The sequence below is a fragment of the Pelophylax lessonae genome, assembly GCF_965119305.1.
Source record: "Pelophylax lessonae genome assembly, chromosome: 12".
NCBI classification, from domain to species: Eukaryota; Metazoa; Chordata; class Amphibia; order Anura; family Ranidae; genus Pelophylax; species Pelophylax lessonae.
In genome coordinates, this window is record NC_138779.1 from 35,927,570 (window position 1) to 36,215,927 (window position 288,358).

A 288,358-nucleotide genomic window follows, 5' to 3' on the forward strand; every position below is an offset into this window, starting at 1 on the left:
AATTGTTTTCATACAAATAGAGATTTCCTTTGGTGGTATTTAATCACCACATGTTTTTTTTTTTTTGCTAAACAAAGAAAAAGACCAAAAACTTGGAAAAAAAATCATAGTTTGTTATAAAATTTTGCAAACAGATAATGTTTCTCCTGCACTGATAGGCGCTGATGAGGCTGCACTGATAGGCACAGATAGGCTGCATTAATGGGCACTGATGAGGTGGCACTAATGGGCACGGATGAGGCAGCACTGGTGGGCACTGATGAGGAGGCACTGATTTAGCTGCACTGAGAGGTGGCACTGATGGGCACTGATAGGTGCCCATCAGTGCCACCTCTCAGTGCAGCTGAAACATGTCTGCATAATCACCACATGTCTGCATAATCACCACATGTTTTTTTTTTTTTTGCTAAACAAAGAAAAAGACCAAAAACTTGGAAAAAAAATCATAGTTTGTTATAAAATTTTGCAAACAGATAATGTTTCTCCTGCACTGATAGGCGCTGATGAGGCTGCACTGATAGGCACAGATAGGCTGCATTAATGGGCACTGATGAGGTGGCACTAATGGGCACGGATGAGGCAGCACTGGTGGGCACTGATGAGGAGGCACTGATTTAGCTGCACTGAGAGGTGGCACTGATGGGCACTGATAGGTGGCATTGATAGGCAGCACTGATAGGGGTCACTGATGGGCACTGGTAGGAGGCACTGATGGGCATTGGTAAGTAGCACTGATAGGTGGCAGTAATGAGGAGGCACTGATGGGCACTGATTTGCAGCACTGGTGGGCAGAGTTGCTGTTAGAAATCACGGGGCCCCATACAGCCCCATACAGCCTACCTGACAGCCAGCCCCCCCTTCCTTGCCAATAGTGACCGAGGACATACATTTATCAGTCTCTTTCTCTGCAGCCTCAGCAGCACAGATTATTGAAGAGGAAATGCTCTGAGGCTTCCTGCTCATTCGCAAACTGAAGCATAATAAACACAGTTTACTATGCTTTGGTGATGAAAGGACACAGGAGTGATTGGTTACCGATCGCTTACTGTGTTCATTCAAGAAAGGAAGGGGCCACTAAATTACATATCTACTGGCCCCTTCCCTCACTCTCTATCCTGAAACATTGCAGTAGCTTCCGGCGGGAGGGGAGAGGAGGGAAGCCAGAAGTGCTGCGGGGGAAAGGGACAAACAGGGGGCCTGGACAGCAGATGGAAGGGGCATGTGTGTAGGACCAATCCCCATGCAGTGCAGCTGGAGGGAGAAAGAGGAAGAGAAGCTGGCACCGTTGCAAGGAGAGGCAGAAGAGGAACAGTGGCTGCAATAAGTACAGCCGGCCATGCTGCTTAGCAAGTGCCCTGGCCCCCTTTTGAACTTATGGGGCATGGGTCCAGTATGGGAGGGCTGGCTGTACTGCCTTATCAGCAGGCCTGCTATAGGGCACTGATTGGCAGCACTGGTGGGCACTGTTCAGACTGCACTTATAATCACAACACTGATAATCAGTGCCCTGATTATTAGTGCTGATGTCCCTTTACCACAAGCCGGTTATTGGCTCTCTTTTTCTCTCCTCATGCGTTAAAGGGTTCACCCATTTGCATCAGAGTCCAGAAAAAAGAGGAGGAAACACTCAGAACCTGTGTGGGAAGTGGAGTAGAGAAGAACACAGCAAAATGAGCCATGTGGGCTAGCGTGTGGCTGAGAAAAGGTTGCTGAACCAAAGGGGGGTTATGTTGGGACTTTAAATGAGACCATATTGAGTCTCCAATCCTATATGCAACAAGGCAAAAAAACTAAATTAAAATTTGGGACTTTGTGTGAGGAGTGACCAGTTTGAAAATTGGACATAAACATATTTGATAAACAAAGAAAACAAAAAGATATAATAAAAATTGTATGTTTATTAATACATCTGAAGACTAATGATAGTAAAGCCAATATCTCTAGATAAAAATATGTAACCAATACATTTAGGGTAAACATGAATAATAACCATGTAGGTATAAATGGTATAGTAGAACCATAACAATATTATAAGGTATTGGAACAATGTCCTGATAGTAGATATTGGCATAAATACATAGATTGAAGAATTGAAGAAGGTTGCTGAACACTAATGACCTTCCTATGGGGACCCGTTAGGCACCCAGGAGTTTTCCAACATTCTATTTAAGGAGAAGTGTGTCTGGCAGTGAGCTGAGCATTTATGTTTTGTACCAACAATTTTTGCTTCCAGAGGACAAGCTATTTTTTTTCTATTGGCCTGTTTTTGACAGTGAAAGGGACTATTTGCTTTTAATAACCTGCTTGGCTGATGATCTCTGACTCCAATATTATAAACTACTTTTTGTAAACCAATCGCATAACAAATAAATTACTTTAAATATTAGTTAGATATACACATTTACAGGTAAGTAGTCTGGATGACTACCTATAGCGCTTGCTTTAAAATAATTACAATATATATTAAAGTGAATAAATACATTTCATAAAATTAATAGTGATCAATATATGTGAAAATAGTCAAATCTTATTTCATATAGAATGTCCAAGGTAAAAAGTCCAATAAATATACAATATAAAATAAGTCCTTTGTGCAAACTTCCAAGCAAAAAAGTGCAATTATTATGCAGAATAAAGTGAGTCCTTTGTGCAAAACTTCCAGACGAAAAGGTGCAAGTCCTCAGTTCGATGATTACTCAATCCACTCAGTGGTAATCCTTACATTTAAAATATCGTCATGACAGAGGTAAGATTCAATCACTTACCAGATGTTGGGGGTCATGTGTGCCTTATAGCACCACGACCAATCAAGCTTGTATAGCCGTCCAGGCTAAAGATGGCTTGCTCCAGGTGGATGAGATGGTGGGATCCCCCTCTGTCTCCTCTCCCCTCGTGCCAAAAAAGGAGTATGGAAAAAAAAGGGAGCTAATTGAGTAATCATCGCGCTGAGCACTTGTACCTTTTCGTTTGGAAGTTTTGCACAAAGGACTCACTTTATTCTGCATAATAATTGCACTTTTTTGCTTGGAAGTTCGCACAAAGGACTTATTTTATAATGTATATTTATTGGACTTTTTACCTTGGACATTCTATATGAAATAAGATTTGACTATTTTCACATATATTGGTCACTATTAATTTTATGAAATGTATTTATTCACTTTCATATATATTGTAATTATTTTAAAGCAAGCGCTATAGGTAGTCATCCAGACTACTTACCTGTAAATAACTTTTATCTTCTATAGCAGCTGCTACGAATACACACTATTTTTAAAATATTTTATGCACAAAATTAATTGTCATTCACAGGAATTTTATTATTTATTCACATATTTATAATATTAAATAAACACGTGGCGTGGGGCATATACACTAGTATATTCCTTAAAGATATACACATTATCTTGTCCTGGGTGGAGGAACTGCCAACTTTATTATCAAACTCACTCTTTCACTTACCGACGTTTCTGGCTCTCTTATTTTCCAAGTGGTTTAGTGCAATATCCTGTTTAGGATTGCTTTTTCCCATATCCCCCCCCCCCCAAAAAAAAAAAAAAAGTGGGCTATACTCTTTAAGTCAGATAAATATAAAATATTGCATACACATACATAATATTTACTAATAATATTTCTAGCCACATATAGAGCTCTCAGCTCTTTTATACAGCTCAGTAGCTCAAGCAAAAATGTGTTGCAGAACGGTATGAGTCAGAAGACAAGCATTTCCAACTTTCCTTTAATTTTTCTGTATATAAAGCCTGGTACACACTAACAGGTTTTTTTTTTCCTAAAACCCAGCGTGCTGAACAAAAAAAATTGAAGAGCTTGGGCGGAGCCGCTGTACTTACTATTCCACGTTGGTATAGTGATCTCCCCCCGCTAAGATATTGTGTTCTGACAGGGGATCATCCCCCCCACCCCCCGACCCCCCCGGCCAGAAAAAAAAAAAAAAGGTGTTCCTTTAATTGCAGCGGGGCACCGGCCAATGCTGCTGCTATGGAGGGGGTGGGGTTTTTATCCTCATGTGCTTTTTTTTCTGATGCTTATTGGTGGCCCTTTAGAATGTGCCCCGAACACTCCCACCTCTTGCTTGCCGTCCTGTGATTGGTGTGGTGGCGGTGGGCGGTGCTTGGGCGTCACCGTCTCCTTCCCGCCTGAGCCGGCCCAGACGATGGTCTTTTATCTCAGCTAGCTTGCTGAAGGAGGACGCCGTCGCTGTGTGAGAGGAGGAGAGAGGAGCCAGAGCCTAAGCGTTCCTATCCCGACTCCCGACCCCTGCTGCCTGCTGTGAGCCTCAGCCTGACTGTTATGTCTTCAGTACTGTAAGTGACTACTTCGTTCGTGTTTCAGCCAGAAAATAGCCTCTTGTCTGATCCCATTATTTTTAGAATACATGACGCCCCCCACTCCCTCTGGATGGTTTATGCTCGCAGCTAGGTAAGAGTAGTAAAGGAGCTCTTGTATTGTATTTGGGGGGAGAATCAGCATTTTTTTAGGGCCCCTCATACGATGCTGCCCTCCCCTCACACACACACAGTACCAGTAGTGTCCTCCTCCCCCCCCCCACCTCTCAGGTAGGTCTTTCTCCTCCCCAGGCTCCCCATATTATGTAGTGACCTAACCTGGTTGTGGCTGTATTGATTAGAGAGCACACAGCATGTGCTGATATCTTCCACACACACAGTGCTATTTCACTGCTTGATAGGCTTATTTTAGGCCTGGTTGACATGTATGCAGGTTTGCACAGAAGCCCATTCGTTTGAATGGGCTGCCATGCCTGCGTTTTCTGCAGAAAAAATGCAAGTGGCCTTGAAATCACTGCATTTGGACCATGCGATTTCCCTACAGTTATTGCATCAGCAAACATGCTGCATTTTTAGATGCGTGGGCCACACTTTAAAAAAAAGTGCATTTGCGTATGCAGGAACCACAGGAAAGTCGCATGGAGCAAAAGCAGCGATTTCATGGCCACTACATTTTATAAATGAATGATGCATGCACTTTTTTTTCTGCAGGAAACGCAGGTATGACAGCCCATTTAAATGAATAGGCTGCTGTGCCTGTGCAAATGTGGGCTGCCAATCTGCATACATGTGAACCAGGCCTAAAGCAGTAGTAAAGTCATTTTATAAAATAAAAACTCTGATTCCCCTGCCAGTTTGTCTAAATGTGCTAGTATGCACAGCATACTAGCACATTATGACAAACGTACCTGCAAACTGAGTCTTTCATTCCACCCCTTGGTCCTTGGCACATCTCTCTTCTCCCTGTCTTCTTTCTGGGTTCTCAACCTTTGACCGCTTGAATGGACAGGCTGCAGTAACATCACTCCTGCACATGTGCACGGGGGTAACATAGCCGTAACACACAGAGCATTCTCTAAATGTTATGTGAGCTGCGCATGCGTGACTCAAATCCTCAAATCACATTATCACTGACAGGCAGGGGGACATTTATAACAGAAGAGACCACTAGGATCTATTCTGTTATAACCACATCAGTACCAGGCACTTGTGCCCCCCTCCTGCCCAGGCCAATTTTCAGCGCTGTCACACTTTGAATAACAATTTCCATCAGTTTGGTGCACTTTGATAAGGGGCACTGTAATGTATAAAGGGGCTTTGTGATAAGGGGTACTGTAATCTGTAAGGCTTTTTTCACAGCTAGGCGTCCCGAATCACAGGCGTAATCGCCGCCATTCTGCCTGCAATCCCAAATCGCTGGATGCCGTTGTGATCCCCATCACTTTTAAGTGTACCCCGATTGTGGCGCAACTTTGTCAGGATTGTCACCTGACATATCACAGTAAAATCATGGAAACAGAATTGTGGTACTCCTGTCGCCCAAAAGAAGTTCTTTTTACAGTGAGTCAAAGTCATGCAATTTTTTTACCGCATTTCTTGCCGCGAAGCAATGCCTATTACATTTTTCTGTTTGCGCCCCCCCCCCCCCCAAAAAAAAATTTGAGCACCAGCCGCCACTGGATACCTGAATTTTATTGTAAGTTATCTATTGTCCTTTAATAAAATTATCTTATATACCACACAATGGAGTCTTTATCTATTTCTCATGAGTGAACTGCCAAGGGGATATATACCTCCAATTTGTGTAGCTATCTATCCAAAACTCCCTATAAACTGAGCCAGTACCACCATTGGAGTTCCACAGAGGATTATTATACCTATGAAAACGCCTTATTTATCCATCATTGAGGTGAGCGGCCACTGCACTCAATGTTGGATTCTGTGTTGGGATCTACTCACATCGGTGACACTGTTTGAATTGATTGTTCCCATCATGTTTTGGATCCCCCATTTTTTTTTGCTTTATAAACATTTACTTTCTGCACATTCACATGGACTTTTTTTTATTGATTTTTTATATTAATTGTCACTTTATGAATATTTCGATTAAGTGCAGTTTACCCTTTTCACAGGGCTTTATGCTTTGGAATCCATTGATATAAATTATTGTTTTAAGAGTGTTATACTGTTTGATATTGTTTGTGATTGGATTTTTCACATTTATTATTGGAATTAGCACCAATTTTTACACAAATTTTGAATTTTTTATCGGTATGTGGTGACACTACAGAAATTGGCAGCTTTTTTTTATTGTTGTTTCATAGATTTTATCACTTACATATTTCACCTTATTATTATTCTCATTTACTTCACTGGTAGCGCATTGGTCACTTGCCTATTTTTCAGTTGGGTATATTTACCCCTTTCTCCATTGCCTTTTGCCTTCCTTTTTTGTTCAGCTATTTGTGTGGCCCCATCAGATAGCCACTTTGCTTTCCTGCATTTCTTCTTCTTTGGAGTGGTTTTCATTGCTGCGTCTTGTACGATTTTACACACTTCCTTCCATAGTTCCTCAGGCACTCTGTCTATCAGATGTAATTCCTTAAATCTGTTTGTCACCTCCACTAAGTATTCACAAGGGATCTGATTTAGATCATATTTGAAATGTCTAGTGCTGTTTCCCACTTTCTTCAATTTAAGCCTGAATTTTGCCATAAAAAGTTCATGGCCTGAGCCACAGCCCGCTCCAGGTCTTGTTTTGACTGACTGTATAGAGCTTCTCCATCTTTGGCTATAGAGAATATAATCAATCTGGTTTCTTTATTGGGTATTATTTGCAAAGTGAAATATCACCTCATTCACTAAGCACTGAGAAAATGCCCTTGTAAAGTAGAAGAAGCAGGTACCGGGTCACATGTGAAGTTATACTGTTCGGAAGCCCATCTCCCGGGTTAACAGATTGGGATCTCCAGTGGTCACTGGGAAAAGATGCCTCCTTCTGATGTCTGGTGCTTGTGATCTGGTGAAGAAAACCTGAAGGGAGTCTGCAAAAGACCTGAGACTGGGAAGGAGATTTGTCTTCCAACAAGACAATGATCCAAAACATAAAGCAAAATCTACACTGGAATGGTTCACAAATAAACATATCCAGGTGTTAGAATGGCCAAGTCAAAGTCCAGACTTGAATCCAATCGAGAATCTGTGGAAAGAACTGAAAACTGCTGTTCACAAACGCTCTCCATCCAACCTCACTGAGCTCGAGCTGTTTTGCAAGGAGGAATGGGCAAACATTTCAGCCTCTCGATGTACAAAACTGATAGAGACATACCCCAAGCGACTTACAGCTGTAATCGCAGCAAAAGGTGGCGCTACAAAGTATTAACTTAAGGGGGCTGAATAATTTTGCACGCCCAATTTTTCAGTTTTTTATTTGTTAACAAAATTTGAAATATCCAATAAATTTCGTTCCACTTCATGATTGTGTCCCACTTGTTGTTGATTCTTCACAAAAAATTACAGTTTTATATCTTTATGTTTGAAGCCTGAAATGTGGCAAAAGGTCACAAAGTTCAAGGGGGCTGAATACTTTCGCAAGGCACTGTATGTGTTTATATACTGTACATAATAATAACCAATAATTTGTTACTACTATATTTAGCTAAAGCTTTAGCTTGGTTTTTCTTTTAAACCAGCACCAGGGACAGTAGTAACAAATTACTTTTTCAAGGTACCTGCAGTAGGTACGGACAGAAACTGCATGGGGGGCAATTACAAGATTTGCTGACCAGGGTATTTGTGGCCGTTGAAATGTTCAACATTTTGTCATGTTACAAACAAAAAACGTAAATGTTTTTTATTGGGATTTTTTGTGATAGACCAACACAAAGTGGCACATAATTGTGAAGTGGAAGGAAAATGATAAATGGTTTTCAAATTTTTTTACAAATAAATATCTGAAAAGTGTGGCATGCATTTGTATTCAGTCAATACTTTGCACAACCAACTTTCACTGCAATTGCAGCTGCAAGTCTTTTTGGGGATGTCTCAAGCTCTGTCAGATTGAATGGAGAGTGTCTGTGTACAGCAATTTTCAATTCTTGCTACAGATTCTCAATTGCATTTAGGTCTGGGCTTTGACTGGGCCATTCTAACACATGAATATGCTTTGATCTAAACCATTCCATTGTATCTCTGGCTGTATGTTTAGGGTCGTTGTCCTGATGGAAGGTGAACCTCCGCCCCAGTCTCAAGTCTTTTGCAAACTCTAACAGGTTTTCTTCTAAGTTTTCCCTGTTTTTGGCTCCATCCATCTTCCCATCAACTCTGACCAGCTTCCCTGTCAATGCTGAAGAAAAGCATCTCCACAACATGATGCTGTCACCATGTTTCACGGTGGGGATGTTGTGTTCAGGGTGGTGTGCAGTGTTAGTTTTCCGCCACAAATAGCGTTTTGCTTTTAGGCCAAAATGTAAAATTTTGGTCTCAATTGACCAGAGCACCTTCTTCCACATGTTTGCTTAGTCCCCCACATGGCTTCTCGCAAACTGCATACAGGACTTCTTATGACTTTCTTTCGGCTTTCTTCTTCTCTTCCATAAAGGTCAGATTTGTGGAGTGCACGACTAATAGTTGTACTGTGGACAGATTCTCCCAACTGAGCTGTTGATCTCTGCGGCTCCTTCATAGTTACCATGGGCCTCTTGGCTGCTTCTCTTATTAATGCTCGCCTTGCCCGGCCTGACAGTTTAGGTGGACGTCCATGTCTTGGTAGGTTTGCAATTGTGCCATACTCTTTCCATTTTTGAATAATGGTTTTAACAGTGCTCCGTAGGTTTGGAAATTCCCCTGTTATGGAACTTTGTAGGCATTTAAATCATAAAACGAGTATATTAATAAATACAGGCTTTATTAATAATTCATCAATTAAAAACAAGAATTGCAAAATATACATGGAATAAGTAACTGAAATTACACCAACTAGATTGTGCAACGATACTATAGACTGATGTATTGTACCCCGATGCATTTCAGAGGCTGTGCAACTCCTTCATCAGGAATATAGGAGGTATAATTTTTCCACAATGTAAATACATAGGCCAGAAACATACTGTACATACATTAACAGTAAATACATATGAATTACTAAATCTCAAAATTACAAATATTCACATGATGCAACAGTAAAGATTGCATGTATCATTAAAAACAGAGTCTCAAAAACTCCTGCCTATTCTGCCCAACCTTGGAGGTAACGCATGTTATCCTGAATACAGATCGATATTGAAGAGAAGTATCAATGGAAATACTGCACTCAGCTTGGAAGACCAGGAAACTTTGAGGCCTAGCAGACAAGGTCCTATAATCCAAAGAGATATCACGTGATAATTATAATGTAGAGATTCTGAAGCATGTGTATAAAAGACATGTTAAAAGATAGTCCAGCCTACCTGCATCAGTGGAATCGTTACGATAGGGGACAACCTCACAGCATATATTAGTAGTGTTAATATAAGCTAAAAGGCAAAATAAGTATGTATATATATGTCAATATATATATCTATATATGCAAAAGAATATATATGTGCATATGTGCATGCATGCCACAAATGGCATACACATAGATATAATATGCATTTGGCCTGAAAACAATATAATATTTCTGTGGGTGTCAAAAATACATTCAACGTGGCCAGCTCTGAATGCATCCTACAGAGGGCTATAAGAGTAATTATGCTTTCCCCAGCACGATGCCCATCACCACATATAAACTGTGAATGGGATCTAAAAACATCAGTACTAATGGATGATCATCAACAGGATCAAAAACATTTTCTTGTGGTCACAATTTTAAACCTTAAACTAAGAGGTTTGGCAGATCTAGTGACACATAAAGACTGCGTTAAGAATAAATCATCTCAGTGCATGATATGGGTAATCCACAGGAAATTCTATTTGATCAATAGCGACTAAAAACTGTTATGTCCGAAAAAATGCCTACCTGGCTACCAACAGCATGGTGTAAACAACAAATTGTCTTCCATAGGAGCATACAGCAGACTGATAAGCTGACTAATGTCTCTGTGTTTTATGTGTCTCTCTCCCCATTACACCACCTACCTCAATAGGTTACAGCTGTGTGTGATAGGGGAGACTGATAGAGCCCAGTCCATGGATTGCCTTCCGGGCCATGCACATGCAGTGCCTCCACATCGCACATGCGTGATCGACATTATAACGCTGGCATGGTGGAGTGACGTCCCGCGCCCCGCCAACACAGAAGCTCCCCAAGGATGCCAGAAGGTAGTCCAAAGGGGGAGCAATATGGAGGGAAGAAAATCTGGTTTCCAGGTCCTAAAGACAGTACTCTGACTTCTCTGATTAATGCTCTCCTTTCCTGGTCTGTCAGTTTAGGTAGACAACCATGTCTTGGTAGGTTTGCAGTTGTGTCATACTCTTTCCATTTTTGGATGATGTATTAAACAGTGCTCCGTGAGATGTTCAAAGCTTGGGATATTTTTTATACCCTAACTCTGCTTTAAACTTCTCCACAACGTTATCACTGACCTTTCTGGTGTGTTCTTTGGCCTTAATGATGCTGTTTGTTCACTAAGGTTCCCTAACAAACCTCTGAGGGCTTCACAGAACAGCTGTATATATACTGAGAATAAATTACACACAGGTGGACTATTTACTAATTAGGGGACTTCTGAAGTCAATTGGTTCCACTAGATTTTTAGTTAGGGGTATCAGAGTAAAGGGGGCTGAATACTAATGCACGCCACACTTTTCAAATATTTATTTGTAAAAAAAATTGAAAACCATTTATTATTTTCCTTCCACTTCACAATTATGTGCCACTTTGTGTTGGTCTATTACATAAAATCCCAATAAAATAAATTTACGTTTTTGGTTGTAAGCATGACAAAATATGGAAAATATCAAGGGGTATAAATATTTTTTCAAGGCATTGTAGATGGAGCCATGCAAGTTAAGAACTATACTTCAAAAAACATTTAGATGTCTTCTTCACAAAGCAGAATATACAAGGCTTTCGGGATTGTTAGAGAATAAAAATCCACATAAGTTCAACTGAATGGACTGTGTATTATTTTCAATATTCTAAACTGCATAACTACAGTATGTAAAGGAGCAGAAATAAAGGTGAATATAAAATACAATAGTCCCGGCCTAGTCTTATCAGTAGTAACAAAGTATTCTCTACCTCATTGAGTTTGTCATGTTTGAGGTTTTGCATTCAGCATCATCTTAAAAAAATTGCACTGAAACTGACAGCTCCAGTCTTCATTTTCTATGACCTATGGTGAAGTACAGGAGGATAAAAAGGTCAGCTAGGAAATGCACTACTATGCGAACAGCGTGGTCAAAGGAGATGATCATAGATACATATAAACTGAACTCTGGGATTAGTTAAAAGCTTTTTATAAACAAATTAAAAGGTGAACTAGCTCACAGCAACCTCCCCACCCCTTTTCCCTTCTGCACCTATGTATTATGGGCACCTTCTCCCACAGCCTACACCAGCTGATATAACAGCCCCCACAACTAAACATTTCTGCACACAGCCTAGGAGGCTGTGCACCATTACAATGCATACAATGGAGAGTTGTCATTGGTCAACATGGCCAAGTGACCATGATGACCAATGAGATTCTCATTTTTTCTGGGACATCCTGGCAGAAAGAAGGCTCAGAAAAGATTGCCATTAGTCAGCTTGGTCATGTGGCCATGCTGATCATTGACAGCTCCTCATCACATGCATTGTGAAAGTACATAGCCCAGAGAGCAGTGAAAACTCCAATTGAGGGGTCTGTTACACTGGCTGGTGTGGGAGGTCATATTATACTGTATAAGTGCAGCAGGGACTAAGGAAAGGGTGTTAGGGTGCTGTGAGCTAGTTCCTTTTTTTTATAAAAAAAATTTAAAACCATGCTTAAATTCTTTGGCTTTCACTTTTCAGAGCCTCTCTGAATTAAAAATGATTACATATAACTTTTCAATGAATTATACTGAACAACCTCCAGATAAACCTTTTAATACAGAAAGACTCAGCATTTACTGAGAGTTTTAAATGTTGTTTAACCGCTTCCATACAGAGCAGTTAGACCCCCTTCCTGCCCAGACCAATTTTCAGCTTTCAGCACTCTCACACTTTGAATGACAATTGCTCAGTCATGCTACACTGTAACCAAACAAAATTTTTATAATTTTTTTCACACAAATAGAGCTTTCTTTTGGTGGTGTTTGATCACAACTGGGGTTTTTTTTTTGTGATATAAAGCAAAAAAAGAGCAAAAATTTTGAAAAAAAAACTTTTTTTTAGTTTCTATTAAAAAATTTTGCAAAAAATTATTTTTTCTTCATACATTTGGGCCAAAATTTATACTGCTACATATCTCTGGTAAAATTAACCCAAATTAGTGTATATTATTTAGTCTGTGTGAAAGTTATTGAGTCTAGAAGCTATGGTACCAATTACTGAAAATTGATCACACCAGATGTACTGATGGCCTATCTCCTTTCTTGAGGCCCTGAAATGTCAGGACAGTACAAATACCGACCAAATTACCCCTTTTTGTAAAGTAGATAGTCCAAGGTATTTAGTAAGAGGCATGGTTTTTTGAAGTTATAATTTTTTCCCACAATTCTTGGGAAAATGAAGAAAAAAAATGTTTTTTCTTTTTTTTCCCAAAACGTTGTCAATTTATAAGCTATTTCTAACACATAGCATGTACACAGCAAAAATGACACCCCAAAATTCATTCTGCTTCTCCTTCTGAGTATGGTGATACCACATGTGTGAGACTTTTACACAGCCTGGCCACAAAAAGAGACTCCACGTCCAAGTAGCACCATAAGGCGTTTTAGGAGCATAAATACACATAAAACTTTCTTACTACCTATCACACTTTTCAAGGCCCTAGAGCACCAATACAACGGAAAAGTCCACAAAATGACCCCATTTTGGAAAGCAAACACTCCAACGTATATTCTATGAGGCATTATGAGTCCTTTGAACATGTCATTTTTTTCCACAAGTTTTTGGAAAATGTGGGAAAAAAATAAAAACTTTTTTTTTTTACACAAAGTTGTCAATTTATAGGATATTCCTAACACATAGCATGTACATAGCAAAAATGACACCCCAAATTACATTCTGCCACTCCTCCTGAGTATGGCAATACCACATGTGTGAGACTTTTTCACAGCCTAGCCATATAGAGGGGCCCAACATCCAAGGAGCATCATCATGCATCCTAGCCACTTGCCTAGGCCTATTTTTGACATTTGGTGTTTACAAGCTAAAATCAGTTGTTTTTGCTAGAAAACTACTTAGAACCCAAAAACATTATATATTTTTTTTAGCAGAGATCCTAGAGAATAAAATGGAGATTATTGCAATATTTTTTATCACACCGTATTTGCGCAGCGGTCTTCCAAACGCAATTTTTTGGGAAAAAAATCACTTTTTTGAATAAAAAAATAAGAAACCAGTAAAGTTAGCACAATTTTTTTCCATAATGTGAAAGATAATGTTACGCCGAGTAAATAGATGCCCAACATGTCATGCTTCAAAATTGCGCACGCTCACAGAATGGTGACAAACTTTGGTACTTAAAAATCCCCATAGGTGACACTTTAAAAATGTCTATAGGTTGCTATCTTAGAGTTACAGAGGAGGTCTAGGGCTCAAATTATAGCTCTTGCTCTAACGATCGCGACGATACCTCACATGTGTAGTTTGAACACTGTTTACATATGTGGGCGGGGTTTCCGTATGCGTTCGCTTCTGCGCGCGAGCTCACGGGGACAGGGCGCTTTAATTTTTTTTTTTTTTTACTATTTATTTTATTTATTATTTTTTATTTTTACACTGTTTTTTTTAAAAAAAAATTGATCATTTTTATTTCTATTACAATAAATGTAAACATTACTTGTAATAGAAAAAGGCACGACAGGACCTCTTTTTTGTGAGATCTGGGGTCAAAAAGTCCTCAGATCTCACAAGTACACTAAAAGATAGAAAAAATAAAAAAAAAAATAAAAAAAAAATTAAACAAACTGAAAAAAAAAAGGGACCTTTAAAATGGTTGCTAGGCAACGACGTTTGCCGTAGCTCCGGTCCTCCAAGACCATAGAGTCGAGTGAGGGCAAGCTTGCCCTCACTCGACATCCTGTCTGTTAGGATTCGCGACCAGATAGTTTTCCCCGCTGCTGGCGGGTCCGGTAAGCGGGGAAAAGGACCAGAATGCGGCGGGAGGGGGGGCACCTCTTCCGCCACCCTGGAAGGGTCATCCCGCGGCGAATCCGCCGCTAGGACCACTCTTATCGGAAAGCCAACCGTCCACCGTTTAAAAAAATACCAGGGTTATGGCAGCTATCTGCTGCCATAACACCGGTATTTAGGTTTAAACGGAGGACGTATATAAACCTTTTTGGACTTAGACATGGTGGCTGTATGAAGGGTGACAGGTACTCGGGTACTTTGCTGGGCAGGTGACAGGTACTCTGGTACTGATGAGCAAGTGGCAGGTACTCGAGTACTCCGATAGGCAGGTGACAGGTACTCGGGGACTCTTATGGGCAGGTGACAGGCAGGTGATAGGTACTGATGAGTAGTACTGATACTGATAGGTGATACTGATACTGTACTGATGGGTACGGATGATCAGTACTGATACTGATAGGTGATAGGTACTGATGGGTACTGATGAGTACTGATGAGTAGTGATGGGTACTGATGAGCAGGTGGCAAGTACTCGAATACTTCAGGTGTCAGGTACTCTGATGAGCAGGTGACAGGTACTCAGGTACTCTGATGGGTAGGTGACAGGTACTCGGGTACTCTGATGGGTAGGTGACAGGTACTCGGGTACTCTGATGGGTAGGTGACAGGTACTTGGGTACTCCGATGACGGGTACTCGGGTACTCCGGTGATGGGTACTCAAAGTACCAGAGTACCTGTCATCAGAGTACCTGAGTACCTGTCATCAGAGTACCCGAGTACCCGTCATCAGAGTACCCGAGTACCTGTCATCAGAGTACCCAAGTACCTGTCATCAGAGTACCCGAGTACCTGTCATCAGAGTACCCGAGTACCCGTCATCAGAGTACCTGTCATCAGAGTACCCAAGTACCTGTCATCAGAGTACCTGAGTACCTGTCACCAGCCCATCAGAGTACCTGAGTACCTGTCATCAGAGTACCCGAGTACCTGTCATCAGAGTACCCGAGTACCTGTCATAAGAGTACCCGAGTACCTGTCACCAGCTCATCAGAGTACCCGAGTACCAGTGGCATAGAATCTTTATATGCTAGGATGGGTGAATATTTGGATACATTTTTTCAGCCTATAGCTGCTATTGGAAAATCCTTTTTAAAGTATACCAAGGAAACATTAACCTCACTAGTGGACATAAATATCACCGAAAACACAATATTGGCATCAATCGATGTGGAATCATTATATACGAACATCAGACAGAAGGATGCATCAAGGGCTATCAAACGGGCCTTAGAAAAATACACCAATTTAAAGGAACCACAAAGAGATTTCCTATTGGAAGGCCTGAATATGGCTATGTCAAATCATCATTTTTGGTATAAGAATGAGTACTATAACCAAATAAAGGGTGTAGCTATGGGAGCACGTTATGCTCCCAGCGTAGCAAATATATTTTTAGCCAAATGGGAAGAGGAGGATATCTACTCAAAACTTCCACAACAACTGAAGTATTACCGCCGATATCTTGATGATATCTTGGTTGTGTGGGAAGGATCGCAAGAATCCCTGGAACATTTCTTCAAGAAAATGAATAAAAACAAATATCAGATCAAATTTACAGGTAATATGGACAAAAATACAGTGCAATTTCTCGACTTGGAGATCTTTAAGCACCACGGCACTTTAAACACCAGAACCTTCTTTAAAAAGGTGGATACTAATGGCTACATCTCTAAGAGGAGTTGCCATCACCCGGCTTGGATACAAGCGATACCAAAAGGGCAATTCACCCGAATTAGAAGGAATTGTACAGATTTAAAAGACTACAATACACAGACAGATAAATTAATAGAAAGATTCAGAGAAAAGGGATACAAAGAGAAAGACCTGAGCTGAGAATCACACAAAAGAAAATATCCGAATTGAAGAGAGAAGACCTCCTAAAGAATAAGAAGAAAAAGAAGAAAGAAAACCCAAACTTTGAACTAGCTTTTATTACGGGATTCAACACCCAATACAAAGAGGTTGAAAAATGCATAAAGAAAAATTGGCACATCCTATTAAGGGATGACACTTTAAAAACACTCCTCCCAAAGAATCCAAAATTTATTTATAAAAGAGCCCCGGGACTACGGAATATCCTATCAAAAAATGTTCCAGACCCACCAAAAAAAAACACAAATGTTTTTCGCAAAAAATGGCTTCTATAGGTGCAGAAGATGTAAAGCATGCAGGACAAGCAGATTTAAGAAAAGGATTGAACACAAGTTCTTCTCCGCGGATAATCGGGAATTTGAGATTAAAAAATTCATCACCTGCGATACTAGATTTGTTACATACATGTGTACTTGCCCTTGCGGATTAAAATACATCGGACGCACGACCCGCACTTTAGCAATTAGGATAGGAGAACATGTCGATAACATAAAGAAAGGCTTCAAAAAGCACAGCCTGTCCAATCACTTCAGAATTTTCCACAACCAAGATCCCTCCCTCCTTTGGTTCTGTGGAATTGACAAAATATTCAGTCATTGGAGAGGCTCAGATATGCGAAAAATGATATCGCAGAACGAAACCGCATGGATCCATAGACTAAAAACATTAAAACCCATGGGGTTAAATGCAGACATAGACCTTAATTGCTTTTTAAATAATTTTTAGGAATTTAATTGATTATATCCCTTGCCTTTAGATAATATATCTCATATTTATATTTTATATATCCATTTTATATATATATTTTTTAATACAAATTATGGATTTTTATATAGATAATATTATTTTAAAAAAATTTATAATGTACACTGTACCTTTTAATAAGCATATGTCCCTATAAATTAATATCTATGTCCATAAGAATGATAAAATAAAAAATAATTGTTCCTATATATGGCCACTAGATGGAGTTATAGTCCCGAATTACACTAAAAAGAATGTAGGAAAAATTAGATGACCACTAGATGGCGTCAATTAAAGATATATATTTTTTTTATTTTATAATGTCTAATTTCAATTTTAATTTATAATGTTTTATTAATAAAGATTTAATACTAGATATAAATAGTTTTATAATTGTGGGAAATACATTATGTGTTTTTAAGAATTATTGGATGTGAATTGCTGTTTGTATAATGCGGGGAATAGGAATATACCCGGGCAATTTGCAGCAAATGTCAAATACACATAAAATAAAAGGGTCACGTAATAAATCGATACCATCTTGTTAAATATACAGATCGGCACTTAATGTCAATAAAAATAAATGAATGGCGCTACAAAAGCAAAATTAAACACCGGCCAATCATAATAGAGATAGCGATACTTAAGATGTGACTGACAGGGCCAGCATAGACTGCCTGAGGACGCTCGTTAAGCGAAATGCATTGTGGTCAATGCTAACCCGGAAGTAACACACAGAGGCATTCGGAACAGAGGCTGGGATACACATCCACCGCCGCAATACAAAGAAAGGGGGAAAGGAGATACAGGGTGCTGCAGATCCCCGGAGAATATCTTCCTAAGACCCAAAAAAACGATTTTGTACTGCCTAATTGCCCAGTGCCAGGAGGGCACAACAAATAGTAAGAGGCTAATTGTCACCTTATAGTGTATGTTTTTTGGAGAATAAAACAGTATTTCACTATTGGAGGCTATTTGTTCTTCTATATCTTTATGTGTATGGGGGGACTACATGGTCCAACTCGAGTAATATAGGAGCCAGAGATCCAAGCAATCGAGGAGAGGTCTGATCCACCCAATAAAGGGATCACAGGCGTTGGGGGTCCTTGTGACCTGCTGCTAGCTGGTAAGAGGCCACGGTTGTCACATCCCAGCACCTGGAGCACTGTGAATGGATTAATAAGAATTCACCAAGCACAATTTTGATTGCATGCTATTGCTTGGACTTTTAAACACTACTTGGAGCACATTTATATATTTATACTTTTTTATATATTCTTATGTGATTTTTTTTATATATCCTTATGTGATTTTTGTATGGAATTCTTTATATATTTATTTATTGGTTCACTGATCCACACCTTTGTGGATTAATTTACTTTGAGAAGCACAAGCACTTCTTAATTGACGGTTGTCACATCCCAGCACCTGGAGCACTGTGAAGGGATTAATAAGAATCCACCAAGCACAATTTTGATTGCATGCTATTGCCTGGACATTTAAACACTACTTGGAGCACATTTATATTTTTATATATTCTTATGTGATTTTTGTATGGAATTCTTTATATATCTATTTATTGGTTCACTGATCCACACCTTTGTGGATTAATTTACTTTGAGAAGCACAAACACTTCTGAATTGAAATTGCACTGGTATGCACTTTTCTTTGCTAATTGCACCAATAGTAGATCATATATATATTTGTAGCAATTTTTAATCACATATATTACACTTTAAATCACCTATTAATTTTTATAACACGTGATATATTAAGATTACCAGCGCCTTTTTACCTATGATATATACCTGTCATCAGAGTACCTGATGTGCTGGTGACAGGTACTCGGGTACTTTGATGGGCTAGTGACAGGTGCTCTTTATTGGGGGGGCAATCAGTGTGTTTGGGGTGCACTGTACTTGGTAACTAGCTGTTACCACAATCTCCTCCTCACACAGGATCAGTGTGTGAGGAGGAGAACACGGTGACATCTAGTTACCCGTTCTCTGTTCACATTTGTGACCGGCTGTGATTGGACACAGCCGGTCACGTGGTAAAGAGCCAATTTCATTGGCTCTTTACCTAGATTGAGGATGGGCTCTGTCCGAAGGACGAGCCTCGTCCCCGATCGCCGCGCTGCGCCCCCGGGGGGGCGCGCATTGAGGAAGGAACGAGCGGCTCGCGCTGGAGTCGCTCATGTGATCGGCTGTGGAAGTCAGATGGCTCCAATTTCCGCCTGACACCCGCGAATGCTCCCCGCTGAGGGAGAAGGACAGTCGGCTGTTGTAAACACAGCTGACCGCTCTTTTCCATGAAATGATCACAGAGCTCATGTGATCCCTCAATATAGAATCACATGTCTCTATGGTCATTTCAAAAGCCACGCCCCCCCCCCACTGTTAGAATCACTCCCCTAGGCTCACATTTAACCCATAGGGTTAACCTCTTCCCTGCCAGTGTCATTTATTACAGTAAGAGTGCATATTTTTAGCAGTGATTACTGTAGTAATGTCACTGGCACCCCCAAAAGTGTCAAAAATGTCAGTCAGGGGTCTGATCTGTCTGCCGCAATGTCGCAGTCCCGCATAAAATCACAGATCGCCGCCATTACTAGTAAAAAAAAACAATAAAAATGACATAAATTTTTCCCGTAGTTAATAGACGCTATAACTTTTGCGCAAACCAATCAAAATACGCTTATTGAAATTTTTTTTACCAAAAATATGTAGCAGAAAACAAATTGGCCTAAAATGTTAAAAAATTTAGATTTTTATTTTTTTTTTTTTTTTTGAGAATGTCATATAGCAGAAGGTGAAAAATATTGTTTTTTTTTTTTCAGAAATATTTCATACACATACTTAATATTTACTAATAACATTTCTAGCCACATTTAGAGCTCTTAGCTCCTTTATATAGCTCAGTAGCTCAAGCAGAAATTTACTGCAGAACTAAATAATTCAGCAGACAAGCATTTCCAACTTTCCTCTAATTTTTCTGTCTCTAAAGCGTGGTACACAATAAAAAATGTTTTGCCTTTCTTGCGTCGGCGCCCGTGGAGCACAGGGCGGGCCTCCCCTTCCTGTGGGGGCGCGTCGTGCGCTCCTCGGGCGTGTGATCGCATTGGTCCTAGCATGCACAGGCGCCGTGACACATACATCGTTGCGCATGCGCCGGCGTCTTTCAGACGCCTTATCTTCCGGCAATCCCCTGCAGTTAGTGCAGAGGACTCCGTGGCTATCAGACACACAGGTAACTGACTCTGGGCTTAGCAAACTTATACTTTGGACTATTACTCCTAATAAGTCTATCATTATATTTTCATTGCTCAGGTACTTACTATTACACCGCCTGATACATTTTCTTCTCCCTTTCCTCTGAATATATCTATGCACCGGGTTGGTTATGTTTGAGCATATACCCCTCTCATCTTACAGCCTTGACTGCAGGCCACTTAAATTCCGTCTCTCTCTTTGCTATATTTTGTATTTAGGCACTTCCTTCTTATACAGTTCTCTTTCAAGAGATCCCTTTTTATTTTTTTATTGATGCCTTGAAAATCTCCCCCTATTTTGGGAATTCTGACTTCATTAATACATGATATTATCGTGGTCTTTTTACTTCATCATGGCCATATAGACACTGATGAGATTTGGGGGTCTTTGTACATTTTTTCATCTTATCTATACTCCCTATATACCCTGGCACTACAAACTATGGTTTGGGGATTCAGTATACTCTTACTCTAATTCTGTTATCACAATCTCTTGTTTCAGTATTTACCACTCTCTCCCTTTCTGGGATATTATTTAATTTTTCAACAATTATACACATACTGAATACTACAGTATTTCATATATAATTTTTATCACATCACCATTTTCCCCTTCCCCTACCCCTCCGCTTCTCTATTCCCATATATTAGATGATCATACTATAAAGCATATATATACTTACTACATGGGGTTGACATTGACTACGTAAATCCTGACCTATATGACCTCTCGCCATGTGGCAACCCATATATCACAGGTAAAGATATTTATGAATTACATCATTATTCTGCCCTACTTTTCTTCTCCTCCCTTTTCTTCTTAATTCTTCTTTTTATTGCTATATTGATGTATACTTTTTATATATCCCAGGTCCTTACTTTATTACATATTAATTACTTGGGCGATCCCCCTCTTGGGGTTCTATCTGGACCAGCTTTGATCACTGTGGTGCCCACTGATCTGCAATACTACGGCCTGCTTTCTACATTTCTCAAGTACTCCTGTCTACAACACATGTAGCCCTGAAACCAGGCATCCTCTCTTCCTCTGGTGTGTTCCACTGGATTTTAGCTACACACAGCTCCTCTCGGTATATTGAAGACCCAAGTGGTATGTATTAACCATTGAGATGCTCCAATGGAAAGTGTATACATATCTATAAATTTACAGCATTACTGGCGGACTGAACATAAAAAAAAATTGTAGAGCTTGGGAAGAGCCGCTGAATTAACTATCCAATGTTAGTGCTGCGATCTCCACTGCTGAGCTATTGTGTTCTGACAACTGGATGGCCCCTCCATGAGAACACGCCAGTCAGCGCTTTCAGGCATTGGCTGAGAGCACTGATCAGGTACTGATCGGCAGACCTTTTTCAGTCATGACCCTTCAACAGAAGCCAGACCCGCTGTACACACTAGCCGAATGTCGGCCGGTTTCTTTTGAACCAGTTGATGCTGTCCTGACATTTGGCCCATGTGTACGGGCCTTAAGTCTGAAAATAACTAGCAGATGTTGCTGATAAATTCAGTGCTGAACCAAAAAGTATGCTCTTCACTTGCAGAATACTGAAAACACTACCTAAAATGCCCATTTAATATTTTATTTAGAGAGGAAATTCAGGAGAAAGAAATGTACCTAAATTAATTTATCAAGCAGGGTTTTAAATGTTATTCGGAACAGGAAAACATAACCTCGTCAGAGGTGTTGCCACTTGCTGACTGCATTGGTAATGCATAGATATACTTGATTTTATCAAGAAAAATTTAAATTAATACATCAATAATCAAGGGAAGATCTTAAAGCTGTTTTTTTGGGGGGTTATTAGACACAGCTTTCATGGTTGTTAGAGAGGAACAGATCCATCATTTGAAATACAATGAGGACTTTGTGAAAAATGCCCTTGATAAGCTGGGGTTGGCCATAGATTACTTTGCAGTACAGACAAGACCAAATGTTAGAGCTCTCACCGATTATATAGCCATTATGTTCATCACAGCTTATAATGTTATAAGGGAGAGTAGATGATTGAAATTAACAGCATTCATCTCAGAGTGCAAATGTTACAAAGTATCTGCAGGCAATAAGTGGTAGTCAGAAAGCACTGCAGCTGTGAAGTCAGAAATGTTAGTTTGCATGACTAGGGTAGTTCAGATCCCACCTGTTTAACCATATTACCTGGATCAGAACCCAACACCACCCCCTTTACCTTTAAATGGCAACCCTAACTCAGCATTGGGATTAAATGGCCGGTTCAGCCTTTTAGTAAACAAAACCACAAATAACAAAACAACTTAAAACAGTCAAACCAATCCAGATCAAAGAATGGTTGCAGATCCTTGACGATGCCATCTCTCACAATTTTGGAGTCTGTCGTACCATTAAGTTAGGCTCTGTCCCCAGCCACCAAAACACCGCCTCGAGGACTATCCTAACTGACCACAGACCCCTACCACCTTACACTACCCGGTCAGTCTAGACTGAATCGGAACAACCATAGGACTTAATACCTGAGATGGGTCCCACCATTTTATCGTTTGACACCATGGTTTGGACCTTTGTCAAGGACCCCAACTGCCAACGTCCGACCTCCTTAGCAGAACGACAGAAAACGGCATCACCAGGGCAGGCAGGAGAGACGTTTATCCTATCATCTCCAGTCTGCAAGTGAAGCCCCTTCACTCCTCGGCCAGGGCCGATCCTAGGGTCACAGGCGCCTGGGTGCAGAAATTTTCCTGGCGCCCCCACATGGGCGTGGTCATCTTACTAACTCCTCCCCCTTACAAATGTTTTTATGGCAATGGCTCAAACACAGAGATGCTCCCCTAAGAAGTCTTCCTTACCCCGGGACCCTCCCACGATCTCTTAACAATAAACAAATCACAGTAAGAGAAGCAGAGTACTCTAATGGGAACTGGAAGGGGGTCTCTCTAATGGACACAGAGAGGGCATCTGTTAGAGAGTCTGTTAGACAGAGCCCCCAGACAGGAGATGGTAAGAGAATGCAGACTTGATACAAGAGATGGTCAGAGACTGCGGATATGATACAAGAGATCAATGCATTAATGCAGCCTCATCAGTGCCCACCAAATGCAGCCTCATCAGTGCCCACCAAATGCAGCCTACCAGTGCCCACCAAATGCAGCCTTCCAGTGCCCACCAAATGCAGCTTACCAGAGCCCACCAAATGCAGCTTACCAGAGCCCACCAAATGCAGCCTACCAGTGCCCACCAAATGCAGCTTACCAGAGCCCACCAAATGCAGCTTACCAGTGCCCACCAAATTCAGCCTACAAGTGCCCACCAAATGCTGATTACCAGTGCCCACCAAATGCAGCTTACTAGTGCCCACCAAATGCAGCCTACCAGTGCCCACCAAATGGACATGGTACAGGGGGAGATGGTTAGAGGCTGTGGACATGGTACAGGGGGAGATGGTTAGAGGCTGTGGACATGGTACAGGGAATGTCAGAGGCTCCAGACATGGTACAGGGGGAGATGGTTAGAGGCTGTGGACATGGTACAGGGGGGAGATGTCTGAGGCGGTGGACATGGTACAGGGGGGAGATGTCTGAGGCTGTGGACATGGTACAGGGGAGAGATGGTTAGAGGTTGCGGACATGGTACAGGGGGAGATGATTAGAGGCTGTGGACATGGTACAGGGGGAGATGGTTAGAGGCTGTGGACATGGTACAGGGGGGAGATGGTTAGAGGCTCCGGACATGGTACAGGGGGAGATGTTCAGAGGCTGTGGACATGGTACAGGGAGAGATGGTTGGAGGCTGCGGACATGGTACAGGGGGAGATGGTTAGAGGCTGCAGACATGGTACAGGGGGAGGTGGTTAGAGGCTGCAGACATGGTACAGGGAGAGATGGTTAGAGGCTGCGGACATGGTACAGGGGGAGATGGTTAGAGGCTGCGGACATGGTACAGGGGGGAGATGTCTGAGGCTGCGGACATGGTACAGGGGGGAGTTGTCTGAGGCTACAGACATGGTACAGGGGGGAGATGTCTGAGGCTGCAGACATGGTACAGGGGGGAGATGGTTAGAGGCTGCAGACATGGTACAGGGGGGAGATGGTTAGAGGCTGCAGATATGGTACAGGGGGGAGGTGTCTGAGGCTGGGGACATGGTACAGGGGGGAGATGTCTAAGGCTGCGGACATGGTACAGGGGGGAGATGTCTGAGGCTGCGGACTGGGTACAGGGGGGAGATGTCTGAGGCTGCGGACATGGTACAGGGGGGAGATGTCTGACGCTGCAGACATGGTACCGGGGGGAGATGTCTGAGGCTGCGGACATGGTACAGGGGGAGGTGGTCAGAGGCTGTGGAGGGGTCTTATCTGGCCGTGATGAGAGGCGCGCGCCACTGCTGGGCCACTTCAGTTTTTTACTTTAGATTTAAAAATGGCGCCCCGCCGGCGCCAATACGTCACTGCTGACAGAGAGGAGGAAGGACCAATTACTTAGCTGAGAGGAGACAGGATGGAGTGGAGGCGGGGCGGAGGTGGGACGAAGTGCTTAGCTGGGAGGAGGCGGGATGGAGAGAAGACATCCTCGGGTCTGAGAGGAGGCAGGGCGGAGGCGGGGAGGAGGCGGGCCGAACTGCTTAGCTGGGAGGAGGCGGGACAGAGGTCGAGCATAATTGTAATAATGCAGAGCTTGCTGATTAAATTTTTTCTCTACCTCAGTCCCATCTCCTCCCAGCTAAGCAATCCTTCCGCCTCCTCTCAGACCCGAGGATGTCTTCTCTCTGTCCCGCCTCCTCTCAGCTAAGCAACCAGTCCTACTGCCTCCTCTCTGTCAGCTGTGTATTAAATTTTAGAACACCGGCCCTGTCACTGGAGCTTCAGAGCCCCTCCTCCGCCTCACCTCGCGGCGCCTGGGTGCGGTGCACCCCGTGCACCTGCCCAGGATCGGCCGTGAGTCTCCTCCCCTCCAACTACTCTCTCCCCTGCTCCTCTCCATCACCTCGTCTGCTCTGCCAATAAGGTAAGAGTCCTGACCTCTCATATCCCAACAATCAATTTAACCCCTACTGCCTGGTTTTCCTGCCACCCTGTCATGTATGCCCTTTGCTTATAATTTCCTTCAAGCTCCAGGCATGTCTTTAATCCTAATAGAGATCAATATTGAAATAATATTGTTAAATATGTATCTATTAAACACCACTGTGTGTCTTATTTATCTATCTATAGAAAGTCAATATGTTTCAGGACAATTACAGTGTCCCCCTTTGGATAATGAGTATACCAAAATGCATCATCAGATTTAACATACTGTACATGTAAAATATTACAAAATCATAAAACGTCACACTCACAATATCAGCCAAAATTGGGAGGTTTATTAAAATAAGTAAAGTAGTTCTAAAGGCTAGCTATTGGGGGCACTTAGCAGTGTGGAGGAGCCAGGACTGCCGACAGGGACCCAAAAAGAAGAGGATCGGGGCTGCAAAACCTTTACACAGAGCAGGTTAGTATAACATGTTTGTTATATTTTTATTTTTTTTAGAATTACTTTAACTATTGCTTTAACTCTATTAAATTTTAAATCAACTCCCAATATTGGCACACCATATCTCCAGCAGGTTCATAGGGAAGTGCATGCATAGAATTTAATGAGAACTGTGGGGTTTTTTATTCCATCTTGTCAGGATTTTGTAGCCTGATACCTGGAACCTGCTGGTGATAAAATAACGATGGGATAAGTAAGTATGCCATCTCTTTGTTCAGGTGACAGGGAGTTGTGGACTTTTTCCTGTTTTTACTTAAAAAAGAAAAAGTTAAATTACCTAAAAGTAAGCCAAAAGAGATTAGAAAATAATGAATAATATATAGAATTCTGAAGGTTTATTTTACAAAAATAAAGGCAGTATTCAGATCTTTGTTAGATACATTCCCCATGACTGTCATGAGAATTTAACAAACAAAAACTGGCAACAAGGAACTGGATTTACCAGATAAATAAAAACAGAACCCTGGGATAAGTCAACAAAATGGGAAAGGTAAAACTAAAGAAGTGAAACTTGAAGTGGTTGTTAAAGGGTAACTCCACTTTTGTGGGGAAAAAAAACAGCAAATAAAGAAAAAACAATATAGCATATACAAAATCATATTGTAATTAAATGTTATTAAAAATGACCTTTCCTTTTCAATCTGCAACTGCTGTAATTTTCAGAATTTGCAATGCAATATACCTGGAGTTGTTCTGTACCCAGAATGTGTACTGACCACACCCAGAAACATCATTTCCTGCTTGTGTGATTGGCTAGGCAATTTTCACAGAAGCCTGCTTAACCAATTGCCGACTGCTCACAGTAATCCTACTGCGGCAGTGCAGCTCCCCTGGGTCCAGTGATGTAGACCTACGTCGTTGGACTCCTAGTGATTCCGGTGGCGCTCACGCGTCACCAGAGTCTAGCTCCTGCTGTGTTTAGACACAGCGGGAGTCGGGCCGGAGGAGGAGAGGCGGCGATTGCTGCCTCCCTTCCCCAATCGTCAGGGAAACTGTGAGAAGACCCGCCTGCTTATGAAAACTAAGCTGGCGGATCTTCTCATTGACAGAAAGGGAGAGATCACAGGATTCAGCATAGCTGAACCTGCGATCTCTATTTCTGTGACAGAACCCCCTCCCCCCACACACGTCAGTAAGCATGAGGCATACATTTAATCCATTGATCACCCACAGGGTTAACCCCTTCTCTGCCGGTGTCATTATTACAGTAACAGTGCATATTTTTAGCACTGATTACTGTAGTAATGTCACTGGTCCCCCCCCAAAGTGTCAAAAATGTCAGTTAGGGGTCCTATCTGTCCGCCGCAATGTCGCAGTCGTTTGGGTACAGCGTCGCATTACAGCGCAATTGTCCATTAAAAAAACGCAGTGCCGATTTGCAAAGTAGGGCCTGGTCAGAAAGGGGGCAAATCCTTCCGGGACGGATTTCTGCAACAAAAATGTCAATTTTGGTGAGAAACTCCCAATAGTAACACATCTAAAGAGATGCAGGCCCAGCAGATTGCCTCATTAGAGCCCTGCAGCTGTCACAGCTGATTGATAATTATGAAACCACTCCCATTTTACCCACTAAGCACAGAGGAACAAACAATGATTTCTTCAGAATAACAAAAGGTAGGAATCTGCAACAAAGGTTGTTATAATCCTTCTAATATACAGAGATCCCCCAAAGGGGAATGTTTTTTTCTCAACAAAAGTGGAGTTACGCTTTAAGCCAATATGTGATCTTTACATCATCCCCTCTGTTAGATTACAAACTGTATCCTAGTGCCTGTGCTTTATAAAAAAAAAGCAGATTTCTACATGTTTTCACAGCTCCTATCGGCGATCACTGGACTCCCGCCTCTCTTCTCTTCCTGTCTGACATCTCCAGGGGGGCGGGGCCAAGAACTTCCTCTGACGTCAGCTGGGCAGGTGGGGAGGAAAGGAGGAGAGAGCCGGGAGTCACGTGATGGCCGAGTGGCCCTGTGAAAACAGGTAGAAATGGCCTTTTTTTTTTATAAAACACAGGCACCAGGATACAGTTTGTAATCTAACAGAGGGGATGATGTAAAGATCACATAGTTTTATAGCAGCTGGGAGGGGAGCAGAGCGGCGCTAGTGAGCTGACAGGCAGGGAGGGGAGGAGGAGGACAGAGGGAGACAGAGGAGAGCTGCAGAGAGCTGTGGATGACGGAGGCATGTACACTGACCACTGTGTCAGGGCTCAGCAGCCTTGATACACCGTGGTCAGTGTAAAGGGGGAGTGTAGAAACTGGCAGGATCAGCCAGGTTTTTTAGGTGATACGGGGGGCCAAATTACACAGCGCAAGCGCTGTGCTGTATACCATGCTTTAAGGAAGCAGGATCCTTTTTTTTTTTTTTTTTTTTTATTTTTGGGTAACAAACGCTTTAAACCTTCAACACTGCAAGGCAGATTCTATTCCAAAGAAATTCTACCACATTTTTTGACTTTACACTAGAAGTTTCTCTGAATTCTATTTCTCTGACAATCAAACAATGGCCTTTTGAGGTGATTCTTTAAAATTTCTGATGTGGAATCATTAATAGTGGGGAAACTCCCTATACTGGTCTATCACTCATTTATCAAAATTATAATAAGACATTTTAGGCTCACAAGCTGAATATGAATATATGCTGCTTGACCAAAAAAAGTTGCCACCTGGAATTAACTAAGCAACTAACTAAAATAAGCATGCAGTAACTATCCTTTAGGATAGTTACTGCATGTGCCCAAAGAATGAGGTCAGCTGACTACCTGAATATATTGAATTACCAGGTTATTCCAGCAATGGATTTTTTCTTCCCTGATGGCATGGGCATATTCCAAAATGACAATGCCAGGATTCATTGGGCTCAAACTGTGAAAGAGTGGTTCAGGGAGCATGAGACATCATTTTCACACATGGATTGGCCACTACAGTGTCCAGAACTTAATCCCATTGAGAATCTTTGGGATGTGCTGGAGAAGGCTTTGTGCAGTGGTCCGACTCTCCCATCATCAATACAAGATCTTGTTGAAAAATGATTGCAACACTGGATGGAAAAAAATCTTTGCAGAAGCTTATCGAAACAAAGCCACAGCTGCAAATGCATGCCGTAATCAAAGCTAAAGGCGGTCCAATGAAATATTGGAGTGTGTGACCTTTTTTTTTTTTTCTTTGGGGACGACTTTTTTTTGTATGTCATAACTTAAATCGGTGGTCCAGCTGTGGAAAAAAAAATTAAAAGTCAGCAGCTACAAATACTGTAGCTGCTGACTTTTAATATATAGACACTTACCTGTCCAAAGAGCCTGCGATATCAGCACCCCAGCCGATTTTTGGATCGGCTGCCGGCTGCCGGGTGCTTCCAGGTGCTGTCGACGGCATTCATTCTAAGGGAAACTGGCAATGGCAATGAAGTCTTTCGGCTTCACAGCTGGTTCCCTACTGCGCATACATGAAGTGCGCTGCACATTCTCATTGCCTCGGGGGTGGAGGAAGGAGAAAAGGGACGGAACTTCTGAGGGACGGTGCCGCAGTGCTGTCTCCCAGAAGTGGGGAAGGATACCTGTCAAAAACAGGTACCCGTTTCCCCTTCCCCCCTAAAAGGTGCTAAATGTGGCACCGGAGGGGGGAGGAAGCAGAGGAGCGGAAGTTCAACTTTTGGGTGGAACTCCGCTTTCAAGATCCAGGCTGCCCTGTGCAAAACCAACTACGCAGGGCAGGTAAGTATAACATGTTTGATGTTTAAAAAAAAAAAAAAAAAGAGAGAGACTAAACAATTGCTTTAAGTTTCAGCTTCTCTTGAAGTTCCTCTCACTCTTTTGTGCTGTCTTAGGGACAATGGCCACCAGGACAGGTAGAAATCTTTATAAATCTTCCCAGCAGGGGCACAGAAATCAAAAACAACCTGACAAAGGGATTAACCCATCCCTACCCTATCCAAAATAAAAAGTAAACCTTTTCATATATTCGAATACTACAGTATATAATTGTTATTACTACAAAGTATTTCTATCTGAGAGAGGAAATTGTGAAAAACCCCCACTAGTCCTAGATAAAAGTAAGGGTGTGAGAAATGGGACTATGTTGGATCTGATATCAACAGTAGGAAGGTAAGCAACAAAGGTTGATTACAAAAATATAAAAAAGTTTATTATACATCTCTTAAAAATAATATTAACAATAGATCAGCAGCACAATGTTATGGCATGTTGACAATAGTGTGACATATCAAGGATGAACATTGATAGTTGAAGTTGCCATTTCAATGCATTTCGAAAGTTAATTCAAGCTTCGTCAGGAATAAAGACAACTTTGTTCACCTAAATACAGGCTATGATTTATACAAGCCCTGATGCATCACATAAGGGAAACGAAAGGGAGAAAAAAAAGAAATACATACAGTGATATGTCAGTCAAACATTGAAATTTTGGTAGATAACTAGCCTTTATGGCATAAAACACATACATATCTATGCTTACCACACTTCATTATTTTGAATGGTTTAATCATTCGCTTGACCACAGGTACTGCACAAACCAACATCCTATACCCCACAACCAAAAAACCCCCCGGCTCCTCCCAATTCTCTACATGTGGGACCTGTGATCTGGGTAAGTTATGGGGACGATCTTCAATACCTTATGAAATATTTATATCACTTAATATTTTTGATATATTTTTGGTGAGCCTTACCGAACATCATTTAGATTTGCCCCAATACTCTCTCCCCTGTTGGATGACTATGACCTAATTCACTGCCAAATGTTCTGCCATATGGGATTCTACTGTGTGTACATCCCTTTCCCTGTCATTATATATCTTCTAATCTTGCTTATCCCCTAATATCGTCCTTAGATATTATAGTTAACAGTGAAACATTGATAACCCGGGCTCCCTTGCCCCACATATTAACCTATCCACTGTGGAGTAGAACACTTGATATTTAGGGTAAATATGACGTTTATAGGGAGATTTTGGCTGATATGTGAAGATGGGGGGCAGTAGCCCAATTAGAGAGATTTTGGAGTTACGGTAACTTTTACCTCAAGACTCGCATCACCCTGATATTTATGTTGATATTGTATAATTTCTTTTAGAGAACGATTCATCCACCTATTGCCTGCTGTGGTGGGGTCCCCTTAAGATTGGTCCAACCTGCATAACACGACCATCCCTATGGGAGGACCAAATATGGCCCCCCGGGGGGGTTTTGGTTGTGGGGTATCGGATGTTGGTTTGTGCGGTGCCTGTGGTCAAGCGAATGATTAAACCATTCAAAATAATGAAGTGTGGTAAGCATAGATATGTATGTGTTTTATGCCATAAAGGCTAGTTATCTACCAAAATTTCAATGTTTGGCTGACATATCACTATATGTATTTCTTTTTTTCTCCCTTTCTTTCCCCTTATGTGATGCATCAGGGCTTGTATAAATCATTGCCTGTATTTGTCTTTATTCCTGATGAATCTTGAATTAACTTGCGAAATGCATTGAAATGGCAACTTCAACTATCAATGTTCATCCTTGATATGTCACACTATTGTCAACATGCCGCAACATTGTGCTGCTGATCTATTGTTAATATTATTTTTAAGAGATGTATAATAAACTCTTTTCTATTTTTGTAATCAACCTTTGTTGCTTACCTTCCTACTGTTGATATCAGATCCGCCATAGTCCCATTTCTCACACCCCCACTTTGATCTAGGACTAGTGGGGGTTTTTCACAATTTCTTCTCTCAAATTACTAGGGATGAGGACCTGATATCAAGTAAAATTGGGTTGATCCATTTTTATTTTAAAGTATTTCTATCTGTAGAATGATGATATAGAAGGACACTGGTAGGTTTTTCCTGGATTTACTAAGAAATCAAAGAGAGAAAGGATGAGGGTGGCCAAAGTATTTCCAAAATAGGATCTGCAGTTGCTCCAGCGAGATACTGTAAAGCAGTTAGTAATGGCACTCTCTGGCCAGGATGATTGAGGCCACATACATGGAGTCTTACAAGTAAAGCACAATAGTGGAATATAAATGATGACAGAAACCCTGGATACTATTTGACTGGGTTTGCATTTAATTTTATGTATTTGGCAATACTGTGCCTTGGGCCAATGGAATTACAGAGACAAAGGATTAGAGTATTCTCTTCCTTATGGAGATGGTCCTGCTTAAGGTGCTACATCTAGCTCCATATTAAAATATAGGTATGGCACTGAAAGTGATAGCTACAGTCCTTATTGTCTATTAACTATGGGGATTGCACAGGGGGGTAAAAACCCAGCTAGGACTCTCACCACCAAACCAACAGTGTGGGCAAAAGTCAAGATGCTAACAGGGCAGCTCTAAAGCTGGCTATTAACACTAGAGGCTGATTAGATGTCTCTGAATGATCCGATTATTTTCAGGCACCTGTGCTAGCTAAGTGTAGTGCTGCCCAAAGCCACATGACTCAAAAAACAGACTAGGGGTTTTGTTTCTTGTTTTATGTGTTTTTGAGAACTGTTAACTTTGATGGGAAATAGGAGCATGGGATACCCTGAACTGAAGACACTTTCAGAACTTTATACACAAAAACTGAGGACTGCTAAGTCCTTGGCTACTCTGAAACAGGTTGCAAGCTGTATTGCACAGCAGTATGTTGCAATGTTCTGTAAAGCACTTATAGAAAGTAGTACTGGTGAAAAATAGTAGTAGTAGAAGTTAGTAATACAATGTGTGGCTTTCTTGCACTGCACCTGACTGCTCTAGTTCAGTCACTGGGAGTTGGTGTACCATTGGTTGTTTTGCACTCGCTTCTGACTGCACCTGGACCTGACTGGTGGGGTATTCCACTCCACAGTCACCTCTCTTGAAAGTATGGCTGGATTAAGTACTCACTCATACTGTAGGAGAAGCTTCTTGACCCCAGATCTCTTGCCTCTACTCAGACTCTAGCTCAGGCATCCTCTCTCTTTAGCAGGCCCCCAGCTGAGCCCAGCTGGGACCCTGATGTCTTCCACAAACACTTATCTGACCCAGCTCTGTGCCAGGAGGTCAGGGACTTGCTCCACAGCCTGCTATGAAATGGTGTAATCCTGGAGAGTTTCAGCTCCTGGGCTGCTCTGGTGGTTCTGGTGGGGAAGAAAGGAGGAAAGGAGGAAGCCTGTGATTCTGGGTGGACTATGGCAAGTTAAGTGTCTGTACCCACCAGGATGCCTACCCATTACCCTGGGTGGAAGGATCACTAATGTCATTGAGGCATACCAAGTGCTTTTCTACCCTTGATTTGGCAATTGGCTAGTGGAAAGTCCCAGTAAGATATCAGGATTGTGGGACTGTCTTAGTTCAACCACATGTCCTTTAGGCCAAGCAATGCCTCCAGCACTTTTCAACGCTTAATGAAATTATGCTTGGTAGACTTTAATTTTGAGACTGTACTAGTTTACCAGGAAGATGTTATAATTTTCTCCAAGACTCTAAAAAGGACTTACCCCAACCCCAGAGGAGCAAGAACCCACTTCGCAGGGACCATGAAGAGGGTTGAACATGCTGGTGTAACCGCTATTGACATATATCTAAGTACTGTAGGGGGTCTGGATTCAGGAACCCCTCCAGGCCGTCCTTAAACTACTGTCGCCCGGGGCAGAGGGACAACCTTGGGTCAAATAACCCAAAATCCCAGCAAATCAGGAAACATGATTGCACCAAGCCCAGTGGTAGCCGCCTTAGTTAATAAGCAAGAAGTCCTTTCCTTTATCCAGATTATATCTCACTTCCATTACATTAAAAGGATAGTCTGGCAACAACAATCTTTCATAAACCCATGCTGGTTACCACTTATGATACTAGTTTCATTAGCAAATTCTTGGAAATGGTCCTATATCAATGCCTCCAAAAATGTACAAACTATTGATGTAAGGCTGACTGGACTGTAGTTTCCTGGTATGTATCTTGGCTCATTCTTGAATATTAGCACCACATTAGCTTTCTGCCAGTCTGCTGGTAGCATTGTGATCAATAAGCTGTCCTTAAAGATTAAGAATAATGGTCTGGCAATGACCTGGCTAAGTTTTTTAAGGACTCTCAGGTGTGAAAAACGTTTGGGATTCTTTTCACTCCCTTTAGCTACTATGTGTCTCTCGTGGTCTATTTTTGCTGCCCTGATCTTACATTTCTTGTTACATACTTTGAAGTGTTGGAACACTGGCAATGTCCTTCCTGCTATATATTTAATGAGACTTTTTACGTGAGAATTAACCACACAGGTTTTTTTTTTCTTTAATGTGCCTTTTCACACTACAATTTAGCCACCCAGGTTTAACCTTAGTTCTTTTAGATTTGTTACCCAATGGATTACACTGGCTAATGGAATTAATTCAAATGTTCTTAAAGTATTCCCATTTTTCCTCCATGTTTTTTTGTTTTTAGAAAATTCTCCCATTTAACGTCATGGAGTGTGGAGCACAGCTTGGTAAAGCTGGCTCTCTTTAAATTTGATGTACATGTCCTACTCTCATGTCTGCTTTTCCTATGATTTACAGTGAACGTAATTGCCTTGTGATCTCTGTTTCCTAAGGTATCCCTTACTTCCACATCCGCTATCAGTAGGTCAAGCGGGGCCTTGTTTTTAGTTGGGCCATCCACCAACTGAAACATAAAATTTTCCCAAAAGACATTTAGAAGCAGTTCCATCTGCCTTGTCAATATCTGGATAATTATATTCCCCTGTGATAGTAACATTGCTCTACCATGCCACCATTTCTAACTGTGAAAGGAGATAGGTCTTCCTCCTTCAGGATAAGGGGCTCCCTGGTTACACTGCGTCTTCTCCTCCTGTTCAGTATCATGTAGTCCCCGTTTTCCCCTCCTCCTGCTCTCGCTTGTGGTGCCTTTATACAACCAGTACCTCAGTACCAACAATGCCCCAGTACTCAATGATACCTTCAAAGCCTCAGTTTTCATAGTGCCCCCAGATTACACACACTGCCTGAGTATTCCTAGTGCTTTGAGTACACACAATGCCCCAGTCACAATGCCTCTGTACTTGCAGGGCTCCGGGTACTTACAATTCCTCAGGTACTCACAATACTCCAGTTACTCTCAGTGCCCCCAGTTACTCACAATGGCCCAGTTTCACACAGTGCTGCAAATTACTCACAATGGCCCAGTTACACACAGTGCTCCAAGTTACTCACAATTTCCCATTTACACACAGTGCTCCAAGTTACTTGCACCAACTCGTGTGCCCAAATTGCTTTCTCAGGTTACAGTGACCCAAGTTAGTCTCTATACTCCAAGTTACTGGCAATGTCCCCACTATATACAGAATACTCTCTATACTTATAATATTGCAGATTACCACATTTGCTCACAGTACTCCAAGCACTCACAATGCTCCAAGTTACTCCCCAGTATTATTACCCACAGTACTCAAAGTTACTTGCAATGTTATAATTGACTCACTATATTCCAAAGTACTCACAGTTCTGCAAGTTACCTGCAAAGCTTCAAGTTACTCACAATACTCCAAGTTACAGCCATCAGTACTCCAGTTCTCCCAGTTACTCCCAATGCCCCACATACTCACAGACCTCAGTCATTTCAATGCAACCAGGTTCAAACAACCCTTAGTACTCTGAATGCTTCCAGCAATTCACAATGCTTCCAGTTACTCACAGCACTTGTTATGCACAGTGCTCCCAGCTACTCACAGTGCTCCCAGAAACTCACAGTCCACATTATTCACAATGCCAGTAGAGCCCCCAACACACTCATAGTCCCAGCTCCAGTGATCCTCTCCCATAGCCACACACAGCCTCCGCTCTAACTCCTCTTGCTCCCATTTACCACCGCTCATCTCCCACTGCCTGCCCTCACACACAGCGCTCCGGCTACCTGGCCTCACACCAAAAGCAAAGCAAACCCACCCATCTATCCATGCCTTCATGCTTTATTTTGTTGAGAAATCCTTTTGAAAAACACTCCCCTAGCAATTCTAGTCATGGCCATCTTGAGTAAGGGCAGATGATTCATGTAGCATTTACTTCTTGGATTTCATCTGCTCTTAGCTCAGGCATGCAGGCAGGAGGATGTGCTAAACTGAGAAAGCCCCTCCTTCCCTCCTCCAAATGAAAGACTCCTCCTGTGTCAGACGGGAAACCACATTAGCTCCCCTTCCCACTATATGAAGGGACAGGGCTGGGCAAACACAGAGGACACATCTTCTGAGGAGAGTGGTCACACAGTAAAATGGAACTCCTGCTTACATGGTGCTGCTGATCTCCTGTAGCCCATTTAAAGCCACTTCCTGTCTACACACACTTTGACAATGGCTGCAAGTAAATATTACCATGAGAGGTGACTTGGATCTCTTGTGTTATTATATACTTATATTTTTTTCAATTTTAAAATTCTTTTATAGGTAAAGAGTATGAAAAGCCAAGACTTTTTTTGGATAGAGATGGGTAAAACCCTTATCAAAGTATTTTTACTGTCTGGGTCTAGCTGGAGAGGTTTTTCTTCACTTCCTGATGTAACAAGAAAAGGAAATCTTCCCGAATCTTAAAGAGTTGTTATAGGACCAGGTTTCCCCTTTTGAAGGATTTTCCTTCATCCATTGGCTGTCTCAGGGACAACGGTCACCGGGACCAATAACCCCCTATTTATAAATATTACCAGCAGGGGCACAGACAGCAATAAAAACTTCACAAAGGGTCTTACCCTTCCATAATCTATCCAAACTTAAAAACGTTTTTTTCATATTTTCATATATTTTATTACTGTATAATTAGTTATTACTAACTCTATCTGTAGCATGATGATAAAGAAGGACACCGGTCTCCAGTAAGTTTTTTTTATTGCTTTACTGAGGTACTGTCTTTTGTTCTGAAATTTTGAACATGTTGAACAATTTACATAACATAGACTAAATAATAATACAAGTTACCTTCACATAGTCTAGAATAAAATAGATAATAATGAATAGTGAGTTGAATTGCAAAGATTTTTTTATTAAAAAAAAAAAAAGGACTTGGTAATCACAGCTCACAGCTCTGTCAGCTGAATTCCCTGTGACCGGCCTGTGAATTTGATAACAACATTAAAATGAGTTTACCTAGCTGATCAAAAATAAATATATACTGAAAGATAAGTACTTAGTAAAGTTTAAACAAAAGAAGCGAAACTCACCCTGTCAACATCACAAGATTGATTCTGTGCCAAAAATTCTACCACATCCATGGATTTAATGTTAAAAGTTACTTTGAATTCTTCTCTGACAAAAAAATAATGGTCATTGGAGACGATTTTTGGAATTTCAGCTACTTGCCACTGACTGGAAGAGAAGAGGACTGGGGGTGAGGATGTCTCATTCAACAACCTTTAAGCAGAGGAAGTGTCTAAGTATTAGTGTGCATGGTAGTGTGTGCATGGTAGTGTGTGTGTATGGTAGTGTGTGTATGGTAATGTGTGTATGGTAGTGTGTGTGTGCATGGTGTTGTGTGTTTGTGCACGGTAGTGTGTGTGTGTGTGTGTGTGTGTTTGGTAGTCTGTGTGTGCATGGTAGTGTGTGTGTGTGTGTGTGTGCATGGTAGTGTGCGTGTGTGTGTATGTTAGTGTGTGTCTGTGAATTGTAGTGTATGCATGGTAGGGTGTATGTGTGCATTGTAGTGTGTGTGTGTGTGTGTGTGCATGGTAGTGTGTGTGTATGGTAGTGTGTGTATGGTAATGTGTGTATGGTAGTGTGTGTGTGCATGGTGTTGTGTGTTTGTGCACGGTAGTGTGTGTGTGTGTGTGTGTGTTTGGTAGTCTGTGTGTGCATGGTAGTGTGTGTGTGTGTGTGTGTGTGTGTGTGCATGGTAGTGTGCGTGTGTGTGTATGTTAGTGTGTGTCTGTGCATTGTAGTGTATGCATGGTAGTGTGTGTGTGTACATGCATGGTAGGGTGTATGTGTGCATTGTAGTGTGTGTGTGTGTGTGTGCATGTGTGTGTGTGTGCATGTGTGTGTGTGGTAGTGTGTGTGTGTGGTGTGTGCATGGTAGTGTGTGTTACATAGTTAGTGAGGTTGAAAAAAGACATCAGTCTATCCAGTTCAACCTATGATGTGTGTGTGTTTGCCGTTAACCGTACATTGTATACCCCTAAATGTTGCAGTCTTTAAGGTGCCCATCTAAAAGTTTTTTGAAACTATCGATGCTTCCTCCTGATACCACTTCTTGTGGAGGAGAATTCCACATCCTTACTGCTCTGACAGTAAAGAAGCCCTTACACAGTTTAAGGTTAAACCATTTTTATTCTAGTTTTAGTGAGTGCCCCCGTGTCTTATTGAATTTCCAATGTGTGTGTGTGTGTGCATGGTAGTGTGTGTGTGTGTGTGTATTGTAGTGTGTGCATTGTAGTGTGTGTGTGTGTGTGTGTGTGTGTGTGTGCACGCATGCATGGTAGTGTGTGTGCATGTGTGTATGGGAGAGCGTGTGTGCGTGCGTGCATGGGAGCGTGTGTGCATGTGTGTATGGGAGAGCGTGTGTGCGCGCGTGCATGGGAGTGTGTGTGTATGTGTGTATGGGAGAGCGTGTGTGCGCGCGTGCATGGGAGTGTATGTGCATGTGTGTATGGGAGAGCGTGTGTGCGTGCGTGCATGGGAGTGTGTGTGCATGTGTGTATGGGAGAGCGTGTGTGCGCGCGTGCATGGGAGTGTGTGTAAGAGAATGCCTGTGTGTCTTTCTGTATGTGTTGCGCTGCCAAATTAATAATGTGAACCAACTATAAATTCAATAAAACATATAATATAACTACTACCACAACCAAAAAATAAATATAAAGTACAATATTTATATAAAGTTAAGTGTAATATAATAATAAATAAGTGATTTGGAAAGTTCATAAAATATAAATAAATGTAAATACTGTGGGTGGTTAAAGAAGTTCATGAAAATTCATAGATGATGAAAGAACAACCAAGTGCAGTGCTGCATGAAACAAACATGCTCTAATTGTGCACCTAGCATTCTAGCAACAATCACAGCAATCATGTGCCTCCAACCCTCAATGTTGTGCACGCCACCAAAGGAGGATATCAAAGGTTCTTGCCGGAAGCATAGACCTCTGTAACAGAAGGTCTGACATCTCTTTAGGGAGAAATCCCTTCTGGGATGGATGAATGGATCACCGTTCAAATCCAGTTGTAGTCAGCCAACTAGGGATGGTCAATAATGTCACCACTCCTTGAAATCTACACCCACCCCCACCTTCTAGCACAAATCCTCTTCCCTCTCAAAGAGCCATCCTCACATATCTGCCCACCCCCCACCTTCTAGCACAAGTCTATTTCCCTCAAAAAGCGCCCCCCCCCCCCTGCCAGCACATATCTGTCCCCTTCACCTCACATTCTAGCACAAGTCCTCCATTACATTTCCATTCTACCTCCTAGCACAAGTCCACTGCCCTCCCAAAGTGCCCACTCCTCACATATTCCCTCTCCCCCACCTTCTATCTAGCACAAGTCCACATCCCAGCTAAATGGCAACATTTACTCCCTGAAGAAGGGGGAGTCTCTGTTCCCCCGAAACGCGTTGGCTTTAACATGTTCTGCTACCAATAAAACAATGATCTTTTGATCTAAGTGGGATTCTTATTGCTGATTTTGGGCGCTCCTTTAACCGACTACCACTAGAAACTTTGGAAACGACCACTAGGCTGTACCTTAAGGTAGCAGCCCAGACCCCTTAACAAAGGTCCACTGCCTTTTTTCATCCAGTAGGGCAAGATTAATTGGGAGTTAATTTCCCCAAGTTGCCCTCTCTCACTTACCAGCCACTCACAGACCCTCTATCGAGCAGGCCAGTCCAGCGCAGCCATCCACTTTTCAAAAACACACCCCAGCTAAGGCACCCCCAGAATATATCCGCACAGGTTCTCCCCTCCCAAAATACCCCCACTCTGGGGTTGGTTTAACTGTGCCCTTTAAGCCCCTCCCACTGTGAAGTTCAGCCATTCCAACTATTTGCCGCCCTCAAATGTCCCTCATTCTTAGGTTTGAAAGTTAGGAGGTATGTATACAGCTAACTCCTGATCTCTGCACTCTGTACATAGCACACTTCTGAACCCTGCACTTTATACATAGCACACTCCTGCACTCTATAAATAACGCAATCTGGAGACCTTCAATCTGTAAATAGTGCACTTCTGAACTCTGCACACTCCGTGTAGCACACTCTTGATCTCTGTACTCTGTATATAGCACACTCCTGAACCTTGAACTCTGTATGCAGCACATTCCTGAACTCTGAGAACACACCTCTTCAGTACAGGTGCCTCACTTGCTGATACAGCTACTCCACCAGCCGCACTCCTACAGAGCCATGCCACACTGTATCACCTTGGACCTGCCCCCTTTAACTGGTCCCCCTTTCCTTTTTGCAACATGTAAGCAGGTTGAAAAATAGCCAGTCAGGTGCTGTCCCAGAAGAGAGGGTAGGAGTTAATGCCTTTCCTGGTTCTTTGGTCTTTTGTTGGGTTCTTTCTGGGCCCAGCCTACTAATCCCATGATATAAATAAGGCAAAGTGGTCCGGAACTGTGGAAGGGTCGGTGCGGTTCGGGATTTGGTTCTCTCTAACAGTATGTTCCTGAAAAAACCCTAGTAGAGAGCTAAGACCGATGCCTGTAAGGGAGTGAGACAAAGAATGACACCTTCGAGGAGCAGAAGAATGTCGCCTACTACTACCTGGATGTAATGTCATTGGAACTCAGGGTTTGTCCTGAAGACCCCAGCCACTGGATGAATGCCTCTGATGGACTCTGTGTTACAGCCTGAATCTAGAGTTGGGGAATTAGGGAAGAATTATGCTTTTGAATTTTGGACTTTGTAATTGCCCTTTTTCACTTTCCTAAGTAAAACATTTAAAAAATGTTGTCCTTGCTTGGTCTGAGGGTACTAAAAGAGATGTAATGCAAGTAACTGGCAAACAAAGTCTACTGAGTGGGTCTTAAACACATTGGTGTGGACTGGAGTAGAACAGTGTGAAGACACAAGTGGTTACCTAGGGTAATAGAAGTTTTACAGCAGCCTGTCGGTAGCATTTATCTGTTAAATGTGGAATGACCTCTAGAAGTGAGGGAGAAGGTTGTCGGCAAATGCCATACTCGTTATCTTCAGATTGAAACCAAAGACAGAGAGGCAATTATTTTTTTTTTCTTTCAGTGACACCACTGACACAGGGACATTTTTTACTTCCAATGACACCACTGACACAGGGACATTTTTCACTTCCAGTGACACCACTGACACAGGGACATTTTTTTACTTCCAGTGACATCGCTGTCACAGGGACATTTTTCACTTCCAGTGACATCATTAAAACCGAAACTTTTTTTCCTTCGATTGACATTACTGACACGGGGACATTTTTTCCCTTATGGTCACACCGCCAACGCAGGGATGATTTTTCCTTATTGTGACACCAGCAACAAGGAATTGTTTCCTTCCAGTGACACTACTGACATTTTCCTCATACCAATTCCAGGGAATTGCTTCCTTTTGCCACTGTTAGTTCCATATGTTTCTGCATGACAGAATTTGCACCACTAATAAACTGTTCAGTTTGCTGCAGTGTGACACTATTTTAGCACCTGACACAACCATTAGAAATGGTCCTGTGCATGGCATTTAGTCTCCCCACTTCTTTACTCTGGGGATGTGCAGTTTGGCATTTTCACCCTGGACACTGGTTGATTCATTTAGCAAAAAACGGGAGGCTTGAAACTACTCAGTCCACAAACATTCATGAGCTGTTAGCCCACAACAGGACTTAGGAACTGAGTTCATTTTTTGAAGATCAGCAGACATTTTTCGCTACTTGCAGGATGTTTAAAGTTGGGTTACCAGATGTCTCTTGTTTAGTGATTTAGGAGGCTGTCCCCAGATAAAGTGTCCTCAATTTCATCCCTGTTTTAAAGAAAGCATCTGCAATCACTATCTAGTTTCAATAATAGTGTTCCCAGCCATGGGGTGGCTTGTAAGCAGGTGTAATACCCCTTTTTAGAGAGAACACTCCCCTGATTATGTAGTGGGTGGAGTGTTGTACCCCTTTATTTTCTGATGTGGGAGAGGCATTGGGCATAAGATGGATGGGACACGGCTATCACTGAATTAATCTAAGTGTAGGTTTGTAGCCAGGAAAGGTGGTAGGCCAAGCAAAGACACACTGTGTGAGGACCCATTGCTGTGTATTCATGAAAGAGCATTTGGGAAGATGAATGGACCTTATGGCACTTTTCCACTGCAAGTACCGGCTCGGCTCTACTCGGCCCTGCTTGGCCCGGTTTGCTTTTCCACTGCTGGTACCACATGGTACAGTGTTGGAACGGTTCGGTACGGTTTGGTATGGTTTGCTTTTCCACTAAAGTAGTACTAAAGTTAAGTGGGTGGGATAACAACGATTCTCTGACCAATCAGTGGCTAGTAGTGACTACATACAAAGGATTGTGGGATATGGTACCGGTATGGTACCTCTTGGAACCACAATCGAGGTGGTGCTGTTTTAGAGAGCCGTACCATTCGGTTCCATGTAGTGGAAAAGTGCCGCCGTACCGTACCGAACCGTTCCTACACCATACCATACGGTACCAGCAGTGGAAAAGCACAAAAGCGAGCCGAACCGTTCGGTTCAATGCAGTGGAAAAGCGCCATTAGAGTTTGGGTTGGTGGCTCTGAACTGTTCAACGTCGTAACTGTGTGAAGGTTGTGAAGTTATGTGCCAAGGCATTAACCTAAAGTTCTACAGTAAATAGTTAAAGCAGCGCTCTGTGTGGACATTCTTTATTTAATAAGGTGGGCTTTGTTCCTGAAAACAGTTGTGAGTGTGGTGATGGGATCAGGTTTCAGACCGGAAGTAAGTGAGAAACAAAATAGTGGACTAACCCCTCCAGGACAGGTATTTCCATACTTCATCTGAAGAAGAAGCTGAGTGGAGCCCCTGGCAAGCTTGGTGGAAATCAGCAGCTAATCCAGCTTGCCAACTGGGTGACTTTTTTGTTACACCCTGTTCTGGTATTGGCTGCCTGTGCCTGAAGTCCTCTTTCTTTGATGGTGGGAAGGGGTGTATCTGCAAGTATTAGCTCCTGGGTCACGTGTGGATATCATGTGATCCACCTGGTCTCTCCCGGTTTGTGCAAACTTCCAAGTGGGAGCAAGGACCAGGAAGTGGAGAAGATGCCACATTTCTTCTGGCCTGCATAGCTCAAGATTACTCATGTGTCTAGCATTCCCTAGGATTCCCCCAACTGAGACTAGACCAGTTAGACCCATGCTCATGATTACCCCCCTTCTCTAGAATGATCTTGACAAATTTAAGCCCACCCCCCCCCCCCCGTGCCTATGTGTGTGAGTGCTGTGTGGCAAAACCAGAAGCAGGTTTACCAAAGCTCATGGTACCCAGCAAAATTATTTTGTTATCTTATATTCATGCCCTGTGTAGATAAACAGATACAGGAAAAGGAAAACAGTATGCTCACATTTTTACAGCCTGACTCATTTAACCTACATCCAACTACTGAGACTACTGGATACCCTGTCAGGTATAATGTACAGGGCCCCATGATTTCTATTGGTGGCTTTGTATAGTGGGGAGTATAGACAGTTGTTGCCGTTTACTTTATTTTGCAAGGGGTCAGTATGGCATGTTACAAACTAAACATCAAATATGCACAAAAACAGATGCTTACAGATGCTTATGAGTCTTCTGGTTGTCTCTATTGATGTCGCGAACATAAAATTTGCCGTTCGCGAACGGCGAACGCTGCAAACCCGCCATAGACTTTAATAGGCAGGCAAATTTTAAAACCCACAGGGACTCTTTCTGGCCACAATAGTAATGGAAAAGTTGTTTCAAGGGGACAAACACCTGGACTGTGGCATGCCGGAGGGGGATCCATGGCAAAACTCCCATGGAAAATTACGTAGTTGACGCAGAGTCGGGTTTTATTCCACAAAGGGCATAAATCACCTAACATTCCTAAATTGTTTGGAATAACGTGCTTTAAAACATCCAGTGTGTGTATACGATCAGGTATGATGTTGTATCGATCAGGTAGTATAAGGGTTACGCCCGCTTCACAGTGACAGACCAAACTCCCCGTTTAACGCACCGCAAACAACCGCAAACAGACCAGAACCGACCAAAATGGGACAGGAACTGGTCTTTAAGGGTTAGGGTTAGGTTTAGTGTTAGGGGCTAGGGTTAGGGTTATGGTGAGATACTTAGGGTTAGAGTTAGAAACCCTACCCCTACGCCTCTAACCCTAACCGTCTAACCCTAAGCACTAAAAATAACCCTAACCCTAACCCTAGCCCTAACCCTAATTCTATTTTTTTTCTGGTTCTGGACATGCTACAGAGCTGAAACTTCACAGGTACACTTTTTAGACCCCCAGACACTGAATCACACAAAAAAAGTTCTTAAAAATTTTAATTTTTCGTTAGAGAGCCAATTATTGGAAAAATTAAAAAAAAATAAAAATAAATAATTTCTTTGGATTTAGCATCTGGGGGATCTAAAAAGTGTACCTGTGAAGTTTCAGCTCTGTAGCATGTCCAGAACAAGAAAAAAATACGAATTAGGGTTAGGGTTAGGGCTAGGGTTAGGCTTAGGGCTAGGGTTAGGGCTAGGGTTAGGGTTAGGGTTAGGGCTAGGGCTAGGGTTAGGTTTAGGGTTAGGGTTATTTTTATGGCTAGGCTTAGAGGGTTAGGGTTACGGTTAGAGGGTTAGGGTTATGGTTAGAGGGTTAGGGTTAGGTTTAGTGTTAGGGGCTATGGTTAGGGTTACGGTGAGATACTTAGGGTTAGAGTTAGTAGCCCTACCCCTACCCCTCTAACTCTAACCCTCTAACCCTAAGCACTAAAAATAACCCTAACCTTAGCCCTGACCCTAACCCTAGCCCTAACCCTAACCCTAACCCTAATTCTATTTTTTTTCTGGTTCTGGACATGCTACAGAGCTGAAACTTCACAGGTACACTTTTTAGACCCCCCCAGACACTAAATCACACAAAAAAAAGTTATTAAAAATTGTCCTTTTTGATAGAGAGCCAATGATTGGAAAAATTTAAAAAAATAAATAAAAATAAAAAAATTTCTTTGGATTTAGCATCTGGGGGGGGGTCTAAAAAGTGTACCTGTGAAGTTTCAGCTCTGTAGCATGTCCGGAACCAGAAAAAATTACGAATTAGGGTTAGGGCTAGGGTTAGGCTTAGGGCTAGGGTTAGGGTTAGGGCTAGGGTTATGGTTAGGGTTAGGGCTAGAGTTATGGTTAGGGTTAGGGTTTTTTATGGCTAGGCTTAGAGGGTTAGGGTTAAGGTTAGAGGGTTAGGGTTCGGTTTAGTGTTAGGGGCTAGGGTTAGGGTTACGGTGAGATACTTAGGGTTAGAGTTAGTAGCCCTACCCCTACCCCTCTAACTCTAACCCTCTAACCCTAAGCACTAAAAATAACCCTAACCTTAGCCCTGACCCTAACCCTAACCCTAGCCCTAACCCTAACCCTAACCCTAGCCCTAACCCTAATTCTATTTTTTTTTCTGGTTGTGGACATGCTACAGAGCTTGAACTCCAAAGGTACACTTTTTAGACCCCCCAGACAATAAATCCAAAGAAATTTTTTTTTTTTAAGTTTTTTTTTTTTTTTTTTTTAAGTTTTCCAATAATTGGCTGTCTATCAAAAATGACAATTTTTTAAGAACTTTTTTGTGTGATTTAGTGTCTAGGGGGTCTAAAAAGTGTACCTGTGAAGTTTCAGCTCTGTAGCATGTCCAGAACCAGAAAAAAAGATCATTTTTCAGTAGAGCAGGGATGGTGGGAACCCCTTTTACACCTATATGATCTTTTTTTCTGGTTCTGGACATGCTACAGAGCTGAAACTTCACAGGTACGCTTTTTAGACCCCCCCAGACACTAATCCAAAAAAAGTCATGCCTGCCACTGTATATATATCAGTGGTGGGTGGGCACGCAGTGGCACTACAGTGGGCACAGTACACTCTGTGGACCTGACAGTCACTGGCAGCCCAGGCAACTGCAATAATAAAAAATATATATTTTTTTCAATTTGCAACAAGATGCTGTGCCACCGTATATATATATCAGTGGTGGGCAGTGCACTGCAGTGGGTACAGTGTACTCTGTGGACCTGACACAGCACTCACTGCAATTATGACAGAGGAAAAAAAAAAGATTTTTTAAAATGCAAGGTACTGTGCCTGTGCCACCCGAAATGAGTGTGGTGTGCACACAGTACAGTCTGTGGTGGGTCTGTGGCCTCTCACACACAGCGGGCAGGCAACTGCAGTGTACAATAGATATATATATATATATATATATATATATAAAAAATACTCAATTGCCAGCCCTAAAAAGGGCTTTTGGGGACACTAGATATATATATATATATATATATATATATATATATATATATATATAAATTACCCAAATACCAGCCCTTAGAAGGGCTTTTTGGGATGCTGTCAGGATGCTGTCCTTACAGCAGTAGTGGACCAAGAACACTGACTAGCAAGACCAGGAACACTGACTAACAACTGTCCCTGGCTATTAACAGCAGCAGCAGCAGCAGCAACACTCTCCTGGCTCTCACTAACACACTGCTTCAGAATGATCTAAGATGGATGCTGCCCTTGCTTATTTATATGAGGTGGGAGGGTGTGGGAGGGAGGTATGCTGATTGGCTGGAAATGTGCCTGCTGACTGTGAAGTTCAGGGTCAAAGTTTGCCTCAATGATGTATTATAGGGGGCGGACCGAACATCGCATATGTTCGCCCGCAGCAGCGAACGCGAACATGCTAAGTTCGCCGGGAACTGTCCGCCGGCGAGCAGTTCGGTACATCTCTAGTTGTCTCTACATTTGTGTCTTTTTGAACCATAGTCAAATCCCTGCAAGCCGTGCACCAGTAAGCAAAAATTACAATATTAGCAATGTCTCCAGATGTTTGAAAATCAGTGTACTGCCTTTTTATTCTTTATACCTTCAAGGCGTTCCTCCTGACCATGTATTCACATCTTGGTGCCTCTTGTTTGAAATGTATTTATTTTTTTCTTTATACCTTGAATGTCTGCCTCCTATTCCAAAAGTTTGTGACCATTTTTTTCAGGGTTTTAGGTTAACATGGGTGTGTGTGTCTGGTTTTGTGGATATGACTACTAAGGAGGATGTGGTATTGTGGGTGTGGTTAGGTGTCTCCAGATTTCATTTTAAAAATATGGTCACCTTACTTTAACGTGGACCTTTAACCCTTAACTCTAAAAATCCTAGGTGTATGCAGCTCTGCATGTTAAACAATAAACATCCTTAACCACTTTACAACCGGAGGATTTTGCTGTCTTCCGTCCAGGCCACTTTTTGCGATTCGGCGCTGTGCGACTTCAACTGACAATTGCGCGGTCGTGCGACGCCGTACCCAAACGAAATTTACGTCCTTTTTCTCCCACAAACAGAGCTTTCTTTTGGTGGTATTTGATCACCTGTGCGATTTTTACTTTTTGCGCTATAAACAAAAAAAGAGCGTTTATTTTGAAAAAATAACAATATTTTTCACATTTTTTTATATGAAATTCCCCCCAAAAAAGATGTAAAAACCAATTTTTTTAAAAGTTTTTTGCCAATTTGTTTTATGCTACCTATGTTTGGTAAAAAAAATCGCAATAAGCGTATTTTGATTGGTTTGCGCAAAAGTTATTGCGTTTACTAACAAAGGGAAAGATTTCTGTCATTTTTGGTGTTTTTTTTTAACGCGTAATGGCGGCGATCTGCGATTTTTTTTGCGGGACTGCGACATTGCGGCGGACAGACCGGACCCCTGACTGACATTTTTGACACTTTTGGGGGTACCAGTGACATTACTGCAGTAATCAGTGCTATATATATGCACTGTTACTGTAAAAATGACACTGGCAGGGAAGGGGTTAATTTTATTGGAGAGGGAGGGGTTAATGTATGCCTGGTGCTTACTGACGTGTAGGGGGGGAGGTGACTGAGTGATTCATGGACAGATCGGATGTCCAGCTATGCTGAACAGTCCGATCTGTCACTCCCTGTCACTATGGAGATCCGCCCGCTGTGTTTACACACAGCGGGCGGATCTCCAGACTCGATCCCCGACGATCGGGTAAGAGCAGCGGCGATCGCCGCTGCTCCTCCCCTGGCCCGACTCCCGCTGTGAATGAAAACAGCGGGAGCGAGCCTCCGGCGGCGCGCAAGCGCCGCCCAGAAGGGGAGGAGTCCAGTCACGTTAATACTACGTGACTGGACGGGAACGAGCCACTCTGCCGCAGTAGTATTCCCGTAAGCGGTAGTAAAGTGGTTAAGTGGTCTTCAAAATGAATGCTTTATTTGTGTACTTATATTTTCTTTTCCAATGGTTTTTATTAAAAAGAGTTTTAGGCAAACGATGGGGTTCGAAATTGTACAAGTATATATTAAACAATGGTGTTACAACGGAAATGATCAAAATCAACATATTCTAGTTGTAATAGAACTATACCATATCATAGTTGCTGTCCATAGCCATCTTCGTCCGAGGGGGCTAGGTGAAGACATATAAAATGCACCGGTCAAGATAATCTGTACACTATAGACATAGTAACTTAAGTATCAACATTAATGGCAATTCAGAAACACTATTTATATTTGGTTCCTAAGCAGGAGAGAAGAAAAAAGAGAGGGGGGTCCCGCAGAGTAAACTCTACATAGTTGGACCAAATTCATGCCAATCTAAAGAACACCACATTTCCAAGTGTGGACCAGGTTAAGAGCAAGCCCCTAAGTTAAAAATGTCAGAATTTGGCCTAATTAGCCATTTTACCTCCCCGGTCCAAATTGGGCCCAAAGCAGTGGCGTCGGGGGGGCTGACCTGGGCTATAGCCCCGAGTGGTCCCCCAAAAAGCCCCCGGTCTCCTGCTATGTGTAAATCATTAATAGCCCAGAGTCCATGATCCTCCTTTCTGTGCTGACCTGGCGCTTGGCGCCTAGCAACCAGTGATGTTACTTGACGTCAGCGTGGATGTCAGCAGGAGAGCGCGGGCAACGTTCAGAGCGGAGGAGGATTTCAAATTCCTCCTACGCGCCTAGAATTTACTCCACCCACCAGCCACCTCCCTCTTCTCCGTGCGGCAGCGCGGGCTCAGCTTAGAGCTGAGGGAGGCCCTGAAGCCACAGGTCGCGGCGCCAGGTCAGTCAGACTCAGTGTAAATAATATCTTGCTTTCTGGGCTTCCCCTGTCTCAAGTAATTGCAAATACTCTTTCAGAAAGAGTATTTGCAATTACTAAGTTGAGACAGGAAAGCACAGAAAGCAAAAAATTATAGGCTATAGGTCTTTATTGTTTTTAAAGCATTTTCTTTTTTTAAATTCCTTATTAACACATGTGAGGAGCTATAAAAATACAATGTCCTGCCTTTAAATATGTGTTATGAACATAATGTTAACGCAACCTGCTGTTGAGCTGTTTCTATTATGTGTACATATTTATCTAAGTTTTTACTGAATAAAAATTTTATTTTTTAAAATAAAATCTGATTTTTTTGAAAGGCCCCTTAGTGAGCCATGATGATCTTTGCCTGCATTTTTTAATTAACTTATTTATTTATTAATTTAGCCATTGTTGGGAATTCTGTGCTTGCTATGTTTTTTCCCACCCCTCATGTTGACACTACTTTGGGACATCCCACTGGTCTGAAGACTTGAAACTGTGTCTGTCAGTGAACCTCAGATAAGGATTTTACGGTAGGACAAAAATCCAGTTTTTTTACAGTATCCTCTTCTTCCAATCTACTGAATCTCTGTGGTACTCAGAGGCGGAGAACTCAGCTTGGAAGGAGAGAATGCCGTAAAGGTGGGATTTTCTGAAAATTATTATACAATCTAAAAGTAGAACATTTATGTGTGTAAGCTGCATCTTATAGATAGTTTTGGACTTTAATATTTTGAACTGATGTGTATTTTAGAGAGTCACTATTACATAGTGTGCCTTTTACCTTGCACTTTGTTGTAGTTTTTCTCTAAACTCCAATTTGTTTTTTTTTAACAGAAACGTTTTTATTGATTTTCAAAACAAGGGACATACAAACTGGATACATCCAGAACAGAAAACAACATAACAAACTGTGGGGTCAGAGGCGTAACTAGAACCTTCAGGGCCCCGGGTGCAAGAAACCATTAAGGGCACCCCCGGACCCCTAGCCCGGGCCCTTCCCTTCAAGTCTGGGGCTCTTCCCACTGATCCTGGGGCCCTTTACTCTCGTTGCAGGACCCTTTCACAAGTTCTGCAGTGGGCCCCCTTCCTGCCATCTTGGGGCCTCCCCACGGTGGTGGAATGCCAGGGCCCAGTCGCAACTGTGACTTTTGCGATCCTAGAAGTTCACCCACTGGTGTCAGTAGTTTTTTTGGTATTTTAATTGTACTATTTTTATCATTTTATTTTATTTTTTTTACAATGTGACTGACTATGACTCTGTCCATTCAGAAAAGGAAGGAGCTGGTAAATAACATATTTACTGACCCCTTCCTGGTTCTCTATTGTGACACATCCCCTGCAGCAGCCGGCAGGAGAGGGAAGGGGGGGCAGCACAGTAGGGGGGGGCAGGGGCAGCATACAGAGGAACCAATCTCCTCCATTTTCCTCCTGCAGCTACAGGAGGTAAAAGGAGGACAGTGATTTCTCTACATGCTGCGTCTTGGCCCCCTCCTATCCAGGTGTACAGGGGAGCTGCATGGGCCCCCTGGAGCATGGGGCCCGGTTGCAATTGCAACTCCTGCAACCCCTGTAGTTACACCCCGTGTGGGGTTATAAGAACAACATAATCACGTAGGAACAGTCAGCAAGCGATCTCATGGGAACATCATAACCTAAGTATAGACAATCATCGTGACAGTGAAGGTCATGGCACAAAAGAAAGAAACAGGAAAACCAGAGGGGGGGGGGAGAGAGGGATGGAGGGGGGGCAGGTAAGACAAAAGTATAGAGACGGGAGGGTGAAAACAAGTGAGCCCGGAAAAGGATCAGCCAGTCACCCAGGGCTCCCAGATTTTGTCAACATTTTTGGGACATTTTCTAGACATATAGGTAAGCTTATAGAGTGGTAGAACTGAGTCAACCAACTTTTTCCAGTGGGATACAGTAGGTGGATCGTCTGTCTTCCAATGGGTAAGCATAACTTTCCGAGCATAAAATGTAGCATAAAATGTAAGAAGTTTAGCATATTTATCGGTGGGGAGAGCTTCATCGATACCTAGGAGAAGGACTTTAGTGTCTAGAGGGACAACTAGATTCATAATGGAGGACAACTCTCCTGCAACCGCCCTCCAGAAGTCCTGGATCAGAGGGCACGCCCAGACCACATGAATAAAGGAACCTAGAGCAGACTGGCATTTGGGGAACCTGTCAGACCTAGTTGGATAAATTCGGGCCAATTTTTGCGAGGTGTAGTAGACCCTGTGGAGGAATCGGAGTTGGGTATATTGATCTCTAGCCAATATGACCAGCGGAATGTAGAACTTCAGGCTTTCCTCCCAGTCCTCCAACGTTAGAGAAGGAACATCCTCCTGCCAAGCGCTGAGGAGTCGGGTCAAGGTTGTCGGATCAGAGGTCGAGATCCTAAGGTAGAGGGGAGAGAGCAATCTATCTGCATTCTTAGAGATGAGAAAGCGTTCTACCGTATGCGTAGTAACCTGCGGGGGAGTCGGGAATTGCTTGGAATAAGCGTGGCAGAGCTGCAGAAAGTGAAAGAACATTGAGGGGGGTAGATCAAAAGCTATTTTGAGTTCCTCAAAAGAACTTAGTCTACCGTCAGGCATGATATGGTCAAGCTTCTTGATTCCATACCTGGCCCAAAGAGCCGGATCAGGCATGGAATGGAAGTGGGGCAGACGGGGGTTACCCCAGAGTGGAGTGTTGGGAGAGATGTCACCGCAATCAGAGAACGCCTCCGACACCTGTCTCCAAACCATAACCGTGGTGCGCATCGGCGTCGTCATGTCAGGGTGGGCCTTCGGACCTCTAAATACCAGGTTACTCAGTGCTGAGTAGGAGCCCAGTATGGCTGCCTCAAGGGTTAGAGCGGGTTTGGGCAAACCACCATCTCACCGTCACCAAGACCGCCACCCAGTAGTAGTGTCGGAACGATGGCAATGCCAGACCCCCTTGGGATAATGGTAGTTGAAGAGCAATTTTTGCAATACGGGGGACGGAACCCTACAAAAAGGACATCACCACTGTGTCCAACTTGCAGAAGAAGGACAAGGGAATGGGGACTGGGGTATTGCGAAAGACGTATAAAAACTACAGGAGGAAGGTCATTTTAAAAAGAACGATTCTACCCACAGGGGAGATCGGGAGGGTCTTCCAAGCCTGACATCAGAGTGTAAGTTGGTGAAGTATGGGATATAAATTGTCCGTCAGGTAGGAAGAGAGGTCCTGTGACACTTCAATCCCCAGATACCTAAATTTCGGGACCCAGGACAATGGAAGGGAAGGTAAAGAGGGTGGCAGCCTTGGCGACAGCGAGAACAGCAGCGACTTATTCCAGTTAATCCTAACCCCAGAGAATCTACTAAACTGATCTATAGTCTCCAGTGCAGTTTTGAGGGAGTTCTCCGCATCCGGAAGGTAGAGTAGAGTATCGTCTGCATAAAGGGAAATTTTTTCAAGGAGGGGACCTACCGGGATTCCCGCAATCGAGGGGAGAGCTCTAATTAGAATGGCAAGGGGCTCTAGGGCCAAGGCGAAGAGGGCAGGGGAAAGTGGACACCCCTGCCTGGTCCCTCTCCCCAGTGCAAAGGGAGGGGAGAGGACACCATTTGTCCGCACCCTGGCAGTAGGGTTGCTGTAGAGGAGCTGGATCCACAAAATTAATTTGGAGCCCACACCAAAACAGCGTAGTGCCTGCCAGAGAAAGCCCCACTCCACAGAGTCAAAGGTCTTCTCCGTGTCCAGCGAGGCCACCAACCCCCCAGAATCAGAGGCACTAGCATGTGCTAGGTTGGTAAAGAGACGGCGGAGATTAATGTCCGTGCCCTTGCCCGGCATAAATCCAGTTTGGTCGCCATGAACCAGAGAGAGAATCACCGAGTTCAGGCAAATATCTTGGCATTCACGTTGATTAAAGAAATCGGTCTGTAGGAGCCACACAATGCAGGGTCCTTACCGGGCTTAGGCACAAGTACAATCACCGCCTCGGACATGGACTGGGGAAGAGAGCCCAGATCGGCCACCTCATTCACCAGGCCATGAAAGTGGGAGAGGAGAACGCCCTCGTTGGCTTAAAGAACTCAGATAGGAGTCCGCCTGGGCCAGTAGTTTTGGATGTTTGTAGGGAGCCTATCACCTGTTGAATTTCTTTGCATGTAAAAGGGGTCTCTAAACATTTCACAGCTCTGGAGGAAAAGTTCAGGGAAATCAATGAGGGATAGATAGGAGGTTAGATCATCCGAGGTATAGTCCACCCGGGAGGAGTAGAGGCTGGCATAGAATTCGGTAAGCAGGTATTAATCTGAGCAGGGTCAGAAAATAAAGAGCCCCCTAGATCTCTAAAATGGGGTATATGTGCGTTCCCTAGACAACCACGCCAAGAGTCTACCCGCCCGCTCGACTTGTTAGAAGATACGGTGGGACTGCGACAAGACTAATTTTTTACAGGAGATTGTGCGGAGAAGGGTGATTTCTTTATAGGTAGCAGTCAGGGCACTATAAATCCCATTATCGCCGGTGGCCACATAATCTGCCTCCTGATGTTTCGCTGTAGACTCCAATTCCTCCAGCGCCAGAGAAGACTCCTTCCGGGTCCTCCCTATAGCCAGTTGGTACTGACCCCTAGCATAGGCCTTGAAGGCATCCCAGGTCGTAGCCGAGTCTGCCATGCCCTTATTATGGATCCAAAAGTCTAGGAGATCAGATGTCACCCTCGGGGCCACCCTCTCATCCGTCACCCAGAACCAGGACAGCCGCCATAGGCAAGGCCCAGAGGGCACGTCCGTTCCAAACTTCAGGAGCACAGGTGCATGATCCGATATGCCCCTAGGTAAGATGGAGGCCTCAAGGGTGAGTGCTAGAAGGGGATTGCTGACCCATATAAGATCTATGCGGGAGAGGGTGGCATGGGTGGCGGAGTGGCAGGTGAACTGCCTCTCTTGAGGGTGCTTCCACCTCCATACGTCCCAAAGGCCGTACACATCAGCCCAACGAGAGAGGGGGGAGTCCACCGCCGGGTCCACCCCCATCCTGTCTTCACTTGGTATCGGGGGCATATTAAAATCGCCAGCCAGTAGCAGCTGAGCGGCAGGGTATTTGGCCAGGAGTGGGGTCAGCACATGAAGAAGAGTCATACTGGCCGGGGGGATTGTATACACCCACAATAACAAATTCAAGCCTATCACACATAGCATGAAGAACAACATATCTACCCCTGGGGTCCAGGTGGAGATCCAGGAGAGTAAACTGCAGGGACTTGTGAATGAGGATACTAACACATCTCGAGTAGGAGGAGTGAGTGGAGTGGTAATGGGAGCCCACCTAGGGTTTCTTAAGTGCAAGCAATTTACTATCCACGAGGTGGGTTTCCTGTAGGATGCAAATATGCGGGTGGTATTTTTTAAGAAAGTCAAACATGAGAGACCTTTTAAATTTGGAGTTAAGACCCCGGACATTCCAGGAGACAATGGTTAGAGGAGCCATGACAACAAGAATGAAAATAACGAAAGGGCCCGGATCTCCACCCAGGTCCCCAGAGCAACACACAATCGTAGCCAACAGCACCAGAGATCAGTAGCGGCAAGAGAGGGCAGCTTGCAGCACACGAGAGCGTCCCAGAAGCCATCTGTTGCCCCAGTGATGCATAATATAGCCAAAAGAACATAATAAACATCAGCAGAAAAAAACATAGAAAACAAACCCCCCCCCAACCCCCCACCCCACGCAATCCCAGAAACCTGGGTGCGCCTTACATCCCCAAAACAGATTGGCAACTGCCATACGGAGGAGTGAACAGTGGCACCCCGAAGGGTGATGGAAGGCCAAGTTCTAGAGTCAAGGCCCACATGTGGATCGCCATGTAGGATGGGAAACACTGGGTAAGTGGTCCCTGTAGGAAAGTGTTTCTCCCGAAGTATTCCGGGCGCACAAATCTTGGGTGCAGTTACAAACAGGTAGGAACAATGCTAGGTAAATCCAGATGTAAGAGAGCCGAAGCAGAACCGAAGGGATGCAAAGGAACCATACTGGAAAGTACCGTCAGCAAGGCCTGTGGAGCAGGCCTCCACTCACCAAAAGGAAGAAACCGGCCTGGGGTCCAAGAGCAACAGGCCGGGCAACAGATCACAGGAGAAGGCAGCAGTAGAGATGTCAGGTCCTAGGTAGGTTTCAATCCAGTGCGAGGCGTCTTCCGGCAAGGTGAAAAACTGTACAGATTCCCCATCTTGCACCCGCAAGCAGGCAGGGAAGAGCATACTATATTTTATCTTCCTGTTCCTCAGATCCAGTTTAACATGGTCAAAGGAGCGCCGGAGCCGCTGCGTGACCACCGAGTAGTCAGGGAAGATCATGATCTTGGCAGCCTCAAAGTGGAGAGCATCCAATTTCCTAGCCTCCCTCAAGACCAGATCCCTGTCCCTGAAGTTGAGAAGCCGGAAAATGAACGTGCGCAGTGGGGAGCCCGGAGGTCCACGGGCTGCAGGCATTCTGTGGACTCTCTCCACCATGAAAAAGGGTGAAAACTGGGCCTGCGGGAGGAGGGCACGCAGGAAACATTCTGTAAAGGACGTCGGGTCTGGGGCCTCGGCGCCCTCGGGAAGGCCCATGACCCGGAGGTTGTTCCTCCTGTTTCGATTTTCAGCATCTTCCACCCTCGATTCCAGGGCCTTCACCTTGGTCGTAAGGGTGTGGAGGGTGGCAGCGTGGTCATGCAGGATGTCCTCCGACTCCCCAACCCTGCGCTCCACCTCCGACATGCGGGTGCGGAACTTGTCCATGTCCCTCCGCAGGAGGCCAATGTCGGATTGCAGGGAATCGATCTTACCCGTCAGGGTAGCTTGGCAGGTGGTAATCGCCAGCAGGAGTGCGGCAAAGTTGTCCGTCTCCTGCTGGGCTGGGTCCGCGCCATCCATCTGGGACGCCATGCTGGAGAGTGTGGGGGGAAGGGCCTTGTGCGCGCCAGAAGAGGAGGACTTTTTACCGAGCTTGGAGGAGTGAGAAGACCGGGAACTGCGGCGCATCACCATCATGACCTCCCCCCGGGGCAGCAGAGCAGGTTAGCAGGGTTAATAAGTGCAGGGACCGGGTAAATAGCGGCGATCCTCACGGAGCTCCCTCACTTAGCAGCCGCTCCGGTGGCCATCTTGGACACGCCACCCAGGTTCCAGTAATCCATGTCCTTAGTCTGCTTGTCTTTAGCAAACTGTTTGCCGGCTTTCTTGTGCATCATCTTTAGAAGAGGCTTCCTTCTGGGATGACAGCCATGCAGACTAATTTGTTGCAGTGTGCGGCGTATGGTCTAAGCACTGACAGGCTGACCCCCCACCCATTCAACCTCTGCAGCAATGCTGGCAGCATTCATACGTCTATTTCCCAAAGACAACCTCTGGATATGAGGCTGATAACGTGCACTCAACCTCTTTGGTCGACCATGGCGAGGTCTGTTCTGAGTGGAACCTGTCCTGTTAAACCGCTGTATGGTCTTGGCCACCATGCTGCAGCTCAGTTTCAGGGTCATGGCAATCATTTTATAGCCTAGGCCATCTTTATGTAGAGCAACAATTCTTTTTTTCAGATACTTAGAGAGTTTATTGCCATGAGATGCCATGTTGAACTTTCAGTGACCAGTATGAGAGAGTGAGAGCGATAACACCAAATTTACCACACCTGCTCCCCATTTACACCTTAGACCTTGTAACACTAACGAGTCATGTGACACAGAGGAGGGAAAATGGCTAATTGGGCCCAATTTGAACATTTTTACTTAGGGATATACTCACTTTTGTTGCCAGCGGTTTAGACATTAATGGCTGTGTGTTGAGTTATTTCCAGGGGACAGCAAATTGACACTGTTATACAAGCTGTACACTCACTACTTTACATTGTAGCAAAGTGACATTTCTTCAGTGTTGTCACATGGAAAGATATAATAAAACATTTACAAAAATGTGAGGGGTGTACTCACTTTTGTGAGATACTGTATATAAGAAGATAAAAGAAAGAAAAGAAGAAAGAAGATTTACCACCAATCCCCACGCTCCAGACCACCTATTCCTCCCCCCCCCCCCCCTACGGGGACTGAAGGTATCTGATTCAGGGATTCCAGACCTTTTCAAAGAGATGTTGGTCACGAAGGATGCTAGCCAATTTTTCATTTAATAAGATCAAAGAGATTTTGTTTTTCACTATTGCTAGGTTTAACGGAGGAGTTTTCCATACTCTCGCTATGGTGATCTTAGCTGCTAGGAAGATAAAGAAGATGAGAGTCCTAAGATTTTTTGGTAACTCACTCGATAGATCAAAAAAAAGTACTGATGGGGTAATTTTACTTTTGGGCATGTCCACCAAATGTGGAGCATGCTTCCTTCCTGGCCGCAGCCCCTGAAACAGAGAGGTGATGCATCCGGGTAGATTTTTGCTAATCGTGTGGGTAATTCGCCTCCACCAGGGAAGAATTTAAAATTCCCTTGTGCACCACTGGAACCAGATGTCCTCGTCTATAGTCTCCCCCAGATCTGCCACCCAGCTAGTTGGTAAGAGAATTTAGAACTCTGATCCACAAACAGAGTGTACAACTCTGATATACTCCCGCTCTTCCCCGGGCCACTCAAACATTTATTTTCATAAAAAGCCTGTGTGGTAATATCACCCTGATCTCGACACAGTCTAAATGTCTCCGACTGGGGCATTTGTAAAGTCTCCAGAAAATAAGAGTATTTTCTAATTCCTCTATGATCTATAATATGAGCTATCCTGTAAAGGCGCTTGTTGATCCACCAAGTGACCATGTGTTGCAGATGTTGCCCAGGGGGGAATTGTGGAATGTGTACTTACATTTTGATGTTTTCTATTTCCAGGTCTTCAGAGGTATTGGTGAGAAAGCCAGGGCCTCACAGGTATCCCCTGGGAAGACTGTCAGCAGTGCCTTGCAGGGAGATCTTACTTCTAAACATTTAGATCTCGTATGATCTTGGGAAGGTAGGAGATTCCTTTTTTTATGAGCAGATGAGTGTAATTATGTATAATTATGTATTGCATATATGCAAGATCGGGCAGATGATGTTTAAGCCTCATCTCGCTCATGTAGCGTACACCATTACATCCATTTATTGGGAAAAAAAAAATTTTCTGAGATTTCACAAAATATTGTGGGGGGTGGGAGGTTTCTATTTCCAACAGTGTAATGTAGTACGGAGCGTGCAAGAGATGAAACCCAAACCTCATCAGTAAGTAGAGTTAGGCCAAACAGCCCCCAGTTTGGTACATACCAGAACCCCCGAACATGTAAATAGCTTGGACCAGAATCGCAAACCGTATTAAAGTCTATGGGACCCGTACTTGAAAAATCCAAGGTTTTGAAGACTTATATGCAAGTTATTGGCCATAAAAAGGAAATGGTGTCCCTGGTACCGCCCTGGAGGACATGTATCAATGCAAAAATGTTTGTTTTTTTTTAAATATAGTTTTTACAGGAGCAAGGATATGAAAAATTCCTTTAAATATAGTGCCGGGGGGGGGGGGACCCTTAGTCTGTCTGTAAAGTGGAACATGAAAAATGTTATAATTTCATTTTGTTAAATGGGGCTTCCAGATTCTGATAAGCCCCCTGCCCGCAGATCCCCACAACAACAGCCCAGGTATATGGGGAAGAGGCCCTTGTCTTCATCAACATGGGGACAAGGTTCTTTGGGGTGTGAGGGGCACAGCCCCCCTGCCCCAAAGCACCCCCCATATTGTGAGGGCATGTATCCTGATATGGTTAAGGGGGGCGTTTGCTTGTCCCACCCCTTTCCTGCCTTGCCAGGCTGCATGCTCAGATTAGGGTCTGGTTTGGATTTTGGGGGGCCCCACGCTAATTGTTTTTTTATTTTTGGCGTGGGGATCCCCTTAAGTCCATAACAGATCCAACAGGCCTGGTATGGATTGGGGGGGGCTCAACACCATTTTTATAAACATTTTTCTATTGCCGGCGATGTTTTTTTTTTTTGCTGTCGGTGGGGAAGCCCATTGACAGCTGATCACTCATCAGTTGTTAAGGACGCCACGGCCGGCTTCCTGGCCTGCTCCTTAACAACCAGCTATTCACTGTGCTCTGATTGAGCAAAGCTTTGTCCAGTCAGGGCTTAGAATGCACTGTGCAGCACGCAGCAACTGTAGGGTGCTCGGCAGGTGAACATCCCACCAACCACCCTGCAAAATGGGTTTTCCCTGAACTTTTGCTCAGCTCGACTGTTTGCCCAACTCTATCAGTCAGCCAGCATAGAATAATAAAGAAGAATCTGGCTGTTGATGACATTTTTTCTTAAAGTGGAACTACACTCTCCTTCAGTCCAGTGATGTGACATCCCAGAGCTTCTCGCCGGCTGCTAACATCCTTGGGTGGCCAGGTTTCAGTTATCGATCGCTGGCCACTTTCACTGGCTGGGTGGAACTGGCAAGTAAGTAACTTTAATGCAGAAGAGACACAGTATGTCTCTTCAGCATTAATAATCCTGACAGTTTGCCCATTTTATATTTTTAACATGAACTTCCACTTTAAATGTCTGCGCAGGTTTCAGACCTGTAGGGAGACAGAGTGCTGAGACTGTATAAACAGTGCAAAGATACAGGTAAGCACCACAAACCTTACCAGGTTTTCTTTTCCTTTCTTTTCTTTTCTTTTCTGAAATAACTTCTTCCTCCACTTTAAAAGAGAAGTAAGAGTTTTTTATTACCCGAAATAATACTTACCTAGGTGGATGCAGCATTTGTCCCCCGCCAGCTCTAACACTGAGAACCAAGCGATCAAACACTGCCGATCACTCGGTTCTCAGGGCTCTCAGAGCAGAGAGCGGCTGACTGTTGGTCACCGCTCTCTTCTCTGCTTTTACCTCGCTCAGTGGAGTGCTGGGCTGTGAAGGGGAGGGGACCAGCCAGCTAGGTTTTCAGCAGTTCACTGGGAGGCTAAGCCGGGTGCCTGTCCAGGCATGTACGCAGATCTTGACTTCATTGTCACGATCTTGCCTGAGCCTGGACCGGCTCTATGACGTCAGCCAACAGCGGGCTTCAGTCTGCTGTCTGCTGAAAGAGGGTCACAGGAGTGCTGAACGAACTGCACTCCTCCTGTGATCCATAGAAGAAGTACAGCCGAACAAGCTTTGGCTGTACTTCCTCTTGCCCAGCACATAACTGGGAATGTACGTCATTAATTTGATGTTAAATACCTGCTAGTTGCTGCCATAACCCCGGTATCATTTTTTCCCTTAGGTGGCTGGTTTTCAGATAAATTTACTCCTGGCAGTGAATTCGCCACTTGATCACTTTTATAGGTGACGAGAGAGGTGCCCCTTTACCAGAGCCGTCAGTAAGCCCGGAACCAATCTAATGCGGTCCATAGCTAAGCATAGGTATCCCCCCACTCTACTCAATGCCCTTGGAGCGACCTTCCGACGTCACTTCCAGTTCTCAGGCTTAAAGTAGACTTATAGGCAAAACTTTTTAAGGTTGGCACAGACTACAATAAAAACTGCCAAGCATTCTAATCCCTCTGCATTTTTTTTTTAAGTCAAAGTGTCAAAAATGTTTTTCTTCTTTTGCTTTTAAAGGTAAATTAAAGATCTTGATTCTTTTTGACCCCAGATCTCTTAATAAAGAGGACCTGTCATGCTTATTTCTATTACAAGGAATGTTTACATTCCCTGTAATAGGAATAAAAGAGATAAAAAAAATAAAATAAATAAAGGGACAGTACAAAAATAAAAAATAAAAAGTAAAATAGGAAAAAAAAAATGTAGGTGCCCCATCCCTCCGTGCTCGCGCGCAGAAGGAAACACATATGTTAGTTGCGCCAGCATATGTAAGCGCTGTTCACACCATGGGAGGTATTGCCTCGATTGTTAGAGTGAGAGCAATCATTTTAGCACAGAGCTTCCTTTGTAACTCTAAACAGGTAACCTGTAAAAATTTTGAAAGCATTGCCTATAGAGATTTTCAAGTGCCACAGTTTGTCCGCATTCCACGAGCGTGTGAAATTTTACAGCATGACAGGTTATGTATCTATTTACTCGGCATAACATCATTTTTCACATTATACAAAAAAAAATTGGGATAAATTTACTGTTTTTATTAGTTTTTTTGAACTCATTAAAGTTTATTTATTTTTTTTTTTAAAAAATTGCATTTGAAAGACCGCTGCGCAAATACAGTTTGACATAAAATATTGCAATGACTGCCATTTTATCCTCTGGTGTCTATGCTAAAAAAAAATATATATATATATAAAATGTTTGGGGGTTCTGAGTAATTTTCTAGCAAAAAATACGGGTTTTCACTTGTAAACAACATGTGTCAGAAAAAGGCCCGGTCCTAAAGTGGTTAAACATTTGCAAACTCGGGTGGCAATCAAAGCTCAGTCAGCTCTGTTACCATGGCTGCTTTGTAAATATACTTACAATTATATTGAATTAAAATATACCAACCTTCTTTCAACTGAATATAAATAGAACTCCAACATTAAAGTTTAGTTGAAAGCAGAAATCAATAAGGTGAAGTTCAGCATTGCAGGACAATGGATTCCACAACACATAAACTCTATCATGTACATGGAATGGATACCAGAAATCATCTGGATTCATATTTCTCTAATAAGGAGGACATGGTCTTTGCAGATGATACTTTAAAATTTCCAATGGCGAATATTTACAATCAGCTCAGCAGCGGTATGTACAGAATATATTGATATATTTAACAAAAAAGACTAATTTTGGTAATAAATCTAAGCATATAACTCACAGGGGTGGGGGTTCCCATAGCTCTGTCTTCATAGTTTCCCATTGCTGGTAGCAGGAGAATGCTTTATTTCTGGCTCAAAAATCAAGCTATTTCTATAGAAAAAGTTATTCACCTCACTTTGAACTCTTCCACATTTTGTTGTGTTACAAGTTGCAATTTATATAGATTTGATTGAGATTTTATATATATGATGTATATTAAAATTAATGTATACATAATTATATAAAATTAAATTCAATTTGTAATTAAATAACAACAATTAACACAAAAAATGGGGCTTCCTCTGGAGCAAACAATCGTCCTCTGATGTTGTATAATTGGTTGAAAGAAATCTACTTTTGGGTAATTAATGTTCCTAGTGTAAGCAAGTCCAGGATAAGGATTTAGACAAGTACCAATCAAGGTTGGGTTCTAGAAATTATTTTTAAAAACTTCTCCAGTGGGCTTTTCAACATTTTTAATTGTGAAAAGCTGTCTTGGGAGGCAACCAACAACTTCAAGATGAATCCTCTGTGCCATTTATTCCATCCAATGGCACAATGAAGGAATGGAGAACTCCATTGTGAGGTGGAGAGGTCAACAGTGGCAGGCTGGTCTAAAAAAAAATATTTTAAAGAGGATCATAAACTTATGGAAGAGCCCTGGGACCATCATAAAAAAATTTCAAAGATTTCTGAGTTTAAAAATATATATATATTTTTTTTTTTTTACAGAATTCTGAGTTTGAAAGTCAGAATTCTGAGATTAAAAGTCAGAATTCTGACTTTGCAAGTCAGAATTCTGATTTATTAAACACAATTCTGAGATTAAAAGTCAGAAAGTCAGAATTCTGAGATTAAAAGTCAGAATTCTGAGTTTAAAAAGTTAGAATTCTGAGTTTAAAGTCAGAATTCTGACTTTTAATCTCAGAATTCTGACTTTCAAACTCAGAATTCTGACTTTTAATCTCAGAATTGATCATGGCCCCAGGCTCTTCCATATAAACTGGTACCACATCATGATGAGACAATAACAAATAATAATGTATTTCCTATGACAGTTTTTTTTTTTACAAATATAAATTTATTGAAACACGGAAAGCGATACAGTAGAAGAGAACAGTAGTTAGGGGGGGGGGGAAAGAGGAGGACAGTAGAAAGTAGAAGGTAGAAGGGGGGGGGGGTGAGGGGAAAGAAAAGAAGATTGCCGACGATGGAGTCCAAATTCTATGACTGTTTTTTTTTTTTTTTCTTTGGTGAATGTGTCACTCCTAGTCATTATATTATCACTTTTTATGTATTTGCTTGCAAAGGGTTAATTTACAAACATTATCATACTTGTTTTTTAACTTTAAGGCCCAGTTTACACTTGTACGAGTTGTCATGCAACTATGCACCCCAAAGTCACATGACAAGTTGCACCCCATGTTTTTTCAAAGAGTACCGTTCATATTTGTGTGATTTAAGCCTCGTGCATACAGGGCATTTTTTCCGGCTGCTTTTAGGAAATAGAAGAGGGCAGAAAAACACTGCTAAACGCTAACGTAATTAAATGCGGCAAAATGTGCATTAGAACCAATGCAAAATGCTACTAAAAGCTTGTTTTTACAGCTGCTTTTTCCTGGTGTCAGTACTGGTTTTGCAGCTTGTTTTTTTTTTTAACGTCCTTAAAGTCACAGCGACATTAAAGTAGTTCCTGCACTACTTTGATCTGACTTTCATGCGACATGAGGGCCATAAACTTCAATGTAAACCTTAAAAGTCACATGAAAGCCGCACCTGAATTTTATATATATATATATGTATGTGTGACTTTGTAGAGCACACACAGTCACATGGTCAAAGCCAAAGTCGCACTTGCCCAAAGTGGCATCAAAGTCCCATTAAGTCACACTGTAAAGTCACAATGGAAATTGCACAATTTTGAAATCGCGCAAGTGTGAATGGAGCATAACAAAAGATCATAACAAATGTAGAGCAAAGTGACTGTGTCCCCTGACCTCTTTATACTCCCCTTACCTGCACTACATCTCAGCACCTTGCTCATCTGGCAAGGTAATGTGATATATATGGAAGATAATGTGACATATAATGGAAGATAATGTGACATATAACGGAAGATAATGTGACATATAATGGAAGATAATGTGACATATAATGGAAGATAATGTGACATATAATGAAAGATAATGTGACATATAATGGAAGATAATGTGACATATAATGAAAGATAATGTGACATGTAATGGAAGATAATGTGACATATAATGAAAGATAATGTGACATGTAACGGAAGATAATGTGACACATATGGAAGATAATGTGACATATAATGGTGGCTGGGCTTAGCAGGGCATGACCATATCAAATATTGGTGGGGAACAAGTTTTTAAAGCTATATTCACCTAGCAGTGTCATTAAATGCCAATTGTTATGAAATCTCTTTATTGGCAGTAAAATGTTCCGGGAAAATAACATCTGAATCTGTATTATCCCTGCAGGTCATGTTAAGGGTACATTTATGATTGACATCAGCGTTGGTTCCTTCATTCACCATCTTTATGCCTGCTCCGGTTTCTTCAAAAAAATAGTTATATTAAAATTCCAAGAGAAATGTATCATGGAACTGACAAAATGGCTACATGACCGTACCGGAGCATATGATTGGTCGCATACATCATCAGCCGCAGCTGAGTTAGAAGGAACGAGGTGACTTGTCCCATAATCATTCCTCACTTTCTGATTTTTACATTTGAGGTTGCAGAAGATTGTTTCTTTAAAAGACACTTTTATTGGTTTTGAGTATATTTCATTTATTAAGTTGTTTAACCACTTCTGGACTGGAAGAATTTCCCACTTAATAAGCAGGCCATTTTTTGTGATTTGGCACTGCGTTACTTTAACTGATAATTGCGCGGTCGTGCGACGCTGTACCCAAATAAAATTGATGTCCTTTTTCCCCACAAACAGAGCTTTCTTTTGGTGGTATTTGATCACCTCTGCAATTTAAATTTTTTTGCGCTATAAACAAAAAAGAGCGACAATTCTGAAAAAGAAAAAAAAACAATATTTTTTACTTTTTGCTATATAACATTCCCAATGAAATAAAAAAATTAAAATTTCATAATTTTAGACCAATTTGTATTCTGCTACAAATTTTTGTTAAAAAAAAAATTGCAATAAGCGTATTTTGATTGGTTTGCGCAAAAGTTATCGCGTCTACAAACTAGGGGAAAGATTTATGTTATTTTTATTTATTTTTTTACTAGTAATGACGGTGATCAGCGATTTTTAGCGGGACTGCGACATTGCGGGAGACAGACCAGACACCTAACTGACATTTTTGACACTTTTGCACTGTTACTGTACTAATAACACTGGCAGGGAAGGAGTTAACACCAGGTGTGATCAAAGGGTTAAATGCTCTTTCTAACTGTGTGGGGGGTGGGCTTGCTGCATGAACACAGAGACCTGTGTTCCTAAATAGTTCCTCCAGTGCAGCCAGTGACCACCAGTATACGTCCCCCAATGCAGAGCTATGCGTGAGTGCCTCCAGTGCAGCCAGTGACCACCAGTATACGTCCCCCAATGCAGAGCTATGCGTGCGTGCCTCCAGTGCAGCCAGTGACCACCAGTATACGTCCCCCAATGCAGTGCTATGCGTGCGTGCCTCCAGTGCAGCCAGTGACCAACAGTATACGTCCCCCAATGCAGTGCTATGCGTGCGTGCCTCCAGTGCAGCCAGTGACCACCAGTATACGTCCCCCAATGCAGAGCTATGCGTGCGTGCCTCCAGTGCAGCCAGTGACCACCAGTATACGTCCCCCAATGCCGAGCTATGCGTGCGTGCCTCCAGTGCAGCCAGTGACCACCAGTATACGTCCCCCAATGCAGAGCTATGCGTGCGTTCCTCCAGTGCAGCCAGTGACCACCAGTATACGTCCCCCAATGCAGAGCTATGCGTGCGTGCCTCCAGTGCAGCCAGTGACCACCAGTATACGTCCCCCAATGCAGAGCTATGCGTGAGTGCCTCCAGTGCAGCCAGTGACCACCAGTATACGTCCCCCAATGCAGAGCTATGCGTGCGTGCCTCCAGTGACCACCAGTATACATGTCCCCCAATGCAGAGCTATGCGTGCGTGCCCGACAGAGCAGTGCACTTACCTGGATGCTGGAGCCCTGTGAGTCACGGCGGCTTCTCCCTCTCCTCTTCTCCGGTCTCCTCTCCGCTCCGCTCTCTGCAATGCCGGTCCACCGCGTCCAGTGTCCACTCCAGTCGGTGCGGCAGCGTGACTGACGCACGCGACGTCAGCTGGGTCAGCATGGGGCCATGGGATGTCCTGGATGATGATTGGTCCAGGCTGTAGACTGGACCAATCACAGCCAGGATATCAGGAAAGTGGGGGTGTCCAAGCGCAATGACTTGCGCCCAGGTTACGCCCCCAGAAGGCAGCCAATTGGCGCCTCTTCTGGGTCATAAACCCCACCCCCCCATAGCCACCACATAGGCCGATGTAGCGGCGAACACAATTTTTTTTTTCAAAACTTTATTTGTTTGTTTTGTAATTTTTTTTTCAAAACTTTATTTGTTCGTTTTGTAATTTTTTTTTCTTTCTTTTTTTAGGGGTAGGGGGGGGGGGGCGGCGCCCTGGCGCCCCCTATGCACAAGCCACCACTGTTTACAACGGCAGACCGCCATTCCGCGGGGAGCGATCACGGGTTCCCGGCGGCAATCGCGGCCTCTGGACCCGCTGATTGGCTCTTTCTGTGGCCAATTGGCGCCCCCCTACTAGCGTTCCCACGAAACGACGTACATGTGCGTCGTTTCACGGGACAGAGCCGACCTGCCGGCGACTGGTCGGGAAGTGGTTAAATACAAACTTTTTTCATGTTTTTAGTAACTTTGAAATATTGTACTTGAAAAGTTCAAATATATGTTTCCATCCAGCCGATGGAGCTCTCAGCTCTTTATAATTGTTTTTATTCAGGCTCTCCTTATCTACTGTGCTGAAAAAGCCAATTCACATTGTTTAACCACTTCTGGGCTGGAAGGTTTTACCCCCTTAATGACCACGCCATTTTTTTTGCGATTCTGCACTGCGTTATTTTAATGGACAATTGCGTGGTTGTGCGACGCTGTGCCTAAAGAAATTGATGTCCTTTTTTTCCCCACAATTAGATCTCGCTTTTAGTGGTATTTATTCACCTGTGCAATTTTTTTATTTTTTGTGCTATAAACAAAAAAAAGAGCGACAATTTTGAAAAAAAAAAAAAATATATATATATATATTTTTCACATTCCGCTATATAACATTCCCAATAAAAAAAAAGTAAAAATCTATTTTTTTCATCACTTTAGGCCAATTTGTATTCTGCTGCATATTTTTGGTATAAAAAACCCCCAATAAGTGTATTTTGATTGGTTTGCGCAAAAGTTATCGCGTCTACAAACTAGGGGAAAGATTTATGTCATTTTTATTTATTTATTTACTAGTAATGGCGGCGATCAGTGATTTTTAGAGGGACTTCAACATTCCAGCGGACAGATCGGACCTCTAACTGACATTTTTTACTTTTTTGGGGGGACCAGTGACATTACTACAGTAATCAGTGCTAAAAATATGCACTGTTACTGTAATAATGACACTGGCAGGGAAGGGGTTAACCAAGGGGTGATCAAAGGGTTAAATGTATGCATAGGGGGTGTTTTCTAACTGTGAGGGGGGTGGGCTTGAGGAATCAACACAGATACCTGTGATCCTAAATAGGAGGATCATAGGCGCTCTGTACTGATTCCTGAGAGAACAACGCTCTGCTGTGTTTATAACAGCAGACCACTGTTCCCTCTTTACAACCCCTTTATTCAACCACATTACCTATATATGTAGAAAAAATAAGGTGAATATATATGCAGATAAAAAGAGAAAGATAATGATAATTTTCTATAACGAGATGTATTATATATATATATATATATATAAATATATATATATATATATATATATATATATATATTAAAACTGAATTCAATGCAGATTAAAAGACTCAGATTAAGGCCTGGTTCACACCGATGCAGGTTGCAGTTTGCATATCCCAGGTGCATTTAGAATTTTTCAGTACACATTTTTGATCCATTGAGTCTATGGAACCAAAAACCCCCAAATAAATCCCTGGCCCTTTCATTAAAATGCACAGATGTGAACGCGACCCATAGAAATCCATGTTAAATGGACTATAGTGTGTTTCTGCAAAACTGAAAATGCACTAAAAAATGCATGGGTGTGAACTAGGCCTTATGGAGCTCTGTAATCATTTTAAATGCAAGCAGTGTAAGTACCCGGAATCTGATCTGTTATCAGCCTCTTGCAGTCTCTGTACTACAGAACTGGAGTGTGAGAGGAAAAAGCAGTACATGTATCAGTTCATGTGCTGACAGAAGGAGAGAACAGAGTGACAGACAGACGAGACCATCATTGTGCTGCTTCTCATATCACTGTCCATTCACAGATGGGGGAGGGTGCAGGACAACCTGGGCTTAGGGGAAATGAGTTGAATAAATCTGGCCATCTGACCGAGAACATCAAGTGGTAGAAAAAATGGTACTATGGGGGATATCTCTAGACTGAAGGTGAATATTGCAGAAAAATCTGGTTATATTTATCTTTTCAGCATGCTATTCCCCTTGTTATTTGTATCTGGAGTTCTGTTTAAAAAAAAAAAAAAAAAAAAAAATCCTAAAATTGGTAGATATAGTATATGAGTAGATATATTTGTATTAGATCAGAAACTAGTGGATGTGCTTTCTAGGTCTGTTGGAGTAACTGGTAGGTATTAGAGTGGTGTATTGGGCTGCCCATGGATGAGCTGGCTGAATTAAAAAAAAACTGACTTCCTATCCACACCCAAGGTGGATGAAGGAATCCTCCCTGCTGTGTCGTTGTCTCCCTGCAGCACTGATCGAGCGTGGAGAATTCAACAGGGTGGTTGTACAGAAGTCAATCAGTAGATCGACTTCTGTACAACCATAGTGCCCATACGTAGGTCGAAATTCTGTCAGTCCCTGCTAAATTGGTATAATTTTGATCCATGTGTAGCTAGCTTTAGAAAGTACAAAGTAGATACTGAAATATAAAATATTGAAAGACACATACAAATCAGAAAACTGTATACTTACCTTTGGTCATTGTCCTTTCTTAGCACGTACAGTATATATGGCATCATACTGATAGGATATAACAATCTAAAAACAGGGTAAAATAACCTATAGAGTTGAATTATTAATATTGAAAGTAGAAGAGAGAACCACAGATCTCCATGTCCAAGTCTATGGTGGCAAGGGCAGCAGGACTGACCCTGTCATGTGTCAAGGAGGTAGCATAAGACGGCCATATTGCTGCCTTAAAAATCTCCAATGTAGTGATTCCTCTGCATGTTGGTATAGACCAATGGTCTCCAAACTTTAGGGCCAGTTTATTATCCTTCAGACTTTAGGAGGGCAGGACTGTGGACATTGGGAGTAAAGATGGTTCCGACATCAGTGGGAAAAACAATGCCCCTATCTTTGATGTCAGTGGGAGGAGTTGTGCCCCATCGTTGCTGTAATCAGGCCCCATCGTTGGTGTCATAAGGCCCCATTATCGGCGTGATTGGGAGAAATTGTGCCCCACTGTTGGTGTGATTGGGAGAAATTGTGCCCCATCATTGGTGTCCTTTGGGAGCGATTGTGCCCCCTTCATTGGTGTCAGTGGGAGGAATTATGCCCCATTCTTGGTATCAGTGGGTTCAAGAGTACCCAAAGCAGGCAAAGGCCTGCATCTGGCTCTCAGGTCGCGGTTTGGAGACCACCAGTTTTTTGAATTATAGTCTATACCAGTATTGAGGAGAGTATCACCATCCTTTCATACACATTTCATCAGATCAGGATTAAAAACATTTCTACCATTAGCCTTTAGTCCTCATCCACACCATGTTGCAGAGATGTCAGGTTTTATGCAACATTTAATTTTTTTTTTTATTGTTTCACTTATTTATTTTAGTCCCTATTTATTTTTTGAACCTGTGTATGCATGCCTCCAAAATGTCTATAAATTCTCATTATTGCTACATTACACGTGACATTCTTGACTGTGGTTGCATTTCAGGGGCTTAGACTTATATGCTATTCAGTGCACAGGCTAACCACTTGGACTGGGTAAGGTGTGCGGTGACTGGGCTATCTTTTCCTAGATACCTAACATGTCACACTTTCAAATTTGCATACGCCCGTTACATAGCAGGTCTGGAACAAGAATTATTGCTCTTGTGCTGACATTTGCTATGATACCTCACAAGTGTGGTGTGATCACCGTTTACATATGCGGCAGGAGCTATGTATGTGCTCATATTTGCATGTAAGCACAGGGAAACGGGGATGTTTTTTTTTTTTTTATTACCTTCATTGCTATCACAAGGGATGAACAACATCCCTTGTGACAGCTTGAGCCGTGACAGGTCCCCTTTATGGAGAGATCTGGGGTCTATTAGATCTCAAATCTCTCCTCAGGCCTCCAATGCAGCCGTTCAGACATAGATCAGCTTGATCGGCTGCTTTCCTGGCCACTAACGGACAGGCAAACGAAAAGCCAAAACCAGAAGTGATGAAATCCTTCACAGAGAGGAAGGAACAACAGCAGTTCCTCTTTCTCTGTTAACCTCCCTGGCGGTATGATTCTTTTGGATTTTAGGTGCTGAAAGCGGTACCATTATTTTAGGTGCTGAAAGCATGTAATTCTTGTGAATGAGCAGCCCAAACCAACTGTATACATTTATTATACATATTATATATATATATATATATATATATATATATATATATATATATATGTATGTATACATATATTATGTATACATATATTATATATATACGTATATATATATATATATATATATATATATATATATATATATATATATATAATGTATACAGTTGGTTTGGGCTGCTCATTCACAAGAATTACGTGTGTATATATATATATATATATATATATATACGTGTGTATATATATATATATATATATATATATATATATATATATATATATATATATACATATATATGTATATATATATATATATATATATATAATATGTGTATATATATATATATATATATATATATATATATATATATATATATATATATATGTATATGTGTATATATATACGTATATATATACTGTATATATATGTATATATATTATATATACTGTATATATATGTATATATATATATATACATATATTTACATAAAAAGTACAGTAAAACTGCAGGAAAGGGCACTGGGGGGCAATGTAATGTGATTTTATTTTATTTTGAACGATATCAGTGTGTTTGGTGCATTTTACATTCGAATTTGCCGCCGGTTCCACCCCCCGGCGGACGTCACGTCGCCGGAGACGGAAGCCGGGGCTCGCAGACGATCGGGAGAGAGCTCCGCCGCCGCACACCGCTCGCAGACATCGCTGGATCCCGGAGAAAAGGTAAGTAAAACCTCCTCCAGCATCCAGCGATCTTCCTAGCGCTACCCCGAGTGTGACTCGGGGTTACCGCTTTTGGCACTAAAATCTTACCCCGAGTCACACTCGGGAATACCGCTAGGAAGGTTAAGTGCAGCTTTCTTCGCTGGCCACAGCGACCCACTTCAGCTGCCCGCAGAAGTGATCCAGTGGCCGCTCAGCCACTCAAATCACTTCTGCTTAAGAAAGAATCGCCGGCTGCAAGTTTTGATGCCTGAATGATGCCTGCAGCTGCAGGCATCATCCCGGTATAACCACTTCAACTCAAGGACATCCATGGATGTCCTAAGTGGTTTTTAAGTACAATTAAGATGTTACCTCAGGCCTGAAAGGAGGGAGAGATATCATGTCTGTGACCTGCTGTGGCAACTTTTTTGCTGACATTACCTTGCAGACTGAACCCTCCAAAAAACAAACTTTGATGTTTTGTTATATATTTGTTCACTAGGGACCTCGTGGATAACTTTTCTGACATCACTCGGTGAGTGCTGCTCCTAGTCACGTCTGATGTCTTCCATGCCCTTGTGAGCAGGCCATATTTATTATCTGTTCATCACAGATCCACTGCCTGTAAATTTGCACGAGCAAGGTCCTACAGGGTGCTTTGCTACACAGTGTTTGTTCTTCCCTATCCGTGTTATGGTGTTTGTGGTGTTTGGGGATATGGATAGTTTTTTTCTTTACAAAACAAAGTGCAGCGCTTATCATAAATGAATGAGACACAAGTACATAGCAGTATTTAAAAATTGTGATAGAAATACAGTCCATAAGTAAAAAAAAAAGTATACAAACAAAAATAATGAACAAGTCCAAAAATGTGCAACAGAGAAGGTGATGCTTCCCAAATTGCTTCTAATAGAGAAGACACGCAGACCTAAAGACTCCAAAGATGTCCAGTGAAGTGAATGTAAGGAGTGGCTGCTTACCAGAAATTGTTGGCTTTCAAATGAATGAATTTTTTGGAACAAAAAAAAAAGCCAAACACGCTGTAGGGGACAATCTCCAAACGAATCCTGACTGATTCCTGTACTGTATGACGTATCATAACCATCACTTGTGTGTTATCAGTCTCTCTTTCTCTTGAGACTTTGGACAGACAGCTTACAAAAACAAAGTTGCCTTGAAGAGCCAGGCTGCCGCATGCCCAGCATTGCTTCCCAGACAGCCGGCTATGTCTGTGAGAACGTAACCTGTGTCTACTGGCACTACGATGAGAGAGTGAGGGATAGTGAGCAGACCTTGCCCTTGATCTTTACCTCTGAATGAGAGGAATTCTTATCGCTATAGAGATAATGATGAAAAGAGCCGCAACAAAGCAATGTTCATGTCTAATCAAAATGTTCTAGATGTTCGAGAGTTCTGGCGTGAACCGAATCGGGAGGGTGTTCGGTCCAACTCTAGTGAGCAGACCTTGCCCTTGAGCTTCAACTCCAATAATGTGAATGAGAGGAAATCTTATCCCTAGAGAGATAATGATAATAATAATGATGAAAAGAGCTGCAACAAAATAAAGTTCATGTCTAATCTTTACTGTTTAAAATGCTCTTCTACATATTTTCTTCAATACTTATATATAGTTACATAGTTACATAGTTGCATAGTAGGTGAGGTTGAATAAAGACAACAGTCCATCCAGTTCAACCTGTGTATTTTGGTGTGTGTGACTGTAATCATCTAACATAGCCCTTTATCTCCTTATCCTTGAGATGTAAGTCTAAGAGTCTTTTGAAAGTCACCATACTACCCGCGGAAACCACCTCTTGTGGTAGACAATTCCACAATCTTGTAGCCCTAACAGTAAAGAACCCTCCTCGTTGCCTGAGGTTAAAACGCTTCTCCTCTAATCGCATTGTATGTCCTCGAGTCCTTATGCAATTCCTTCGAATGAACAGCATTTTTTCTAAGCTGAGATCCCCATTAAGATATTTATAAATTGCTATCATGTCTCCTCTCAGACGTCTCTTCTCCAGGGAAAATAAATCGAGCGATTGCAGCCGCTCTTCATAGTTAAGGTCCTCTAACCCCCTAATCAGTTTGGTTGCCCTTCTCTGGACTTTCTCCAGCTCCAACACATCCCTCCTGAGGACTGGCGACCAGAACTAGACAGAATACTCCAGATGCGGTCGGACCAGAGTTTTATAAAGTGGAAGGATTATAGTCTTATCTCTGGAATACATCCCTTTCTTTATGCATGCTAATATTCTGTTGGCTTTGGCAGCTGCCGCTTGACATTGCATGCTGTTGCCTAATCTATCATCAACCAAGACTCCCAGATCTTTCTCCATTTTTGATTCCCCCAAGGGTTCCCCTCCCAACGTGTATTGTGTTTTTATGTTTTTAGTCCCCAAGTGCAGAACCTTACACTTCTCCACGTTAAACCTCATTTGCCATGTCGTTGCCCACTCCGTAATTTTGTCCAGGTCATTCTGTAGGATATCTGCTTCATGCTGTGCAGTTATTGCCCTGGCCAATTTTGTGTCATCTGCAAAAACTGATAACGAACTACTGATCCCGTCCTCAATGCTGTTTATGAATAAATTGAACAAGGTTGGTCCCAGGACTGAGCCCTGGGGCACCCCGCTTACTACCTCAGACCAGCCTGAGTATGCGCTGTTTATTACCACCCTTTGGACACGGCCTTTTAGCCAGTTCCGTATCCAAGAGCAAACCCTGCTGTCGATACCTGCAGACCTTATTTTATAAATTAAGCGCTTGTGTGGAACTGTATCAAACGCCTTAGCGAAATCCAAGTACACCACATCCACTGGTCTGCCCCTATCTAGCTCACAGCTCACCTCCTCGTAGAATGCTAGGAGATTGGTTTGACAAGAACGCCCATTTGTAAACCCGTGCTGATTATTACTGATGATGTTGTTGTCTTTAGCATATTCTACAATATAGTCCCTTATCATCCCCTCCAGAAGTTTACATATTATTGATGTCAACCTGACAGGCCTATAATTTCCCGGGATATGCCTCTGGCCCTTTTTGAATATCGGAATCACGTTAGCCTTCCTCCAATCCCCTGGTACATCTCCTGTCCTAATACTGTCAGCAAAGATCAGGAACAGTGGTCTAGATATAACCTTACTGAGTTCCTTGAGTACTCTCGGATGTACGCCATCCGGGCCTGGTGATTTGTTTGTGTTAAGTTTATCCAGCCTTTCCCTGATTTCACCCTCTGTTAGCCATAGTGGCAAGTCCTGTGTATTACTACTAACCATATAGTCATGGTCAGTGTACCCCTCCTTTTCCTGTGTGAACACTGACGAGAAAAAAGCGTTCAGCACAGTTGCTTTTTCAGTGTCTTCTGTAACCATCCTCCCATCATCATTAATTATGTGTGCAATATGCTCTGCCCTAGTTTTTTTGCTGTTGATATATTTAAAGAATTTCTTTGGGTTTTTTTTACTATCCTCTGCTATTTGTCTCTCAAAGTTGATTTTAGCCATCTTGATTTCTTGTTTACTTTTCTTATTTGCCTCCTTGTATTGCTGGAAGGCCGATACTGAGCCCTCTGATTTATATTTCTTGAAGGCCATTTTTTTTCCCCTAATAAGTTTTTTAACGCTACGGTTTAGCCAGCCAGGTTTGGCTTTGTCTCTTCTAAATTTATTTCCCATAGGAATGCACTGCAAGATGCCTTTGCCTAATATGTTCCTAAAGCATTCCCATTTTTCCTCAGTGGTCAGGGATCCCAGGGTTTGGTCCCAGTTTACCCTTTCCATCAATGAGTACAACTTTGAAAAGTTTGCCCGTCTGAAGTTTAGGGTTCTTATGTTCCCCACTTGCCTTTATATATTGTTATTTATACTAAATGTGATCATCCTGTGATCGCTAGAGCCCAGGTTGTCCTGGACTCCTACCTCCGAGATTATGTCTGGGTCATTAGTGATCAATAGATCCAGGATTGCATTTTCTCTAGTAGGGGAATCCACCAACTGTGACATGTAATTATCCAGTAAGGTTTCCGTGAATAGACGGGCCTTATGTGAGTGTGCAGTCCCCTCTTCCCAGTCAATGTCGGGATAATTGAAGTCCCCCAATATGATGACTGATCTCAGTTTTGCCACTTTACCCATTAGTGCTAAAAATTCCAGCTCTACTTCCTCCCCTTGGTTAGGTGGCCTATAGCAAACCCCCACAACTACTTTTCCCTTATCTTCTTCCCTATCGAGTTCAACCCACACAGATTCTAAATCCATGCTCATCCCTTCCGTAATGTCACTCCTTTCTATCACCTTTATATTGTTCTTGACATAGAGACATACCCCTCCCCCTCTTTTTCCTACCCTGTCCTTCCGGTACACCGGATACCCTTGGATATTGGCCAGCCAGTCATGTGAGGGGTCAAACCAAGTCTCTGTTATTCCCACTAGGTCTATGTCCTCCTCATGTACTAACATTTCCAACTCATCCATCTTATTAGCTAGGCTCCTGGCATTAGCATATACCCCTCTTAGTTTTACGGAAGTTAAACGTGATTGGTGGTTATGTTTATTCCTGTTTGGTCTGCGGTTTTCCTGCACAGACCCGCCAATTGACGTTATGGAACTACTGTCGCTGCTGACCCTACAACTGCCTTCTGTCCTCTGCTCTCTCCTGACTGATTCTACTTCTGAGCCCTCCCCCCGTCTCCTAGTTTAAAAGCCCCTCCAACTTGGTGGCCATCTTTCTCCCCAAAAGAGCTGTACCGTCCCCATTAAGGTGCAGCCCATCCTTACTAAAGAGCTGGTAGCCGACTGAGAAGTCAGCCCAGTTCTCCAGGAACCCAAACCCCTCCTTCCTACACCAATTCCTCAGCCACTTGTTAAGTTCCCTAATCTCCTTCTGCCTCTCCTGTGTGGCTCGAGGTACAGGCAGTATTTCAGAGAAAACCACCTTGGAGGTCCTTTTCCTCAATCTATTACCTAAGTCCCTGAAATCGTTCTTAAGGATCCTCCACCTACCTTTAACTTTGTCATTAGTGCCCACATGCACCATGACCGCTGGGTCATCCCCAGCCCCGCCCAATAATCTGTCTGCCAGATCTGCGATGTGCCGAACTCGGGCGCCCGGTAAACAACAAACTGTTCGGTTCACGAGATCTTTTTTACAGATTGCCCTCTCTGTCCTCTTGATAATTGAGTCCCCAACTACCACAAGCTTTCTAACCTTACCTGAGTTACGGCCCCCCTTCTTCCTGGAGCCGTCCCTCCCCTGGCAGCTGGGGGAGGGTGCATGCTCCAGCACTGCCACCCCTGAGTTGATATCCCCCTCAACCTGCAACTCGGCAAACATGTTAGGGTCTATCAACTCAGGATTGGCCTCCCTGACACTCCTCCCCCTAACATTCCTAACGGTCACCCAGCTGCGTACCTCTGCTGCTTGCGTCTCCTCTACTCCCCCCTCCTCTATGCTGACCCCTGCCAGCGCCTGATGGGTAATGTCCAAGCTCCTTTCCAGGTTGTAGATGCCACGCAGTGTTGTCACTGTGTTCTCTAGATCCACGATGTGGGCTTCCAGAGCAACAAGTCGCTCACATCTTGCACAGCAGTATTTGTCCTCGATTGATTCATCAAGGAACGCATACATGCCGCAAGAAGTGCACTGAGTGGCATCCGCAATCCTGTCGGACGTTATTACCCACTACTCTATGGGGATATATTAACAAACTGCTCTTCCTAACCTACACTACCTCTAACTTCCCTGGTACTAAACCTGGGGTACCCACCAGTCGCTAATACCCTCACCAGTCACTAGATACTCACCAGTCGCACGGATCCTCACCAGTCGCAAGGATACTCACCAGTCGCTAATACCCTCACCAGTCGCAAGGATACTCACCCACCAGTCGCAAGATACTCACCAGTCGCAAGATACTCACCAGTCGCAAGATACCCTCACCAGTCGCAAGGATACTCACCCACCAGTCGCAAGATACTCACCAGTCGCAAGGATACTCACCCACCAGTCGCAAGATACTCACCAGATGCAAGGATACTCCCCAGTCGCAAAGATACTTACCAGGCGCAAGATGCTACCAGTCGCAGATACTCACCAGTCGCAAGATGGTCACCAGTCGCAGATACTCACCAGTCGCAAGATAGTCACCAGTCGCAAGATGGTCACCAGTCGCAGATACTCACCAGTCGCAGATACTCACCAGTCGCAGAGATACTCACCAGTCACAGATACTCACCAGTCACAGATACTCACCAGTCACAGATACTCACCAGTCACAGATACTCACCAGTTACAGATACTCACCAGTCACAGATACTCACCAGTTACAGATACTCACCAGTTACAGATACTCACCAGTTACAGATACTCACCAGTTGCAAGATGGTCACCAGTCGCAGATACTCACCAGTCGCAAGATACCCACCAGTCGCAAGAGCACCTCTCAGTCTATAGTAGCTACTGTACTTGTAGTCCCCCACCAGCAGCCCACCCCCCTACCAGCAGATCAGTTGCTTCCTACTTACGCCCCTCGGTCAGGTCCAGGTCCTTGTCTTCTCCACTGCTGTTCTGTCCCCGCTCTGACGCCGCAGCTGCTCTGTCCCCGCACTGGCTCCCTGCTGGTCCGCACTGATGCCGCTGCTGCTCCTTCCCCGCACTTTCCCCCGCAGCGGTTCCCTGGTCCGCGGCTCCTGCACCCGGCCCCAGGCTTCCTAGTGCGGCTTTTCCCGCTCCCCCCCCCCCCCCCCCGCACGTGCGGCTCCTCCTCTCCTCCTCCGTACAGCTCCACACAGCGCTCCTCGCTGTGTGTGTGTGTGCTTGGATCACTCGCAACTTCCGGCTCCTCCTCTCTCGATCTATTATTGCTTTAGCCATTTAGAAAAAGCAATGTTGTAACAGAATATTTGTGAATAGTGATAAAAATTGAAATGCTTGAGACAGGATCTCCAGACATGAAGTAAGAACCTACCAATACCAGAAGCAAAAAAGAGCAGATAGTGCAGGATCTACTCAAGACAAAAAGTGACTGTGTTGGCTGCCCTCCATATTTAAAAGCCTTACTTTTAGGATAGAGAAAACCCAAACTGTAAAGTCATACTGGACTTTAGGGTTTTTGGTACCCGGACCCGAACCCGAACATTTTACTGTATGTTCGGGATCGAGTTCGGCAATTTAATGGCGCGTTTAAAAAAAAGCTGCAGGGCAGCCAATCAACAAGCCTTTAACTCGTGTGCCCTTAGAAGCCATCACAGCCATGCCTACTAATGGCATGGCTGTGATTGGCCAGTGCAGCATGTGACCCAGCCTCTATATAAGCTGGAGTCACGTAGCGCCGCACATCACTCTCCTCTATCTAGTATAGGAAAGGCTGTGGCTGCTGCTTTGAGGGAAAGAATAGGAGTGGACAGAATAAGGCTACATTCACACCTGAGCGTAGCGTTTGCGCGCGTTTTTTACCGCGATTTTACAGTGATTTTTACCGCGATTTACAGGCGTTTTTACAGGCGTTTTTTGTGCAGGCGTTTTTAGATTGAATAGAAACCAATAGAAAACGCCTGTAATCTGCCCAAAAAGAAGCTCGTGTACTTTTTTGAGCGTTGGGCGTTTTGCTTACAGCGTCAAAACGCTCAGATATGAACAGGGGCAATTGAAATGAATAGGATTTGTCTTGTTGGGCATTTTGAGAGCTGATCCTAGAGCAGAAAAACGCCCCAAAAACGCCCCAAAACGCCTAGATGTGAACGGAGCCTTAGAGTTGAGCGGACACCTGGATGCTTTATTCTTTATTTATTCTTGAATTGAACTCAGCATGCGATCTACATAGATTTTGCTGTGTGGGTGCAGTGCACAATCTTTTTACCCTGCCCTGAGCCCAGTGACAGAGAAAAATTACTTTTATCCATCTGTTAGTTAGGTGGGCGGTAGGGGGCATTTTATGCAAGCTCAGTGCACCAGCACTGCATATGTACTTTTGTGACATTTTTTGTCACCCTTTTTTGGCAATACCCTCCATCTGGGGCGTCTGCAGCTTTATTCAGTGTGCATTTTAACCACTTACCGCCCGCCCGCCGTCATATGACGGCGGGACGGTGCGGCTATTATCCTGGGCGGCCGTCATATGACGTCCGCCCATTCAAGCAGGGCAGGCGCGCGATCGCGGGCGCGCCGCCGTGCACTGCCGATGTCGGCGTGTCCCCGGGACACAGCCGATCACCGGCAGGGGGGAAACAGCCAATAGGCATGGCTGTTTCCCACGTGATCGGCTGTGTTCCAATGACACAGCCGATCACAATGGAGGCGCCCGGGAGATGACCGCGCATGCGCGATCGGGAGCGCGCAGCGCGGTCATGTCGGTGGCACTGTGTTCCGCAGGAACACAGCTGTCACCGGCGGTAGTAAACAGTCACTGACAGTGACTGTTTACTATGTGATCGGCTGTGAATCCATTCACAGCCGATCACAAAATGTAAACAAAGAGCAGTAACTCAGTGTTACTAGCTCTTCTCTCCTCATACAGTTTCCAGTATGAGGGGAGAAGAGCTAGAAATAGTGAGTTACTGCTCTGTACCCCTGTAAAAAGTAAAAAGCACACAAATAAAGGTCCCCACACACAGTCCTCAGCCCCCCCCCAATGTCACCTGTCACCCAACAGTCACCTCATCAGTGCCCAGAAATTGACACCCATAACGTTCACATGTGAGCGTAGCGATCGCAGGCAGAATAACCGCGATTCTGCCCGCGATCCGGAAATCATTGCAAATGGCGGGACGCCTGTGCGCTGCCCGTGATTTGCAATAGCACCCCAAACGCTGTGCGATGTTGCCGCCATTTCCGCCTGCCGAATCACGGTAACATCGCGCAAACATCGCATGACGCCCAAAAAAGGTACAAGAGTTTCTTTGGGGCGTCATGCGTTGTTTGCGTGATGTTACCTCGATTCGGCAGGCGGAAATCGCTGCAACATCGCACAGCGTTTGGGGTGCTATTGCAAATCACGGGCAACGCACAGGCGTCCCGCGATTTGCAATGATTTCTGGATCACGGGCAGAATCGCAGTGATTCTGCCCGCGATCGCTACGCTCACATGTGGACATAGCCTAAAGTTCACCGGTCACCAGAGACTGCCATCAGTACCGCCGTGCACCATCGCCGTCACCTGTCACCCATCCGTGACCATCGCCCGTCACCTGTCACCCCATCAATCACCATCACCTGTCACCCCATCAGTCATCGTCACCTGTCACCCCATCAGTCATCGTCACCTGTCACCCCATCAGTCATCGTCATCTGTCACCCTATCAATCATCGTCACTTGACACCCCATCAGTGATCGTCACTTGTCACCCCATCAATCATCGTCACATGTCACCCCGTCAGTGATTGTCATCTGTCACCCCATCAATCATCGTCACTTGTCACCTCATCAATCATCGTCACCTGTCACCTCATCAATCATCATCACCTGTCACCCCATCAGTCATCGTCACCTGTCACCCCATCAGTCATCGTCACCTGTCACCCCATAAGTCATCGTCACCTGTTTGCCATATACATGCAATCACTTACTGAGCGCCTAACGACTATATGCGTCGGCCAGTAAAAGCTAAATACTGGGGTTATGGCAGCAGATAGCCCCCATAACCCCGGTATTTTTTGAAACGGCGGGCGGTCGGCTTTCAGATAAGGGTGGTCCCAGTGGCAGATTCGCCGTGGAATTACCCTTACGGTGCAGGGGAAGAGGTGCCCCCCCCCCCTCCCGCCGCGTCCCAGACGTTTTCCCAGCTTACCGGACCCGCCGGCAGCGGGGAAAACTATCCGGTCCCGGATCCTCAGAGACAGGAAGTCGAGTGAGGGCAAGATGGCCCTCACTCAACTCTATGGTCTTGGAGGACCGGAGCTACGTCAAAAGACGTTGCCTAGCAACCGGTTTAAAGGGCCGCTTTTTTTTTTTGCTTTTTTTTTTTGCTTTTTTTTTTTTCCTCTTTCAACAATTTTTTTTTTTTTTTTTGCTTTTTTAGTGTAGTTGTGAGGTGTGAGGTCTTTTTGACCCCAGATCTCACAATAAAGAGGACCTGTCATGCCTATTTCTATTACAAGGGATGTTTACATTCCTTGTAATAGGAATAAAAATGATCAAAACATTTTTTTTTTTTAAACTGTGTAAAAATAAAAAAATAATAAATAAAATAAATAGGAAAAAAAAAAAAAATTAAAGCGCCCTGTCCCCGTTAGCTCGCGCGCAGAAGCAAACGCATATGCAAGTCCCGCCCACATATGTAAACGGTGTTCAAACCATACATGTGAGGTATCGCCACGATCGTTAGAGCGAGAGCAATAATTTGAGCCCAAGACCTCCTCTGTAACTCTAAGCTAGTAACCTGCAGAAATTTTTAAAATGTTGCCTATGGGGATTTTTAAGTACCAATGTTTGGCGCCATTCTGTGAGCATGCGCAATTTTGAAGCATGACATGTTGGGTATCTAATTACTCGGCGTAACATTATCTTTCACATTATGGAAAAAAATTGTGCTAAATTTACTGTTTTCTTATGTTTTAGTTCAAAAAAGTGAATTTTTTTATTTGGAAGACTGCTGCGCAAATATGGTGTGATAAAAAATATTGCAACGATCTCCATTTTATTCTCTAGGGTCTCTGCTAAAAAAAAATATATAATGTTTGGGGGTTCCAAGTAGTTTTCTAGCAAAAAAAAATGATTTTAGCTTGTAAACACCAAGTGTCAAAAATAGGCCCAGTCTTAAAGTGGATAAATGGACAACTTTGTGTAAAGCGCTACTTGGATGTTAGGCCTATGTATGTGGCCAGGCTGTGAAAAAGTGTTACACATGTGGTATCGCCATACTCAGGAGGAATAGCAGAATGTATTTTGGGGTGCAATTTTTGCTATGTACATGCTATGTGTTAGAAATATTGCATAAATGGACAGCTTTGTGTAAAAAAAAATGTGTTTTCATTTTCTTTCCACATTTTCCAAAAACTTGTGGAAAAAAATGACATATTCAAAAGACTCATTATGCCTCAAAAATTATACGTTGGGCTGTTTGCTTTCTAAAATGGGGTCATTTTATGGGGGTTTCCATTGTCCTGGTGCTCCAGGGCCTTCAAAAGTGCGATAGGTTGTCAGGAAATTATATGTGTAATTTGTGCTCCTAGAATGCCGGACGGGGCTACTTGAATGTTAGGCCTCTGTATGTGGCCAGGCTGTGAAAAAGTCTCACACATGTGGTATCGCCATACTCAGGAGGAGTAGTAGAATGTGTTTTGGGGTGTAGTTGCAAGTATACATGTGCTGTGTGAGAGAAATAACCTGTTAATACGGCAATTTGTAAAAAAAAATAAAAAAAAAAATAAAAATCTTCATTTTGCAAAGCATTGTGGGAAAAAATTACAACTTCAAAAAACTCACCATGCCCCTTATTAAATACCTTGGAATGTCTACTTTCCAAAAAGGGGTCATTTGGGGGGTATTTGTACTTTCCTGACTTTTTAGTGTCTCAAGAAATGAGATAGGCCTTCAGTACATCAGGTGTGATCAAGTGTGATCAATTTTCAATGATTCGCACCATAGCTTGTGGACTCTATAACTTTCACAAAGACCAAATAATATACACTTACTTGGGTTATTTTTACCAAAGATAAGTAGCAGTATAAATTTTGGCCAAAATTTGTGAAGAAAAATTACTAATTTGCAAAATTTTATGACAGAAACAAAGAAAAATACGTTTTTTCACAATATTTTCAGTCTTTTTTTATTTATAGCACAAAAAATAAAAAACCCAGTATTGATCAAATACCATCAAAAGAAAGCTCTATTTGTGTGAAAAAAAGGACACAATTTTTGTATGGGTACAGTGTTGCATGACTGAGTAATTCTCAGTCAAAATGTGAGAGCGCTGAAAGCTGAAAATCGGTCTGGGCAGGAAGGGGGTGAAAGTGCACTGTAGGCAAGTGGTTAAGCTATAAATATATAAATAAATATAAATATAGTACACCCTTTTTGGGCTAAAATCCACAATTTTATAGCCCTTGCTGCATCTGTACGTGTAGAATTCAAGCGTTTTATACTGCTGTCATATTGTGTTAGTAAAAAAACACACTTTTTGGGCAAAATACACAATTTTACAGCCCTTACTTGTTGCATCTGTGATAAAAACAAGCTTGAAATACTTCAATAATTTTCAGGCCTTGAAAAAAAACACCCATTTAGGGCAAGATCCTAAATTTGAGACATATGAGGAGAACGTCAAGTAAGGGACGTGGCCCTGGTCCTGGTGCTGCTGGTGGAGCTCCTGTTGCAAGGAGAGGACCTGGTCAATCTGTGCCAGCTACAAGTGAAATACCTTCCTCAGGTGAGAGAAGGTGACAGAACCTGCAGCAGTATTTGGTTGGGCCTAATGCGGCTCTACAAATGTTGAGGCCAGAACAAGAACAGGCAATAGTAGATTGGGTTGCTGACAGTGCCTCCAGTTCCGTCACATTGTCTCCCACCCCAGTCTCCTGCTGAAAGATCAGAGTTGGCACCTGAAGCCGATGTCCATCAGTCTTTCACCTCCCCCCCTTGCAAATCAGCCAAGCAGTCTGAGCCCCAAGTCATGCAACAGTCTCTTCTGCTTTTTGATGACTCTGTTAGCAGGGTTTCCCAGGCCATCCACCTAGCCCTGCCCCAGAAGTGGAAGAGATTGAGTGCACCGATGCCCAACCACTTATGTTTCAAAATGAGTACATGGGAGGACCATCGCAGCACGTCTCGGATGATGACGAAACACAGGTGCCAACTGCTGCGGCTATCGGAATTGTGCAGACCAACAAGGAGGGCAGGAGTGAAGACTGGGTGGAAGATGATGTGGGTGGAAGACGATGAGGTCCTCGACCCCACATGGAATCAATGTCATGCAGGTGACCTGTGTAGTTTGGAGGATGAGGCGGCGGTCGCACAGAGCCACCAGCACAGCAGAAGCGGGAGCAGGGTGCAAAAGCGGAGCGGCCGTCACCTAGACAGTATGCCTGCTACTGCCCAACGTAGCAAGGGACCGAGCACACCAAAGCCAGCTCTAAGGAGTTGTCTGGCGTGGCAGTTCTTCGAACAATGTGCTGATGACAAGACACGAGTGGTTTGCACGCTGTGCAATCAGAGCCTGAAGTGAGGCATAAACGTTCTCAACCTGAGCACAACCTGCATGACCAGGCATCTAAGTGCAAAGCATGAGCTGCAGTGGAGTAGACACCTCAAAAAACAAGAAAGGTCTCTGGCTCCTCCTGCTTCCTCTTCTTCTGCAGTCTCGGCCTCTTCATCAACCTCTGTAGTGACAGTGGCACCTGCCACCCCACAAACAGAGGATCTGCCAGCAACACCACCACCTGGGTCATCAACCATCTCCACAATGTCCCATGGAATCGTTTAGCTCTCTATCTCCCAAACACTGGAGCAAAAGAGGAAGTACCCCCCCTATCCATCCACGATCCCTGGGCCTGAATGCCAGCATTTCAAAATTCCTGGCCTTTGAAATGCTGGCAAGGTCCACCTAACTACGAATATGTGCACCAGTAAGCACGGTCAGGGACATTATATCTCTCTAACAGCACACTGGGTAAATGCAGTGGCGGCTGGGCCTGAGGTGGATAGCAGTTTGGCGCATGTCCTTCCACCACCGGGGATTGCAGGGCGCTTCAGTTTGCTTCCTGTTGCTAACTCCTCCTACTCCGCTTCCTCATCCTCTACCGCCTCCTCACCCGGTCAGCGTAACACCTTCACCACCAACTTCAGCACAGCCAGGGGTAAACGACAGCAGGCAGTTTTAAAACTTGCCTGTTTGGGGGAAAAACCCCACAACGCGCAGGAGTTGTGGAGGGGCATTGAACAACAAACCGATGAGTGGTTGGTGCCAGTGAGCCTCAAGCCCGGCCTGGTGGAGTGCGATAATGGGCGAAATCTCGTAGCAGCTCTGGGCGAAGCCGGTTTGATGCACATCCCTTGCGTGGCGCATGTGCTGAATTTGGTGGTGCAGAGGTTCCTTAAAAATTACCCCGATATGTCAGAGCTACTGCAGAAAGTGTGGGCCGTCTGTGCGCACTTTCGTTGTTCTTACCCTGCTGCTGCTCGCCTGTCAGCACTGCAGCGTAACTTCGGCCTTCCCGCTCACTGCCTCAAATGTGACGTGCCCACAAGGTGGAACTCCACCTTGCACATGCTGGCCAGACTGTGCGAGCAGCAGCAGGCGATAGTGGAGCCTCAGCTGCAGCACGCACACGTGAGTCGCTCTGCGGAACAGCACCACTTCACCACCAATAACTGGGCCTCCATGCGAGACCTGTGTGCCTTGTTGCGCTGTTTCGAGTACTCCACCAACATGGCCAGTGCCGATGGCGCTGTTCTCAGCGTTATTATCCCACTTCTATGCCTCCTTGAAAAAACGATTCAGGCGATGATGGAAGAGGATGTGGCACAGGAGGAGGAGGAGGAAGAGGTATCATTTCCAAGGCTTTCGGAGCAGTCATTCACAAGTGGATCCGAGGGTGGGTTCCTGCACCCACAAATGCCAGGTACACAATTGTCCAGCAAGGGCACAGTTCTGGAGGATGATGAGGTGGAGGATGAGGAGGAGGAGATGAAGGAGGAAGAACCATGTTCACAGAAGGGTGGCACCCAGACCATCTCATGGCTATCACTGGTGCGTGGCTGGGGGGATACAGAGGACACAGACGATACACCTCCCACAGAGGACAGCTTTTCGTTGCCTCTGGGCAGCCTGGCACACATGAGCGATTACACGCTGCAGTGTCTCCGCAACGACCGCCGAGTTTCCCACATTATAACTTGTGCTGATTACTGGGTGGCCACGCTGCTGGATCCACGTTACAAGGACAATGTAGCGTCCTTAATTCCCTCACTGGAGCGTGATCGTAAGATGCGCAAGTACAAGCGCATGCTGGTAGACGTGCTGCTGGTGGCATTCCCACCTGACACAGTGGGGGGGCACAGTGGAAGCACAAGGCGAAGGCAGAGGAGGAGGAAGAGGCAGCCAACGCAGCCAGGGCACCGCCAGCACCTCAGTAGGCAGGGTTAGCATGGCCGAAATGTGGAAAAGCTTTGTCAACACGCCACAACAACCAGCACCACCAGCTGATATGGAAAGTCTTAGCAGGAGGCAGCATTTCACCAACATGGTGGAGCAGTATGTGTACACCTAGATGTACTGAATGATGGGTCTCCCCCCTTCAACTTCTGGGTCTCCAAATTGGGCACATGGCCTGAGCTTGCTCTTTACCCTTTGGAGGTGCTGGCGTGCCCTGCAGCCAGTGTATTATCTGAACGTATATTTAGCATGGCAGGGGGCGTTATCACAGACAAGCGCAGCTGTCTGTCCAGAGCCAATGTGGACAAGCTCACGTTCATTAAAATGAACCAGGCATGGATCCCACAGGACTTGTCCGTACCTTGTGACGAATAGACATGTATACCGGCCTTACCCAGCCATTGTTGTATTTTTGATCTTTCTCACTCTTTTGGGGTTTACCCTAATGGGATAGTAAACAGGACTCCCTAGATTATTAATAAATAACAGATAATAAATTAACAATAATGAGACACCACACAACATTTGGTTGGATTTTTTTTTTTTTTTTGTATACAAACTTTTTTATTAGGGTGAAAAAATTGTGGTACAAAAGCGTAATTTTTTAAGGCAAGGGCCATTTATTATTTGCTTATTTAAAAAAACGTGATAAAAGATTTTCAACAATATTATAAAACACTGAAAACAATGTAAGAATAAACAAATTCAACTTAATAAAATTATCCAAAACAACATTAATACACAGAACAAATCGTATATATATATATATGTATATATATATATATATATATATATATATATATATATATATATATATATATACACACATTGTCCCCCTTTGCACAACACAAAGGTGACCCTACAAATAATAATACTGGCCGTGACAAAACAAGGGAGGGAGGGAGGGAGGGGAACACCACAGCTCGGTTCCAGTGAGATGGCTGAGCCCTTAGCTGCGGGGGTCCCTCTTAAATAGCCCTAAACCAGGGGTAGGGGTATAGGGGAAAACTCAACTAATCTCCCCAGATACAAGGGAATTTGAGCGGGAAGAGGGGGAACCGGCCCAATCTCCAGAGATACAGGGACAAATTTGAGCGGGAACAGCGGCTGAATAACCCCAGGTCATGAAGGTCAACTAAACTTTCCCCAGCCAAAATTTTACCTCACCCTGTGACTGCTAATAACTAGCCTACACCAAGTTATAATCCCTGTACCCATCCCATGAGGAAAAGGGGGCACAAAATGATGCCCCTTTTCCTTTCATTTTAAAAAAAATTAAATTACAAACAAAAACCAGTGTTGCTACCTCGTCCTCCTCCACCGCCGCTTCCACCTACACCGCCATATCCACCGACACCTCAACCTCCTACTTCATATGGACCTCCTAGATCAAGATTATTATTTTTTATTTTTATGTTATTTTAAGTTATTTCCCTAGCCACATTTGTTTGCAGAGCCCTTGCTATGCTCTTAACAACATTTTGCTGCTATTTGCAGCCCTCTAGCCCTTTCCATGACTTTTTTAGAGCCATTTTAGTGCTCAGAAGTTTGGGTCCCCATTGACTGGGGTTCGGGGTCAAGTTTGGGTTAAGTTCGGGTCACGAACTCGAACTTTTTTGTGAAGTTCGCCTAAACCCGTCGAACATCCAGGTGTCCGCTCAACTCTACTTACTTTAAAACCCCAACCCCTGTCAGACCATAGCCCACCTCCTCATCTGGCCAAAACAGCAGTATTAGATGACTGAGCTTAGCCAATCGTGTGGAACTATCGCAACAACACCAACCATTATTGAGGCTTGGGGACAGAGAAGGAGGAAATAAAAGCATGCAACATGTGTCCTGTTCTTCAATGATAGAACACCACAGTACTCTGTTACCCCCAAGACCACCAGAATAGGGTTCCTCACGAGGGACACCTTTAGCACCTGTGGTATCAGGAATTCAGGGAGGAGAGTTTCAGAGAACTTGCCTGAAAAAGACCAAAGGAAGCAGACAGGTAAGGGTAAAAATAGTACAAAAATGTTTTTCATTAGCAATTAATTTCTTGCTAGGGACAGTAGCTGCATCCTATTGACCTGAAGATAAAAAATAAGAATGCTGGTGTTAGGTAGAGTTTTTTATTTATATAGCAGTCAGTCTTGTAGCTCTGTAAGGTTTGACCCATCAGTAAGCTGCCATACCATGCACAGGAAAGTACTATTAGGCAGGTTAAACTTGTGCTGACCAAAGAAACAAACTGTGTGTGATAAAGAGACAGCAAGAGCCATTTACTGTGTTTGGCTGTATTGTACTCTAGTGGTAAGAAATATCAAATAACATTAAAATAAACGCACATATTGTATCGCTTCTTTGTTTTTTAAGAATGCTAGAGTTAATTTCCTTAAGACAAACAGACATTGCAAGGGAAGTTGTACTTTGCAAGGGAATTTTACCCCACACTTAATGAATAAAGTTAAGGTCTGCTGACTTCCATCATCCAATCATATGCAAGTAAAAATGCTTTTTTTTTTTTTTTAATTTTCTTTGTGTGTGATTGGGTATTCTTTGCAAAGTGAAATATCACCTCATTCACTAAGCCCTGAGAAAAATGCCCTTGCAAAGTGCAACTTAATTTGAAAAGCCGACAGACTATTTGCCTTTAGTAAACCAACCCCATTGTCTTACCAGTTCAAGGAACAACAAGCAAACAAATTTCAGTGACAATAGCTTGTCCAGCAGTCCTCCAGAGGACCTAACTTAAACATAAAATATAACCTAATTTTCAGTGACAATAGCTTTTCCAACAGCTCTCCAGAGGACCCAATTTAAACATAAAATATGACCTCATATTGACTGCAATGTAATTCAGTTTCAAAATCCTATTGTAGCACCTGCTAATGTGTGCTACTAGAAGTAAGAGTGGGCAAATTGTAGTCTGGCCCACCTAAGTCACTGAATCTGGGTTAGGGTTATTAGAGGCCAGGGTTGGATGACTCATCCTGGAAGCTCTCTGATGCCCCCGGCCCCCATTTCTAGAATGTTGGAGAATGTGCTGGATAGATAGTGGGTGGAAGCTAGGAGAGGTTTCCCTGAATATTTAGGGGCCCTTAGCCAATCCTCAAGTTGGGCGCCTGGCAAGGAACTAAGGAGCCCATAAATAGACATGAGCCATGCCAGTAGGGGAGTCAGTTGGAAAATGGAGAAGCAGTGTTGAAGAGAGTTACTGAGTCACTGAATCTGGGTCAGGGTTATTAGAGGCCAGTAATGTTAACTCATCCTAGAATCTCTCTGATGCCCCCCCCCCACCCCCGCCATTTCTAGAATGTTGGAGAATGAATTATGATAGTGGGTGGAAGCTAGGAGAGGTTTCCTTGATTATTTAGGGGCCCTTAGCCAATCCCCAGGTTGGGGGCCTGGCAGGGAACTAAGAAGCCTATAAATAAACATGAGCCATGCCAGCGGGGGAGTTGGGTGGAAGATGGAGAAGCAGTGTTGAAGAGAGTTTGTCGGTGGCCCTTGAGGGACTGCTTCCAGGGAGGGGCTGGGGAGGCTGGCCTGGAAGGATCCCACCACAGCAGGCATTTGGAGGGACCCTAACCAGAGAGGCAGTGGAGAGAGCAAGGGGAAACAGTGAGTAGATCAGCACAGTGGACAGACAAGGGGAGAGACTGCCAGCTGTGGCAGTGCTCTCTTAAAGACAGCAGTTTGCCAAGCCTTCATCCAACCTTGCCCTGGGGAGAATCATGTGTGTGTCAGTCAGGAGGACTGGGAAGAGAAAGCAGGCAGGTTGACTAGTGACAGCCAGGTGGGCTGGAATTTCTGCAAGCAGTAGAACTGGAATCAGTGTCTATTAAGAGGCAATAGGTTGTGTAAGATGCTGTTCACTCCACATTGCTACTTTACCAAGGGACTTCAAGTTCCTAGCCTGTAACGGGCTGTTGCTGAACTAACTAGAGACTGCTAGTTCTCCCAGGAGTGAACCAGTAGGAGCTGTATAAGAGAACCAAGTTTGTGCAGGTGGAAGGAAGAAGAGGAATATTTAACTAGTGAGGAAGTTGTCCCTGGTTTTGATTGTTGGACATTTTCATGTTGGGTATCCTGTAATCCCCTACCCCATCTAAGTTATTATCCCCTAATAAAACAACAACAAACAAAAAAAAAGCCAAAGTTCTGATCACTGTGTCTGGATACAAGAAGGAAATGTTGTGTGACTGGCTGTGCACACCCTGACATCAGCAACTCCTAGGGGGGTAGTGTTACGCTAGTATGACAATTTTATTTTAACTTGCCAAATTACAGTCTAACTGAATTTTGGCAGCATCGCTCATCATGCCATATCACTGTATATTGAAATCTTTACTGTATTGTGTATATTACGTTTTTTTTTTTTTTTCTTTTAGAGATCAAATTCAGGAAAAAGAAATGCGCCTAAGGTCATCCGTCTCGCAGATTTTGATATGCGATTATGAACAGGAAAACATAACCTCCCCGGTGCTATTACCGCTTGCTGACTGTATTATGAGTGTTTGGATACTGGAAATCATCAGTAAAAATGAAGATGAATACATTAAGAATCTGGAGAAGACAATAAAGCTGCTAAAACCCGGAGGCCAGCTGATACTTATTGCAGCATTAGATACAACTTACTGGACTGTTGCAGGAAAACGGCTCCATTGTTTAACATATAATGAGGAGTTTGTGAGAAATGCCTTTGGTAAGGTGGGTTTGGTCGTTGATTTCTGTGCAGTGCAGAAGAGAAGCAATGTCAGCGATCTCACTGATTATAAAGCTGCAATGTTCATTGTAGGGCGCAAAGGGGAATAGATGATTGGAGCCAATAGCATTAATGTCAGTGTGGAAATCTTACAAGGAATCTACAGGCAACAAATAGAATTAATCATTGGCCCAATAATAGCAGTCAGAAATCACAGCAGCTGTGCTAAATAGGGTTGAGCGAACACCTAGATGTCCGTGTTCGACGGGTTCGGCCGAACTTTAAAAAAAAGTCCGGGTCCGTGTCCCGGACTTTTACCGAACTTTTCCCGGACACCGAACCCCATTGAAGTCAATGGGGACCCGAACTTTAAGGCACTAAAATGGCTCTAAAACACCAAAGGAAAGGGCTAGAGTGCTGCAAATGGCAGCAAAACGTAATTAAGAGCATGGCAAGTGCTCTGCAAACAAATGTGGATAGGGAAATAACTTAAAACAACAAAAAAAAACAGAAAAATAAAACAATGTTCTTCTTCATCTCTGAAGGACGAGGCCCATATGGAGTAGGAGGGAGGTTGAGGTGGTGGTGGATGTGGCGGTGACATAGGCGTGCGCACAGGGTGTGCTGGGTGTGCCTGGGCACACCCTAATCACCTAGGGCACATAGCATTGCCAGTGAGGAGATGGGAAAGATCTCCCTGGGACCTGCTCTGCTCTATTTCTCCTTGCCTACAGGTACATGGCCCCGATACATTACTCTCCCTGCTGGCAAACACATGCATGTGTATTTCAACTTTGGGGTGCACACCTTAATGCAATAGGCTGCGCACACCTATGGGCGGTGTAGGTGGAAGCGGCGGTGGAGGAGGACCAGGGCCGGATTAACAGCATCATGGGCTTGGTGCTGAGGATTTTGAAGGGCCTTAAGGGCCGTGCCTTGCCATGCACCCAGAGGAGGAAGGGTGCAGCCATGCATGCCTAATTCAACATGGGATGCTGTCTCTGAAGCCCATAAACACATCCATGCATCGCCAACTGTCCCTCCTTGTCCGGCCTTCACGCTGTGTGGGGAGGTTCTGAGGGTGCTGCCTGGGGAAGCGAGCATAGAAGCCAGACTTCTGTGTTTACAAGTGACAGAAGAGCGGTAACAGTGAATATGGCCAACCCGGGGCCTATATAAAAGGTAGGGGCCTGGAGCTGCAGCTCCAATAGCCCCTACATTAATCTGGCCCTGAGGAGGAGGACGAGGTAGCCAACACTGCTTCTTTTCAAAAATTTTAAATGAGGGTACACCCCAAAAGAGTGAGAAAGAGCAAAAATGGAACAATGGGTGGGTAAGGTCGGTATCCATTGCTATTCTGCATAAGGTACGGAAAAGTCCCGTGGGATCCATGCCTGGTTCATTTTAATGAACGTGAGCTTGTCCACATTGTCTCTGGACAGGCGGCTGCGCTTGTCTGTTATAACGCCCCCAGCCGTGCTAAATACCCGTTCAGATAATACACTGGCTGCAGGGCACGCCAGCACCTCCAAGGCGTAAAGGGCAAGCTCAGGCCATGTGCCCAATTTGGAGACCCAGAAGTTGAAGGGGGCAGACCCGTCATTCACTACATGTAGGCGTGTGCACACATACTGCTCCACCATGTTGGTAAAATGCTGCCTCCTGCTAAGACGTTCCATCTGAGCTGCTGGTGCTGCTGTTTGTTGTGGCGTGCTGACAAAGCTTTTCCACATTTCGGCCATGCTAACCCTGCCTTCTGAGGTGCTGGCGGTGCCCTGGTTGCGTTGGCGACCTCCTCCTCCTCCTCCTCTGCCTTGTGCTTCCACTGTGGCCCCGCTGTCAGATGGGAATGCCAGCAGCATGGCGTCTACCAGCGTGCGCTTGTACTCGCGCATCTTGCGATCGCGCTCCAGTGAGTGAATTAAGGACGGTACGTTGTCCTTGTAACGGGGATCCAGCAGCGTGGCCACCCAGTAATCAGCACAAGTTAGAATGTGGGCAACTCGGCGGTCGTTGTGGAGACACTGCAGCATGTAATCGCTCATGTGTGCCAGGCTGCCCAGAGGCGACGAAAGGCTGTCCTCTGTGGGAGGTGTATCGTCCGTGTCCTCTGTATCCCCCCAGCCACGCACCAGTGATGGCCATGAGCTGGCCTGGGTGCCACCCTGCTGTGAACATGGTTCCATCTCCTCCTCCAGCTCCTCCTCCTCCTCATCCTCCTCATCCTCCAGAACTGTGCCCCTGCTGGACAATTGCGTCCCTGGCGTTTGCGTGTGCAGGAACCCACCCTCGGAGCCCCTTGCGAATGACTGCCCTGAAAGCCTTGGAAATGTTACCTCTTCATCCTCCTCCTCCTCCTCATCCTGTGCCACATCCTCTTCCATCATCGCCCGAATTGTTTTTTCAAGGAGGCATAGAAGTGGGATAGTTAAGCTGAGAACGGCGTCATTGCCACTGGCCATGTTGGTGGAGTACTCAAAACAGCGCAACAAGGCACACAGGTCTCGCATGGAGGCCCAGTTATTGGTGGTGAAGTGGTGCTGTTCCGCAGAGCGACTCACGCGTGCGTGCTGCAGCTGAAACTCCACTATGGCCTGCTGCTGCTCGCACAGTCTTTCCAGCATGTGCAAGGTGGAGTTCCACCTTGTGGGCACGTCACATATGAGGCGGTGAGCGGGAAGGCCGAAGTTACGCTGCAGCGCTGCCAGGCGAGCAGCAGCAGGGTGAGAACGCCGAAAGTGCGCACAAACGGCCCGCACTTTCTGCAGCAGCTCTGACATATCGGGGTAGTTTTTAAGGAACCTCTGCACCACCAAATTCAGCACATGCGCCAGGCAAGGGATGTGCGTCAAACCGGCTAGGCCCAGAGCTGCTATGAGATTTCGCCCGTTATCACACACCACCAGGCCGGGCTTGAGGCTCGCTGGCAGCAACCACTCATTTGTCTGCTGTTCCATGCTCCTCCACAACTCCTGCGCGGTGTGTGGTTTGTCCCCCAAACAGGCAAGTTGTAAAACTGCCTGCTGTCGTTTAGCCCTGGCCGTGCTGAAGTTGGTGGTGAAGGTGTTACGCTGTCCGGATGAGGAGGCGGTAGAGGATGAGGAAGCGGAGTAGGAGGAGTTACGAACAGGAGGCAAACTGAAGCGCCCTGCAATCCTCGGTGGTGGAAGGACATGCGCCAAATTGCTATCCGCCTCAGGCCCATCCGCCACTGCATTTACCCAGTGTGCCGTTAGGGAGATATAACGCCCCTGACCGTGCTTACTGGTCCACGTATCCGTAGTTAGGTGGACCTTGGCACAGATGGCGTTGCGCAGTGCACACCTGATATTTTCCCCCACTTGGTTGTGCAGGGAAGGGATGGCTTGCCTGGAAAAGTAGTGGCGGCTGGGCACGACGTACTGTGGGACAGCCACCGACATAAGGTTTTTAAAACTGTGCGTCTCCACCAGACGGAATGACAGCATTTCAAAGGCCAATAATTTTGAAATGCTGGCATTCAGGGCCAGGGATCGCGGGTGGGTAGGGGGGTACTTCCTCTTCCTCTCAAGTGTTTGGGAGATGGAAAGCTGAACGCTTCCACGGGACATTGTGGAGATGGTTGTTGGTGACCCAGGTGGTGGTGTTGCTGACAGATCGTCTGTTTGCGGGGTGGCAGGTGCCGGTATCACTACAGATGTGGCTGGAGCGGCCGAGACTGCAGCAGAAGAGGAAGCAGGATGAGCCAGAGACGTTTCTTGGTTTTGAAGGTGTGTACTCCACTGCAGCTCGTGCTTTGCACTTAGATGCCTGATCATGCAGGTTGTGCTCAGGTTGAGAAGGTTCATGCCTCGCTTCAAGCTCTGATTGCACAGGGTGCAAACCACTCGTGTCCTGTCATCAGCACATTTTCTAAAGAACTTCCACGCTAGAGAACTCCTTTGAGCTGACTTTGGTGCGCTCGTTCCCTTGCTGCGTTGGGCAGTAGCGGGCGTAGTGTCTAGGGCACGGCCGCTCCGCTTCTGCACCCTGCTCCCTCTTCTGCTGTGCTGGTGGCTCTGTGCGACCACCGCCTCTTCCTCCAAACTACTCAGGTCACCTGCATGACGTTCATTCCATGTGGGGTCGAGGACCTCATCGTCCTCCACATCATCTTCCACCCAGTCTTCACCCCTGCCCTCCTTGTCGGTCTCCACAATGCTGAACGCCGCAGCAGTTGGCACCTGCGTTTCGTCATCATCGGAGACGTGCTGCGATGATCCTTGCATGTACTCATCTTGAGAAATAAGTGGTTGGGCATCGCTGCACTCAATCTCTTCCACTTCTGGGGCAGGGCTAGGTGGATGGCCCTGGGAAACCCTGCTGACAGAGTCCTCAAAAAGAATAAGAGACTGCTGTATGGCTTGGGGCTCAGACTGCTGGCCTGATTTGCAAGGGGGTGAGGTGAAAGACGGTTGGACATTGGCTGCAGGTGCCAACTCTGACCTTTCTGCAGTAGACTGGGTGGGAGACAATGTGAAGGAACTGGAGGCACTGTCAGCAGCAAACCAATCTACTATCGCCTCAACTTGTTCTGGCCTCATCACTTCTAGGGGCGTTTGATGCCCTACCAAATACTGATGCAGGTTCTGTCGCCTACTCACACTTGAGGAAGGTGTTTCACTTGTGCGTGTAGCTGGCACAGATCGACCATGTCCTCTCCTTGCAACAGGAGCTCTACCAGCAGCACCACGACCCAGGCCACGGCCCTTATTTGACGGTCTCCTCATATTTCTGTAATTTAAGATCTTGCCCTAGAAAGGTTTTTATTGAATAGCGGAATAGAAAATGTGATCCAAAAAAAGTGTATGTATATCACACGTACACAACCACACTAGGCCCCAATTACTATTGTTTGTACCCCTAAAAGGCTAGATGAGGAGTAGGGGGAGTATGGAACAGGCAGCACCCTCAAACCTTCAGAAGTATGAGATGAACCCCAACAACTTGGAAAGGTGGATCTCTCTCACACGTACCGACACAGACTATCCCGCAATTCAATTGATCCTCAAAGGTTTTTATTGAATAGCGGAATAGGAAATATGATCAAAAAAAGTGTATGTATCTCGCACGTACACAACCACACTAGGCCCCAATTACTATTGTTTGTACCCCTAAAAGGCTAGATGAGGAGTAGGGGGAGTATGGAACAGGCAGCACCCTCAAACCTTCAGAAGTATGAGATGAACCCCAACAACTTGGAAAGGTGGATCTCTCTCACACGTACCGACACAGACTATCCCGCAATTCAATTGATCCTCAAAGGTTTTTATTGAATAGCGGAATAGGAAATATGATCAAAAAAAGTGTATGTATCTCGCACGTACACAACCACACTAGGCCCCAATTACTATTGTTTGTACCCCTAAAAGGCTAGATGAGGAGTAGGGGGAGTATGGAACAGGCAGCACCCTCAAACCTTCAGAAGTATGAGATGAACCCCAACAACTTGGAAAGGTGGATCTCTCTCACACGTACCGACACAGACTATCCCGCAATTCAATTGATCCTCAAAGGTTTTTATTGAATAGCGGAATAGGAAATATGATCAAAAAAAGTGTATGTATCTCGCACGTACACAACCACACTAGGCCCCAATTACTATTGTTTGTACCCCTAAAAGGCTAGATGAGGAGTAGGGGGGGTATGGAACAGGCAGCACCCTCAAACCTTCAGAAGTATGAGATGAACCCCAACAACTTGGAAAGGTGGATCTCTCTCACACGTACCAACACAGACTATCCCCCAATTTAACTGATCCCCAAAGGTTTTTGATTAAATAGCGGAATAGAAAATATGATCCCAAAAAAGTGTATGTATATCACACGTACACAACCACACTAGGCCCCAATTACTATTGTTTGTACCCCTAAAAGGCTAGGAGTAGGGGGAGTATGGAACAGGCAGCACCCTCAAACCTTCAGAAGTATGAGATGAACCCCAACAACTTGGAAAGGTGGATCTCTCTCACACGTACCAACACAGACTATCCCCCAATTTAACTGATCCCCAAAGGTTTTTGATTAAATAGCGGAATAGAAAATATGATCCCAAAAAAGTGTATGTATATCACACGTACACAACCACACTAGGCCCCAATTACTATTGTTTGTACCCCTAAAAGGCTAGGAGTAGGGGGAGTATGGAACAGGCAGCACCCTCAAACCTTCAGAAGTATGAGATGAACCCCAACAACTTGGAAAGGTGGATCTCTCTCACACGTACCAACACAGACTATCCCCCAATTTAACTGATCCCCAAAGGTTTTTGATTAAATAGCGGAATAGAAAATATGATCCCAAAAAAGTGTATGTATATCACACGTACACAACCACACTAGGCCCCAATTACTATTGTTTGTACCCCTAAAAGGCTAGATGAGGAGTAGGGGGAGTATGGAACAGGCAGCACCCTCAAACCTTCAGAAGTATGAGATGAACCCCAACAACTTGGAAAGGTGGATCTCTCTCACACGTACCAACACAGACTATCCCCCAATTTAACTGATCCCCAAAGGTTTTTGATTAAATAGCGGAATAGAAAATATGATCCCAAAAAAGTGTATGTATATCACACGTACACAACCACACTAGGCCCCAATTACTATTGTTTGTACCCCTAAAAGGCTAGGAGTAGGGGGAGTATGGAACAGGCAGCACCCTCAAACCTTCAGAAGTATGAGATGAACCCCAACAACTTGGAAAGGTGGATCTCTCTCACACGTACCAACACAGACTATCCCCCAATTTAACTGATCCCCAAAGGTTTTTGATTAAATAGCGGAATAGAAAATATGATCCCAAAAAAGTGTATGTATATCACACGTACACAACCACACTAGGCCCCAATTACTATTGTTTGTACCCCTAAAAGGCTAGATGAGGAGTAGGGGGAGTATGGAACAGGCAGCACCCTCAAACCTTCAGAAGTATGAGATGAACCCCAACAACTTGGAAAGGTGGATCTCTCTCACACGTACCAACACAGACTATCCCCCAATTTAACTGATCCCCAAAGGTTTTTGATTAAATAGCGGAATAGAAAATATGATCCCAAAAAAGTGTATGTATATCACACGTACACAACCACACTAGGCCCCAATTACTATTGTTTGTACCCCTAAAAGGCTAGGAGTAGGGGGAGTATGGAACAGGCAGCACCCTCAAACCTTCAGAAGTATGAGATGAACCCCAACAACTTGGAAAGGTGGATCTCTCTCACACGTACCAACACAGACTATCCCCCAATTTAACTGATCCCCAAAGGTTTTTGATTAAATAGCGGAATAGAAAATATGATCCCAAAAAAGTGTATGTATATCACACGTACACAACCACACTAGGCCCCAATTACTATTGTTTGTACCCCTAAAAGGCTAGGAGTAGGGGGAGTATGGAACAGGCAGCACCCTCAAACCTTCAGAAGTATGAGATGAACCCCAACAACTTGGAAAGGTGGATCTCTCTCACACGTACCAACACAGACTATCCCCCAATTTAACTGATCCCCAAAGGTTTTTGATTAAATAGCGGAATAGAAAATATGATCCCAAAAAAGTGTATGTATATCACACGTACACAACCACACTAGGCCCCAATTACTATTGTTTGTACCCCTAAAAGGCTAGGAGTAGGGGGAGTATGGAACAGGCAGCACCCTCAAACCTTCAGAAGTATGAGATGAACCCCAACAACTTGGAAAGGTGGATCTCTCTCACACGTACCAACACAGACTATCCCCCAATTTAACTGATCCCCAAAGGTTTTTGATTAAATAGCGGAATAGAAAATATGATCCCAAAAAAGTGTATGTATATCACACGTACACAACCACACTAGGCCCCAATTACTATTGTTTGTACCCCTAAAAGGCTAGGAGTAGGGGGAGTATGGAACAGGCAGCACCCTCAAACCTTCAGAAGTATGAGATGAACCCCAACAACTTGGAAAGGTGGATCTCTCTCACACGTACCAACACAGACTATCCCCCAATTTAACTGATCCCCAAAGGTTTTTGATTAAATAGCGGAATAGAAAATATGATCCCAAAAAAGTGTATGTATATCACACGTACACAACCACACTAGGCCCCAATTACTATTGTTTGTACCCCTAAAAGGCTAGGAGTAGGGGGAGTATGGAACAGGCAGCACCCTCAAACCTTCAGAAGTATGAGATGAACCCCAACAACTTGGAAAGGTGGATCTCTCTCACACGTACCAACACAGACTATCCCCCAATTTAACTGATCCCCAAAGGTTTTTGATTAAATAGCGGAATAGAAAATATGATCCCAAAAAAGTGTATGTATATCACACGTACACAACCACACTAGGCCCCAATTACTATTGTTTGTACCCCTAAAAGGCTAGGAGTAGGGGGAGTATGGAACAGGCAGCACCCTCAAACCTTCAGAAGTATGAGATGAACCCCAACAACTTGGAAAGGTGGATCTCTCTCACACGTACCAACACAGACTATCCCCCAATTTAACTGATCCCCAAAGGTTTTTGATTAAATAGCGGAATAGAAAATATGATCCCAAAAAAGTGTATGTATATCACACGTACACAACCACACTAGGCCCCAATTACTATGGTTTGTACCCCTAAAAGGCTAGGAGTAGGGGGAGTATGGAACAGGCAGCACCCTCAAACCTTCAGAAGTATGAGATGAACCCCAACAACTTGGAAAGGTGGATCTCTCTCACACGTACCAACACAGACTATCCCCCAATTTAACTGATCCCCAAAGGTTTTTGATTAAATAGCGGAATAGAAAATATGATCCCAAAAAAGTGTATGTATATCACACGTACACAACCACACTAGGCCCCAATTACTATTGTTTGTACCCCTAAAAGGCTAGGAGTAGGGGGAGTATGGAACAGGCAGCACCCTCAAACCTTCAGAAGTATGAGATGAACCCCAACAACTTGGAAAGGTGGATCTCTCTCACACGTACCAACACAGACTATCCCCCAATTTAACTGATCCCCAAAGGTTTTTGATTAAATAGCGGAATAGAAAATATGATCCCAAAAAAGTGTATGTATATCACACGTACACAACCACACTAGGCCCCAATTACTATTGTTTGTACCCCTAAAAGGCTAGGAGTAGGGGGAGTATGGAACAGGCAGCACCCTCAAACCTTCAGAAGTATGAGATGAACCCCAACAACTTGGAAAGGTGGATCTCTCTCACACGTACCAACACAGACTATCCCCCAATTTAACTGATCCCCAAAGGTTTTTGATTAAATAGCGGAATAGAAAATATGATCCCAAAAAAGTGTATGTATATCACACGTACACAACCACACTAGGCCCCAATTACTATTGTTTGTACCCCTAAAAGGCTAGATGAGGAGTAGGGGGAGTATGGAACAGGCAGCACCCTCAAACCTTCAGAAGTATGAGATTGTGTTCACTGTACCCCACAAAGATTGAGTTCACTGCACCCCACAATGATTGTGTTCACTGCACCCCACAAAGATTGTGTTCACTGCACCTCACAAAGATTGTGTTCACTGTACCCCCCAAAGATTGTGTTCACTGCACCCCACAAAGATTCTGTTCACTGTACCCCACAAAGATTGTGTTCACTGCACCCCAAAAAGATTGTGTTCACTGCACCCCAAAAAGGATGTTGTTCACTGCACCCCAAAAAGGATGTTGTTCACTCCACCCCAAAAAGATTGTGTTCACTGCACCCCACAAAGATTGTGTTCACTGCACCCCAAAAAGATTGTGTTCACTGCACCCCAAAAATGATTTTGTTCACTGCACCCCAAAAAGGATTTTGTTCACTGCACCCCAAAAAGGATGTTGTTCACTCCACCCCAAAAAGATTGTGTTCACTGCACCCCAAAAAGATTGTGTTCACTGCACCCCACAAAGGATTTTGTTCACTGCACCCCAAAAAGATTGTGTTCACTGCACCCCAAAAAGGATGTTGTTCACTGCACCCCAAAAAGGATTTTGTTCACTGCACCCCAAAAAGATTGTGTTCACTGCACCCCACAAAGGATTTTGTTCACTGCACCCCACAAAGATTGTGTTCACTGCACACCAAAAAGGATTGTGTTCACTGCACCCCAAAAAGATTTTGTTCACTGCACCCCAAAAAGATTGTGTTCACTGCAGCCCAAAAAGATTGTGTTCACTGCAGCCCAAAAAGATTGTGTTCACTGCAGCCCAAAAAGATTGTGTTCACTGCAGCTCACACACAGAAAAATGGATGTGGATCACTGACACCTGCCTATCTCCAATCCCACACCACACAGCAATATCGATTGTAGTTTGTAGAACACAGTTTCCCTAAAATTCAGCAGACTCTGTCCCTAACAGGATTGAGAAGAGATCGTAGATCAGGATTGAGTGCAGACCCCACCCCCCACACAGCAATATCGATTGTAGTTTGTAGAAGACACTGACCCTATAATTCAGCAGACTCTATCCCTAAAATGCCTACAACTCGCCCTGCCTAAACACTCCGACCTGTCCCTCAATTCTATCCGGACACAAATGGTTTTTTCCTGCCTATCTTTCCCTAATCAGCAGCCAGCACGTTGATGTGTGCTCTGTCCCTGAATCTAAGCAGCATAATGACGCCGCTGCGGCTGCCTCGAACTTATAAAGACTTGGTCACATGCTTCAGACGGCCAATCACAGCTACTGAGACATTTGCAGGCATGGCTGGGATGGCTTAAGGCACACCAGTTAAACGATTGTTGATTGGCTGTTGAAAGCCCGCCATGAAAAGAGCGCCAAAGCATGCAAAACCCGGAAATAAAACGACCGAACACGGATTTTTACCCGAACATACAGTAAAGTGTCCGTGTCCGTGTTCGGGTACAAAAAATCCAATTATTCGGTACGAACACGAATAATACAGTCCGTGTTCGCTCAACACTAGTGCTAAAGTCAGAAAAGTCATTTTGCATTAATCTGTGTTAAATTGTGTTAACAAATGTCGCTATCTTAATAAAGATCATTCAGAATATAAATGTGTTGACTTGTCTTGGAACGATATTGTAAACCTTTTATGTATACAACATATCTTTTTATCTATTTATTGATAACCAACGCATTTCAGGACATTTTACGGTGTTGCTCTCATCAAAATATGGATAAAGATTATACAAAAATACAATATCAGATGCAGTGTATGGATAATATATTAGAAAACAGAAAAAAATAACATTATCAGGTTCAGTACCTAAACATTAATAGTTTATGAGGAGATAAAATATAGAAGAGATTCAATTAATAAGTGTTGTACAGGATGGCAGGGATGGGCCCTGGATGGCAGCTACATTTCCCCACTATTTGGGTTGTTTTCCCTAAACTGCTTGCCTTCCGGGCACCTTTACCCCCTTCCTGCCCAGGCCAACTTTCAGCTTTTAGCGCTGTTACACTTTGAATGATAATTGCGCAGTCATGCAACACTGTACCCACATGAATTTTTTTTAATAATTGTTTTCATACAAATAGAGATTTCCTTTGGTGGTATTTAATCACCACATGTTTTTTTTTTTTTTTTTGCTAAACAAAGAAAAAGACCAAAAACTTGGAAAAAAAATCATAGTTTGTTATAAAATTTTGCAAACAGATAATGTTTCTCCTGCACTGATAGGCGCTGATAAGGCTGCACTGATAGGCACAGATAGGCTGCATTAATGGGCACTGATGAGGTGGCACTAATGGGCACGGATGAGGCAGCACTGGTGGGCACTGATGAGGAGGCACTGATTTAGCTGAACTGAGAGGTGGCACTGATGGGCACTGATAGGTGGCATTGATAGGCAGCACTGATAGGGGTCACTGATGGGCACTGGTAGGAGGCACTGATGGGCATTGGTAAGTAGCACTGATAGGTGGCAGTAATGAGGAGGCACTGATGGGCACTGATTTGCAGCACTGGTGGGCAGAGTTGCTGTTAGAAATCACGGGGCCCCATACAGCCTACCTGACAGCCAGCCCCCCCCCCTTCCTTGCCAATAGTGACCGAGGACATACATTTACCATTCTCTTTCTCTGCAGCCTCAGCAGCACAGATTATTGAAGAGGAAATGCTCTGAGGCTTCCTGCTCCTTCGCAAACTGAAGCATAATAAACACAGTTTACTATGCTTTGGTGATGAAAGGACACAGGAGTGATTGGTTACCGATCGCTTACTGTGTTCATTCAAGAAAGGAAGGGGCCACTAAATTACATATCTACTGGCCCCTTCCCTCACTCTCTATCCTGAAACATTGCAGTAGCTTCCGGCGGGAGGGGAGAGGAGGGAAGCCAGAAGTGCTGCGGGGGAAAGGGACAAACAGGGGGCCTGGACAGCAGATGGATGTGGCATGTGTGTAGGACCAATCCCCATGCAGTGCAGCTGGAGGGAGAAAGAGGAAGAGAAGCTGGCACCGTTGCAAGGAGAGGCAGAAGAGGAACAGTGGCTGCAATAAGTACAGCCGGCCATGCTGCTTAGCAAGTGCCCTGGCCCCCTTTTGAACTTATGGGGCATGGGTCCAGTATGGGAGGGCTGGCTGTACTGCCTTATCAGCAGGCCTGCTATAGGGCACTGATTGGCAGCACTGGTGGGCACTGTTCAGACTGCACTTATAATCACAACACTGATAATCAGTGCCCTAATTATTAGTGCTGATGTCCCTTTACCACAAGCCGGTTATTGGCTCTCTTTTTTTCTCCTCATGCGTTAAAGGGTTCACCCATTTGCATCAGAGTCCAGAAAAAAGAGGAGGAAACACTCAGAACCTGTGTGGGAAGTGAAGTAGAGAAGAACACAGCAAAATGAGCCATGTGGGCTAGCGTGTGGCTGAGAAAAGGTTGCTGAACCAAAGGGGGTTATGTTGGGACTTTAAATGAGACTCAAAGCCATATTGAGTCTCCATCCCTATATGCAACAAAGCAAAAAAAAAAAAATTAAAATTTGGGACTTTGTGTGAGGAGTGACCAGTTTGAAAATTGGACATGAACATATTTGATAAACAAAGAAAACAAAAAGATATAATAAAAATTGTATGTTTATTAATACATCTGAAGACTAATGATAGTAAAGCCAATATCTCTAGATAAAAATATGTGACCAATACATTTAGGGTAAACATGAATAATAACCATGTAGGTATAAATGGTATAGTAGAACCATAACAATATTATAAGGTAGTGGAACAATGTCCTGATAGTAGATATTGGCATAAATACATAGATTGAAGAATTGAAGAAGATTGCTGAACCCTAATGACCTTCCCATGGGGACCCGTTAGGCATCCAGGAGTTTTCAAACATTCTATTTAAGGAAAAGTGTGGCTGGCAGTGAGCCGAGCATTTATGTTTTGTACCAACAATTGATTGACTATTTTTGCTTCCAGAGGACAAGCTGTTTTTTTCTGTTGGCCTGTTTTTGACAGTGAAAGGGACTATTTGCTTTTAATAACATGCTTGGCTGATGATCTCTGGCTCCAATATTATAGTGTATATATATAATAAATGACTTTTTGTAAACCAATCGCATAACAAATAAATGACTTTAAATATTACTTAGATATACACATTATCTTGTCCTGGGTGGAGGAACTGCCAACTTTATTATCAAACTCACTTACCGGCATTTCTGGCTCTCTTATTTTCCAAGGGGTTTAGTGCAATATCCTGTTTAGGATTGCTTTTTCCCATATCCCCCCCCCCCCCCCAAAAAAAAAGTGGGCTACACTCTTTAAGTCAGGTAAATATAAAATATTGCATACACATACTTATTTACTAATAATATTTCTAGCCACATATAGAGCTCTCAGCTCTTTTATACAGCTCAGTAGCTCAAGCAAAAATTTGTTGGAGAACGAAATGAGTCAGAGGACAAGCATTTCCAACTTTCCTTTCATTTTTCTGTATATTAAGCCTGGTACACACTAACAGGTTTTTTTTTTCCTTTAACCCAGCGGGCTGAACAAAAAAAATTGAAGAGCTTGGGAGGAGCCGCTGTACTAACTATTCGACGCTGGTACAGCCAACTTCCCCCGCTGAGATATTGTAATCTGACAGGGGATCACCCCCCCCCCACACCCCCCGGCCAGAAGACACTGGTTAGTGCTCTCAGTCAATGGCGAGTGCTGATTGTGCCAATTGATGAGTGGGGATACGGACAGTGGCGGCTGGTACATAGGGGGCTCGGGGGCCGCCCCCCCAAGGCAGAAAAAAAAAGTGTTCCTTTAATTGCAGCGTAGCGCCGGCCAATGCTGCTGCTATGGAGGGGGTGGGGTTTTTGTCCTCATGTGCTTTTTTTCTGATGCTTATTGGCGGCCCTTTAGAATGTGCTCGGGGCGCATAGCGATGCGCCCTGAACACTCCCACCTCTTGCTTGCTGTCTTATGATTGGTGCGGTGGCGGTGGGCGGTGCTTGGGCGTCACCGTCTCCTTCCCACCTGAGCCGGCCCAGACGACGGTCTTTTGTCTCAGCTAGCTTGCTGAAGGAGGACGCCGTCGCTGTGTGAGAGGAGGAGAGAGGATCTAGAGGCTAAGCGTCCCGACTCCAGACCCCTGCTGCCTGCTGTGAGCCTCAGCCTGACTGTCATGTCTTCAGTACTGTAAGTGACTACTTCGTTCGTGCTTCAGCCAGAAAATAGCCTCTTGTCTGATCCCATTTTTTTTAGAATACATGACGCCCCCCACTCCCCCTGGATGGTTTTATGCTTGCAGCTAAGTAAGAGTAGTAAAGGGGCTCTTGTATTGTATTTGGGGGGACAATCAGCATTTTATTAGGGCCCCTCATACAATGCTGCCCCCCCCCCCACACACACACACACACAGTTGTGTCCTCTGCTCTCCCCCTCCTCCCCTCACACACACAGTAGTGTCCTCTCCCCCTCCCCCCCCCCCCACCACACAGGTAGGTCTTTCTCCTCCCCTGGCTCCCCATATTATGTAGTGACCTAACCTGGCAGTGGCTGTATTGATTAGAGAGCACACAGCATGTGCTAATATCTTCCACACACACAGTGCTATTTCACTGCTTGATAGGCTTATTTTAGGTCTGGTTCACATGTATGCGGGTTTGCACAGGCACAGAAGCTTATTCATTTGAATGGGCTGTCATGCCTGCGTTTCCTGCAGAAAAAAGATGCATGCATCATTTTAAAAATGCAGTGGCCTTGAAATCGCTGCATTTGGACTATGCGATTTCCCTACAGTTCCTGCACCAGCAAACATGCTGCATTTTTAGATGCGTGGGCCACACATTAAAAAACAGTGCATTTGCGTATGCAGGAACCACAGGTAAGTCGCATGGCGCAAAAGCAGTGATTTCATGGCCACTACATTTTATAAATGAATGATGCATGCACCTTTTTTCTGCAGGAAAAAGCAGGTATGACAGCCCATTTAAATGAATAGGTTGCCGTGCCTGAACCAGGCCTAAAGCAGTAGTAAAGTCATTTTACAAAATAAAAACTCTGATCCCCGCTGCCAGTTTGTCATAATGTGCCAGTATGCAATGCATACTAGCATATTATGACAAACGTACCTGCAAACTGAGTCTTTCATTCCACCCCTTGGTCCTTGGCACATCTCTCTTCTCCCAGTCTTCTTTCTGGGTTCTCAACCTTTGACCGCTTGAATGGACAGGATGCAGTGACGTCACTCCTGCACATGTGCACGGGGGTAACATAGCCGCAACACACAGAGCATTCTCTAAATGTTATGTGAGCTGCGCATGCGTGATTCAAATCCTCAAATCACATTATCGCTGACAGGTAGGGGGGACATTTATAACACAAGAGACCACTAGGGTCTATTCTGTTATAACCACATCAGTACCAGGCACTTTTACCCCCCTCCTGCCCAGGCCAATTTTCAGCGCTGTCACACTTTGAATAACAATTTCTATCAGTTTGGTGCACTTTAATAAGGGGCACTGTAATGTATAAAGGGGCTTTGTGATAAGGGGTACTGTAATGTATAAAGGGGCTTGTGATAAGGAGTACTGTAATGTATAAAGGGGCTTTGTGATAAGGGGTACTGTAATGTATAAAGGGGCTTTGTGATAAGGGGTACTGTAATGTATAAAGGGGCTTTGTGATAAGGGGTACTCTAATCTGTAAGGCTCCTTTCACAGCTAGGCATCCCGAATCACAAGCGTAATTCGCCGCCATTCTGCCTGCAATCCCAAATCGCTGGATGCCGTTGTGATCCCCATCACTTTTAAGTGCACCCCGATTGTGGCGAAATTTTGCCAGGATTGTCCCCCGACGAATTACAGTAAAATCACGCAAACAGAATTGTGGGTACGCCTGTCGCCCAAAAGAAGTTATTTTTGGCACTAGGCATACTGCGAAACTGTTTGCGCGATTTTACAGTGATTAAAAGTCACGTAATTTTTTTACCGCATTTTTTGCCGCGAAGCAATGCCTATTACATTTTTCTGTTTGCGCCCCCCAAAAATTTAGAGCACCAGCCGCCACTGGATACGGACCACTCGGTCCGCATTCATCTACCTGAGTTTTATTGTAAGTTATCTATTGTCCTTTAATAAAATGAATCTTATATACAAACACTATGGAGTCTTTATCTATTTCTCATGAGTGAACTGCCAAGGGCATATATACATCCAATTCGTGTGGCTATCTATCCAAAACTCCCTATAAACTGAGCCAGTACCACCATTGGAGTTCCACAGAGGATTATTATACCTATGAAAAACACCTTATTTATCCCTTATTGAGGTGAGCGGCCACTGCACTCAATGTTGCATTCTGTGTTGGGATCTACTCACATCGGTGACACTGTTTGAATTGATTGTTCACATCACATTTTGGATCCCCATTTTTTTTTTGCTTTATAAACATTTAGATTCTGCACATTCACATTGCCTTGTTTTTATTGATATTTTATATTAATTGTCACTTTATGAATATTTCGATTAAGTGCAGTTTACCCTTTACACAGGCATTTATGCTTTGGATTCCGTTGATATAAATTATTGTTTTAAGAGTGTTATACTGTTTGATATTGTTTGTGATTGCACTTTTCCCATTTATTATTGGAATTAGCGCCTATTTTTACACAAATTTTGATTTTTTTATCGGTATGTGGTGACACTACAGAAATTGGCAGCTTTTTTATTGTTGTTTCATAGATTTTATCACTTACATATTTCACCTTATTATTATTCTTATTTACTTCACTGGTAGCGCATTGGTCACTTGCCTATTTTTCAGTTGGGTATATTTTCCCCTTTCTCCATTGCCTTTTGCCTTTCTTTTTTGTTCAGCTATTTGTGTGGCCATTTTGCTTTCCTGCATTTCTTTTTCTTTGGGGTGGTTTTCATTGCTGCGCCTTGTACGATTTTACACACTTCCTTCCAAGGGATCTGATTTAGATCATATCTGAAATGTCTAGTGGTGTTTCCCACTTTCTTCAATTTAAGCCTGAATTTTGCCATAAAAAGCTCATGGCCTGAGCCACAGTCCGCTCCAGGTCTTGTTTTGACTGACTGTATAGAGCTTCTCCATCTTTGGCTGCAGAGAATATAATCAATCTGGTTTCTTTATTGGGTAGTCTTTGCAAAGTGAAATATCACCTCATTCACTAAGCACTGAGAAAATGCCCTTGTAAAGTGCAACTTTATTCAACAGCCTATTTGCCTTTAGTAAATCAACCCAATTGTCTTACCAGTTCAAAAAACAACAAGCAAACACAAGGATGTCATTTCATTGACAAAAGTGTGTCTAGTAGTCCTCCACAGGACCTAAGTTAAATATAAAATATGATCTCATATTGACTTTATTGCAATTCAATTTCAAAATCCTAGTTCGACAACTTTTTTAATTTGCCAAATTACAGTCTACCTGAATTTTGGCGGAATTGATCATCACACTTCAGATGTAAACTCTCAGGCCCCTTTCACACAGGGAGTCCAACAGGCGGACTCCGTTTTTCTTAGCGGGCGATCGGCAGATCGAGCAGGAGGATGACAGCTGTTCTCCGCGCTGTGTGCGGAGACAGAGCTGTCAGGTCCCCATGCATCTCTATGGGGGAATCGGATGAGAACGGACTGTCTGTCCGTTCTCATCTGATCCACCAGACGGATAGAAAATAGGGTTTCCATCCGTCCGGTTTTGACGGATCGGATCAGATCGAATATCAGCAGACATGTCTCCACTGACATCCGATGCCCCATAGAGATGCATGGGGCATCCATTCAGATTTGCCTGAAAAATGGACAGGCGGATCTGAACGGACTCCCTGTGTGAAAGGGGCCTTACTTATAGTGGAAACTTTCCTGTAATGTCCATATTATGTTTTTTTTTTTTTTAACAGCGATCAGGAGAAAGAAATGCATCTAAAATCATCAATCAAACAGATTTTGAAATGTGATTTTGAACAGGAAAACATAACCTTCCCGGTGTTATTACCACTTGCTGATTGCATTATGAGTGCATGGTTACTGGAAGCTATCAGTAAAAATGAAGATGAATACAGGAGGAACCTGGAAAAGATCCTAAAGCTGAGTGATAAAACCAGGAGGCCAGCTGATAATCATTGGGATGTTAGATACAACCTTTGGGATTGTTGAAGAGGATCAATTTTTTTAAATATAATGAGGACTTTGTGAAAAACACCCTCGATATGCTGGGTTTAGGCATTGATTACTTTGCAGTGCAGAGGAGATGCAATGACAGCGATCTCACTGATTATAGCGCTATTATATTCGTTGTAGAACGCAAAGGGGAGTAGATGATCGGAGCCAATGGAATTCATCTCAGTGTGTAAATGTTACACACAATCTACAGGCAGCAAATAGAATTATTTAAGGACCTACTAATGGCAGTCAGAAATCACAGCAGCTGTGCTAAAATCAACAATGTTAGTTTTCATTATTCTTTGTTAAATTATGTTAACAAATGTTGCTATCTTAATAAAGATCATTCAGAATATACTGTAAATGTGGATTTACTGGTCTTGAAACAATATTGTAAACCTTTTATGTATACAAAATATCTTTTTTATCTTGACAAGCAATGAATTTCAGGACATTTACATTGTCCCTTTCACCAGAATATGGATTAAGATTTGATAAAAGTACAATATCAGATATAATGTATGGATAATATATTAGAAAACATAAAATAATTAACATTATCTGGATCAATAACTAAACGTTATTAAAGAGGAGCTCCACCCTAAAAACTATCTTTGCACCTCCGCTAGCTTAGATGATCCTGAAAAACAATTGGATAATTCATTTTTGTTTCACTTACCTTGTTTTTAATGAAAATATACTTACCTTCCTTCCTCTTCCTCCCTCTGCAGCCGCGGCCCACGATGTCACTTCCTCCTTGCATTGCCTCCTGGGAGATGAGCGTCATCGATCCTAGGAGTCAATGCGCCTGCACTGGAGTCACTCGTCACTTCCGGTGCAGGCGCGTCATTCCCTGCTGAACAGCTTCTGGGCATGCCCAGAAGCTGTTCAGGGATGACATGCCTGCCCCGGAAGTGATGAGCAGGGCATTCTGGGACTCCGATGTCACCGAAGAGGACACGAAGAGGGACGCTCCGGCTTCAGCTGCCCACACCTGAGATGGCAGCGCTGGACAAGGCATTTTCAAGGTAAGCATTTCTTCTTACAGGTAAGTGAAACAGGGGACAGTTCAGAGGCTATCGTTGCTTAAATGCACAAGCCCTGACTGTCCCGGGGGTATTTTTAGGTAAAAAAAACATTTCTGCCCGGAACTTCACTTTAATTGTGTATAAGGAGATAAAATTTGGGGAGAATAAATTAATAAGTGTTGTATAGGATGGCAGGGATGGGTCCTGTATGGCAGGTATATCTCCCCGCTATTTGGGTTGAGGTTCCTTAAAGGGAGAGCTCAAGAGACATTTTTCAGTTCTCACCCATGCCGGGTAAAGAGTTTCTGGGTAGTCTGATAAGAAAGGAGAGGACTGACATACGGTTCCCTTGTGATTGGCGAAATTGTGAGATTCAGGAGAGATATTTGGGTGGGAAAGAACCTCCAACCCTGATCAAAAGGATTTTTTTCCCTGAAAGTATTAACCCAAGTTCAGAAAAGGAGGAGAAAATGCTTAGTACCTGTCTGTGAAATGGAGTAGAGGAGAACACCGCGACATGAGCAATGTGGGCTACTGTGTGGTTGAGTGGTCCGAGAGCTTTCAAAAACCCTGCAAGGGGACAAGTGGGACTGGAGGTGAACCAGCCAAGTATTTATGTTTTGCACCAACAATTTATAGACTATTCAGGAGACAAGGTGCTTTTTCTGTTGGCCTGTTTTTGACAATAAAAAGGACTGCTTTCGTTTACAAATAAGGTAGGCTGATGATCTTGGGCTCCAATATCATAGTGTATATATAATAGACAAACTACTTTTTTTTACACCAATAGCATGACAAATAAATTACTTTAAAAATAGTAATTAGATATACACATTATATAAACTAAAACATATTTTTTTTTTACATTACCACAAAAGGTGACTTTTTTTAGTTATGTTTTTTCAATTCTATAATGTGTTTATATGTGTTTATATACTGTACGTAGTAATAACCAATAATTTGTTACTACTATATTTAGCTAACTGTCGGTTCACACTAAGGCGATCCGACTTTGGGGGCGACCTGTGAAGTCGCGTGCACCGCGACTTCGACGCGACTTGCACGGACTTCACATAATTGAAGTCAATGCAAGTCGCTCCGATGTCGCCCCGAAGTAGTACAGGAACTATTTTCTAAGTCGGAGCGACTTGAGTCGCTCCTATTAGAACGGTTCCCATAGCACTGAATGGACCGTGACTTGTCAGGCGGCCAAGTCGCCTGACAAGTCGCGGTAGTGTGAACCGGGACTAAAGCTTTAACTTTGTTTTTCTTTTAAATCAGCACCAGGGACAGTAGTAACAAATTACTTTTTCAAGGTACCTGCAGTAGGTGCGGACAGAAATTGCATGGGGGCAAATTACAAGATTTGCTGACCAGGGTATTTGTGGCCACATAGACAGTGCCTTGAAAAAGTATTCATACCTTTGATCATTTCCACATTTTGTCATGTTACAAACAAAAAATGTAAATGTATTTTATTGGGATTTTATGTGATAGACCAACACAAAGTGGCACATAATTGTGAAGTGGAAGGAAAATGATAAATGGTTTCCAATTCTTTTTACAAATAAATATCTGAAAAGTGTGGCGTGCATTTGTATTCAGTCAATACTTTGCACAACCACATTTCACTGCAATTACAGCTGCAAGTCTTTTTGGGGATGTCTCTACCAGCTTTGCAGATCTAGAGAGTGACATTTTTGCCCATTCTTCTTTGCAAAATAGCTCAAGCTCTGTCAGATTGGATGGAGAGCATCCGTGTACAGCAATTTTAAAGTCTTGCTACAGATTCTCATTTGGATTTAGGTCTGGGCTTTGACTGGGCTATTCTAACACATGAATATGCTTTGATCTAAACCATTCCATTGTATCTCTGGCTGTATGTTTAATGTCGTTGTCCTGCTGGAAGGTGAACCTCCGCCCCAGTCTCAAGTCTTTTGCAAACTCTAACAGGTTTTCTTCTAAGATTTCCCTGTTTTTGTCTCCATCCATCTTCCCATCAACTCTGACCAGCTTCCCTGTCCATGCTGAAGAAAAGCATTCCTACATCATGATGCTGTCACCATGTTTCACGGTGGGGATGGTGTATTCAGGGTGATGTGCAGTGTTAGTTTTCTGCCACACATAGCGTTTTGCTTTTAGGCCAAAAAGTAAAATTTTGGTCTCAATTGACCAGAGCACCTTCTTCCACATGTTTGCTTAGTCCCCCACATGGCTTCTCGCAAACTGCATACCGGACTTCTTATGACTTTCTTTCGGCTTTCTTCTTGACACTCTTCCATAAAGGTCAGATTTTTGGAGTGCACGACTAATAGTTGTACTGTGGACAGATTCTCCCACCTGAGCTGTTGATCTCTGCGGCTCCTTCATAGTTACCATGGGCCTCTTGGCGTCTTCTCTTATTAATGCTCTCCTTGCCCGGCCTGACAGTTTAGGTGGACGTCCATGTCTTGGTAGGTTTGCAATTGTGCCATACTCTTTCCATTTTTGAATAAGGGTTTTAACAGTGCTCCGTAGGTTTGGAAATTCCCCTGTTATGGAACTTTGTAGGCACTTAAATCATATAACGAGTATATTAATAAATACATGCTTTATTAATAATTCATCAATTAAAACCAATAATTGCAAAATATATATGGAATAAGTAACTGAAATTACACCAACTAGAGTGTGCAATGATACTATAGACTGATGTATTGTACCCGATGCGTTCCAGAGGCTGTGCAACTCCTTCATCAGGAATATAGGAGGTATAATTTTTCCACGATGTAAATACATAGGTCAGAAACATACTGTACATACATTAACAGTACATACATATCAATTACTAAATCTCGAAATTACAAATATTCACATGATGCAACAGTAAAGATTGCATGTATCATTAAAAACAGAGTCTCAAAAACTCCTGCCTATTCTGCCCAACCTTGGAGGTAACACATGTTATCCTGAATACAGATCGATATTGAAGAGAAGTATCAATGGAAATACTGCACTCAGCTTGGAAGACCAGGAAACTTTGAGGCCTAGCAGACAAGGTCCTATAATCCAAAGAGATATCACGTGATAATTATAATGTAGAGATTCTGAAGCATGTGTATAAAAGACATGTTAAAAGATAGTCCAGCCTACCTGCATCAGTGCACCCATTACGATAGGGGACAACCTCACAGTATATATTAGTAGTGTTAATATAAGCTAAAAGGCAAAATAAGTATGTATATATATGTCAATATATATATCTATGCAAATAAAGATGTGAAAAAACCTTCAAATGTCAGTCCAGACAGAAAGTAGACACATAAGCAGCGCTGATATATATTGGACATCAATATATATTGGTGAGTAAATAGTTCATGCACTATAAATGCAAAGTCCACCAAAAGTAGCTCAAGAGGGATGGCCAATCACCACGGAGTGAAGGAATATTTATGAAAACTTCCCCCGCACCTCGTGACCCCCTAGGCCAGTGATGGCGAACCTTGGCACCCCAGATGTTTTGGAACTACAATTGCCATGATGCTCATGCACTCTGCAGTATAGTTGAGCATCATGGGAAATGTAGTTCCAAAACATCTGGGGTGCCAAGGTTCGCCATCACTGCCCTAGGCAATAAACACTCACCAGAAATCTGGAAAAAATATGCCTTAAATATATAATCTTTGCTCCGGATCAATCCACTTCATAACCATACAAAGGCAAACTGTCTGAAGTGCAGCTCTGAGATGCAAACCCAAAGGCAAACCGCAACACTTCCAGCAGCATCACATGTGTGCATAGAGAGAGGAAGACACTCATAGGGCAGTAGTCCAATACAACAAGTTTATTGACTCACAAAACACCCCTTCCCCATTTCATTACACTCACATGATAAATATGATATAAGGCAAAAAAAAAACAACATTTCCCAACGGACAGAAACAAACAGAGCACTGTGTGGCCAAGATCTCACCGACACCTGCTCCGTCCGCGTTCGGAGATGCTCGGATGATTCCGTGACTCCCGTCCGCGTTCTGAGATATTCGGACACTTCCGTGACTGCCGTCAGTGTCTAGGTTGTTGGGGTATATATCTATATATGCAAAAAAATATATATGTGCATTCATGCCACGAATGGCATACACATAGATATAATATGCATTTGGCCTGAAACCAATATAATATTTCTGTGGGTGTCAAAAATACATTCAACGTGGCCAGCTCTGAATGCATCCTACAGAGGGCTATAAGAGTAATTATGCTTTCCACAGCACGATGCCCATCACCACATATAAACTGTGAATGGGATCTAAAAACATCAGTACTAATGGATGATCATCAACAGGATCAAAAAGATTTTCTTGTGGTCACAATTTTAAACCTTAAACTAAGAAGTTTGGCAGATCTAGTGACACATAAAGACTGTGTTAAGAAAAAATCATCTCAGTGCATGATATAGGTAATCCACAGGAAATTCTATTTGATCAATAGCGACAAAAAACTGTTATGTCCAAAAAAATGCCTACCTGACTACCAACAGCATGGTGTAAACAACAAAGTGTCTTCCATAAGAGCATACGGCAGACTGATAAGCTGACTAATGTCTCTGTGTTTTATATGTCTCTCTCCCCATTACACCACCTACCTCAATAGGTTACAGCTGTGTGTGATAGGGGAGACTGATAGAGCCCAGTCCATGGTTTGCCTCCCGGGCCATGCACATGCAGTGCCTCCACATTGCACATGCGCGATCGACACCATCACGCCGGCATGGTGGAGTGACGTCCTGCGCTCCACCAACACAGAAGCTCCCCAAGGACACAAGAAGGTAGTCCAAAGGGGGAGCAATATGGAGGGAAGAAAAGCTGATTTGCGGGTCCTAATGACAGTACTCTAACTTCTCTGATTAATGCTCTCCTTGCCTGGTCTGTCAGTTTAGGTAGACAACCATGTCTTGGTAGGTTTGCAGTTGTGTCATACTCTTTCCATTTTTGGATGATGTATTAAACAGTGCTCTATGAGATGTTCAAAGCTTGGGATATTTTTTTATACCCTAACCTGCTTTAAACTTCTCCACAACTTTATCCCTGACCTGTCTGGTGTGTTCCTTGGCCTTCATTATGCTGTTTGCTCACTAAGGTTCTCTAACAAACCTCTGAGGGCTTCACAGAACAGCTGTATTTATACTGAGAATAAATTACACACAGGTGGACTCTATTTACTAATTAGGGGACTTCTGAAGGCAATTGGTTCCACTATATTTTTAGTTTGGGGTAAAGGGGGCTGAATACTAATGCACGCCACACTTTTCAAATATTTATTTGTAAAAAATTTTGAAAACCGTTTATAATTTTTGTTCTACTTCACAATTATGTGCCACTTTGTGTTGGTCTATCACATAAAATCCCAATAAAACACATTTACGTTTTTGGTTGTAACATGACAAAATATGGAAAATTTTAAGGGGGTATAAATATTTTTTCAATGCATTGTAGACGGAGCCATACAAGTAAAGAACTATACTTCGAAAAACAGTGGCGGCTGATGTTCAAAATTTTTTTTTGGGGGGGGGGGGGGGGCGCAAAAAGAAAAAATGTAATAGTTATTGCTTTGCGGCAAAAAACGCGGTAAAAAAATTGCGGGACTTTGAGGTCATGGTACAGGCATGGCACAGGTGATGGTATAGGCATGGCACAGGTGATGGTACAGGCATGGCACCGGTGATGGTATAGGCATGGCACAGGTGATGGTATAGGCATGGCACAGGTGATGGTATAGGCATGGCACATGTGATGGCACAGGCATGGCACAGGTGATGGTATAGGCATGGCACAGGTGATGGTATAGGCATGGCACAGGCATGGCACAGGTGATGGTATAGGCATGGCACAGGCATGCCACAGGTGATGGTATAGGCATGGCACAGGTGATGGTACAGGCATGGCACAGGTGATGGTATAGGCATGGCACAGGTGATGGTATAGGCATGGCACAGGCATGGCACAGGTGATGGCATAGGCATGGCACAGGCATGGCACAGGTGATGGTATAGGCATGGCACAGGTGATGGTACAGGCATGGCACAGGTGATGGTATAGGCATGGCACAGGTGATGGTATAGGCATGGTACAGGCATGGCACAGGTGATGGTATAGGCATGGCACAGGTGATGGTATAGGCATGGTACAGGCATGGCACAGGTGATGGTATAGGCATGGCACAGGCATGGCACAGGTGATGGTATAGGCATGGCACAAGTGATGGTATAGGCATGGCACAGGTGATGGTACAGGCATGGCACAGGTGATGGTATAGGCATGGCACAGGTGATGGTATAGGCATGGTACAGGCATGGCACAGGTGATGGTATAGGCATGGCACAGGTGATGGTATAGGCATGGCACAGGTGATGGTTTAGGCGCCATAGCACAGGTGATGGTATAGGTGGCATGGCACAGGGGATGGTATAGGCGGCATGGTACAGGTGATGGTATAGGTGGCATGGTACAGGTGATGGTATAGGCGGCATGGTACAGGTGATGGTATAGGCGGCATGGTACAGGTGATGGTATAGGCGGCATGGTACAGGTGATGGTATAGGCATGGTACAGGTGAGGGCACAGGTCGGCTTCAATCACTTACCTGCTCTCCTCCTGGGCTGCCTGCGAGACTTCCACGGCGCTGCTCCTCTCCTCGAGTCCTCTTCTTCTGACGGCGGCGGGATTCCAGGAACCGTCCACGGCGCTGCTCGACTCATCCTCTTCAGTCTTCTGGTCTTCCGATCGGTCCGGGCGGCGGGTAGGAGATCGGGCGGTGACGGTGCGTGACTGACGCACGCACCGGCACCGCCCCCATTGCGACGTCAGTGGGGTCAGCAATCGGATGTCCTGGATGATGATTGGTCCAGGCTGGAGACTGGACCAATCACAGCCAGGATATCACAAAAGTGGGGGTGTCCTAGCGCTATGACCTGCGCCCAGGTTACGCCCCCAGAAGGCAGCCAATCGGCGCCTCTTCTGGGTCATAAACCCCCCCTCCCCCCCCCCCCATAGCCACCACATAGGCCGGCGAACGCGATTTTTTTTTTAACTTTATTGTTCTTTTTGTCATTTTTTTTTCCTTTTTTTTAGGGGGGGGCGGCGCCCGGGCGCCCCCTATGCACAGGCCGCCACTGTCAAAAAACCTTTAGATGTCTTCTTCACAAAGCAGAATATACAAGGCTATGGGGATTGTTAGAGAATAAAAATCACACCTCATAGGTTCAACTAGATGGACTGTGTATTTTTTTCAATGTTTTAAACTGCATAACTACAGTATGTAAAGGAGCGGAAATAAAGGTGAATACAAAATGCAATAGTCCCCAGCCTAGTCTTATCATGAATAACAAAGTATTCTCTACCTCATTGAGTGTCATGTTTGAGGTTCTGCATTCAGCATCATCTTAAAAAATAGCACTGAAATTGACAGCTCCAGTCTTCATTTTCTATGACCTATGGTGATATACAGGAGGATAAAAAGGCCAGCTAGGAAATGCACCACTATGCGAACAGCGTGGTCAAAGGAGCTGATCATAGATACATATAAACTGAACTCTGGTATTAGTTAAAGGCTTTTTATAAACAAATTGAACTACCTCACAGCAACCTCTCCACCCCTTGTCCCTGCTGCACCTATGTATTATGGGCACCTTTTCCCTCAGCCTACGCCAGCTGGTATAACAGCCCCACAACTAAACATTTCTGCACACAGCATAGGAGGCTGTGCACCATTACAATGCATACAATGGAGAATTGTCATTGGTCAACATTGGTCAAGTGACCATGATGACCAATGAGAATCTCTTATTTCCTCTGGGACATCCTGGCAGAAAGAAGGCTTAGAAGAGATTGCCATTAGTCAGCCTGGTCATGTGGCCATGCTAACCATTGACAGCTCCCCATTGCATGCATTGTGAAAGTACACAGCCCCAAGAGCTGTGCAGTGAAAACTCCAATTGTGGGGTTTGTTACACTGGCTGGTGTGGGTGGTCATAATATACTGTATAAGTGCAGCAGGGACTGAGGGAATGGTGTTAGGGTGCTGTGAGCTAGTTCATTTTTTCATAAAAAAATAAAAACCATGCTTAAATTCTTTGGTTTTCACTTTTTAGAGCCTCTCTGAATTAAAAAATATTACATATAGCTTTTCAATGAATTATACTGATCAACCTCCAGATAAACCTTTTAATACAGAAAGACTCAGAATTTGCTGAGAGTGGGATGTACAACTTTTAGTCAGGTATATATGAAATATTTATAGACAAAAAAATCGCGCTCGGTGATGTAGGACTAAATAAATTTCCAAAATAGCCTAGTATTGAGAGAAAACAAAATTTTAATAATAAATTATAAATAGATTATAAATAAATGTCCATAATAGTCCATATATCAATGGTGAAATTGTGAAGACAATGGTGTCAATCCAGATTGCCCCTTGGTAGTACGGGCTTACCAGAACACAGTGTGTCAAAGGCCAAGAATCCAAATCAGGGATCTTGATACTGGTGGCAGATGTCCGTGATAGAACTCCCAAAAATTGAATATATGGAATCATGGAAAAAAACAAAAAGACGCCATAGCGTAAAATCCCACAAACAAATGTTGATAAATATTAAAAGGCGCATACTACCTCCTACTAGAATAAGGGTCATATACACAAGCAGCGCTGAGAAATGTAATGACTAAACATGAAAAAATGTGAAGAAAACATGCAAAAGAAACAGGGTCTATAGAGTCCATATATATTAGGATAATGGGAAAGTCTCTGTGAAGTTCACAGCGGGAAGTAACACCAGTGTTAGAGCCGAACAGGAGTCAATCCTTTCACCTCACCATGTGAAACCTCTCCCCAGGGAATCGAATTTACCAGAAGACTGGCAAATAAACAGCCCAAAGACAAACAGGTTCCCAATCTCTAGTATCCGGACCACCGTCTCAGATGTACACTCTCTGATCCATAAGGCTGCTCACCCGGACATGTAACACTTAGATGTAGTGCATGGGAGAAAACATAAGGAGCACATAGAGCAGTATTGCTAATGCACATATTTATTGAGCCCGACCCCCTTCACAATTGCACTTACAACAAGACAGAGTAAAAACAGCGTAGAATCTTATGCATAACTGAAGACAGTGACAGCCACATTAGGGAGCCTACCAGACCTCCGTCATACTCGTCAGTATCCGGAAGCCCACGGAATGTACCGAGCCTCCCACTTGGCGTCCTGCTTCCTAGGTGACCTTGTAGCTCGTGCCCTGACCGGTTTCGTCTTACAAGACTTCAGCAGAGAAGCCCCTTTGTCACGATCATATCCCCCTGAGGAAGACACGAGGTCCCTGGTTTTCGTCACGTGTAGGGGAGGGGCAAGGACGGACAGAGCGCTTCACTGTTCGTGAGACTGTCGGACTGTACCAGCATAGGAGAAGGTATTCGGCCACTGCGTCTCCCGCTTTACCATCACGGCTTGGTTGGTTGTATGGATATAACTATATGTCGTTTGAAAAAAGTGCATGGATGCACTGAAATATGTGAGTTCAATTAATCTTTCTTTTATTAAATAAACATTTAAAGAGGTATAAGCACTATTGGAGGTTTCCTTTTTTTCATATGCCACGCTGATACTTGCTGCTGGAGTGTCACGTTTTGGATGGATCAGTTTCCCTGATTTCCTGTATATGCGCCAGTTTAAACTGTATCTGAGCCACGTACTGCTGGAACAATAGGATCTGGAAGGGTCACCCCTAAGAAGGAGCCCCTGTATATGTGCCTATTTTAATCATACATAAGGTGAGCACCCACTCACAAGGGGGTGCACAGTTGTTTTATGATCTGTGACACTCTGGTCACTCACTTTCTTGGGGAACACTTACCACCCTCAGGTGGTTTGGAGCACTTTATTGAAGACTCTAATTGTATTTGCACTGATTCACAAAGACTGGGATTTATCTATTTTTGACACTACTTTAATTTAATATTTTTTGAATTGATATACGGTGGACTGTATTTTGATTCCTTATCACTGTGATTTGCACATTGGGATTTTTATTGGACATTTTTTTGCACTACGCACTTTTATGAGGATTTATGCAGTATTATTGAGAAAATATTGTGTTTTATCATACTAAACTATTCACTAGTCACTTAATATATGTTAATTTCTGATTATCATTTATATGCCTTATGATTTAACACTGGTGAGGATATTTAGGGATTCATTTTATCACTTGAACACATAGATTCATTTGTTTTTTATTGAAGGAGCATATAATAATATTTTTATCAGTCTATTTACATCACATATACAGTCTTATCTAAAAGGATTTTATTTTGCGCAACACTATTTTATATATTTTATTTAGCAATTATTAGTGTGAGGAAAGGGATATCTAGTGTAGTTAGGGTACTATTTTCCACTATAGTTAGATTCAAAAATCTAGTTTCTGTAGGGAAAGTGTTAAGTGTCAGGGTGACCGTAGTGTAGTGTAGGATGAACTGACTCTGACTGCTATGGCAGGGTGACCAAACCCTTCCATGTCAGGGTGACCACCATAGAAAAAAGATTGTTTGTATTAGAATTGCAGTAGAGCAGGGTAGTGGCTCCGCTCCTTTCACACCTGGCCGTTTTTGTTGCAGGCGTTTATTGGGCTTTTTTGTGGACGTCTTTGGAGGCAGGCATGACATCTGAACTTCTGTGTAGGGGTATATATACACACACACATATACTGTATGTATATATACACCTACACACATATAGGTGTGAAAGTAGCGGAACCCTATGCCTGCGCTAATGAAATTATCTGCAGGCATAGGACTCTGCTCCTATCACACCTATATGTGTGTATGTGTATATATACATATATGTGTGTGTGTGTATATATATATACCCCTATACAGAAGTTCAGATTGTTACGCTCAACGCTCCGGGCCCCCTGCTGGCCTCGGAGCGCTCACAGCGTGTGTCCCCAGGCGGCGCTCCTGCGTCTCGGCGTGTGCGTCCCCGCTCGCTAGGGCACGCACGCACCGGGACTCTTAGATCTAAAGGACCAATGCACAGGTGATTGGTGCCTGGTCCAAACTGGTTGTTAAGGGTTAAGGTTTGTGAAAGGCAGTGCTGACTTAATTAGGCTTCACCTGTGCACTGTCCATTAATACCTTCTCCTCCCACAGCTTCCTGCCGGATCTTTGTGCCTTGTGCCTCTGAGAAAGCGTTCCCTTCTGTGTTTGTTTGCTTTGCCTGTTGCCGTACCCGTTGCTACCGACGTCTCGCCTTTGAACCTCTGCCGCCTGCCCTGACCTCTGCTACGTCCGACTACGCTCTTGCCTACTCCCTGTGTACCACGCCATATCAGCTGCCAGAGAGATCGAGTTGTTACTAGGGGACACGACCTGGTAGTTACCGCCGCAGCAAATCCATCCCGCCTTGCGGCGGGCTCTGGTGAAGACCAGTAACTGCTTAGAACCGGTCCTCTAGTACAACCCACGCCATCGCCTCTCTGGTCCAGAGGATCCACTATCAGTCCTGCCGGTTCGTGACAGTAAGATCCGGCCATGGATCCCGCTGATGTTCCGTTGCCAAGCCTAGCGGACCTCACCACCATTGTGGCCCAGCAAGGTCAACAGTTGGCCCAGCTGACCGCTATGTTTCAGCAGCTCCTGCCAACTCAGCAACAGCCAGCCCCTCCGTCAGCATCTGCTGCACCTCCCCCACCAGCAGTTGCCACCGGGTCCAGAATCCGCTTGTCTCTGCCGGACAAGTATGACGGAGATCCTAAATTGTGCCTAGGGTTCCTGTCTCAGTGCTCTCTTCACCTCGAGCTACTGTCTGACCAGTTTCCGTCTGAGCGAGCCAAGGTAGCCTTCATCCTCAGTCTGCTCTCCGGGAGGGCCCTGGCCTGGGCTACACCGTTTTGGGACCGCGCTGATCCTGCCACCGCATCTGTCCAGAATTTTTTTCAGGAGTTTCGTAATGTTTTCGAGGATCCTGCCCGGGTTACCTCCGCAGAGAATGCCTTGCTAAACTTGTCCCAAGGAAGTTCTACCGTGGGTGATTATGCCATCCAGTTCCGTACCCTTGCCTCCGAGCTGAACTGGAACAATGAAGCTCTTTGTGCCACTTTTAAAAAGGGACTCAATAGTGACATCAAGGATGTCCTTGCTGCACGTGACCTGCCTACTACCCTGAGTAACCTCATCTTGTTGGCCACCAGGACCGATAAACGTTTCTCAGAGAGACAAGAGGAACTCCATCTTGAAAAGGAAAGAGCTCGTCCTAAACGCTACCCTCGTCTTGCCCCTGTGTTCCAGCGTCCACCTCAACCTGTCTCTGGGTCTTCCACTGTGGAGGCCATGCAGGTGGAGCGGTCTCGCCTGACCCCGCAAGAACGAAGCCGTCGTAGAGACGAGAACCTGTGTTTGTACTGCGCTAGTACCGAGCACTTCCTTAAGGACTGTCCTCTTCGTCCCCCACGTTCGGGAAACGCTCGCACCTAGTGAATGTGGGAGAGGCATTACTAGGTGTGGATTCTTCCTCTCCACGTCTCATCATACCCGTGCAGTTGTTCCTTTCGTCCAAGTCCTTCTTCTCTGCTGCAGCCTTCTTGGACTCCGGTTCAGCCGGCAACTTCATTCACGCCTCCTTGGTTGACAAGTACCGAATTCCTATAATCCGTCTTCCCAAGCCGATCCTCATTTCTACGGTCAATGGGGAGAGACTCTCTGCTACGGTACAATACCACACCCAGCCTCTGCGGATGGACATTGGGGTGTTTCACACAGAGACTCTGGAATTTTTTGTTCTTCCCTTTTGCTCTTCCGAACTCCTGCTGGGTCTACCGTGGTTGCAACGCCATTGTCCTGTCCTGAATTGGTCCACCGGTGAGATTTTGCGTTGGGGTTCCTCCTGCTCTGACCGGTGTCTCAAGCCTGCTCCTATCAAACGGGACCCGCTAATTCCTCCGCCACCAGGTCTCCCCAAGCCTTACCACCGTTTTGCGGATGTCTTCTGTAAAAAGCAAGCTGAGACTCTTCCTCCTCACAGGCCTTATGATTGTCCTATTGACCTGTTACCTGGCTCTACTCCACCTCGGGGCAGAATTTATCCTCTCTCACCTCCATAGACTCAGGCCATGTCAGACTATGTACGTGAGAACTTACAGAGAGGGTTTATTAGGAAGTCCTCTTCCCCTGCTGGAGCCGGTTTTTTCTTTGTGTCTAAAAAGGATGGTTCCCTCCGCCCCTGCATTGACTATAGAGGACTCAATAAAATTACCATTAAAAACCATTACCCTCTGCCTCTAATCTCTGAGCTGTTTAACCGTCTCAGAGGAGCCAAGATTTTCACCAAGCTGGATCTCCGCGGGGCCTACAACCTGATCATTCGAAAGGGAGACGAGTGGAAGACCGCTTTTAAAACCAGGGATGGTCATTTTAAATACTTAGTGATGCCCTTTGGGCTCTGTAACGCTCCTGCAGTCTTCCAGGAGTTCGTGAACGACATCTTCCGGGACCTTCTTTACACTTGTGTAGTAGTATACCTGGATGATATCCTTATTTTTTCCTCTAATTTGGAGCAACACCGAGTCCATGTTCAACAAGTTCTCACCCGTCTCAGGAGTAATCGCCTCTATGCCAAGATTGAGAAGTGTCTGTTTGAGCATTCCTCCTTGCCCTTCCTGGGGTATATCATCTCTGCCCAAGGACTTCAAATGGATTCTGCCAAGCTCTCAGCGGTTCTGGACTGGCCACGAGCCATACAGAGGTTCCTGGGTTTCGCCAACTACTACAGACAATTTATTCCTCATTATTCCACCTTGGTGGCTCCCATTGTGGCCTTGACTAGAAAAGGTGCTAATCCCAAAACCTGGCCTCCTCACGCTGAAGAGGCCTTTCAGTCTCTGAAAGCCGCCTTTGCTTCTGCACCTGTTCTGTCCCGGCCAGATTCTTCCAAGCCATTCTATCTGGAAGTGGATGCATCCTCAGTGGGAGCCGGAGCTGTGCTAACTCAGAAGTCATTCAGAGGCAAGACCATAACTTGTGGCTTCTTCTCTAAAACCTTTTCCTCCGCCGAGAAGAATTACTCTATTGGGGACAGAGAACTGCTGGCAATTAAATTAGCCCTGGAGGAATGGAGACATCTTCTCGAGGGTGCTCCTCACCCTGTGATCATCTTTACGGACCACAAGAACCTAGCCTACCTCCAGTCAGCTCAAAGACTAAATCCCCGCCAAGCCCGTTGGTCCATCTTCTTCGCCCGCTTCAATTTCCAGATTCATTTCTGCCCAGCTTCTAAGAACATCAGGGCAGATGCCCTTTCTCGCTCTTCAGATGTGGTGGGTGACATACCCACTCCTCAACACATTATCCCCCCAGAATGTCTCATCTCGGTTGCTCCTGTGGACCTGCGTCTTCTTCCCCCGGCAAGACCTACGTTCCTCCTTGTCAGCGGTTACAAATTCTCAAGTGGGGCCACGCTTCCCTTTTTGCCGGTCATCCTGGAGTTAAAAAATCTCTTCAATTAATTTTCCAAAGATATTGGTGGCCCTCTCTGGAGAGAGACGTCACAGAATTCGTCCAGTCCTGTGTGATCTGCGCTCGTGACAAAACTCCTCGTCAGAAACCTGCGGGTCTTCTTCTGCCTCTTTCTATTCCTGAGACCCCTTGGTCGCACATCGCCATGGATTTTATCATTAATCTTCCCTCCTCCCATGGTATGACGGTCATCTGGGTCGTGGTGGACCAATTTTCGAAGATGGCTCACTTTGTGTCCCTGCCTGGTCTCCCGTCCGCGCCTCAGTTGGCCAAACAGTTTTTTCTACACATCTTCCGCCTTCACGGCCTTCCCAGACACATCGTCTCGGACCGTGGGGTGCAGTTCATTTCCAGATTTTGGAGGGCTCTCTGTGGTCAGCTCGGAGTCAACTTGGACTTTTCTTCCTCGTATCACCCTCAGTCCAATGGCCAAGTAGAACGGGTGAACCAGATTCTGGGAGATTATCTACGCCATTTTGTGTCCTCCCATCAAGATGATTGGTCGGATTTACTCCCTTGGGCAGAGTTTTCTTATAATTTCAAGCAATCTTCTGCCTCCAATAAGTCCCCATTTTTTTTTGGTCTATGGTCGTCATCCTCTGCCACCTCTGCCTTGGACCTCTGCTCCCTCTTCTGTACCAGCTGTAGAGGACCTCCTTCAGGACTTCTCTTCTATTTGGCAAGAGACCCACTCAGCCCTCCTCAAGGCCTCGGCCCGTATGAATTTCCAGGCCGATAAAAGTCGCAGAGCCCCTCCAGAATTCAGTCCCGGTGACAAAGTGTGGCTCTCCTCGAAATTCATCAGATTTAAGGTCCCAAGTTACAAGTTGGGTCCTCGTTACTTGGGTCCCTTTAAAATCAAGAGCCGCATTAACCAGGTGTCCTACCAGCTCCATCTTCCACCCTGTCTCCGAATCCATAACTCTCTCCATGTCTCCCTTCTCAAACCTGCTATCTTTAACCGCTTCTCTCCTAAACTTCTTTCTCCCACCCCTGTCGCTGGTACCTCTGATATTTTTTCGGTCAAAGAAGTCCTAGCGACCAAGGTCATCCGGGGGAAAAGATTTTTTTTGGTCGATTGGGAGGACTGCGGTCCTGAGGAGAGATCTTGGGAGCCGGAGGAGAACATCCTGGACCGCAGCCTCATCCGCAAATTCCTGGGTTCCAAAAAGAGGGGGAGACCAAAGGGGGGTGTACTGTTACGCTCAGCGCTCCGGGCCCCCTGCTGGCCTCGGAGCGCTCACAGCATGTGTCCCCAGGCGGCGCTCCTGCGTCTCGGCGTGTGCGTCCCCACTCTCTAGGGCACGCACGCACCGGGACTCTTAGATCTAAAGGACCAGTGCACAGGTGATTGGTGCCTGGTCCAAACTGGTTGTTAAGGGTTAAGGTTTGTGAAAGGCAGTGCTGACTTAATTAGGCTTCACCTGTGCACTGTCCATTAATACCTTCTCCTCCCACAGCTTCCTGCCGGATCTTTGTGCCTTGTGCCTCTGAGAAAGCGTTCCCTTCTGTGTTTGTTTGCTTTGCCTGTTGCCGTACCCGTTGCTACCGACGTCTCGCCTTTGAACCTCTGCCACCTGCCCTGACCTCTGCTACGTCCGACTACGCTCTTGCCTACTCCCTGTGTACCACGCCATATCAGCTGCCAGAGAGATCGAGTTGTTACTAGGGGACACGACCTGGTAGTTACCGCCGCAGCAAATCCATCCCGCCTTGCGGCGGGCTCTGGTGAAGACCAGTAACTGCTTAGAACCGGTCCTCTAGTACAACCCGCGCCATCGCCTCTCTGGTCCAGAGGATCCACTACCAGTCCTGCCGGTTCGTGACACAGATGTTATGCCTGCCTCCAAAGACGCCCAAAAAATGCCCAAAAAAAACGCCTGCAACAAAAACGCCCCGGTGTGTTGTTGCAGGCGTTTTTTTGGGCATTTTTTAGGCGTCTTTGGAGGCAGGCATAACATCTGAACTTCTGTATAGGGGTATATATACACACACACATATATGTATTTATACACATATAGGTGTGATAGGAGCAGAGCCCTATGCCTGCAAATAATTTCATTAGCGCAGGCATAGGGCTCCGCTACTTTCACACCTATATGTGTGTAGGTGTATATATACATATATGTGTGTGTGTATATATACTAATTTCATTAGCGCAGGCATAGGGTTCTGCTACTTTCACACCTATATGTGTGTATGTGTATATATATACATATATGTGTGTGTGTATATATACCCCTACACAGAAGTTCAGATGTCATGTCTGCCTCCAAAGACGTCCACAAAAAAGCCCAATAAACGATTGCAACAAAAACGGCCGGGTGTGAAAATAGCAGAGCCCTATGCCTGCTCTACTGCAATTCTAATACAAACAATCTTTTTTTTCTTGTTCTGGACATTCTACAGAGCTGCAACTTCACAGGTACACTTTTTAGACCCCCCCCCCCCAGACACTAAATCCAAAGAAATCTCTTTGTTTTTTTTCAATAATTTTTTCAATAATTGGCTCTTTATCAAAAACGAAAATTTTTAAGAACTTTGTGTGATTAATAGTCCCTGGGGCATGACCCAGAACCCTAGGCACTTTTTAGGGGCATTTATTGGGTTTTAGGGCTTCAAAATGGTGTTTTTTGATTACGGAAGTTCGGGTACCATTGATTTCAATGGGGTTCTGAAATCCGGGCCGAACTTTCGGGAAGTTCGGGTGTTCTGGTCGAACAGAACTTTTCAAAAGTTCGATCATCCCTACTTCCAACAAGACAATGATCCAAAACATAAAGCAAAATCTACAATGGAATGGTTCACAAATAAACATATCCAGGTGTTAGAATGGCCAAGTCAAAGTCCAGACCTGAATCCAATCGATAATCTGTGGAAAGAACTGAAAACTGCTGTTCACAAACGCTCTCCATCCAACCTCACTGAGCTGGAGCTGTTTTGCAAGGAGGAATGGGCAAAAATTTCAGTCTCTCGATGTGCAAAACTGATAGAGACATACCCCAAGCAACTTACAGCTGTAATCGCAGCAAAAGGTGATGCTGCAAAGTATTAACTTAAGGGGGCTGAATAATTTTGCACGCCCAATTTTTCAGTTTTTTATTTGTTAAAAAATAATGAATCAGTGCATTTAAATAATGAAATATGTAGAAAAGGTTAGCAATTCCATTAATAGTGGGGAAACTCCCTATACTGGTCTATCAATCATTTATCAAAATTATAATAAGACATTTGTGGCTCACAAGCTGAATATATATATACGCTGCCTGGCCAAAAAAATGTCGCCACCTGGAATTAACTAAGCTACTAACTAAAATAAGCATGCAGTAACTATCCTTTAGGATAGTTACTGCATGTGCCCAAAGAGTGAGGTCAGCTGACTACCTGAATATAGTGAATGACCAGGTTATTCCATCAATGGATTTTTTCTTCCCTCATGGCACTGGCATATTCCAAGATAACAATGCCAGGATTCATCGGGCTCAAACTGTGAAAGAGTGGTTCAGGGAGCATGAGACATCATTTTAATACATGGATTGGCCACCACAGAGTCCAGAACTTAACCCCATTGAGAATCTTTGGGATGTGCTGGAGAAGGCTTTGTGCAGTGGTCTGACTTTCCCATCATCAATACAAGATCTTGGTGAAAAATGATTGCAACACTGGATGGAAAAGAATCTTTGCAGAAGCTTATAGAAACAAAGCCACAGCCGCAAATGCGTGCCGTAATCAAAGCTAAAGGCGGTCCAACGAAATATTGGAGTGTGTGACCTTTTTTTTTTTTTTGGTGACGACTTTTTTTTTTTTTGGCTGGGCAGTGTATGTCATAACTTAAAGCGGTGGTCCAGCTGTGGAAAAAAAAATTAAAAGTCAGCAGCTACAAATACTGTTACTGTATGAGACTGTATGAGAAGCTTCTCGACCCCCAGATCTCTTGCCTCTACTTAGACTCTAGCTCAGGCATCCTCTCTCTTCAGCAGGCCCCCAGCTGAGCCCAGCTGGGACCATGATGTTTTCCACAAACACTTCTCTGACCCAGCTCTGTGCCAGGAGGTCAGGGACTTGCTCCACAACCTGCTATGAAATGGTGTAATCCTGGAGAGTTTCAGCTCCTGGGCTGCTCTGGTGGTTCTGGTGGGGAAGAAAGGAGGAAGCCTGTGATTCTGGGTGGACTATGGCAAGTTAAGTGTCTGTACCCACCAGGATGTCTACCCATTACCCTGGGTGGAAGGATGTAATGTTCTGGTACCTTTGGGTACCCTAATTACTCTTTTCCTAAGTGTATGCGCCCCACCATTCTCTTTTGGTAAGGTGCGCATACACCTTTAAGACTGATGCTGTCATCACTGAGCGCCGGACTGAACAGCTATTTAAATCACCAGCTTTCACTCACATGTGTTCGTTCAACCTGCTTTGTGCCTTGATGCTAACCTGTCTTGAAGCTCTCATGCTTGCAAGCATACCTCGCTGTCGGAACCACGCTGCGCTGATCCCTGTATCCCGCTACCGGATCATCCGCTCTTGCCGAACCTCTCCTCTGCTACATTGCTACTAGTGATAAGTACCCCACAGGGGAAACCTCTATAACCTTCATACTAAAGCTTACACTATCTAGCTCTGCATACTAAGGACTATTATTACATCTGCATTATCTAAGATTGCTAGCTCTTGAGCCTACTACCATCTGCTCTTGCACTGGGTTGGTCTCTCCTGTATGTTCACCTGCTACTCTATCATCTGCTACCATACATGATTGCTAACCTATCTGCATCCCATCTGCTACTATCTTACTTTCAAGAACATTTCCTTTCAAGTGTCTGTCATCTACCATCTCTACCCAACCTGTCTCTTCAGCCTATCATCACTGTGTTACTATATACATAAGTCACTCTAGGAACATCTTATTGAGTGTGTGTATTTACTTGCTGAATTGAGATCATCCACACATGATGAGTCTTGGGAGTTGGGATTGGTGTCTCAGCGTTTCTCTACATGACTACTGAAGTGGAATATTTCTGCAGCTGTAAATCCACATCATACATAAAACGCAGGAGCGTTACAGATTGAACGAACCTCAAATGGATTCAGTAGAAATAACCACTCAGGTGACACAATTAAACCAGCAAGTAACTGCGTTAATACACGCACTTGCTGAATTAAAAGAAGACAATCAGGCTCTGTCGCAGCAGGTAATTAGACTGACACAACTTACCACTGCTCAGTCCCCTGAACCCAAAATAAATCCTCCTTTGGAATTTACAGGCGATCGCAAAAAATGTCGCGAATTTAAAAACGCATGTGAGTTACTTTTCTTGCTAAAACCCGTACCTACCTTACTGATCACATTAAGGTTTGTACTATTATTTCTTACCTAACAGGCTATCCTCGGGCCTGGGCAGACTCTCTTTTTGAGAAAAGCGATCAGCTTCTCAACTCCTATGCCTTGTTCCTAGCAGAACTTACTAGCCTATATGATGATCCCAATAGGCAGAGTACTGCCGATCTTCAATTAAGATCCTTGAAACAAGGTAGGAGACCTGTGGAAGACTTTGTCGCAGAATTCAAGAGATGGACCCTTGATTCAGAATGGAATGATGCATCTCTGAAAACCCAATTTAGGCTTGGCCTATCAGAGGCCGTTAAAGACGAGCTCGCCCGAGCGGATCTGCCAAAAACCCTGGATGCATTGATACAACTCAGTATCACCATAGATAGAAGACTACGAGAAAGAAAGGCTGAGAAAATGGGAATGCCATTATCCAGTTCTTCTCGGATTTCGGCCGTTGACCCCATTCCTATGGAGGTAGGAACCATACGCCCACCTCTATCAACTATGGAAAGAGCCAGAAGACAATCTGGTAATCTCTGCTTGTACTGTGCATCCCCGGATCACAAGATAAACGTCTGTCCCCTAGTCTACAAAAAGAAGGGTGAGTGTTCACATGTCCTCCTAGGGGGATTGACAACTTCAATTACTAACCCTTACCTTTTTGTTTGCTTAACATTACAGTGGGACCAGAACAGCATTACTACTAAGGCCATGATTGACACAGGATCTTGTGGAAATTATATTGACATACGTTTTGCTGCTTTAAATAAAGTTCCTATTATTTCTAAACCTAAACCTGTCTCAGTGAGTCTTATTAACGGTGTTCCTTTATCCTCTGGTCCGATCACTGATCAGACACAGGCACTCCTAGTCACTACTAACGGGTCTCATATGGAGACCACTACCTTCGATTTAATACCTTCACCCCACTTTCCCATTGTTTTGGGACTTCCCTGGTTACACACACATCAACCAACCATAGATTGGAAGGAACTGACCCTGGCCTTCCTCTCTTGCTATTGCGAGGGTACGTGTAACCTCCCGTCTTTCGGGAAGATCCTGTCTGTGGTGACAGATGAGATTGCACCATTATGTTATCAGGATCTCTCTGAGGTTTTTCTTGAGAAAAATGCTCAAGCACTACCTCACCATCGAGACTATGATTGTAGTATTGATCTACTCCCAAATAGCAAATTGCCGTTCGGTCATGTTTATCCTCTTTCGCAGGATGAACTTTCCCATCTCAAAGACTATTTGGATGAGAATTTGAAAAAAGGTTTTATTAGACCTTCCACTTCTTCCACAGCAGCAGGACTCTTTTTTGTCCGCAATAAGGACTCAAGTCTCAGGCCTATCATCGACTATAGGCAATTGAATGCTATTACAATAAAAGATCGCTATCCTCTACCGCTTATCCCTGAGCTCATTGAGCAGGTGCGTGGAGCTACCTATTTTTCAAAATTGGACCTGAAAGGAGCATACAATATCATTCGAATCCGTGATGGACACGAGTGGAAGACTGCATTCAGAACCAGATACGGATTGTTCGAATATCTTGTAATGCCATTCGGGCTATGCAACGCCCCTGCAGCCTTTCAACGATTTATAAACGATATTTTCAGAGACTTACTAGATGCCTGTGTTGTGGTATATCTGGAAGATATACTTATATATTCACGATCCCTGTCTGAACACATAAGACATGTAAGACTAGTATTATCGAGATTGCTTGCACACAACCTTTATGTGAAACTGAAAAAATGCTTGTTTCATAAAGAAGAAGTACTGTTTCTAGGCTACATCATATCCAAAACAGGAATCAAGATGGACATGAGTAAGATATCCTGCATTCAGGATTGGCCTACACCAACCACACGCAAGGCGCTACAGCGATTCCTTGGATTTTCGAATTTCTACAGGAAGTTCATCAGAAACTTCTCTGCCATTGTGAGACCCCTCACACAGCTCACTAGCATTAAAAGACCATTCAAATGGTCAGATGAAGCAAATAAAGCTTTTCACCTGTTAAAGACAAGGTTTACTTCTGCTCCCATACTACGCCATCCAGACCCATCCCTCCAATACATTCTGGAAGTAGATGCGTCAAACATGGCAGTAGGAGCAATACTCTCCCAACGACCAACTCACACTTCACCACTTCATCCAGTTGCCTTTTTTTCTAAATCCTTAAGCAGTCCAGAGGTAAATTACCCCGTGGGTGAAAAGGAACTGCTTGCTATAAAATTGGCTCTGGAGAATTGGCGACATTTACTCGAAGGCACCCGAATACCAATACTTATATACATGGACCATAAAAATCTTCAATATCTTCAGACTAACAAAATTCTCTCTCACCGACAGGTACGATGGTCACTATTCTTTCTAAGGTTTAACTTCCTAGTGACCTACACACCTGCAGATAAGAACAAAAAGGCGGATGCACTATCACGACTAACTGAAGAAAACTACTTCGAAATCCCTTCCGTTCCTATAATACCTCACAAACGCATTATTGGAGTTGTCCGTTCCTTGAAGGAAGAGGTTTTGCATGGTATAAGTTTGGATTCACCCCCACCACAACTAAATACTGATGCAGAAGGCTTCCTCTACTACAACGACAAACTTTACATACCACCTACCATGCGCACCAAGATCTTGGAATTATCGCATGATGTGCCTATGGCAGGACATATGGGTATGACAAAGACTCTTAATCTGATTACCAGGCAATTCTGGTGGCCTGACATGAAAACATCTATACAAAAATTCGTCTCTTCATGCAATGTCTGTGCCAGGTCCAAAATTGACACTACGAGACCATCCGGTCTACTATGCAGTCTACCAATACCCCAAACTCCATGGGAAGTTGTGTCCTTGGACTTTATAGTAGAACTACCTCCTTCCAAAGGATTTAATACCATCTTAGTGTCAGTGGACCATCTGACAAAAATGGCACATTTCATTGCTATTCGCAGACTACCTTCGTCCAAACAAACGGCAGAACTCCTGATGAAACATGTCTTTAAGTTACATGGTATCCCAAAAACTCTTCTGTCTGACCGTGGATCACAATTTATTTCCAAGTTCTGGCAAGAACTATGTCACATACTACGAATTGAGCGGAAGCTCACTTCTCCTTACCATCCGCAGACCAACGGACAGACTGAAAGAGTCAACCAATGCATCGAGCAATATTTACGTTGTTACACTTCTTACCAACAGGATGATTGGGTGGATCTTCTCCCTCTGGCAGAATTTGCCTACAACAACGCAACCCACAGTACGACCAAGCAGAGTCCGTTCTACTTGAACTATGGGTTTCATCCCTCTATTCTTCCACCACGCATCCTTCCTTCAAATAACCCAGTAGCCTCAGACTATCTTACCCAAATAAAGGACTCTCTGGGTTTGCTTAATACTACCATTGCACACGCTCATAGTCAACAAAAGAAGTACTATGATCTTCGCAGAAGACCTTCTCCTCAGTATGCTATCGGGGACCTCGTTTGGCTCTCAACAAAAAATTTAAGACTGAAAATCCCTAGCAAAAAGCTTGGACCCCTGTTCTTGGGACCTTTCCCAATCAAGAAACTTATTGGAAAAGCTGCAGTACAGCTTACATTGCCAATAGACCTCAAAATACATCCCATTTTCCATGTGTCGCTACTGAAGCCCCATGTTCCTGACCAAGGAATAAGGCCTACTATCCCACCTCCTCCTCCTGTACAAGTTGAAGGTGGAGAAGAATATGAGATAAAAGAGATTCTGGATTCTCGTATCCACAGAAGAAGACTTCAATACTTAGTTCGATGGAAGAACTATGGGCCCCAAGACGACACCTGGCTAAACACCTCTGACATACATGCCCCTAGATTAATCCGCAATTTTCATGCGAAGTACCCAGACAAACCAGCTCCAGAGGCCTTCAGGAGCCGGCCTTAAGGGGGGGGTACTGTAATGTTCTGGTACCTTTGGGTACCCTAATTACTCTTTTCCTAAGTGTATGCGCCCCACCATTCTCTTTTGATAAGGTGCGCATACACCTTTAAGACTGATGCTGTCATCACTGAGCGCCGGACTGAACAGCTATTTAAATCACCAGCTTTCACTCACATGTGTTCGTTCAACCTGCTTTGTGCCTTGATGCTAACCTGTCTTGAAGCTCTCATGCTTGCAAGCATACCTCGCTGTCGGAACCACGCTGCGCTGATCCCTGTATCCCGCTACCGGATCATCCGCTCTTGCCGAACCTCTCCTCTGCTACATTGCTACTAGTGATAAGTACCCCACAGGGGAAACCTCTATAACCTTCATACTAAAGCTTACACTATCTAGCTCTGCATACTAAGGACTATTATTACATCTGCATTATCTAAGATTGCTAGCTCTTGAGCCTACTACCATCTGCTCTTGCACTGGGTTGGTCTCTCCTGTATGTTCACCTGCTACTCTATCATCTGCTACCATACATGATTGCTAACCTATCTGCATCCCATCTGCTACTATCTTACTTTCAAGAACATTTCCTTTCAAGTGTCTGTCATCTACCATCTCTACTCAACCTGTCTCTTCAGCCTATCATCACTGTGTTACTATATACATAAGTCACTCTAGGAACATCTTATTGAGTGTGTGTATTTACTTGCTGAATTGAGATCATCCACACATGATGAGTCTTGGGAGTTGGGATTGGTGTCTCAGCGTTTCTCTGCATGACTACTGAAGTGGAATATTTCTGCAGCTGTAAATCCACATCATACATAAAACGCAGGAGCGTTACAAAGGATCAATAATGTCATTGTGGCATACCAAGTGCTTCTCTATCCTTGAATTGGCTAGTGGAAAGTCCCAGTAAGAGATCAGGATTGTGAAAAGACTGGCTTTATCAAGCCCTTGGGACTGTCTGAGTTCAACCACATGTCCTTTAGGCCAAGCAATGCCTCCAGCACTTTTCAACGCATAATGAAATTATGCTTGGTAGACTTTAATTTTGAGACTGTACTAGTTTACCGGGAAGATGTTATAATTTTCTCCAAGACTCTATAAAGGACTTACCCCAACCCCAGAGGAGCAAGAACCCACTTCGCAGGGACCTGAAGAGGGTTGAACATGCTGGTGGTGTAACCGCTATTGACATATATCTAAGTACTGTAGGGGGTCTGGATTCAGGAACCCCTCCAGGCCTTCTTTAAACTACTGTCGCCCGGGGCAGAGGGACAACCTTGGGTCAAATAACCCAAAGTCCCAGCAAATCAGGAAACATGACTGCACCAAGCCCAGTGGTAGCCGCCTTAGTTAACAAGCAAGAAGTCCCTTCCTTTATCCAGATTATATCTCACTTCCATTACATTACCGGATAGCCTGGCAAGAACAGTCTTTCATAAACCCATGCTGGTTACCACTTATGATACTAGTTTCATTAGCAAATTCTTGGATATTGCCCTATATCAATGCCTCCAAAAATTTACAAACTATTGATGTAAGGCTGACTGGACTGTAGTTTCCTGGTATGTATCTTGGCTCATTCTTGAATATTAGCAGCATATTAGCTTTCTGCCAGTCTGCTGGTACCATTGTGATCAATAAGCTGTCCTTAAAGATTAAGAATAATGGTCTGGCAATGACCTGGCTAAGTTCTTTAAGGACTCTCAGGTGTTGGGATTCTTTTCACTCCCTTTAGCTACTATGTGTCTCTCGTGGTCTTTTTTTGCTGCCCTGATCTTACATTTCTTGTTACATACTTTGAAGTGTTGGAACACTGGCAATGTCCTTCCTGCCATATATTTTTTAAAGGACAGTTTTTTTCTTTAATGTGACTTTTTACGTTAGAATTAACCACACAGGTTTTTTTTTTTCTTTAATGTGCCTGTTAGGAATGCTTCCTGAGCACACTGATGTGCTGTCATGATTCTGCAATGCAAAGGGTTAACCTCTAGAGCAGACTAATTGCAGTAATTGGCAAACAGGCTGCCTTATTTAAACAGCTCAGAAGCACTGTGTCTTCGCTGTCTTGTCTGCAGCTCTTCCTGTGTTCCTGAAGCCTGCTTCCTGTTACCTGTTTGATATCCGTTTGACATTTGGCTTGTTCCTGACCTTGTTTACCTGCTGCCCGTCCTGACCCCCGGCTTGTTTGACCATTCTCTCGGATCTCCCTTGTCTGCTTATCTGCCTTCGGATCTTGACCGGTTTCTCCCTTGGTGGGGCGACCCTGAGGACTGCGACCTGGTATCCACACGCAGCAAAGTCCATCCTCACCACTAGAGGCCCTGGCGAAACCGGTGGATACTTAGATTCCGCACCTCAGGTTAGCCTGTGTCACTTACCTTGGGGGGTCCCGTCTAAGCTCCGCCCTCCAGCACACGTGGGGCCTTCCTCTGCCATCAGGCTACCACTTGTATCCCTAACAGTACAAGACAGCCATGACGGAGCCTGCAAGAGAAGCCTCACCGTTGGAAGAGATCTGCCAAAACCTCGCAGCCCTGTCTCAAGCCGTAAAGTCGCTTCAAGACGGCTACACACAGCTAGAGGAACGGCTGCGCTCTACGACACTTCAGGGGGATCTTCCTGTATTATCTGCTTCCTCTCCTGCTGCAGCACCCTCTGGACCTGCTTCTGGCCCTACCGTAGTGATGCTGCCACCAGAACCTCGAGTTCCTGCTCCAGAAAAATATTCCGGGGATCGCAGTAAATTCCGCGCATTTCGCAATGCCTGCCAGCTGTATTTCTCCCTGCAACCTCAAACCTTTCCTTTGGAGACCACCAAGGTGGGGTTTGTTATCTCCCTGCTCCTAGGCGAACCCCAGTCCTGGGCTCATCAGCTCCTTGAAGAGGGCAGCCCCCATTTAAACTCCTTACGGTCATTTTTTGAGGCCATGGCACAGCTCTATGATGACCCGCAGCGATCCTCCACCGCAGAAGCTGCGCTTCATGTTCTTCAGCAGGGTCGCAGGCCCGTAGAGGACTACGTCACTGACTTCCGCCGCCTCAGTTCCGATACGTCCTGGAACGAAGCAGCACTCCGGTATCAGTTCCGTCTCGGTTTGTCGGAAGGACTGAAGGACGAGCTGGCGCGGGTAGGTGTCCCCGATGCCTTGGAAGATTTGATTTCCCAGGTCATTCAAATCGACCGGCGGCTACGGGAACGCAGAGCAGAACGATCTCCGCAGCAGTTCAGACCAGCCTGGACGCTACCAGTTGCTCCTCCTGCATACTTTTCTTCCGCTGGGTCAGCTCCTACCAACCCCGCTCCCGCTGGAGTTGCCTCAGATACGCCTGAACCTATACAACTTGGGATCATACAGCCTGCTTTGTCCCCGGAGGAGAGACGCCGTCGCCAGTTGGGTAACCTGTGCCTGTATTGCGGTGAAGCTGGCCACTATGTGCGCTCCTGCCCGGCAAAATACCATAAGTTCCTGCCGGCCTCACCATCCAGTTGTGTGGCATCTGTTACCAGTTCCTCCCACCTAGCCTTTCCTGTGTCATTACAGCTTCCGGAAGGACCCATCCCAGTTACAGCAATCATTGACTCGGGAGCCTGCCGTTGTTTCATTGATCGCTCGTTTGCCCTGCAACATGGTGTACCTCTCCGGCTCAAGACCCAGGACCTCACCATCTTCCTGGCTGATGGCTCCCACATCAAATCCGGGCCCGTGACCCAAGAAACTTTTCCCTTTCCTATGGTCTCCTCCTCCGGCCATAAGGAACTGATTAGCTTGGATGTTATCAAATCCCCCTTATTTCCCATTATCCTGGGATTACCGTGGTTGCAAGCACATAACCCACAAGTCAATTGGATCACAGGCACCATCCAGTTCCCATCTCTGTACTGCAAGAATTCCTGTCTACCCGCTCCTCCTGAATTCCCCAAGACTCTGTTCTGTCTTGAATCTGAACCTGATGTATGTTCTGTGGTGTCCAAAGCATACCATGATTTCCTGGATGTATTCAGCAAACGGGGAGCAGAGACCTTGCCCCCCCACCGTCCATATGACTGCCCCATCGACTTGCTCCCAGGAGCCGAAATCCCGTTCGGCCGGATTTACCCACTTTCTGAACGTGAGCTGGACGTCTTAAAAGACTATGTAGACGAAAGTCTGAAGAAGGGGTTCATCCGTCCCTCTACCTCTCCAGCAGGGGCAGGTATCTTCTTCGTAGAGAAGAAGGATCACACCCTCCGACCATGCATTGATTATAGGGATTTAAATAAAGTTACTATTAAAAACCGTTATCCCCTTCCTCTAGTCCCTGAACTCTTTCAGAGACTCAGATCTGCCGTCCTGTTTACTAAGCTGGATCTTCGTGGGGCCTACAACTTGGTAAGCATCCGAGAGGGCGACGAATGGAAGACTGCTTTCCGCACTAGATTCGGACATTTCGAATACCTGGTAATGCCATTTGGCCTTTGTAATGCTCCTGCCACGTTCCAGCACTTTGTGAACGACATCTTCAGGGATTGGTTGGATATCTTCGTCATCGTATACTTGGATGACATCCTAATCTTCTCAACATCCCTAGAGCAGCATCGCGAGCACGTTCGAAATGTCCTCGGTCGCCTTCGCCAGCATGGTCTCTACGCCAAGGCCGAGAAGTGCGTTTTTGAACAGAACAGTATCCCGTTTCTGGGGTTAATAATTTCCACAGATGGAATAGAGATGGATCCTCAGAAGGTCTCTGCCATTCTGGACTGGCCACCTCCATCAGACAAAAAGGGAGTACAGCGCTTTGTTGGCTTCGCCAATTTTTATAGGAGGTTCATTAAGGGGTTCTCCAACATCATAGCCCCTATTACTCACCTTACTAAGAAGAATGTCCGCTTCCAGTGGACCCCAGAAGCTCAGTCCGCCTTCTCGGTTCTTAAAAAACATTTTACCTCTGCCCCTATCCTGAGTCACCCAGATCCTGCCTTACCCTATCTCCTGGAGGTAGATGCATCGGAAGTTGCGGTCGGGGCAGTCATCTCCCAAAGACAGGGAACTAAAGACTTAACTCACCCAATAGCCTTCTTTTCCCGGAAACTCTCTCCCGCGGAGAAAAATTATGATGTCGGGGACCGGGAACTCCTGGCTATTAAGGCCGCTCTCGAAGAGTGGAGATATCTACTGGAAGGAGCATCACACCCGATTCTTATATTTACCGATCATAAGAACCTTGAGTACTTAAGATCTGCAAAACGACTTAGACCCCGCCAGGCCCGATGGGCACTCTTCTTCTCCAGATTCTCGTTCCATATTACCTATCGGCCCGGGTCGAAAAATGTCAAACCGGATGCCCTGTCCCGGATGTTTGATAATCCTAAAGAAGATTTGGTACCTGACACTATCCTGTCAGAGAAAAACTTCCTGCTCCTGCTCACTAGCCTGAAATCCCATCTTGAGCAAGCCTCTGCCAACATTTCCGGTCCACCTGGGATACCCCTGTCACGCAAGGATGGTTTGTTGTGGGCTAAGGACAAAATCTTTGTCCCGGAGGGAGTCAGAGTTTCGGTTCTAGCTGCCTGCCATGACCACCCTCTGGCTGGCCATTTTGGTGTTCATAGGACCCTTGACCTCATGCAACGCACCTTCTGGTGGCCTGAGATGGAAAAAGACTGCAGAAGTTATGTGTCTTCCTGTGTTTCTTGCTCCAGGAGTAAAACCACCAGAAGTAAGGCGTGGGGTCTCCTCAGACCACTCCCCATCCCTGACCGGCCCTGGCAAACTATCGCCATGGACTTTATCGTGGAACTTCCACCTTCGGCCGGGTGCTCCGCCATTTTTGTGGTTGTAGACCGGCTTACTAAGATGGCCCACTTTCTACCCCTCAAAGGTACCCCCTCTGCGAAAGAAACTGCAGAAGTCTTTATTAGGGAGATTGTGCGACTCCACGGGGTACCCAAGAACATTATCTCGGACAGAGGGGTACAGTTCACGTCCCGCTTTTGGAGGGCCTTGTGTAAGCTACTAAAAATTGAATTATCTATGTCTTCAGCTTACCACCCGCAGACGAACGGGCAAACAGAGAGAACGAACCAGACCCTGGAACAATATCTCCGGTGCTTTACCACCTTCGTCCAGGACGACTGGGTAGCATTACTACCATTTGCGGAATTTGCCTTTAATAATTCACGACATTCTGTCACCGGGCAATCTCCCTTCTTTGCCAATTATGGGTTTCATCCTTCCTTTCTGCCCGACTTCCCATCTGATTCCGGAGTGCCCGCAGTTCAGGTCACCATTGACTTCTTCACGAGTAACAACAAACTTCTGCAGGACACCTTGGCCAAGGCTCAGATAGCGTCCAAAATAATCTTTGATGGGAAAAAGAGGGGAGAACTGATTCTCCAACCAGGTGACCAGGTCTTTTTATCCACAGCTAACCTCCGCTTGGCATGCCCATCCAAGAAGTTGGCTCCCAGGTTTATCGGCCCATTCCCCGTTAAAAGAAGACTCAATGCCGTGTCCTATGAGCTATCCTTACCTGATACCCTACGGATCCATCCTGTGTTCCATGTCACTCTTTTAAAACCCGTAGTTCCCGACGCCTTCCCCGGCAGAAGCCCTGGACCTCCGAAACCAGTGATGGTGGATGGCGACATGGAGTACGAAGTTGAGGCTGTACTTGATTGCCGGAAAAGAGGTAACCAGCTTCAGTTCCTTATTAAATGGAAGGGTTATGGGCCGGAAGAGAATTCATGGGAACCTGAGAGTAACATTCATGCCGCAGACCTGATCCAGGCGTTTTTTCTTGCCCATCCTCAGAAAAGCAGTTTGTTGGGCACCCGGAGGTTGCCTTTAAGGGGGGGGCAATGTTAGGAATGCTTCCTGAGCACACTGATGTGCTGTCATGATTCTGCAATGCAAAGGGTTAACCTCTAGAGCAGACTAATTGCAGTAATTGGCAAACAGGCTGCCTTATTTAAACAGCTCAGAAGCACTGTGTCTTCGCTGTCTTGTCTGCAGCTCTTCCTGTGTTCCTGAAGCCTGCTTCCTGTTACCTGTTTGATATCCGTTTGACATTTGGCTTGTTCCTGACCTTGTTTACCTGCTGCCCGTCCTGACCCCCGGCTTGTTTGACCATTCTCTCGGATCTCCCTTGTCTGCTTATCTGCCTTCGGATCTTGACCGGTTTCTCCCTTGGTGGGGCGACCCTGAGGACTGCGACCTGGTATCCACACGCAGCAAAGTCCATCCTCACCACTAGAGGCCCTGGCGAAAACCGGTGGATACTTAGATTCCGCACCTCAGGTTAGCCTGTGTCACTTACCTTGGGGGGTCCCGTCTAAGCTCCGCCCTCCAGCACACGTGGGGCCTTCCTCTGCCATCAGGCTACCACTTGTATCCCTAACAGTGCCTTTTCACACTACAATTTAGCCACCCAGGTTTAACCTTAGTTCTTTTATATTTATTACCCAATGGAGTACACTGGCTAATGGAATTAATTCAAATGTTCTTAAAGTATTCCCATTTTTCCTCCATGTTTTTTTGTTTTTAGAAAATTCTCCCATTTAATGTCATGGAGTGTGGAGCACAGCTTGGTAAAGGTGGCTCTCTTTAAATTTGATGTACATGTCCTACTCTCATGTCTGCTTTTCCTATGATTTACAGTGAACATAATTGCCTTGTGATCGCTGTTTCCTAAGGTATCCCTTACTTCCACATCCGCTATCAGTAGGTCAAGTAGGGCCTTGTTTTTAGTTGGGCCATCCACCAACTGAAACATAAAATTGTCCCAAAAGACATTTAGAAGAATGAGCAGTTCCATCTGCCTTGTCAATATCTGGATAATTATATTCCCCTGTGATAGTAACATTGCTCTACCATGCCACCATTTCTAACTGTGAAAGGAGATAGGGTTTCATCCTTCAGGATAAGGAGCTCCCTGGTTACACTGAGTCTTCTCCTCCTGTTCAGTATCATGTAGTCCCCGTTGTCCCCTCCTCCTGCTCTCGCTTGGGGTGCCTTTATACAACCAGTGCCTCAGTACCAACAGTGCCCCAGTACTCAATGATACCTTCAAAGCCTCAGTTTTCATAGTATTCCTAGTGCTTTGAGTACACACAATTCCCCAGTCACAATGCCTCTGTACTTGCAGTGCTCCGAGTACTTACAATTCCTCAGGTACTCACAATACTCAGGTTACTCTCAGTGCCCCAGTTACTCACAATGACCCAGTTACACACAGTGCTCCAAGTTACTCACAATTTCCCATTTACACACAGTGCTCCACGTTACTTGCACCGACTCGTGTGCCCCAAATTGCTGTCTCAGGTTACAGTGACCCAAGTTAGTCTCAATACTCCAAGTTACTGGCAATGCCCCCACTATATACAGAATACTCTCTATACTTACAATATTGCAGATTACTCCAAATTGCTCACAGTACCCCAAGTACTCACAAAGCTCCAAGTTACTCCCCAGTATTATTACCCACAGTTACTTGCAATGTTATAATTGACTCAAGTTACTCACAATACTCTAAGTTACAGCCATCAGTACTCCGGTTCTCCCAGTTACTCCCAATGCCCCAGATACTCACAAACCTCATTCCTTTCAATGCAACCAGGTTCAAACAACCCTTAGTACTCTCAATGCTTCCAGCAATTCACAATGTTTTCAGTTACTCAGAGCCCTCGTTATGCACAGTGCTCCCAGCTACTCACAGTGCTCCCAGATACTCACAGTCCACATTATTCACAATGCCAGTAGAGCCCCCAACACACTCACAGTGCCAACTCCAGCGATCCTCTCCCATAGCCACACACAGCCTCCGCTCTAACTCCTCTTTCTCCCATTTACCACCGCTCATCTCCCACTGCCTGCCCTCACACACAGCGCTCCGGCTACCTGGCCTCACACCAAAAGCAAAGCAAACCCACCCATCTATCCATACCTTCATGCTTTATTTTGTTGAGAAATCCTTTTGAAAAACACTCCCCTAGCAATTCTAGTCATGGCCATCTTGAGTAAGGGCAGATGATTCATGTAGCATTTACTTCTTGGATTTCATCTGCTCTTAGCTCAGGCATGCAGGCAGGAGGATGTGCTAAACTGAGAAAGCCCCTCCTTCCCTCCTCCAGATGAAAGACTCCTCCTGTGTCAGATGGGAAACCACATTAGCTCCCCTTCCCACTATATGAAGGGACAGGGCTGGGCAAACACAGAGGACACATCTTCTGAGGACAGTGGTCACACAGTAAAAGGGAACTCCTGCTTACATGGTGCTGCTGATCTCCTGCAGCCCATTTAAAGCCACTTCCTGTCTACACACACTTTGGCAATGGCTGCAAGTAAATATTACCATGAGAGGTGTCTTGGATCTCTTGTGTTATTATATACGTATGTCTTTTCAATTTTAAAATTCTTTTATAGGTAAAGAGTCTGTAAAGCCAAAACTTTTTTGGATAGAGATGGGTAAAACTCATATCAAAGTATATTTACTGTTTGGGTCTAGCTTGAGAGGTTTTCCTTCACTTCCTGTTCTGCAGATGTAACAAGAAAAGGAAATCTTCCTGAATCTTAAAGAGTTGTCATAGGACCAGGTTTCCCCTTTGAAGGATTTTCCTTCATCCATTGGCTGTCTCAGGGACAACGGTCACCGGGACCAATAGCCCCCTATTTATAAATATTACCAGCAGGGGCACAGACAGCAATAAAAACTTCACAAAGGGTCTAACCCTTCCATAATCTATCCAAACTTAAAAAAAAGCCTTTTCATATATTTTATTACTGTATAATTAGTTATTACTAACTCTATCTGTAGCGTGATGATAAAGAAGGACACCGGTCTCCAGTAAGTTTTTTTATTGCTTTACTGAGGTACTGTCTTTTGTTCTAAAATTTTGAACATCTTGAACAATTTACATAACATAGACTAAATAATAATACAAGTTACCTTCATATAGTCTAGAATAAAATAGATAATAATGAATAGTGAGTTGAATTACAAAGGTTTTTTATTAAAAAAAAAAAAAAGGACTTGGTAATCACAGCTCACAGCTCTGTCAGCTGAATTCCCTGTGATCGGCCTGTGAATTTAATAACATTAAAATGAGTTTACCTAGCTGATCAAAAATAAATATACACTGAATGATAAGTACTAAGTAAAGTTGAAACAAGAGAAGCAAAGCTCACCCTGTCAACATCACAAGATTGATTCTGTGCCAAAAATGTTACCACATCCATGGATTTGATGTTAAAAGTTACCTTGAATTCTACTTCTCTGACAAAAAAATAATGGTCTTTGGAGACAATTTATTGAAGCTTCAAATGATGAGTCTTTACTATACTTTATATCCAGCAGTTGTATGTATGAAATAATTAAAGCTGAAATAAACCCAAAATCAAAAAATGTAATATATTGCAGATTACCAATTGTTAGATGTTATGGCTGCATTTGTTTTCTTTTTTTAAGCATTTTCCCTCTGTTTTCATCTAGTGATCTGGCCAATAACACACCTCCTGTATTAAAGTTCCCCTCACTCTGGATGAAGGCACACGGGGGGCTCATTTAAACAGCAGCATTGTCAGTCTGGGGAGAAGGGAGTATTTCATCTACTAGCAAATTTAGATCCATAACAAATCGAAGCCTAACCCAGCTCATACTTTATAGTCAGTTACAGCAGTTTTTGAACCCTGTATTATGTATATTATGTATTATGTATATGTATATAGCACACTCCTGATCCTGAACCCTGTATTATGTATATGTATATAGCGCACTCCTGATCCCTACACTCTGTATGCACATACCCCCCAACTGTCCCGGATTTGCCGGGACTGTCTAGGGATTACAAGAAAATCTTGTCATCCCACGAATCTGGCTTAAGTCCCGCAGCCAGTGCTGGAATGCATGGCTCCATTATTGCATGCATTTCACGAGGGCTTGCTGATCACCAGGAAAACTCCCCCACATCTCCTGTGCCCTAGCCCTTCACTAGGGAAGCACCCCCGCACCTCCACCTCCTGCAGGGAGCCCAGACATACCACAAACTGCTTATGGAGCAGAACTCACGAATGTGGGCTCTGGGCTGGCAAACATCAGAACAGATGGGGAAACTCCAAGCCTCACCCACCTGCTACTGATTGAAGGTAAAGACTGGAGGCGGAGACTGGCCACTCAACGCAGGCAGCAAAACAAAATCCTGGCCCCGCCTACCTTTTGCTGAACAGAGAACTCTGAATTTCAGCTACTTGCCACTGACTGGAAGAGAAGAGGACTGGGGGTGAGGACGTCTCATTCAACAACCTTTAAGCAGAGGAAGTGTGTAAGTATTAGTGTGCATGGTAGTGTGTGCATGGTAGTGTGTGTATGGTAATGTGTGTATGGTAGTGTGTGTGTGTGTGCATGGTAGTGTGTGTGCATGGTAGTGTGTGTATGGTAATGTGTGTATGGTAGTGTGTGTGTGCATGGTGTTGTGTGTTTGTGCATGGTAGTGTGTGTGTGTGCTTGGTAGTGTGTGTGTATGGTAGTGTGTGTATGGTAATGTGTGTATGGTAGTGTGTGTGTGTGTGTGTGCATGGTAGTGTGTGTGTATGGTAGTGTGTGTATGGTAGTGTGTGTATGGTAATGTGTGTATGGTAGTGTGTGTGTGCATGGTGTTGTGTGTTTGTGCACGGTAGTGTGTGTGCATGGTAGTGTGTGTGTGTGTTTGGTAGTCTGTGTGTGCATGGTAGTGTGTGTGTGCATGGTAGTGTGTGTGTATGGTAGTGTGTGTCTGTGTATTGTAGTGTGTGCATGGTAGTGTGTGTGTGTGTGTGCGTGCATAGTAGGGTGTCTGTGTGCATTGTAGTGTGTGTGTGTGTGCGTGTGGTAGTGTGTGTGTGTGTGTGGTAGTGTGTGTGTGTGCATGGTAGTGTGTGTTACATAGTTAGTGAGGTTGAAAAAAGACATCAGTCTATCCAGTTCAACCTATGATGTGTGTGTGTGTTTGCCGTTAACCGTACATTGTATACCCCTAAATGTTGCAGTCTTTAAGGTGCCCATCTAAAAGTTTTTTGAAACTATGGATGCTCCCTCCTGATACCACTTCTTGTGGAAGAGAATTCCACATCCTTACTGCTCTGACAGTAAAGAAGCCCTTACACAGTTTAAGGTTAAACCATTTTTCTTCTAGTTTTAGTGAGTGCCCCCGTGTCTTATTGAATTTCCAATGTGTGTGTGTGCATGGTAGTGTGTGTGTGTGTGTGTGCATGGTAGTGTGTGTGTATGGTAGTGTGTGTGGGTGCATTGCAGTGTGTGCATGGTAGTGTGTATGGGAGAGTGTGTGTGCGCGTGTGCATGGTAGTGTGTGTAAGAGAATGCCTGAGTGTCTTTCTATGTGTTGCGCTGCCAAATTAATAATGTGAACCAACTATAAATTCAATAAAACATATAATATAACTACTACCACAACCAAAAAATAAATATAAAGTACAACATTTATATAAAGTTAAGTGTAATATAATAATAAATAAGTTATTTGGAAAGTTCATAAAATATAAATAAAAATGTAAATACTGTGGGTGATTGAAGAAGTTCATGAGAATTCATAGATGATGAAAGAACAACCAAGTGCAGTACTGCATGAAACAAACATGCTCTAATTGTGCACCTAGCATTCTAGCAACAATCACAACGATCATGTGCCTCTAACCCTCAATGTTGTGCACAACACCAAAGGAGGCTATCAAAGGCTCTTGCCAGAAGCATAGACCTCTGTAACAGAAGGTCTGACAGAGCTTTAGGGAGAAATCCCTTCTGGGATGGATGAATGGATCACCCTTCAAATCCAGTTGTGGTCAGCCAACTAAGGATGGTCAATAATGTCACCACTCCTTGAAATCTACACCCACCCCACCTTCTAGCACAAATCCTCTTCCCTCCCAAAGAGCCCTCCTCACATATCTGCCCACCCCCCACCTTCTAGCACAAGTCTATTTCCCTCAAAAAGCGCCTCCCCCCCGCCAGCACATATCTGACCCCTTCACCTCACATTCTAGCACAAGTCCTCTTTCCTCTCAAAGCAACCCCCCATTACATTTCCACCCTACCTCCTAGCACAAGTCCACTGCCCTCCCAAAGTGCCCACTCATCACATATTCCCTATCCCCCACCTTCTAGCACAAGTCCACATCCCAGCTAAATGACAACATTTATGCCCTGAAGAAGGGGGGGTTTCTGTTCCCCCGAAATGCGTTGTCGTTAACATGTTCTGCTACCAATAAAACGACGATCTTTTGATCTAAGTGGGATTCTTATTGCTGATTTTAGGCGCTCCTTTAACCGACTACCACTAGAAACTTTGGAAACAACCACTAGGCCGTATCTTAAGGTAGCAGCCCAGAACCCTTAACAAAGGTCCACTGCCTTTTTTCATCCAGTCGGGCCAGATTAATTGGGAGTTAATTTCCCCAAGTGGCCCTCTCTCACCTACCACCCACCCACAGACCCTCTATCGAGCAGGCCAGTCCAGCGCAGCCATCCACTTTTCAAAAACACACCCCAGCTAAGGCACCCCCAGAATATATCCGCACAGGTTCTCCCCTCCCAAAATACCCCCACTCCCCACCCCATCTTCTAGCACAAGTCTTCTCTCTTCCCAAAGCTCCCCCCAGCACATATCCAAGCCTGGGGTTGGTTTAACTGTGCCCTTTAAGCCCCTCCCACTGTGAAGTTCAGCCACTCCAACTATTTGCCGCCCTCAAATGTCCCTCATTCTTAGGTTTGAAAGTTGGGAGGTATGCATGCAGCTAACTCCTGATCTCTGCACTCTGTACATAGCACACTTCTGAACCCTGCACTTTATACATAGCACACTCCTGCACTCTAAAAGTAGCGCACTCCGGAGACCTTCACTCTGTACATAGTGCACTTCTGAACTCTGCACACTCTGTGTAGCACACTCTTGATCTCTGTACTTTGTATATAGCACACTCCTGAACCCTGAACTCTGCATGCAGCACATTCCTGAACTCTGAGAACACACCTCTTCAGCACAGGTGCCTCACTTGCTGATACAGCTACTCCACCAGCCGCACTCCTACAGCGTCATGCCACACTGTATCACCTTGGACCTGCCCCCTTTAACTGGCCCCCCTTTCCTTTTTGCAACATATAAGCAGGTTGAAAAATAGCCAGTCAGGTGCTGTCCCAGACGAGAGGGTAGGAGTTAATGCCTTTCCTGGTTCTTTGGTCTTTTGTTGGGTTCTTTCTGGGCCCAGCCTACTAATCCCATGATATAAATAAGGCAAAGTGGTCCGGAACTGGGGATGGGTCGGTGCGGTTCGGGATTTGGTTCTCTCTAACAGTATGTTCCTGAAAAAAGCCTAGTAGAGAGCTAAGACCGATGCCTGTAAGGGAGTGAGACAAAGAACGACACCTTCGAGGAGCAGAAGAATGTCGCCCACTACTACCTGGATATAAAGTCATTGGAACCCAGGGTTCGTCCCGAAGACCCCAGCCACTGGATGAATGCCTCTGATGGACTCTGTGTTACAGCCTGAATCTAGAGTTGGGGAATTAGGGAAGAATTATGCTTTTGAATTTTGGACTTTGTAATTGCCCTTTTTCACTTTCCTAAGTAAAACATTTAAAAAATGTTGTCCTTGCTTGGTCTGGGGGTACTCAAAGAGGTGTAATGCAAGTAACTGGCAAACAAAGTCTACTGAGTGGGTCTTAAACGCATTGGGATATGAAGACATTGGTGTGGACTGGAGTAGAACAGTGTGAAGACACAAGTGGTTACCTAGGGTAATAGAAGTTTTACAGCAGCCTGTCGTTAGCATTTATCTGTAAAAATGTGGAATGACCTCTAGCAGTGAGGGAGATGTTGTCGGCAAATGCCATACTCGTTATCTTCAGATTGAAACCAAAGACAGAGAGGCAATTATTTTTTTTTCTTTCAGTGACACCACTGACACAGGGACATTTTTTACTTCCAATGACACCACTGACACAGGGACATTTTTCACTTCCAGTGACACCACTGACACAGGGACATTTTTTTACTTCCAGTGACATCGCTGTCACAGGGACATTTTTCACTTCCAGTGACATCATTAAAACCGAAACTTTTTTTCCTTCGATTGACATTACTGACACGGGGACATTTATTCCCTTATGGTCACACCGCCAACGCAGGGATGATTTTTCCTTATTGTGACACCTGCAACAAGGAATTGTTTCCTTCCAGTGACACTACTGACATTTTCCTCATACCAATTCCAGGGAATTGCTTCCTTTTGCCACTGTTAGCTCCATATGTTTCTGCATGACAGAATTTGCACCACTAATAAACTGTTCAGTTTGCTGTAGTGTGACACTATTTTAGCACCTGACACAACCATTAGAAATGGTCCTGTGCATGGCATTTAGTCTCCCCACTTCTTTACTCTGGGTAAGTGCAGTTTGGCATTTTCGCCCTGGACACTGGTTGATTCATTTAGCAAAAAACGGGAGGCTTGAAACTACAAACATCCATGCGCTGTTAGCCCACAACAGGACTTAGGAACTGAGTTCATTTTTTGTTTAGCAGACATTTTTCGCTACTTGCAGGATGTTTAAAGTTGGGTTACCAGGTGTCTCTGGTTTAGTGACAGTTCCCAGATTTAGGAGGCTGTCCCCAGATAATGTGTCCTCAATTTCATCCCTGTTTTAAAGAAAGCATCTGCAATCACTATCTAGTTTCAATAATAGTGTTCCCAGCCAGGGGGTGGCTTGTAAGCAGGTGTAATACCCCTTTTTAGAGAGAACACTCCCCTGATTATGTAGTGGGTGGAGTGTTGTACTCCTTTATTTTCTGATGTGGGAGAGGCATTGGGCATAAGATGGATGGGACATGGCTATCACTGAATTAATCTAAGTGTAGGTTTGTAGCCAGAAAAGGTGGTAGGCCAAGCAAAGACACACTGTGTGAGGACCCATTGCTGGGTATTCATGAAAGAGCATTTGGGAAGATGAATGGACCTTAGAGTTTGGGTTGGTGGCTCTGAACTGTTCAACATCGTAACTGTGTGAAGGTTGTGAAGTTATGTGCCAAGGCATTAACCTGAAGTTCTACAGTAAATAGTTAAAGCAGCACTCTGTGTGGACATTCTTTATTTAATAAGGTGGGCTTTGTTCCTGAAAACAGTTGTGAGTGTGGTGATGGGACCAGGTTTCAGACCGGAAGTAATTGAAAAACAAAATAGTGGACTAACCCCTCCAGGACAGGTATTTGCATACTTCATCTGAAGAAGAAGCTGAGCGGAGCCCCTGGCAAGCTTGGTGGAAATCAGCAGCTAATCCAGCTTGCCAACTGGGTGACTTTTTTGTTACTGGTACTGCCTGTGCCTGAAGTCCTCTTTCTTTGATGGTGGGAAGGGGTGTATCCGCAAGTATTAGCTCCTGGGTCCCGTGTGGATATCATGTGATCCACCTGGTCTCTCCCGGTTTGTGCAAACTTCCAAGTGGGAGCAAGGACCAGCAAGTGGAGAAGATGCCACATTTCTTCTGGCCTGCATAGCTCAAGATTACTCATGTGTCTAGCATTCCCTAGGATTCCCCCAACTGAGACTAGACCAGTTAGACCCATGCTCATTATTACCCTCATTCTCTAGAATGATCTTGACAAATTGCCGCCCCCGACCCCCCTGTGCCCATGTGTGTGAGTGCTGTGTGGCAAAACCAAAAACAGGTTTACCCAAGCTCATAGTACCCAGCAAAATGCTTTTGTTATCTTGTATTCATGCCCTGTGTAAATAAACAGAAACAGTATAATGCAATAGGATTTTGTGATAAATAAATGTAAAAGTGTATGGTGGAAAAGGAAAACAGTATGCTCACATTTTTACAGCCTGACTCATTTAAGCTACATCCAACTGAGACTACTGGATACCCTGTCAGGTATAATGTACGAGGCCCCATGATTTCTAATGGTGGCCCTGTATAGTGGGGAGTATAGACAGATGTTGCCGTTTACTTTATTTTGCAAGGGGTCAGTATTGCATGTTACAAACTAAACATCAAATATGCACAAAAACAGATGCTTACAGATGCTTATGAGTCTTCTGGTTGTCTCTACATTTGTGTCTTTTTGAACCATAGCCAAATCCCTGCAAGCTCTGCGCCAGGAAGCAAAAATTACAAGATTAGCAATGTCTCCAGATGTTTGAAAATCAGTGTATTGCCTTTTTATTCTTTATACCTTCAAGGCGTTCCTCCTGACCATGTATTCACATCTTGGTGCCTCTTGTTTGAAATGTATTTATTTTTTTCTTTATACCTTGAATGTCTGCCTCCTATTCCAAAAGTTTGTGACCATTTTTTTCCAGGGTTTTAGGTTAACATGGGTGTGTGTATCTGGTTTTGTGGATATGACTACTAAGCAGGATGTGGCATTGTGGGTGTGGTTAAGTGTCCCCAGATTTCATTTTAAAAATATGGTCACCTTACTTTAACGTGGACCTTTAACCCTTAACTCTAAAAATCCTAGGTGTATGCAGCTCTGCATGTTGAACAATAAACATCCTTAAGTGGTCTTCAAAATTAATGCTTTATTTGTGTACTTATATTTTCTTTTCCAATGTTTTTTATTAAAAAGAGTTTTAGGCAAACGATGGGGTTCAAAATTGTACAAGTATATATTAAACAATGGTGTTACAACGGAAATGCTCAAAATCAACATATTCTAGTTGTAATAGAACTATACCATATCATAGTTGCTGTCCATAGCCATCTTTGTCCGAGGGGGCTAGGTGAAGACATATAAAATGCACCGGTCAAGATAATCTGTACACTATAGACATAGTAACTTAAGTATCAACATTAATGGCAATTCAGAAACACTATTTATATATGGTTCCTAAGCAGGAAAGAAGAAAAAAAAGCGAGGGAGGGAGGAGGGTCCCGCAAAGTAAATTCTGCATAGTTGGACCAAATTTATGCCAATCTAAAGAACACCACATTTCCAAGTGTGGACCAGGTTAAGAGCAAGCCCCTAAGTTAAAAATGTCAGAATTGGGCCTAATTAGCCATTTTACCTCCCCGGTCCAAATTGGGCCCAAAGCAGTGGTGCCGGGGGGGCTGACCTGAGTTATAGCTCCGAGTGGTCCCCCAAAAAGCCCCCGGTCTCCTGCTATGTGTAAATCATTAATAGCCCAGAGTCCATGTTCCTCCTTTCTGTGCTGACCTGGCCTCAGCCTGGCTCTACTGCCTGGCTTGCATGCTGCGGCCCCCTGGTTGCTAGCATGGCCTGCCACTTGGCGTCTAGCAACCAGTGATGTTACGTGACGTCAGCACGGACGTCAGCAGGAGAGCGTGGGCAACGTTCAGAGCGGAGGAGGATTTTAAATTCCTCCTCCGCGCCTAGAATTTACTCCACCCACCAGTCACCTCCCTCTTCTCCGGGCGGCAGCGCGGGCTCAGCTTAGAGCTGAGGGAGGCCCTGAAGCCACAGGTCGTGGCGCCAGGTCAGTCAGACTCAGTGTAAATAATATTTTGCTTTCTGGGCTTCCCCTGTCTCAAGTAATTGCAAATACTCTTTCAGAAATAGTATTTGCAATTACTAAGTTGAGACAGGAAAGCACAGAAAGCAAAAAATGTATAGGCTATAGGTCTTTATTGTTTTTAAAGCATTTTCTTTTTTGAAATTCCTTATTAACACATGTGAGGGGCTATAAAAATACAATGTCCTGCCTTTAAATATGTGTTATGAACATAATGTTAACGCAACCTGCTGTTGAGCTGTTTCTATTATGTGTACATATTTATCTACGTTTTCGCTGAATAAAAATTGTATTTTTTTTAAATAAAATCAGATTTTTTTGAAAGGCCCCTTAGTGAGCCGTGATGATCTTTGCCTGCATTCTTTTATTCATTTATTTATTTATTCATTTAGCCATTGTTGGGGATTCTGTGTTTGCTATGTTTTTTCCCACCCCTCATGTTGACACTACTTTGGGACATCCCCCTGGTCTGAAGACTTGAAACTGTGTCTGTCAGTGAACCTCAGAGAAAAGGATTTTACGGTAGGACAAAAATCCATTTTTTTTTACAGTATCCTCTTCCAATCTACTGAATCTCTGTGGTACTCAGAGGTGGAGAACTCAGCGTGGAAAGAGAGAATGCCGTAAAGGTGGGATTTTCTGAAAATTAATATACAATCTAAAAGTAGAAAATTTATGTGTGTAAGCTGCATCTTATGGATAGTTTTGGACTTTAATATTTTGAACTGATGTGTATTTTAGAGAGTCACTATTACATAGTGTGCCTTTTACCTTGCACTTTGTTGTAGTTTTTCTCTAAACTCCAATTTGTTTTTTTTTAACAGAAACGTTTTTATTGATTTTCAAAACAAGGGACACCCAAACTGGGTACATCCAGAACAGAGAACAACATAACAAACTGTGGGGTTATTAGAACAACATAATCACGTAGGAACAGTCAGCAAGCGATCTCATGGGAACATCATAACCTAAGTATAGACAATCATCGTGACAGTGAAGGTCATGGCACAAAAGAAAGAAACAGGAAAACCAGAGGGGGGCAGGTAAGACAAAGGTATAGAGCCGGGAGGGTGAAAACGAGCGAGCCCGGAAAAGGATCAGCCAGTCACCCAGGGCTCCCAGATTTTGTCAAAATTTTTGGGACATTTTCTAGACATATAGGTAATCTTACAGAGTGGTAGAACTGAGTCAACCAACTTTTTCCAGTGAGATACAGTAGGTGGATCGGCTGTCTTCCAATGGGTAAGTATAACTTTCCAAGCATAAAAGGTAGCATAAAATGTAAGAAGTTTAGCATATTTACCGGAGGGGAGAGCTTCATCGATACCTAGGAGAAGGACTTTAGGGTCTAGAGGGACAACTAGATTCGTAATGGAGGACAACTCTCCTGCAACCGCCCTCCAGAAATCTTGGATCAGAGGGCACGCCCAGACCACATGAATAAAGGAACCTAGGGCAGACTGGCATTTGGGGAACCTATCAGACCTAGTTGGATAAATCCGGGCCAATTTTTGAGGGGTGTAGTAGACCCTGTGGAGGAATCGGAGTTGGGTATATTGATCTCTAGCCGATATGACCAGCAGAATGTAGGACTTCAGGCCTTCCTCCCAGTCCTCCAACGTTAGAGAAGGAACATCCTCCTGCCAGGCGCTGAGGAGTCGGGTCAAGGTTGTTGGATCAGAGGTCGAGATCCTAAGGTAGAGGGGAGAGAGCAATCTATCTGCATTCTTAGAGATGAGAAAGCGTTCTACCGTATCGGGAATTGCTTGGAATAAGCGTGGCAGAGCTGCAGAAAGCGAAAGAACATTGAGGGGGGTAGATCAAAAGCTATTTTGAGTTCATCGAAAGAACTTAGTCTACCGTCAGGTATGATATGGTCAAGCTTCTTGATTCCATACCTGGCCCAAAGAGCCAGATCAGGCATGGAATGGAAGTGGGGCAGACGGGGGTTACCCCAGAGTGGAATGTGGGGAGAGATGTCACCGCGATCAGAGAACGCCTCCGACACCTGTCTCCAAACCATAACCGTGGTGCGCATCGGCGCCGTCATGTCAGGGTGGGCCTTCAGCCCTCTAAATACCAGGTTACTCAGTGCTGAGTAGGAGCCCAGTATGGCTGCCTCAAGGGTAACTGCAGGGTTAGAGCGGGTTTGGGCAAACCACCATCTCACCGTCACCAAGACCACCGCCCAGTAGTAGTGTCGGAACGATGGCAATGCCAGACCCCCTTGGGATAATGGTAGTTGAAGAGTAATTTTTGCAATACGGGGGATGGAACCCGACAAAATAAAGGACATCACCACTGTGTCCAACTTGCAGAAGAAGGACAAGGGAATGGGGACTGGGGTATTGCGAAAGACGTATAAAAGCTTTGGGAGGAAGGTCATTTTAAAAAGAATGATTCTACCCACAGGGGAGATCGGGAGGGTCTTCCAAGCCTGACATCGGAGAGTAAGTTGGTGAAGTATGGGATATAAATTGTCCGTCAGGTAGGAAGAGAGGTCCTGTGACACTTCAATCCCCAGATACCTAAATTTCGGGACCCAGGACAATGGAAGGGAAGGTAAAGAGGGCGGCAGCCTTGGCGACAGCGAGAACAGCAGCAACTTATTCCAGTTAATCCTAACCCCAGAGAATCTACTAAACTGATCTATAGTCTCCAGTGCAGTTTTGAGGGAGTTCTCCGCATCCGGAAGGTAGAGTAGAGTATCGTCTGCATAAAGGGAAATTTTTTCAAGGAGGGGACCTACCGGGATTCCCGCAATCAAGGGGAGAGCTCTAATTAGAATGGCAAGGACCTGTTTGGTCCCTCTCCCCAGTGCAAAGAGAGGGGAGAGGACACCATTTGTCCGCACCCTGGCAGTAGGGTTGCTGTAGAGGAGCTGGATCCACAAAATGAATTTGGAGCCCACACCAAAACAGCGTAGTGCCTGCCAGAGAAAGCCCCACTCCACGGAGTCAAAGGCCTTCTCTGTGTCCAGCGAGGCCACCAACCCCCCAGAATCAGAGGCACTAGCATGTGCTAGGTTGGTAAAGAGACGGCGGAGATTAATGTCCGTGCCCTTGCCCGGCATAAATCCAATTTGGTCGCCATGAACCAGAGAGAGAATCACCGAGTTCAGGCGATTAGCTAGGAGTTTGGCAAATATCTTGGCATCCACGTTGATTAAAGAAATCGGTCTGTAGGAGCCACACAATGCAGGGTCCTTACCGGGCTTAGGCACAACCACAATCACTGCCTCGGACATGGACTGGGGAAGAGAGCCCAGATCGGCCACCTCATTCACCAGGCCATGAAAGTGGGAGAGGAGAACGTCCTCGTTGGCTTAAAGAACTCAGATGGGAGTCCGTCTGGGCCAGGAGTTTTGGATGTTTGTAGGGAGCCTATCACCTGTTGAATTTCTTTGCGTGTAAAATGGGTCTCTAAACGTCTCGCAGTTCCGGAGGAAAAGTTCAGGGAAATCAATGAGGGATAGATAGGAGGTTAGATCATCCGAGGTATAGTCCACCCGGGAGGAGTAGAGGCTGGCATAGAATTCGGCAAAGCAGGTATTAATCTGAGCAGGGTCAGAACATAAAGAGCCCCCTAGATCTCTAACATGGGGTATATGCGCGTTCCCTAGACAACCACGCCAAGAGTCTACCCGCCCGCTCGCCTTGTTAGAAGATACGGTGGGACTGCGACAAGACTAATTTTTTACAGGAGATCGTGTGGAGAAGGGTGATTTCTTTATAGGTAGCAGTCAGGGCACTATAAATCCCTTTATCGCCGGTGGCCACATAATCTGCCTCCTGATGTTTCGCTGTAGACTCCAATTCCTCCAGCGCCAGAGAAGACTCCTTCCTGGTCCTCCCTATAGCAAATTGGTACTGACCCCTAGCATATGCCTTGAAGGCATCCTAGGTCGTAGCTGAGTCTGCCATGCCCTTATTATGGATCCAAAAGTCTAGGAGATCAGATGTCACCCTCGGGGCCACCCTCTCATCCGTCACCCAGAACCGGGACAGCCGCCATAGGCAAGGCCCAAAGGGCGCGTCCGTTCCAAACTTCAGGAGCCCAGGTGCATGATCCGAGATGCCCCTAGGTAAGATGGAGTCCTCAAGGATGAGTGCTAGAAGGGGATTGCTGACCCATATAAGATCTATGCGGGAGAGAGTGGCATGGGTGGCGAAGTGGCAGGTGAACTGCCTCTCTCGAGGGTGCTTCCACCTCCACACGTCCCAAAGGCCGTACACATCAGCCCAACGAGAGAGGGGGGAGTCCACCGCCGGGTCCATCCCCATCCTGTCTTCCAGTAGCAGCTGAGCAGCAGGGTATTTGGCCAGGAGTGGGGTCAGCACACGAAGAAGAGTCATACTGGCCGGGGGGGGGGATTGTATACACCCGCAATAACCAATTCAAGCCTATCACACATAGCATGAAGAACAACATATCTACCCCTGGGGTCCAGGTGGAGATCCAGGAGAGTAAACTGCAGGGACTTGTGAATGAGGGTACTAACACCTCTCGAGTAGGAGGAGTAAGTGGAGTGGTAATGGGAGCCCACCTAGGGTTTCTTAAGTGCGAGCAATTTACTACCCACGAGGTGGGTTTCCTGTAGGATGCAAATATGCGGGTGGTATTTTTTAAGAAAGTCAAACATGAGAGACCTTTTAAATTTGGAGTTAAGACCCCGGACATTCCAGGAGACAATGGTTAGAGGAGCCATGACAACAAGAATGAAAATAACGAAAGGGCCCGGATCTCCACCCAGGTCCCCAGAGCAACATACAATCGTAGCCAACAGCGCCAGAGATCAGTGGCGGCAATAGAGGGCAGCTCGCAGCACACGAGAGCGTCCCAGAAGCCATCTGTTGCCCCAGTGATGCATAATATAGCCAAAAGAACATAATAAACCCCAGCAGAAAAAAACATAGAAAACAAACCCCCCCCACCCCACGCAACCCCAGAAACCTGGGTGTGCCTTACATCCCCAAAACAGGTTGGCAACTGGCATACGGAGGAGTGAACAGTGGCACCCCGAAGGGTGATGGAAGGCCAAGTTCTAGAGTCAAGGCCCACATGTGGATCGCCATGTAGGATGGGAAACACTGGGTAAGTGGTCCCTGCAGGAAAGTGTTTCTCCCGAAGTATTCCGGGCGCACAAATCTTGGGTGCAGTTACAAACAGGTAGGAACAATGCTAGGTAAATCCAGATGTAAGAGAGCCGAAGCAGAACCGAAGGGATGCAAAGGAACCATAATGGAAAGTACCATCAGCAGGGCCTGTGGAGCAGGCCTCCGCTCACCAAAAGGAAGAAACCGGCCTGGGGTCCAAGAGCAACAGGCCGGACAATAGATCACAGGAGAAGGCCGCAGTAGAGATGTCAGGTCCTAGGTAGGTTTCAATCCAGTGCGAGGCGTCTTCCGGCGAGGTGAAAAACCGTACAGATTCCCCATCTTGCACCCGTAAGCGGGCAGGGAAGAGCATACTATATTTTATCTTCCTGTTCCTCAGATCCAGTTTAACATGGTCAAAGGAGCGCCGGAGCAGCTGTGTGTCCACCGAGTAGTCGGGGAAGATCATGATCTTGGCAGCCTCAAAGTGGAGAGCATCCAATTTCTTAGCCTCCCTCAAGACCAGATCCCTGTCCCTGAAGTTGAGAAGCCGGAAAATGAACGTGCGCGGTGGGGAGCCCGGAGGTCCACAGGCTGCAGGCATTCTGTGGGCTCTCTCCACCACGAAAAAAGGTGAAAACTGGGCCTGCGGGAGGAGGGCACGCAGGAAACGTTCTGTAAAGGACGTCGGGTCCGGGGCCTCGGCGCCCTTGGGAAGGCCCACGACCTGGATGTTGTTCCTCCTGTTTCGATTTTCAGCATCTTCCGCCCTCGATTCCAGGCCCTTCACCTTGGTCGTAAGGGTGTGGAGGGTGGCAGCGTGGTCATGCAGGATGTCCTCCGACTCCCCAACCCTGCGCTCCACCTCCGACATGCGGGTGCGGAACTTGTCCATGTCCCTCCGCAGGAGGCCAATGTCGGATTGCAGGGAATTGATCTTACCCGTCAGGGTAGCTTGGCAGGTGGTAATCGCCAGCATGAGTGCGGCAAAGTTGTCCGTCTCCTGCTGGGCTGGGTGGGGGGAAGGGCCTTGTGCGCGCCAGAAGAGGAGGACTTTTTACCGGGCTTGGAGGAGTGAGAAGAGCGGGAACTGCGGCGCATCACCATCATGACTTCCCCCCGGGGCAGCAGAGCAGGTTAGCAGGGTTAATAAGTGCAGGGACCGGGTAAATAGCGGCGATCCTCACAGAGCTCCCTCACTTAGCAGCCGCTCCAGTGGCCACCTTGGACACGCCCCTAAACTCCAATTTGTAGTGAAGCAAATTCCAAATTGCAAAGATAAAGCTAAAATTGCCAAGCTACGGCTACAGGTGAGTTGGAGAATTTTTCCATATTGACTATTTTTGCCTCATTGCGCATTTTGAATCTTTTTTGCTTTAAATTGGCGTTTAGAGAATAAACCCCTGTTACGTGTTATTAAATAAGTGTTATAAAAAGTGTCTTAAATATTGCCTGACAGGCTGACAGAGTGTGGATTTTCTAAAATATAATTATTACCAAATTCCTCTTTGGTTTGATGCTAATATGAGTATTGGCTGTTGATTACTTTGTGTTAAGTATAATAAACATACAGCTGTGTATGCATATTTTTTTACTTGAGTCTGGCTTTTCTCTTCTGCCAGTGTGTTTTGATGTGTGCACAAAGGGGTGTGTGTGTGCGCAGATTTATATTCTATCCTGCTCCCTGCATTAGATTACTGCCGTCTTAAATATAGGTTTTAATGGTGGGGCATTGGGCAGGGGTGAGGGGGGGCATTGGGTGGAGCTTGGGCAGTACTTACTTTTAAATGTGGAAGGAGCTTGGGTGGGACTTACTTTAAAATGTGAGAGGGGTTATCAAATTTACCTTCTGGTTGAAGCCCCTGGTCTTTTTTCCCACCTAGCAACACCCCTGGACCAAAGAGTCAATATTTTGTGTGGTCACCATTATTTTCAAGCCCTGCCTTAACTCTCTTGGGCATGGAGTTCACCCGTACACCAGAGCTTCACAGGTTGCCACTAGAGTCCTCTTCCATTCCTCCATGACGACATCCCGAAACTGGTGGATGTTAGAGACCTTGCGCTCCTCCACCTTCCACCAAGAAATTCTTGGGCAGTCCATTACCTTTACCCTCAGCTTTTTTAGCAAGGCAGTGGTCGTTTTAGAGGTGTGTTTGGGGTCATTATCCTGTTGGAATACTGCCCTGCTGCCCAGCCGAAGGGAAGATATCATGCTCTACTTCAGTATGTCACAGTACATGTTGGCATTCATGATTCCCTCAACTGTAGCTCCCCAGTGCCAGCAGTACTCATGTAGCCCCAGACCATGACACTCCCACCACCATGCTTGACTGTAGGCAAGATACACTTGTCTTTGTACTCCTCACCTGGTTGCCACCACACGCTTGACACCATCTGAACCAAATAAGTTTATCTTGGTCTCTTCAGACCAGAGGACATGGTTCCAGTAATTCATGTCCTTAGTCTGCTTGTCTTTAGCAAACTGTTTGCCGGCTTTCTTGTGCATCATCTTTAGAAGAGGCTTCCTTCTGGGATGACAGCCATGCAGACTAATTTGATGCAGTGTGCGGCGTATGGTCTAAGCACTGACAGGCTGACCCCCCCACCCATTCAACCTCTGCAGCAATGCTGGCAGCATTCATACGTCTATTTCCCAAAGACAACCTCTGGATATGAGGCTGATAACGTGCACTCAACCTCTTTGGTCGACCATGGCGAGGTCTGTTCTGAGTGGAACCTGTCCTGTTAAACCGCTGTATGGTCTTGGCCACCATGCTGCAGCTCAGTTTCAGGGTCATGGCAATCTTTTTATAGCCTAGGCCATCTTTATGTAAAGCAACAATTCTTTTTTTCAGATACTTAGAGAGTTCATTGCCATGAGATGCCATGTTGAACTTTCAGTGACCAGTATGAGAGAGTGAGAGCGATAACACCAAATTTAACACACCTGCTCCCCATTTACACCTTAGACCTTGTAACACTAACGAGTCATGTGACACAGAGGAGGGAAAATGGCTAATTGGGCCCAATTTGAACATTTTTACTTAGGGGTGTACTCACTTTTGTTGCCAGCGGTTTAGACATTAATGGCTGTGTGTTGAGTTATTTCCAGGGGACAGCAAATTGACACTGTTATACAAGCTGTACACTCACTACTTTACATTGTAGCAAAGTGACATTTCTTCAGTGTTGTCACATGGAAAGATATAATAAAACATTTACAAAAATTTGAGGGTTGTACTCACTTTTGTGAGATACTGTATATAAGAAGATAAAAGAAAGAACAGAAGAAAGAAGATTTACCACCAATCCCCACGCTCCAGACCACATACCCCCCCCCCCCCCCCCGCCACGGGGATTGAAGGTATCTGATTCAGGGATTCCAGACCTTTTCAAAGAGATGTTGTTGGTCACGAAGGATGCTAGCCAATTTTTCATTTAATAGAATCAAAGAGATTTTGTTTTTCACTATTGCTAGGTTTAACGGAGGAGTTTTCCATACTCTCGCTATGATGATCTTAGCTGCTAGGTGTAATGTTCTGGTACCTCTGGTGCCCTTATTCCACTTTCCAATTCAGTGTATGCGTCCCACCATTCTCTTCGGGTAGGTACGCATACACCTTTAAGACCGATGCTGTCATCACTGAGCGCCGCAGAGCGGCTATTTCAACCGCCGGCGTTCTCACTCACATGTTCGTTTTATCCTCTGGTGTCTCTGCTAAAAAAAATACATATATATATATATATATATATATATATATATATATATATAAAATGTTTGGGGGTTCTGAGTAATTTTCTAGCAAAAAATACGGGTTTTCACTTCAACAGCATGTGTCAGAAAAAGGCCTGGTCCTAAAGTGGTTAAATATTTGCAAACTCAGGTGGCAATCAAAGCTCAGTCAGCTCTGTTACCATGGCTGCTTTGTAAATATATTTACAATTATATTGAATTAAAATGTACCAACCTTCTTTCAACTGAATATAAATAGAACTCCAACATTAAAGTTTAGTTGAAAGCAGAAATCAATAAGGTGAAGTTCAGCATTGCAGGACAATGGATTCCACAACACATGAACTCTATCATGTACATGGAATGGATACCAGAAATCATCTGGATTTATATTTCTCTAATAAGGAGGACATGGTCTTTGCAGATGATTCTTTAAAATTTCCAATGGCGAATATTTACAATCAGCTCAGCAGCGGTATGTACAGAATATATTGATATATTTAACAAAAAAGACTCATTTTGGTAATAAATCTAAGCATATCACTCACAGGAGTTGGGGTTCCCATAGCTCTGTCTTCACAGCTTCCCATTGCTGGTAGCAGGAGAATACTTTATTTCTGGCTCAAAAATCAAGCTATTTCTATAGAAAAAGTTATTCACGTCACTTTGAACTCTTCCACATTTTGTTGTGTTACAAGTTGCAATTTAAATAGATTTGATTGAGATTTTATGTATATGATGTCTATTAAAATTAATGTATAATTAATTATATAAAATTAAATTCAATTTGTAATTAAATAACAATTAACACAAAACATTGGGCTTCCTCTGGAGAAAACAATCGCCCTCTGATGTTGTATAATTGGTTGAATGAAGTCTACTTTTGGGTAATTAATTTTCCTGGTGTAAGCAAGCCCAGGATAAGGTTTTAGACAAGTACCAATCAAGGTTGGGTTCTAGAAATGATTTTTAAAAACTTCTCCAGTGGGCTTTTCAAAATTTTTAATTGTGAAAAGCTGTCTTGGGAGGCAAACAACAACTTCAAGATGAATACCATTTACTCCATCCAATGGCACAATGAAGGAATGGAGAACTCCAACGTGAGGTGGAGAGGTCAACAGTGTCAGGCTGTTCTAAAAAAAAAATCATAAACTGATGGAAGAGCCCTGGGGCCATCAAAATTTGAAAATCATTTTTTTTTTTTTTTTTTTTACTGAATTCTGACTTTGCAAGTCAGAATTCTGAGATTACAAGTTTGGACCATGCTAACATTTATTAAACACAATTCTGAGATTAAAAGTCAGAATTCTGAGTTTGAAAGTCAGAATTCTGAGATTAAAAGTCAGAATTCTGAGTTTAAAAAGTCAGAATTCTGAGTTTAAAGTCAGAATTCTGACTTTTAATCTCAGAATTCTGACTTTCAAACTCAGAATTCTGTAAAAAAAATATATATATATATTTTCAAACTCAGAAATCTTTGAATTTTTTTTATGATGGCCCCAGGGCTCTTCCATATAAACTGGTACCACATCATGATGAGACAATAACAAATGATAATGTATTTCCTATGACAGTTTTTTCTTTTTTACAAATATAAATTTATTGAAACACTGAAAGCGATACAGTAGAATAGAACAGTAGTTACATTTAAATATAACTAAAACACAGGTGAATAAAATAAGGCCACACATAGTTGTTAGAGCCATATGCAAAACTAGAGAGAAAAAAGGCCTGTAGGCTTACAGCAAGTAAAGGCACAAAATTATCTATATGAGGCCCATTGTGAAACTAGTCATGTTTGACTTGGCTCTCGAACATAAGAAAGTAAAGTGCTGAACATCTCTCTCGGCCCACTGTACCTTCCCTTTTCCAGCAGTTAGAACAGGATGGGTAAGATTGGAGGGGGGGGGGGGAGAAGAGGAGGACAGTAGAAAGTAGAAGGTAGAAGGGGGGGGGGGGTGAGGGGAATGTTTTGGTGAAGGTGTCACTTCTAGTCATTATATTATCACTTTTTATGTATTTGCTTGCAAAAGGTTAATTTACAAACATTATCATACTTGTTTTTTAACTTTAAGGCCCAGTTTACACTTGTATGAGTTGTCATGCAACTTTGCACCCCAAATTCACATGACGAGTTGCACCCCATGTTTTTTCAATGAGTACCGTTCATATTTGTGTGATTTAAGCCTCGTGCATACAGGGCGTTTTTTTCCGGCTGCTTTTAGGAAATAGAAGAGGGCAGAAAAACACTGCTAAACGCTAACGTAATTAAATGCGGCTAAATGTGCATTAGCACCAATGCAAAACGCTACTAAAAGCGTGTTTTTACAGCTGCTTTTTCCTGGTGTCAGTACTGGTTTTGCAGCTTGTTTTTTTTTTTTTCTAACGTCCCGTGGGCATGAGGCCTTAAAGTCACAGCGACATTAAAGTAGTTCCTGCACTACTTTGGTCTGACTTTCATGCGACATGAGGGCCATAGACTTCAATGTAAACCTTAAAAGTCGCATGAAAGCCGCACCTGAACTATATATATATGTGTGTGTGTGTGTGTGTGTCTGTGTGTGACTTTGTAGAGCACACACAGTCACATGGTCAAAGCCAAAGTCGCACTTGCCCAAAGTAGCATACCCAAAGTGGCATCAAAGTCCCATTAAGTCACACTGTAAAGTCACAATGGAAATTGCACAATTTTGAAATTGCGCAAGTGTGAATGGAGCATAACAAAAGATCATAGCAAATGTAGAGTAAAGTGACTGTGTCCCCTGACCTCTTTATACTCCCCTTACCTGTACTACATCTCAGCACCTTGCTCATCTGGCAAGATAATGTGACATATTTGGAAGATAATGTGACATATAATGGAAGATAATGTGACATATAATTGAAGATAATGTGACACATATGGAAGATAATGTGACATATAATGGTGGCTGGGCTTAGCAGGGCATGACCATATCAAATATTGGTGGGGAACAAGTTTTTAAAGCTATATTCACCTAGCAGTGTCATTAAATGCCAATTGTTATGAAATCTCTTTATTGGCAGTAAAATGTTTCGGGAAAATAACATCTGAATCTGTATTATCCCTGCAGGTCATGTTAAGGGTACATTTATGATTGACATCAGCATTGGTTCCATCATTCACCATCTTTATGCCGGCTCCGGTCTCTTCAAAAAAATAGTTATATTAAAATTCCAAGAGAAATGTATCATGGAACTGACAAGATGGCTACATGACCGTACCGGAGCATATGATTGGTCTCATACATCAGCAGCCGCAGCTGAGTTAGAAGGAACGAGGTGACTTGTCCCATAATCATTCCTCACTTTCTGATTTTTACATTTTAGGTTGCAGAAGATTGTTTCTTTAAAAGACACTTTTATTGGTTTTGAGTAGATTTCATTTATTAAGTTGTTTAACCACTTCTGGACTGGAAGAATTTCCCACTTAATAAGCAGGCCATTTTTTGCGATTTGGCACTGCGTTACTTTAACTGATAATTGCGCGGTCGTGCGATGCTATACCCAAATAAAATGGATGTCCTTTTTACCCACAAATAGAGATTTCTTTTGGTGGTGTTTGATCACCTCTGCAATTTTTATTTTTTGCGCTATAAACAAAAAAGAGCGACAATTCTGAAAAAGAAAAAAAAACAATATTTTTTACTTTTTGCTATATAACATTCCCAATGAAATAAAAAAATTAAAAATCTAATTTTTTCATAATTTTAGACCAATTTGTATTCTGCTACATATTTTTGATAAAAAAAAAAAAAACGCAATAAGCGTATTTTGATTGGTTTGCGCAAAAGTTATCGCGTCTACAAACTAGGGGAAAGATTTATGTTATTTTTATTTATTTTTTTACTAGTAATGATAGTGATCAGCAATTTTTAGCGGGACTGCGACATTGCGGCAGGCAGAACAGACACCTAACTTACATTTTTGACACTTTTGCACTGTTACTGTACTAATGACACTGGCAGGGAAGGAGTTAACACCAGGTGTGATCAAAGGGTTAAATGTGCTTTCTAACTGTGTGGGGGATGGGCTTGTTGCATGAACACAGAGACCTGTGTTCCTAAATAGGAGGAACACAGAATCCCTGTGTTCATAACTGACAGAACTTTAAACATATTGGACTAGGTGGGACTTTAAATGAGACCCAAGCTGGTGTTGCCCGGCGTCTCCATCCCTATAACGAGAAACAAAATGAGGTTGAAGGATTGTAAGAGGTGCATGAAAGTCAGCCAGCCCCCAGTCTGATGTACTCACCCTCCAGTCTGTCACCAACCAAATAAAACCTGTCTCTTGGTACAAAGAACAGGGGTTTAGTTGACACACATTTGCAAACGCATGTGAAAGCTGCAGAGCCACTTCACGGCACCCTGTTATATCTGCAGTCCTACACTCTTAATTTAGTGTCCTCACACTGGAGGCACATGCGTGCGATTTTCGTGCGTTTTTGGTGGATGCAGTTTTGATTTGACCTTAGTGTTTTCCGTATACAGGGATGGAGACCAATAGCATGACCTGCTTGTCTCATATAAAGTCCCAAAGGAAATTGTGCTTTACAGGCCATGCCCCATACATAAAATCCCTTCCTATCCATATACTGCATCCACCAAGGGGAATGGAGGTGTAATGCTTTTCAGCTGGTCCTTTCCAGTTTGCACCATGGTTATATTATAACCTAATTATTTGAGCTTTTGAGACAACAGCCAGTCGTGCATGGGGATGGGTTGGGGGAAGTTGGGCTGTCTCCCTCTCACCTGTTCCCCATCCACCCATTAGCGGCCATGTGCCTCCAGTGTAAGGACACTAAATTAAGAGTGTAGGACTGCAGATTAACAGGGTGCCGTGAAGTGGCTCTGCAGCTTTCACATGCTTTTGCAAATGTGTGTCAACTAAACCCCTGTTCTTTGTACCAAGAGACAGGTTTTATTTGGTTGGTGACAGACTGGAGGGTGAGTACATCAGACTTGGGGCTGGCTGACTTTCATGCACCTCTTACAATCCTTCAACCTCATTTTGTTTCTCATAACTGACAGAACAGCGGTCTGCCAGGTTTACAACGGCAGACTGCCATTCCACGGGGAGCGATCACGGGTTCCCGGCGGCAATTGTGGCCTCTGGACCCACTGATTGGCTCTCTCTGTGGCCAATTGGCGCCCCCCTACTAGCGGTCCCACGAAACGACGTACATGTGCGTCGTTTCACGGGACAGAGTCGACCTGCCGACGACTGGTCCGCAAGTAGTTAAATACAAACTTTTTTCATGTTTTTAGTCAGGTAACTTTGAAATATTGTATTTGAAAAGTCCAAATCCGTTTCCATCCATCCAATGGAGCTCTCAGCTCTTTATAATTGTTTTTATTCAAGCTCTCCTTATCTACTGTGCTGAAAAAGCCTATTCACATTGTTTAACCACTTCTGGGCTGGAAGGTTTTACCCCCTTAATGACCAGGCCATTTTTTTGCAATTCTGCACTGCGTATTTTTAATGGACAATTGCGCGGTTGTGCGACACTGTGTCTAAAGAAATTTATGTCCTTTTTTTCCCCACAATTAGATCTTGCTTTTGGTGGTATTTATTCACCTATTGCATTTTTTTATTTTTTGTGCTATAAACAAAAAAAGAGCGACAATTCTGAAAAAAAAAAAAAAAAAACAATATTTTTCACATTCTGCTATATAACATTCCCAATAAAAAAAAAAAGTAAAAATCTAATTTTTTTCATCATTTTAGGCCAATTTGTATTCTGCTGCATATTTTTGGTAAAAAAAAAAACCCCAATAAGTGTATTTTACTTGCAATAGATTTTTATTAATTTTCAAACATTACAGCAAAAATTGTTAAATTATTCATAGTCTCATGTACAATGTTTCGAACAAAACATATAGAGGTAGAATTGCAGAACTCAATCATCAAAGAGAAAAAAAATAAAGAAAGAATAACATCTCAAAAGTAAACGTTAACAACCAAAACTGTTCCAGTCATTTCACTAGTGTTTGTGTTACCGGTGACCCAACCCCCATCAAGGGACGGGGGTGAAGTATTTGCTGGTAGTCCAAATGTGCCAAGTAGAGTGGAATTTGGATCCATTATGAGTCGAGTAAGCGTAAGCCTTCTCCATAGAGTATTGGAGATTAACCATTCTAATGACTTCCAGGTGAGATGGGGATATGGCCTGCTTCCAGTGTTTGGCTATCAGTGTCCTGGCCGCTACCAGGATGTGGAAGCATACCGTTCTCATGTGTAAGGGTATGTTGTGCATTCCTAAGTTCAGTAGTGCCATGGCCATGGTTGGTTGGGTGAGTATGCCCGTGGTGATCGAAAGAACCTCAAACACCCTCCTCCAAAAGCTGGTTATGCTCTTGCACTTCCAGAAAATATGAGAAATAGTACCTATTTGGTCACAGTTTCGCCAGCATAGCGGGCTCTGAGAACTAAAAAATTTAGAAAGGCGATAAGGTGTGAGGTACCATCTGGTCAGAAGTTTTTGCATTTGTTTCCAGTGGTTTATGCATCTGGAGGCCATGAAGGAGGTGTGGATCGCCGTTTTCCACTGGTAATCGGAATAGGGTGTCTGAAGCTCACTCTCCCACTTTACCATGTGTGTCGTTTTATGAAAGGCGGTCTTATGTCCTATAAGGTTGTATATGAGGGATATGCCTTTTACTGGGGACTTTACGTTTGTGAGGAATTGCCATAGGGTGACAGGTAGCCGCAACTTGGGCAAGGGATATTTGCGTAAAAAGCTAATTATGGCGTTATGGGCAAACATGGCGTTGTTGGGTAGATTAAATTCTGTGTGTAGGTCTTGAAAGGACTTGAGTGAATCCTGTTGGTATAGTTGAGATACCGACTGTATCCCAGCAGCCGTGAGCATGGTGGTTTTTGTGAACGGAAGAAGAACAGTGAATACTGTGAGAGGTATGGGGATCAACCGAGATCCGACGTTTGCGTCGATGCCGCTTCTATTGGCAGCCAGGGGAGGCTACGTGTATTGGAGAACCAGTGTTGGATGGGGGTCAGTCTTGTTGCGTGGTAGTAATCCGTTATGTCTGGTAGCCCTAGCCCACCCGCCTTTTTGTGACGAATCATATGCGATTGAGAACATCTGGCTCTCTTTCGCTGCCATACAAATGTGGGAAGTATTTTTGACAGGGAAGTGAGGTATGCGCTGGTGACATGTATCGGAAGGGTGCGGAATATGTATAGTATTTTTGGTAGACAAAGCATTTTGAATGCCGCTATACGCCCCGCCCAGGAGATTTCGGTCGACTTGATACCGTTGGTATCTGCTGTTAGGGTGGATAGTAGGGACTTCATGTTGGAGTGTAGCAATTTGGATGTGGGGAATGCCAGCTGGATCCCCAAGTATTTCAGCGAGTCAGATGACCAAGCGTATGGGAGTATTGTTTGGAGATGTTTTCGGGTGTTGTCAGGTATGTTCATACCTAAGATTTCGGATTTGCCAAAATTCACTTTATAGAAGGACACCTTGCTAAAGTCTTGAAGAATTTTATGGGCTGCTGGGAGGGACACTATAGGGTTCGATAGGCTTAAAATGACATCGTCAGCAAATAGAGTGATGACGTGCTTGGAGGATCCAAATTTAAAGCCTGATACCATGGGGGAGGTGAGAAGTAATTCAGCCAGTGGCTCTATTAGCAAGTTAAAGATGAGGGGCAACAGGGGGCAGCCCTGACACGTACCATTCGTAATGCGAAAGGGTTTAGAAAGCATGCCAGCGGAGAGCACCTTAGCAGATGGGGAGGAATATAAAGCCATTATGGCCGATAGTATCGGTCCCAAAAATCCGAACTTGCGCAAAACCGATTCCATGTATCCCCAGTGTATGCGGTCGAACGCCTTCTCTGCGTCTATGGAAAGAAGCAGAGAAGGCGTTCTGGAGCTCTCAGCGTGGTGCATTAGGTTTATTACCCTTCTGGTCGCATCCGGGGCTTGCCATCCCCGGACGAATCCCATTTGGTCTCCTCCCAATAGCTTCGGTAAAAGGTGCGCTAGGCGGTTGGCTAGGATTTTTGCATACAATTTGGCGTCATTGTTTAACAGGGATATGGGTCTAAAGTTCGCTGGTGCTGTAGGGGGTTTGCCTGGTTTAGGGAGGGTTATTATGTTTGCCTGGAGCATCTCCTCTGGGAAGGCGCCTGTGGCAATGGCCGAGGAAAATGCTGACAACATGTGGGGTGAAAGAATATCATGGAATGACCTGTAGTATTCATTTGTCAACCCGTCAGGGCCTGGGGATTTATTTAAAGGAGTGCCTAGAATAGTCTGGGATAATTCTTTTGGCGTGAATGGTGCATTTAGGGATGATAGGTCCTCGGGCGTGAGAGAGGGGAGGTCCATGCGTCTCAAGAAGGTGAGAATGTCCGACGTCGACGGGTTGTGTGTGGTCGCGTCGTTGCGTAGGTTGTACAGTGATTCATAATAGTCGGCGAAAGCGTCCGCAATTTGTTGGGGGTGCGTGTGTTTTTTACCCGTATGAGGGTGAGTTATGAACGCTATTTTGGATTTCACTCTCCTGGCTTTGAGCCTGGAGGCCAGAAACTTGCCTGCCTTGTTATGGGCCGAGTAATACTGAAGTCGGAGTTTCGCCATCATTTTGTCGTGATTGACCAGCAGAAGCCTACGGAGATACGATCTGAGGGTCGAAAGTTTGGTGGACAATAATTGTGAGGGGTGCTGTTTATTGGCCTCCTCCAAGGATTTAATGTTTTCAAGGGTGTCTCGAAGCGATTTCTGATGTTTCTTTTTTAATCTAGATGCCAGTTGAATAAGAATTCCTCTCACATATGCCTTATGGGCATTCCAGAGCGTGAAAGGGTCCGTGGCCGAGGCGGCGTTGTTTGCGAAGAATTCCCCGAGGTGAGTTTGGATGTGCTTAAGAGAGTCGGGGTCTGACAGAATGGCATTGTTGCATCTCCAAATGTACTGCGACGACTGGGGGGCTGATGTAGATATGGACATATGTTGGCAGCATGGTCTGACCACGTGATGGGGGATATAGATGTGTGTAAAACCAAGGGCAGGATCGTTGAGTCTACCAGGAACATGTCGATCCTGGAGTAAGAGAGGTGGCAGAAGAAAGGTATAGTCCCTCTCCTCCGCGTGCTGGTATCTCCATATGTCGTGCAGATTTTCCACATGTAGGAGAGCTGCCATGGAAGTAGACAAAGTTTTGCCACCAGAGGTCGAGTCCAAGGCAGGGTCTGCTACGATGTTAAAATCCCCACATATGATCAATTTGCCTACCGTGAGCTTGCGAACTTTTGTGAATAGTTTCCGCAGGAATTTGAGCTGGTGGCGGTTGGGAGCATACACGTTTACAATAGCATAATCACAATCATCAATATTGCAGTTTAAGATAATGAACCTTCCGTCTGTATCCTCCACCACCCTAGAGTAGGTGAAGGTCACAGAGTTGCTAACGGCCAGCAGGGTTCCTCTTTTCTTTTCAGGGGAGTTTGCCATAAACACATGGGGATAGTCTGGGTGGGAGCAGCGCGGTACTGAACCGAGCTTGAAATGGGTTTCCTGAATGGCCAGGATGTCTGCCTTGTGAGTCTTTGCTTCCTTCCACATCGAGAAGCGCTTTACGGGGTGGTTCAGCCCCTTAACATTCAGCGATAATAGCTGCAAGGACATATTAGGGTTTGAGGAAGTTCAGAGAGTTCGAAGCGGGCTCGCCGCTGAAGATGAGAGCATACCATATGAAACTTGGCATAGGAAGTACATAGGGGTACCTGGAGGGAGGTCGCTTGAGCCTCCGATAGTTGGGTTACATAGTTACATAGTTACATAGTTACATAGTTAGTGAGGTTGAAAAAAGACATCAGTCCATCCAGTTCAACCTATGATGTGTGTGTGTGTTTGCTTTTAACCGTACATTGTATACCCCTGTATGTTGTGGTCTTTAAGGTGTCCATCTAATAGTTTTTTGAAACTATCAATGCTCCCTGCTGATATGACTGCTTGTGGAAGAGAATTCCACATCCTTACCGTTCTTACAGTGAAGAACCCCTTACGCACTTTAAGGTTAAACCGCCTTTCCTCTAGTTTTAGTGAGTGGCCACGTGTCTTATTGTATCTCCTTTCCCTGAATAGTTTGTTCCTTATGCTCGGGTCACCAGTACAGTATTTGTACATTGATATCATATCCCCCCTCAATCGTCTTTTCTCCAGAGAGAAAAGGTTCAGGGCTTGTAGTCTTTCCTCATAGCTGATGTCCTCCATTCCCCTAATTATTTTTGTTGCCCTTCTCTGGACTTTCTCCAGTTCCAGCACATCCTTCCTGAGGACCGGTGCCCAGAACTGGACAGCATACTCCAGATGTGGCCGGACCAGAGTCTTGTAGAGTGGGAGAATAATCTCTTTATTTCTGGAGTGAATCCCCTTTTTTATACATCCCAGTATTCTGTTGGCTTTGCTTGCGGCGGCTTGGCATTGCATGCCACTGCCAAGCTTGTTGTCTACCAGTACCCCCAAGTCCTTTTCCATCCTAGACTCACCCAGAGGTTCCCCCCCTAGTGAGTAGCTTGCTTTCTGGTTTCTGGCCCCCAAGTGCATTACTTTACATTTATCAACATTAAACCTCATCTGCCATGTAGTTGCCCACCCCGTTATTTTGTTCAGGTCTGCTTGCAAGGTTTCCACATCCTGCATAGAAGATATTGGCATGCCTAGTTTAGTATCATCTGCAAATACTGAGATTGTGCTAGATATCCCCTCCTCTAGATCATTTATGAACAAATTAAACAGGATTGGTCCCAGGACAGAACCCTGGGGGACCCCACTTTCCACACCCGCCCAATCCGAGTACTCCCCATTAATCACCACCCTCTGTACTCTCCCCTGGAGCCAGTTCTCTATCCAGTTACTCACCTTCTGATCCATACCTACCTTCCTTAGTTTGTACAGTAATCGTTTGTGGGGAACGGTGTCAAAGGCCTTTGCAAAGTCCAGATACACCACATCCACAGGCTTACCTTTATCTAGGTGGCTGCTCACTTCATCGTAGAAGGTTAATAGATTGGTTTGGCACGAACGATTTTTCATGAATCCATGCTGATTACTACTTATAATACCGTTTTCATTACTAAAGTCTTGTATGTGGTCCCTTAACATCCCCTCCAAAATTTTGCAGACTACAGATGTTAGGCTGACCGGCCTATAGTTACCCGGGATATATCTCGGCCCCTTCTTAAATATTGGTACCACGTTGGCTTTTTTCCAATCAGCTGGCACCATACCCGTCTGTAAACTATCCTTAAAGATCAAGAATAATGGTCTGGCGATCACCTGGCTGAGCTCATTAAGAACCCTCGGGTGCAAGCCATCCGGTCCCGGGGATTTATTTATCAAGGATGGTTCAAATGGTGATCGTGTGGAGTCCGGTGAGTGGCACAGAGGAAGACTGGATGGAAGTCCGGAACATATTGCTGATGATGGAAACAACTGTCCATGGATGTTGCTGAAGTCGTAGCTGGGTCCTGCTTTGAAAAAGAATTGTAGAAAACAAGAAAAAACAACACAGGTAAAAAAGGATACGATCCTGACGGATCATAAGGGCAGCCATTGCTGCTCGGCTGGTGGGGTAGCTAGCACGTTTTCAAGTGCTACAGAGGGCGGGAGGGCCAGTGCGCCCAGCCATGGAAATAGAAGTCATTATCATTTTGAGCGATGAGAGGACCTGGATCTGGAAGACCTAGACACTGTATGCCATTCAGGTTGCATACGTGGTAATGGAGGATCTGGGTGTCTAGGTCGTTGTTCGGTGGTGTCAGGGAGGATGTGTCACTGTTTAAGGAGACGGAGGCCTTGTTCCATAGATGTGATTTGGGAGGTGGACCCCATATGGGTCACACAGAGCTTGGCGGGGTATTTCCACTTATATATGATTTTATTGTTCCTCAGGGCCTTAGTTATGGAATTTAGATTTCTTCTCAATTGGAGTGTATATTGAGAGTAATCAGGCAAGACCTGGAGGGTCGATGCACTTTCAGGGAGGCGATCCTTCCTCCAGAACGAGTCTAATATCTTCTCTTTAGCCTGAAAATAGTGAATCCTCATGAGGACATCCCGAGGGACGTCTTGCGGTAGGAATGATGGTTTGGGGAGTCGGTGGATGCGGTCAATAGTAAGGTCCGCATTGGTGAGTTCAGGCACCACTGTCTGAAACAGATCGCGGACATAGGTGGGCAGTTGGTTGGGTTGGATCGTTTCAGGGATCCCCCTTATTTTGAGGTTGTTACGCCTCGATCTATCCTCAAGGTCTGCTATCTTCGCTTGCATGCGATGTATATCTTCCTGGTGGGAAGTGTGAGCATCCACTAGGGAGTTGTAGGACACTGTGAATTCCTCCATCCTCTCCTCTACATTGTGTACCCTGTCTCCCAGGCCATGCAATTCCTTTTGGCAATAGGAGATGGAGGCTTGGATGTTGGCCTGCATGGACGAATGTAGCATAGACAGCATGTCCTTAAGGGTAGTGTCTGATACAGGCTGTCCGGTAGTGGTCAGGTTTGCAAATGGGTCAGGCGGTGGAGAGTAGGCCCAAGGTGTACACGGGGCGGTGGATGTATTGCTCACCTCCATGGATGTAGATGCCTGCATCGTCAGTGATCCCCTCCTTGGGCGAGACTTCGCCGGACTCTGTATGGATGGTGTGGAGGGAGAGGAGTCCGCAGACCTTGCCGGCCGCATCTGAAGTGTATTGTGCGTTCGCCCCTCTATCGGCGCCGTCATGACGTCATCCTTCCGCGACTCGGGCGGTAGAGGGAGCAGCCGGCTGGACGATGGAGTGTCTCCGCCGCCATGTTGGCGGAGACCGGGCGGGATCGGTCCGAAAAACTCGGACAGTTTGCGGACTGGCGGGGCACCTTTGTTCCTCCGGGCCATGCTGGTGATGTGCACGGGCTATTCCCCAGCAAGGATCTGCAGTTACCAGGATCGTAGAGCGGCTGTGTCGGGCCGTAGATGTAGAACAGGCTGAGCTCTGGCTGGAGCTCCCGGATCAAGCGGCCATCTTACTCGGCGGTCGCCACGCCCCCCCCCAATAAGTGTATTTTGATTGGTTTGCGCAAAAGTTATCACATCTACAAACTAGGGGAAAGATTTATGTCAGTTTTATTTATTTATTTATTTATTTACAAGTAATGGCGGCGATCGGTGATTTTTAGTGGGACTTCGGCATTGCAGCGGAAAGATGGGACCTCTAACTGACATTTTTTACTTTTTTGGGGGGGCCAAGGACATTACTACAGTAATCAGTGCTAAAAATATGCACTGTTACTGTAATAATGACACTGGCAGGGAAGGGGTTAACCCAGGGGTGATCAAAGGGTTAAATGTATGCGTAGGGGGTCTTTTCTAACTGTGAGGGGGGTGGGCTTGAGGAATCAAGACAGAGACCTGTGATCCTAAATAGGAGGATCATAGGCGCTCTGTACTGATTCTTGAGAGAATAACAATCTGCAGTGTTTACAACAGCAGACCGCCGTTCTCTCTTTACAACCCCTTTATTTAACCACATTACCTATATATGTAAAAAAAATAAGGTGAATATATAAGCAAATAAAAAGCTAAAGATAATGATAATTTTCTATAACGAGATGTATTATATATATACTGTATATTAAAACTGAATTCTATGCAGATTTAACCACTTGCCGACCGCCGCACGACTATCTACGTCGGCGGTCAGCCCCTCACAGGCAAACTAACGTAGGGCTACGTTGCTTGCTTGTGAGGGTCTAGGGAGCGAGCGCGCGCCCCCCGGGGCGCGCTCCCGCTCCCGCGTGGTCACGGACCCCCCCGCGCGTGTGACCAGCGGACCCGATGTCCGCCGGTCACTCGGCGATCGGCGGGGGAGAGGGAGAATGTCAGGCAGCTTGTGTAAACAAACTGCCTGTCATTCTCCTCGCTGCAAAGACACTGATAAAACGGATCTGGTATGTAGATCCGTTGATCAGTGTCCTTACAGCTAGAGCCACAGCCAATCACAGTAGAAACCACGCCCCTAGGGACACACACAGCCCCTCCCTTCCAAATAAAGTTAACCCCTTCACTACCAGTGTATTTTTACAGTAACAGTGCATATGTATAGCACTGATTACTGTAGAAATGTCACTGGTAACCCCAAAAGTGTCAAAAATGTCAGTCAAGGGTCCGATCTGTCCGCCGCAATGTCGCAGTACCGCAAAAAAAATCGCAGATCGCCGCCATTACGCGTTAAAAAAAAAACAACAAAAATGACAAAAATCTTTCCCTTTGTTAGTAAACGCGATAACTTTTGCGCAAACCAATCAAAATACGCTTTTTGCGATTTTTTTTACCAAACATAGGTAGCATAAAATAAATTGGCCGAAAATTTTTAAAAATTTTGATTTTTACATTTTTTTTGGGGGAATTTCATATAAAAAAATGTGAAAAATATTGCTATTTTTGCAAAATTGACGCTCTTTTTTTGTTTATAGCGCGTGATCAAAAAATCGCACAGGTGATCAAATACCACCAAAAGAAAGCTCTGTTTGTGGGAAAAAAAGGACGTCAAATTCGTTTAGGTACAGCGTCGCACGACCGCGCAATTGTGCGTTAAATTCACGCAGTGCCGAATCGCAAAATACCCCCTGGTCGGAATGGGGGTAAAATCTTCCGGGGCTTAAGTGGTTAAAAGATTCAGATTAAGGCCTGGTTCAAACTATGCAGGTTGCAGTTTGCATATCCCAGGTGCATTTAGCGTTTTTCATTACACATTTTTGATCCACTGAAGTCTATGGAACCAAAAATCCCCCAAAAAATCCCTGGCCCTTTCCTTAAAATGCACAGATGTGAACACGACCCATAGAAATCTATGTTAAATGGACTATAGTGTGTTTCTGCAAAACTGAAAATGCACTAAAAAAATGCATGGGTGTGAACTAGGCCTTATGGAGCTCTGTAATCATTTTAAATGCAAGCAGTGTAAGTACCCGGAATCTGACCTGTTATCAGCCTCTTGCAGTCTCTGTACTACAGAACTGGAGTGTGAGGAACAAGCAGTACATGTATCAGTTCATGTGCTGATAGAAGGAGAGAGAAGAGTGACAGAGAGACGAGACCATCATTGTACTGCTTCTCACATCACTGTCCATTCACAGATGGGGGAGGGTGCAGGACAACCTGGGCTTAAGGGAAATGAGTTGAATGATTCTGGCCATCTGACGGAGGACATCAAGTGGTAGAAAAAATGGTACTATGGGAGATATCTCTGGACTGAAGGTGAATATTGCAGAAAAATCTGGTTGTATTTATCTTTTAACATGCAATTCCCCTTGTTATTTGTATCTAGAGTTCTGTTTAAAAATAAAAAATAAAAATCCTAAAATTGATAGATATAGTATATGAGTAGATATAAAATAAAATCATGTTTATTTGTATTTGATCAGAAATTAGTGGATGTGCTTTCTAGGTCTGTTGGAGTAGCTGGTAGGTATTAGAGTGGTGTATTGGGCTGGTAACTACAATAGGAGGGGGCAAAGTGGGACTTTAAAGGTGCAAATGATGGAGAAAAATCTGAATTCTCAAAAAAACACAATTTATTTGACATATAAGATTAGGACAAGACACAACATTGATTAAAATGTTAAAAGCAAGAGAATGCACTCGATAATATCAACTCTACATGTTTCGCCATCTTCATAATAGCTTCTTCAGGAGTTTGATAGATATTTCTCGAGAGTGAACATTTCTAAATTACAAAGAAAAAACATGAAAATAGGACAAATATAGTCAGAATAGGGCATATATCAATGGTCCTATGTTGAATGCCCAAATAATTTCCATAAATCCAATGGATATAATATTGACAAAATGTACCTTTAAGGAGACCTGAACCTTTTCGTTTGCCGGAAGTGGAGATGACGTAGGTGCAGAGGCAAGGGTGGGTGGAGAGGAAGGGACTGAGATACCTGACCCCTTAACGTTGACCCATAGAGAAGATGAAAGCCAAGCCGGTAACAACAACTGGAAAAGTGAGGAGACTGCAATATAGGAGTGTAATTTGCATACATATCCTATAAAAGGATCAAATGGATATTATCAATTTTTAAATAATGATGTAATTACTAATCAGCTCAAAGATGTAAGGATACCTCGGAGGGTGCCTTATTGGCAATGATAAGGGAAAAGATATCCCATCAGTTCAAGAAAGAGAAATAGGATTCCTTCAAAACAGTAAAGAGAATTTCTATGGGCATATATTCCATAAGGAGAAATTGCCAACATAATATTGGTTGCTATAAAGATAAAATATAAAATAGGAATGCCATTTACCCTGGTGGTCCAGTTTAGTACACATCCAAATCCTAAAGTTTTGTGTAACAATCCTGTAGGAATTTGTTTAATTCAGAAGAATCTTTAAATGGTCTGCTCCAATGCAAAGCTGCATGAGAAACAAAACAGAATAAGCAAAGAGGAGAAGGGTTTGAATCATCAAGAAATGGATAGGAGGCCAAAGAAAAGGAAATTCCATTACCGCATGTGTCTCCAAACGAACGTCATGTTCCCCGGTGGTCTAGTGGAATACTGACCATCTGCGCCGGCATTTATACATCTCCTCCACTCCCTCGGCGTCTGACGTCACCGAGGGAGTGAGAGCGAAGCACACCCAGCCGGCCAATCGGAGCACGATATGGAAGTGCGTCAATAAGACGCGACGGCGTCACATGGTCAGACCGGAAACCGGAAGTCGAGGACAATAACATCCGGTCCGGTCGCCATGTTCAAAGCTGTCAGCAAGAGAGTGAAGAAGGAGGAGCAAAGGCTGAATAGAGGAAAAACCATTCCTCCAAACAGCACAAAAGGTCCCTGAGAGATAGAATCAACATATTAAGGGGGAATAGCTATACAAAATAGATGCCAGAGACTATAATCTAGCACGAATACATACAGTAAACACTGTGATGGATTTAATAGGAACTACGTCACATACAGAAATCCAAAACAAAATATTCTGAATAGAAAAGAGATTGATTAATTGAGTGTATTAGCCAAATAATAATATGGTGTATTGGGCTGCCCATGGATGAGCTGGCTGAATTAAAAAAACTGACTCCCTATCCACATTCAAGGTGGATGAAGGAATCCTCCCTGCTGTGTCATTGCCTTCCTGCAGCACTGATAGAGCGTGGAGAATTCAACAGGGTGGTTGTACAGAAGTCAATCGGTAGATCGACTTCTGTACAACCACAGCGCCCATACCTAGGTCGAAATTCTGTCAGTCCCTGCTAAATTAGTATAATTTTGATCAATATGTAGCTAGCTTTAGAAAGTATACAAATCAGAAAACTGTATACTTACCTTTGCTCATTGTCCTTTCTTAGCACATACAGTATGTATGGCATCATACTGAAAGGATATAACAATCTAAAAACAGGGTAAAAATAACCTATAGAGTTTAATTATTAATATTGAAAGTAGAAGAGAGAACCACAGATCTCTATGTCAAAGTCTATGGTGGTAAGGGCAGCAGGACTGACCCTGTCATGTGTCAAGGAGGTAGCATAAGACGGCCATATTGCTGCCTTAAAAATCTCCAATGTAGTGATTCCTCTGCATGTTGGTATAGACCAATGGTCTCCAAACTTTATAAACAAAGGGCCAGTTTATTGTCCTTCAGACTTTAGGAGGGCAGGACTGTGGACATTGGGAGTAGAGATGGTCCCGACATCAGTGGGAAAAACAATGCCCCTATCTTTGATGTCAGTGGGAGGAGTTGTGCCCCATCGTTGCTGTAATCAGGCCCCCATCGTTGGTGTCATAAGACCCCATTATCAGTGTGATTGGGAGAAATTGTGCCCCACTGTTGGTGTGATTGGGAGAAATTGTGCCCCATCATTGGTGTCCTTTGGGAGCAATCGTGCCCCCTCATTGGTGTCAGTGGGAGGAATTATGCCCCATTCTTGGTATCAGTGGGTGGAAGAGTACCCAAAGCAGGCAAAAGGCTGCATCTGGCCCTCAGGTCGCGGTTTGGAGACCACCAGTTTTTTGGATTATAGTCTATACCAGTATTGAGGAAAGTATCACCTACCTTTCATACACATTTCATCAGATCAGGATTAAAAACATTTCTACCATTAGCCTTTAGTCCTCATTCACACAATGGTGCAGAGATGTCAGGTTTTATGCAACATTTTCATTTTTTTTTATTGTTTCACTTATTTATTTTAGTCCCTATTTATTTTTTGAACCTGTGTATGCATGCCTCCAAAATGTCTATCAATTCTCATTATTGCTACATTACACGTGACATTCTTGACTGTGGTTGCATTTCAGGGGCTTAGACTCATATGCTATTCAGTGCACAGGCTAACCACTTGGGCTGGGTAAGGTGTGCGGTGACTGGGCTGTCTTTTCCTAGATACCTAACATGTCACACTTTAAAATTTGCATACGCCCTTGGAATGGCACCTAACTACAGCACTTAAAATTCTCCAAAGTTTAGAGTTACACAGGAGGTCTGGAACATGATTATTGCTCTTGTGCTGACATTTGCTATGATACCTCACAAGTGTGGTGTGATCATCTTTACATATGCGGCAGGAGATATGTATGTGTTCGTATTTGCATGTAAGCACGGGGGAACAGGGATGTTTTTTTTTATTACCTTCATTGCTATCACAAGGGATGAACAACATACCTCGTGACAGCTTGAGCCGTAACAGGTCGCCTTTATGGAGAGATCTGGGGTCTATTAGATCTCAAATCTCTCCTCATGCCTCCAATGCAGCCGTTCAGACATAGATCAGCTTGGCTGCTTTCCTGGCCACTAACGGGCAGGCAAACGAAACCCGGAAGTGATAAAATCCTTCACAGAGAGGGAGGAACAACAGCAGTTCCTCTTTCTCTGTTAAGTGCAGCTTTCATCACTGGCCACAGCGACCCACTTCAGCTGCCCTCAGAAGTGATCCAGTGGCCGCTCAGCCACTTAAATCACTTCTGCTTAAGTAAGAATCGCCGGCTGCAAGTTTTGATGCCAGGATGATGCCTGTAGCTGCAGGCATCATCCTGGTATAACCACTTCAACTCAAGGACATCCATGAATGTCCTAAGGGTGGAAAGTGGTTTTTAAGTGCAATTAAGATGTTACCTCAGGAAAACAAAAAAGGAAAATAAGTGCAGCGCTAAAAAATTGGAGGAAGGCATTAACATGACAATACCAACTTGTGATAACATGGTGAAAAAAAAACAAATAATGATTTAAATAAGTCCCATGTCAAAAAAATTTCCATACAGAAAGAAAAATAGTCCCATGAGTGTGATGAATCTTGACGCTGAACACAATATATCTTTAAAATGAAAGAAGATATCCCATCACCAGATAGAACCAAATTAATTGGGTGCTCACCAGATCAAATGAGTCTACATTACCATATAGCAAGCAGACCAAATGGGCTTTTAAAGATGATCCAGATTCCTCCTAAGATACGACCATGGATGTAATTTCAGGCTCATGAAGTGGTTTGTAGAGGGATGTAGATCTCTCATAGCCAGGTTACATAAAAGCCAGAAAGAAGAGTGCATATAGCGTAATATTGCTAAAAAACCTTTTAATAAAAAAAGACTTGCACTTACAATGTTCGCATGGTAACAGGCAATAAAACATGTAGATAGAAGTTCTTATGGTGAGCACCTGACACGTATCGTCCGCATAGACATCATCAGGGGATATTGCTCGAGCAATATACTCTGATGATGTCTATGCGGACGATACTAGTGTTGAGCGAACATGGACTGTATTATTCGTGTTCGTACCGAATAATTGGATTTTTGTTACCCGAACACGGACCCGAAAACTTTACTGTATGTTCGGGTTTAAAATCCGTGTTCGGTCATTTTATTTCCGTATTTGTATGTAATGGCGGGCTTTCAACAGCCAATCAACAAGTGTTTAACTGGTGTGCCTTAAGCCATCCCAGCCATGCCTACTAATGTATTAGTAGCTGTGATTGGCCATCTGAAGCATGTGACCATGTTTTTATAAGTTCGAGAGCCCCAGCGCGCCGCGGTCATTCTGCTGTAGATTAGGGAGAGAGCACACATCATACGTGCTGGCTGCTGATTAGGGACAGACAGTGAAAAATTGTATTGTGTCCGAAAAGAATGCAGGGTCAGGTCGGAGTGCAGGCAGGGTGAGTTATTAGGGCATTTTAGGGCGAGGCTGGAGAATAGGCAGGGTCGGTGTGCTACATCGATTTTGCTGTGTGGGGGGTTGGTTGTGCAGTGCCAGTGAACGATCTTATCGACAATATTAGGGCGAGGCTGGAGAATAGGCAGGGTCAGTGTTCTACATCGATTTTGCTGTGTGTGGGGTGGTGCAGTGAACACAATCTTTTTGCCCGCTGAGGAGGAGGGAGAAAAAAATCTATTTTTATCAGTCAGTTGTGTGCAGCGTTTTTGCTTCATTGCTGGCTGTGATAAGACACTGCTGTGTTCACATGTGCTATTATTGACTGATTTTAAATTTTATACACTTTTTTCTATTCCACTATTCAATATACACCGTTTTGGGTTAAAAAAAATTAAATCGTGGCATAGTCTGTACTAATCTATTTTAAAATTACAAACTTAAAGTGGGATTTTCTTTTTTTTTTCCCTTCATAGCCTGTAGCAGAGCTGACTGACATAAGACACTGCTGTGTTCACATGTGCTAGTGATTTTCAATATTATACACTTTTTTCTATTCCACTATTCAATATACACCCTTTTGGGTTAAAAAATTAAATTGTGGCATAGTCTATACTAATCTATTTAAAAATTACAAACTTAAAAGGGGAATTTTCTTTTTTTTCCCCTTCATAGCCTACAGCAGATCTGACTGACATAAGACACTGCTGTGTTCACATGTGCTAGTGATTTTCAATATTATACACTTTTTTCTATTCCACTATTCAATATACACCCTTTTGGGTTAAAAAAAATTAAATTGTGGCATAGTCTGTACTAAGCTATTTAAAAATTACAATACTTAAAAGGGGAATTTTCCTTTTTTTCCCCTTCATAGCCTGCAGCAGACCTGACTGACATAAGACGCTGCTGTGTTCCCATGTGCTATTGAAAAATCACCAATTTTATATCATATTTTCTATTCCGCTATTCAATCTACACCCTTGGGGTAAAAAGAATTCAATTGCGGGATAGTCTGTATCGGTACGTGTGAGATACACCTTTACAATTTTTGGGGCGCATCTTATACCACCGAGGATTGCAGGGTGCTTCAGTTTGCCTCCTGCCTGTTCCGAACTCCTCCTACTCCTCATCCTGCCTTTAGGGTACAAAAAATAGTAATCGGGGCCTAGTCTGGGTCTGTACGTGTGAGATAGATACACCTTTTGATATCATATTTTCTATTCCGCTATTCAATCTACACCCTTGGGGTAAAAAGAATTCAATTGCGGGATAGTCTGTATCGGTACGTGTGAGATACACCTTTATAATTTTTGGGGCGCATCTTATACCACCGAGGATTGCAGGGTGCTTCAGTTTGCCTCCTGCCTGTTCCGAACTCCTCCTACTCCTCATCCTGCCTTTAGGGTACAAAAAATAGTAATCGGGGCCTAGTCTGGGTCTGTACGTGTGAGATAGATACACCTTTTGATATCATATTTTCTATTCCGCTATCCAATCTACACCCTTGGAGTAAAAAGAATAAAATTGCGGGATAGTCTGTATCGGTACGTGTGAGATACAGCTTTCCAATTTTTGGGGCGCATCTTATACCGCCGAGGATTGCAGGGTGCTTCAGTTTGCCTCCTGCCTGTTCCGAACTCCTCCTACTCCTCATCCTGCCTTTAGGGTACAAAAAATAGTAATCAGGGCATAGTCTGGGTCTGTACGTGTGAGATAGATTCACCTTTTGATATCATATTTTCTATTCCGCTATTCAATCTACACCCTTGGGGTAAAAAGAATTAAATTGCGGCATAGTATGTATTGGTACGTGTGAGATACACCTTTCCAATTTTTGGGGCGCATCTTATACCGCCGAGGATTGCAGGGTGCTTCAGTTTGCCTCCTGCCTGTTCCGAACCCCTCCTACTCCTCATCCTGCCTTTAGGGTACAAAAAATAGTAATCAGGGCCTAGTCTGGGTCTGTACGTGTGAGATAGATACACCTTTTGATATCATATTTTCTATTCCGCTATTCAATCTACACCCTTGGGGTAAAAATAATTAAATTGCGGGATAGTCTGTATCGGTATGTGTGAGATACACCTTTCCAATTTTTAGGGTGCATCTTATACCGCCGAGGATTGCAGGGTGCTTCAGTTTGCCTCCTGCCTGTTCTGAACTCCTCCTACTCCTCATCCTGCCATTAGGGTACAAAAAATAGTAATCAGGGCCTAGTCTGGGTCTGTACGTGTGAGATAGTGTCACGTACCTGGTCCTGAAGCCGAAATGCTGAGAGGACTCTCCTTGCGGCTAGGTGCTCGGTGTCCCCGAAGGTGGAAACAGGGAACACAAAGCCCAAAGAAGCAGGGATTGCCGGCTGTGCCACGGATGAGAGATGCAGGTGTGGAGATCTCTCCGCAGGTGGATACCAGATGAGGTGAGCAGTAGGACCCAGTGGAGCTGATGATGGTGCAGACTGCACACAGCAGGAAACAGATTGTAGTGGCTCCAGTAAGCTGGATATGGCAAATAGGTATTGCAGGCTGGAGCAACAGGTAAGTACTGCAGGTGGGTACAGCAGGCTGGGTACTGCAGGTAGGCACCAAGGTGGATCACAGCAGACAGGGTGAAGCAGGAAACGTAGTCAGAGATGGATGCCAAGGTCAGTAAGCCAGTAGTCAGCAGACAGAAGAGCAGGGACCTAGTCAGGCAAGCCGAAGTCATACACAGGACAAGAGACAAGAGCAGATCCGTGGGCTATCCGAGGTCAGAGCTGGGGGAATGACAAGAGGTATCCAAAGGCAGACCGGGTCGGTAACAGATGATCAGAAGCATAAGCACACACACAAGAACAGGAAGCAGGAAGCTGAACATCAGTCAGCAATGTCCATGTGCTGCAGTCCCTCTTTTAAAGGCCAGAGGGCGCCAAGATCTGACAAGCATTGTGTGAGCCAGCACACACACGTCTTTGCCGTAGTGAACGTGCGTTCGCAATACGTGTGCGTGCATTTGTGCGAGTGCGGCCATATTGGAAATTGGCCACCATGCCAGGCCTACGGGCAACTCTCCTCTGGCTAGTCTCCTGACAGTGCTCCCCCCCCCTACGGGCAGCCTCCGGATGCCCAAACGCGATACCTTTTCAGGGTTTCTGTTGAAGAACTCCAGCAACAATCTGGGAGCATGAATATTCCCTTCGGGCTCCCAAGCATTCTCTTCAGGGGGGTAACCTTTCCATCTGACAAGATATTGAGCTTGCCTTCCTCTCTTCCTGCAATCAAGAATTGTTTCTACCTCAAATTCAGTATCTTCACCCACTGTAACCGGTGGTGGTGGTGGGTCTTCTCTTCCCGGAAAACGGTCTGAAGAGGCAGGTTTCAGAAGAGACACATGAAAAACCGGGTGGATTTTATAAGATTGTGGAAGTGTCAGTTCAAAGGCCACAGGGTTTATCACTCTCCTTATCTCAAATGGCCCAATGAACCTTGGACCCAGCTTTCGTGAAGGGCAAGGGAGTTTCAAATTAGCCGTAGATAGCCAGACCCTGTCTCCAACTTTCAAAACTGGATTCCCCCTCCTCTTCTTATCATAGTACCTTTTTATATTCCTCCTGAGCTTTTGAAATGGCTTCCTGAAGAAACTGATAGTTGGTTACGATGGAGGTTAATCTGTCTTGAACTGCGGGCACAGGACTTTCAGGCAACACGTCAGGTAGAAAGGATGGATGGTACCCATAGTTGGCCCAGAATGGAGTCTGGTTGGTGGCAGCATGAACTGAGTTATTATAGGAAAATTCGGCACAGGGTAACAGAGATACCCAATTATCTTGTGAGAAAGTGGAAAAGCATCGAAGGTACTGTTCCAAGGTTTAGTTGGTTCTTTCCGTCTGGCCGCTGCTTTGGGGGTGGTAGGCCGAGGATAGGCAGACGTCAATGTCTAAGGCTCTACAAAGAGTTCTCCAGAATCTGGAGGTAAATTGTACTCCTCTGTCAGAGACTATGTTTCTGGGCAGACCATGGAGCCTTACTATTTCCTTTATAAAGGCATGGGCGGTGTCTGCGGCAGAGGGAGTGCCCACCATCGGTACAAAATGTGACATTTTAGACAATCGGTCTACTATTTCAAAAATGGAAGTGAATCCCTCAGAAGGGGGTAGATCCACAATGAAGTCCATGGACAGCATTTTCCAGGGAAAGTCCGGGACCGGTAACGGTCTTAACAGGTCCCAGGCTTTAGTGTTACTCCCTTTGCTGCGAAGACAAGTTGTGCAGGAACCAACATAATCTTTGCAGTCCTGGCTCAAGCCTGGCCACCAGAAGGAACGTTGGACAAGTTCGATGGTCTTGTGTACCCCAAAATGACCGGCTAGCTGATGATCATGGCATGCTTTAAGGACTAAAGTCCTGGTCTCTTGTGGTACAAAAATGTTATCGTTATGCCAGAAGAATCCATCTTGCTTCCTTAAAGCTGAAACTTCAGTTACCAGGCATTGGGCAGATGCTAGCTGTATGGCTGACTTTAGATTAGGTAGTATTAGTAAAAAATTTTGGGAGGACAGGATTGTGCTGGAAGATGCTACTTCAGGAGTTTCCGGGAACATTCGAGAGAGAGAGTCAGCTTTGCTATTCTTGGACCCCGGCCGATAAGTAATGTGAAAGTTAAAACGGGAGAAAAACAGGGCCCACCGTGCTTGCCGGGGTCTAAGCCGTTTGGCAGTCCTGAGGTATTCCAAATTTTTGTGATCGGTAAAGATCATCACAGGGTGGGCTGCACCCTCCAGCCGGTATCGCCACTCTTCTAAAGCCGCCTTGATGGCCAACAGCTCCCGGTCACCGACATCATAATTCTTTTCTGCTTGACTTAATTTTCTTGAAAAGAAGGCTACTGGATGGAGCAAAGCTTTAGGCCCTTGGAGCTGTGATAAGATTGCTCCAGTAGCTACTTCCGAGGCGTCTACCTCCAGGACGTAGGGTAGAGTGGGTTCTTGGTGCTGTAATACTGGAGCAGAAGTGAACAGGGCTTTACGTTTATCAAAGGCTTCCTGGGCCTCCTGAGACCACTGAAATCGAGAGTGTTGTCGTGTCAATTGAGTGATGGGGGCGATGATGGCTGAGAACCCTCTGATGAACCTTCTGTAGAAATTAGCGAATCCTACAAATCTTTGGATTCCTTTTTTATCCACTGGAGCAGGCCACTCAAGAATAGAAGACACCTTCTAGGGGTCCATGGCGATTCCATTGGTGGATATTACCAACCCCAGGAATTGGATGGCTTGTTTCTCGAACTCACATTTCTCTGCTTTAGCATAGAGTCCATGTTTTCTAAGTGTAGATAAGACTTTCTTCACATGTACACGGTGTAGTTCGAGTGATGCAAAGAAAATAAGAATATCGTCAAGATAAACAATCAGAAAGTGATCCAGGTATTCTCTAAAGATGTCATTTACAAAATGCTGTAAAGTTGCCGGGGCATTACACAATCCAAAGGGCATGACAAGATACTCAAAATGTCCGAAACGGGTTCGTAAAGCTGTCTTCCACTCATCCCCCTCTCTAATCCGGACTAAATTATAAGAACCCCGGAGATCTAGTTTTGTGAAAACTTGGGCAGTCCTAAATCTTTGAAAAAGTTCTGGTACTAGGGGAAGTGGATATCGATTTTTAATAGTAATTTTATTTAATTCTCTGTAGTCCACACAGGGCCTAAGTGTGTGGTCCTTCTTTTCAACAAAGAAGATCCCCGCGCCTGCTGGGGAAGAGGATGGACGAATAAATCCTTAGTTTAGATTTTCGTCAATGTAGAGACGTAGAGCTTCCAATTCCACCTCGGATAACGGGAATATCCGGCCAAAGGGAATTTCTGCACCTGGCAGCAATTCTATGGGACAATCATAGGGCCGATGCGGTGGCAAGACATCGGCTCTCCTCTTATCAAACACGTCTAGAAAGTTGTGGTAGCTGGATGGGACAAGCTGGCTGTTATCAGATACTGATTGGATGGTCATGCAACTGGAAGAGCTCAGGGACTCAGGTACAAAACAATGTTGGCGGCAGTAGGCAGAGGAAAATATGATCTCCCCCTTAGACCAGTCAATCCTGGGGTTATGGGCTCGCAGCCAGGGGATGCCCAATATCACAGGAAATATGGGGGAGCGAAGGACATCGAAGCACAGGAATTCCTGATGTTCAGAGTCAGTTATAGTCATAACAGGTTCAGTCTCTTGGGTGACAGGCCCCGATGTGGGGATGGTGCCATCTGCCAGGTGAACAGTAAGGCTAAGTCTTTTAGGTCTAAGCGGAATGCTAAACTTCTTGGCTAGAGCAAGGTCTAGGAAGCAACTGCAAGCACCGGAGTCAATTATGGCCTGAAACTTGATTTCTCTATCCGCCACCTGTAGTGAAATGGGTAGAAGTAGGTGAGCTGGGTGAATCCCGGAGACTGGAGAGTAGGCAGGGCCAGGAAGCCGGGGCTTACTGGGTCTCACAGGGCAATTACAAAGAAAATGTCCAGCCCCTCCACAGTAGAGGCAAAGGTTGGCTTGCCGACGGCGTGTCCTTTCTTCGGGAGTTAGGGCAGAATGCATCAGTCCAATCTGGATTGGTTCTCCCTCTAGGGGTGTTGAGGAAGAAGAGGTAATAGGCGTAGAGTGGATTGCTGGGGGAACTCTGGGTAGCATCCAGGTAGGTCTGGAGGACTGAATTTGTTCGGATCGTCTCTCCCGCAGTCGGCGATCAAGCTGGATGGACAGTTTGATAAGGTGTTCCAGAGTGGCAGGGCTGTCGACTCGAGCCAGCTCGTCTTTAAGTGCTTCAGATAGGCCGAGCCGAAACTGGTACTTTAATGCGGCCTCATTCCAGCCGGTGTCTGCTGACCATTTGTAGAATTCAGCTGTATAGTCCTCAACAGGCAGGCACCCTTGTTGAAGTGTGTGTAGGCTGCCTCGGCCGTGGCCATTCGCTGGGGGTCGTCGTAAAGTTGCGACATAGTTTCGAAGAAAGCTGAGACTGAGTTGAGGACCGGGTTCTTTTGCTCCAAAAGATAATGGGCCCAGGATTGTGGTTCATCTGTGAGCAGAGAAATGACAAAGCCAACCTTAACGGTTTCAAGAGAAAAAGTCTGTGGTTGCAGAGCTAGATACAACTGGCAAGCGTTTTTAAAAGCCCTGAACTTTCTTCGGTCCCCAGAGAAACGTTCAGGTATGGGGACCCTTGGTTCAGGTGGAGGTACCACTATCGTTGGTGCGACAGCTGTGCGTTTATAGGCAGCAGAAGCTGAGGCTGGGGCTGTATTTTCCGGGTTCTGGTCAGTAGGAAAAGGAGTAGTGTATAGACTCTGCAGACGACCTTCCAATTGATCATAGTCTTCTTGCAGATTTGTTATGGCTTGCGTGATGGCTGCGACTTGTTGGCACAGAGCTTCTAATGGAGACGCACCTCTGTCGGCTTCAGACATCTTTTGGCTGACTGATACTGTCACGTACCTGGTCCTGAAGCCGAAATGCTGAGAGGGCTCTCCTTGCGGCTAGGTGCTCGGTGTCCCTGAAGGTGGAAACAGGGAACACAAAGCCCAAAGAAGCAGGGATTGCCGGCTGTGCCACTGATGAGAGATGCAGGTGTGGAGATCTCTCCGCAGGTGGATACCAGATGAGGTGAGCAGTAGGACCCAGTGGAGCTGATGATGGTGCAGACTGCACACAGCAGGAAACAGATTGTAGTGGCTCCAGTAAGCTGGATATGGCAAATAGGTATTGCAGGCTGGAGCAACAGGTAAGTACTGCAGGTGGGTACAGCAGGCTGGGTACTGCAGGTAGGCACCAAGGTGGATCACAGCAGACAGGGTGAAGCAGGAAACGTAGTCAGAGATGGATGCCAAGGTCAGTAAGCCAGTAGTCAGCAGACAGAAGAGCAGGGACCTAGTCAGGCAAGCCGAAGTCATACACAGGACAAGAGACAAGAGCAGATCCGTGGGCTATCCGAGGTCAGAGCTGACAGGAATGACAAGAGGTATCCAAAGGCAGGCCGGGTCGGTAACAGATGATCAGAAGCATAAGCACACACACAAGAACAGGAAGCAGGAAGCTGAAGATCAGTCAGCAATGTCCATGTGCTGCAGTCCCTCTTTTAAAGACCAGAGGGCGCCAAGATCTGACAAGCATTGTGTGAGCCAGCACACACACGTCTTTGCCATAGTGAACGTGCATTCGCAATACGTGTGCGTGCATTTGTGCGAGTGCGGCCATATTGGAAATTGGCCACCATGCCAGGCCTACGGGCAACTCTCCTCTGGCTAGTCTCCTGACAGATAGATACACCTTTTGATATCATATTTTCTATTCCGCTATTCAATCTACACCCTTGGGGTAAAAAGAATTAAATTGCGGGATAGTCTGTTTCGGTACGTGTGAGATACACCTTTACAATTTTTGGGGCTCATCTTACACCGCCGAGGATTGCAGGGTGCTTCAGTTTGCCTCCTGCCTGTTCCGAACTCCTCCTACTCCTCATCCTGCCTTTAGAGTACAAAAAATAGTAATCAGGGCCTAGTCTGGGTCTGTACGTGTGAAATAGATACACCTTTTGATATCATATTTTCTGTTCCGCTATTCAATCTACACCCTTGGGGTAAAAAGAATTAAATTGCGGCAGTCAGTATCAGTACGTGTGAGATACACCTTCCAATCTTTTGGGGCGCATCTTCCACCGCCGAGGATTGCAGGGTGCTTCAGTTTGCCTCCTGTTCCGAACTCCTCCTACTCCTCATCCTCATTGTGCCTTTAGGGTACAAAAAATTGTAATCGGGGCCTAGTTTGTGTTTGTACGTGTGAGATACACCGTTTTATAAAATTTTTTCTATTTCGCTATTCAATATACACCCTTTTTGAGTGTAAAAAATGAAATTACGGCATAGTCTGTATCGGTACATGTGAGATACACCTTTTTAAATTTGTTTGGCGCATCTCCTTCCACCGCCGAGGATTGCAGGGCGCTTCAGTTTGCCTCCTGTTCTGAACTCCTCCTACTCCTCATCCTCATCCTGACTTTAGGGTACAAAAAATTATAATCGGGGCCTAGTCTGTGTTTGTACGTGTGAGATACACCGTTTTATACAATTTTTTCTATTCCGCTATTAGTTTATACACCCTGTTTGAGTGTAAAAAATTAAATTACGGCATAGTCTGTATCGGTACATGTGAGATACACCTTTTTAAATTTGTTTGGTGCATCTCCTTCCACCGCCGAGGATTGCAGGGCGCTTCAGTTTGCCTCCTGTTCCGAACTCCTCCTACTCTTCATCCTCATCCTGCCTTTAGGGTACAAAAAATTGTAATCGGGCCTAGTCTGTGTTTGTACGTGTGAGATACACCGTTTTATAAAATTTTTTCTATTACGCTATTCAATATACACCCGGTTTGAGTGTAAAAAATTTAATTACGGCATAGTCTGTATCGGTACATGTGAGATACACCTTTTTAAATTTGTTTGGCGCATCTCCTTCCACCGCCGAGGATTGCAGGGCGCTTCAGTTTGCCTCCTGTTCCGAACTCCTCCTACTCCTCTTCCTCATCCTCATCCTGCCTTTAGGGTACAAAAAATTGTAATCGGGGCCTAGTCTGTGTTTGTACGTGTGAGATACACCGTTTTATATCCTTTTTTCTATTCCGCTATTCAATATACACCCTTTTGGAGTGAAAAAAATTAAATTTGCATCATACTTTGCATATTTGACTGTGAGATACACCCGTTGTATTTGTATACTGTTTTTCTATTCCGCTATTTAATAAACACCCTTTTGGGGTAAAAAAAATTAAATTGCGGCATAGTTTGCATATTTGACTGTGAGATACACCCGTGCGATACTGTTGTTGTTTTGTTCCGCTATTCAATAAACACCTTTCTAGGGCAAGATCATAAATTACAGAAATATGAGGAGACCGTCAAATAGGGGCCGTGGCCTGGGTCGTGGTGCTGCTGGTAGAGCTCCTGTTGCAAGGAGAGGACGTGGTCGATCTGTGCCAGCTACACGCACAAGTGAAACACCTTCCTCAAGTGTGAGCAGGCGACAGAAACTGCAGCAGTATTTGGTAGGGCATCATGCGCCTCTAGAAGTGATGAGGCCAGAAGAAGTACAGGCGATAGTAGATTGGGTTGCTGACAGTGCCTCCAGTTCCTTCACATTGTCTCCCACCCAGTCTACTGCAAAAAGGTCAGAGTTGACACATGCAGCCAATGTCCAACCGTCTTTCACCTCACCCCCTTGCAAATCAGGCAAGCAGTCTGAGCCCCAAGTCATGCAGCAGTCTCTTCTTCTTTTTGATGACTCTGTCAGCAGGGTTTCCCAGGGCCATCCACCTAGCCCTGCCCCAGAAGTGGAAGAGATTGAGTGCAGCGATGCCCAACCACTTATTTCTCAAGATGAGTACATGGAAGGACTATCACAGCACGTCTCCGATGATGACGAAACGCAGGTGCCAACTGCTGCGGCACTCAGAATTGTGGAGACCGACAAGGAGGGCAGGGGTGAAGACTGGGTGGAAGATGATGTGGAGGACGATGAGGTCCTCCAACCCACATGGAATGAAGGTCATGCAGGTGACCTGAGTAGTTTGGAGGAAGAGGCGGTGGTCGTACAGAGCCACCAGCACAGCAGAAGAGGGAGCAGGGTGCAGAAGCGGAGCGGCCGTGCCCTAGACACTACGCCTGCTATTGCCCAATAGGGATGATTGAACGGTTCGGGTCGACCATCGGTTCGGCCCGAACATTGGGTGTTCGAGGTTCGGCCGAATTTAGAACTTTTTGCCCAAAAAGTTCGGAATTCGGCAACCAGAACCGCCCAAAATGCAATGCTTCAGGAAATGGGCTTTAAAAGCCCGTGATTGGACCAGAACCATTAGCAAAAGCCAATTGAGGGGGCAGGAGAATGCTAGGAATGTGATTGGAGTGACTAGGGGGTCCCTAGACCAATCATTAGTGAATACGCCCCCCAGTATATAAGATCGCCCCCGCCATATTCCTAGCATTCTTATACTGGACATGGAAGAGAGTGGAAGCAGTTCTGTTAATTTTACTTTAAAAGTGTCATTTAGCTATTTATTAGTGTGAGGAAAGGGATATCTAGTGTAGTTAGAGTGCTCCTTTACACTTAAGTTAGCTTCAAAAATTCAGTTTCTGTAGGGAAAGTATGAAGTGTAAGGGGACCATAGTGTAGTGTAGGGTTAACAGACAGTGACTGCTATGGCAGGGTGACCAAACCCTTCCATAGCAGGGTGACCGCTATAGAGAAATGATCATTTCTCTGAATAGCTGCGGGACACCCTTATGGCTTCTCACCAGCCAAGCATTTTTTATGCTGCAGGGGCTGCCACTGTCAGTGCTTTTTTGAGGACATGTTTGATGTCAGACATGACATCTGAACATGTGTATAGGGGATATATATATACACATATATGTGTATATATACCCCTAGACATATATAGGTGTGATAGTAGCAGAAATAAATGCTTGCGCTAATGAAATCATTTACACAGATATATTTCTGCTACTATCACACCTATATATGTCTAGGTGTGTATATAAATATATGTATGTGTGTATATATACCACTATACACAAGTTCAGATGTTTTGCCTGCCTCAAAAGAACCCCAAAAAATGCCAAAAAAACGCTAGCGTAAAAAAAAAAATGCCCAGGTGTGTTTTTGCTGGCATTTTTTGGGAGTTTTTGGAGGCAGGCAAAACGTCAGAACTTGTGCACAGTACCACTATACACAAGTTCAGATGTTTTTCCTGACTGCAAAGAACCCCAAAAAATGCCTGCTATTAAACCGGGAGAGAAGCCAACTACCTGTGTTTAAAGTGTTCTAATACAAACAATCCTTTTTTTTCTGGTTCTGGACATGCTACAGAGCTGAAACTTCACAGGTACACCTTTTAGACCCCCCCCCCCCAGACACAAAATCACACAAAAAAAGGTCTTAAAAATTGTCATTTTTGATAAAAAAGCCAATTATTGAAAAAAAAAAAAAAGATTTTTTGATTTTTACTTTTGATTTCGTATCTGGGGGGTCTAAAAGGTGTGCATGTGAAGTTTCAGCTCTGTAGCATGTCCAGAACCAGAAAAAAAAAAGATTGTTTGCATTAGAACACTTTCTTTCAGGACAGGTAGTTTGCTTCTCTCCCGGTTTAATAGCAGGCATTTTTTGGGGTTCTTTGCAGTCAGGAAAAACATCTGAACTTGTGTATAGTGGTACTGTGCACAAGTTCTGATGTTTTGCCTGCCTCCAAAAACTCCCAAAAAATGCCAGCAAAAACACACCTGGGCATTTTTTTTTTTTTTTTTTGACGCTAGCATTTTTTTTGGCATATTTTTGGGTTCTTTGCAGTCAGGAAAAACATCTGAACTTGTGTATAGTGGTACTGTGCACAAGTTCTGATGTTTTGCCTGCCTCCAAAAACTCCCAAAAAATGCCAGCAAAAACACACCTGGGCATTTTTTTTTTTGACGCTAGCGTTTTTTTTGGCATTTTTTTGGGTTCTTTTGAGGCAGGCAAAACATCAGAACTTGTGTATAGTGGTGCATATACACACATACATATATTTATATACACCCCTAGACATATATAGGTGTGATAGTAGCAGAAATATATGCTTGCGCTAATGAAATCATTTACACTAATATATTTCTGCTACTATCACACCTATATATGTCTAGGTGTGTATAAACATATAAGTATGTGTGTATATATACCACTATAGACAAGTTCAGATGTTTTGCCTGCCTCAAAAGAACCCCAAAAAATGCCAAAAAAAACGCTAGCGTCCAAAAAAAAATGCCCAGGTGTGTTTTTGCTGCCATTTTTGGGGGGTTTTTGGAGGCAGACAAAACATCAGAACTTGTGCACAGTACCACTATACACGAGTTCAGATGTTTTTCCTGACTGCAAAGAACCCCCAAAAATGCCTGCTATTAAACCGGGAGAGAAGCAAACTACCTGTCCTGAAAGAAAGTGTTCTAATACACACAATCTTTTTTTCTGGTTCTGGACATGCTACAGAGCTGAAACTTCGCATGCACACCTTTTAGACCCCCCAGATATGAAATCCAAAGTAAAAATCATAAAATCTCTTTTTTTTTTTTTTTCAATAATTGGCTTTTTTTTATCAAAAATGACAATTTTTAAGAACTTTTTTTTTGTGTGATTTTGTGTCTGGGGGGTCTAAAAGGTGTACTGTGAAGTTTCAGCTCTGTAGCATGTCCAGAACCAGAAAAAAAAGATCATATAGGTGTTAAAGGAGGGTCCCACATCCCTGTTCTAATGAAAAATTATCTTTTTTTTTTTTTTTTTCATGGTTCTGGACATGCTACAGAGCTGAAACTTCACATGCACACCTTTTAGACCCCCCAGATACTAAATCCAAAGTCAAAATCAAAAAATCTCTTTTTTTTTTAATTTTTTCAATAATTGGCTTTTTTATCAAAAATTACAATTTTTAAGAACTTTTTTTTGTGTGATTAATAGTTAATGGGGCATGACCCAGAACCCTGGGCACTTTTTAGGGGCGTTTATTGGGTTTTAGGGCTTAAAAATTGTGTTTTTTGATTACCGAAGTTCGGGTCCCATTGATTTCAATGGGGTTCTGAAATCCGGGCCGAACTTTCGGGAAGTTCGGATGTTCTGGCCGAACCAAACTTTTCAAAAGTTCGATCATCCTTACTGCCAACGCAGCAAGGGACCGAGCGCACCAAAGCCAGCTCAAAGGAGTTCTCTAGCGTGGAAGTTCTTCAGAAAATGTGCTGATGACAGGACACGAGTGGTTTGCACCCTGTGCAATCAGAGCCTGAAGCGAGGCATAAACCTTCTCAACCTGAGCACAACCTGCATGATCAGGCATCTAAGTGCAAAGCACGAGCTGCAGTGGAGTAGACACCTTCAAAACCAAGAAAGGTCTCTGGCTCCTCCTGCTTCCTCTTCTGCTGCAGTCTCTGCCTCTTCATCCACCTCTGTAGTGACCCCGCAAACAGACGATCTGTCAGCAACACCACCACCTGGGTCACCAACCATCTCCACAATGTCCCGTGGAAGCGTTCAGCTTTCCATCTCCCAAACACTTCAGAGGAAGAGGAAGTACCCCCCTACCCACCCGCGATCCCTGGCCCTGAATGCCAGCATTTCAAAATTCTTGGCCTGTGAAATGCTGTCATTCCGTCTGGTGGAGACGCACAGTTTTAAAAGCCTTAGGTCGGTGGCTGTCCCACAGTACGTCATGCCCAGCCGCCACTACTTTTCCAGGCAAGCCATCCCTTCCCTGCACAACCAAGTGGGGGAAAAAATCAGGTGTGCACTGCGCAACGCCATCTGTGGCAAGGTCCACCTAACTACCGATACGAGGACCAGTAAGCATGGTCAGGGGCGTTATATCTCCCTAACGGCACACTGGGTAAATGCAGTGGCGGATGGGCCTGAGGCGGATAGCAATTTGGCGCATGTCCTTCCACCACTGTGGATTGCAGGGCGCTTCAGTTTGCCTCCTGTTCCTAACTCCTCCTACTCCGTTTCCTCATCCTCTACCGCCTCCTCATCCGGTCAGCGTAACACCTTCACCACCAACGTCAGCACAGCCAGGGGTAAACGACAGCAGGCAGTTTTAAAACTTGCCTGTTTGGGGGAAAAACCACACACCGCGCAGGATTTGTGGAGGAGCATGGAACAGCAGACAAATGAGTGGTTGCTGCCAGCGAGCCTCAAGCCCGGCCTGGTGGTGTGCGATAACGGGCGAAATCTCATAGCAGTTCTGGGCCTAGCCGGTTTGACGCACATCCCTTGCCTGGCGCATGTGCTGAATTTGGTGGTGCAGAGGTCCCTTAAAAATTACCCCGATATGTCAGAGCTGCTGCAGAAAGTGCGGGCCGTCTGTGCGCACTTTTGGCGTTCTCACCCTGCTGCTGCTCGCCTGTCAGCGCTGCAGCGTAACTTCGGCCTTCCCGCTCACCGCCTCATATGTGACGTGCCCACAAGGTGGAACTCCACCTTGAACATGCTGGAAAGACTGTGCGAGCAGCAGCAGGCCATAGTGGAGTTTCAGCTGCAGCACGCACGCGTGAGTCGCTCTGCGGAACAGCACCACTTCACCACCAATAACTGGGCCTCCATGCGAGACCTGTGTGCCTTGTTGTGCTGTTTTGAGTACTCCACCAACATGGCCAGTACCGATGACGCCGTTGTCAGCTTAACTATCCCACTTCTATGCCTCCTTCAAAAAACGATTCGGGCAATGATGGAAGAGGATGTGGCACAGGATGAGGTGGAGGAGGATGAAGAGGTAACATTTCCAAGGCTTTCAGGGCAGTCATTCGCAAGTGGCTCCGAGGGTGGGTTCCTGCACACACAAACGCCAGGGACACAATTGTCCAGCAGGGGCACAGTTCTGGAGGACGAGGAGAAGGAGATGGAGGAGGAGGAACCATGTTCACAGCAGGGTGGCACCCAGACCATCTCATGGCCATCAGTGTTGCGTGGCTGGGGGGATACAGAGGACACAGACCATACACCTCCCACAGAGGACAGCTTTTCGTTGCTTCTGGGCAGCCTGGCATACATGAACGATTGCATGCTGCAGTGTCTCCTTAATGACCACTGAGTTTCCCACATTATAACTTGTGCTGATTACTGGGTGGCCACGCTGCTCGATCCTCGTTACAAGGACAATGTACCGTCCTTAATTCCCTCACTGGAGCGTGATCGTAAGATGCGCGAGTACAAGCGTACGCTGGTAGACGTACTGCTGGTGGCATTCCCACCTGACAGCGGGGGCACATTGGAAGCACAAGGCGAAGGCAGAGAAGGAGGAAGAGGTAGCCAACGCAGCCGGGGCACCGCCAGCACCTCAGAAGGCAGGGCTAACATGGCCGAAATGTGGAAAAGCTTTGTCAACACGCCACAACAACCAGCACCACCAGCTGATATGGAACGTCTTAGCAGGAGGCAGCATTTCACCAACATGGTGGAGCAGTATGTGTGCACACGCCTAGACGTACTGAATGACGGGTCTGCCCCCTTCAACTTCTGGGTCTCCAAATTGGGCACATGGCCTGAGCTTGCCCTTTACGCCTTGGAGGTGCTAGCGTGCCCTGCAGCCAGTGTATTATCTGAACGTCTATTTAGCACGGCTGGGGGCGTTATCACAGACAAGCGCAGCTGTCTGTCCAGAGACAATGTGGACAAGCTCACATTCATTAAAATTAACTAGGCATGGATCCCACAAAACTTGTCTGTACCTTGTGCAGAATAAACATGTATACCGGTCTTACCCAGCCATTGTTGTATTTTTGATCTTTCTCACTCTTTTGGGGTGTACCCTAATGGAATAGTAGACAGGACTCCCTAGATTATTAATATATAACAGATAATAAATTAACAATAATGAGACACCACACAACATGTGGTTGGAAAATTTTTAAGGCCGCGGCCGTTTATTATTTGTTTATTTAAACAAACGTGATAAAAGATTTTCAACAATATTGTAAAACACTGAAAACAACCTGGTCACTATGACCCAGGTTGTAAGAATAAACAAATTCAACTTAACCACTTTACCGCTGAGTACCGTAGTACTACTGCGGCAAAGTGGCACGATCCCGTCTGACGACGTAGACCTACGTCGCCAGGCTCCTCCCCCTGTAGGCGGCGCTCCCGCTGTTTTCATTCACAGCGGGAGTCGGGCCAGGGGAGGAGCAGCGGCGATCGCCGCTGCTCTGCCCCGATCGTCGGGGAATCCAGTTTGGAGATCCGCCCGCCTGTGTAAACAGAGTGGGCGGATCTCCTCAGTGACAGGGAGTGACAGATCGGAGTGTTCAGCATAGCTGGACATCCGATCTGTCCCTGTCTCACACAGTAACCTCCCCCCCCCCACACGTCAGTAAGCACCAGGCATACATTAACCCCTCCCTCTCCGATAAAATTAACCCCTTCCCTGCCAGTGTCATTTTTACAGTAACAGTGCATATTTATAGCACTGATTACTGCAGTAATGTCACTGGTACCCCCAAAAGTGTCAAAAATGTCAGTCAAGGGTCCGATCTGTCCGCCGCAATGTCGCAATCCCGCAAAAAAAAACGCAGATCGCCGCCATTACTCGTTAAAAAAAAAAACACCAAAAATGACATAAATCTTTCCCTTTGTTAGTAAACGCAATAACATTTGCGCAAACCAATCAAAATACTTTTATTGCGATTTTTTTTTACCAAACATGGGTAGCAGAAAACAAATTGGCCAAAAATGTAAAAAAAAATAGGTTTTTACATCTTTTTTGGGGGGAATTTCATATAAAAAAATGTTAAAAATATTGTTATTTTTTCAAAATAAACGCTTTTTTTGTTTATAGCGCAAAAAGTAAAAATCGCACAGGTGATCAAATACCACCAAAAGAAAGCTCTGTTTGTGAGAAAAAAAGGACGTAAATTTTGTTTGGGTATGGCGTCGCATGACCGCGCAATTGTCAGTTAAATTCGCACAGCGCCGAATCGCAAAAAGTGGCCCAGACGTAAGACAGCAAAATGCTCTAGTGGTAAAGTGGTTAATAAAATTATCCAGAACAACATTAATACACAGAACAAATCGTGTATATATATATATATATATATATATATATATATACATTGTTCCCCTTTGCAAAACACAAAGGTGAAATTTGAGTGGGAACAGCGGCTGAATAACCCCAGGTCATAAAGGTCAACTAAACTTTCCCCAGCCACAATTTTACCTCACCCTGTGACTGCTAATAACTAGCCTACACCAAGTTATAATCCCTGTCCCCATCCCATGAGGAAAAGGGGGCACAAAATGATGCCCCTTTTCCTTTCATTTAGAAAAAAATAAAATTAAAAACAAAAACCAGTGTTGGCTACCTCGTCCTCCTCCACCGCCACTTCCACCTACACCACCACATCCACCGCCACCTCAACCTCCTACTCGATATGGACCTCGTCCTCCTAGATCAAGATTATTATTTTTTATTTTCATGTATTTTATGTTATTTTAAGTTGTTTCCCTATCCACATTTGTTTGCAGAGCCCTTGCCATGCTCTTAAAAACATTTTGCTGCCATTTGCAGCCCTCTAGCCCTTTCCATGACTTTTTTAGAGCCATTTTAGTGCTCAAAAGTTTGGGTCCCCATTGACTGAGGTTCGGGGTCAAGTTCGGGTTAAGTTCGGGTCCCGAACTCGAACTTTTTTGCGACGTTCGGCCGAACCCGTCGAACATCCAGTTGTCCGCTCAACTCTACTTACTTTAAAACCCCAACCCCTGTCAGACCATAGCCCACCTCCTCATCTGGCCAAAACAGCAGTGTTAGATGACTGGGCTTAGCCAATCGTGTGGAACTATCGCAACAACACCAACCATTATTGAGGCTTGGGGACTGTAACGCTCCTGCGTTTTATGTATGATGTGGATTTTCAGCTGCAGAAATATTCCACTTCAGTAGTCATGTAGAGAAACGCTGAGACACCAATCCCAACTCCCAATGACTCATCATGTGTGGATGATCTCAATTCAGCAAGTAAATACACACACTCAATAAGATGTTTCCTAGAGTGACTTATGTATATAGTAACACAGTGATGATAGGCTGAAGAGACAGGTTGGGTAGAGATGGTAGATGACAGACACTTGAAAGGAAATGTTCTTGAAAGTAAGATAGTAGCAGATGGGATGCAGATAGGTTTAGCAATCATGTATGGTAGCAGATGACAGAGTAGCAGGTGGACATACAAGAGAGATCAACCCAGTGCAAGAACAGGTGGTAGTAGGCTCAAGAGCTAGCAATCTTAGATAATGCAGATGTAGTAATAGTCCTTAGTATGCAGAGCTAGATAGTGTAAGCTTTAGTATGAAGGTTATAGAGGTTTCCCCTGTGGGGTACTTATCACTAATAGCGGATGATCCGGTAGCAGGATACAGGGATCAGCGCAGCGTGGTTCCGACAGCGAGGTATGCTTGCAAGCATGAGAGCTTCAAGACAGGTTAGCATCAAGGCACAAAGCAGTTTGAACGAACACATGTGAGTGAGAGCCGGCGATCTAAATAGCCATCCAGTCCAGCGCTCAGTGATGACAGCATCAGTCTTAAAGGTGTATGCGCACCTTACCAAAAGAGAATGGTGGGGCGCATATACTTATGAAAGAGTAATTAGGGTACCCAAAGGTACCAGAACATTACAGTACCCCCCCCCTTAAGGCCGGCTCCTGAAGGCCTCTGGAGCTGGTTTGTCTGGGTACTTCGCATGAAAATTGCGGATTAATCTAGAGGCATGTATGTCAGAGGTGTTTAGCCAGGTGTCGTCTTGGGGCCCATAGTTCTTCCATCGAACCAAGTACTGAAGTCTTCCTCTGTGGACATGAGAATCCAGTTTCTTTTTTATCTCATATTCTTCTCCACCTTCAACTTGTACAGGAGGAGGAGGTGGGATAGTAGGCCTTATTCCTTGGTCAGGAACATGGGGCTTCAGTAGCGACACATGGAAAATGGGATGTATTTTGAGGTCTATTGGCAATGTAAGCTGTACTGCAGCTTTTCCAATAAGTTTCTTGATTGGGAAAGGTCCCAAGAACAGAGGTCCAAGCTTTTTGCTAGGGATTTTCAGTCTTAAATTTTTTGTTGAGAGCCAAACGAGGTCCCCGATAGCGTACTGAGGAGAAGGTCTTCTGCGAAGATCATAGTACTTCTTTTGTTGACTATGAGCGTGTGCAATGGAAGTATTAAGCAAACCCAGAGAGTCCTTTATTTGGGTAAGATAGTCTGAGGCTACTGGGTTATTTGAAGGAAGGATGCGTGGTGGAAGAATAGAGGGATGAAACCCATAGTTCAAGTAGAACGGACTCTGCTTGGTCGTACTGTGGGTTGCGTTGTTGTAGGCAAATTCTGCCAGAGGGAGAAGATCCACCCAATCATCCTGTTGGTAAGAAGTGTAACAACGTAAATATTGCTCGATGCATTGGTTGACTCTTTCAGTCTGTCCGTTGGTCTGCGGATGGTAAGGAGAAGTGAGTTTCCGCTCGATCCGTAGTATGTGACATAGTTCTTGCCAGAACTTGGAAATAAATTGTGATCCACGGTCAGACAGAAGAGTTTTTGGGATACCATGTAACTTAAAGACATGTTTCATCAAGAGTTCTGCCGTTTGTTTGGACGAAGGTAGTCTGCGAATAGCAATGAAATGTGCCATTTTTGTCAGATGGTCCACTGACACTAAGATGGTATTAAATCCTTTGGAAGGAGGCAATTCCACTATAAAGTCCAAGGACACAACTTCCCATGGAGTTTGGGGTATTGGTAGACTGCATAGTAGACCGGATGGTCTCGTAGTGTCAATTTTGGACCTGGCACAGACATTGCATGAAGAGACGAATTTTTGTATAGATGTTTTCATATCAGGCCACCAGAATTGCCTGGTAATCAGATTAAGAGTCTTTGTCATACCCATATGTCCTGCCATAGGCACATCATGCGATAATTCCAAGATCTTGGTGCGTATGGTAGGTGGTATGTAAAGTTTGTCGTTGTAGTAGAGGAAGCCTTCTGCATCAGTATTTAGTTGTGGTGGGGGTGAATCCAAACTTATACCATGCAAAACCTCTTCCTTCAAGGAACGGACAACTCCAATAATGCGTTTGTGAGGTATTATAGGAACGGAAGGGATTTCAAAGTAGTTTTCTTCAGTTAGTCGTGATAGTGCATCCGCCTTTTTGTTCTTATCTGCAGGTGTGTAGGTCACTAGGAAGTTAAACCTTAGAAAGAATAGTGACCATCGTACCTTGTCGGTGAGAGAGAGTTTTGTTAGTCTGAAGATATTGGAGATTTTTATGGTCCATGTATATAAGTATTGGTAATTGGGTGCCTTTGAGTAGATGTCGCCAATTCTCCAGAGCCAATTTTATAGCAAGCAGTTCCTTTTCACCCACGGGGTAATTTATCTCTGGACTGCTTAGGGATTTAGAAAAAAAGGCGACTGGATGAAGTGGTGAAGTGTGAGTTGGTCGTTGGGAGAGTATTGCTCCTACTGCCAGGTTTGACGCATCTACTTCCAGAATGTATTGGAGGGATGGGTCTGGATGGCGTAGTATGGGAGCAGAAGTAAACCTTGTCTTTAACAGGTGAAAAGCTTTATTTGCTTCATCTGACCATTTGAATGGTTTTTTAATGCTAGTGAGCTGTGTGAGGGGTCTCACAATGGCAGAGAAGTTTCTAATGAACTTCCTGTAGAAATTCGAAAATCCAAGGAATCGCTGTAGCGCCTTGCGTGTGGTTGGTGTAGGCCAATCCTGAATGCAGGATATCTTACTCATGTCCATCTCGATTCCTGTTTTGGATATGATGTAGCCTAGAAACAGTACCTCTTCTTTATGAAAGCATTTTTTCAGTTTCACATAAAGGTTGTGTGCAAGCAATCTCGATAATACTAGTCTTACATGTCTTATGTGTTCAGACAGGGATCGTGAATATATAAGTATATCGTCCAGATATACCACAACACAGACATCTAGTAAGTCTCTGAAAATATCGTTTATAAATCGTTGAAAAACTGCAGGGGCGTTGCATAGCCCGAATGGCATTACAAGATATTCGAACAATCCGTATCTGGTTCTGAATGCAGTCTTCCACTCGTGTCCATCACGGATTCGAATGAGATTGTATGCTCCCTTCAGGTCCAATTTTGAAAAATAGGTAGCTCCATGCACCTGCTCAATGAGCTCAGGGATAAGCAGTAGAGGATAGCGATCTTTTATTGTAATAGCATTCAATTGCCTATAGTCGATGATAGGCCTGAGACTTGAGTCCTTATTGTGAAAAAAAAAGAGTCCTGCTGCTGTGGAAGAAGTGGAAGGTCTAATAAAACCTTTTTCCAAATTCTCATCCAAATAGTCTTTGAGATGGGAAAGTTCATCCTGTGAAAGAGGATAAACATGACCGAACGGCAATTTGCTATTTGGGAGTAGATCAATGCTACAATCATAGTCTCGATGGGGAGGTAGTGCTTGAGCATTTTTCTCAAGAAAAACCTCAGAGAGATCCTGATAACATAGTGGTGCAATCTCATCTGTCACCACAGACAGGATCTTCCCCAAAGACGGGAGGTTACACGTACCCTCGCAATAGCAAGAGAGGAAGGTCAGGGTCCGTCCCTTCCAATCTATGGTTGGTTGATGTGTGTGCAACCAGGGAAGTCCCAAAACAACGGGAAAGTGGGGTGAAGGTATTAGATCGAAGGTAGTGGTCTCCATATGAGACCCGTTAGTAGTGACTAGGAGTGCCTGTGTCTGATCAGTGATCGGACCAGAGGATAAAGGAACACCGTTAATAAGACTCACTGAGACAGGTTTAAGTTTAGAAATAATAGGAACTTTATTTAAAGCAGCAAAACGTATGTCAATATAATTTCCACAAGATCCTGTGTCAATCATGGCCTTAGTAGTAATCCTGTTCTGGTCCCACTGTAATGTTAAGCAAACAGAAAGGTAAGGGTTAGTGATTGAAGTTGTCAATCCCCCTAGGAGGACATGTGAACACTCACCCTTCTTTTTGTTGACTAGGGGACAGACGTTTATCTTGTGATCCGGGGATGCACAGTACAAGCAGAGATTACCAGATCGTCTTATGGCTCTTTCCATAGTTGATAGAGGTGGGCGTATGGTTCCTACCTCCATAGGAACGGGGTCAACGGCCGAAATCCGAGAAGAACTGGATAACGGCATTCCCATTTTCTCAGCCTTTCTTTCTCGTAGTCTTCTATCTATGGTGATACTGAGTTGTATCAATGCATCCAGGGTTTTTGGCAGATCCGCTCGGGCGAGCTCGTCTTTAACGGCCTCTGATAGGGTCCATCTCTTGAATTCTGCGACAAAGTCTTCTACAGGTCTCCCACCTTGTTTCAAGGATCTTAATTGAAGATCGGCAGTACTCTGCCTATTGGGATCATCATGTAGGCTAGTGAGTTCTGCTAGGAACAAGGCATAGGAGTTGAGAAGCTGATCGCTTTTCTCAAAAAGAGAGTCTGCCCAGGCCCGAGGATCGCCTGTTAGGTAAGAAATAATAGTACAAACCTTAATGTGATCAGTAAGGTAGGTACGGGGTTTTAGCAAGAAAAGTAACTCACATGCGTTTTTAAATTCGCGAAATTTTTTGCGATCGCCTGTAAATACCAAAGGAGGATTTATTTTGGGTTCAGGGGACTGAGCAGTGGTAAGTTGTGTCAGTCTAATTACCTGCTGCGACAGAGCCTGATTGTCTTCTTTTAATTCAGCAAGTGCGTGTATTAACGCAGTTACTTGCTGTTTTAATTGTGTCATCTGAGTGGTTATTTCTGCTGAATCCATTTGTGGTTCGTTCAATCTGTAACGCTCCTGCGTTTTATGTATGATGTGGATTTTCAGCTGCAGAAATATTCCACTTCAGTAGTCATGTAGAGAAACGCTGAGACACCAATCCCAACTCCCAATGACTCATCATGTGTGGATGATCTCAATTCAGCAAGTAAATACACACACTCAATAAGATGTTTCCTAGAGTGACTTATGTATATAGTAACACAGTGATGATAGGCTGAAGAGACAGGTTGGGTAGAGATGGTAGATGACAGACACTTGAAAGGAAATGTTCTTGAAAGTAAGATAGTAGCAGATGGGATGCAGATAGGTTTAGCAATCATGTATGGTAGCAGATGACAGAGTAGCAGGTGGACATACAAGAGAGATCAACCCAGTGCAAGAACAGGTGGTAGTAGGCTCAAGAGCTAGCAATCTTAGATAATGCAGATGTAGTAATAGTCCTTAGTATGCAGAGCTAGATAGTGTAAGCTTTAGTATGAAGGTTATAGAGGTTTCCCCTGTGGGGTACTTATCACTAATAGCAATGTAGCAGCGGAGAGGTTCGGCAAGAGCGGATGATCCGGTAGCGGGATACAGGGATCAGCTCAGCGTGGTTCCGACAGCGAGGTATGCTTGCAAGCATGAGAGCTTCAAGACAGGTTAGCATCAAGGCACAAAGCAGTTTGAACGAACACATGTGAGTGAGAGCCGGCGATCTAAATAGCCACCCAGTCCGGCGCTCAGTGATGACAGCATCAGTCTTAAAGGTGTATGCGCACCTTACCAAAAGAGAATGGTGGGGCGCATATACTTATGAAAGAGTAATTAGGGTACCCAAAGGTACCAGAACATTACAGGGACAGAGAAGGAGGAAATAAAAGCATGGAACATGTGTCCTGTGCTTCAATGATAGAACACCACAGTACTCTGTTACCCCCAAGACCACCAGAATAGGGTTCCTCATGGGGGGCGCCTTTAGCACCTGTGGTATGAGGAATTCAGGGAGGAGAGTTTCAGAGAACTTGCCTGAAAAAGACCAAAGGAAGCAGACGGGTAAGGGTAAAAATAGTACAAAAATTTATTTCATTAGTAATTAATTTCTTGCTAGGGACAGTAGCTGCATCCTATTGACCTGGGGATAAAAAATAAGAATTCTGGTGCTAGGTAGAGTTTTTCATTTATATAGTAGTCAGTCTTGTAGCCTTGTAAGGATTGCCCTCAGTAAGCTGCCATACCATGCACAGGAAAGTACTATTAGGCAGGTTAAACTTAACAGGTGCTGACCAAAGAAACAAACTGTGTGTGATAAAGAGACAGCTAGGGCCATTTACTGTGTTTGGATGTATTGTACTCTAGTGGTAAGAAATATCAAATAACATTAAAATAAAAGCACATATTGTATTGCTTCTTTGTTTTTTAAGAATGCTAATATTTTAGAGTTAATTTCCTAAAGGCAAACAGACATTGCAAGGGAAGTTGTACTTTGCAAGGGAATTTTACCCCACACTTAATGAATAAAGTTAAGGTCTGCTGACTTCCATCGTCCAATCATACGCAAGTAAAAATGTTTTTTTTTATTTTCTTTGTGTGTGATTGGGTATTCTTTGCAAATTGAAATATCACCTCATTCACTAAGACCTGGGGAAAATGCCCTTGCAAAGTGCAACTTCATTTGAAAAGCAAACAGACTATTTGCCTTTAGTAAACCAACCCCATTGTCTTACCAGTTCAAGGAACAACAAGCAAACACATTTCAGTGACAATAGCTTGTCCAGCAGTCCTCCAGAGGACCTAACTTAAACGTAAAAATGTTTCTAGAATGTTGGAAAATGAATGAAGATAGTGGGTGGAAGCTAGTAGAGGTTTCCTTGATTATTTAGGGGCCCTTAGCCAATCCCCAGGTTGGGGGCCTGGCAGGGAACTAAGAAGCCTATAAATAGACATGAGCCATGCCAGCAGGGGAGCTGGGTGGAACATGGAGAAGCAGGGTTGAAGAGAGTTTGTCAGTGGCCCTTGAGGGACCGCTTCCAGGGGGGCTGGGGAGGCTGGCCTGGAAGGATCCCACCACAGCAGGAATTTGGAGGCACCCTAACCAGAGAGGCAGTGGAGAGAGCAAGGGGAAACAGTGAGTAGTTCCACAGTGAGTAGAGTAACGGCTTGACGCATTTCGCTCTGCCAATCAGAGCATTCTCAAAAGGATTCTGATTGCTTTTGAGAATGCTCTGATTGGCAGAGTGAAACGCGTCAAGCCGTTACTCTCACGCACCACGTCACTTCCGGTCCGAGCGAGTGGAAAGCATAGGAAAGTTTGGTGTCCCCGAGATAGGAGCCGATACCGCATATTTGATTTGTAACGCTGTAAGTGCAATCTTAATTAATCTTTAACCACTTTACCACCGGAGGATTTTGCTGTCTTCCGTCCAGGCCACTTTTTGCGATTCGGCGCTGTGCGAATTTAACTGACAATTGCGCGGTCATGCGACGCCGTACCCAAACAAAATTTACGTCCATTTTTTCCCACAAACAGAGCTTTCTTTTGGTGGTATTTGATCACCTGTGCGATTTTTACTTTTTGCGCTATAAACAAAAAAGTGCGTTTATTTTAAAAAAATAACAATATTTTTAACATTTTTTTATATGAAATTCCCCCCCAAAAAAATGTAAAAATCTAATTTTTTTTTAATTTTTGGCCAATTTGTTTTCTGTTACCTATGTTTGGTAAAGAAAAATCGCAATAAGCGTATTTTGATTGGTTTGCGCAAAAGTTATTGCGTTTACTAACTAAGGGAAAGATTTCTGTCATTTTTGGTATTTTTTTTTTAACGCGTAATGGCGGCGATCTGTGATTTTTTTTTTGCGGGACTGCGACATTGCGGCAGACAGATCGGACCCTTGACTGACATTTTTGACACTTTTGGGGGTACCAGTGACATTACTGCAGTAATCAGTGCTATATATATGCACTGTTACTGTAAAAATGACACTGGCAGGGAAGGGGTTAATTTTATTGGAGAGGGAGGGGTTAATGTATGCCTGGTGCTTACTGACGTGTGGGGGGGGAGGTGACTGAGTGACAGAAGGACAGATCGGATGTCCAGCTATGCTGAACACTCCGATCTGTCAGTCCCTGTCACTATAGAGATCCGCCCGCTCTGTTTACACAGGCGGGCGGATCTCCTCACTCGATTCCCCGATGATCGGGGCAGAGCAGCGGCGATCGGCGCTGCTCATCCCCTGGCCCGACTCCCGCTGTGACTGAACACAGTGGGAGCGGGCCTCCGGCGGCGCGCGAGCGCCGCCCACAAGGGGCGGAGTCCAGCGACGTAGGTCTACGTCGCTGGACGGGATCGTGCCACATTGCCGCAGTAGCAGCAATGTGAGCAGGGCGGAAGTGGTTAATAAAGTTAGTAATACTGCACAATGAGGTCTCTCTCCATTTGACTTTTATGGTGGATTTATTCCTGGATGGTACGAATCGGAAACTGCTGCGATCTGAGTGTGAGGAGATATTGATCTGAGGTGCTGCTAACCTGGTGCTTTCCTGGGTTCCTGGCCATTGTTTATGCTAATAAGGCTTGATTTCTCTTACAGTCCGGTGAGTAGGAGACTGAGAGGGGAGCACCCGGACGCATGAGCACTGAGCACTTTGATCATCCCAATATTTGGTGTAAGACAGCAGACAAGCACTGAGCACTTTTTGTATGAATTTGGAAAATTAATTTATTCATATTTATTGTCACCGAGCACTGGACACTAACATTGGAATAACTATATGTTTACACTAATGAGTTTAATAGCATCAATATTTATTTATAATTCATTATATTCGTGGATATTTTTTGGATATGTTTTGGATTTATGTATCTATGATAATGAGTTTTACATCACTTAGCACTTTATAATACATCTCACATGGTATGGTATTTATTTAAAAGATATGTGTAAGATGCTGTTCACTCCACATTGCTACTTTACCAAGGGACTTCAAGTTCCTAGCCTGTAATGGGCTGTTGCTGAACTAACTAGAGACTGTTAGTTCCCCCAGGAGTGAACCAGTAGGAGCTGTATAAGAGAACCAAGTTTGTGTAGATGGAAGGAAGAAGAGGAATCTTTAAATAGTGAGGAAGATGTTCCTGGTTTTGATTGTTGGCCTTTTTAAAGTTGGGTATCCTGTAATCCCTTACCCCACCCAAGTTATCATCCCCTAATAAAACAACAACAAAAAAAAACAAGCCAAAGTTCTGATCACTGTGTCTGGATACAAGAAGGAAATGCTGTGTGACTGGCTGTGCACACCCTGACATCAGCAACTCCTATGGGGGAAGTGTTACACTAGTATGACAATTTTATTTTTAACTTACCAAATTAGTCTAACCGAATTTTGGCAGCATCGCTCATCATGCCATATCACTGTATATTGAAATCTTTACTGTATTGTGTATATTAAAATGGAGTTCCACCTAAAACAAAAGAAAATACATAAAAATACCCCCGGGACAGTCAGGGCTAGTGCATTCCACAATGGATAGCCTCTGAACTGTCTTGGGTTGCACTTACCTTTTAGAAGAAATACTTACCTTGAAAATGTATTGTTCAGCGCTGCCATCTCAGGTGTGGACAGCTGAAGCCAGCGCGATCCTCTTCTGCGTCCTCTTCCGTCCTCTTCGGTCCCACGATGCACTGCACCGGCCCTGCCGTCACTTCCGGGGGGCTACAGCGTCATCCCTGCACAGCTTCTGGGCATGCCCAGAAGCTGTTTAGCAAGGTATGACGTGCCTGCACCGGAACTGACGTCGGGGTCGGTGCAGGCGCATTGATTCCTGGGAGCGATGACTTTCAGCTCACAGGAATCATTGCAAGCCAGGAATGACGACTCGCCGTGGCCGCCGAGGGAGGAAGAGGAAGTAAGGTAAGTATATAATCTTCTAAAACAAGGTAAGTAAAAAAAAAAAAATTGCGATTATCCAATCGTTTTTCAGGTGACCCGGAGCAAGAAGATAGACCGAAGTTAAATTTTACTTTAAGTTTTTTTTCTTTTCTTTCAGAGATCAAATTCAGGAAACAGAAATGCGCCTAAGGTCATCCGTCTCGCAGATTTTGAAATGTAATTATGAACAGGAAAATATAACCTCCCCGGTGCTATTACCACTTGCTGACTGCATTATCAGTGCTTGGATATTGGAAATCATCAGTAAAAATGAAGATGAATACATTAAGAATCTGGAGAAGACATTAAAGCTGCTAAAACCCGGAGGCCAGCTGATACTTCTTGCAGTATTAGATACAACTTACTTTATTGTTGCAGGAAAACGGCTCCATTGTTTAACATATAATGAGGAGTTTGTGAAAAATGCCTTTGGTAAGGTGGGTTTGGTCGTTGATTTCTGTGCAGTGCAGAAGAGAAGCAATGTCAGCGATCTCATTGATTATAAAGCTGTGATGTTCATTGTAGGACGCAAAGGGGAATAGATGATTGGAGCCAATAGCATTAATGTTAGTGTGGAAATCTTACAAGGAATCTACAGGCAATAAATAGAATGAATCATTGACCCAATAATAGCAGTCAGAAATCACAGCAGCTGTGCTAAAGTCAGAAAAGTCATTTTGCATTAATCTGTGTTAAATTGTGTTAACAAATGTCGCTATCTTAATAAAGATCATTCAGAATATAAATGTGTGTTGACTTGTCTTGGAACGATATTGTAAACCTTTTATGTATACAACATATCTTTTTATCTATTTATTGATAACCAACGCATTTCAGGACATTTTACGGTGTTGCTCTCATCAGAATATGGATAAAGATTATACAAAAATACTAATCAGATGCAGTGTATGGATAATATATTAGAAAACAGAAAAAAATAACATTATCAGGTTCAGTACCTAAACATTAATAGTTTATGAGGAGATAAAATATAGAAGAGATTCAATTAATAAGTGTTGTACAGGATGGCAGGGATGGGTCCTGGATGGCAGCTACATTTACCAACTATTTGGGTTGTTTTCCCTAAACCGCTTGCCTTCTGGGCACTTTTACCCCCTTCCTGCCCAGGCTAACTTTCAGCTTTTAGCGCTGTCACACTTTGAATGACAATTGCGCAGTCATGCAACACTGTACCCACATGAATTAATTTTTTTTAATAATTGTTTTCATACAAATAGAGATTTCCTTTGGTGGTATTTAATCATCGCATGTTTTTTTTATTTTTTGCTAAACAAAGAAAAAGACCAAAAACTTGGAAAAAAAATCATAGTTTGTTATAAAATTTTGCAAACAGATAATTTTTCTCCTGCACTGATAGGCGCTGATGAGGCTGCACTGATAGGTACGGATAGGATGCATTAATGGGCACTGATGAGGCAGCACTAATGGGCACTGATGAGGCAGCACTGGTGGGCACTGATTTAGCTGCACTGAGTGGTGGCACTGATGGGCACTGATAGGTGGCATTGATAGGCAGCACTGATAGGTGTCACTGATGGGCACTGGTAGGAGGCACTGATGGGCACTGGTAGGTGGCAGTAATGAGGAGACACTGATGGACACTGATTGTCTGCACTGATAGGCACTGATTGGCAGCACCGGTGGGCAGAGTTGCTGTTAGAATCACGGGGCCCCATACAGCCTACCTGACAGCCCCCCTTCCTGGCCAAAAGTGACTGGGGGCATAGATTTATCAGTCCCTTTCTCTGAGGCCTCAGCAGCACAGATTAATGAATAGGAAACGTTCTGAGGCTTCCTGCTCATTCACAAACTGAAGCATAGTAAACACAGTTTACAATGCTTCGGTGATGAACGGACACAGGAGTGATTGGTTACCAATTGCTCACTGTATTCATTCAGGAAAAGAAGGGGCCAGTAAATGACATATTTACCGACCCATTCCCTCACTCTCTATCCTGAAATATCGCAGTGTGGCTGGCAGTGAGCCGAGCATTTATGTTTTGTACCAACAATTGATTGACTATTTTTGCTTCCAGAGGACAAGCTGTTTTTTTCTGTTGGCCTGTTTTTGACAGTGAAAGGGACTATTTGCTTTTAATAACGTGCTTGGCTGATGATCTCTGTCTCCAATATTATAGTGTATATATATAATAAACTACTTTTTGTAAACCAATCAAATAACAAATAAATTACTTTAAATATTAGTTAGATATACACATTATCTTGTCCTGGGTGGAGGAACTGCCAACTTTATTATCAAACTCACTCTTTCACTTATCAACGTTTCTGGCTCTCTTATTTTCCAAGGGGTTTAGTGCAATATCCTGTTTAGGATTGCTTTTTCCCATATCCCCCCCCCCCCCCAAAAAAAAAAAGTGGGCTACACTCTTTAAGTCAGGCAAATATAAAATATTGCATACACATACTTAATATTTACTAATAATATTTCTACATATAGAGCTCTCAGCTCTTTTATACAGCTCAGTAGCTCAAGCAAAAATGTGTTGCAGAATGGAATGAGTCAGAAGACAAGCATTTCCAACTTTCCCTTAATTTTTCTGTATATAAAGCTTGGTACGCACTAACAGGTTTTTTTTTTTTTTTTCCTTCAACCCAGCGGGCTGAAAAAAACAAATTGAAGAGCTTGGGAGGAGCTGCTGTACTAACTATTCGACGTTGGTACAGCGATCTCCCCCGCTGAGATATTGTGTTCTGACAGGGGATCACCTCCCAGAAGACACTGATTAGTGCTCTCAGCCAATGGCGAGTGTTGATTGTGCCAATTGACAAGTGTGGATACGGACCGCTCGGTCCCCGTATCCGCATTCATCTACCGGAATTTTTTTTTTTGTAAGTTATCTATTGTCCTTTATTAAAATTAATCTTACATACAACACTACCACACGGTCTTTATCTACCGGTATTTCTCCTGAGTGAACTGCCAAGGAGATATATACCTCCAATTTGCGTGGCTATCTATCCAAAACTCCCTATAAACTGAGCCAGTACCACCATTGGAATTCCATGGAGGATTATTATACCTATGAAAAACACCTTATTTATCCATCATTGAGGTGAGCGGCCACTGCACACAATGTTGGATTCTGTGTTGGGATCTTCTCACATCGGTGACACTGTTTGAATTCATTGTTCACGTTTTGGATCCCCATTTTTTTGCTTTATAAACATTTACTTTCTGCACATTCACATGGACTTTTTTTATTGATTTTTTATATTAATTGTCACTTTATGAATATTTCGATTAAAATGCAGTTTACCCTTTACACAGGGATTTATGCGTTGGATTCCGTTGATATTAATTATTGTTTTAAGAGTGTTATACTGTTTGATATAGTTTCTGATTGGATTTTTAACATTTATTATTGGAATTAGCGCCAATTTTTACACAAATTTTAAACTTTTTATTGGTATGTGGTGACACTACAGAAATTGGCAGCTTTTTTCATTGTTGTTTCATAGATTTTATCACTTACATATTTCACCTTATTATTATTCTTATTTACTTCACTGGTAGCGCATTGGTCACTTGCCTATTTTTCAGTTGGGTATATTTTCCCCTTTCTCCATTGCCTTTTGCCTTCCTTTTTTGTTCAGCTATTTGTGTGGCCCCATCAGATAGCCACTTTGCTTTCCTGAATTTCTTCTTCTTTGGGGTGGTTTTCATTGCTGCGTCTTGTATGATTTTACACACTTCCTTCCATAGTTCCTCAGGCACTCTGTCTATCAGATTTCATTCCTTAAATCTATTTGTCACCTCCACTAAATATTCACAAGGGATCTGATTTAGATCATATCTGAAATGTCTAGTGGTGTTTCCCACTTTCTTCAATTTAAGCCTGAATTTTGCCATAAAAAGCTCATGGCCTGAGCCACAGTCCCCTCCAGGTCTTGTTTTGACTGACTGTATAGAGCTTCTCCATCTTTGGCTGCAGAGAATATAATCAATCTGATTTCTGTATTGACCATCCGGTGATGTCCATGCGTAGAGTCGCCTCTTTGGTTGTTGGAAATCAGTGTATGTTATTCCTAGTGTGTATTCTTGACAAAATTCTAATGGCCTTTGTCCTTCCTAATTTTGTACTGCAAGGCCATATTTACCTGTTATTCTGGATATGCTTTGACTTCCTACTTTAGCATTTCAATCACCCATTATTAGAAGGATATCTTTTTTGGAGTTCTAAAAGTTGTTGTAGATCCCTATAAAATCGGTCAACATCAGCTCCTTCAGCATCAGAGGTTGGTGCATAAACTTGAATTGTGATGTTGAGTGATTTGCTTTGGATACGGACTGAGAACATCCTGTCGTTTTTGGGATCAGGGGCGTAACTACAGGGGTTGCAGGGGTTGCAATCGCTACCGGGCCCCATGCTCCAGGGGGCCCGGTAGCAAACCAGTGGGTGAACTTCCAGGATCGCAAAGGTCACACTTGCGACCGGACCCTGGCATTGCACCACTGTGGGGAGGCCCCAAGATTGCAGGAAGGGGGCCCACAAGATTGCAGGAAGGGGGCCCACTGCAGAACTTGTGAAAGAATCCTGCTGTGGGACCGTAATAAAAGGCCATGCATCGAGGGTAAAGAGCCCCAGGATTAGTGGGAAGAGCCCTGGGCTTGAAGGTAAGGCCAGGGGTCTGGGGGGCCCTTCATGGTTTTTTGCATCAGGGCCCTGAAGGTTCTAGTTACGCCTCTGTTTGGGATTGTAGCCCAGTACTGCTTTCCTCACTCTTTTGTTGACTATGATGGCTACACCATTTCTTCTGAGAGATTCTTGTCTAGAGTAATAGATATAGTAGTAATCTGAGTTGAATTAGCCCATTCCAGTCCATTTTAGTTCACTAATTCCCAAGATATCTATATATTTAATCTTGCCATCTCCTGTTTGACCACATCCAGCTTACCCTGATTCATTGATCTTACATTCCAGGTTTCTATGCAGTATTTTTTACAGTATCAGACTTTCCTTTCACTCCTAGTATCCACAGCTGAGAGTCCTTGTGCCTTTGGCCGAGCCATTTCATTAGTTCTGGAGCTACTTGAACTTGCCCTCAGCTCTTCCCCAGTAGCACATTGGACACCTTCCGGCCTTTGAGACTCATCTTCCGGTGTCATATTTGTTACACCTTTAGGTGTCATATCTGTTAGCCTTTTGTTTCTTTTCATGAGGTTTTTTGGCAAGGATACTGGAGTGGGTTGCCATTTCCAAAGATCCGTCTATTTGTAGTAATTCTAGACCAATCTCTCTGTTAAACGTCAATTTAAAATTATCTTCAAAATTATTGTGAACTGTCCTTTTCCCTTACTTCCTTCTATTATTCATAGGGACTAGGTGGACTTTGTCCCTGGACGTGAGGCCAGGGACAATACCACCAAGACACTCCATCTCATAGCATATGCCCAACGTAACCACATTCCAACCTGCCTTCTTTAATGTGATGCAGAAAAGGCCATTGTTATAAAACCTCTTGCCCAAGCTATTAGGTCCAACCCTTCCATTAATGGTAAACATACCCTATCTGCGCATTGCAAGTTATCACTTTACGCGGACAATCTTCTTCTATATGTTACTCAACCACACATCAGTATACCATCTATTTTAGCGATAATATATAGGTTCAGTTCTCTCTCCATTCTTCAATCAAACTTTCAATTTGGCTGGCAAACCAAAGCCATTACCTAATTTTGAACTGCCATCCCAGCACGTTTACAAGATTTATACACCCTTAACTTTAGCCCACTTAGAAAATTAGAAAGTTGACTGAATTGTGGCAGGAAATGAATGCCTCCTGGTTCGGCTGAATTAAAGTAAAGATGGATATACTCCCCAAACTCCTTTATTTGTTTCAGGCTATACCAAGTGCACTTCCCTACACCTTTTTTCACTCTCTTTGCTCCTTGGCGATTTGACTCACCTGGCGCCGCGTCCACTCCAGAATAAAACTTAAACTTTCTCCGAAAATTAGAGGGCGGGACAGGTCTACCAGATTTTGAAATATATCATGCAACAGCTATCGTATCTCATCTGCTGGAATGGTTCCCTCGCCCCCTAATTAAAGCATCTACTATAGTGGAGCAGGATATGTCTCCTTTAGACCTTTGGGCACTGTTATGGGGCCACAGTGCTTCGTTTAAATCCCTAGCTACTCTCTCCCCTCTGACAATGGCAGCGCTCAAAGCCTGGTACTGTAGGAAAGAGAGCTTCTCACTCTCCTCTGACCTGGGCCCATTGACTCTGTTATTTGACAATTCAGCCCTTCCGGAGAGTAGAGAGGTGTTCAATTTTGGGTCATATGCTTGATCCTCTTGGCCTACAGCCGTTCTTATGTGCATGCGTCTCTTGGAACCTTCGTAGCTCACCCTGATACCACATCTTCATTACATTGGCTGACAAAATTTCATTTGTCTGCTTATTGTAATTCGTTACATGTCTGTCAACTCATAAACCCCTATTAGATTTTAAACGCATGTGTATCCTTCCAGAGGTGTCCCACCCCACTATATCAGCGATCTACCAATCAATATTGGCTCACACTTATAGTATACTGCCTACATTCACTAAATTATTGTCCAGAGAGCTAGGGACTGAGGTTCCTGCCGAAGATTGGCATACTGCATTTCTTTTTACCCATAATTGGTTTGTGTGAAAGATATAGCATCTACAAACTATGGTATATATATATATATATATATATATATATATATATATATATATACTGGAATTTACGCAGCTATGACGCTGCACTAATAATGGCAGTGATCAGCAACCTTTAAGGTGACTGTGAGAATGTGTTGGATAATCTGGTGCTAACAGACCCACGCTGGAAGGTACACTAACTGACACTGACATCAATAGTGACCCTAATACAGTGATCCATGGTAAAACTGTACACTGTCACTTTACTAATGACACTGGCTGGGAAGGTGTTAACATCTAGGGGCAATCAAGGGGTTTTGCAGGGAGAAGAAACAGCCAGATTGATGCTCTGTGCATGGAGCCGATCAGCAGGTCTCATACAGAACTCATTGGCTGGGACCTGCTGACTAAATTGTCCACACCTGGAAGCAAGTCGGCAACCTTTATTTACGTTGCTGAGCCTGCAGATGCTGCTTGGTCACAGTAAATCTACTATGACTGAGCGGCAAGTAGTTAGGATAATGCTATGGACACTACGTGTTTGAAGGACTTTCCTCTGGGAAGGCTAGGTCACCATGAAGATCTCACTTCTAAGATTTGAGATCTTACAAGATCTTGGAAAGGGGGGGTTAAATTTTTTAAGAGCAGGTGAGTGTAATGATATACCGTGCATGCGCAAGATTAGGCACATGATATACAGTGCCTTGCGAAAGTATTCGGCCCCCTTGAACTTTGCGACCTTTTGCCACATTTCAGGCTTCAAACATAAAGATATAAAACTGTAATTTTTTGTGAAGAATCAACAACAAGTGGGACACAATCATGAAGTGGAACAAAATTTACTGGATAGTTCAAACTTTTTTAACAAATAAAAAACTGAAAAATTGGGCGTGCAAAATTATTCAGCCCCCTTAAGTTAATACTTTGTAGCTCCACCTTTTGCTGCGATTACAGCTGTAAGTCACTTGGGGTATGTCTCTATCAGTTTTGCACATCTAGAGAATGAAATTTACCCATTTCTCCTTGCAAAACAGCTCAAGCTCAGTGAGGTTGGATGGAGAGCGTTTGTGAACAGCAGTTTTCAGTTCTTTCCACAGATTCTCGATTGGATTCATGTCTGGACTTTGACTTGGCCATTCTAACATCTGGATATGTTTATTTGTGAACCATTCCATTGTAGATTTTGCTTTATGTTTTGGTTAATTTTCCTGTTGGAAGACAAATCTCCGTCCCAGTCTCAGGTCTTTTGCAGACTCCATCAGGTTTTCTTCCAGAATGGTCCTGTATTTGGCTCCATCCATCTTCCCATCAATTTTAACCATCTTCCCTGTCCCTGCTGAAGAAAAGCAGGCCCAAACCATGATGCTGCCACCACCATGTTTGACAGTGGGGGGGGGGGGGGTGTTCAGGGTGATGAGCTGTGTTGCTTTTACGCCAAACATAACGTTTTGCATTGTTGCCAAAAAGATTGATTTTGGTTTCATCTGACCAGAGCACCTTCTTCCACATGTTTGGTGTGTCTCCCAGGTGGCGTGTGGCAAACTTTGAACAACACTTTTTATGGATATCTTTAAGAAATGGCTTTCTTCTTGCCACTCTTCCATAAAGGCCAGATTTGTGCAGTATACGACTGATTGTTGTCCTATGGACAGAGTCTCCCACCTCAGCTGTAGATCTCTGCAGTTCATCCAGCAGAGATGTATAGTAACAAAGTAGAACTACTTAAGTACTGTACTTAAGTACCGAAATGCGGTATCTGTACTTTCCTAGAGTAGAATTTTTTTCTCCTACTTCTACTTTTACTTCACTACATTTTTTCGATGATTTCGATACTTCTACTCCGATATTTTTTTTTTGTGCTGCATAGTTACTCGTTACTTTAAAAAAAATTACCACTGCCAGAACAGTAGATGGCAGGTTGCATAAAGCTCAAAAAAATGTGTATAATGTCATTTGTAAATCAGCGCATACGAAAATAAAGGCTGTGTATAATAAAAGCTGCTATACCAAATCTTTCCAATAAAAAGAAAATATGAAACAAACAAATAAATGGTGCTACAGCGCTTAAAGTGCATCAAGAAACTACTAACAAACACAGGTTAATCGTTTGAATAAATCATTTGAAATAATAAAAAACAATATGATGTTTAAACTTTTGACTTCTTTCTTTAATAACTACATAACACAGTACTTGTACTTCTACTTTCAGTACTTGAGTAGAAATTTTTTTTCAAAACTACTGGTACTTTTTACTTTTAGTACTTAAGTAGCAAATTTTTTGAAAAAAACTACTTGCAATACTTAAGTAAAAAAAATGTTGAATACTTTAGTACTTTTACTTAAGTAACTTTTTCTGCGAGCACTTCCACTTCTACTCAAGTCACTTTTTGATTGAGCACTTGTACTTTTACTCAAGTAGAAATTTCGAGTACTTTATACAAGTCTGTCATCCAGAGTGATCATGGGCCTCTTGGCTGCATCTCTGATCAGTCTTCTCCTTGTATGAGCTGAAAGTTTAGAGGGACGGCCAGGTCTTCGTAGATTTGCAGTGGTCTGATACTCCTTCCATTTCAATATTATCGCTTGCATAGTGCTCCTTGGGATGTTTAAAGCTTGGGAAATCTTTTTGTATCCAAATCCAGCTTTAAACTTCTCCACAACAGTATTTCAGACCTGCCTGGTGTGTTCCTTGTTCTTCATGATGCTCTTTGCGCTTTAAACAGACCTCTGAGACTATCACAGTGCAGGTGCATTTATACGGAGACTTGATTACACACAGGTGGATTCTATTTATCATCATTAGTCATTTAGGTCAACATTGGATCATTCAGAGATCCTCACTGAACTTCTGGAGAGAGTTTGCTGCACTGAAAGTAAAGGAGCTGAATAATTTTGCACGCCCAATTTTTCAGTTTTTTATTTGTTAACAAAGTTTGAAATATCCAATAAATTTAGTTCCACTTCATGATTGTGTCCAACTTGTTGTTGATTCTTCACAAAAAATTACAGTTTTATATCTTTATGTTTGAAGCCTGAAATGTGGCAAAAGGTCGCAAAGTTCAAGGGGGCCAAATACTTTCGCAAGGCACTGTATGAGCCTCATCTTGTTGCATCCCATCAGAGAAAAATAAGGAAATATCTTTCCTTATTTCAGTCACTTTGTTCAGTCACTTTGACATTGCTGAACTTGTACAATGAGCTGTGTGTATGCAGCTCATTGTTCAGGGGTGGACAGACAGGTGAGTATTGTTAATGCAAAAAAGACAAAGCATGTCACTTCTGCATTAGAAATTCAGCCTGTTTGCCTATTTCTAATTGTTTACATAAAGTTCCACTTTAAATGTCTTTGCAGGTTTCCAACCCATAGGGAGGACAGAGTGCTGAGACTGGATAAACAGTGCATAAAGGAGACAGGAAAGTACTACTAACCATATTAGGTTTACTAAACAGAGTTCATTAGTCGGTTTAGTAATGGAGGGGGAGGTCCACTTTAAAGGAATAAAACATGGGGAATGTGCATGTATTGCAGAGATGTATTGCATATGTCAATGACATCTCCATCTATTCAAATGTGCTTTACTAGAGTTGAAGACATTTGTAAGATGGAGCAATTGACAGCTATTCTCCATAATAGAGAGGGTCAATTTGACAAATTTTGTATGAGGAAGGCTTTGGCTGAAATGTTAGCATTTTTTTTATCCTGTTATCACTGTTGCGCAAAAATAAAGTCCTTTGAATGAAGAAGCTATTGGGACATGGCCAGTGCACCAACTCTGCTCATACATCTTTCAATACAGCAGTAGGGCTTCAGTGAATCCTCCTAAATTTGACAATATTTGGTCCCTATCACATACCTGGAGATGAGCCTGATACTGTGAGGAAGGCCTCTCTTGCGCCTCCGACTCTGGACCCGAGTGCAGACAGGGGCACCGGAGTATAGAGTAGCACGAGCGCCTGGAGGTTTGCTTGAAGCGGACGGTGGCCACTAGTGGGGGTCGCCAGGGAAGTCCGGTGAGCAGGGTGATGAGCAGGCAGCAGGTGCTGGAAGCAGGAGTTCCTGGGTAACAAGAGGAGCCTGATGAGCCTCCTGGGCAGGATGGACGGATCTGGGAATCACAGAAGCGTGGTAAGACAAGCCGGGTCTGGAGCCAATCGGTAACGTAGAAGCTAGTAGGAGCAGACAGGAAGAGAGGTCACAGGACAAGATGAGGTCAGTGCAGGCGGAGAACAGAGAATCGTCAGGACAAGCCAAGGTCGGTGCAGGCGGAGAGCAGAGAATCGTCAGGACAAGCAGGGTCTGGAACTAGGAACAAGATGCAGGTAAACAGGTAACAGGTATCCAAGGCTGAAGACAAAGCAGCACTAGAGCAGTGTAAGGGCTGGGTTTAAATAGTCCCTTTGGCGCCAATGTCTAACGCACGTTGCGTATTCGCGAACGTGCGTGCGCGGTTGCGTGAGTTCGCGCATGCGCATTGGCCATTGTCAGATTTCTGACGGGAACACATCTTTCCACAGCAAACGTTCTCTTACAGTCCCCCTGGACTTCTTATACCTGCTCAGCTCCGTACCATCAGGAACTGATTCAGTTGCATAATGGCCTTCCTGTATAGTTTGGTTTCTGCAACATCTTCAGAAAGCAAGTAGGGGTCCTTAATGGGGACATTTTGATGCCTTGTTGGCATTAGCTTTAATTTGTTATGATGTGGTATTAGGGCTGTATTCCGACTCATAGGGGGGACTTAGTACTAAGACTGGATGAACAGTGCATGAAGGAGAAAGGTAAGTACTACTAACCTCATTAGGTTTACTAAACATCAGGCATTAGTCAGTTTATTAATGGAGGAGAAGGTCCGATTTAAAGGGATAAAACATGTGGAATGTGCATGTATTGCAGAGATGTATTGTTTCTTTTTATTTTGCCCTGACATACATTTTAAGGGGAATAGTTTTCCTAGTGTGCTGCTGACGCATATCCCCCTGTAGCTGGCTGGTTCATACTGGTCGCCACTCTTATGGATGGGTGTTATGAGGCCTTGCATTGCCTTGCCTATTTTAGGGTAATAATCAGCATTCAGAATCAGGACCAGATTGAACACTTTACATATGGCAGCGTGTACATCTAGGGAGCAGTGTTTAATCATCTCTGGCAGGATTCCATCCATCCCACTGGCTTTTTTAGTTTGCAGGTGTTGGATTTTCTCCCTAATTTCTTGTAGTATAACCGGTACATCTAGGGGGTTCTGGAAGTCCTTGATTTTTTTCCTCCATGTCATTTAGTCTTTTGATGATGTCTTTTTGTTCTACAGTTAGAGCCTCCTCTGGAATATCTTTGTAGAGGTTCTTAACCACTTGAGCCCCGGAGGATTTGTCTGCTCAATGACCAGGCCCTATTTTGCGATTCGGCCATGCATGAATTTAACGGACAATTGCGCGGTCGTGCGATGCTGTACCCAAATGAAATTGACATCCTTTTTTCCCACAAACAGAGCTTCCTTTTGGTGGTATTTGATCACCTGTGCGATTTTTATTTTTTGCGCTATAAACAAAAAAAGAGCGACAATTTTGAAAAAAATAACAATATTTTTCACATTTTTTTATATGAAATTCTCCAATAAAATGTAAAAATCAAAATTTTTTAACATTTTAGGCCAATTTGTTTTCTGCTACATATTTTTGGTAAAAAAATAAAAATCACAATAAGCGTATTTTGATTGGTTTGTGCAAAAGTTATTGCGTTTACTAACTACGGGAAAGATTTATGTAATTTTTATTGTTTTTTTTTTTAAACTAGTAATGGCGGCAATCTGCGATTTTTTTTTTGCGGGACTGCGACATTGTGGCGGACAGATCGGATCCCTGACTGATATTTTTGACACTTTTGGGGTTACCAGTGACATTACTACAAGTAATCAGTGCTGTAAATATGCACTGTTACTGTAAAAATGACACTGGCAGGGAAGGGGTTAACTTTATTGGTGATCAAGGAGTTAAGTGTGTCCCTAGGGGCGTGATTCTAACTGTTAGGGGGCGTGGCTAGTGAAGTAACCACAGAGACACGTGATCCTATATAGCAGGATCGCATAGCCTCTGTGCCTACTTCAGTGAGAATGACAGATGGCTGTGTTTACATCAGCCGTCTGTCATTCTCCCTCTCCTACAGGAGATCGCGAGTGGCCAGAGGCCATCGGAGCCGCCGGTCACATGCGCTGGCTAGGCAGGGAACGAGCGGGGGCGGAAGCGCACCGCGGGCGGGAGCGCACCGCCGGGGGCGGGCGGGAGCGCACCGCCGGCGGCGCGCGCTCGCCCCGTACAGGCTGTTTGGCAAGCGACGTAGGGCTACCTCACTTTGCCTGTAAGAGGCTGACTGCCGCAGTAAATAGTCGTGAGGGGGTCGGCAAGTGGTTAAAGTAGTTAAGCCAGATGTCACCATTATGGATGTGGAGGTTGTTTTTCCTGGGTGCTAAAACTCTGTGTTTTTTATTGAAGACTGTCCGTAAGGTGTTAATTAATGCTTCGCATTCTTTGTCAAACCATTTATTGGGTTGTTTGTTGGATGGTTTCTTGTAGTTGACTTTTCTCAGCTGAGCTGCTTCTGCAATAGTGTGTAGTATTTTATGGAAGTCCTTTGCTGCCTGGTTCACACCTTGTGAGCTTATCTCATAGTTGTTGTTTTTTTTTTAAGTTTTCAAACAGTTTTTTTAATGTCAGGTCTGTCAGTTACCTCTCTGTATTTTATGGTAGGCTTGGACCATTTAAATGATGGGGGCAGGTTGCCGAGAGAAGTCCGGTGGCGTTTTGGTGATGGTTTGTTAGAACCGCTCTCTCTCTCTCCCTCTCTCTCGCTCTCTCTCTCTCTCTTTTGTTTCTTTCTTTTTCTCTCTCTCTCTCTCTATTTTCTCTCTCTCTCTCTCTCTCTCTCTCTCTCTCTCTCTCTCTCTCTTTCTTTCTCTCTCTCTTTTCTTTCTCTCTCTCTCTCTTTTCTTTCTCTCTCTCTCTCTCTCTCTTTTCTTTCTCTCTCTCTCTCTCTTTTCTTTCTCTCTCTCTCTCTCTTTTCTTTCTTTCTCTCTCTCCCCCTCTCCTTTTGTCTTTATTTCTTCCTCTCTCTCTTCCCCTCTCCTTCTTTCTTTCTTTCTTCCTCTCTCTCTCCACCTCTCTTTCTTTCTTTCTTTCTTTCTTTCTTTCTTTCTTTTCTGAACATATGCACACTCATATGGTAAATATAGCTCAGTCTGCTGGATCCCCATGACTGCTTTGTAAATAGATTTATGAAGATGTTGAATTAAAATGTGAGAACCTTATTTCAATGGAGTATAAAATGAGCTCCAACATTAGTAATGTTTAGGGGAAAGCAGAAGTCGAAAAGAGGCGAAGTTTTGCTTGTTCAGCATTGCAGGAACGATGGATTCCCCAACACATAAATGGAATGGATTCCAGAAGTCATCTGGATTTGTATTTCTCTAATAAGGAGGGCATGGTCTTTGGAAGCGATTCTTTAAAATCTCCAATGGCGAATCTTTACTATCAGCTCAGCACTGGTATGTACAGTATACAGTAAACCCCCCTCCATTGCGGGGGTTAAGTTCCGGACCCAGCCGCGAAAAGTGAAATTCTGCGAAATAGAAAAACCCTATTAAAATGCATAGTAGGCGTGTTTTTTTTTTTTACTGTCACTGTACGTGTAGAAGCATTTTAAGGTCTTTAAACACACTTTTAAAACAATAGAAACTCATTTAAACACATAAAGATACTAAGAGACAGAGCAAGAGCTATGGAAAACACAAAAATATTTCATTTTTAATGATTTATATAGTAAAATAACATTACAAAAAAAAACGCGAATTAACGGGACCGCAAAAACTGAACCGCGATGGAGCGGGGGATTACTGTATATTGATATATTTAACAAAAAATATTAGTTTTGTTTAAAAAAAAAAAAAAAATCTAAAAGTATCACTCACATAAGTAAAACCTCCTACTTGTGTTAGGTATTGGAATTACCTGGAGCAGCCAGTGGGAGTCCCCATAGCCCTGTCCTCACAGGTTCCTTTTTGCTGGTGGAGGGGAAATGCTTTATTTCTTGCTCAATATTCAAGCTATTTCTATGGAAGAATGATTCACTCAACTTTGGACTTTTCCACATGTTGCTATGCAACAATCTGCTATTTAAATGGATTTGATAGAGATTTTTATCACTGATATACATAAAATAGCCTGAAATTAAAATAGCAAAGATCAACATGTTAAAAAAGTTTACATACATTGTGAGTATCTCCTGTGCTCCAATTACCTTAAAATGTGAAAACCAAATATTACAGAACTGAATACATAAATACTGTAATTGAGTGCTGCTACTTTAAAAATAACCATAAAATCAAGTGAAAATACAAAAATTAAATATAATTTATAAATGTTAGTCCACAGTAGCACAAAACTTCTATCATCAAACCAAATCAGTGATCAAAACTTAAATAAAAGTGCATAAAAGTGTTTAAAAAGATAAAATGTTAAAAAGTTTGGGCTTTCTCAGTAGCAACCAATGGCCCTCTGAAGTTGTATAATCAGATGAATGAAGTCTAGGTTTTAGACAAGTACAGAAAAAGGTCGGGTTCTAAAAGTAATTTTGGAAAGCCTCTCCAGTGGCCTTTCAATATATTTCATTGTTAAAATGGACTTGGGTGCCAACTCCATGGGAGGCAAATGACAACTTCAAGATTAAGCCTCTGTCTCATTTACTCAATAGAAAGGCACCATAAAAGGAAGGAGAACTCAAAATTGAGTTGGAGAGGTCAGCAGTCAGCAGCAAAATTATTTGGAAACAGGAATAATTCATAAACTGGTACCACATCATGATATGATGAAACAATAACAAATGATGAATTATTTCTCATGGCTCATGAATTGTTTTTGGTGAATGTGTCACTCTGTCATTATATTATCAATTTTTATGTATTTGCCTGAAAAGGTCAATTCACAAACATCATCATATTATCATCACCATATCATGCTTGTTTTTTTATCTTGAACCCTTTCACTGCAGGTCTGTATGGTGCACAGACCTACAGAACTGCATTCAGCTGGCCAGATCCGTACGCCATACGGACTTCATTCCTCCTTGTGTTATAAGCTCATGGTCACTTCAGTCAGGCTTATATATTGCAGGGGAGGTAAAGAGAGGAAAGAAAATCATCTACATGGGGGGGGGCGGCACTCTGACCCCCTTGTAGTGCCCCCCCAATCCCCTATCTCCTTGGACCCCTCCCTGCACTGCAGCCGGACGGCTTTCCCACCCCGCCTGCCGTTAGCTTATATGCAGCAGGGGTAGCAAAGAGAAGAAAAAAAATTATCTTCATGCCCACACCGGCACTCTGACCCCCCCTGTAGTGGCCCCCCAACTGCTGACAGACACAGCCCCACTCTCCTTTATGGGGAAATCTGGTGAAAACAGACCGTCTGTCTATTTTCATCCAAACATATCCGATATGCCAGACAGATGGAAAATAGGACCACCATCCGTCTGTTTTTTGCGGGCTGGATCGGATAGCGGCAGATGTCCTGGGGGATGGCCTTTTTCACGTGGGGCATACTACTACAGGGCCATGTTTAGCTGCAGAGGGATGCACAGGTATTCCGTGCCTTCCTGTGCAGGCAGTCCAATTCATGTCAATTGAGACGCAGCAGCTGCAAAGAGACTTGACATCTGTGTGGGTGCATGTCCCTGAACTCACACTGTTTGTATTTGGGTCCATGCATCTACACCCGCATGGATATCAGATTTGTCCATCTCAATTGACATAATTAGGACTGCCTGCACAGGGATGCACAGAATACCTGTGCATCCCCGTGCAGGTAAACATGGGAGTACACTTTAGCACACCTCACTGAACGAGTCCTTAGTAGGAATTTAGCTGGAATTTATATTGTTTTTTTTTCAAATATAATTTTTATTTACTTTTTTTTCAAGAAAAACATAAACCAAACACAAAAAAAACATACAATGGAACCTCGATTATATACATGCCGAACAAATTATCGTGATACAATCAATATTCAATTAATCAGCAAAAAGAAAAAAGGCAAACAGGAATTCAGGTCGTCACGACACCCTCCTTGTACCTCTACAAGAGGTTCCCCTAAAATTAAATACCTTCCTACAACATATATCTCAATTGACAATTAAATAAACTCTCACATTACCCATCCATTCCTGATTGCCCCATTTATTACCCAAAACGATCAAACAAACAACAAAACAGACATACAGCAGAGAAAGAAAGAAAAAAAAAAGAGGTTCTCTCTCCCTCTCCCCCCCCCCCCCCATCTCCAACAAAGTAGGCTACTTCACCATTTACGAGAGTAACAAAGATATACCCTCATCAGACAGGATATAAGTATTCCAGGGTTCCCAGGTCTCGTGGTATAATTCTCGTTTGCCCTGTGATGTTAACACTAAATCCTCCATCTTATTAATGGCCTCTACCCTCCGCACCCACTCTTTTACCGTCGGGGGGCAGGGACTTTTCCATAATACCGGAATACACGCCTTCGCTGCATTAACCAAATGTCGCACCACTGATTTCTCGTATCTCTGCACAGGAATGTCTGAAAGGTGGAGCAAAAAAAAAGCTGGATCCTCTTGGATAGAGTATTCCCTAAATTTTTGGACAATAGCTCTAATTTCAGACCAATATACTAAAAGTTTAGGACAGGACCAAAAAATATGAAGCAGCGTTGCATCTCCCCCCCCCCCCCCCACACCGCCAACAATTCGCCAAAGTATTTGGAAAAATCCTATGAAGTCTGTGGGGTGTATAGTACCACCTAGACATTAGCTTAAAATTAGTCTCTTGAATTTTGGTGCAGATAGACGATTTAAAAGAAAGTGAGATCATATTTTGTATTTGCCGTGGTGTAAAGGTACGTTGTAAATCAGATGCCCATTTAGTCAAACACGGCAGGGGAGGGTCATCTATCGGGATCGTTAGTAGACTGTAAAGTAAAGAAAGCGTATTTGACAGGACCCCCTCTTTCAGACAATACTCTTCAAATTTCGTCAAATTTCTTGCGAAATCTGCAGGATTCGACAGTGTGTGTAGAAAATGATGAAGTTGTAGAGCTGACCAAAACGTCAGTCTAAAATGTCCATCCATGTTTGTTAAATTCTCCAGTGACGGCCATCTATCCAACACCAGAAACTGGGCCACCCGTGTATATCCAGAACCTCCCAGTGCCACTAAATCTGGTGAGACCAGGCCCGGTATAAACCGCGGATTTCCAATTACTGGCATTAGTGGGGAGCAGGAGGGGGAAAGAGAATGCCGTGTCATGACCTGATTACATGTTCGTAATGTTGTACCCATCAGAGGATGCAAATGCAGCTGCGAAGGTAGGTCTGGATAACACCATAGCGCACCCCTCAAGGGAATATTCGTCTGTACTTGCTCTATGTCAATCCACAGTTTAGATGCCCGATGTCGACACCAATCTACCACTCTGCCAAGGTGGACTGCTTGGAAGTACTTCTGCATATCCGGTAAAGCTAAACCGCCAAATGCTCTTGGTCGGATCATTTGCGTCCGTGCAAGGCGAGGTCTTTTCTGTGCCCACACAAATTTAGTAAAAAGAGAATGGATCAAGTGAAAGTACCTAGCAGGTGGCCTTATCGGAAGGGCCCTTAACAGGTAAAGATGTTTGGGTAGTATACTCATTTTTAGCAGGTTACACCTGCCAAACCATGAGTGTAGGCCACTTATCCAGGAGAGAGCGTGTCTCCCCAATCAAGGGAGGGAAATTCAGGTCATAGACCTTAGATAGGCAAGATGGAATTAAAGTACCTAAATATTTTAAGGCCCTGTCTGTCCATCGAAAACCAAAACTCATTTGGAGGATATGTAAGTTGTGCGAACGGACCCCCACTCCCATTGCCTCTGATTTATTAAAATTAATTTTATAATTTGAAAGGGATCCGTACCTGGTCAGTTCCCTCAATAAACTTGGGAGGGAGAGGGAGGGGTTCGTCACCGAAAACATAAGATCATCAGCATAAGCTGATATCTTATGTTGGCTTCCGCCAATCCTTACTCCCTGTATGTCTGGGTTTTGGCGTACAGTACAAAGGAAAGGTTCCAACGAAAGAGCAAATAAAAGGGGTGACAAGGGACAACCCTGTCTCGTACCGTTATTAATAGAGAAAGGTTCAGATAGTAGACCGTTTTCCTTGACTTGTGCTGTAGGGGTTGAATATACATTAGTGATCCAACGCATCATATTGCTTCCCAAGCCTATATATTTAAGAACCGCAAACATGAAGCGCCAATTCACCCTATCAAAGGCTTTTTCCACGTCGGTGTTAATAAAAACGCTCGGTATTCGGGAAGTGTTAGCCACATGGATCAGATTTAACACTTTAGTGGTGTTGTCCCTAGCCTCCCGGCCAGGGACAAAACCCACTTGGTCAAGGTGAATAAGGTCCATAAGATGTGGGGCTAAACGATTGGCTAAAATTTTTGTAAAAATTTTCAAATCAATATTAAGTAAAGAGATGGGCCTGTAACTTCCACATAATGTAGGATCCTTCCCTTCTTTTAATAGAATGGTAATATGTGCCGCTAATGTGTCTCTTAGCATATTAGAACCCTCCCTTACCGAATTATACAGTCTGACCAGGTACGGGCCCAAAATAGAGAGAAATACTTGAAAATATAGGAGTGTGAATCCATCCGGCCCAGGAGCCTTCTTCAACTTCATAGCACCTATAGTCTGTTGGACCTCCAACAATGAGATCGGTTCATCCAACTGCTCTCTGATTTCACTGGATAATATAGGGAGCCGGGACCTTTCCAAATATTCCTCCATCCCCACAGTAGAGGAGTCAATCTCCTTCAGTGAATACAACGAGGAGTAGAATTGGCCAAACTCTCCCACAATCTGTTTAGGGGAGGTCAGCGTATGGCCTTGCGTTGAGGCAATATTAGGGACTTAAGTTGAGAGTTTCAGATCTTTCACAGAGTGTGCCAAGAGTTTCCCACATTTATCCCCATATTCATATCCCCGAGCTCGACTCCTCTGTAGAGCCGCTTTGGCTCTATACAGGAGAAGGTTGGTTATTTGTTGACGTGTTTGTGTAAGCTCCGTCTCCAGTCAAGACGTCGTAGCATGTCTATTTTGCGACTCTAACTGACGAAGTGTATCTAAAAGCTGCGTTAATTGTTTGTCTCGTTCTTTTTTGAGTCTGGACCCATGTTTAATAAAAAGCCCCCTCAAAACCGATTTATGGGCCTCACAGATGTTCTCTATCCCACATTCCTCCAGATCATTCCTCTGAAAATAATCCTGTAATTCCGCCGAGATCTCTGTCAGGACATCAGGGATCTGTAGGAGCGTCTCGTTCAGCTTCCAAAAACGTTGACATGAAACGGCTTGGTCTGATAAAGAGTAAGTTATCATCACTGGCGCATGGTCTGACCATGTTATATCACCTATTGACGACGTCTTGATCGCATGAAGCTGTCTATGCGGAATCAAAAAATAGTCAATCCGTGAATAACACTTATGGGGAGATGAATAAAAAGTGTAATCCCTCTCCGATGGGTGCATCAAGCGCCATACGTCTATCCATTGGGCATTGTAGAACGTTTGTGCGATACTTTTACAAGCAGACGGCAAGATAGCCGATCTACCTGTAGAAGCATCAAGGCGCGCTAACAATGGGACATTAAAATCCCCGCCCAAAATAAGCTGTCCTTCCATAAACTCTAAGAGCAGTTTAGTTACTCTCTTAAGGAACTCTGCTTGACGATCATTTGGTGCATATAACGTTGCGAATGTGAACTGTATGTCTCCAACCTTCCCTCTCACAAACAAATATCGTCCCTCTGAATCAGACAAGATATCATTCAATTTCCATGGAATTTTGGTGGATATCAAAATAGTCACTCCTCGAGACTTAGCCTCCGCATTAGTGGAGTAATAAGCTATATTATAGCATCTATTCGTGAGCCTGGGAACTCCATCCCCCCTGAAGTGGGTCTCTTGGATAAATGCAACATCCACTCTTGATCGCTTGAGGTCATTAAGCAGCATCCTCCTCTTTTCTGGTATATTAAGACCCCTTGCGTTCAAGGAGAGGATGGCAAGGTCCTCCATCATCAGGACGGGATAAAAGAGGGGAGGATGGAGGGAAAAAGAAAAAAAGAGAGAGAGAGAGAAAGAAAGAGAGAGAGAAAAAAAGAGAGAAAAAAAAAAAAGAAAAAAAAAATTCAGACAAAAACAAAACCTCACACAAACACTCCCCACACCCGGGCGGGACAGGGTAGTCCCTTACCACCCCGCTCCCCAGGTATAAATCCCCCTATCACTATCAGGGACAAATTCCCATGTACACTATGTGACTAAGGTCACCCCTCAGTGTACTGGCCTAAATGGGGCAATGATCCAAATCATGGACGGATAACACACCAAAAAAAAAAATAACACAGAATAAAAAAAATAAGAACACCGTTCTCCCGGACCCTCTCCAGCCCCCCCAACCAAAAACAAAAGGACACCACTCTGAGTCCTGACTGTAATAACATTTAAAACCATAGACCCTTGGTCGACCTCTTATAACTACTTCTTCCAAAAAAAAAAAAAAAAAAGGGGGTAAGTCCCCTCTCGGGTCAAAAATAGACCTCTCCCCTGCCTCCCCCTATCCCAAGCTCTCATGGGTATAGGAAAGAGGAAGGGGGGGTATCCAACTTCATGCCCCTAAAAAAAAAAGGGCTATATATACCTCAAAAAAAAAAAAGGGGGGGGCCCTCACCCCCACTAAAAGAAAGATAAGGGTGATAAACCTCTCTCCCCTTCTTCCTTTAAAAGTATCTCTTCCCTTTCCTTCCTCCCCCTCCCCTCTCCCCTCTCCCCTCTCCCCTCCCTCCCTCCATCTGAAAGTACCCCACCATTTAAATACCCCACCAATTGAGGTCAACAAGAGCCATTCCATATGCGGTTAATCATCTAAACTTCCAAAATGAATAATGGAAAGTTCATACAAAACTGGGTCCATCCGTACCATGGGTGATCGGGTACCACTTCCCATATGTGAGTCCCTCCCACGCCCTACTGGGCGCGGGCCCGGGCACTCGGCCTCGCCCAGCCTTCCAAGTGAAATGTGTGTTAAAAAAAAAAAAATTTTAAAAATGTATCGTGTGTATCCTGTGTATCCTGTGCATCCAAAAATTGATTATACAAAAAAAAAAAAAAACCCCAAAACACCCCAAAAAAAAAAAAAAAAAAAGACCTTATTGTGACAAAAAAAAAGAAATGAGAGGTCTCCAATATTATGACCTCATATTTACTTGTGCTAAAGGAGAGCTTTTTATCTCTCACAACCAGAACATCACTCACCCAAAAAATAAATAAATAAATAAAAAATAAAAAGGAAAAACCCCTTAAATTAAATGTTAATTATTATGCTGAGCAATACCCCCTGCCCCAGGCCCACACCCCCCAGGACTTGAGAGGAGACCCCCCCAACACAATCTGTCCCCTACAACCAACCTTGCTATCGGCACTCCCCCACCCACTTCATATATTGTAATAAGACCAGAGGAGAAGGGATAAAAAAAGAGGGTGGGGGGGGGGAAGGGAAAAAAAAAAGAAAAAAAAAGAAAGGGGGGGATACAAAAACAAAAAATATATATTTAGGGGAAGAGAGAAAGAAAGAAAAAAAAAAAGGGAAAACAAGTGACAAACAAAAAAGAAGGGAGGAAACACAAAAAAAGAAATATAACTAATATATAAAGACAGCTTGTAATAGTTTCTTCAAAGCTTTAGTCTCCGTTTCCCTTCATGTTAATCCAGCCTCTTGCAGTTCCCTAGGGGAGCCCCTTTTTTCCTGCTGTGCTGGACGCCTCTTTCCAGGTAATCCTATACCTCCACTCCTCCTCTGTACCGGTAAAAATGCTAACCAGTTTGGAACCTGGAAAGGGTCTATCCCCAAAAATGAAAAAAACGTTGGCAGTTCGCTTGGCGAACGTAAGATAAAATAGCCTTGCTTATTGCGGAAGGTAACTGAAAAAGGGAACTCCCAATGATAAGTCAAACCTAACTGTCTGGCCTTGTCAAGAATGGGCTTTAATATAGCCCTCCTCTGCAGTGTAGATTTAGACAAGTCAGGGAGAATTTTAATAGGTGCTCCCTCAAAGTCTACAGTACCTTTATCCCAAGCACCGCGTAGTATCAGCTCTTTGTCCGTAAAGTGATGAATCCGGCAAACCACGTGTAGCACCACCCCCGCAGGAGCTGCTGATTATATTATTGGGTCTACACCCTGCCTAACAACCCAATCAAATTGGCTCGATCCCTCCTCAGGCACAACTGACCCAGAATAGGACTGGACTATCAAATAGATACACAGGTTGGAATACAATACTTCACTATGCAACAATACCTTGTTACCTTCTTGAATAGTAGTCCTTCTGGGTGACACAATGGAACAACGCACAAGATTGTAATTAACCAAACTTAGTTTACTATGTATCAAATTGAATAGGGGAGATACAATACAATACAATACAAGTCCATAAAAGGTTATTTAAAACAGCTTTAAAAAGGTAAAAGAATACCCCCACACTCCTCCTGCATTAAGGCTAGACACAGTACCAGGTAGGTGGGCCTATCTGAGTCCCTCCCCCAGAGTTCTCTTCTTTCTTGTTGATCTTCGCTAGCAAGGTTATTGAATAGAGCTCATTTGTAATCCAGATTAGGAATAAAGATCAAGAAAGAAAAAACAACGAGCTGTTAGTTGTCACCGCAGGGTGTCTGCGTAACTGAGCAATAACTTCTGCGAGAGAGATAAGCCTCTGGCGACTCCTTTACAGACCTTATTGTTTGTCTATGAGTCTCCTGAGAGAGTATGGTGATAAACCCCGGGGTTTTATCACCTCCTGCTGCGCTACCGCTATCTGTAGATAAAACTGTCTCTTCAGCAGATAAAGTCAGTTATTGGGCATGTGCCCTCTCACCAACAGAAGTTTCTCCTTCGCGCGCTTCCACTGCGGTCTCAGTCCTTTGGCTATATGCCAGCCGCGCGGGGTCCTTCTGGCGGATGACTTCCGGTCTCGGCAAACAGCAGTATGACCTCCAGGAATGTGCCTCGTGCTTGAGATGGGACGGTTCCACGTCGTCCCTCCAGGCTAAAAGGCTCTGGCCCAATATCCAGTGTCAGTCCTTCACTCTCGCTCGCTGGTTCCTCAGAGTCCAGCGCAGAAAGGCCCCCCCCCCGTTCGCGCGCTTCTCTCTTCCTTTAAATAACCTCCCCCATAGTGCCGTGCGGTGCAGCCGTGCACCCTGGATCTTGCAAAGCAGCCTGGGAGATGTAGTTTCTTCATCTTGTGAAAAGGAAGTCACAGCCCGGGAAATTCCATGCAGCTACCACTAGAGGGAGCCTAGTTCCTGGATCTTGCAAAGCAGCCTGGGAGATGTAGTTTCTTCATCTTGTGAAAAGGAAGTCACAGCCCAGGAAATTCCATGCAGCTACCACTAGAGGGAGCCTAGTTCCTTCCCACATATCAAACAGTGTCTTTAGGCATGTTTAACCCCGCTACACACTCCCCCCACTTGAGAAACTTTGGTCCCCAAAGAGGTCAACAGTATGTACCCTAGTGCATAGGTTGGCATTATACAACAAAAACATTAACATTTTGCTAAAATAAGTCAATCTGAATACATCCAATTTTGTATTCTAATAGCAGTGCAACAGTAAAACGATAAAGTGCAATTAATAAGCAAATAAGTGATTTCTACAGTGTTAATATAGTGCTGCTTTAAAAAGCACATGTGCCTTTGCAATTTCTTAAACACTTACATCTTAAAGTTTGTGTTGAAAAAAAAACATCAAAAGGTGAGAAAGAGAAAAAACATAGTGAGGTCAGAGCAACAAAATGTGCGCAAACATTAACTCACAAAGTAAACCAAATTGTGAACATCAAAAACTGTGCTTATATATAATGGCCAAACCCAATATCCTTATGTACAAACTTAAATGCAAACGTTTTCTACTTCAATACTTTGTTCTCATGATCTCTCACAGACCCCCCAAAACTTGGGTGGCTTGTACAGTTGTGCCTGGGGGTGAGCTAGGGTTGTCCCCCACCAAATCTACAGTGGAGGAACTAGGCTGGTCAGGAGATCTTTTGGAAGTAAAAACAGCTTCTTCCGAACATTCACCCAATTGATCATAGGTAGGGTTGAGCGAACACCTAGATGTCCGTGTTCGACGGGTTCGGCCGAACTTTAAAAAAAAGTCCGGGTCCGTGTCCCGGACTTTTACCGAACTTTTCCCGGACACCGAACCCCATTGAAGTCAATGGGGACCCGAACTTTAAGGCACTAAAATGGCTCTAAAACACCAAAGGAAAGGGCTAGAGTGCTGCAAATGGCAGCAAAACGTAATTAAGAGCATGGCAAGTGCTCTGCAAACAAATGTGGATAGGGAAATAACTTAAAACAACAAAAAAAAACAGAAAAATAAAACAATGTTCTTCTTCATCTCTGAAGGACGAGGCCCATATGGAGTAGGAGGGAGGTTGAGGTGGTGGTGGATGTGGCGGTGACTAGACATATGTCGGTTTTCGGTAATTCGATAGCCACGGTATTGTTATTGTGGCATTTTTAAAATACCGAGTTTCTCTGTCAAGTCTGCCTGACTTGTGAATTGATACATTTCAGTGAGCTGGATGACTCATTCACTCACTCAGCTAACACCTTTCAGCATTAAGTCTCCTAACTATAAACAAAAATGATTACATTTGTATCTTTTCCTTCCCTCTGCCAGGGAGAAAGGAAGTTTAACCTCTTAAAGACTGGATCTTTTTCTGACACTTGCTGTTTGCAAGTTAAAATCAGTTTTTTTTTTGCTAGAAAAGTACTTAGAACCCCCAAACATTTTATATATTTTTTTAGCAGAGACCCTACAGAATAAAATGGCGATTGTTGTAATATTTTATGTCACACTGTATTTGCGCAGCAGTCTTTCAAACGCAATGATTAGACTTTAATGAATAAAAAAAAAAAAAAAAAACGTAACAGTAAAGTTATCCCAATTTTTTTTTTTTTTGTTACACAGAGAATCGTGAGAGAATCGTGATCTTTATTCCAAGCTAAAAAATCGTGATTCTCATTTTGGCCAGAATCGTGCAGCTCTAATAAATATATATATACACACACACACGCCTAGCAGCCCACATTACATTATTATATAGCCATCAAGCAGTGTCTGGCCTACCTGGTGATGACTGGTCCTGGCGCTCTGATCCGATGGCCTGGTCTTTAAAGGGGCAAATCCTTGCGATCCAGAAGTGGTTAAACCTGCAGGAGGACCGGTGTTTTTATCTATTAATGACTTTACTATTGCTTTAGGCCTGGTTCACATGTATGCGGGTTGGTGGTTCACATGTATGCGGGTTGGCGGTTCACATGTATGCGGGTTGGCGGCCCACATTTGCACAGGCATAGCAGCCCATTGATTTGAACGGGCTGCTATGCCCTCATTTTCCGCAGAAAAAAGGTGCATGCAGCATTTTTTTTAAATTCAGTGGCCTTGAAATCCATCCTGCTTTTGCACCATGCGACTAACCTGCAGTTCCTGCTCTGGCAAGCTTTCTGCATTTTTTGTATACGTGGGCACGGCATTTAACCACTTAAGCCCCGGAGGATTTGGCTGCTAAACGACCAGAGGGCATTTTGCGATTCGGCACTGCGTGACTTTAACGGACAATTGCGCGGTCGTGCGACGCTGTACCGAAACGAATTTGGCGTCCTTTTTTTCCCACAAACAGAGCTTTCTTTTGGTGGTATTTGATCACCTGTGCGATTTTTTGATCACGCGCTATAAACAAAAAAAGAGCGTAAATTTTGCAAAAATAGCAATATTTTTCCCTTTTTTTTATATGAAATTCCCCCAAAAAAAAATGTAAAAATCAAAATTTTTTAATATTTTCGGCCAATTTGTTTTATGCTACCTATGTTTGGTAAAAAAAATCGCAAAAAGCGTATTTTGATTGGTTTGCGCAAAAGTTATTGCGTTTACTAACAAAGGGAAAGATTTTTGTCATTTTTGTTGTTTTTTTTTTTAACGCGTAATGGCGGCGATCTGCGATTTTTTTTGCGGTACTGCGACATTGCGGCGGACAGATCGGACCCTTGACTGACATTTTTGACACTTTTGGGGTTACCAGTGACATTTCTACAGTAATCAGTGCTATACATATGCACTGTTACTGTAAAAATGCACTGGTAGTGAAGGGGTTAACTTTATTTGAGAGGGAGGGGCTGTGTGTGTCCCTAGGGGCGTGATTCTAACTGTGATTGGCTGTGGCTTCAACTGTATGCAGAGTGATCAATGGATCTACATAGTAGATCCATGTGATCAGCTCTCATACAGAGAGGAGAATGACAGGCAGCTTGTTTACACAAGCTGCCTGACTATCTCCCTCTCCCCCGCCGATCGCAGAGTGGCCGGCGGCGATCGGGTCCGCCGGTCACGCGCGCGGGGGGGTCCGTGACCACGCGGGAGCGGGAGCGCGCCTCCGGCGGCGCGCGCTCGCTCCCTAAACCCTCACAGGCGAGCGACGTAGACCTACGTCACTTTGCCTGTGAGGGGCTGACCGCCCACGTAGATAGTCGTGCGGCGGTCGGCAAGTGGTTAAAAATAAACAGTTTGCGTGTGCAGCAACGGCAGGTAAGTCGCATGGTGCAAAAGAAGGATGGATTTCATGGCCACTGCATTTTTTTAAATTCTGCATGCACCTTTTTTCAGCTGAAAACGCAGGCATAGCAGCTCAAGCCCATTCACATCAATGGGCTGCTATGCCTGTGCAAATGTGGGCCCCCAACCCGCATACATGTGAACCAGGCCTAAAGCAATAGTAAAGTCATTAATAGATAAAAACACCGGTCCTCCTGCAGGTTTAACCAATTAATGACTTTACTATTGCTTTAGGCCTGGTTCACATGTATGCGGGTTGGGGGCCCACATTTGCACAGGCATAGCAGCCCATTGATGTGAATGGGCTTGAGCTGCTATGCCTGCGTTTTCAGCTGAAAAAAGGTGCATGCAGAATTTAAAAAAATGCAGTGGCCATGAAATCCATCCTTCTTTTGCACCATGCGACTTACCTGCCGTTGCTGCACACGCAAACTGTTTATTTTTAAATGCCGTGCCCACGTATACAAAAAATGCAGAAAGCTTGCCAGAGCAGGAACTGCAGGTTAGTCGCATGGTGCAAAAGCAGGATGGATTTCAAGGCCACTGAATTTTAAAAAAATGCTGCATGCACCTTTTTTCTGCGGAAAATGAGGGCATAGCAGCCCATTCAAATCAATGGGCTGCTATGCCTGTGCAAATGTGAACCACCAACCCGCATACATGTGAACCAGGCCTAAAGCAATAGTAAAGTAATTTATAAACAACACCTCCTTCAGGTTTAACCACTTCTTGACCACAAGGATTTGCCCTCTTAATGACCAGGCCATCGGATCGGAGCCGAGCGCCAGAACCAGTTATCACCAGTTAGGCCAGACACTGCTTGATGACCTATTTTAGGCCTGGTTCACAGAGTCTGTACTGACTGACTATATAATAATGTGCATAAGTGAACCAAAGCCCCTAAATTCAGCAATGAAATTGAAGTGAGGTGGAAATTTAATAATTTAAATTTAATAATAGAATACCGTGATAATACCGTATACCGTGGCAAAACCTTAATCAATTAATCGCAGCATGAAAATCTGATACCGTCACAAGCCTAGCGGTGACATAGGCGTGCGCACAGGGTGTGCTGGGTGTGCCTGGGCACACCCTAATCACCTAGGGCACATAGCATTGCCAGTGAGGAGATGGGAAAGATCTCCCTGGGACCTGCTCTGCTCTATTTCTCCTTGCCTACAGGTACATGGCCCCGATACATTACTCTCCCTGCTGGCAAACACATGCATGTGTATTTCAACTTTGGGGTGCACACCTTAATGCAATAGGCTGCGCACACCTATGGGCGGTGTAGGTGGAAGCGGCGGTGGAGGAGGACCAGGGCCGGATTAACAGCATCATGGGCTTGGTGCTGAGGATTTTGAAGGGCCTTAAGGGCCGTGCCTTGCCATGCACCCAGAGGAGGAAGGGTGCAGCCATGCATGCCTAATTCAACATGGGATGCTGTCTCTGAAGCCCATAAACACATCCATGCATCGCCAACTGTCCCTCCTTGTCCGGCCTTCACGCTGTGTGGGGAGGTTCTGAGGGTGCTGCCTGGGGAAGCGAGCATAGAAGCCAGACTTCTGTGTTTACAAGTGACAGAAGAGCGGTAACAGTGAATATGGCCAACCCGGGGCCTATATAAAAGGTAGGGGCCTGGAGCTGCAGCTCCAATAGCCCCTACATTAATCTGGCCCTGAGGAGGAGGACGAGGTAGCCAACACTGCTTCTTTTCAAAAATTTTAAATGAGGGTACACCCCAAAAGAGTGAGAAAGAGCAAAAATGGAACAATGGGTGGGTAAGGTCGGTATCCATTGCTATTCTGCATAAGGTACGGAAAAGTCCCGTGGGATCCATGCCTGGTTCATTTTAATGAACGTGAGCTTGTCCACATTGTCTCTGGACAGGCGGCTGCGCTTGTCTGTTATAACGCCCCCAGCCGTGCTAAATACCCGTTCAGATAATACACTGGCTGCAGGGCACGCCAGCACCTCCAAGGCGTAAAGGGCAAGCTCAAGCCATGTGCCCAATTTGGAGACCCAGAAGTTGAAGGGGGCAGACCCGTCATTCACTACATGTAGGCGTGTGCACACATACTGCTCCACCATGTTGGTAAAATGCTGCCTCCTGCTAAGACGTTCCATCTGAGCTGCTGGTGCTGCTGTTTGTTGTGGCGTGCTGACAAAGCTTTTCCACATTTCGGCCATGCTAACCCTGCCTTCTGAGGTGCTGGCGGTGCCCTGGTTGCGTTGGCGACCTCCTCCTCCTCCTCCTCTGCCTTGTGCTTCCACTGTGGCCCCGCTGTCAGATGGGAATGCCAGCAGCATGGTGTCTACCAGCGTGCGCTTGTACTCGCGCATCTTGCGATCGCGCTCCAGTGAGTGAATTAAGGACGGTACGTTGTCCTTGTAACGGGGATCCAGCAGCGTGGCCACCCAGTAATCAGCACAAGTTAGAATGTGGGCAACTCGGCGGTCGTTGTGGAGACACTGCAGCATGTAATCGCTCATGTGTGCCAGGCTGCCCAGAGGCAACGAAAGGCTGTCCTCTGTGGGAGGTGTATCGTCCGTGTCCTCTGTATCCCCCCAGCCACGCACCAGTGATGGCCATGAGCTGGCCTGGGTGCCACCCTGCTGTGAACATGGTTCCATCTCCTCCTCCAGCTCCTCCTCCTCCTCATCCTCCTCATCCTCCAGAACTGTGCCCCTGCTGGACAATTGCGTCCCTGGCGTTTGCGTGTGCAGGAACCCACCCTCGGAGCCCCTTGCGAATGACTGCCCTGAAAGCCTTGGAAATGTTACCTCTTCATCCTCCTCCTCCTCCTCATCCTGTGCCACATCCTCTTCCATCATCGCCCGAATTGTTTTTTCAAGGAGGCATGGAAGTGGGATAGTTAAGCTGAGAACGGCGTCATTGCCACTGGCCATGTTGGTGGAGTACTCAAAACAGCGCAACAAGGCACACAGGTCTCGCATGGAGGCCCAGTTAAATTAAATAGCGGAATAGAAAATATGATCCAAAAAAAGTGTATGTATATCACACGTACACAACCACACTGGGCCCCAATTACTATTGTTTGTACCCCTAAAAGGCTAGATGAGGAGTAGGGGGAGTATGGAACAGGCAGCACCCTCAAACCTTCAGAAGTATGAGATGAACCCCAACAACTTGGAAAGGTGGATCTCTCTCACACGTACCGACACAGACTATCCCGCAATTCAATTGATCCTCAAAGGTTTTTATTGAATAGCGGAATAGGAAATATGATCAAAAAAAGTGTATGTATCTCGCACGTACACAACCACACTAGGCCCCAATTACTATTGTTTGTACCCCTAAAAGGCTAGATGAGGAGTAGGGGGGGTATGGAACAGGCAGCACCCTCAAACCTTCAGAAGTATGAGATGAACCCCAACAACTTGGAAAGGTGGATCTCTCTCACACGTACCGACACAGACTATCCCCCAATTTAACTGATCCCCAAAGGTTTTTGATTAAATAGCGGAATAGAAAATATGATCCCAAAAAAGTGTATGTATATCACACGTACACAACCACACTAGGCCCCAATTACTATTGTTTGTACCCCTAAAAGGCTAGGAGTAGGGGGAGTATGGAACAGGCAGCACCCTCAAACCTTCAGAAGTATGAGATGAACCTCAACAACTTGGAAAGGTGGATCTCTCTCACACGTACCAACACAGACTATCCCCCAATTTAACTGATCCCCAAAGGTTTTTGATTAAATAGCGGAATAGAAAATATGATCCCAAAAAAGTGTATGTATATCACACGTACACAACCACACTAGGCCCCAATTACTATTGTTTGTACCCCTAAAAGGCTAGGAGTAGGGGGAGTATGGAACAGGCAGCACCCTCAAACCTTCAGAAGTATGAGATGAACCCCAACAACTTGGAAAGGTGGATCTCTCTCACACGTACCAACACAGACTATCCCCCAATTTAACTGATCCCCAGAGGTTTTTGATTAAATAGCGGAATAGAAAATATGATCCCAAAAAAGTGTATGTATATCACACGTACACAACCACACTAGGCCCCAATTACTATTGTTTGTACCCCTAAAAGGCTAGGAGTAGGGGGAGTATGGAACAGGCAGCACCCTCAAACCTTCAGAAGTATGAGATGAACCCCAACAACTTGGAAAGGTGGATCTCTCTCACACGTACCAACACAGACTATCCCCCAATTTAACTGATCCCCAGAGGTTTTTGATTAAATAGCGGAATAGAAAATATGATCCCAAAAAAGTGTATGTATATCACACGTACACAACCACACTAGGCCCCAATTACTATTGTTTGTACCCCTAAAAGGCTAGGAGTAGGGGGAGTATGGAACAGGCAGCACCCTCAAACCTTCAGAAGTATGAGATGAACCTCAACAACTTGGAAAGGTGGATCTCTCTCACACGTACCAACACAGACTATCCCCCAATTTAACTGATCCCCAAAGGTTTTTGATTAAATAGCGGAATAGAAAATATGATCCCAAAAAAGTGTATGTATATCACACGTACACAACCACACTAGGCCCCAATTACTATTGTTTGTACCCCTAAAAGGCTAGATGAGGAGTAGGGGGAGTATGGAACAGGCAGCACCCTCAAACCTTCAGAAGTATGAGATGAACCCCAACAACTTGGAAAGGTGGATCTCTCTCACACGTACCGACACAGACTATCCCGCAATTCAATTGATCCTCAAAGGTTTTTATTGAATAGCGGAATAGGAAATATGATCAAAAAAAGTGTATGTATCTCGCACGTACACAACCACACTAGGCCCCAATTACTATTGTTTGTACCCCTAAAAGGCTAGATGAGGAGTAGGGGGGGTATGGAACAGGCAGCACCCTCAAACCTTCAGAAGTATGAGATGAACCCCAACAACTTGGAAAGGTGGATCTCTCTCACACGTACCGACACAGACTATCCCGCAATTCAATTGATCCTCAAAGGTTTTTATTGAATAGCGGAATAGGAAATATGATCAAAAAAAGTGTATGTATCTCGCACGTACACAACCACACTAGGCCCCAATTACTATTGTTTGTACCCCTAAAAGGCTAGATGAGGAGTAGGGGGGGTATGGAACAGGCAGCACCCTCAAACCTTCAGAAGTATGAGATGAACCCCAACAACTTGGAAAGGTGGATCTCTCTCACACGTACCAACACAGACTATCCCCCAATTTAACTGATCCCCAGAGGTTTTTGATTAAATAGCGGAATAGAAAATATGATCCCAAAAAAGTGTATGTATATCACACGTACACAACCACACTAGGCCCCAATTACTATTGTTTGTACCCCTAAAAGGCTAGGAGTAGGGGGAGTATGGAACAGGCAGCACCCTCAAACCTTCAGAAGTATGAGATGAACCTCAACAACTTGGAAAGGTGGATCTCTCTCACACGTACCAACACAGACTATCCCCCAATTTAACTGATCCCCAAAGGTTTTTGATTAAATAGCGGAATAGAAAATATGATCCCAAAAAAGTGTATGTATATCACACGTACACAACCACACTAGGCCCCAATTACTATTGTTTGTACCCCTAAAAGGCTAGATGAGGAGTAGGGGGAGTATGGAACAGGCAGCACCCTCAAACCTTCAGAAGTATGAGATGAACCCCAACAACTTGGAAAGGTGGATCTCTCTCACACGTACCGACACAGACTATCCCGCAATTCAATTGATCCTCAAAGGTTTTTATTGAATAGCGGAATAGGAAATATGATCAAAAAAAGTGTATGTATCTCGCACGTACACAACCACACTAGGCCCCAATTACTATTGTTTGTACCCCTAAAAGGCTAGATGAGGAGTAGGGGGGGTATGGAACAGGCAGCACCCTCAAACCTTCAGAAGTATGAGATGAACCCCAACAACTTGGAAAGGTGGATCTCTCTCACACGTACCGACACAGACTATCCCGCAATTCAATTGATCCTCAAAGGTTTTTATTGAATAGCGGAATAGGAAATATGATCAAAAAAAGTGTATGTATCTCGCACGTACACAACCACACTAGGCCCCAATTACTATTGTTTGTACCCCTAAAAGGCTAGATGAGGAGTAGGGGGGGTATGGAACAGGCAGCACCCTCAAACCTTCAGAAGTATGAGATGAACCCCAACAACTTGGAAAGGTGGATCTCTCTCACACGTACCAACACAGACTATCCCCCAATTTAACTGATCCCCAGAGGTTTTTGATTAAATAGCGGAATAGAAAATATGATCCCAAAAAAGTGTATGTATATCACACGTACACAACCACACTAGGCCCCAATTACTATTGTTTGTACCCCTAAAAGGCTAGGAGTAGGGGGAGTATGGAACAGGCAGCACCCTCAAACCTTCAGAAGTATGAGATGAACCTCAACAACTTGGAAAGGTGGATCTCTCTCACACGTACCAACACAGACTATCCCCCAATTTAACTGATCCCCAAAGGTTTTTGATTAAATAGCGGAATAGAAAATATGATCCCAAAAAAGTGTATGTATATCACACGTACACAACCACACTAGGCCCCAATTACTATTGTTTGTACCCCTAAAAGGCTAGATGAGGAGTAGGGGGAGTATGGAACAGGCAGCACCCTCAAACCTTCAGTATGAGATTGTGTTCACTGTACCCCACAAAGATTGAGTTCACTGCACCCCACAATGATTGTGTTCACTGCACCCCACAAAGATTGTGTTCACTGCACCTCACAAAGATTGTGTTCACTGTACCCCCCAAAGATTGTGTTCACTGCACCCCACAAAGATTCTGTTCACTGTACCCCACAAAGATTGTGTTCACTGCACCCCAAAAAGATTGTGTTCACTGCACCCCAAAAAGGATGTTGTTCACTGCACCCCAAAAAGGATGTTGTTCACTCCACCCCAAAAAGATTGTGTTCACTGCACCCCACAAAGATTGTGTTCACTGCACCCCAAAAAGATTGTGTTCACTGCACCCCAAAAATGATTTTGTTCACTGCACCCCAAAAAGGATTTTGTTCACTGCACCCCAAAAAGGATGTTGTTCACTCCACCCCAAAAAGATTGTGTTCACTGCACCCCAAAAAGATTGTGTTCACTGCACCCCACAAAGGATTTTGTTCACTGCACCCCAAAAAGATTGTGTTCACTGCACCCCAAAAAGGATGTTGTTCACTGCACCCCAAAAAGGATTTTGTTCACTGCACCCCAAAAAGATTGTGTTCACTGCACCCCAAAAAGGATGTTGTTCACTGCACCCCAAAAAGGATTTTGTTCACTGCACCCCAAAAAGATTGTGTTCACTGCACCCCACAAAGGATTTTGTTCACTGCACCCCACAAAGATTGTGTTCACTGCACACCAAAAAGGATTGTGTTCACTGCACCCCAAAAAGATTTTGTTCACTGCACCCCAAAAAGATTGTGTTCACTGCAGCCCAAAAAGATTGTGTTCACTGCAGCCCAAAAAGATTGTGTTCACTGCAGCCCAAAAAGATTGTGTTCACTGCAGCCCAAAAAGATTGTGTTCACTGCAGCCCAAAAAGATTGTGTTCACTGCAGCTCACACACAGAAAAATGGATGTGGATCACTGACACCTGCCTATCTCCAATCCCACACCACACAGCAATATCGATTGTAGTTTGTAGAACACAGTTTCCCTAAAATTCAGCAGACTCTGTCCCTAACAGGATTGAGAAGAGATCGTAGATCAGGATTGAGTGCAGACCCCACCCCCCACACAGCAATATCGATTGTAGTTTGTAGAAGACACTGACCCTATATAATTCAGCAGACTCTATCCCTAAAATGCCTACAACTCGCCCTGCCTAAACACTCCGACCTGTCCCTCAATTCTATCCGGACACAAATGGTTTTTTCCTGCCTATCTTTCCCTAATCAGCAGCCAGCACGTTGATGTGTGCTCTGTCCCTGAATCTAAGCAGCATAATGACGCCGCTGCGGCTGCCTCGAACTTATAAAGACTTGGTCACATGCTTCAGACGGCCAATCACAGCTACTGAGACATTTGCAGGCATGGCTGGGATGGCTTAAGGCACACCAGTTAAACGATTGTTGATTGGCTGTTGAAAGCCCGCCATGAAAAGAGCGCCAAAGCATGCAAAACCCGGAAATAAAACGACCGAACACGGATTTTTACCCGAACATACAGTAAAGTGTCCGTGTCCGTGTTCGGGTACAAAAAATCCAATTATTCGGTACGAACACGAATAATACAGTCCGTGTTCGCTCAACACTAATCATAGGTCAGTCTCTTAGGTGGGTGAATGACTCTCCTTTCCCTCTGTTCCCGTGGAGGCATGCTCTCAGAGGTACTAGGATCAGGCACTTCTGAGGATTCTTCCATGTCCCCCTCCTCATGTTCCAACACAGAGGCACCTGATGGTTCAAGAGAGGTCAGTTCTTCTTCAGAGAAGGGTGCAACCTCCTCCTCAGGATCTTCATCCTCAGCTGCTTCTTCTGGAAGCATATGAAAGGGTATGAATTCAGGGGCTTCTGCCCGAAGGGCTCCTCTATCAGCCAAGTCAGACGAAGACAGGGAGGCAGGTGTGGGTTCTGGCAACTGAGATGACCACAACCAGTCAGGTACCTCCTCTTCATCTTCCAAATCTTCAGATGGAGAACTTCCCTCTCCCTCATCTGGGAGCGTCGTCTGAGATCTGGTAACTGGTCTGGACCGGCGAGAAGTCGAAGGGGCCTCTGACAAGTCTTCCACAGGGGGCATACGAACCGCTTCAGAGAGAGGCAGCAAATGGTTCCGATGCCAAGCCTTCAATGGACCCACACTTCCTTCAGGCCGAATTTGGTACACAGGAAGGTTTGGCAGTTGCTTGCAGATAACATAAGGTTGGGACTTCCAGCGGTCTGCCAACTTGTGTTTTCCCGGGACACCCAAGTTTCTCAACAAAACCCTGTCCCCTGGTTGCAGGTCATGGATCCGAACTTTTAGGTCGAAATTTTTTTTATTCCGCAGTCCACGTTGATCAGATGTGGCCTGAGCCTTGTCATAGGCCGCTTTCAGACTCTTCCGCAGTCGGTCCACATATCCTCTATGCGATGCTGAAGAGGTATGATCAGGCGAAATGCCAAAGGCCAAATCCACTGGCAACCGAGCCTCCCTTCCAAACATCAGCCGATAAGGGGAATATCCAGTAGCATCACTGACAGTGCTGTTGTAGGCATGCACAATGGCAGCTACGTGCTTGCCCCAATGCTGTTTCTTCTCTGAGCTCAAAGTCCCCAACATATCCAAAAGAGTCCTGTTAAATCGTTCAGGCTGGGCATCCCCCTGTGGATGGTAGGGAGTGGTTCTAGTCTTTTGAATGCCTAACATATCTAACAGTCTCTTGATCAGTCTGCTTTCAAAGTCCCTTCCCTGATCAGAATGGAGGCGTTGTGGTAACCCATAATGTACAAAGAACTTCTCTACAAGAACTTTGGCTACCGTTGAGGCCTTCTGATCCCTTGTTGGGAATGCTTGAGCATATCTGGTAAAATGGTCTGTTACCACAAGGACATTCCCCTGGCCACTCAGATCAGGCTCTAAGCAAAGGAAATCAATGCACACCAGCTCCATGGGTCCCTGACTTTGTAGATGGCCCATTGGGGCTGCTTGACGTGGCAGAGTCTTCCTCTGTATACACCGGACACAAGAATGACAGTATCCTTCAACTTCGGCCCTCATACAAGGCCAGTAGAACCTGTCCCTGACAAGCTGAAAGGTCCTTTCGGGCCCCAGATGGCCATGATTATCATGAAGAGCGGCCAGAACTCCCTCTCTGTATTTAGCTGGTAAGAACAGTTGCCACTTCTCCTCCAGATCTTCAGATGGACCTCTCCGGTAGACCACTCCTTCTCTGATCTGTAACCGGGTCCACTCTCTATGTAACAGACGGGCCCCCTGAGGGGAGTCAGTTAGAAGCAACTCAGGGCTCTGGATCTCCAGGGCTTCCAAGAGAAGTTTTCCCAAAGGGTCTTCCAACTGCTCCTTCCGCAAGTCCCCTTTGGACAGCCGGGGCAAACCCTCCCCTTCAACCTGGGTCACCTGGCAGTAGCATTTGGGTACTCCGATAGCCGAAACCCCAATCTCTTCTGCTCTTGACCCTCCTCGGGATCGAAATTCAGTTCCCTGATATAGGGCACGTACCCCTTCTGGAGCCAAATGAGTCCATTCTTCCGCAGGTTCCTGTGGAACATGCAACCTTCTGGATAGGGCATCTGCATCCCTATTTCCGATTCCTGGCCGATACTTCAGGCTAAAATTGAAGCTAGAGAGGGCAGCCAACCATCGATGTCCTGTTGCATCCAGCTTGGCCGTAGTCAACAGATAGGTGAGGGGATTATTATCTGTCTTGACAATGAATTCAGCCCCGTACAGGTAGTCTTTCAATTTGTCAACCACTGCCCACTTCAAGGCCAAGAATTCAAGTTTGTGAGTAGGATAATTCCTTTCAGCAGGCAGTAGGCTTCTGCTCACATAGGCAACAGGTCGCAGATGACCCTCATGCTCCTGATAAAGTACCCCCCCCAGCCCATCTCGGCTGGCATCAACATGCAGTTCATATGGTTTTGTGGGGTCCGCATAGGCCAACACAGGGGCAGTGGTTAGGGTTTCCTTCAGCTGGACAAAGGCCCCTTCGCATTCCGGGGTCCACTGATCCTGGATGGATTCCTTAGCCTTCCGGGGGCCCATGGTGGACTTCGCCGGCTTTACCAACTCAGGGACATCATCTTCTTCATTCTTCAGGAGCTCATTTAGGGGTCGGGCAATCTGGGCGAACCCCTCCACAAACCTCCTGTAATAGGAGCAAAAGCCCAAGAATGACCGGAGTTCGGTCACATTTGTGGGTCTCGGCCAGGAAGCAACAGCATCCAGCTTGTCCGGGTCAGTGGCCACCCCTTCTTCAGACACGATATGGCCCAGGTAATGGACCGAGGACTGATAGAATTGGCACTTCTCAGGAGAAAGTTTCAGACCTTCTTCATGTAGCCTCTTCAAGACCTTTTCCAACCTCTCCTCATGTTCTTCTAAAGTTCTGCCAAACACGATAACATCATCCAAGTATACCAGTACCTCTATCAAATTCATATCTCCAACGGTCCTCTCCATCAGCCTTTGGAAGGTAGCAGGGGCCCCGGACAACCCCTGAGGCATGCGATTGAACTCAAAGAACCCCACAGGGGTGATGAAGGCTGTTTTCTCCCGATCTTCAGGGTGCATGGGGATCTGATAATACCCACTCTTTAAGTCCATCACACTGAACCACTTCGCCCCTGACAGACTCTGTAGGGCATCTTCGATTCGAGGAGTGGTATACTGGTCTGGGATGGTTCTTCTGTTCAGCGTTCGGTAGTCGATACAAAGCCTCAAAGATCCATTTTTCTTTCGGACTACCACTATCGGGGAAGCATACGGGCTCCTGGATTCTCGGATAATCCCGATCTTTTTGAGCTCTGCCAGCTGTTGACGTAGATCTTCCAAGTCACCTAAGGGGACTCGCCGGACTCTCTCCCTGAAAGGCTTGTCCTCACTCAGGCGGATCTTATGAGTGGCGCTCCTGGCACATCCCACGTCAAACTCGTCCTTAGAGAATATTTCCCTACATCGAGCAAGTTGTGCCTTGGCCCTCTTCACCCATTCCGGCGGGAGGGCAGCGTTTCCAGAGCAAAGCTCCTCTATAACCGCCTCACCCTGTTCCTTTTCTTTGAAATCAATGGGGGCAACTGGGGTAGCCGGGTTGACTTGGCCCAGGAGCACTCTGGCCGGTACCTTCACTGGTGTAATAGAGGTGTTTCTGACACTCACTAAAACCCTTCCACGGTTTTCCTGTAACACCTTCAAAGGGATCACCTCAGGGATCACTTCTATCCCTCTCTGTCTCTCCTTTTGACCTGATTCAAAGATAATGAAGGGACCCGGCTGTTGCCATGTGAGTTTAACAGAAGCCTTAAAACAGGCCACCTCTCCTGGCTGTAAGACCTTTTCTGCTCTATCCAGCTTCCAGAGTCGTCCAACTCCTTCTGCGGGGGTCTCTTGCTCCAACACTAATCGTTGGTAGGCCTGCCGTAGCATGGGATGGATCCTTGGCGCCTGAGCATCTTGTCCCTGGACCAGTTGTATCAGAAGGCGCCTTACCAGGTCAGTGTTTGTTCCTACGATGAGAGAGCTTTTGTTGGCCCCTGGTGGACGAGGACAGACCACCGCTAAGGTGTCGAAGGTTTCCGCTTCACCAGCCACTGATGGATCAAAGGTCAACTTGATTGGCAGATACCCGTCATAGGGAAAACTTTGGGTCCCAATACCCCATATCTCCAGATCTTCCAACTTCTGCAAAGGTAGATGGGTAAGATATTTATCATAGAAGTCTCTATACAAAAGAGTCACCTGGGCCCCTGTGTCAAGGAGGGCTCTTGTGTAAATTCCTTCCACCTGAACCGAGACCACTGGGGAGGGCCCGACCAAGTTAGTTGGGAATTCTCTTGATGTAGCCTTGTTATCTGATTCAGTTCTCTGTACCCTGGCCCTCTTCTCCTTTTTCTTCCTTGATCTAGGCCCCCGCCGAATCCGGTGTGCATTGACTTTCCTTCCCTCAGTAACCCGGAGTCTAGAACTGGGGGTGTTATATTTGGGTCTGACCCCCTGACTCAGTTTCCCTGATCCTGCACCACTTCTGGAGTCCCTTAAGACTGGCGGACACCCGGTTGACTCCTTTACAGACCTTCTGAAGTTTCCCGCTGGCTCGCGAGGGTTCGCGGCAGCATTTCCTGAGCTGGGACATACCCTTCTAACATGCCCAACTCCCCCGCAGTTGAAACAAGTTAACAATCTTACAGGCCGTGGCTCTGGATCTGTGCTGAGACTAACAGGTTCATCTGGCCTCTCCGATATACTCCCCTTGGGTAGAGTGGATACCTGACCAGTCAGGATGGACACCATTTCTATCAACTGAGACACTTGGGTCTTTAGGAGTTCAACTTGAGAGTCACCCTCTTCCACACTTATCACTCCAACCCGGGCAGTTGAGTCAAACTGCCGACTTTTCTTCTTGTTGTCCAACATGACCTCTTCTTCTCTGACCATTCGAATCAGATCGGGGTATTCTAGAATGCCGCCATCTCGACGAGTTCGTAACAGTATGGCAATGGGATCTAAAGGTTGAGCCCCTTTCAGAACCTGTCGTGCACGAGTCTCATCTATTTTCCGGGGGTCTATTCCTTTCTTTAACAGAATCTGGTGGATAATCCTATCCAGACGTTTAATGAATTCGGACAACTTCTCCCCCTCTTCTTGATAACAGTGGTCCAACTGGTAGAGAAGTTCAGCCGCGTTCTCCGTCCGACCAAACACATCTTGCAGAATGTCCAAATAATCCTGTGCAGTGCAGTTCTTCTTGCTAAACTTTAGATTACGTACAGCCTCTAATGCAGGTCCCCTTAAACTCTCTGTGATCCTCTGCTTCTTGTGCTGTTCTGGTACCTCCCATTCCTCCAAAGCCTGAGTGGCGGTATCTAGCCACTCTTCGAACCCATCTTCTGCTGAAGGCACAGGCTGTTTCCCAGAGAATGTCCGGAGCTTCCTATATCCAGTCATCAGATAGCTCGAGGAGTCCCTGCTACATTTTGCCACAATCTCCCCAAGAACAGCACACAGTTCTGAGCTAAAAGTCGACAAAGGTGATGACTCAGGATGCCCTTCTTGGACACCTTTTTCTTGGCTGGATACCCCATGGGTGGTGGATGAGGGACCCGCAGTAGGAACTCCTGGATGTATCAGGAAAAGTTCTGTTTGGTCAATAGTTTTTACACTGTTTCCATTGAAATAATCAGGGACCCCTTTCCTCCACTCACACAGTGCATACGTGTGTGGGGCAGTGGTGTCAGTTTTTATGTCAATCACCCAGAATTTCCTGTCTGTGGATAGTGCCCTTAAAACAGGGAGGAGCTTTTCTTCAGTCCAGGCTTCTCCCTTGATTTCAACCACCAGGCCATTTTCCACTATGACATTCTCTTCCTTGCACCACTCAGCAGCAGCGACAGGATCCATTTCTGCGTGGGAGGGGATTCTGGGGCTGAGAGGGTTGTGTTGCAGGACTGTAGAAATCCCGGACGAGCCCCCACGTGTAGCACCACCCCCGCAGGAGCTGCTGATTATATTATTGGGTCTACACCCTGCCTAACAACCCAATCAAATTGGCTCGATCCCTCCTCAGGCACAACTGACCCAGAATAGGACTGGACTATCAAATAGATACACAGGTTGGAATACAATACTTCACTATGCAACAATACCTTGTTACCTTCTTGAATAGTAGTCCTTCTGGGTGACACAATGGAACAACGCACAAGATTGTAATTAACCAAACTTAGTTTACTATGTATCAAATTGAATAGGGGAGATACAATACAATACAATACAAGTCCATAAAAGGTTATTTAAAACAGCTTTAAAAAGGTAAAAGAATACCCCCACACTCCTCCTGCATTAAGGCTAGACACAGTACCAGGTAGGTGGGCCTATCTGAGTCCCTCCCCCAGAGTTCTCTTCTTTCTTGTTGATCTTCGCTAGCAAGGTTATTGAATAGAGCTCATTTGTAATCCAGATTAGGAATAAAGATCAAGAAAGAAAAAACAACGAGCTGTTAGTTGTCACCGCAGGGTGTCTGCGTAACTGAGCAATAACTTCTGCGAGAGAGATAAGCCTCTGGCGACTCCTTTACAGACCTTATTGTTTGTCTATGAGTCTCCTGAGAGAGTATGGTGATAAACCCAGGGGTTTTATCACCTCCTGCTGCGCTACCGCTATCTGTAGATAAAACTGTCTCTTCAGCAGATAAAGTCAGTTATTGGGCATGTGCCCTCTCACCAACAGAAGTTTCTCCTTCGCGCGCTTCCACTGCGGTCTCAGTCCTTTGGCTATATGCCAGCCGCGCGGGGTCCTTCTGGCGGATGACTTCCGGTCTCGGCAAACAGCAGTATGACCTCCAGGAATGTGCCTCGTGCTTGAGATGGGACGGTTCCACGTCGTCCCTCCAGGCTAAAAGGCTCTGGCCCAATATCCAGTGTCAGTCCTTCACTCTCGCTCGCTGGTTCCTCAGAGTCCAGCGCAGAAAGGCCCCCCCCGTTCGCGCGCTTCTCTCTTCCTTTAAATAACCTCCCCCATAGTGCCGTGCGGTGCAGCCGTGCACCCTGGATCTTGCAAAGCAGCCTGGGAGATGTAGTTTCTTCATCTTGTGAAAAGGAAGTCACAGCCCGGGAAATTCCATGCAGCTACCACTAGAGGGAGCCTAGTTCCTGGATCTTGCAAAGCAGCCTGGGAGATGTAGTTTCTTCATCTTGTGAAAAGGAAGTCACAGCCCAGGAAATTCCATGCAGCTACCACTAGAGGGAGCCTAGTTCCTTCCCACATATCAAACAGTGTCTTTAGGCATGTTTAACCCCGCTACACACGTCTCTTGATCTGTCAGAGTCAATAAGTCGGGGGCCAGGGGTTCGATGAACCCTGTCGAACTGAAGTCTGGCAGGATACCGCTCGCCTAGGATTATCTTGAATATGCCTTTTACGGTGTCCGCCAGGTTTTCCGACTCAATAGCCTCCGGAAAGACCTCTCACCCGCACATTGTTTCGTCGGCTTCTGTCCTCCAGCTCCTCCATGCGGAGCTGCAGTGATATCTCCGCCTCCCAGTGTGTCTTGGTGTGGATTTCCAAATCCCCCACTCGCTTTTCCAGAGAGGTAAGAAAAGCTTCACCCGCCGACATCCTCTGTGTTACCGCCTGCATCTCGTCTCTCACTTCTGCGATGGCGGCTTGCTGTTTTTCCTCCATCCGGGCCACCATTGCCGCTATGTCTGCCATAGTAGGCAGAGCTTGCAGGAGGGCTCTTAGTTCGGCATCCGCCCTCAGTGACAGGACACCTTCCCCCATCCTGGGGTCGGCCAGGCTGTCTGGGTGTATTTCAGGTAACTCCGACATGGCCAAGGCTCCTGTGGGGGAACTCACATTGCCAGCCGGGTCCGCCGCTGTAGTCTGCAGACCACGCCGTGCAGCCATCTTGGAGCCTGACGAGCCAGGGGCTGTAGCTGGGAAAAATTGTGAAATCTCCCCTTCGGATCTGCCTGATCTCGTTCTCTGTGCTGAGCCTTTGGTTTTGCGCTTCTTAGTCAGAGTCATGTCCGCTATGGCGTTCCAGACATACCGGTTAGGTCAGGGCTGGAGAGAGGGCCGGGAGCTCAGTAGATGTGTGTACTATAAGATCTTAAAGCTGCTTTTTTTTTTTTTTTGGGTTATTAGACACAGCTTTCATGGTTGTTAGAGAGGAACAGATCCATCATTTGAACTACAATGAGGACTTTGTGAAAAATGCCCTTGATAAGCTGGGGTTGGCCATAGATTACTTTGCAGTACAGACGAGACCAAATGTTAGCGATCTCACCGATTATATAGCCATTATGTTCATCACAGTTTATAATGTTATAAGGGAGAGTAGATGATTGAAATTAACAGCATTCATCTCAGAGTACAAATGTTACAAAGTATCTGCAGGCAATAAATGGTAGTCAGAAAGCACTGCAGCTGTGAAGTCAGAAATGTTAGTTTGCATGACTAGGGTATTTCAGATCCCACCTGTTTAACCATATTACCTGGATCAGTACCCAACACCACCCCCTTTACCTTTAAATGGCAACCCTAACTCAGCATTGGGATTAAATGTCCGGTTCAGCCTTTTAGTAAATAAAACCACAAATAACAAAAAAACATAAAACAGTCAAACCAATCCAGATCAAAGAATGGTTGCAGATCCTTGACGATGCCATCTCTCACAATTTTGGAGTCTGTCGTACCATTAAGTTAGGCTCTGTCCCCAGCCACCAAAACACTGCCTCGAGGACTATCCTAACTGACCACAGACCCCTACCACCTTACACTGCCCGGTCAGTCTAGACTGAATCGGAACAACCATAGGACTTAATACCTGAGATGGGTCCCACGATTTTATCGTTTGACACCATGTTTTGGACCCTTGTCAAGGACCCCAACTGTCAACGTCCAACCTCCTTAGCAGAACGACAGAAAGCGGCATCACCAGGGCAGGCAGGAGAGAGATCAATGCATTGATGCAGCCTCATCAGTGCCCACCAAATGCAGCCTCATCAGTGCCCACCAAATGCAGCCTCATCGGTGCCCACCAAATGCAGCCTACCAGTGCCCACCAAATGCAGCCTACCAGTGCCCACCAAATGCAGCTTACCAGAGCCCACTAAATGCAGCTTACCAGAGCCCACCAAATGCAGCCTACCAGTGCCCACCAAATGCAGCTTACCAGAGCCCACCAAATGCAGCTTACCAGTGCCCACCAAATTCAGCCTACCAGTGCCCACCAAATGCAGATTACCAGTGCCCACCAAATGCAGCTTACTAGTGCCCACCAAATGCAGCCCACCAGTGCCCACCAAATGGACATGGTACAGGGGGAGATGGTTAGAGGCTGTGGACATGGTACAGGGGGAGATGGTTAGAGGCTGTGGACATGGTACAGGGGGGAGATGTCTGAGGCTGTGGACATGGTACAGGGAGGAGATAGTTATAGGCTGCGGACATGGTACAGGGGGAGATGGTTAGAGGCCGTGGACATGGTAAAGGGGGAGATGGTTAGAGGCTGTGGACATGGTACAGGGGGAGATGGTTAGAAGCGGCAGACATGGTACAGGGGGAGATGGTTAGAGGCTGTGGACATGGTACAGGGAGAGATGGTTGGAGGCTGCGGACATGGTACAGGGGGAGATGGTTAGAGGCTGCGGCCATGGTACAGGGGGAGGTGGTTAGAGGCTGCAGACATGGTACAGGGAGAGATGGTTAGAAGCTGCGGACATGGTACGGGGGAGATGGTTAGAGGCTGCGGACATGGTACAGGGGATGTCAGAGGCTCCGGACATGGTACAGGGGGAGATGGTTAGAGGCTGTGGACATGGTACAGGGGGAGATGTCTGAGGCTGCAGACATGGTACAGGGGGGAGTTGTCTGAGGCTGCGGACATGGTACAGGGGGGAGATGTCTGAGGCTGCGGACATGGTACAGGGGGGAGATGTCTGAGGCTCCGGACATGGTACAGGGGGAGATGGTTAAAGGCTGCGGACATGGTACAGGGGGGAGATGTCTGAGGCTGTTGTGGAAGTTGCATATTTGACAGTGGCTCACTAAATGATACCTTTCTTTTGTAAAGATTTTGGAAGGAAGTTTGGCCAAGCCTAACCCCCCCCCCCCTTCAAAGTCACTGTACAATGGATAAACAGTCCTTTTGTCCTCAGGACAAATGGTGTTGGTTTGGGGGGATGGTATATTCCTTAATCACAAGTCTAAATGACTGCTCAAGGCTGCAAGAAGGCAGTCTCAAACGAAACATCCATGAAGCAATGACTGCTGACTTTTTCTCTGTGCCATGTGCTTGAAAAGCAAACGGGACTCCATGGCTGCAATCTTCTTTTTAGTTAAGTATATTTGCTTTATCTTTATCTGTATCTGCTAGTCTTGTATTATGCTCCTAAATATTGTAATAGTTTTGTATGTGCAGATTGTTTTTGCATAGTAAAGCATATTTATACACCACAAAGGTCTAAGTTTCCTTGGTTGTACCGCAAAGTAACCGCGCTAGATAAACGCACGCAAAACATTTTTGGGCTCGTCCAGGATTTGCGCTATAAATTCAACTGAAACAGACCTGTTTGTTTTCTGTGGTGTGTTGTGTAGCTTGTGCTAGGTAAAAAATGCTGCGTAAGCTGTTTAGGAAAAGCAAGTCTGCAGAGGTTTCTGGTGTCCAGAAGGAAATGTGCAGTTTACCTATCTGGGCCAGAGACAATGAGTGGGAGTCTCTTGCTAAAGAATTTGCAAAGTATGCTTCTCCTTTGAATAAGACTTGGGGTGATAAAATCTCAGATCATTTTGTAGATTTTAGCCTTAAGGGGTTGGATTTAAGTAAAGCAGAGAAGAGGACAGTTTCCACAGTAGGTTGGTATTTTCTTCATGCTCTCTATACAGAATCACAGAGAAGGGAGAAGGCAGAGGCAGAAGTTAAGTTATTGAAAGACCAGCTAGCAGTTTCTTCAGAGTGTGTGAGTTCAACTGCTAGTAGGGCTGATGATTTGCAAGAGCGGTGTGCAGCCCTCATGACCAAATCAATTAATGCCTTAAGGAAAAGAAAGGGACGTAAACCTGTTAGTAAAGCCAGGGTACGTGACATTGTCACATCCCAAAACTGGGATTGTGAGGATGTCTCCTCCAATGATAGTGAGGATGAGGAGATAGTGTTTGATGTTTCTGATGATGATCATCCAATGGGAAAGAAAAAGTGTGCCAGACCTCTCATTACTAAGCATAGGAAAAGGCAACATGATAGAGAGGATATGGCAGATGGGGAGGTGCTTTATCGCAACCCCAGAGATGTTGAATTTGAAGAAGTCAGGGAGTTTACACAAACTGAACTCCATGAGCTGGCAAAACAATACAAACAAAGGTCTGGGGAACCCCTATTGAGTTGGCTCTTACGTTTGTGGGATGAAGGGGCTGACAGTGTTGTTTTGTCAGGCAAGGAAGCAGTGGCTTTGGGAGTGTTAACCCATGATCCACAATTGCGTCAGGCCATGCGAAAAGCCTGAGAGTTTAGTGTGAATTTTTCACTCTTAGACCTCGTGAGAGATGGTATAGTCCGAGTATACGCTAATCCTAGTGACCTGGAAAATACCTACTCGTGGAGAACATTAGGAGAAGGTATTTCCAGGTTACGTGAGATGGGTTGTATAACCGGATCAAATACATTTCCAGAATGGATGGGTCCAGATATGGAACCCTTCACGTCTGCTCTGCGCTCTAAGCTAATGAAGTCTGCACCATTTAATCTCAGGGCTCCTTTATTGTCTTTGCTGGGAGGCCTGGGTTTAAACAGCAAAATTCATGAAGCAACAACCCTTTTAAGCCAGTTGGGGGAGCTAGAGGAGACTAAAACAAAACCTGTCAGGGCAGTAGATAAGGTCAGACAGGAAGAGAACAGGCTGAAAAGGACTTTTAAAGAGAAGAAAGGGAATGTGGAAGAGAAGACAGGAGGTGAAGAGAAAACCAGGCTAGTTATCTCTAGGAAACAAATGTGGGTAGACCTATTAAAGGCAGGAGTACCTAAAAGTGAGATAGATGGCATCTCTACTGCAGAAATTTTGAAGCGGTGGAAACATTTAGTGGGAAAAACTGTCAGGGTTAGAAACACTACTCCTAGTGAAGATAACATCAGCCTAGATTTAGAGACAACAGAACAGACCCCTCCTGTTAGTCCCAAACCCATTCCCAAAACTGAACATGAACCAAAACCCAAATCCCTTTATCCTGGGGAGGAGTTAGAGAGAATTAGAAAAGGGGATTGGGAGGTTCCTTATCCTTTATGAAGGGAAGGTGGGTCTCCTGTAATAGCAATAAGAACAGTGACAGCAGGAGACCGACGCCCATATGCACCTGTCACTGTATGGTGGGGGAAGTCGTCTCCTCCTACACATGTCATGGCTTTAGTGGATACTGGAGCTGAAGTTACACTTTTGCAAGGAGATCCTTCCCATCACAAAGGAGAAGTGATTTATGTAGAAGGTTTGGGAGGGCAAACCACACCAGCAGTTAGGACACGGGTGAAATTGGCTATTGGCAAGGGACCAGGATTTTGGACAAATGTTTTGGTATCAGAGTTACCTGAAAATATTCTTGGGATGGATGTACTTCAAGGTCAGTCTATTCAGACTGAACAAGGTACATTCACATTCGGGTATCCTGATAAAACGTATCTGGTCAGGGCGGTGAAGGCTGTGGTCAGAGGTCATGCAAAATGGACCCCTGTCTTTATTCCTCCACCAGAGAAACCAGTCTGTCTCAAGCAATACAGACTTCCTGGAGGCCACAAAGAAATTGGGGAGACTATTCATGAACTGTTAAGAGTAGGGATCCTTAGACCTGCTGTAAGTCCATTCTCATCTCCGGTGTTCCCAGTAAAGAAACCTGATGGGACATATAGAATGACTGTGGATTACAGAGGTCTAAACAAAGTGGCACCTCCATTAAAGTCAGCTGTACCGGATATGATCTCAATTATTGAGAAAATTGCTAAAGAGGCAGGAGAATATCATGCTGTGATAGACCTGGCTAATGCTTTCTTTTCGATTCCAATAGACCCAGAGTGTCAGAACCAGTTTTCCTTTGTGTGGAATGGCCGCCAGTACACTTTCACTGTTCTTCCTCAAGGATACCTTCATTCTCCAACGATTTGTCATGGACTGATTGCCCGAGATTTAAGCACCCTAAATCTGAAAGTTGCTGTGTTTCACTACATTGATGACATCATGATCTCTGGAACAAAGGAAGATGTAACTGAAGCACTGCACCTGCTGATACAGCACATGGAGAACAGAGGGTGGGCTATTAACAGAGACAAAGTCCAAGGACCTGCCACAGAGGTGAAATTCCTGGCAATGATGTGGACTGGGCCACAGAGGAAAATTCCAGAGACAGTTGTGCAAACTATCCAGGCATTGTTGCCACCTACTACCAAAAAGGAGGCGCAGAAGTTCATTGGAGTTGTGGGATTCTGGAGATCATTCATCCCACATCTTGGACTGATTCTGAGGCCTATATACAATGTCACAAGAAAAAAGACTGAGTTCACATGGGGTTCAGAGCAGCGGACCGCATTCCTGGCTGCTAAAGAAGCCATTTTGCAGCATCAAGGATTGGGACCGTGAGACAAGGAGTACAATTTCAGCTGGATGTAGTTGAGCAGGATGGTACAATATCTTGGAGTCTGTGGCAGCCAAATGAAAAGAAGGGACTGAGAGCAATACCCATTGGATTTTGGTCCAAACAACTTACAGGGGCACAGAACAGATGCACGCCCCTAGAGAAGTACCTGTTTGGGGCCTACACAGCACTTCAACACGTAGAGACCATTACAGGAAAGGACACAGTCACCATACATACTGCATTGCCAATAGCAGGATGGGTGAGAGATGATGGACTGACCACTAGGGCAGCTGTAGCCCAGAACCAAACACTGATGAAATGGAAGTGGTACCTTCAAGAAAGAGGGGGTATTGCAGCTGGGGATGTCAGAGACATTTCAAAACAGTTGGCTGGGCTTGTCACTTTTACCAGCACCCATACAGAAGAAGAAATTCCTGTGCTGCAGTCATCCCCCATTCACGAGGCTCCACCCTTTGAGTCTCTGTCAGATAAGATGAAGGAGTCAGCATGGTTCACTGATGGTTCAGCCATAGTCACCTCGTCTGGTCGTAAATGGACAGCAGCAGCCTACAACCCGAGTACAGACACAGTCCTGCAGGAGACCGGAATTGGAGGGTCCAGTCAGTATGCAGAGTTGAAAGCTGTAGTGATGACTCTTCAGGAGGATCTTTCTTCCCATGTCACTATGTACACTGACAGCTGGGCGGTTTTTAAAGGACTGACAACTTGGATGCCCACGTGGAAGTCCAATGAATGGTTGATTCATGGAAAGGTGGTGTGGGGAGGCAAGGAAGTCTGGGACTTCATCTGGAAGGAGGCTCACTCCCGCACCATAAAAGTGGGGCATGTTGATGCACATGTGCCCCTGGTCCCAGACTTTGAGAACTATAACAGAGTGGCAGACGAAATTGCCAAGGTGAATGCAGTTGGCCAATTGATCCTGTCTTGATGAACTTGGCCAACTGGGCCCACAAGCAATCTGGACATTTGGGGCATAAAGCAACATATGAATGGGCACAGCAAAGAGGATTGCCCATATCAATGGACATGATAAGGACTGTAATAGGCAACTGTACTGTGTGTGGAGAAGTGCGACAATGGCCATTGCAAAAGTACTCCACTGGGTCGATTAAGAGGGGAGAGAGGCCTGCAGAGATTTGGCAGATTGACTTCATCGGTCCCCTGCCCCGGGGAAGCAATGGACTGAGGTATTGTTGCACTGCAGTGGACACCAATTCAGGACTTTTGTTTGTTCATCCTTGCAAACGTGCAGATCAAGCCGCAACACTTCAACTGCTACAGAAAATTGTTGTTGCGTATGGCTGTCCCAAACAAGTCCAAAGTGATAATGGCTCACACTTCACCGGATCAACAGTACAGCAATGGGCCAAAGATTCTGGAGTGTACTGGTTGTGCCACATCTCATACCATCCACAGGCAGCTGGTTTGATTGAAAGATACAATGGGCTATTGAAGGACCAGATACGCAAACTTACACCCACACGTACACTAAGGGGGTGGGATCGGGTCCTCAAACAGGCAGTCATGTTGTTAAATTCTAGGCCATTAGCCAAAAGCACATCATATGAAAGGATGGTTGGGGCTGGGGTGCAGATTCCACAGCTAGAGTGCAGAGTTCAGTATTTACACAAGGTTCCTGAAAGAACAGGGTTTAACAGGTACCAAGTTACTGCTTCCCATGACATAGAAACCAAGAGTGACGTATCTGAAGCTGAAGCCTATCTAGGAATGAGAGGGAATCTGGCAGGAAGGTTTGAAGTTATATTTGCATTGGCAGATGAGCTTCAAGACAGTGGCTGGGACTCTGATTGGTTAGTGGATACTTCCCAGCAAGAGTGGAAACTGAGGCTCTATAATATCAAACCTTCCAAAATAAACAGCAGTGATCTTCTAGGAAATATCAGTATATTTCCTCTCCTCCCTATTGATGTTCTTTGGGAGGGTCAGAAGTGGATACAGGCAGGTGGAAAAGTGTTGGTCAGAGATCCAGGCAAGAAGTCAGTTAGAGGAGAGATTGTAGCTGAAGGGCCGGGGTCTACTGTATATGTATTATTAGAAGGAACAGATAATCCGCTTTGTTTTCCACTCCACAGGCTGTCTCCGATTTGATCCATAGGAAGACCAGAGAAAGTGGTTACATGATGGACAGAATGATGGAAGACCGCAAGAGCTATGGAGAGCAAGGCCTTTTGATGTATTACAAGCCTGGACTTGTTTTCTAAAGAACGTTAGATTGGACTTTTCTAATGAACTCTTAGCCAAAGACTGAAATACCTTCATAGTTATAGGAGGGGGTTGTATTTTAGTTAGTTCCCCCATTGTGTTTTATTTTAGATAAACCAGGGGGTGGGAGAATTATTAGATGTCTTTATGTAAAGTTGGAGGCATTATGTCATTTGTGAGCCAAGGGGTGGAGTGTTGTGGAAGTTGCATATTTGACAGTGGCTCACTAAATGATATCTTTCTTTTGTAAAGATTTTGGAAGGAAGTTTGGCCAAGCCTAACCCCCCCTTCAAAGTCACTGTACAATGGATAAACAGTCCTTTTGTCCTCAGGACAAATGGTGTTGGTTTGGGGGGATGGTATATTCCTTAATCACAAGTCTAAATGACTGCTCAAGGCTGCAAGAAGGCAGTCTCAAACGAAACATCCATGAAGCAATGACTGCTGACTTTTTCTCTGTGCCATGTGCTTGAAAAGCAAACGGGACTCCATGGCTGCAATCTTCTTTTTAGTTAAGTATATTTGCTTTATCTTTATCTGTATCTGCTAGTCTTGTATTATGCTCCTAAATATTGTAATAGTTTTGTATGTGCAGATTGTTTTTGCATAGTAAAGCATATTTATACACCACAAAGGTCTAAGTTTCCTTGGTTGTACCGCAAAGTAACTGCGCTAGATAAACGCACGCAAAACAGAGGCTGCGGACATGGTACAAGGGGGAGTTGTCTGAGGCTGCAGACATGGTACAGGGGGGAGATGTCTGAGGCTGCGGACATGGTACAGGGGGGAGATGTCTGAGGATGCAGACATGGTACAGGGGGGAGATGTCTGAGGCTGCGGACATGGTACAGGGGGAGGTGGTCAGAGGCTGTGGAGGGGTCTTACCTGGCTGTGATGAGAGGCGCACGCCACTGCTGGGCCACTGCAGTTTTTTACTTTAGATTTAAAAATGGCACCCTGCCGGCGCCAATACATCACTGCTGACAGAGGAGGCGGGATCGATTACTTAGCTGAGAGGAGACAGGATGGAGAGGAGGCGGGGCGGAGGTGGGACGAAGTGCTTAGCTGGGAGGAGGCGGGACGGAGAGAAGACATCCTCCGGTCTGAGAGGAGGCTAGGCGGAGGCGGGGTGGAGGCAGGACGAACTGCTTGCTGGGAGGAGGCCGGACGGAGGTCGAGCATAATTGTAATAATGCAGAGCTTGCTGATTAAATTTTTTCTCTACCTCCGTCCCATCTCCTCCCAGATAAGCAATCCGTCCCGCCTCCTCTCAGACCCGAGGATGTCTTCTCTCCGTCCCGCCTCCTCTCAGCTAAGCAACCAGTCCTGCTGCCTCCTCTCTGTCAGCTGTGTATTAAATTTTAGAACACCGGCCCTGTCACTGGAGCTTCGGTGCCCCTCCTCCGCCTCAGCTCGCGGCGCCTGAGTGCGGTGCACCCCGGGCACCTGCCCAGGATCGGCCCTGACTCCTCCCCTCCAACTACTCTCTCTCCTGCTCCTCTCCATCACCTTGTCTGCTCTGCCAATAAGGTAAGTCCTGACCTCTCATATCCCAACAACCAATTTAACCCCTACTGCCTGGTTTTCCTGCCACCCTGTCATGTATGCCCTTTGCTTATAATTTCCTTCAAGCTCCAGGCATGTCTTTAATCCTAACAGAGATCAATATTGAAATAATATTGTTAAATATGTATCTATTAAACACCACTGTGTGTCTTATTTATCTATCTATAGAAAGTCAATATGTTTCAGGACGATTACAGTGTCCCCCTTTGGATAATGAGTATACCAAAATGCATCATCACATCAGATTTAACATACTGTACATGTAAAATATTATAAAATCATAAAACGTCACAATATCAGCCAAAATTGGGAGGTTTATTAAAATAAGTAAAGTAGTTCTAAAGGCTTGCTATTGGGGGCACTTAGCAGTGGGGAGGAGCCAGGACTGCCGACGGGGACCCAAAAAGAAGAGGATCGGGGCTGCAAAACCTTTACACAGAGCAGGTTAGTATAACATGTTTGTTATATTTTTATTTTTTTTAGAATTACTTTAACTATTGTTTTAACTCTATTAAATTTTAAATCAACTCCCAATATTGGCACACCATATCTCCAGCAGGTTCATAGGGAAGTGCATGCATAAAATTTAATGAGAACTGTGGGGGTTTTTATTCCATCTTGTCAGGATTTTGTAGCCTGATACCTGGAACCTGCTGATGATAAAATAACGATGGGATAAGTAAGTATGCCATCTCTTTGTTCAGGTGACATGGAGTTGTGGACTTTTTCCTGTTTTTACTTAAAAAATAAAAAGTTAAATTACCTAAAAGTAAGCCAAAAGAGATTAGAAAATAATGAATAATATATAGAATTCTGAAGGTTTATTTTACAAAAATAAAGGCAGTATTCAGATCTTTGTTGGATACATTTCCCATGACTGTCATGAGAATTTAACAAACAAAAACTGGCAACAAGGAACTGGATTTACCAGATAAATAAAAACAGAACCCTGGGATTAGTCAACAACATGGGAAAGGTAAAACTAAAGAAGTGAAACTTGAAGTGGTTGTTAAAGGGTAACTCCACTTTTGTGGGGGGGAAAAAAAACAGCAAATAAAGAAAAAACAATATAGCATATACAATTGCGACACAAATCATATTGTAATTAAATGTTATTAAAAATTACCTTTCCTTTTTAATCTGCAGCTGCAGTAATTTTCAGAATTTGCAATGCAATATGGCTACCTGGAGTTGTTCTGTACCCAGAATGTATACTGACCACACCCCCAGAAACAAATTTCCTGCTTGTGTGATTGGCTCACCAATTTTCACAGAAGCCTGCATAACCACTTGCGACTGCTCACAGTAATACTACTGCGGCAGTGCAGCTCCCCTGGGTCCAGTGATGTAGACCTACGTCGTTGGACTCCTAGTGATTCCAGTGGCGCTCACGCGTCACCAGAGGCTAGCTCCTGCTGTGTTTAGACACAGCGGGAGTCGGGCCGGAGGAGGAGAGGCGGCGATTGCTGCCTCCCTTCCCCAATCGTCAGGGAAACTGTGAGAAGACCTGCCTGCTTATGAAAACTAAGCTGGCGGATCTTCTCATTGACAGAAAGGGAGAGATCACAGGATTCAGCATAGCTGAACCTGCAATCTCTATTTCTGTGACAGAACCCCCTCCCCCCACACACGTCAGTAAGCATGAGGCATACATTTAATCCATTGATCACCCACAGGGTTAACCCCTTCTCTGCCGGTGTCATTATTACAGTAACAGTGCATATTTTTAGCACTGATTACTGTAGTAATGTCACTGGTCCCCCCCCAAAGTGTCAAAAATGTCAGTTAGGGGTCCTATCTGTCCGCCACAATGTCGCAGTCGTTTGGGTACAGCGTCGCATTACAGCGCAATTGTCCATTAAAAAAACGCAGTGCCGATTTGCAAAGTAGGGCCTGGTCAGAAAGGGGGCAAATCCTTCCGGGACGGATTTCTGCAACAAAAATGTCAATTTTGGTGAGAAACTCCCAATAGTAACACATCTAAAGAGATGCAGGCCCAGCAGATTGCCTCATTAGAGCCCTGCAGCTGTCACAGCTGATTGATAATTATGAAACCACTCCCATTTTACCCACTAAGCACAGAGGAACAAACAATGATTTCTTCAGAATAACAAAAGGTAGGAATCTGCAACAAAGGTTGTTATAATCCTTCTAATATACAGAGATCCCCCAAAGGGGAATGTTTTTTTCTCAACAAAAGTGGAGTTACGCTTTAAGCCAATATGTGATCTTTACATCATCCCCTCTGTTAGATTACAAACTGTATCCTAGTGCCTGTGCTTTATAAAAAAAAAGCAGATTTCTACATGTTTTCACAGCTCCTATCGGCGATCACTGGACTCCCGCCTCTCTTCTCTTCCTGTCTGACATCTCCAGGGGGGCGGGGCCAAGAACTTCCTCTGACGTCAGCTGGGCAGGTGGGGAGGAAAGGAGGAGAGAGCCGGGAGTCACGTGATGGCCGAGTGGCCCTGTGAAAACAGGTAGAAATGGCCTTTTTTTTTTATAAAACACAGGCACCAGGATACAGTTTGTAATCTAACAGAGGGGATGATGTAAAGATCACATAGTTTTATAGCAGCTGGGAGGGGAGCAGAGCGGCGCTAGTGAGCTGACAGGCAGGGAGGGGAGGAGGAGGACAGAGGGAGACAGAGGAGAGCTGCAGAGAGCTGTGGATGACGGAGGCATGTACACTGACCACTGTGTCAGGGCTCAGCAGCCTTGATACACCGTGGTCAGTGTAAAGGGGGAGTGTAGAAACTGGCAGGATCAGCCAGGTTTTTTAGGTGATACGGGGGGCCAAATTACACAGCGCAAGCGCTGTGCTGTATACCATGCTTTAAGGAAGCAGGATCCTTTTTTTTTATTTTTTTTTATTTTTGGGTAACAAACGCTTTAAACCTTCAACACTGCAAGGCAGATTCTATTCCAAAGAAATTCTACCACATTTTTTGACTTTACACTAGAAGTTTCTCTGAATTCTATTTCTCTGACAATCAAACAATGGCCTTTTGAGGTGATTCTTTAAAATTTCTGATGTGGAATCATTAATAGTGGGGAAACTCCCTATACTGGTCTATCACTCATTTATCAAAATTATAATAAGACATTTTAGGCTCACAAGCTGAATATGAATATATGCTGCTTGACCAAAAAAAGTTGCCACCTGGAATTAACTAAGCAACTAACTAAAATAAGCATGCAGTAACTATCCTTTAGGATAGTTACTGCATGTGCCCAAAGAATGAGGTCAGCTGACTACCTGAATATATTGAATTACCAGGTTATTCCAGCAATGGATTTTTTCTTCCCTGATGGCATGGGCATATTCCAAAATGACAATGCCAGGATTCATTGGGCTCAAACTGTGAAAGAGTGGTTCAGGGAGCATGAGACATCATTTTCACACATGGATTGGCCACTACAGTGTCCAGAACTTAATCCCATTGAGAATCTTTGGGATGTGCTGGAGAAGGCTTTGTGCAGTGGTCCGACTCTCCCATCATCAATACAAGATCTTGTTGAAAAATGATTGCAACACTGGATGGAAAAAAATCTTTGCAGAAGCTTATCGAAACAAAGCCACAGCTGCAAATGCATGCCGTAATCAAAGCTAAAGGCGGTCCAATGAAATATTGGAGTGTGTGACCTTTTTTTTTTTTTCTTTGGTGACGACTTTTTTTTGTATGTCATAACTTAAATCGGTGGTCCAGCTGTGGAAAAAAAAATTAAAAGTCAGCAGCTACAAATACTGTAGCTGCTGACTTTTAATATATAGACACTTACCTGTCCAAAGAGCCTGCGATATCAGCACCCCAGCCGATTTTTGGATCGGCTGCCGGCTGCCGGGTGCTTCCAGGTGCTGTCGACGGCATTCATTCTAAGGGAAACTGGCAATGGCAATGAAGTCTTTCGGCTTCACAGCTGGTTCCCTACTGCGCATACGTGAAGTGCGCTGCACATTCTCATTGCCTCGGGGGTGGAGGAAGGAGAAAAGGGACGGAACTTCTGAGGGACGGTGCCGCAGTGCTGTCTCCCAGAAGTGGGGAAGGATACCTGTCAAAAACAGGTACCCGTTTCCCCTTCCCCCCTAAAAGGTGCTAAATGTGGCACCGGAGGGGGGAGGAAGCAGAGGAGCGGAAGTTCAACTTTTGGGTGGAACTCCGCTTTCAAGATCCAGGCTGCCCTGTGCAAAACCAACTACGCAGAGCAGGTAAGTATAACATGTTTGATGTTTAAAAAAAAAAAAAAAAGAGAGAGACTAAACAATTGCTTTAAGTTTCAGCTTCTCTTGAAGTTCCTCTCACTCTTTTGTGCTGTCTTAGGGACAATGGCCACCAGGACAGGTAGAAATCTTTATAAATCTTCCCAGCAGGGGCACAGAAATCAAAAACAACCTAACAAAGGGATTAACCCATCCCTACCCTATCCAAAATAAAAAGTAAACCTTTTCATATATTTGAATACTACAGTATATAATTGTTATTACTACAAAGTATTTCTATCTGAGAGAGGAAATTGTGAAAAACCCCCACTAGTCCTAGATAAAAGTAAGGGTGTGAGAAATGGGACTATGTTGGATCTGATATCAACAGTAGGAAGGTAAGCAACAAAGGTTGATTACAAAAATAGAAAAAAGTTTATTATACATCTCTTAAAAATAATATTAACAATAGATCAGCAGCACAATGTTATGGCATGTTGACAATAGTGTGACATATCAAGGATGAACATTGATAGTTGAAGTTGCCATTTCAATGCATTTCGAAAGTTAATTCAAGCTTCGTCAGGAATAAAGACAACTTTGTTCACCTAAATACAGGCTATGATTTATACAAGCCCTGATGCATCACATAAGGGAAACGAAAGGGAGAAAAAAAAGAAATACATACAGTGATATGTCAGTCAAACATTGAAATTTTGGTAGATAACTAGCCTTTATGGCATAAAACACATACATATCTATGCTTACCACACTTCATTATTTTGAATGGTTTAATCATTCGCTTGACCACAGGTACTGCACAAACCAACATCCTATACCCCACAACCAAAAAACCCCCCGGCTCCTCCCAATTCTCTACATGTGGGACCTGTGATCTGGGTAAGTTATGGGGACGATCTTCAATACCTTATGAAATATTTATATCACTTAATATTTTTGATATATTTTTGGTGAGCCTTACCGAACATCATTTAGATTTGCCCCAATACTCTCTCCCCTGTTGGATGACTATGACCTAATTCACTGCCAAATGTTCTGCCATATGGGATTCTACTGTGTGTACATCCCTTTCCCTGTCATTATATATCTTCTAATCTTGCTTATCCCCTAATATCGTCCTTAGATATTATAGTTAACAGTGAAACATTGATAACCCGGGCTCCCTTGCCCCACATATTAACCTATCCACTGTGGAGTAGAACACTTGATATTTAGGGTAAATATGACGTTTATAGGGAGATTTTGGCTGATATGTGAAGATGGGGGGCAGTAGCCCAATTAGAGAGATTTTGGAGTTACGGTAACTTTTACCTCAAGACTCGCATCACCCTGATATTTATGTTGATATTGTATAATTTCTTTTAGAGAACGATTCATCCACCTATTGCCTGCTGTGGTGGGGTCCCCTTAAGATTGGTCCAACCTGCATAACACGACCATCCCTATGGGAGGACCAAATATGGCCCCCCGGGGGGGTTTTGGTTGTGGGGTATCGGATGTTGGTTTGTGCGGTGCCTGTGGTCAAGCGAATGATTAAACCATTCAAAATAATGAAGTGTGGTAAGCATAGATATGTATGTGTTTTATGCCATAAAGGCTAGTTATCTACCAAAATTTCAATGTTTGGCTGACATATCACTATATGTATTTCTTTTTTTCTCCCTTTCTTTCCCCTTATGTGATGCATCAGGGCTTGTATAAATCATTGCCTGTATTTGTCTTTATTCCTGATGAATCTTGAATTAACTTGCGAAATGCATTGAAATGGCAACTTCAACTATCAATGTTCATCCTTGATATGTCACACTATTGTCAACATGCCGCAACATTGTGCTGCTGATCTATTGTTAATATTATTTTTAAGAGATGTATAATAAACTCTTTTCTATTTTTGTAATCAACCTTTGTTGCTTACCTTCCTACTGTTGATATCAGATCCGCCATAGTCCCATTTCTCACACCCCCACTTTGATCTAGGACTAGTGGGGGTTTTTCACAATTTCTTCTCTCAAATTACTAGGGATGAGGACCTGATATCAAGTAAAATTGGGTTGATCCATTTTTATTTTAAAGTATTTCTATCTGTAGAATGATGATATAGAAGGACACTGGTAGGTTTTTCCTGGATTTACTAAGAAATCAAAGAGAGAAAGGATGAGGGTGGCCAAAGTATTTCCAAAATAGGATCTGCAGTTGCTCCAGCGAGATACTGTAAAGCAGTTAGTAATGGCACTCTCTGGCCAGGATGATTGAGGCCACATACATGGAGTCTTACAAGTAAAGCACAATAGTGGAATATAAATGATGACAGAAACCCTGGATACTATTTGACTGGGTTTGCATTTAATTTTATGTATTTGGCAATACTGTGCCTTGGGCCAATGGAATTACAGAGACAAAGGATTAGAGTATTCTCTTCCTTATGGAGATGGTCCTGCTTAAGGTGCTACATCTAGCTCCATATTAAAATATAGGTATGGCACTGAAAGTGATAGCTACAGTCCTTATTGTCTATTAACTATGGGGATTGCACAGGGGGGTAAAAACCCAGCTAGGACTCTCACCACCAAACCAACAGTGTGGGCAAAAGTCAAGATGCTAACAGGGCAGCTCTAAAGCTGGCTATTAACACTAGAGGCTGATTAGATGTCTCTGAATGATCCGATTATTTTCAGGCACCTGTGCTAGCTAAGTGTAGTGCTGCCCAAAGCCACATGACTCAAAAAACAGACTAGGGGTTTTGTTTCTTGTTTTATGTGTTTTTGAGAACTGTTAACTTTGATGGGAAATAGGAGCATGGGATACCCTGAACTGAAGACATTTTTAGAACTTTATACACAAAAACTGAGGACTGCTAAGTCCTTGGCTACTCTGAAACAGGTTGCAAGCTGTATTGCACAGCAGTATGTTGCAATGTTCTGTAAAGCACTTATAGAAAGTAGTACTGGTGAAAAATAGTAGTGGTAGAAGTTAGTAATACAATGTGTGGCTTTCTTGTACTGCACCTGACTGCTCTAGTTCAGTCACTGGGAGTTGGTGTACCATTGGTTGTTTTGCACTCGCTTCTGACTGCACCTGGACCTGACTGGTGGGGTATTCCACTCCACAGTCACCTCTCTTGAAAGTATGGCTGGATTAAGTACTCACTCATACTGTAGGAGAAGCTTCTTGACCCCAGATCTCTTGCCTCTACTCAGACTCTAGCTCAGGCATCCTCTCTCTTTAGCAGGCCCCCAGCTGAGCCCAGCTGGGACCCTGATGTCTTCCACAAACACTTCTCTGACCCAGCTCTGTGCCAGGAGGTCAGGGACTTGCTCCACAGCCTGCTATGAAATGGTGTAATCCTGGAGAGTTTCAGCTCCTGGGCTGCTCTGGTGGTTCTGGTGGGGAAGAAAGGAGGAAAGGAGGAAGCCTGTGATTCTGGGTGGACTATGGCAAGTTAAGTGTCTGTACCCACCAGGATGCCTACCCATTACCCTGGGTGGAAGGATCACTAATGTCATTGAGGCATACCAAGTGCTTTTCTACCCTTGATTTGGCAATTGGCTAGTGGAAAGTCCCAGTAAGATATCAGGATTGTGGGACTGTCTGAGTTCAACCACATGTCCTTTAGGCCAAGCAATGCCTCCAGCACTTTTCAACGCTTAATGAAATTATGCTTGGTAGACTTTAATTTTGAGACTGTACTAGTTTACCAGGAAGATGTTATAATTTTCTCCAAGACTCTAAAAAGGACTTACCCCAACCCCAGAGGAGCAAGAACCCACTTCGCAGGGACCATGAAGAGGGTTGAACATGCTGGTGTAACCGCTATTGACATATATCTAAGTACTGTAGGGGGTCTGGATTCAGGAACCCCTCCAGGCTGTCCTTAAACTACTGTCGCCCGGGGCAGAGGGACAACCTTGGGTCAAATAACCCAAAATCCCAGCAAATCAGGAAACATGATTGCACCAAGCCCAGTGGTAGCCGCCTTAGTTAATAAGCAAGAAGTCCTTTCCTTTATCCAGATTATATCTCACTTCCATTACATTAAAAGGATAGTCTGGCAACAACAATCTTTCATAAACCCATGCTGGTTACCACTTATGATACTAGTTTCATTAGCAAATTCTTGGAAATGGTCCTATATCAATGCCTCCAAAAATGTACAAACTATTGATGTAAGGCTGACTGGACTGTAGTTTCCTGGTATGTATCTTGGCTCATTCTTGAATATTAGCACCACATTAGCTTTCTGCCAGTCTGCTGGTAGCATTGTGATCAATAAGCTGTCCTTAAAGATTAAGAATAATGGTCTGGCAATGACCTGGCTAAGTTTTTTAAGGACTCTCAGGTGTGAAAAACGTTTGGGATTCTTTTCACTCCCTTTAGCTACTATGTGTCTCTCGTGGTCTATTTTTGCTGCCCTGATCTTACATTTCTTGTTACATACTTTGAAGTGTTGGAACACTGGCAATGTCCTTCCTGCCATATATTTTTTTCTTTAATGTGACTTTTTACGTGAGAATTAACCACACAGGTTTTTTTTTTCTTTAATGTGCCTTTTCACACTACAATTTAGCCACCCAGGTTTAACCTTAGTTCTTTTAGATTTGTTACCCAATGGATTACACTGGCTAATGGAATTAATTCAAATGTTCTTAAAGTATTCCCATTTTTCCTCCATGTTTTTTTGTTTTTAGAAAATTCTCCCATTTAACGTCATGGAGTGTGGAGCACAGCTTGGTAAAGCTGGCTCTCTTTAAATTTGATGTACATGTCCTACTCTCATGTCTGCTTTTCCTATGATTTACAGTGAACGTAATTGCCTTGTGATCTCTGTTTCCTAAGGTATCCCTTACTTCCACATCCGCTATCAGTAGGTCAAGCGGGGCCTTGTTTTTAGTTGGGCCATCCACCAACTGAAACATAAAATTTTCCCAAAAGACATTTAGAAGCAGTTCCATCTGCCTTGTCAATATCTGGATAATTATATTCCCCTGTGATAGTAACATTGCTCTACCATGCCACCATTTCTAACTGAAAGGAGATAGGTCTTCCTCCTTCAGGATAAGGGGCTCCCTGGTTACACTGCGTCTTCTCCTCCTGTTCAGTATCATGTAGTCCCCGTTTTCCCCTCCTCCTGCTCTCGCTTGTGGTGCCTTTATACAACCAGTACCTCAGTACCAACAATGCCCCAGTACTCAATGATACCTTCAAAGCCTCAGTTTTCATAGTGCCCCTAGATTACACACACTGCCTGAGTATTCCTAGTGCTTTGAGTACACACAATGCCCCAGTCACAATGCCTCTGTACTTGCAGGGCTCCGGGTACTTACAATTCCTCAGGTACTCACAATACTCCAGTTACTCTCAGTGCCCCCAGTTACTCACAATGGCCCAGTTTCACACAGTGCTGCAAATTACTCACAATGGCCCAGTTACACACAGTGCTCCAAGTTACTCACAATTTCCCATTTACACACAGTGCTCCAAGTTACTTGCACCAACTCGTGTGCCCAAATTGCTTTCTCAGGTTACAGTGACCCAAGTTAGTCTCTATACTCCAAGTTACTGGCAATGTCCCCACTATATACAGAATACTCTCTATACTTATAATATTGCAGATTACCACATTTGCTCACAGTACTCCAAGCACTCACAATGCTCCAAGTTACTCCCCAGTATTATTACCCACAGTACTCAAAGTTACTTGCAATGTTATAATTGACTCACTATATTCCAAAGTACTCACAGTTCTGCAAGTTACCTGCAAAGCTTCAAGTTACTCACAATACTCCAAGTTACAGCCATCAGTACTCCAGTTCTCCCAGTTACTCCCAATGCCCCACATACTCACAGACCTCAGTCATTTCAATGCAACCAGGTTCAAACAACCCTTAGTACTCTGAATGCTTCCAGCAATTCACAATGCTTCCAGTTACTCACAGCACTCGTTATGCACAGTGCTCCCAGCTACTCACAGTGCTCCCAGAAACTCACAGTCCACATTATTCACAATGCCAGTAGAGCCCCCAACACACTCATAGTCCCAGCTCCAGTGATCCTCTCCCATAGCCACACACAGCCTCCGCTCTAACTCCTCTTGCTCCCATTTACCACCGCTCATCTCCCACTGCCTGCCCTCACACACAGCGCTCCGGCTACCTGGCCTCACACCAAAAGCAAAGCAAACCCACCCATCTATCCATGCCTTCATGCTTTATTTTGTTGAGAAATCCTTTTGAAAAACACTCCCCTAGCAATTCTAGTAATGGCCATCTTGAGTAAGGGCAGATGATTCATGTAGCATTTACTTCTTGGATTTCATCTGCTCTTAGCTCAGGCATGCAGGCAGGAGGATGTGCTAAACTGAGAAAGCCCCTCCTTCCCTCCTCCAGATGAAAGACTCCTCCTGTGTCAGACGGGAAACCACATTAGCTCCCCTTCCCACTATATGAAGGGACAGGGCTGGGCAAGCACAGAGGACACATCTTCTGAGGACAGTGGTCACACAGTAAAATGGAACTCCTGCTTACATGGTGCTGCTGATCTCCTGTAGCCCATTTAAAGCCACTTCCTGTCTACACACACTTTGACAATGGCTGCAAGTAAATATTACCATGAGAGGTGACTTGGATCTCTTGTGTTATTATATACTTATATTTTTTTCAATTTTAAAATTCTTTTATAGGTAAAGAGTATGAAAAGCCAAGACTTTTTTTGGATAGAGATGGGTAAAACCTTTATCAAAGTATTTTTACTGTCTGGGTCTAGCTGGAGAGGTTTTTCTTCACTTCCTGATGTAACAAGAAAAGGAAATCTTCCCGAATCTTAAAGAGTTGTTATAGGACCAGGTTTCCCCTTTTGAAGGATTTTCCTTCATCCATTGGCTGTCTCAGGGACAACGGTCACCGGGACCAATAACCCCCTATTTACAGTGGGTACGGAAAGTATTCAGACCCCCTTAAATTTTTCACTCTTTGTTATATTGCAGCCATTTGCTAAAATCATTTAGGTTCATTCTTCTTCCTCATGAATGTACACATAGCACCCCATACTGACAGAAAAACACAGAATTATTGACATTGTTGCAGATTTATTAAAAAAGAAAAACTGAAATATCACATGGTCCTAAGTATTCAGACCCTTTGCTCAGTATTTAGTAGAAGCCCCCTTTTGATCTAATACAGCCAGGAGTCTTTTTGGGAAAGATGCAACAAGTCTTTCACACCTGGATTTGGGGATCCTCTGCCATTCCTCCTTGCAGATCCTCTCCAGTTCTGTCAGGTTGGATGGTAAACGTTGGTGGACAGCCATTTTTAGGTCTCTCCAGAGATGCTCAATTGGGTTTAAGTCAGGGCTCTGGCTGGGCCATTCAAGAACAGTCACGGAGTTGTTGTGAAGTCACTCCTTCGTTATTTTAGCTGTGTGCTTAGGGTCATTGTCTTGTTGGAAGGTAAACCTTCGGCCCAGTCTGAGGTCCAGAGCACTCTGGAGAAGGTTTTTGTCCAGGATATCCCTGTACTTGGCCGCATTCATCTTTCCCTCGATTGCAAACAGTCGTCCTGTCCCTGCAGCTGAAAAACACCCCCACAGCATGATGCTGCCACCACCATGCTTCACTGTTGGGACTGTATTGGACAGGTGATGAGCAGTGCCTGGTTTTCTCCACACATACCGCTTAGAATTAAGGCCAAAAAGTTCTATTTTGGTCTCATCAGACCAGAGAATCTTATTTCTCACCATCTTGGAGTCCTTCAGGTGTTTTTTAGCAAACTCCATGCAGGCTTTCATGTGTCTTACACTGAGGAGAGGCTTCCGTCGGGCCACTCTGCCATATAGCCCCGACTGGTGGAGGGCTGCAGTGATGGTTGACTTTCTACAACTTTCTCCCATCTCCTGACTGCATCTCTGGAGCTCAGCCACAGTGATCTTTGGGTTCTTCTTTACCTCTCTCACCAAGGCTCTTCTCCCCCGATAGCTCAGTTTGGCCAGACGGCCAGCTCTAGGAAGGGTTCTGGTCGTCCCAAACGTCTTCCATTTGAGGATTATGGAGGCCACTGTGCTCTTAGGAACCTTAAGTGCAGCAGAAATCTTTTTGTAACCTTGGCCAAATCTGTACCTTGCCACAATTCTGTCTCTGAGCTCTTCAGGCAGTTCCTTTGACCTCATGATTCTCATTTGCTCTGACATGCATTGTGATCTGGAAGGTCTTATATAGACAGGTGTGTGGCTTTCCTAATCAAGTCCAATCAGTATAATCAAACACAGCTGGACTCAAATGAAGGTGTAGAACCATCTCAAGGATGATCAGAAGAAATGGAAAGCACCTGAGTTAAATATAACTATGTCACAGCAAAGGGTCTGAATACTTAGGACCATGTGATATTTCAGTTTTTCTTTTTTAATAAATCTGCAACAATGTCAACAATTCTGTGTTTTTCTGTCAGTATGGGGTGCTATGTATACATTCATGAGGAAGAAGAATGAACTTAAATGATTTTAGCAAATGGCTGCAATATAACAAAGAGTGAAAAATTTAAGGGGGTCTGAATACTTTCCGTACCCACTGTATAAACATTACCAGCAGGGGCACAGACAGCAATAAAAACTTCACAAAGGGTCTTACCCTTCCATAATCTATCCAAACTTAAAAACGTTTTTTTCATATTTTCATATATTTTATTACCGTATAATTAGTTATTACTAACTCTATCTGTAGCGTGATGATAAAGAAGGACACCGGTCTCCAGTAAGTTTTTTTTATTGCTTTACTGAGGTACTGTCTTTTGTTCTGAAATTTTGAACATGTTGAACAATTTACATAACATAGACTAAATAATAATACAAGTTACCTTCATATAGTCTAGAATAAAATAGATAATAATGAATAGTGAGTTGAATTGCAAAGATTTTTTTATTAAAAAAAAAAAAAGGACTTGGTAATCATAGCTCACAGCTCTGTCAGCTGAATTCCCTGTGACCGGCCTGTGAATTTGATAACAACATTAAAATGAGTTTACCTAGCTGATCAAAAATAAATATATACTGAAAGATAAGTACTTAGTAAAGTTTAAACAAAAGAAGCGAAACTCACCCTGTCAACATCACAAGATTGATTCTGTGCCAAAAATTCTACCACATCCATGGATTTAATGTTAAAAGTTACTTTGAATTCTTCTCTGACAAAAAAATAATGGTCATTGGAGACGATTTTTGGAATTTCAGCTACTTGCCACTGACTGGAAGAGAAGAGGACTGGGGGTGAGGATGTCTCATTCAACAACCTTTAAGCAGAGGAAGTGTCTAAGTATTAGTGTGCATGGTAGTGTGTGCATGGTAGTGTGTGTGTATGGTAGTGTGTGTATGGTAATGTGTGTATGGTAGTGTGTGTGTGCATGGTGTTGTGTGTTTGTGCACGGTAGTGTGTGTGTGTGTGTGTGTTTGGTAGTCTGTGTGTGCATGGTAGTGTGTGTGTGTGTGTGTGTGCATGGTAGTGTGCGTGTGTGTGTATGTTAGTGTGTGTCTGTGCATTGTAGTGTATGCATGGTAGTGTGTGTGTGTGTGTACATGCATGGTAGGGTGTATGTGTGCATTGTAGTGTGTGTGTGTGTGTGTGTGTGCATGTGTGTGTGTGTGCATGGTAGTGTGTGTGTATGGTAGTGTGTGTATGGTAATGTGTGTATGGTAGTGTGTGTGTGCATGGTGTTGTGTGTTTGTGCACGGTAGTGTGCGTGTGTGTGTGTTTGGTAGTCTGTGTATGCATGGTAGTGTGTGTGTGTGTGTGCATGGTAGTGTGCGTGTGTGTGTATGTTAGTGTGTGTCTGTGCATTGTAGTGTATGCATGGTAGTGTGTGTGTGTACATGCATGGTAGGGTGTATGTGTGCATTGTAGTGTGTGTGTGTGTGTGTGTGTGCATGTGTGTGTGTGTGTGTGCATGTGTGTGTGTGGTAGTGTGTGTGTGTGGTGTGTGCATGGTAGTGTGTGTTACATAGTTAGTGAGGTTGAAAAAAGACATCAGTCTATCCAGTTCAACCTATGATGTGTGTGTGTTTGCCGTTAACCGTACATTGTATACCCCTAAATGTTGCAGTCTTTAAGGTGCCCATCTAAAAGTTTTTTGAAACTATCGATGCTTCCTCCTGATACCACTTCTTGTGGAGGAAAATTCCACATCCTTACTGCTCTGACAGTAAAGAAGCCCTTACACAGTTTAAGGTTAAACCATTTTTATTCTAGTTTTAGTGAGTGCCCCCGTGTCTTATTGAATTTCCAATGTGTGTGTGTGTGCATGGTAGTGTGTGTGTGTGTGTGTGTATTGTAGTGTGTGCATTGTAGTGTGTGTGTGTGTGTGTGTGTGTGTGTGTGCACGCATGCATGGTAGTGTGTGTGCATGTGTGTATGGGAGAGCGTGTGTGCGCGCGTGCATGGGAGTGTGTGTGTATGTGTGTATGGGAGAGCGTGTGTGCGCGCGTGCATGGGAGTGTATGTGCATGTGTGTATGGGAGAGCGTGTGTGCGTGCGTGCATGGGAGTGTGTGTGCATGTGTGTATGGGAGAGCGTGTGTGCGCGCGTGCATGGGAGTGTGTGTAAGAGAATGCCTGTGTGTCTTTCTGTATGTGTTGCGCTGCCAAATTAATAATGTGAACCAACTATAAATTCAATAAAACATATAATATAACTACTACCACAACCAAAAAATAAATATAAAGTACAACATTCATATAAAGTTAAGTGTAATATAATAATAAATAAGTGATTTGGAAAGTTCATAAAATATAAATAAATGTAAATACTGTGGGTGGTTAAAGAAGTTCATGAAAATTCATAGATGATGAAAGAACAACCAAGTGCAGTGCTGCATGAAACAAACATGCTCTAATTGTGCACCTAGCATTCTAGCAACAATCACAGCAATCATGTGCCTCCAACCCTCAATGTTGTGCACGCCACCAAAGGAGGATATCAAAGGTTCTTGCCGGAAGCATAGACCTCTGTAACAGAAGGTCTGACATCTCTTTAGGGAGAAATCCCTTCTGGGATGGATGAATGGATCACCGTTCAAATCCAGTTGTAGTCAGCCAACTAGGGATGGTCAATAATGTCACCACTCCTTGAAATCTACACCCACCCCCACCTTCTAGCACAAATCCTCTTCCCTCTCAAAGAGCCATCCTCGCATATCTGCCCACCCCCCACCTTCTAGCACAAGTCTATTTCCCTCAAAAAGCGCCCCCCCCCCCCTGCCAGCACATATCTGTCCCCTTCACCTCACATTCTAGCACAAGTCCTCCATTACATTTCCATTCTACCTCCTAGCACAAGTCCACTGCCCTCCCAAAGTGCCCACTCCTCACATATTCCCTCTCCCCCACCTTCTATCTAGCACAAGTCCACATCCCAGCTAAATGGCAACATTTACTCCCTGAAGAAGGGGGAGTCTCTGTTCCCCCGAAACGCGTTGGCTTTAACATGTTCTGCTACCAATAAAACAATGATCTTTTGATCTAAGTGGGATTCTTATTGCTGATTTTGGGCGCTCCTTTAACCGACTACCACTAGAAACTTTGGAAACGACCACTAGGCTGTACCTTAAGGTAGCAGCCCAGACCCCTTAACAAAGGTCCACTGCCTTTTTTCATCCAGTAGGGCAAGATTAATTGGGAGTTAATTTCCCCAAGTTGCCCTCTCTCACTTACCAGCCACTCACAGACCCTCTATCGAGCAGGCCAGTCCAGCGCAGCCATCCACTTTTCAAAAACACACCCCAGCTAAGGCACCCCCAGAATATATCCGCACAGGTTCTCCCCTCCCAAAATACCCCCACTCTGGGGTTGGTTTAACTGTGCCCTTTAAGCCCCTCCCACTGTGAAGTTCAGCCATTCCAACTATTTGCCGCCCTCAAATGTCCCTCATTCTTAGGTTTGAAAGTTAGGAGGTATGTATACAGCTAACTCCTGATCTCTGCACTCTGTACATAGCACACTTCTGAACCCTGCACTTTATACATAGCACACTCCTGCACTCTATAAATAACGCAATCTGGAGACCTTCAATCTGTAAATAGTGCACTTCTGAACTCTGCACACTCCGTGTAGCACACTCTTGATCTCTGTACTCTGTATATAGCACACTCCTGAACCTTGAACTCTGTATGCAGCACATTCCTGAACTCTGAGAACACACCTCTTCAGTACAGGTGCCTCACTTGCTGATACAGCTACTCCACCAGCCGCACTCCTACAGAGCCATGCCACACTGTATCACCTTGGACCTGCCCCCTTTAACTGGTCCCCCTTTCCTTTTTGCAACATGTAAGCAGGTTGAAAAATAGCCAGTCAGGTGCTGTCCCAGACGAGAGGGTAGGAGTTAATGCCTTTCCTGGTTCTTTGGTCTTTTGTTGGGTTCTTTCTGGGCCCAGCCTACTAATCCCATGATATAAATAAGGCAAAGTGGTCCGGAACTGTGGAAGGGTCGGTGCGGTTCGGGATTTGGTTCTCCCTAACAGTATGTTCCTGAAAAAACCCTAGTAGAGAGCTAAGACCGATGCCTGTAAGGGAGTGAGACAAAGAATGACACCTTCGAGGAGCAGAAGAATGTCGCCTACTACTACCTGGATGTAATGTCATTGGAACTCAGGGTTTGTCCTGAAGACCCCAGCCACTGGATGAATGCCTCTGATGGACTCTGTGTTACAGCCTGAATCTAGAGTTGGGGAATTAGGGAAGAATTATGCTTTTGAATTTTGGACTTTGTAATTGCCCTTTTTCACTTTCCTAAGTAAAACATTTAAAAAATGTTGTCCTTGCTTGGTCTGAGGGTACTAAAAGAGATGTAATGCAAGTAACTGGCAAACAAAGTCTACTGAGTGGGTCTTAAACACATTGGTGTGGACTGGAGTAGAACAGTGTGAAGACACAAGTGGTTACCTAGGGTAATAGAAGTTTTACAGCAGCCTGTCGTTAGCATTTATCTGTTAAATGTGGAATGACCTCTAGAAGTGAGGGAGAAGGTTGTCGGCAAATGCCATACTCGTTATCTTCAGATTGAAACCAAAGACAGAGAGGCAATTATTTTTTTTTTCTTTCAGTGACACCACTGACACAGGGACATTTTTTACTTCCAATGACACCACTGACACAGGGACATTTTTCACTTCCAGTGACACCACTGACACAGGGACATTTTTTTACTTCCAGTGACATCGCTGTCACAGGGACATTTTTCACTTCCAGTGACATCATTAAAACCGAAACTTTTTTTCCTTCGATTGACATTACTGACACGGGGACATTTTTTCCCTTATGGTCACACCGCAAACGCAGGGATGATTTTTCCTTATTGTGACACCAGCAACAAGGAATTGTTTCCTTCCAGTGACACTACTGACATTTTCCTCATACCAATTCCAGGGAATTGCTTCCTTTTGCCACTGTTAGCTCCATATGTTTCTGCATGACAGAATTTGCACCACTAATAAACTGTTCAGTTTGCTGTAGTGTGACACTATTTTAGCACCTGACACAACCATTAGAAATGGTCCTGTGCATGGCATTTAGTCTCCCCACTTCTTTACTCTGGGGAAGTGCAGTTTGGCATTTTCGCCCTGGACACTGGATGACCTTGTCCTGGCACTGAGTGGTTGATTCATTTAGCAAAAAACGGGAGGCTTGAAACTACTCAGTCCACAAACATCCATGCGCTGTTAGCCCACAACAGGACTTAGGAACTGAGTTCATTTTTTGAAGATCAGCAGACATTTTTCGCTACTTGCAGGATGTTTAAAGTTGGGTTACCAGATGTCTCTGGTTTAGTGACAGTTCCCAGATTTAGGAGGCTGTCCCCAGAAAAGTGTCCTCAATTTCATCCCTGTTTTAAAGAAAGCATCTGCAATCACTATCTAGTTTCAATAATAGTGTTCCCAGCCATGGGGTGGCTTGTAAGCAGGTGTAATACCCCTTTTTAGAGAGAAAATTCCCCTGATTATGTAGTGGGTGGAGTGTTGTACCCCTTTATTTTCTGATGTGGGAGAGGCATTGGGCATAAGATGGATGGGACACGGCTATCACTGAATTAATCTAAGTGTAGGTTTGTAGCCAGGAAAGGTGGTAGGCCAAGCAAAGACACACTGTGTGAGGACCCATTGCTGGGTATTCATGAAAGAGCATTTGGGAAGATGAATGGACCTTATGGCACTTTTCCACTGCAAGTACCTGCTCGGCTCTACTCGGACCTGCTTGGCCCGGTTTGCTTTTCCACTGCTGGCACCACATGGTACGGTGTTGGAACGGTTCGGTACGGTTTGGTATGGTTTGCTTTTCCACTAAAGTAGTACTAAAGTTAAGTGCGTGGGATAACAACGATTCTCTGACCAATCAGTGGCTAGTAGTGACTACATGCAAAGGATTGTGGGATATGGTACCGGTATGGTACCTCTTGGAACCACAATCGAGGTGGTACTGTTTTAGAGAGCCGTACCATTCGGTTACATGTAGTGGAAAAGTGCCGCCGTACCGTACCGAACCGTTCCTACACCATACCATACGGTACCAGCAGTGGAAAAGCACAAAAGCGAGCCAAACCGTTCGGTTCCATGCAGTGGAAAAGCGCCATTAGAGTTTGGGTTGGTGGCTCTGAACTGTTCAACGTCGTAACTGTGTGAAGGTTGTGAAGTTATGTGCCAAGGCATTAACCTGAAGCTTTACAGTAAATAGTTAAAGCAGCGCTCTGTGTGGACATTCTTTATTTAATAAGGTGGGCTTTGTTTCTGAAAACAGTTGTGAGTGTGGTGATGGGATCAGGTTTCAGACCGGAAGTAAGTGAGAAACAAAATAGTGGACTAACCCCTCCAGGACAGGTATTTGCATACTTCATCTGAAGAAGAAGCTGAGTGGAGCCCCTGGCAAGCTTGGTGGAAATCAGCAGCTAATCCAGCTTGCCAACTGGGTGACTTTTTTGTTAAACCCTGTTCTGGTATTGGCTGCCTGTGCCTGAAGTCCTCTTTCTTTGATGGTGGGAAGGGGTGTATCTGCAAGTATTAGCTCCTGGGTCACGTGTGGATATCATGTGATCCACCTGGTCTCTCCCGGTTTGTGCAAACTTCCAAGTGGGAGCAAGGGCCAGGAAGTGGAGAAGATGCCACATTTCTTCTGGCCTGCATAGCTCAAGATTACTCATGTGTCTAGTATTCCCTAGGATTCCCCCAACTGAGACTAGACCAGTTAGACCCATGCTCATTATTACCCTCATTCTCTAGAATGATCTTTACAAATTGCCGTGTCCCCAATTAAGTGTCCCCAAATTTCATTTTAAAAATATGGTCACCTTACTTTAACGTGGACCTTTAACCCTTACCTCTAAAAATCCTAGGTGTATGCAGCTCTGCATGTTGAACAATAAACATCCTTAAGTGGTCTTCAAAATGAATGCTTTATTTGTGTACTTGTGTATTTTCTTTTCCAATGATTTTTATTAAAAAGAGTTTTAGGCAAACGATGGGGTTCAAAATTGTACAAGTATATATTAAACAATGGTGTTACAATGGAAATGATCAAAATCAACATATTCTAGTTGTAATAGAACTATACCATATCATAGTTGCTGTCCATAGCCATCTTCGTCCGAGGGGGCTAGGTGAAGACATATAAAATGCACCGGTCAAGATAATCTGTACACTATAGACATAGTAACTTAAGTATTAACATTAAAGGCAATTCAGAAACACTATTTATATTTGGTTCCTAAGCAGGAGAGAAGAAAAAAAAGAGGGGGGGGGGGGGGGTCCCGCAAAGTAAATTCTGCATAGTTGGACCAAATTTATGCCAATCTAAAGAACACCACATTTCCAAGTGTGGACCAGTTTAAGAGCAAGCCCCTAAGTTAAAAATGTCAGAATTGGGCCTAATTAGCCATTTTACCTCCCCGGTCCAAATTGGGCCCAAAACAGTGGCGGTGGGGGGGGGCTGACCTGGGTTATAGCTCCGAGTGGTCCCCCAAAACGCCCCCGGTCTCCTGCTATGTGTAAATCATTAATAGCCCAGAGTCCATGTTCTTCCTTTCTGTGCTGACCTGGCCTCAGCCTGGCTCTACTGCCTGGCCTGCATGCTGCGGCCTCCTGGTTGCTAGCATGGCCTGCCGCTTGGCGTCTAGCAACCAGTGATGTTACGTGACGTCAGCACGGACGTCAGCAGGAGAGCTTGGGCAATGTTCAGAGCGGAGGAGGACTTCAAATTCCTCCTCCGCGCCTAGAATTTACTCCACCCACCGGCCACCTCCCTCTTCTCCGGGCGGCAGCGCAGGCTCAGCTTAGAGCTGAGGGAGGCCCTGAAGCCACAGGTTGTGGCGCCAGGTCAGTCAGACTCAGTGTAAATAATATTTTGCTTTCTGGGCTTCCCCTGTCTCAAGTAATTGCAAATACTCTTTCAGAAAGAGTATTTGCAATTACTAAGTTGAGACAGTAAAGCACAGAAAGCAAAAAATTATAGGCTATAGGTCTTTATTGTTTTTAAAGCATTTTCTTTTTTGAAATTCCTTATTAACACATGTGAGGAGCTATAAAAATACAATGTCCTGCCTTTAAATATGTGTTATTAACATAATGTTAACGCAACCTACTGTTGAGCTGTTTCTATTATGTGTACATATTTATCTAAGTTTTTACTGAATAAAAATTGTATTTTTTAAAATAAAATCAGATTTTTTTGAAAGGCCCCTTAGTGAGCCATGAGGATCTTTGCTTGCATTCTTTTATTCATTTATTTATTTATTCATTTAGCCGTTGTTGGGAATTCTGTGTTTGCTATGTTTTTTCCCACCCCTCATGTTGACACTACTTTGGGACATCCCACTGGTCTGAAGACTTGAAACTGTGTCTGTCAGTGAACCTCAGAGAAAAGGATTTTACGGTAGGACAAAAATCCAGTTTTTTTACAGTATCCTCTTCTTCCAATCTACTGAATCTCTGTGGTACTCAGAGGTGGAGAACTCAGCTTGCAAGGAGAGAATGCCGTAAAGGTGGGATTTTCTGAAAATTATTATACAATATAAAACATTTATGTGTGTAAGCTGCATCTTATGGATAGTTTTGGACTTTAATATTTTGAGATGATGTGTATTTTAGAGAGTCACTATTACATAGTGTGCCTTTTACCTTGCACTTTGCTGTAGTTTTTCTATAAACTCCAATTTGTTTTTTTTAACAGAAATGTTTTTATTGATTTTCAAAACAAGGGACATACAAACTGGGTACATCCAGAACAGAAAACAACATAACAAACTGTGGGGTTATTAGAACCACATAATCACGTAGGAACAGTCAGCAAGCGATCTCATGGGAACATCATAACCTAAGTATAGACAATCATCGTGACAGTGAAGGTCATGGCACAAAAGAAAGAAACAGGAAAACCAAGGGGGGGGGGGCGGGTAAGACAAAGGTATAGAGCCGGGAGGGCGAAAACGAGCGAGCCCGGAAAAGGATCAGCCAGTCACCCAGGGCTCCCAGATTTTGTCAACATTTTTGGGACATTTTCTAGACATATAGGTAAGCTTATAGAGCGGTAGAACTGAGTTAACCAACTTTTTCCAGTGGGATACAGTAGGTGGATCGGCTGTCTTTCAATGGGTAAGTATAACTTTCCGAGCATAAAAGGTAGCATAAAATGTAAGAAGTTTAGCATATTTACCGGCGGGGAGAGCTTCATCGATACCTAGGAGAAGGACTTTAGGGTCTAGAGGGACAACTAGATTCGTAATGGAGGACAACTCTCCTGCAACCGCCCTCCAGAAGTCCTGGATCAGAGGGCACGCCCAGACCACATGATTAAAAAAGGAACCTAGAGCAGACTGGCATTTGGGGAACCTATCAGACCTAGTTGGATAAATCTGGGCCAATTTTTGCGGGGTGTAGTAGACCCTGTGGAGGAATCGGAGTTAGGTATAGCGATCTCTAGCCGATATGACCAGCGGAATGTAGGACTTCAGGCCTTCCTCCCAGTCCTCCAACGTTAGAGAAGGAACATCCTCCTGCCAGGCGCTGAGGAGTCGGGTCAAGGTTGTCGGATCAGAGGTCGAGATCCTAAGGTAGAGGGGAGAGAGCAATCTATCTGCATTCTTAGAGATGAGAAAGCGTTCTACCGTATGCGTAGTAACCTGCGGGGGAGTCGGGAATTGCTTGGAATAAGCGTGGCGGAGCTGCAGAAAGCGAAAGAACATTGAGGGGGGTAGATCAAAAGCTATTTTGAGTTCATCGAAAGAACTTAGTCTACCGTCAGGCATGATATGGTCAAGCTTCTTGATTCCATACCTGGCCCAAAGAGCCAGATCAGGCATGGAAGGGAAGTGGGGCAGACAGGGGTTACCCCAGAGTGGAGTGTGGGACGAGATGTCACCGCGATCAGAGAACATCTCCGACACCTGTCTCCAAACCATAACCGTGGTGCGCATCGGCGTCGTCATGTCAGGGGGGGCATTCGGCCCTCTAAATACCAGGTTACTCAGTGCTGAGTAGGAGCCCAGTATGGCTGCCTCAAGAGTAACTGCAGGGTTAGAGTGGGTTTGGGCAAACCACCATCTCACTGTCACCAAGACCGCCACCCAGTAGTAGTGTCGGAACGATGGCAATGCCAGACCCCCTTGGGATAATGGTAGATGAAGAGTAATTTTTGCAATACGGGGGGCGGAACCCGACAAAATAAAGGACATCACCACTGTGTCCAACTTGCGGAAGAAGGACAAGGGAATGGAGACTGGGGTATTGCGAAAGACGTATAAAAACTTCGGGAGGAAGGTCATTTTAATAAGATTGATTCTACCCACAGGGGAGATCGGGAGTGTCTTCCAAGCCTGACATCGGAGTGTAAGTTGGTGAAGTATGGGATATAAATTGTCCGTCAGGTAGGAAGAGAGGTCCCGTGAGACTTCAATCCCCAGATACCTAAATTTCGGGACCCAGGACAATGGAAGGGAAGGTAAAGAGGGCGGCAGCCTTGGCGACAGCGAGAACAGCAGCGACTTATTCCAGTTAATCCTAACCCCAGAGAATCTACCAAACTGATCTATAGTCTCCAGTGCAGTTTTGAGGGAGTTCTCCGCATCCGGAAGGTAGAGTAGAGTATTGTCTGCATAAAGGGACATTTTTTCAAGGAGGGGACCTACTGGGATTGCCGCAATCGAGGGGAGAGCTCTAATTAGAATGGCAAGGGGCTCTAGGGCCAAGGTGAAGAGGGCAGGGTAGAGTGGACACCCCTGCCTGGTCCCTCTCCCCAGTGCAAAGGGAGGGGAGAGGACACCATTTTTCTGCACCCTGGCAGTAGGGTTGCTGTAGAGGAGCTGGATCCACTAAATGAATTTGGAGCCCACACCAAAACAGTGTAGTGCCTGCCAGAGAAAGCCCCACTCCACGGAGTCAAAGGCCTTCTCCGTGTCCAGCGAGGCCACCAACCCCCCAGAATCAGAGGCACTAGCATGTGCTAGGTTGGTAAAGAGACGGCGGAGATTAATGTCCGTGCCCTTGCCTGGCATAAATCCAGTTTGGTCGCCATGAACCAGAGAGAGAATCACCGAGTTCAGGCGATTAGCTAGGAGTTTGGCAAATATCTTGGCATCCACGTTGATTAAAGAAATCGGTCTGTAGGAGCCACACAATGCAGGGTCCTTACCGGGCTTAGGCAAAACCACAATCACCGCCTCGGACATGGACTGGGGAAGAGAGCCCAGATCGGCCACCTCATTCACCAGGCCATGAAAGTGGGAGAGGAGAACGTCCTCGTTGGCATTAAAGAACTCAGATGGGAGTCCGTCTGGGCCAGGAGTTTTGGATGTTTATAGGGAGCCTATCACCTGTTGAATTTCTTTGCGTGTAAAAGGGGTCTCTAAACGTCTCGCAGCTCCGGAGGAAAGTTCAGGGAAATCAATGAGGGATAGATAGGAGGTTAGATCATCCGAGGTGGAGTAGAGGCTGGCATAGAATTCGGTAAAGCAGGTATTAATCTGAGCAGGGTCAGAACATAAAGAGCCCCCTAGATCTCTAACATGGGTTATATGGGCTGTAGTCGAGCATTCCCTAGACAACCATGCCAAGAGTCTACCCGCCCGCTCGCCTTGTTCGAAGATACGGTGGGACTGCGACAAGACTAATTTTTTACAGGAGATCGTGCGGAGAAGGGTGATTTCTTTATAGGTAACAGTCAGGGCACTATAAATCCCTTTATCGCCGGTGGCCACATAATCTGCCTCCTGACGTTTCGCTGTAGACTCCAATTCCTCCAGCGCCAGAGAAGACTCCTTCCGGGTCCTCCCTATAGCCTGTTGGTACTGACCCCTAGCATAGGCCTTGAAGGCCGAGTCGGCCATGCCCTTATTATGGATCCAAAAGTCTAGGAGGTCAGATGTCACCCTCGGGGCCACCCTCTCATCCGTCACCCAGAACCGGGACAGCCGCCATAGGCAAGGCCCAGAGGGCGCGTCCGTTCCAAACTTTAGGAGCACAGGTGCATGATCCGAGATGCCCCTAGGTAAGATGGAGGCCTCAAGGGTGAGTGCTAGAAGGGGATTGCTGACCCATATAAGATATATGCGGGAGAGGGTGGCATAGGTGGCGGAGTGGCAGGTGAACTGCCTCTCTCGAGGGTGCTTCCACCTCCA

The 288,358-nt window shown here is 44.4% G+C and overlaps 1 protein-coding gene across 1 annotated transcript; it reads left to right on the plus strand.

Moving 5' to 3' along the window:
* The first annotated feature begins 61,759 nt into the window (after window positions 1–61,759).
* LOC309568836 (uncharacterized protein) lies at window positions 61,760–211,055 on the plus strand. The gene is made up of 8 exons (XM_082274621.1): window positions 61,760–61,929; window positions 64,482–64,689; window positions 90,949–91,351; window positions 158,706–158,938; window positions 159,065–159,270; window positions 162,340–162,513; window positions 165,131–165,338; window positions 210,620–211,055. The coding sequence occupies exons 1-8, from the start codon at window positions 61,779–61,781 to the stop codon at window positions 211,041–211,043; spliced, it is 2,007 nt and encodes a 668-aa protein (XP_082130747.1). The 5' UTR covers window positions 61,760–61,778; the 3' UTR covers window positions 211,044–211,055.
* Window positions 211,056–288,358: the final 77,303 nt, after the last annotated feature.

Coding starts and splice junctions, on each gene's coding strand:
- LOC309568836 (XM_082274621.1), top strand. CDS start 61,779: ATGGATTCCACAACACATAAACTCTATCATGTACATGGAATGGATACC. Junction 61,930..64,481: donor TTACAATCAGCTCAGCAGCG/GTATGTACAGAA, acceptor TTATCCCTGCAG/GTCATGTTAAGGGTACATTT. Junction 159,271..162,339: donor TCAGGGTAGCTTGGCAGGTG/GTAATCGCCAGC, acceptor GAAATCAATAAG/GTGAAGTTCAGCATTGCAGG.